This window comes from Ochlerotatus camptorhynchus, unplaced genomic scaffold (genome assembly GCF_037179485.1).
Source record: "Ochlerotatus camptorhynchus isolate MF236.1 unplaced genomic scaffold, CSIRO-AGI_Acam_v1.1 ptg000330l, whole genome shotgun sequence".
In the NCBI taxonomy this organism is placed as follows: domain Eukaryota; kingdom Metazoa; phylum Arthropoda; class Insecta; order Diptera; family Culicidae; genus Ochlerotatus; species Ochlerotatus camptorhynchus.
Window position 1 is genome coordinate 15,438,787 of NW_027040818.1, and position 244,051 is coordinate 15,682,837.

Sequence of the window (244,051 nt, forward strand, 5' to 3'; positions counted from 1 at the left end):
CACCATATTGAACGACCCGAAAAGATGGTAGGCGGCTCCTGGCAGGGTTTAAAACCGATTGAATTTCGAAGATTACATTATAAAATAGTACTCCTGAAAAGTTCAGTGCTGGGTTTCCAGGTGTATCTAGTCAAATCTCGAGTTGAAATAGTCAATGTTATATGTACCCCATGATGCGTTTTTGTGACGTCATATTCAATGGCTCGAAAATAGGGTAGGCGGGCCCTGATGTAGTCGAAAACTGATTGTATTTGGAAGATCACCTTATAAAATAGTACTCCTAAAAATTTGAGCTTTGGGTACCGAGGGGTACCTAGTCAAATCTCGTTTATATATATTTAGTACAAGTTATAAACCAATGTGTGCTACGAGTGTGCTACGAGTGTGCTACTTACTCATGATAAAATTTACAACTATATAAAAAATGCATTATCTTGAAATTTAATCAATGGGTTTGTTCATCAACTGCATATTCTGAACTTTGATATTTTGAGTATGTCAATATTGAAAAAAAATATGTTTTAATTACTCCTTACCTGACTATCTTCGATAATATTTGACATGACGATTTCCATGAATCTGCTCCGCCCACACTTTGAATAATTCCATCCGACAAAGATTGAATGAATTCATTTTGAACCACAACTTCAATACAAGTTGTTCGTTTAAAAAATCACACCTAGATAATTAAATAAACTCTATCGCTCTTTGCTATCGCCAAAACTTCAAGCGCAAAATAGTCATCTGCAGCAGCGTTCAGCGATGTGCACGCGGAAGTTTCAAACATCTGTTGTGAAGTCACATTCCATGTTCTGAAAAGAGGGTGGGGTGGGTAGGTCCAAAGTTGGAACCCTTTAGAACCGTAGTCAGAATTTTATCATTTATTCTAGTTTTCTTGAAAGTTATACCGATATTTTAGTCCATATTGTATATAATAAAGGGCAAAGAATATACCAATATTATTAGCTTGCATCATAATATTTGCAACTATCAACATATGAATATCAATATTGCAATGAATGTACATATCAATGTAGGTACACTGAAGAACAAACACATTAAGAACAAACCCATTAAATACATCTCCAGATTAAGCTTAATAATTTAAATAATTTGCAAGTTCAAACATGTGTAGAATAAAATCATTGATTCATAGCTCAATACCCAACGCGGAATTTTTCAGGAGCACTATTTTATAATGTAATCTTCGAAATTCAATCGGTTTTAAACCCTGCCAGGAGCCGCCTACCATCTTTTCGGGTCGTTCAATATGGTGTCACAAAACCGTCCGATGGGCTGTATATAATATTGACATTTTCGAATCGAGATTTGGCTAGGTACCCCTCAGTACCCAACGCTGAAATTTTCAGAAGTACTATTTTATAAGGTAATCTTCAAAATACAACCAGTTTTAGACCCCACCAGGGCCCGCCCACCCTCTTTTCGAGCCGTTGAATATGACGTCACAAAAACGCTTGATGGGCTGTTTATCACATTGCTTTCAATTAAAAGCATTGGTGTATTCAGCAAAGTTGTATATTTTAATGATGCCAACAATTTCTTAGAACATGATAAATTGATCAAATTTGAAAAAAAACACTAATTAACTCAAAAAACCAATATTAAGGTAGTCTTAAAAGAAAATCTATTATAGCTCTACAGAGTTATGATGTAGAAATTTGGTGTCTTTAGCAAATGTTCATGAAATCAACTGCTCTGCAACTTTGTCCAAGACATGGAACCATTATCTCGTAAATGGAAAAAGTTAGAATTTGGATGTGTAATACTAGCTTAAAGATTATTCAGATGTGTATTTCAAAAGATGCGAGTTATAATTTTGAGCAACTTCTCCCAAGACACCCAGTCTCTAAAACGTCGAAAAAGGGTAGAAAATATTTTTGACCGTCTTTATTCATATTCGTGCTACTGTGCGTCGTTGTAACGTGTCCATGCTTAGCAAGCGACATCTCTCAGCATACGGAGGTAAGTTTAGTGGATCTCTCCAAGGAAGTTGTCTTAATGCTCGACGAATGAATGTTTTTTGGATACGTTCTATTCTGATGTTCCAGGAAAGTTGGTAGGGAGTCCAAACAACAGATGCAGTCTCGATAATCGGACGAACGAGTGAACAGTACAGTGCTTTTAAACAGTACGGATCCGAAAAATCTCTTGAGATTCTTGATATAAAACCAAGCTGACGATTAGCCTTAGTGATTACCATTGAACGGTGTAAGTCAAACGTAAGTTTAGGGTCCAGCATTACACCTAGGTCGCTTACTTGTTCTACTCTTTCTAGTACAAATCCATCAATTGAGTAATCGAATACGATTGGCGTTCTTGTGCGATTAAATGTCATGACCACACATTTTGATATACTGACGGAAAGCTTGTTTAAGCGGCACCAATCAACAAATTGGTCTAACATTGCTTGGAGCTGACGGCAATCCTCGACGTTCTTGACAACAATGTATAGTTTGAGATCATCGGCGTATATGAGCACACAACCACTCGGCAAGAGGAGCGTCACATCGTTGAAGAAGATTGTGAACAGCAATGGTCCTAAATTGCTGCCCTGGGGAACACCGGAGGTTGCAGCAAATGGTGATGAAGTGCACGAACCCAGCTTGACACGAAGTGTTCTGTTGGAAAGATATGATTTCAGCCAATCAACCAAACCATCCGGAATTCCCAGGCGAGACATTTTCCGAAGAAGAATACCATGATCGATGCAATCGAATGCCGCTTTCAGATCGGTATAAACGGTATCTACTTGAGCCCTATTTTCCAAGTGATTTATACATGTTGAGGTGAACTCCAGCAAATTTGATGTAACTGAGCGTCCTGGCATAAATCCGTGTTGCGTTGCTGAAATGTAGCTCTTGACATGAAAGAAGATAGCATCGTTCACAATGATCTCGAATAATTTTGAAGCTGCAGATAGACTTGTTATGCCACGATAATTTGTCACGTCACGTTTGTCGCCCTTCTTATGGACAGGGAACATAAAGGAATGTCTCCATATTTCGGGGAAAACTCCTTGGTGCAACGAAGCGGTAAAGATGCGAGCTAGGGGATCAGCTAAAACAGCAACACAGCGGCAAAAAATGATTGCAGGTACACCATCAGGACCCGGTGAAACAGATTTCTTCAACTTCCTAACAGCTTTAACGACATACATATTGCTAACCACAAATGTACGCAAATCGATGAGACCCTCAGGAACATTGCAAGCCGCTCTTTCTACTTCATCTGCGTTGGCGGCTGAATCCGAAAAAACAGAACTGAAGTGGCGGGAAAATAGATCACAGGATTCGAGCATAGAAGTAGACTCCAAATCGCCAAAAAATACGGATGAAGGAATATTCGACGATTTTCGCTTGGAGTTCACAAACTTCCAGAAGCTCTTGGGATTTCTACGTAAATTGGTCTGGACACGCAAAATAAAATTATCACCGATTGCCTGCGAAAAGTGATTTCCCTTATACAGATTTCAAAGTTGAATTCCATCCGGTGTGGTGTTCTCCAATACACAACGAAAGGCTACCTGGAAGCAGCAAGCTGCAGCCCACATGAGCATCCATAGAAGGAAGAAGAAGCCGCACCGCTATTGATCAGAATCAGTAGGTCTTCGTGAGTCACTGTGGGCCATCTTTGTCAAACGCGTCATACTAAAGAGTATAAACAGAGAGCCCCACTCAAGTTCCTATTCCTACACAAAACCCAAGCATCTGCTGCAGTTAACAAATAAGATTTATTATATAAGACATCGTAGTCCTACGTCACCATTGCGTATAACCCCATAGGGCTGTCCCTTGTAGTTTTTTCTTATATCACAGTTCCAAGAGATTAAAAAAAAACTTCTGAGCTCTAGAGTCAGTTCCATGGATGAATCAATTTTACCGATGCTCCGAATCTTCTAAAGGACGGTTCCATAGCCGTGTTTTTGAAAAAAAAAAAACTCCGGAGCTCTAGGATCAGTTTCATGGATGGACCACTTTTATGGATGTTTCGGATCTTCCGGGGGACGGTCTCATGGCCATACGGGTCTATTTTTATGTCACGACCCAAAATTCTTTCTTATATCACAGTTCCACGTGTTTTCGAAAAAATCGCGGAGCTCTAGGATCAGTTTCATGAATGGACCACTTTTGCGGATGTTTTGGTTATTCCGGAGGACGGCCCCATAGCCATCTGGGACCATGTTTATGTCATGAACCCAAATTCTTTCTTATATCACAGTTCCTAATGTTTCGAAAAAACCGCGGAGCTCTAGGATCAGTTTCGTGGATTGACCAATTTTACGGATGTTCCGAATCTTCCGGAGGACCGTTCCGTTGTCTCCAGGATCCATATACAGGAACCATGACTGTATTTTGGCAAATTAGTAACACTTTTGCCGATTAATCTAATTTATGGATGTTAACCCACTTGCAAAATCCGTAAACACTCCTTTTAAAAAATTAAAGTGTAACGACTCTTTTCGCTTTTGAATCAAGTAGACGACCCTATTTTTAATCTTTTTACAATCAAAATAATCTACGGACCCTAGGAATTCTAGAAGAACCACAGAGGGACTAGTAAAGCAAGTCATCACTCTCCCTTGGTTGTCACTGTTGCTGACAATCACGATCGGGTCTTTGACGACATTTCCACGACCGTGTCATACGATTTCCGGAAAGCCGATCACCGTAGTATCGTCAACGTGCTATCTAGTATAGATTGGGAGAGTATCCTCGATCCTGATAATGTTGAAACCGCTGCGCAAACATTTTCACATGTCTTGGCTTATGTCATTGACAGGCACGTTCCGAAAAGAGTTCACCGTAAAATTTCTCATCCTCCCTGGCAGACGAGTGAACTGCGTAGATTGAAGTCGACCAAGAGAGCTGCATTAAGAAAATTCACTAAGTATCGTACGCTTTCGCTGAAACGTCCATGCGTTAGGCTCAATTATGAGTTCAAGTGAGTTAGCCGTCGATGCTATTCGCGATATCAACGAGGGATTCAGAGGAAACTCAAGTCGCACCCGAAGTCATTCTGGAATTACGTAAATGAGCAGCGCAAGGAATCCGGCCTACCTTCTTCATTGGTGTTGAATGGAGCAGTTGCTTGCACTCCTCAGCAGATCTGTCGCTTGTTTTCTGAGAAGTTCGCCAGTGTTTTCACGAATGAGAGATTAACTGACGAACACGTTACCTTAGCAGCTAGTAATGTTCCACTGTACGGTCAAACACTGGGTACGATGGATGTCAACGTCGAGATGATTTCCACTGCCGCATCACAACTCAAGCCGTCCTTCAATCCAGGACCCGATGGCGTTCCATCCGTATTCCTGAAAAAGCATATCGCCAGCTTGCTGATGCCCATGCTTCACCTATTTCGATTGTCCATCTCGAGTGGTACATTTCCATCTTGTTGGAAATTCGCACATATGTTTCCTATCCACAAAAAGGGCAGCAAACGGGATGTGGACAATTATCGTGGAATTACGTCGTTGAGTGCAGTTTCGAAGTTATTCGAGTTAGTTATCATGGAGCCTCTACTCTCTCATTGTAAGCAGTATCTAAGTGGTGATCAACACGGCTTCACTTCCGGTCGTTCTACTTCCACAAATCTGCTGTGTTTGACATCGTATCTTACGGAAAGCATGGCAGAGAGGACTCAAACAGACGTCATATACACCGACTTGTCAGCTGCCTTCGATAAGCTAAACCATGCCATCGCGATTGCCAAGTTGCATAGACTTGGGGTCAGCGGCAACCTCTTGCGATGGTTTCGTTCATATCTCACTGATCGGCAACTGATGGTTGCCATTGGTCCTGGGACCTTTGATTTTCTTACTCTACTTCAATGACGTGAACTTGGTCATCGAAAGCCCTCGACTATCGTATGCAGACGATCTTAAAATCTACCTACGAATCCGCTCGATTGAGGACTGTCACTTCCTTCAACGTCAGTTCGAAGCCTTTGCCAGCTGGTGTATTTTGAACCGAATGGTGGTTAACCCCACTAAGTGTTCAGTGATCACTTTCACTCGGAAGAAAGAACCAATCACATTTGAATACAAACTTATCGGCACTGTAATCGACCGTGTGAACCATGTGGAAGATCTGGGTGTTATTCTGGATTCTCAACTTGCATACAAGCATCACATCTCGTACGTTGTCGACAAGGCGTCTAGGACATTGGGATTTATCTTCAGGATAGCAAAGAATTTCTCCGATATCTACTGTTTGAAGTCACTGTACTGTTCCTTGGTGCGATCCATTCTGGAATATTGTTCTGTGGTCTGGAGTCCAAACTACAACACAATGGTGCTGAGAGAGTTGAGTCCGTTCAACGCCGTTTTCTTCGATTCGCTCTGCGGAAGCTGCCTTGGAGAGACCCATTTCATCTGCCCAGCTATGAAAGTCGTTTCCAGCTGATTGATCTGGAGCCTCTCTGAACTAGAAGAGACACCTCTAGGGCCCTGTTCATTACGGACACTTTACAAGGTACAATTGATTGCAGTGCAATCTTGGGGCAAGCAACATTAACGTCCAACCCCGTGCGCTACGTAACAACGTTATGCTGAGATTGCCGCTTCAGCGCACAAACTATGGCATGAATGGTGCAATAGGTGGGCTGCAACGAGTGTTCAATCGAGTCTCGGGCATCTTTGATTTCCATATGCTTCGACAGCTGCTACGAAGATACTTCTCATCGTTCTTTTCTGGCACAGTTAACCGTGAATGATTGTGTGTTTTATTTAAGGGAAAAGTTCTCTTCGGCAATACCTTAACCTATTATCGTCAGGGGGGTAAACAACGTCCTTGAGAGCTCAATTTTGGCATGTGGATACATTGTGTTTCAGAGCAACTATTGGCCAAATTTGAGTGCTCTAGGACTTTGTTTACCCCCTGACGATAATAGTTAAAGGTATTGCCGAAGCCAACTTTTCCCCTATGTATTTTATTCTTAGTTTTTATTTTTTGACTTACCTATATAAGTTACTTAAATCATCATTGTAGCTATACACAGCCTGTTGATGCAGACAAATAAATAAGACTTCAGGTTGACCAAATAAAAACCACAATTTTTTAAATTCATCAAGAAATGGCTAAGTTATGCTATTGCAAACTTGCCGTTACACGTTTTTCGGAGGCATCGTATTCGGTGTGTTAAAATGTTGTCTGTCTCATTCGTTGGGTAAACAGAGCCAGCTATACGTCACGTTAATGTCAAATTGAAACCTACTTTTTGAGGCAGGATCTAGCCTGATTATCTGCTAATTAACGTGATGAACTACCTAAGGCTCAAAATCACGGTAATAAAGGGAAAAAAATGTATGAATCCTTCATGAGTTTCTATATGCAAACGTATGTTTACCAGACCTAAGTACGCCAATGGTTCAAGGACGCGTGCCATATCAGTTTGATCGTTTTCTTCTTCCGGCTTTTTGGAAGGAGTATGAATAACGTTACCTTTAGTTCACACTCTGAACAACACACGAAGCCTCGAATGAACGAAATTCTTGCGCCGGTAGACAGACAAAAGCAAGCCGATCTCGATTCTGATACAAATTGATTTTCTTCGATGCCGACGACAGACTGCTAAAGAACTTCCACTGCATTCATCCCATTTGCTTCTAATGAACTGGCTGATGGTGGCAACAACAACTCAAACGGAATCGTTGCCTAACGCAAGTCAACAATTACGGCACAGAGGATATTAAAATTTCAAATCAACATACTCCGGCCGCGCTCCTTGAGGTCGTTTGCTTTTAACTCGAAGAACAAGAACAAATCGACCTTCCCTGTTTGCTGCGGCGGGAGCCGTCCCGGGAAGCCTTTCACAATGCCAACCTAAGACCCGACAAGCCACAAATTCATCTTATCGCATTTCCATATTTGCTGCCTGCCTGGCTCCACTTCGCTCGCTCCCGGTCTCGATCTCAATTACCATTTCTAATAATAATGATGATGATTATTGTCGGCTTGAGATGGTCTCAAACCGAAACCGAAAGCCCATATATTCTCCGAGTCCTTATCTCACTGCCATACACAACTCTAACTATTTGAAAGCAATAATTTCTATGGAAAACGACAACTTCCCACCAGTCGGTAGTCTCCGGTCTAGCACCTAGCTCTGCTCAGCCTCTATATGTAGTCGTTGTTGAACAAATGATGATCGAATGTGTGTACACGATGGAGGCACGCAGCAGACACATATGCCAGTTTCCTTTCCGCACTCGGTGCACACGAGAAGACCCTCATCACAAAGTAGCAGGACAGCATTCCTTCCCAGCTCGGTGGACAATGGACTATTATATCTGGTTGGTTTGCAGGCTCCTGGGAGTGATCCTTATTTTCTGATACACTGCCCGAGAGTGGGGGAATATGGGGATGTGTGCAAATAAACAGTGACATAATCGACAATAGCCGGTGGGCTCCTGGATCTGTGCCATCAGTTGTGTGTATTCATATTCTGCTCCGATTACACAAATGGCATATTGCGTTTGCCCGTCCGAATGGGACGGTGGATGAGAGTTGACTAGCTCATGGGAAGCGGTAAGCGGAAATATCTTTGAATGCGAGAAATAGCAGGGTAAACATACTGTAATTAACTTTTATGTTACATTGGATTTTGTTTACAACATGACTGTATAGATAAGGAAAGAGAATTTCTGTTTGTTCGTAATTTGAAATGTATTGAGTAACATGAATTACAAATCAATTACAATTAATCACACATTCAAGCCAATTACTTACAAACCATCAACGAACCATATCTAGCTGAAGAAGAAACGTGACCAGTAGCCGAAATATAGACCAGTGAAATTCCGTCTACTCAAGATGTCAAGTAAAAGCAAATATGAAATGGCACACTACCCGATGTGACGAGAATATGAAATTAATAGCTAGTTCTACCAACCGGTGGAAACTAACGATTTTAAATTGGCTCACTACTTGACTAGCCTATTGGTCTCAAGTACCCCATTCCAGTCGAAATTCTAGTGTGTTTGTTTTGATTCGCTATGAAATTTGACAGATCAAATGAGGGGTTCGTGGATTCTCCTCTGTTTCGAGGGGTACATCGATTAGTTTGGGACCGAAGAGAGTACTAGAGCTGAGCCAAAAAGTTGAGCACGTTTGTTCGAGACCTTCTGGTCTTAGAGTTACCTGTATGGAACAACTGTGTTGCTTTAAAAAAGGAAACGATCGTTTTTGCAAACATTTCTTTCCATAATTATCTTGGTTGACAATGCCAGTCCACAAGTGCAAACTGCATATCGCCTGTTAAAGAAAACATTTTTTCGGGACCTTTGACAACTTTTCTGTTTAAACTTATCTTGAACCTTTCCTTTTCCGGTAGTCGTATAAACTCTTGACCTGGGAGCTGTTTGAAATCCGCCTTGACGTAGGGTAGTTGATTCTGGTTGGACCTATCCAAAAACTGATGATGGTTGGACCTATTTTTTCAATCGCTAGTTTAGTCAATCTTCGCTAATTTTTCATTTTCAAAGATCACTTTACTATCATAAAAAACTCTTTTTCTTCAATTATTGAAAAAAAAACTTCATAACAATTGAGTTTCAATATGTTTTCAAAACAGTTCACTTTCCACGCATTAGCTCGTCATCATGCCTTACTTTCAAACATACAAAAAAGGAATATTTTTACATTTATTTTTATTTTCATGCAGTAAAATACTGCTTTAAGGTGTAAACAACACGTTAGTACGCCATTTATCCATTGGTTTCACTAAAATGTTTGAATAATTGACGAAATTCGAATAGATAAATATGATCATGGTTGGACCTACGCATGATGATGGTTGGACCTATGTGTTTCCTAAGACGGCCGCTAGGTGCGCTTCGGTTTGTCTACCTCCTTCATGCGCAGCTGATTTGAAATTCGATTTTGTTTTGGCCGGGTGATCAGTTTCTTCAATTGAAAAATGGCTAAAGAAAATCTTCAAGAGACTGTACGTTTAGTAAGAAATAAATCACTTACCGCGTATCAGGCACAGAAAAGGTACAATATTCCGAAAACGACACTTCACGCAAAAATTAAGGGAAGCCACGGCAAGAAATATGGAAGGGAAATAGTGTTGAGTTTTGATTTGGAGAACCAGCTAGGTGATTGGGTTTATATGTGCGCTGCTTCTGGCAGTCCCAAGACGACCAAAAAGATCTTGGAAGCTGCGTCACTAGTTGGGCGTAAATTTAAAGGAAGAATTCCATCGTCAGGTTGGCTGAAAGGGTAACCACCGATTTCCGAACTACCACGAAAGTGCCGAAAGAATCTGTTAATATGAATTTACATTAAGCACTTCTCATACACCTTCTGTGTGTGAATTAACTTGAAATAAAATGTTACCAAACTAAAAATTGCTAACTGAAACTTATTTAAAAAAAAAACTCCTAAGAGAAAAAAACTATAAAGCCGGAATTAAGTTTTGATATTCTGTCATTTTAAGCCCCTAAATTCCTCGGGGGCACCCAGAATATGCCCGGAAGTGGCCAATGTGGTCCAAGGCACTCAATTTTGATATTGATCCTGTTATCGAATTTGGAAGTAATGTGAAGTGTCGCATGATATGTTTTATTCCTTCCATGTCAAAATTAGGTCCATGTTCCATATACCCTGGAATTTGTTCCGGCCATATCTCCGGAACCAGTAGACCGATTCCAAAAATATTCCATAGTTTTGAATGAGACCACACTACTTATAGTTTGACGTTAAAAAATTTCCAAATCGGGTCAATGATTTCCGAGAAAATGAGCCATGATGAATAGCTAATGCGTGGAAAGTGAACTTTTTTTAAAAAAGGAAGGTAAACTCAAATTTCTTGATTTTTTAAATAGCAAATTCATAAAAACTGTATAAAAAAGGTTTTTTTCATGATACCAATAAGCTCTAAACAAAGTTTTTGAACAAATATGGGCTAAACTAGCATTTGCAAAAATAGGTCCAACCAACATCATAATTCTTTGCTGAATAAAAACGTTTTATAAAATCATTTGTTCATAATTTTTAAATTTTTATGTTATTATTAGAAACAAGAAAGGAAGATCTTTCCCCTAATCACGCATTTTTCATAATTATATGAGCTTGAGCTTGCTTGAGCTTGATTGACCGCCCACGGTTGCTACTCTGTTATTGCCAGATCAGCTGTAATTACACAGAGAACCAATAGATAATGCTTGGGACTAGCAATCATCCTCAATGTGTAAAAACTGGTGATCTTAAATTAGGCAATACCAGCGCCGGCCGCGCCCGAACACAGGTCAAGAAAGGAATGGGAAGGATTGTGTTGACATGACACTCGCTTTGATGGAAGCCGAGAACACCTCTGCACTTCCACGAGAAATCACTGGGATGTTGGATAAGAGGGTTGGGTTTGCAGCAGGGTTCGTTTTGGTAAACGATAAGCTGAATTGATGTCCTAACGATCATATAACGCGAAGGAGCTTGGGACTAAACCCACGGTCTTCTGCTCAGTAAGCAAAAACGTTTGCCACTAGGCAGACGAGCACCTTTTTAATCACCGAGTTGCTGTTATTACCATGTAGTCATATTAACAAATAAAACGATTGACGAATCTTGATTGTGGATGGGCCTGAGATTAGACTCATGATGTTCTGCTCAGTAAGCAAAAACGGTTGCTCTAAGGCCACCGAGCCCCTCATATCACATAATACCGTTGCTCTAATTTTTGTATCCATTCAAAGCCGGAACCAACGACAACAACAAGTTTCGCAAAATACACGATACACAAGCGATTTTACTATAAATCTCTTTGATATGTAAGGACCTGGGACCGCGTTTTTCTGCTCAGTAAGCAGGCCACTGTAACCGACGATCTTTCAAATCCGAAAACTAAAAACTACGAAAAAGTACTTAGGCCTTCATTAAGTTCCACTTTCACGCGACGTTCAATGTTTCAATTTGCTCTTTACGTATTGTTCAGGCTATAAATAGGCCCTTTTCAAAAGTTACGCGAGAAATACGCACAATCGTCGCCTACCTCGCAAAACTGGTTCCAAACGACAACAAAGGCATAAGCAACAATGGATTGTTGAACTTTGCTGGCTGATGTAGAGCACAGCAAAAAAAAAAAAAAAAAAAAAAAAAAAAAAAAAAAAAAAAAAAGCTGATGTATGAAATAATGATGTAATTGTAATTTTGTAATTTATCAGCACACACCCTGGTCGACCACTGTAAACCAATCTGCCGTTAAGCGAGTGCGAGTACGAGTTAAGCGAGTTATAACGACCTTCTTCCACTAGCAGATCTGTTTCTGTTTGCACAGACAGTCCCACTAGTTTCCGATACATTTATAGGGGATAGTAGGAGATTAAAAGAATGAAGAAGAGTTATAGAGGTTTTTTTGTAGTTGTTTTGCTGAAAAGAGAGAAACAGAACTAAACGAAATTACACCTGCTGAAAAAAGATAAGTCTATTATTTTGGTTAGTGATCGTTTGGATTTGGGTCACCCCACGTTGTGTTTAGGTTAGTATAAATAAATAATACTATATAGTCATATAAATCACCACAGCTCATTATCTTCAGCGTTATCAGCGTTTCTGGATCTTTAGTTGCCTCTGTGATATACTTACTTGCGGCATACTATTTTGGGAGTGTATATGAGCGTGTACCATGTACGGTAGCTCATCTCTCATCGTGATGGTGGGACATAGTAGACAAATTAGAGAGAAAACAAGGAGGTATTAGTATTAGTTATATGTAAACAAAAAAAAACAAAAGAAGAGCAGAAAAATAAAAAGGGGATAAAGAAAAGAAACGTAGGCAGATTATTAGAAAAGGCATTATCCGAGACCTCAATCAAATGTCACTCCCGCCGAGATCTTAGCGAAACCTCCTTCCCGCCGAGACCCGCACAGCCGAGCTCGGTAGAAAAAGCTAAGTGTGTAGATAGATTAGTAGGAAAATAAATAAAACTACTTTATGGCTCAAAGTGCAATGAATGAGCGTTAGTTTCGGGATCATTTCAGTGTTAGAGTTATGTTAGTTTTAATCCGTAATCAGCCCTACCAACCTCTCCAACATTAGTTGCAGGCAGTGGTTGTTAGATAATGCGGCACTATTTTAGAGGTATGATTCGTCAAGTTTATACAACTCAATGTTTCAATTGAGGCAAACTATCTATCTTACAATTACAAAAGCAAACCTAAACTTACAATTATATGCAAATGCAAGATGAAACTTGACAAATCATCGTCAATCCCCTTATTCCAGGGCAGGGCCTGACGATTTGAATCTAATTTTGATCAGTGAACGGGCACCATATGGTACATTTTCTCACCATGAACCTATCATTTCCAGCCTATCTGAACTATTTAATAAATGGAAGCCATAACATGGGTTACGCTCCCCCTAAGCAGGCCCTCCGCATCCTGTCTCTGTCTTATCTCAAATACAAAATGCCAATGGTATGAATGTATCTATATATATAACTTGGAAATGACGTACAATCAAATAAACCCGTAACCCACTCACTTGGTCAGGCTTCAGAATCGTCCAGTGGGCAGTGCACTCTACACTCCAAGTTCCCTTTTTTTCAAATTTACCGCAAATTTGATATTTTACCCATTGAGTGTTGATTAGTCACAATGAAACATTGTGACAGAAGTTGAGGTTACTAGTGTATTAAATAATCTAGGTCCTATTTAGGATTATATCTGAAAAATCCAAATCTGGCCAACGCCCACCCTAAACCTAAACCTGTTCTAATCCACCTGAAATGACTAACGAATGGAAGACTTTGACTACCCAGCCATGCAATATTCTCATTCCGTGCCTTATGGCAACTTGATGATTCTATTGCGCGCATCTTCTGGCACCACCCAGGGGAGACTTGGTCCTGTACCCAATGCTTAACTTATCTCCATTCCACTCAGCTACTCGCAATTTCTTGTGATATAGTGGGCGGAATATTATTATATGAGACAATTCAATGCAGACGTCTTTCTAAATTTGGCAGATCGACAGGTAATCGGTGAGTTACCACGATAGTTGCTATTCAACAACTCGACAACGTCCCATCGTCAACGCATGCTATGAGAATTTCCCATTGCAGACGCCAACGAAAAGACGTCATCGAGCTATCGATCAACTACCCTGGTATCGCCTGGTACCTTATAGCACGATGCTGCTAGGAGGCGAACCGGAAGAATCGATGAGCTACCTCCCCCCGCATTTTTCATAATTGTATTTTGAATTCATAAAAAAAATACGACATGAATATTGACGTCGTGTGAAACCGGCCTAAATAGGTCCAACCATCATCAGTTACCCTATGTTTACGCTGTTCCTCTTGCTTCGATTCCATTTTGACAACTTCATGGCACAACTCTAGACGTGCGATAGTGTGTGACTTGGACGTCAACAGCTGGACTCCAACGGCTCCGGCAGACTCTGACCGGACGTAGCAGCACGATCCATAAGCCTTCAACGACGCATCGGAGACGAAGTGGAACTGGAATGATGTTGTGTTGGCCGACGATACACAGCGAGGAACCCGGAGTGTGGCGATTGTATCGAGCGTTCTATGGAATTCCTTCCACTCGGACTGGAGACGTGGAGGAAGAGGACGATCCCACTTATAAGAATCTTCTGTTTCGGTTTTCAGCGCCCATAAGCGCTGCATAAACAGCTTGACTATTATTGGTCCTACCAGGCCAAGTGGGTCGAAAATCTGCGCAACGTACGACATAACTTTCCATTTTGTCAAAAAGGGGGTTGGTAATGGCAGCTGAACCTTGAAGCTCATGATGTCGGATCTCGTATCCCAGATGAGTCCGAGAGTGGAAACGGATTGGTCGTCTTGCAGGTCTTGGTACGGAGCGAATGCTAGATCTTCTCCGGGAATATCGGCTAGGACTTCAGGCGAGTTTGAAGCCCATTTCTTCAGCGGAAAGCATGGCGGACATTTCTGGGCGAATGCGGATGGCGGATTCAACATTGCACAGTGGTCCAGAATGCAGATTTAGGTGGAATGATATGTTTTGAGCCTGAAATTGAAACTTTAGACTAAAAGTCTCTTCTACAAAGTTGTTCCTTATAGTTAGGCCCTCATTTTTATGACAATGAATTCTAGGGTGGTTCCTATTATCATTAAAATCAAAAATCTAACTTTTTTGTTTGAATAAATTAAGGTATACATTTTTTGACAAAGTTATAGCTGAGGTAATTTCAAGCAACTTTGTTGAAAATAACTTTTTTGTATCTCTTAAATTGACCGATTTAGAGCTATTTTCTTGAATTGAGTTAGGGTGGCTCTTAAAAAAACAGTTTTTTTGCTCTAGTTTTCTTATTTCGAATTTCTCAGCAAAAGTGTTTCCAGATAACTTTTAGATCTTAAGAAGGCGCAAGTTTTTGCTCCACAAAGCTTGTCAATATCTTTCGCCGATCAAGAGTTATTGACGTTTTTATACTAAAAATATGCACTTTTCAAATGTTAATATCTCTAGTTGGGGCAAACAAAAAAAAAGTTTTTTTGCAGCATTTGAAAGGGCGTATGTTATTCTCAATAATATGAAAAAAATTGGAGGTATGTTATTTTTTTAACTCGTATAAAATCAATTTGAATTTTTTCATATTTTTTACTATATTTGAGTATATCTTTTTTATTAGAAGAGATACAGGCAACAAATCCAGCTATAAAACATTCGCCTTAAAGAGTTTTAAAAGTCTCTAGAAGATGACTTTCATGATAAATTTCAAATAAAAAAGTTATTGGCAAAAGATGGATTTCATAGGACCACTCTAATGACACATTTATATAAAATGTGCTAGTACATTTGTTTCAATATTTGGACATTTAGTGTCTTGGAAGAAGTTTTTGTTCTTAAAAATTCCCTTCTTTTGGTGTTTGCAAACGTCAGGGTGGTCCTCAAATTAGGGAATTTTTAAAACTAACTTTTTTGTTTTACAAAATATAAACATGTGTTGTTCGAAAAAGTTGTAGTTAAGTTACTTGCAAGCAACTTTGTCGAAGAAAATTTTTTTCTATCTCTTAACGTTCTTATTTTAGAGTAATTTTACGGAGTTGACTTAGGGTGTTCCTGGAAAAAATAGTTTTTTAGCAATAACTTTTTTATTTGAAAATTCTCATGAAAGTTATCTTCTAGAGACTTTTAAAACTCTTTAAGATGAATGTTTTATAGCGAGATTTGTTGCCTGTATCTCTTCTAATAAAAAAGATATACTCAAATATAGTAAAAAATATGAATAAATTCAAATTGATTTTATACGAGTTAAAAAAATAACGTACCTCAATTTTTTTCATATTATTGAGAATAACATACGCCCTTTCAAATGCTGCAAAAAAACTTTTTTTTGTTTGCCCCAACTAGAGATATTAACATTTGAAAAGTGCATATTTTTAGTATACAAACGTAAATAACTCTTGATCGGCGAAAGATATTGACAAGCTTTGTGCAGCAAAAATTTGCGCCTTCTTAAGATCTAAAAGTTATCTGGAAACACTTTTGCTGAGAAATTCGAAATAAGAAAAATAGAGCAAAAAAACTGTTTTTTTAAGAGCCACCCTAACTCAATTCAAGAAAATAGCTCTAAATCGGCCAATTTAAGAGATACAAAAAAGTTATTTTCAACAAAGTTGCTTGAAATTAGCTCAGCTATAACTTTGTCGAAGAATGTATACCTTAATTTATTCAAACAAAAAAGTTAGATTTTTGATTTTAATGATAATAGGAACCACCCTAGAATTCATTGTCATAAAAATGAGGGCCTAACTATAAGGAACAACTTTGTAGAAGAGACTTTTAGTCTAAAGTTTCAATTTCAGGCTCAAAACATATCATTCCACCTAAATCTGCATTCTGTACCACTGTGCATTGTCGGCACCAGACGGGAAGTCATCTACATAAAAATCCTTCTGGGCTACCGCGGCTGCGGTTGGATAGTTCTCGGCTGCGTCTTGCGCAATCTGGACGATACTGCGGGTTGCCAGGAATGGAGAGGATGCAAAACCATACGTTACTGTTTGCAGCTCGTACGTAGCGATTGGTTGGTCTGAACTGGGACGTCAAAGGATAAGTTGATACCGCCGGAAGAAGTAGTGCTGCAAAATTTGCCGATACATTTTTTCAACGTCAGTGATTTGGTAGATGCGGAATCTGATGTGGATCGACAGTAGATCTTCTTGAACGACGGGTCCAACTAGTTGTAGGTCGTTTACGGAGAATTCAGATGACATCTTGCACGACGCATCGAACACAACTCGAACTTTTGTGGTGGTGCTGGATTCTTTGAACACCGGATGGTGTGTGGGAGGTATCAGTGCGGCTGGCTGTTATCTTCTGGATCCAGGAGTTTCACCATGTGATTCAGGCACTCGTATTCTTCCACGAAGCGACAGCAAGTCTCTTTGGTGATTGGATCTCGCTCAAGTCGTTTTTAGAGGTTAAGGAAGCGGCGCTTAGCAATCGAACGGAATTGACCGAGATTGACGAGTGGATCGCGGAAAACGATATAACGACCCGACGAATCGTGAGTGGTGGTAGTGACGTACAGTTCTTCACAGAGATTTTCTTCTACCGTAAATTTGGAACAGGGTTCAACGGCTTCTAACTCCAAGTACTTCTGGATGGCTTGTTCGAGATTACGGTCCACAGTAGTGAGGTGACATACACGTGGAACTTCAGGTGAATGGATGGATACCTTCCCGGAAACAGTCCATCCGAAAGAGGTCTCGACTAACACAGGTTGCCCTTCTCCGCAGGAAATCTTACTGCCAGGGTGCAGTTCGTGGCACACTTCTCTTCCGACAATCAGGTAAATGTCGGCTAGAATGTGGAAGCTTGGATCAGCTAACGGAACTTCAGGAAACTTCCACGAGGAAACGTCAATCGGCATGGTTGGCAGGCAGACTGTGGGCTTCTTCAGGATGAGGAACTCGAGCGTGGTACTGTACGAACGCAGCGTGGATAGCGGCGCCGTTGGTGCAGTGGTAAGCGTGAATACCTCTCACCCCAGCAGGCCTGGGTTCAATCCCATTCGGCGCCGCCGGGATGTTCTGAGACATAACATCCCTGATCACGCATTCCTTCGGAAGGGAAGTAAAGCCGTTGGTCCCCGGTTCATGAGTTGATGGGTCGATAGGAAGGGTCCAGGTGTGGGAGCTGCCTCCCTGGCGTCAGCAGCATTGGTGCTCAGCACGGAAAACAAGATCGACGTAAAAACAAATCAAGAAAAAAAACGTAGAGTGGATTTAATAGTCGCAGTCAACTTGCACTTGATCTGCTTCGTCGTTTCACCGATTCCAGACACGGTAATGTCTACTTTCGTTGGACGGAGGTTGAGTGTGTTTGCAAGCTTCTTCATGATGAAACTGCTCATCGATTTTTAATCTAGGACTCCACGAGCAGAAAACTCATTGCCATTCTGATCCACACTAAGAGGTTGACCGTTTCCAACAGGACCGTGGATTTGCTCGACTGTTCCGACAAGCTCACTTGGGGGTTCGGATTCACTGATCCATGGGGGGGGGGGGGGTTTGACGGCAGTCGACGTGGATGGATTCGGTTGTTGGGGTGGCTGACCAGATTTAGCTACTGGAGTGGATTGTATCTTCGTGGTTGCAGTTTCGTGCAGCAGGGTATGGTGTTTCTGGTGACAGGTTCCGCAAACGTACTTGGATGTACAATTCCTACTTTGGTGTTCAGAGCATAAAGCAATCTCCGAATCGCGCGCAGTGTGCACAGTGAAAAACGTGCATCAGAAGCAATTTGTGTGACAAAGTGTCCGAGCAAGGTGGAAGAAACAGTGAATCATCGCAGCAGAATTTCTGGGTCGTCGATATTTCACGACGGTGGAAAATCCTTCGAAAAGGAACGGGTAAGCTCCTTATGGAGTGGGAATGGAAAATGGCAAAAGCAAAATAGAGGAAACATTTCGTACGCACAAACCTAAAAAAATAGGAGTGTTCAAGTTTTTTAAATGCAAGAATTAAAAAAAATCGTCAAATTTGAGTCGACCAATTTTTGGCCGTTCCACCCTTTACTGGCGAACGAGCTCGCTCTCCCAGAATGCTCGGTATCTGAAGCTGCAGAACCTTTGATAAGTCTTGATGCTGATCAATCCTCATTGGAAACATCCACCAGCTTTGAATCTACCGAAGATATGCTAGGCAGACTTAACAAGTCGATTGACAAATGCTTGAGCCGCTACCAAGCGTCGATGAGGCTGTCGAAAATTTAATTGGGATTGTACCGCCAAATCATCAATTGTGTACCATTACGAAGACCTCCTCCTCCTCGTTGTTACCCGCTTGGTCAAATGACTTCGATCAGGAGCCCTTCGAAAATGCTGTCAAACACGCAACTCTTTAACAAAACAACGGTTTTGCTAGCAACAACTATCGGTTTCTCTATAAACGCTATACCAGGCGAATGCAGAACAACCTTCGCATCAACTCTAAACAGTTTTGGTCGTTTGTCAACACTAAGAGACACGAAGTTGGCCTTCCTACGGAAATCTCTCTTGAATATAGACTTGCCTGCACTCCATTCGAGAAATGTAACCTTCTGGCGGAACATTCCAGATACGTTTTCAACGACACAGTTGCCTCAGCGGATTACGTGAACGAGGCAACCCGAGATACGCCTAATGATGTGATTTATTTGTGATAGTTTCAATGTTACCGACTAGATTACCGATGAGCATTCTAAAGATCAGTTTCCGATTTGCTGGCGCAAGTGAGAGATATTAGAAAGACAACAGCGAATTTCAGCAGGCTCCGTTACAATACAAATTTGTTCACTGACATCGACGCGAGTGACAATTATATTGACACTAGGGCAACTGATGCTGACATCAGGAGACTAGTGAATTTCATCATCATCATCATCACAACGTACGATCAGGATGTCAGGAAATAGGAATATTGCGATTTAAGATTTTGAACTCCTAAACATCCTTAAAACGCAACTCTCAGATACCTGTTTCCAATTGATTAAACAAATCCTCTTGAATCCCGAAGCACTCAGCACCGAACTGCAGTTGCTAGGACGGGAAAAAGAAAATCTAGTGCTTTTTAGGAACACGGATGGAAATGACGACAATTAGTCTTGCTGCATTGGGAACACATTTTCCGCTTTGCGGTGCAAGTAGGAAGAAGGTAGCAGAGCCAAATTGGATCGAATTAATGACACAATCATCGGTTGCTTCATTGAAATTTTACTACACGTAGAAACGTAGGAATGCAATTGCTGACAGCTTGTTGATAACCGCAAATGGGAATGCTTTTCGTTACAGTTGATTTCATGCATGCGTTGGCTGTGAACGTTGTGAGAGTATAATTGCTAGATGAATTCCTTGGGAATTATTTTAATTAGATTGATTATGTCAAGAAAACACTGGATTTAATTAAATTGATTAAAAAGTTTTACGTTTGCTCTCAACTTATAGTTTTTTGAATATATCCGCAGAAGTCTTGCTATCCAAAAATATTCACTAACCTATTTTGATAGGAAATTTTCCGAAGTTTTGGAAAACCAAGCCGGGAAAATTCCATGTCAATTCTAATAAGACATCATCAATGCATTGCCATGAGTGTACCAGTGCTGATAACGCACTAGTTTGGAACACTATAGCAATTACCGTAAAACGGGGTGAAGTTGATCATTGAGGTGATGTTGATCACTACACCGATTTTTTTTTTTCGTAATATTGTATTTTGATAATTTTATTAGAATTTCATTTAGTAGTTCTAAATAGAACTTTTGAATTTTGAGACTTAGGATGTATTCTGGTGTAGTGATCGACAAATTGATCACCGGGGTGAAATTTATCGTTTTATTTTCACGTAAAACATTTTCGGTGCTAGATATCAAGATAAATCTTAAAAACATATCATCGTGATACTACAATGGTTGCCCTGATGTATTTTTCATAACACATAAATACATTTCATAACACATGTACATTGCATAAATTTGAATTTTATAGAGTTGACGTTATGTAGCTTACAATATCAACAACCCAACAAACGATCATAGGACTGCAACGATTGATGACATTACCATTCAAGTAGCATTTTTTACTAAACTTAGTGTCAATGAATCCGAATTATTATTATTATTATACTTCATCTGACTTGGTAGTCGCAATGAAACACGTAAATCTAAATGTAGTCACTCATTAAAAATTAAAAATTGGCTGACAGCAAACGATGACGAAATCTGGAGGCATTGATGTCAAAGTCAAATAGGTCAGATACTTCGTTGAATTGATGAATCATGGTGACAAAGGAACTGGTTGCTGTTAGTTGGTTGCATGTACTTCTTCATGTAGCAAGGTTCTCGGACGGAGTGTTCGGGCAGGAGCATATAGATTAATTTTGACCAGTAACTCAGGAGCATCAAATTCTGCGAGCAAGACTTTAGCAACGAAGACGTCTTGTGATATGTTTCGTCGCATAGCAAGAGTATCCGAACCCAGTAAACGACAGCGGTCAGCATACTGTGGTAAAGTCAGCGGGTCACTCCAAGAACCGTCCACTCCATACTGCTTGGTAGGGATTCCAGACAACACACGCGAATTCCAGTAGTGAGCGTACCAATGAAAAGTAAAGGGACTTAAAACACAGAGGATCACGAAATTCCTTAGAGATCTTGAACATGAATCCAAGCTGACGATTTGCTTTGTCGATCGTGGTTGAGAAGTGGCGAGTGTATGTGAGCTTTTCATCCAACATTACACCGCGGTCTTTAACGTGATCGACACGTTGAGCTGCAGTCTCAGCAACGTTATAATCAAACAAAATGGCAGTCCGGAGCATTTTTTTTAGGACAACAGAAGGAATAACGCTCGGACCTGGTGAAAATGATGATTTGGTTTTACTCATCACAGAGAGAACCATTTGTACATCTATGATAAAAACATCCATGTTTACGACGTCGTTTGGCACATCACGGACGACTCGCTCAATTTCTGCTTGTGATGGGGAGTCATTCGAGAAGACGCTTAAGAAGTGCCTAGCAAATTAGGCTGCATTTGTCCTCAGTTGTCAATGCCACGTCATTGCCGAGAAACATTTTTGACGGCAGACCAGTTTCCTTCCTCTTCGTAATCGCAAACGACCAGAATCCCTTGGGGTGGCATTGCAGATTATGTTGAGTACGAATTACATACCTCTTGTAAAGAAGCTTTTTGTAGTGGCGATAATCATTGCCGGCAATTGAAAAAAAATCGTTTGGTAAGGGTACATCGTCGATGAGGGAAAGCGCGGAGAGCTCTAGCTCGCACTCGTTTCAGGTTGCGGAGAGTACCGTTAGACCAAGGTGGGTTTCTTGGAGGTACGCACTTCAGTACTAAAGCACAAACACAGTCGCGCAAAAGGCAATTATAGCGAGCGACTGCTGTATCGATATCAAGGTAATTCAACACGTTCCAGTCGATCCGGGACAAGGAACGCCTCAGCAAACGGCAATCGGTCTTCCGAAAATTGAGCCGAGTGGCAGTCTTGGTTTCATCAAAACGAATTTGAGATCCGTTCGCGATAGATAGGGGCTCTAGTGTTGGCCTATGGATCTTTGATTGGGCCCATCGCTAAAAATCTGCTATTTATCAATTGTATCTAGATGCACGCGTCATTTGGGCGGTACTAATGGATATTTTTGGTTGCTATTGAAAACTTAGTCGATTGTTGAATTTATGTATGGGCCCTTATTAGGGACACTTAGGCCGACATTACATACATTTCCCCATATACCCAAAGCAGGGTGGAAATTGACAAGAGGAACGATGACGTCAGGCGCTTCAGCGACGGCACAGTCCAGAAGCGCACTTTCGCTTACCAAAACCAAGTCAAGAAAACGGGACTGTAAATTGGGAACAAGGTTTATCTGGCGCAGTCCATGAAAAGCCGTGTCGTCAACAAGCAAGCGGCTGGCAGGAGTAGTTGAAGATGCAATCGGATCTGGAAACGCATAACCTTGGCCTGAAAGTGACCAGCTAAGCCCAGGCTGATTAAAATCACCAAGCAGAAATGTCCCGATTCGGTTCCGGTTCGATGCAACATTCGCGATCCGTCGCTGGAAAAGGATGGCATGGACTCCCCGTTTTCGATGGTAGAATTCTCAATTGCTCTTCTTTCATGCAGTAACTCGGCTCCGGGAATGGATCGAATCAAGTTCAACCTGCTCAAGAACCTCCCAGACGTCACAAAGAGGCAATTTTTGAACTTGTTCATTCGATTCCTGGAGCTCAATGTTGTTCCGGATGACTGGAGACAAGTGAGATTTATCGCCATCCAGAAGCCCGGTAAACCCACGTCGGATCATAATTCGTACCGTCCCATCGCGATGCTGTCGTGTATTAGGAAGCTGTTAGAAAAAAATGATTCTTCTTCGTCTGGACAAGGCGAATGGCTTACTCTCAGATACGCAATTTGGATTCCGTAGGGGCAAAGGGACGAACGACTGCCTTGCGACTGAAATCCAATTAGCCTATGCTGAAAAACAGCAGATGGGTTCAGTTTTCTTGGACATTAAAGGGGCGTTTGATTCTGTTTGCATCGACATCCTTTCGGACAAACTCCATGCGATTGGGCTTTCTCCGATTATCAACAATTTCCTGTTGTCCGAGAAACAAATGGGCTTCTCTCATGGCAACTCGGAAATTGCACGAATCAGCTACATGGGTCTGCTACAAGGCTCATGTTTAAGTCCCCTCCTGTACAATTTCTATGTCAAAGACATTGATGATTGTCTGACCGAAAATTGCACGCTAAGGCAGCTTGCAGATGACGGCGTGGTTTCCGTGGTTGGACCAACAGCACCGGACCTGCAAGGACCATTTCAAGATACCTTGGATAATTTGTCTACTTGGGCAATGAATCTGGGTATCGAATTCTCTCCGGAGAAAACAGAGATGATTGTTTTTTCTAGGAAGCTTCACAGTTTCAGCTTCAACTTATGGGTAGAACAATCACTCACAGCATGTCGTTTAAGTATTTAGGTGTCTGGTTCAATTCCAAGTGCACTCGTGGAAAACACATAGCGTATCTGAGGCAGAGATGCCAACAGCGAATCAATTCCTTTCGTTCCATTACCGGCACTTCATGGGGACTACCATTCTCTCGATTTTGGAGTACGGTAGCTTTTGCTTTCAATCGGCGGCGGGGACGCACAGATTGAAGCTCCAAAGGATTCAATATCGTTGCATTCGAATCGCGCTAGGTTGTATGCAATCGACGCATACCATGAGTCTTGAAGTTCTTGCCGGCGTCCTCCCCTTAACAAATCGTTTTGCGGATTTATCGTTCCGGTTCCTCATCCGCTGTGAAGTCATGAACCCGCTGGTGATCGAAAACTTTGAGAAGCTGCTAGAGCGGAATCCTCAAATACGATTCATGAGCTTGTCGAGTACATGACTCTGGAAATTGGCCCCTCCTCGTTCAACCCCAATCGCGCTGTCTCCCATCATTTCAGTTGTTCTTCCGTGAGATTCGATCTCACAATGAGGCAGAGAGATGAACCAGCCCAGGGCTGAAAGTCTCCTTAATAAAGATATAAAAAAAAACAATGAGGCAGGAGATTCAAGGATTTCCAGAGTCTCACCGTTCCCTGATTGTCCCAACTATTTTTGCGAACCAATACCGCCACGTCCCCACCGAGAAGAGATTTTTCACAGATGGGTCGGTGATAAATGCGTCCACTGGTTTTGGAGTATTCCACGATCTTCATAGCGCTTCATACAAGCTTCAAAAGCCGTGTTCGGTACACGTTGCTGAACTAGCAGCTATATCGTACACGTTAGAGCGTATTACCTTTATAAAACAGCTCGCATATCATCACCTTGGTATGGGTCCCTTCCCATTGCTCTATCCCGGGCAATGAGAAAGCGGACTCGCTGGCCAAGGTGGGCGCTATGGAAGGCGATATTTACGAGCGACAAATCGCTTACCACGAATTTTTCACGATTTCTCGTCAGCAAGTCCTCGCCAACTGGCAACAAAAGTGGAATGATGGTGATCTGGGAAGATGGCTACATTCTATTGTCCCACAGGTGTCGATCAAACCCTGGTTCAAAGGGTTGGATATGAGTCGTGATTTTATTCGTGTAATGTCCAGGCTCATGTCCAATCACTGTTCGTTAAACGCCCACTTCTTCCATATTACGCTTGCCGACAGCATCTTGTGTACCTGTGGAAACGGTTATCACGACATCGAGCATGTTGTTTGGTCCTGCTCCTTGCATCATGAGGCGAGATCCGTTCTGTGTGATTCCCTTAGGGTCCGAGGAAAACAACCCGTTAAGCCAATTAGAGACGTCTTGGCTTGCCGTGATATCGTTTTTATGAAGCTTATTAACGACTTTCTTAAAGCTGTTGATGTATGTGTTTAATGTTTTGTGTTTTAGTCATCCTTTACGTTTAAGTTTTAAATTAGTTCAAAATGCTTTCCCTCCAAATGATCAATAAATGTAATCCCTTATCTCGAGTAAGCCGCGAGTAATCGGCCTCCGTTCTACTAACATTAGTTGTAAGAAAATGATATTCACACACTATCATGTAAAAAATATTCGGCTCCGCAAAGCTAACGCATTTGAGCCTTGACAAATAAATGGATTATAAAAACAAAACCAAGCAGAAGAAGCACATCCGTTTTATCAGCCAAGGACGATGCAAATTCTGTGGCATCCAGATGAAGCTGCATTGTGCTGCAGTCATGTCGACGTTCAGGAGAAATATACACCGCTCCAATGAGGATGTTCCACGAAGTGATGCTAACTTTAACCCAAACCACTTCAAGTACGAATGCTGTTGGATGAATTACGGTCTAATCTGTAGACAGTGAAAGAGTCACCAAACAGTTGCACTGAGTCAAGTTTCAGTGAATACATAAACGTCATATTCCCCGTCAAGCGCAGCCAGATAAACATCGTCCAATTTAGTCATGAACCCCCTGGTGTTCTGATAGTAGACTCGTAAACCGCTAGAGGGTTCGGTGTGAGCCGTGTCAATGGTAACTTGTCCACGATCCGAACGAGAGAACAGTGAACTATCAGGCAGCGAAAGATCACCTGGCGTAGAAAGGCTCGAAGTGGTGGCCATAAGCGAAGATGAACTGAAACACATGGACGAGTTCATACTTGCCGTAAACGAGTGGTTGGAAGACCGCTTCACCAGGCCCGCACACAGGGCCGGGACGGCTGCATGTCCCTGGCGGAAATGGCTCGACTGTGGCGGTGGGCTCGGGGTTTTCATGATGCCAACCCAAGTAACAATTTTGATTTTATGAGGGTTCTATAGACCTTGATTTAGACTTGTAGAATGCTTTAAAACCTCAATAAAACTTGCAATGTTACTTGGGAACGGCAGTGCGTCCCAGTAAACAAACAGAAGTTGATTCATCATAATGGTGTACGTCGTCAATCTTCGGCAGGACCAGATCAGAGGATCTGGATGCTTCTTCCGGTGAATTTTCTGTGGAGCGTCTCGGCTTCTGGTATACTGTTAATGTCATTTACAGACCGCAATTGTCGAGGAGCAGAAATATACAATGGCACTCTGGAAACAAAGAATTTTTCAGACAAAGCAGTTGTTGCTTGCTGATTGTACTTGCCTACGGTTGGAGTTTGGAAGACCCCCTCTCCTAACTCAAATGCAGGGCTGGGACGACTGTTGAACGCTGGCAGCATAGGCTCGACTGCGATGATAGGATCAGGGGCTTCAACAAGAGTAGTGGCAAGTGTGCGTCTGAGTGTCAAGTTTAATAAAGCAGGTAGTGCTTTTATCGGAAATGATCCGCTGTTCGAAATAACGTCGTACTTGCCTGAGATAGGGTTTTGGAAGACCCCTTCTTCAAATCCAAACACAGGACAGGGACGGCTGGAGGTCGCTGGCAGGAATAACTCGACTGTGATGGATGAATTAGGGGCTTCCATAACACATATGGCAGGTGTGCGTCCCGGTGTCCAATTTGGGTCAATCACGAAGGAGGTCATTGTTGAAGTTCGACTAGAAGTGATAATCGTTTCAGGGACGGAATTATTCAGAAAGCGATCATACTTGCCTGCGGTTGGATTTTGGAAGACCCCGTTTCCGGACTCAAACACAGGACCGGGACGACTGCAGGTCGATGGCGGGAGAGGCTCGACTGTGATGAGGAGATCAGGGCTTCCAAAATGCTAGTGCCAAGTGAGCGTCCCGGTAATCGGTTGATAAAAATGCGGTGTTGAGGAGTTGTTTGCGGTATGTTCATTTGTAACAATCCTTGAGGCTTCCAAAAATTTGCGACTCTGCGGTTGTCCACGAATTTACGAAATAGCATTCCTTTGAGCCATGTAGAGGACGAAAGTCCTTTCGACTTCAAATCTACTGAGACACCGACTTTGAAAGAAATGAAAGACACGGTGTTGACGTCTTTGTTCTTTGAAACCAGTCGGATAACATCAACATCGTCGGTTGACAAATGATTTTTGGCTAGCTCACCAATTTGCTCAGGAGTAACATCACGAGAAATCCGAGATAGGTAAATCCAAAACTTTTCCACCGGGACAGGCACAGTGAAGTGGCCTAGGCTTGGAGATACAGATTCACCAGTAGCACGCATTAGATTTGGTACATTATAGTCATTTCTTGAAAATAACCGCCGGCTTCCTATGGTTCTTCGCATAAAACCAGACCGCCTGGAAGAAACTTGAGTGACGGAAGCAGTATTGGTCAACTTCGTGAAATTGGACCGAATTTCAGTTTTCAAGTCCTCCAGAATCTCCTGTTTCAATTTCCCCAGCAACTCCGTACGAGTACTCAGCTGTTTCTCCAGACCAGCATCATATGCAGCCTTTATGTTCTTACTATGCCGAATGTCTGACATTATGCTCGCACAAGATTTACACATCCAGAATAATTGCCTGTTCCGGTCAACTTCATCCAACAGTTCACTCGGTAAGTGACAGCTTTTTGGGTGAATTACCGCATTACAGAACCCACGACAGGTTATGGTTTTTTCATGGATGTCATTGGCGCAAGCATGGAAAATTATTACCATAAATAGTGCTCAATTTTGCCTTCGGATTACGGTATTATCAAAAAATTATGCAAGTGAACAATTTATGTTAATTTCTTACATTTAGGCGTATTTTTAACTACCAGCTAAATATGCAGTTTTTTCGTAAACCTCTATTTTTGATGAAATTCAGTTACTTCTTCAGCCAATTCAAATCAAGTATTGATGCTAGCTTCTGAATATTGCATTCCATAAAAACCTGCAACCCGAGGACTGAAATTTTGCATTTTTAATCTAATTTCAATTGAAAAAAAAATATCAAAAATGCAATTCCAAACTAAATTCGTACATTAGAAAAGCATTTGCTAGTACAGGTTTGAGAGCTCCTTTTTTGGGGTGAATTTTTCTCGATAAAAAGTGATCTACTTGCCCCCGTTTTACGGTACCGGCCCAGTAACGACCGCTCCTCGGTGTCATGTCTGAAGGCGAATTCGAATAAATTGTTTATGACCTTATTGAATGGTCAATTTATCATCGCCGTCACATGCGGGTATCCACCCCTTCCTTCCGCTTGTGGGGAGAACATTGCCGATAATCCAAACTTCAGTCGTGTCGGTCAACCACTTATGGTCATTTCCCGGAAGGGTCCAACAACTGACACGATTAACTGTTTATTGTTGCCCCGTGCTGTCGATACTGGATCCCATCATCATCGGTGGCTTCGCGGAATGAATGAATGATTAATTGGACACCGCACAGGGCCATCATCCGGGTCATCGATTCCGTCCGGGTGCTGATAATTGCTGTTTCGACCGGTTATTGTTGGAGCATCCAGTTAGACCTTGCTTGTGGCGTGGGGTGGGGTGCATATTTCAACGGTTCCAAGCATCAAGGTGGGTAGCATGGATCGAAATCCACAAATCCGATTTCGGAGAAGTTGGGATTTGGCTTTTGTGAATGGAAAATGTGCGATGGCAACCGGATGAAAGGAAATCCATTAGGAACGAGCTACGAGTTCGGAATTGGTTTCGTTTCAGAGCATATGCTGGGTTTCGTTCTGTATCTGTGGCAGTTTTTCGTCTGAAAATGCAATAGGCAGAAGCTTTAGTGCCACTTTGACTGGGGTAAATGTCTTCCTGAAAAAGACACGATGGTATGGTTTGCATTGTACTGCTGGTAAACATGGGAAAACTAATACACTGCCATTTCCATTAGTCGATTTTCGGAAACGTTGTTTAAGCTCTTTCCGCAATCAAACCCCAATTTAGAGCAAACTTATGATACTTAAACTTCCAAACAACCATCAAGTACAACATCTAATAGACTTCGATTAACCCGAAACATCCTTTGAGGGAAAACTTTGGTCGTCTGGGCCAAAGATGAACCCTCATCCCACCGTAGCAAGACGACGATACGCACGCAGCCAACCAGAACGGTTAGCGACGAGGGCAAAAGCGTCTGACAAACTTTAAAGTAGGGGAATTTACGTATTCTCGTCAGTCTGAGCAGCGTCCGTGCTTCTATTAGCATTGTCTCAGCGTCACGCACACATTTGACGCGGTTTCGTTTGTTTACATTTATTTGCTGCCTGCTACTCTATCCATTCCAATCGAACAAATTGTGTAAAACTGTTTGAAAACGTTTTTACAACGCTCCAAAATTCTCAGGTGAGTGTGACTATTGTCGGCAGTCTCTGTCTGTTAAGCTGTTTGTTATCATGTCAAGCAAAATGCAATGCCGAAAACAGCGAATGGGTGCCGACGTCGTCATTTACCCTAGTGCCAATGACTTTTGTTCAACCTTGTACAACGCTTGCCGGAGTGAATATACCGAACGCAAATTTCTTCCAAGACGCACACCTCCTCTCTTTCGAGATTAACCTGGAGTGGGAATTCGTCAAGTGAGGCTATCCGTTTTCACTTTGCGTAACGACAATTCGGTAGATGATGATGATTCCACACCGATCCATGAGAACGATTATGTTCTTCCGTTCTACCACTTCATGACGCAAACCGACTTAAATGAGAGCAGCCATCTGTAGCTGACGGAATTTAATTAAAGCTGATACCTACCTATCTTTTTTGACATTGACAAGAGCTGTTTCAAACCTCACTCGAAATCAAATGGAATGGTAAGCAACTTAATATACGGTAATGAAATTTCAATGAAGCAAAACTCTTCATTTCAATGAAGCAATGGAGTCATTTATTTAAGCGAGAATATGAACCTCCAACAGATACCAGTAGACAGGGTAACTTGAAACGAGACTGTTATTTACTGCGGTCAGATATTAAAAAATGGCATAGTCAGAGTTCCTACAATTTTCAGTATGTCCCTGGAGAGCCCGGAATTTTCCTGAAAATGCATAAACTTTCGAGCTTTTTTCTAGACTTCCGGAATTCTGGTCTCCACACGTCGCTCCGATTTCAAAAATACTCATATAGTGGGTTATTGCACAGTATTTCCCAGTTTCCCAGAATCGTAAAGATACTCGTTATTTGGGAGTTTTCTTCGTAATTCTGCGTAAAAACAGACTTTGTTAATGGAGGTTCCAGTGTACCCGGAACTTTACTTAACTGTCCCAAGAATCCGTGAATTTCCTTGAAAATATCTGAATTTCTATTATAATAGAAAGTTTTTCAGCAGTTTTTCTAAAGATCACTGAGTTCTCCGGATTTCTTTGAAAAATTCAAGTTGAAGTTTATAAAACATATCTTCCAAAGAATTTGTGAAAGTTCAAGGAAGTGCATAGAATATCAAGGAATTTCGTAGAGCTTCAGGGAAATGAAGAAGAACTTCATACCTGTGGCGTATTGATCTGTTGAATATTTCCAGAAGAATGATCATACTGAAGTCTTGGGTGTTTACGATAATTTCTGAGTATGCTGGTATCTTTTTAGATTTTTGAACTTTGAACCCTCGGACAGTCTATTGAGTTCACTCTTAGTATTCTCCCGATGTTTCGGATGAATTATCTCAGGAATTTTTATTTTTTGTTCAGCTAAATGCTTCTCCGGAACTCACCTTTGAATTCATTTGTCATACTCCTAAAAAATGTAATGGTATTATTCTCAGAACTGAATTTATTTCTAAGATCTCTTTGGATTTGCTCCTTCCCTTGGAATTCAACATACAGTTTCTAAATTCTCCTTATAAATAAATGAAGTTCTACTAACATATTCCTTAGATTTAGTATAGCATATGCAATTGTACAAATCGTGGGTAAATACCTTAGATTTCTCCTCCGGACGCTTCTTTGAAGGGCAGTGAGTTTATGGCAGTTTACCGATCTTTGTACAAGTTGAGCGAATTCCAAGTACAGCAAGGAATTTTGTAGAAGTTCTTGGAACTACATTGAAGCTCTACTAGAATTTGGAGAATTTCGGGGGGATTCAGGGAGTTTTGTAGATGGGAATATATTAGAAATTCCAATGATAGTCTGATATCTTGATCTAATTTCAGGGAACAGTAAATTAGATTTACAAGTTCAGACATCTTTGGAAAAAACAAAAAAATAGTTTCAAACCAATTCTATTAAGGTTTCCGTTTTTGGCATTTATTATCACCTGAAAATCACTTTCGGTACAAAAAACCGCGCTTCTTCGGCGGCAAAAACGCTGCCGACAGCGAATCGAAAGCAAATGCTAGCTAATGAACACTTTTCGCTTTTAAAAAAGTAGACGACCCTATTTCCAATATTTTTAAGTTCAAAATAACCTACAGACCCTAGGAATTCAAGAGATACCACAATTTTTCAAATTCATCTAGAAATGGCTAAGTAGTACCATTGTTAACTTGCCATTACCCGCTTTTTGGAGGCATCGTATTCGAAGTGTTAACGCCCGAATTATTTCACATTCATAAAGGGTGTCTCACATCAAATTGCATCACGGAAAAAAACGCTGTAGAAAATTACCTAGTTGACCGATCCTTTTGAAACATTCAGACAATAAAATTTAACCCATTGGTAAGCTTTAGGCATATTTATATCATTCAACTTCAATACCATAACCGTACGCTCGCACCATACGCTTAACTCCACTCATTAGGTTCTGTACAACATCTGGCTGCAGCTTCTTCTATACGGAAACCCACTTTTTCTTAATGTCTCGCTCAGATTTGACCTCCTTGGGATGCTTCCGTAGTGCCTGCTTCATAATAGACCAGTATTTTTCGATGCGCCTTAGTTCCGGTGCGTTGGTGGGGGGGGGGGGGGGTTCATGACCTTGGGTACGAAAGTGACCCCGTTGGCTTCGTACCACTCCAGGACAACATTTAAATAGTGGCACGAAGCTAGATTCGGCCAAAAGATCGTAGGGCCCTCGTGTTGCTTCAACAGAGGAAGCAGACGCTTCTGAAAACACTCCTTGAGGTAGATCTCCCCGTTTATAGTCCCGGTAGTAACGAACGGTGCACTCTGTTTGCCACATGAGCAGATTCTTCTTCTTTCTTCTTCTTCTTATTCGCATTTCAAGCTTATTGCTTAGTGCATATTAGCTTATTGCGTGCTCTCAACTTAGTGGTCTAAATGCACGTCCACAGTTATTAATTGAGATCTTTCGATGCCAATACCAATGCATGAATTTGTATATTGTGTGGCAAGCAAAATGATACTCTATGCCCAGGGAAGTCGAGAAAATTTCCAACCCGAAAGATTCCCTCGACCGAAACGGGAATCGAACCCGCCGCCTCCAGCTTGGTAATACCGTGACTTTACTGACCAGGCTATGAGGCCCCACGACACACATGAGCAGATTAGATCGCTTGCCAAATCATGTATTTCTTGGCAAACTTTGAAAGTTTCTGCTTCCTTACTTCCTCCGGAACATCAACCTTGTGCTGGGTGGTGAAGAACAGTAGCCCCGGAAGTTGCCGAAAGTCCACCTTCGACAGCATCTGGGTGTCCAGTTTCCGGGCCCGTGACTTTCCCACCGTATTTTGCCGTTCGTCACGATTTGGAGCCTTCTGCACTTTGTACGTATGCAGTCCCTCCCGGTCCTTGGTTCTCTGAACGAAAGACTTGGACAGATTCAACTTTTTGGCCATATCCCTGACCGAAGCATTGGGATTCCGCTTAAACACTTTCACGACACGCTTGTGATCCTGATCACTAATAGAACATCCATTTTGACTGCAATTCTCCTTCCGTTCAATGCTCAGAGTTTTGTAGTAACGTTTAATCACACGACTCACCGTTGACTGCACGATTCCGAGTTGTTTTCCGATGTCCCGATGAGAGAGTTGAGGATTTTCCAGGTGCTTGCGCAAAATCAATTCGTGGCGTTGCTTTTCGGGTGACGCCATTTTTTCCAGCTTTCGATAAACTGACAGCGATATACATACAGCGTAAACAATACACTCTAAACTACTTCTACGCAAATTTTCAAGAGAAATACCCAATGGGTAATTTTCTAAAGCGTTTTTTTCCGTGATGCAATTTGATGTCGGACACCCTTTAATAAACACGTGATTTTTTTCTGTAGCACGTTGATGTAGCCCAGGAATTGTTTTAACGACATTGAAAGTAAAATCTACGAGTACGATTATTTCCCAGACAACCAGAATGCACGTACATTCAAAGTTGTTTTCGTAATATACAAACATATATACAAACCAAAAAATCGTAGAGAATGCAAAGAAATGGCTTATACGTACAAAAGTGGAGGTCATATACGTGCAAATTTTAATTTCATTTTAAACGAGTAGATTTAACATCATATACGATTTAATCTGTTATAACAAATTCACTTTGAAAAGTCTTACGATGTAATCCGATTTAATTTGTGATACAGACACGACGGAAAATTGAATCATCGCATATAGGTCGGAAATTTGCATTCTATACGATTAAACGTAATCATAATGCGATACATGCCATTCTTATATGCGATTTTGACTTAAGCTGTAGCAAAACACGACTTCTGGTTGTCTGGGTTATAAAACACGGAGGGTCATGTGTACCTGAAACTATTAAAAAAAAGTCATAAAATTATTTCACAGCAATTCAATTTTTAAGTATATGCTTCGATACATTTGAAGGTCATAAATTGTAACTAAGGGCTGTGCATAAACCATGTAGGCACTTGGGAGGGGAGATAGCGAGGATTGATGATTGTATACGGTCCACTCAAATAAAAAAAAACCCTACCCTACGCAGGGGTGAGAGGGGGTCTACAACCTCTCAAAAACGGTCTACGTCAAGGGGTAGGTCACTCCACACACCAATTCTGGGTCATCTTGTTTGTCAATGTGCCACACGTGTGCCGATTTAGTCGGTCATAGGGCAAGCTGCAATTGTTTGTAAAATATCCATCCCGGCAACCCGGTATTTCTGACACCTTGAATGTTTTGGTTTGAAATTGCAAGGACAAATCGTATTGAGGATGACGGGGGAAGTGGCGGGTGTTGGTATTTTATGTTCATAGGATGATAAAAGTCCTGTGTTTTAGGATTTTATAATGTCTCAAAGACAGACCAGAAACCTAGCCTATCGTGATGTGAAAATCTACAAGAGACAGCCATAAGGAGTTGTACGCAATGGTGACGTAGGACTACGTGGTCTTATATAATAAATCTTATTTGTTAACTGCAGCAGGATTGGGTTTTGTGTAGGAATAGGAACTTGAGCGGGGTTTTCTCTGTTTATACTCTTTATTATGACGCGCTTGACATAGATAGCCCACAGTACTCACGAAGAGCTACTGATTCTGATCAATAGCGGTGCGGCTTCTTCTACCTTCTATGGATGCTCATGTGGGCTGCAGCTTGCTTCGTTGTGTCTTGGAGAACACCACCACTCACCACGCGGTGATTGAATAAACACCGTTTGGTGAGACCGGATGGAATTCAACTTTGAAATCTGTGTGTGGGGAATCGCTTTTCGCAGGCAATCAGTAACAATTTTAACTATCATAGCAAAAGTCGCACATTCGTGCAATTTTCAACAGTGACACTTTGATAAATGATAAAGTATTGAATTTATTCAGATGCGTAGAAATATTTCTGATCGATTGGTGATTAAATTATTGAAATTGGTCCAGGGGCAGCTGAGTTATTAACGTTCAAAATCTTTCATAATTTTGTTACATGTTTCATTTTCAATTTTCGCAAAGTGTACCCCCATATAGAAATCACAGACGTAGTCTTACGTCAAAACAACGGTCTATCAGCCGTCGGAAAGAGATGGAACCGGTGGGGAACATTGTTGGACCCCGACTATAGAGCACCGACAAACCGACATGAAACTTAAACTTAACTTTCGCTTGAAAATCTATAACGGTCGATTCAAATGTGCAGCGATCCCATCTGTCAAAACCATAGAAACTTTTCATCTAGATAAAAATAACTTGTCCAAAATAGATCAGACACGAACCAACTCAAACATTTTGCACCGGTGTTCGTGGGGCTTATTACGGATGTCACTTCATGGTGAAAACTTGTCACTTGTCGTCACGGTGAAGTGGTTCCTATTTGATTTTTACGGCAATCATGGCTCTTATTCTGAGTATCACTTCCTAATCACCGTGTAGTGACACCCGTAATAAGGCCCCGTGGCTTAGATCAACGTTTTCCGCGAACACGGAGACAGATGTCGGTAGTGTGCTTTGAGCAGAAATTTCGTGGTAATTTGTATGAAAACTCATGTCATGTCGGTTTGCCGTTGTACAGAGGATGATGAATATGACTTCTGTAGTTTGTTTTGTGTGAGTTGCATCATTGTTTGAATTAAGGGTCGAAAAGCTGAAGAACTGCCTCTTTATTTTGAGCCCACTCTAGAACCTTCTTCTTCTTCTTCTTCTTCGCATTTCAAGCTTATTGCATATCGCATATTAGCTTATTGCGTGCTCTCAACTTAGTGTTCTAGATGCACTTCCACAGTTATTAATTGAGAGCTTTCGATGCCTGTACCATTTTTGCATTGGTATAATTGTGTGGCAAGTCCAATCATACTTCTATGCCCAGGGAAGTCGAGAAATTTTCCAACCCGAAAAATTCCTAGACCGGACCGGGAATTGAACCCAGCCACCTCCAGCATGGTCTTGCTTTGTAGCTGCGCCTTTACCGACTGAGCTAAGGGAGGCCCCACTCTAGAACCTACATTTCGTATTTAGATCTATAAGTGAACTGCTGGTCTGAGTTCCTCTGGTATATTCAATTAGAGGACGTTCCTGAATATACAGTCAAATTACACGTAATGTTGTGAACAACTTCGATGACAGCTATCCAGCAGTACTCCCATTTAATTTACAACAGCCTAATGCTTACGAGATTGTGCCGAAGGTGTGCCGAAGGTATGCCGGAGGTATTCCAATGGATGTGCCGAAGCTGTGCCAAACCTAATTTCGGCACAATGTGCTGAGTGACTTACCCCTTGGTCTACGTAGTTTATGAACAGCCACTTTTGAAACAAAAAAAAATATATGTCAAATTCTTAATTTAAAGTAGGATCAGTATTGAAAATGTTAGTAAAATAACAAATATATAGAGGAAATGGCTCTTATGTTGGCCTATGGATCTAAGATTGGGCCCATCGCTAAAAATCTGCTATTTATCAATTTTATCTAGATGAATGCGTCATTGAGACGGTACTTATGGATATTTTTGGTCGCCATTGAAAATTTATTCGATTGCTGAATTTATGTACGGGCCCAAATTAGGGGCATTTAGACCGACATTACATCCATTTCCCCTATATATACAGCCATTCCATAGCAAAACGATATAGTGGTTCTCAAAATTTCGTAAAAATTGGTAGTTTTGTTTCTTTTCACAAAATATTAGACCCATGTTTTTATTTTGTCATTAGGGTGACCATTTCCATTTAAGGGTGGTCCAAAAATCTTTTTTTCAAAAATGACTTTTTTTCAAAAAATTAAAAACTTTCAACCACTGGACGGGTTGCAAAGATCAAGATTTCAAATGAAAGGTAATTAAGGTTTGTAGACAGAGGGTGCAATATGATTTTATATTTTGCCTTGGAAATTTAGGATTTTTTACACAGCATATCAAAAAATCAGTGTTGAATTTTTACTCGTTTTCGAGTTATATTTTTTTGAAGTTATCATGTTTTGGGTTTTCACTCAATATTTCTATGTGACTAGATTACCATGTGTTCTGACCATGTTAAAGTCGCTTAGAAGATGTGTCATATATCGCAATATTGGAGCGAGGAATTTCTATGTACTAAAATTAATGTTTGAAGAAAATATTGATTCAATTTCTTTGAAAATATCACACAGACGTAAACTGGTGTATAAAAACAATTGGAGGGCCAAGAATCGATTTAAATGCTGTAAAACGCTCAGGTGCTCACATCATGGCTAAGCTACGTCAAAGAGCTGATAACGGACCTTATTCAAATGTTTATTAAATTTGTTTTGTAGAAATAAAAAAAAATAATTTAATCACTCTTTCATTCCTCAAACATTTTTCTTGAGCCCAAATGAATTTTCTCATTTTTTAGTTATCACCCGTTTAGCATAAAAATTCGCAATTTAACAGTGAGAATGCATAAGGGCGTATACGCGATGATCGATTCTCTTCATCGATTTTATGTTTACATTGCTAAAGCTAAGCGAAAAACATTTCTAGAATTTGTTCAATGCAGAGTTGTAACAGGTTATATTAGCTATCAAAAGCAACAACAAACGCACCGAGAAACGGTAATTCTAGCGAGTTATTAACAAATGAGAAAATAGACGAAGAGAATCGATCATCGCGTTTACGCCCTTATGCATGCTCACTGTCTTTTTTTTTTTTTCCTTTGGTTTGTTTTTTCCGTCGATCTTGTTTTCCGTGCTGAGCACCAATGCTACCGACGTGCTAGGAAGACAGCTCCCACACTGGACCCTACCTATCGACCCATCAACTCATGAACCGGGGACTAACGGCTTTACTTCCCATCCGAAGGAAGGCGTGATCAGAGATGTTATGTCTCAGAACATCCCGGCGGCGCCGACTGGGATTCAACCCAGGCCTGTTGGGGTGAGAGGTAATCACGCTTACCACTACACCACCGGCGCCGTTATGCTCACTGTCGAATCATTACCTTATACTAGAGAGGGTCTAGTATAAGAGAGGAGAGGATTCAAAACAAACTGCCTTGGTCACCTACGTGATTTCTAGCAACACTGCCAATGCAATCAAGATAGGCGCTGCTCGATTGGCTCTGGCTTTGACAGTTCGTTTGACTCAAAATCAGCCAGTCCGCTCTATAGTCGCCATATTCATAGTCTGTCGGATAGAATCTCGGGAACCAATTGAGCTGTCAAATAGCGGAACCAATCGAGCAAATCAAGACCAACAACAGAAAAGAGCACATCAGCTATTGCGAACAAAACTTCGGAAACCGTTTTCTCGTGATTCAAGGCTCGCCTACGCAAACTAACACCATCTTTGGGTTGGGGAAAGTTTCCCTTATTCGATGATGCTGGTAATTTGCGTACGATTGGCGAGGGAAGAATAATCAACGTTTTGTTTATAAAAGTTGATTGTACCTTTTCAATTGTTGGTCTACAATATATTGAATTGGTTCCGCATTTTGATAGATCGATATTCTATCCGCCAGACTATGAATATGGCGACTATAGTCCGCTCCTCTCTAATACTTTCGATGCGTACTGCTAGCAGTACGATTTCGAACGATGCAGTCCTACTTCAACGTCTCACCAAATATTGTTGCAACGATGTGCTAAATTTTCTCACGTCACTTACAAACCAAACATTTTCTCTCCATACACCTCATGCTACCATTAAACTGCCCAATCTGTATTCACCTCCCTCAATGCCATTCCACGTGGGAAAATCACGAACTCAGTACCAGATAAAACCCAGCAGCATTGGGGTGTGCATATTCCCAGTAAAGAAAACCAACGTGAACCAGACAAGTCCGACGACAGCTAAAGGCGGAAGAGAAAAACCAAAATCGACCCGATACGTGTCCTCCTCCGTACCACCACTGAATCGGTGTTGGTGGATGTTTCTTCCGGCATCCAATCTCGCCAACGCAGCTTGTCTCTTATGGTCATAAAGCCAATCATATACCTTGAGGAGGGGGCGACACAGGGGAGGGGGGGAGGTATTATCGACGCGTGATCTTTGGCATATAAATTTCTGCCCCTTTTGTGTTGCCTCCAGGATTTTCGGATCATCTTCCGAACGGAAGCAGCCATATCATGGTCTGTTGTGTGCTCCCGCAGCAACTCTGGGTCTGTCGGGTGGGAACGGCAGAAGTATAATAGACGGAAAGTACTCCCAGAAGGAATTTTAATCCAATTTTCGAAGCAGGATATGAATAGATAAAATGTGACGCACGGGAAGGATTTCAGCGTGCGCTTCGGAAAGCGGGCTGGGTGTGGGGTAAGATTGGTAATTTTCATGTTATAAATTATGTAGCGGTTAAGGTGATACGATCCAGCGTCCTCAAATTATAGGCACTTGCATGTACCACTTCGAGTTTTCTAGGGACTCAATCTCGAATACTATTGCTATTTCTTTGCTACTTTGTTACTGTTGGTTTTCCGGTAGCAAATAACTGTCCCCTGGAAAATGCAAAGTGGCATCAAAGTTCAGGCTTCTGGCTCGTATCACCTTAAGGTTTCGGTTCATATTAGGATAATGAAGGTCATCACAAGAAATCCAGACAGGAACCATCCTACCGTACTGGCACCATTGACAGATTCCCTTGAGATCCATTCCAAATGTTGATACACGTCAGTGTAGACTCCCGGGTGATTCTTCTCGGCACATCCACGTCCAAAGCTAACAATGCCATACTGCACGCCGTTGCAAACGAGTGGCCCACCCGAGTCTCCACTGCAGGCATCGATTCCGCCGTCGAAATACCCAGCACAGAAAAATCCATCAGCGATCGGCAACGTTGACCTCCGGCGACATTCGTCCAAATTCAGAATCGGAATCGTTGCCTTCATCATACAGATGGGCTTGGTGGCGTTGTAAAAGTCCTGTCTGCCCCATCCGGTGATCAAGCAAACCATATTATCCTCCACAGACTTCGAAGTGAGTTCTACAAACTTCACGGAAATGGACTCCTCCACCTTCTCGTCCAACACCACCAGCGCGATATCGTTCTTAACCACCGGATTCAGGCGGAAGTTCGGATGCACAATCACTTGCTCGACGCTGCGAACCTGAGCACCGGAAGTGGATCTCGTTCGGAATGTGCTTCCCATGGTCACCCGGTACCAGTTGGGATTTATCAGGCTCGATGAGAAGCAGTGAGCCGCAGTAAGGATCAGACGTGGTCCGATGAGCGATCCACCGCATATGATATTGCTGCGCCACACCGACAGCGTTGGGAACTGTATTCGACGGATTGCGACCTGGTAGGGCGCTTCGGTGATGTGTGCCGACTGGCCACCGACGATCCGATACGGTTCCAGACACTGTTCCCACAGGGCGGTTCGCTTGATGCGGCATTGGGAGCTTCCGGCTATTAAGGTTGGAAAAGGGAAGCTTGAAACGATTGATCGTTTCCAGGGTTGGAGAAGGATTGTGTATTACCTGAGCTGGATGATGAGTTTGAAACATTTTGAGAGGGGTTGGAATCAGTTCTAGGTGATACACAAGGGATGGTGCTGAAGAGGAGCAGAATGCCAATAGCAGATGTAATTGACATTGTTTTCAGAATGTTTTTGACGCACAGTTGGATGACTAGATCGAAATCGAACTGAAAGATGGGGCATGATTTGAATTGAGTTGAATAATTGAAATCTAGATAGAGCTGGAATTAGGGCATAACAGCCTTTGTAAATAACAATGATTTCTCTTGTTGATTTCTCGGAATTAAAGGCACGCCACACAAACCAACACATCCATCGGGTAGGAGAAGTCTTCCTCTTCTCGATGGTGATGTCGATTTTCTAGGGAGAGCCATAGAAATCATCGAGAGAAGTCATTGTTTACAAAAGCTGTTACGCCGTAATTCCAGCTCTATCTAGAAATTAGATTAGCCCCAAGGGGTGGTCACTATACGCACATATCGTGTGCCAACTTCTTTCTTAGTGTGCCCCACGCGTACCACAGCTGTGCCGAGCGTGCCAACGGATTGACTTTGTTTGTTTGAGGAAATGCGATGTTTGGCAACCCGGTTAGTTTCACAGTTCAAATGTTTTGTTTTGAAGGAATAACATAACAAGCAGTGGAATCCAAACCAACGAAGACGATCCAGAAGCACTCCAGCTGAACAAGCTGATATACCGGACAAACTGGCCCTCGGTTAGGTGATTCCAACTGGACGAGAAGAAACGGGACGAAGCATTAAATTTGCTAACATCGGTGGGTTTTAAGATTGAGACCCTAGAAATTGCGATAAAAGTTTTTCTGCTGCTAAAGGCTGGTTGTTTCAGTGGTGGCACGGAGGAGCAGTTGGATACATTCAAAAAGAGCTACCAAAGCGAGGCACCCTAATGGATACATACGTAAGGCTCATGGTAATCTAGAGTGAGTTAGCCACCCCCGTCCCCACCTTAATGGCTGACTAAAAGTAAATTGGCACGCCCAGAGCGCACCGCTAGCTCGCTAGTGTTGCGAATCGAAAATCTTTGACAGTGGTTTGTTTACACTTCTATAGAGAACAACTGGTGCAAGTTTGATCCAAATAGTCGATCACGTTCAGAAATAACGTCAAATGGAACTCGAAAGAAAAAAAAATATTGTGCACAAACACCTGGAAAATCTGTTGGCGCCGGTGGTGTAGTGGTAAGCGTGACTGATTTCTCACCCCAATGGGTCTGGGTTCAATCCCAGCCGAGGTCGGTGGGATTTTTCTGAGGCATAAAAATCTCTGGTCACGTCTTCCTTCGGAAGGGAAGTAAAGCCGTGTTGGTCCCGGCCCATGTGTGTTGAATGGGTGCGATATTCTACGCAGGAGTGGAAGCTGCCTTCCTGCACATTCGATTGCCGTCAATGGATGGCAATCGATGTCCGTCGGTGATTGGCACTAGATTGCGGAACAGAGACCGACGCTAAATTAAAGAAAGAAAGACCTGGAAAATCCGGAGTGGTCCGGTTCCAAGCTGGCTAAAGTGCTGAAGATGCCTAAAATAACAGTTTATCGAGTGCTCAAAACCTACAAGGAAATCCTGAGTGTGGAAAGGAATCAGCGGACCTACGAAAAAACTGAACCAGGGATCGTCAGCTGCGCAGCAAGGTGTTGAGGTGCGTTAAAGCCAACCCCCGTCTTTCGATCCGAGATGTGGCCAGATGGTTCAACGCCAACTTTCAAACGGTGCGGAACATCCTTGCCAGTGAAGGATACAAGTTGTACAAAGCCAGTAAACATCCAAACTGACACATGAAGCAGAATTCTGTGGCCAAAAAGCGTGCAAGGCTCTTGTACGACCGTGTTTTGACGATGACGAAACATACGTCAAACTCGATTTTAAGCTGCTTCCCGGTCAAAACTTTTACATCGCGTCTGGACGTGGGGATGTGTCGGGAAGATTCAAGTTCGTGTTTGCAGACAAGTTCGCGAAGAAAGCCATGATTTGGCAAGTGATTTGCAGCCTGAAAATGGAACCATTCGTCATATCCTCGACGATGACATCCCAGCCGGCGCCGGTGGTGTAGTGGTAAGCGTGACTGCTTTTTAACACCCCAATGGGTCTGGGTTTAATCCCAGCCGAGGTTGGTGGGATTTTTCTGAGGCATAAAAATCTCTGGTCACGTCTTCCTTCAGAAGGGAACTAAAGCCGTTGGTCCCGGCCCATGTGTGTTGTTGTGAATGGGTGCGATATCCTACGCAGGTGTGGAAGCTGCCTTCCTGCACATTCGGTTGCCGTCAATGGATGGCAATCGATGTCCGTCGGTGATTGGCACTAGATTGCGGAACAGAGACCGACATTAAAAATAAAGGAAAGACTGCTCACTTCATTGTTCCATTGGTTGTCTTCAGTGTAACCACCCTAATCACACCATCAGCTCCTGGGTGAACCTGGATAATTCGCCCCATTTTCCATTTCATTGGTGGTTGTAAACTGTCAACGATGACACATAAGCTCCCTTCCACAATCTTCACTGGAGATTTTCAATTTTTAGTTCGGCTTTGTAACTGCGACAAATATTCTGTTCTCCAACGCTTCCAGAAATCTTGCAGCTCACGTTGTACTAGCTGCCAACGATCTAGTCTATTCAAGTTCGTCGAAGTAAGATCGGGATCCGGTAACGTTTGCAGCGATCCGCCAGTTAAAAAATGAGCTGGAGTTAGTGGTTCGAGGTCTACTGGATCATCGGATATGGGTGTCAGTGGCCGAGAATTTAGGCATTCTTCGACCTGGGCCAGCAACGTGCGGAAATCTTCTGCAGACATAGGAATTTCTCCAAGGACACGAAGCAAATGATATTTCGCCGACCGCACAGCAGCCTCCCACAAACCGCCGAAATGAGGCGCTCCTGGTGGGATAAAATGCCATTGTACACCTTCTCGACAGCATTCGTTAGTAACGGTTTCACGATGTTCTTGACCTCGCAGCAAATTCAATAATTCCGCTAGTTTATTTTTAGCTCCTACAAAATTAGTGCCGTTATCCGAGTATATGTCGGTGCATCTACCACGCCGGGCAAAGAATCACCGTAATGCTTGCAAGAAACATTCAGTAGAGAGATCGGAAACGTGCTCTAGATGGACAGCCTTGGATTCCAGTTTTAGAAAAAGGCCTTGCAACAGTTACTCTTGCGGGAGGAATTTCACCCATTTGCTGTTCAATGCGAGTTGGTTTTGCTCGAAAACAACGTAAACAACGATGCACTATTTTTCTGGCTACATTTCTGCCACCGAGTGGCCATAACCGTAGTCTTACTGCAGCAATCAGAAGTTGAGGTTCAGCATGAAGCAATTTAAGATGATAATGACGCAAAATCAGCTCAGTTAGATGATGTTTCGCTGGAAGAACCATGGGGTGTTTCGCTGAGTGAGATTCATCTGAATGGGTGAACCTTCCACCAACACGGAGAATTCCGTCGTCCATGATCCGTGGATGGAACCACCGCAACGGTGAGTTTCGAGCTACCGAGCTGCCAGCCTTCAACGCCGTAATCTCCACGGAAAAGTGTTCCAGTTGGACTTGTCGTACGAGCAGTTCCTCCGCTTGTTGCACTTCTAAAAACATCAGAAAACCTCTATTCCATGTTCCGCTCTTATGTAGAGTCGCAATCAGTCGTAGCCAGTAGCCAGCTGTAGATCGCAAAAGCTTGTTATAATCCGAAAACTTGAGAACATAATCCGAAACAAAAGAAGTCTTCTCTGCCGTACTTGGAACGGCTGTCTTCCACATTTCTAGGGGATATTGTTGTACGGTTGGGTCCGATATCCATTGTTCCTTTGGTTTTTTCAACCAGCTTGGCCCACTCCACCAGAATTCGTTGTTCAGTATTTCGTTTGGAAGAATGCCTCGAGAGATTAAATCTGCAGGGTTAGTCTTCTCCGACACGTGACTCCAGTTACAGCCTTCCGTCAAAGTTTGGATTTTGGAAACCCTATTTGCCACGAAAGTAGTCCATGATTTAATCCATTGCAGCACGCATGTCGAGTCCGTCTAGAAGTGACTTCAGCTTCCGTGTTCGTGGCACCCAATACCTTCTCCCAAAGCTGTGCTGCTAAGAGTGCGCCACACTACTCCAAGCGTGGCAATGACTGTACCTTTAGAGGAGCGACATTCGACTTTGATGTTAGTAGATGAACGGTAACAGTGCCATTCCTTTCTTCGCTTCGCACGTAGACTGTGGCACCATATGCTAATATCGACGCATCAGAGAAACAGTGAAACTCAACTGAGGTTGCGCCGGGTACGACGACACACCGTGCAACCTGTAACGTATTCAGTGACGGTAGCTGTTCTTGATATTTGCGCCACTCCTCACCCACCGTTTCAGGCAGTTGATCGTCCCAGCCTAATCTTTGATTACGTTCGTTTACCAGAGTCCATAAACGTTACATAAACACCTTTGCAGCCGTGATAGTTGCACCCAGTAGTCCTAGAGGGTCGAACAATCTTGCTACGATACTGAGTACCTTCCTACTTGTGAAATGCTGGCCTTCTACGAGTGGTGGAATGCTGAATTGGAATTTAAAGCGGTCTGAATGAGAAAGCCAGGTAATTCCCAAGGTTTTGACTTCTGCATCCTGGCCCCAATCGATTCCATGCGTAGTGGGTAGTGTCAAATCCTGCTTGGGAATGTCCTCTAACACCTTTGGAGAGTTTGACGCCCATTTGCTCAGCCTGAAGCCTCCGCTAAGTAGCATAGCATCCAATTGACATCGTAATTCAATAGCAGACTCCATATCATCCGCTCCGGAGATCACATCGTCCATGTAAACGTCTTCGTCAACGGCTTTAACAGCTAATGGGTAGTTCGCTCGCTCATCCTCTGCCAATTGTTTTAACGTACGAGTAGCTAAAAACGATGCTGGTTTCGTACAGTAAGTCACCGTAATTAGTTTATATGTGGCAATTTGGTTATCTGGGCAAAACCATAGAATGCACTGTATAGGGGTGTCGAGACGGTTGACCCAAATCTGCCGTTATATCTTTTCCGCATCTGCGAGTACCATAAATTGACGGAACCGGCTACGGAGGATGATTGGCCTTAGACCTTGCTGTACTATTTGTCCTGCAAACAGAGCATCGTTTAGCGAGATGCCTGTAGATGTTTTGCAGGACGCAACAAACACCACCCTGACCTTAGTTGTGGTGCTTGACTCCTTAATCACAGGATGATGGGGCAAGAAGACTCGTTTGACGACTTTCTCATTCGTATCCTCTACCTTGCGCATGTGGCCAAGATCCAAATACTCCGTCATAAAGGCACAATACTGTTTTTGAAGACCCGGGTTCCTTGACAATCTTCGTTCCACGCTTCGAAAGCGTTTCAGGGCAATTTCCTTTGATTCTCCTAGTTGTACCAAGATCCGTTCGTCCTTAGGAAGAGTTACGGTGTAGCGACCATCTACTTTCCTTTGTACTGTTCGTCTAAACTGTTCCTCACAGCGCATTTCTTCTGGAGAGAAGTTTTTGACGGCTCCTACATCTTCGCAGGACCAAAACCGAGACAATAGTTCCTCCAGGTTATCCTAGATTGCAATGCTGCAATGTAGTTTCCACCGGCGTGTAGATCTCACCAGTTACGATCCATCCAAAAACCGACTCCGTAAGTGTAGGAAGGTCATCACCCATAGACACTTCCTTTCCAGACTGGAATAAACTAAAGAACGCCTGGATTCCCAAAATTATGTCTACCTTCCTAGAGCGGAAGAATTCCGGGTCCGCTAGATGGATTCCATCGGGTATGTCCCATCTGTTAATCTACACTGTAGCAGTAGGCAAACAGGCGGTAGTGAATAGTTTGTCATCCTTGACTTGATTGTAGCTGAAATCTTGCGTGTAACTCTCGTCGTTGTTTGTCCAACACCTTGGATCGAGATGTCGACTCTCTGACTTGAATCCTTCAACAACTTACTCAGTCCTTCAGAGATAAAGTTGCACTCAGAACCAGAATCTAGTAATGCACGAGCAGGATATTGTGACCCTTGGTTGTCTTCAATAATAACAACCGCAGTCGCCAAAAGTACCTGGGACGACGTAACCTTTGCCATGTGAGTTGATACTGTAGTCGTGGAAGTTGAAGTCGACGCTTGTGGATCTGAAATCACTGAAATTAGCTTAGCGCCTTCTGTGTTTGCTCCAGGTTCGGATGAACTATGGTTAAAACTGAAGCACATAACGGTGTGGTGTCTACCCTTGCATTTCCGGCAATTGAATTTTGAAGAGCATTCCCTAGCGATGTGGCCACGTTTCAGACAATTGCGACAAAGAGAGTTGCTACGCAGAAATGACTCCCTGGAAGACATCGACATCTTCAAGAAGACAGGACAGATGTGTAATCCGTGGATGTCTGAGCAGGAAACACATTTTGCACCATTGGATTGAACAGCATTGTGACTTGCTCTTTGAACGACTGATTTTTGTTTTTCCTGTAGCGTAGAATCCAGTCGTGTCTCTGCTTTAACTGGTAGTGATTCAAGTATCTGAATTTGCCGGTGAAGAAAATCCATCAAATCCTTGACGGTGTCCTTCCCCCTTATTCTGCGAGTCACGTGACTCTCTCTCACCGGTGAGGTGACAATTGTCACCTCACCGGTGACAGAGAGTCACGTGACTCGCAGAATAAGGGGGCTTGTCTTTAGCAGACGTGAATTCCTCCCAACCGCGCCGAGTTGTAGGATCTAAACGGGAACTGAGCAGCTCAACTAACACCAAGTTCTTGTATTCGGCAGGATCTACTACTTGATCGAGGTTCTGAATAGCCCTGTCGAATCCCTCTACCAGTCGTTGTAGATCATTAACTGATTCTTTGACAAGAGATGGTAGTTTTAACATCGCCTGAACTTGCCTTTTTCTCAGAAGTTTGCTGTTATTATAACGTTTCACCAACGTATCCCACGCAATTGAATAGTTGGCAGCAGTAATCTCCAGAGGATCAACTAGTGCCTTAGCCTCTCCTCCTAGGCATTCTTTGAGGTAACGAAATTTCTCAACAGGTGGCAATTCAGTTTTGTGGTGTATCAGAGAAGTGTATATGTCCCTGAAGCTCAACCACTCATCTATATTCCCATCGAAATGCTGTAGTTGGATTTGTGGCAGGCGATCATGTTCCACAACACCATGTAACGAAGCATCACCTCCTCGAACAGATTGATTTGAAATATCTTGCAACTCGTTCAGCTTGTCCAACAGGAAGGATTTGACATCGAAGAAACGGGATTCGAATTCAGCCTGATCCTTCTGAATGGTTTCACTCTCTTCGAAATCTTCATGACTTTCTATCTCCCAAACAGTCTCATTGATAGACTCTCACAGTTCTTCGAGACACGCAATACAAACATTGATTTGATTAGCTGTCGTACCCTCCTTGAAATCGCTTGAGAATTTTCTAATATTGTTGAATGTAGTACGAAGTCCTCTGAGTTTTGCCGAAAGAGCCTTTAGTGGTTTCGGACCCTTGGTCGCCATGGTTGAATCTCGTTGACGCAGTTGAAATGCGGAAAGTGGAAGAGACGTGGATGTAGTTTCGAGAAATTTGTCTGCTTCGGCTGAACATATACTGTTCACCTCACCTATGCGAGAGAGCAGCGGTACTCCAGAAGCCGATCAGATCCAAAAAACGGAACACCATAGAGTAGCTCCACGTGTATGTGTGATTCAGTGACGTCAGACTCCAAATAAATCGAACGAAAGGGCGGAAAAGGCAGATTCACATTCGCATTCGTTGTACAACAGCAAGTAGTAAATCGTCTCGAAATAAGTTATCCAGCGCAAAAGAGGAGAAAACACAGCGATGTAGTATCGAATGAAGCCTGCTTCGGCAGGACATAAACTCTTAGTCTCACCTGGAGAACTAAAGATGGCGCAGAATGTACCTCAAAACCTCGTCCAATAAAGCATTTGTGTATAGGGATTGCCTCCGTAAGAAAGGTAGCCAATTTTCATCGAAAGGGGTAAATTTTATTGTAGTGTAGCATCAACAGGATACCTGCTTCGGCTGGGCATATATCTATATATAAATTTACCTGACATACAGGATTGCTCTGCGTTGCCCAAGCTCAAATAGTGCTGTCGATGTCATGTAGATCGCCGTAAATTGGTTTAGCCAACTGCCAACCACCAATAAGTCCTTGTAGTCGTCGAGGACGTTTACTGCCAGCTCGCTCAAGTACCGGTTAGTTACCGGCCGTTGATTGGCACTAGATTGCGGAACAGAGACCGACATTAAATAATGGAATGAAGAAGAAGAAGAAGAAGATGACATCCCAAGTTTACATCGAGGAATGCCCGAAAAAAGCGTGTATTGCCGTTCATCCGCAAGCATAGGGACAAAGCAGGGGGTGTTCAACTCTGCACATCTCAATCTGTGCCGAGTACTTTATCTGTGCCGAAAGCTAGGTCAAGCGTTGTGCCGAACGTGCCGAAGTGTGACAATCAAGCTATCAGTCTCAGTAACCCATGAGTTTGGCAACCCTGCACTTATGACTTTTGAGATTGTGTATTTACATTTTCAAGTCAAGGACGGGAAAAAGTCGTGAAATTTAATTCCAGTATAATATTCAACGAGCTGGTTGCCGGTCATCCGCTTCAAGAAAATGGCACTCAAAGATTAGCCCCTTCGTGAGAAGAAGAAGGGTGACTGATGGCAGAAGCACATCCAGGAGAAGGCAGTTCTCGACCGCGTTTCATTCTGGCAGACGTTTGCCGAAACCAAGTACCCAACCGGCAAGTGGAAGATGAATCTTGTCTGCAATATCATCATGCTACTCGGACAATCTGAAAATAGGAAGGACTTGACCTAAAATGCACATCGGCGGTAGTACTTTCGTCTGACTGTCCCCCCGTCCACGGTTTATCCAAATGTCGGTCCAGAATCTCGATACTGGTTGCAGTCGCTTGATGACTACCTCCTCTTTGTATTTGCCTGTTGTTCCTTCATATTTTTTTCATCCTTGGTGGTCATGCCAGAATCGCATATTAATCTCCCTGAAACTGCTGCCGGTTCCGATTGCGTTCATTAAGACCGCGATTCAGATTGGCTCTGTTAGCTCCGGTGTGGTTACCTTCACAATTCTGTTAGCGCTTAGCAGCATCTTTGTTAATGTTGCTGTTGCCGTCGGTGATACGAACAGTTGCGAAAGAGCGTAGAGAGACCTTCACAGTCAATCGAATCCGAGTTCAGTCCATAGCATGAGCTGTACGGCTGACTGATCGGTGAACCATAAATCGTAACGGGGTGTTCTCCGGGAGAAATAGCTGCGATTGCAGATACATCTGAAGAATAGTAGGAACGTTCGGCACCAGGGTGTTGTTGACACCATACATTATCGCTGCAATGCTTCTTACAATTGACTCTCGATCCAGATCCTAGTTAATATTTAGTTCTAGTTAATTCTGGCCTATATATGTGGGCGTGCTGACTGTGACTAGTTCGTTTGGACTTCCCTGAAACTATGGACATCTCTCAAAAGCCGTGTGGACTTTCTGTAGAGGTTCGTCCCCCCGAAGGCATAGAGACAAAGAGCGTCTCGTACAATCTCTTATTATGATTAGGGACAATTTCATTGGAAAATGGCACTGACAAAAAAAATACCTTTCCCATTACTTTAAAGTAAACGAAGTAGTAAACCTTAGCAACAATTGGCAAAATGTCAACACAAAACAGCGATGCCATTTTATATTATTTTTTGTGTCATACTTGTCATCGTGTGCCATGACCCGCCGATCAGTGTGCCACGATGTGTTTCGGTTGAGGTTAGTTCTGAGTTGAAAGGGTGTTTGCGACTTTGAAGAAAATTGCAGTTTACATTCTCCGATGAGTGAAATTAAATAAAACCACTTTACAGTTTGTCAGCCACACAGCTTGTCAGTTCATCCCCGGCCCGGTCGTCCAAAGTTTTCCCTCAAAGAATGTTTTGGGTTAGTCAAAATTTATTTTAAATAAACTTGATTGTTGTTTGGAACTTTCGATGTCGTAAGTTTGTTCAAAATTATCCTTTGATAGTGAGCAGAATGTATACTACGTTGTCAAACATTGACCGTACAGTTGCTGGAAGTGAATACATAAATGAAACGCAAGCGGAAAATTGTTCACACAACATTCCAACTTTAACCCAGAATTAACTTCCTCACAACATTTCCATCCCATCTAACTTTTGATCTTCCCAGCGGCTAGCCTAAACTCTTAAATATTCACCGAAGTCCGAACCCTGGAAAATCCCCCAAGATCACAAACCACCTTCCTTCTGTCCGTCTGTCTTACCAAAATTATACGCTCACTGTCGCTCCGTCGCCGTCGTCGTCGTCGTCCTTGTCCGAACCTTCAAACACAGCCAACGCTCATGCATTTTCAACTGCTTTCGTGGTTCGACTCGACTGTCACCCAAACAGCACCTTCCTTGGTCCACTCCTTGTCCACCTTCCTCGACGAATCAGAAAACCAAAAATTCACCCAAACGGCCGGTTGTTGCCGGAGGAGTCCAGCAAAATAATCGCTCGGCTGAACTCGGTGCGAATTTGCGACCCCCTTTGGCACGACCTGCATTCAACTCACCACTCGGTTGCCATTGGCAGACCACCGCTCGAAACGCCAACCAGCATGATGCATGAGAAGTACTTGGACTAAATACGCACTGCCACTGACCAGAGTCCCAGCCTCCCGTAGTAGGTCTGTAGGCCGCCGCACCCTCTTGTGCATTCCGGGTTCACTTTGACAGAGTGTGGCAGCAGATGGTCTCGGCCTTCAAAATGGACCAAACCGAGCGGGTGGGTGGTCTTCCGTCCGTAGACCGACTGCAGCCTATCAAGTGGATAAAAGCTCCCAGTTATGAAGGGGGACATATCGGGAGATCATTGTGTGGGTGGTGGCATTTGGGAGGGGGATGAGAATTCTACAGCCTCTCTTTGTTTATTCATTCGCTTTTTATTTTTAGGGCGATAAAACCCCATAGGGAGGGAGAGCAGACGGGGGACGGACGGGACTTGTATTGACGATGGGAAGGACATAAAAAACCTCAACCGGATGAATTTATATAGGCGTCGTCGTCGTCGTCGTCGTCGTCGTCGTCTTCATCATGTTTGTCCATAGGATGGGAGGGCGCATCAGCTCACTACTGTGATGCGTGGTTCATAGCCGACAACTTGGTTGTGAAGTTGCTCACTGACAGGGATGCCAAGTTTATTGATTCAGGTATTGAAATTTTACGGATGGTACATTCAAACATGTGAGGCTTTCGGTTTGGATGAACTAATTATGAGCAAAAATAGCAATACACTCAACCGGGGGATGTAAGATTTGCTTACAAGAAATTTGCTTAGTGAGTGAAATAAAAAATAGAAAAAAGGTTGCCAACTGGACAAGAACCACGAACGTTGCGATTATCAGATCTGTGCATTCTCCACTGTGTGGGGCCTTCCTTAGCTCAGCCGGTAAAGGCGCAGCTAAAAATCAAGACCATGCTGGATGTGGCTGTGTTCGATTCTCGGTCCGGTCTAGGAATTTTCCAGGTTGGAAAATTTTTCGACTTCCCTGGGCATGGAGTATGATTGTACTTGCAACACAATTATACTAATGCAAAAATGGTACAGGCATGGAAAGTTCTCAATTATTAGCTGTGGAAGTGCATCTATAGAATACTAAGTTGAGAGCACGCAATAAGTGAATACACTGTCCCCCCGAAGAACGCGAACTCGGTTTACACGAATTCCATTTACGTTGGTCTCGAATGATTCCGTTTACGCGAGGGAATCGCGTAAATGGAGTACACGAAGCATATAAGATTTGACCTAATAGGGACCAACATGGAATATCTCGCGATCCTGGACATATAGAAGGTTACTGTCTCCGGCAAAGTAGATCAAGACTTAATGGTTGGTGGACAGATGTTCGGAATTTTCTCACTACGTGGCGCTAGTGTGTTTGAATTTATGATTTCCTTGTTCATGTGATTTCTTAAAATCCTTGCCATCTAGGAAGTTGCTGTCAAAGTTGTTCAGTGGACCAAGACCGTCATTTTTAAAAATCACACAAACAACTATATCACAAATTCATGCAAACTAGCGCCGCGTAGTGAGAAAATTCCGAACTACACCAACGATAAGGTCTAGATCCACTGAACAACTTCTCCGAAGAAAGCAACTTCCTAGATGGCAAGGATTTCAAGATATCATAAAAACAAGGGCATCATTAATTTATGCACACTAGCGTCGCGTAGTGAGACAGTTCCGATCTTTTGTCCACCAAACTTTAGGTCTTGATCCGCTGAACAACTTTGCCGATGACAGTAACGTTCTATGTGTCCAGGATCGCGAAATATTCCATGTTGGTCCCTATTAGGTCAAATCCCATATGTACTACGTGTACTCCATTCACGCGAATTCGATTTACGTGGTACGTATTACTCGCGCTCTTCGGGGGAAGAGTGTATTCGATAAACAATAAACTTAGAATGCTATGAAGAAGAACACCAGAAAAGTTTGATTGAATGATCTTTGAGGAATTTCAGAGATCTTAAGGGCAGTTCCCGTATCTTAAGTCCAGTCTTTTGAAGCAATTTAAAGATCTATAAAAATTAGGATAGTTCCATGATGTGCTGAACAAAAATCCAGATCCCTTTAGTACAGAAGTACAGAGACCTTCAGTGAATTTATTAAAATTTCAGAAATATTTCAGGAACTTCACAGGGAAATTTAAAAATGTTATCGAGAATTATATTTATTTTGGAGCAGAACCAAGATCAAGGGAAGCTGTTCATAAGCAGCTCTTTGGGAGTATTTTTAAAGATTTTTTGAACTTTGAGCGAACATCTTCTTAACAATATTTTGTTAATGTTGATGTTGGATTTTTGAATTTTTTTTCCACTTCGACTTTTCGTCAAATTCGACCTTTTGTTCACTTCAACCTTTTGTCCCTTTACAAACTTGTCCATTTGAATTTTTTTCCCTTCCTTTGGTTTGATTTCCGTCGATCTTGTTTTCCATGCTGAGCATCAATTCTACCGACGCCAGGGAGGCAGATCCCACACCTGGACCCTACCTATCGACCCATCAACTCATAAACCGGGGACCAACGGCTTTACTTCCCTTCCGAAGGAAGGCGTGATCAAAGATGTTATGCCTCAGAACATCCCGGCGGCGCCGACTGAGATTGAACCCAGGCCTGCTGGGTATTTTTTTTTCGTTCGAACTTTAATCCTTGAACATTTTGCCCTTCTTCGATTTTTTGTCCATCTCGAACTTTTTCCCATTCGACCTTTGTCCATTAAGGCCTTTTGTCCATTCGAAATTTTGTCCTTCGATCTTTTGGCCATCAACCTTTCGTCCATTTAGACCTTTTCTCCGTTTCAACCATTTTTCCATTCGACCAATTGTTGATTCGGCGTTTTTTATGAATTCGACCTTTTGTCCATTCGATATTTTGTCCTTCGATCTTTTGTCTACCAAGCTTTTGTACATTTCAACTTTTTGTAACTTTCGACTAGTTTTTCCATTCGACCTTTTGTTAATTCAGCGTTTTTTCAATTCAACCTTTTGTCCATTAGAAATGTTGTCCTGCAACCTTTTGTCCAACTAAGTTCAATCTGACCTTTTGTCCATTCGAAATTTTGTCCTTCAACCTTTTGTCTCTCTAAGTTCAATTTGACCTTTTGTCCATCGACCTTTTGTCCATCGACCTTTTGTCCATCGACCTTTTGTCCATCGACCTTTTGTCCATCGACCTTTTGTCCATCGACCTTTTGTCCATCGACCTTTTGTCCATCGACCTTTTGTCCATCGACCTTTTGTCCATCGACCTTTTGTCCATCGACCTTTTGTCCATCGACCTTTTGTCCATCGACCTTTTGTCCATCGACCTTTTGTCCATCGACCTTTTGTCCATCGACCTTTTGTCCATCGACCTTTTGTCCATTTCGACCTTTTGTTCGTTTCGACCATTTTTCCATTCGACCTTTTGTTCATTCGGTGTTTTTTCCATTCGACCTTTTGTCCATTTGAAATTTTGTCCTTCGACCTTTTGTCCCTCTAAGTTCAATCTGATTTTTTGTCCTTCGATCTTTTGTTCTTCGACCTTTTGTGCTTCGACCTTTTGTGCTTCGACCTTTTGTCCTTCAACCTTTTGTCCATCGATCTTTTGTCCAACAACCTTTTGTGCATTTCGAATTTGTGTCCATTTCGAATTTGCGTTCATTTCGAATTTTTGTCCGTTTAAAAAAAAAATCCCATTCGTCCTTTTGTTCATTCACCTTTTTTTTCAATTCGACCTTTTGTCCATTCGAAATTTTGTCCATCAACCTTTTGTCTCTCTAAGTTCAATTTGACCTTTTGTCCTTCAACCTTTTGTCCATCGACCTTTTGTCCATCGACCATTTATTCATCGACCTTTTGTCCATCGACCTTTTGTCCATCGACCTTTTGACCATCGACCTTTTGTCCATCGACCTTTTGTCCATCGACCTTTTGTCCATCGACCTTTTGTCCATCGACCTTTTGTCCATCGACCTTTTGTCCATCGACCTGTTGTCCATCGACCTGTTGTCCATCGACCTTTTGTCCATCGACCTTTTGTCCATCGACCTTTTGTCCATCGACCTTTTGTCCATCGACCTTTTGTCCATCGACCTTTTGTCCATCGACCTTTTGTCCATCGACCTTTTGTCCATCGACCTTTTGTCCATCGACCTTTTGTCCATCGACCTTTTGTCCATCGACCTTTTGTCTGTCGACCTTTTGTCTGTCGACCTTTTGTCCATCGACCTTTTGTCCATCGACCTTTTGTCCATCGACCTTTTGTCCATCGACCTTTTGTCCATCGACCTTTTGTCCATCGACCTTTTGTCCATCGACCTTTTGTCCATCGACCTTTTGTCCATCGACCTTTTGTCCATCGACCTTTTGTCCATCGACCTTTTGTCCATCGACCTTTTGTCCATCGACCTTTTGTCCATCGACCTTTTGTCCATCGACCTTTTGTCCATCGACCTTTTGTCCATCGACCTTTTGTCCATCGACCTTTTGTCCATCGACCTTTTGTCCATCGACCTTTTGTCCATCGACCTTTTGTCCATCGACCTTTTGTCCATCGACCTTTTGTCCATCGACCTTTTGTCCATAGACCTTTTGTCCATCGACCTTTTGTCCATCGACCTTTTGTCCATCGACCTTTTGTCCATCGACCTTTTGTCCATCGACCTTTTGTCCATCGACCTTTTGTCCATTTCGAAATTTTGTCCGTTTCGACAATTTTTCCATTCGACCTTTTGTTCATTCGGCGTTTTTTTCCATTCGACCTTTTGTCCATTCTAAATTTGGTCCTTCAACCTTTTGTCCCTCTAAGTTCAATCTAACCTTTTGTTCTTCGACCTTTTGTGCTTCGACCTTTTGTCCTTCGACCTTTTGTCCTTCGACCTTTTGTCCACCAATCTTCTGTCCATTTCGAATTCTTGTCCGTTTCGACATTTTTTCCCATTCGACCTTTTGTTCATTCGACCTTTTGTTCATTCGACCTTTTGTTCATTCGACCTTTTGTTCATTCGACAATTTGTTCATTCGACCTTTTGTTCATTCGACCTTTTGTTCATTCGGTGTTTTTTTCAATTCGACCTTTTTTCCATTTCGACCTTTTTTCCATTCGAAATTTTGTCCTTCAACCTTTTGTCCCTCTTAGCTCGATTTGACCTTTTGTCCATTCGAAATTTTGTCCTTCGACCTTTTGTCCTGCGACCTTTAGCCTTCGACCTTTGGCCTTCAACCTTTTGTCCTTGGATCTTTTATCCATCGACCTTTTTTCCATCGACCTTTTGTCCATCGAACTTTTGTCCATCGACCTTTTATCCATCGACCTTTTATCCATCGACCTTTTTTCCATCGACCTTTTGTCAATCATCCTTTTTTTCCAATTCGACGTTTTGTCCGTTTCGACAATTTTTCTATTCGACCTTGTGTTCATTCGGCGTTTTTTTCCATTCGACCTTTTGTTCATTTGGCGTTTTTTTTTCAATTCGACCTTTTGTCCATTCGAAATTTTGTCCTTCAACCTTTTGTCCCTCTAAGTTCAATTTGACCTTTTATCCATTCAACCTTTTGTCCTTCGACCTTTTGTCCTTCGACCTTTTGTCCTTCGACCTTTTGTCCTTCGACCTCTTGTCCTTCGACCTTTTGTCCTTCGACCTCTTGTCCTTCGACCTTTTGTCCTTCGACCTTTTGTCCTTCGACCTTTTGTCCTTCGACCTTTTGTCCTTCGACCTTTTGTCCTTCGACCTCTTGTCCTTCGACCTTTTGTCCTTCGACCTTTTGTCCTTCGACCTTTTGTCCTTCGACCTTTTGTCCTTCGACCTTTTGTCCTGCGACCTTTTGTCCATTTCGACCTTTTGTCTATTTAGACCTTTTGTTCATTCGGCGTTTTTTTTCATTCGGCGTTTTTTTTCATTCGACCTTTTGTCCGTCGACCTTTTTCCGGCGACCTTTTGTCCTTAATACTTTTGTCCTTCGATCTTTTAGCCATCGACTTTTTGTCCTTCAAGCTTTTGTCTTTCGTCCTTTTTTTATAGATTCGTTCAGAGATCTTCAAGGAAGCACAGTAATAAAAGCTTCAGGGCATCACAAGAGCTACTGATAAATTCATTGAGCATCAAAGAAGATCCAAGGACCTCAGAGCAACAGTAGTTAATTCAGGGAAATTACAGATAGCGTTAACTACCCCATTTCCGGCCTATTAAGCACAACCCGCACTTAGTCTTTCTTAATCAAGCGCAGTTTAGCACCAAACGGAATGTTATTATTACTGATGATTTCCAAATTTATTTACCCTTCCGTACGTATCGTAAGATTTGATAAAGAGAAACAAATTTTTGAGATATTGTTAAAAGTCTCACACTGCTTCTTGACGCCAAACTCGGCCTACGGATTCTAAACTCGGCCTAACGCATTGAAACGCTATTGAAACGCAAATGAATTCACTTCGGCCTATCGGATGAAGATAAAAAAATTGATTAGGTTGGAGCGCTTGTTTTGTTTTTGGGAATAATGGGTGCAAACCTTCATATCACGCGTTCTCATTGACTTCGTTCGGTAGCTTATTAACTAAAAAATCGTACCAAACGCATAATTGACTTGGTAAATCTGAAATCTTGGATTTACTTGAAGTTTTCTGCTCGATAGGCCCAAAATGGGCGATTAGGCCGAAGTAGTTCTCTACCCTATTTTACAGAAGTTTAGAGGCTATTCATTGACCTGCATCAGCAAAATACAGGTCTTAGCATGCTAATCTAATTGCTTAAGTAATGGAAACGTAGAAAATTTGACAGCAGTCATCGTTCGGCTGCCGATTGTAGTGTTCGTTGCGTTGTACACTGAAAATGAAACTAACTCAGTGAGTGAGTATCTTTTACTCAGCTGTGAGTAACCTTTACTCATTCGTATGCAGACATTTCTAGAAGCGTATGTCACTCTCAGCGCAGAGTAACCTACGCTTTTAGAAATTTCTCCATACGAATGAGTCAAAGTTACTCACTCAATGAGTAAGCTTTCTTTTCAGTGTCGAGATGACTACAGACTTAGAAAAATTGATGTAAATTTAGGAGCTCTGAGACTGACATATATCTACGAGCGTCAATTTTGATTTAATTTGAGTCATAATAGACGCGAAATTCAGCTCAATCAATCGTACTTTCGATTTTTTAAGTCTCGGAGCACTTAATTTTACATGACATGTTTGTTTACGTCTCATCCTTTATGTCAAAGATGGATTCCATCACGTGTAAGATTAGGTATTTCTAAGTGTGTCGAAAAATGTTAAGGGTTGTGTCCCATGCGACGTAGTACTACGAGATTATTTTTGTTGCTCCGTTCAATTATATATTAATAGCGAGTTAGTTAACAATAACAAGGCAGTTATTGAAAAAAATCCTAAAATTAAGATTCAATAACTGAAATTTGAAAATCAGTTCCTATGTTATTCATAATTAGGTTTACCCAACTTTCGGAAACTGAATAATTGTATACCTGTTTCGTCAATTTTTCCTTTCAATTTTACTACTTTTGTATCACTTTCACGTTCACTAATTCACTTTCACTAATTCAGTTTCACTAATTCATTTTCACTCTTTATTTTCACTCTTTATTTTCACTCTCACTTTGAACTATATCAGATACGTATTTCGTTTACTACTTGCAAACTTATACAGTGTCTAGTCATAGAAAGTCTATGTTTAGTCACTGCACTGCACACTGAAGAAGTTCCAACACTCCGAAGGGTATAAATAGCGGAACCTATCAATTAGAATCGATTCCTTGCGTTGAAGGCAAGAATGACAACTGTATCAAAACCGAATACTTCATCATTTTTCAATAGTGATGAAGTAATACGACATGCACTAAACTAAGGACACGGGATATACTACAAAAGATCAAATTACTGGTCGCAGTAGTTTTATGTCCCGAACAGAGAAAAAAAAAAGTAGTAAACAAGATATGTAACTGATATAGTTCAAAGTGATAGTGGAAGTAAAGAGTTTGATGAAAATGAATTAGTGAAAATTAATTAGTGAAAGTGAAAGTGATACAACAAAACAACTTTTAAAAAGTAGACTTGTAAAACTGCTAGAACCTCGAAATTTTGCTCATCTTGAAACGTTCCAGCTCATTGAACTTGTTCGGAGGGGAAACAATCACGACCTTGAATATTTTTGGTTCGGACCTTAAATAATTTCGATAAACACAATTCTGGCATCCCAGCACAATGGTTCGCGATCGCTCTCCTCTACTGATGTCGTATATATATATTGCTTCGGAATGTTTGATGTGGGGTATGCGACCGACCACGACTCGTTACGTTTGCACTTTCCCAAGCATTTCCCTTTCTGGTTCCTGTTCTGTTCCGTTCTCTGCATGTCCCGCCTCCTAGCGTAGTGGTGACAAAGCAAGGATCAGCTGTGGAGGCTGCGTGCTCCTTCTGAGGCTCTCTCCAATTCTCTCAAAGTTAATTTATTTCTGCTCATTCTTTTTTGTTTTGGTGAGAAAATTCCATCACATGAGAGGCAACATTCATCCTCTGAAAATTTCCAGAGAGAAATTCACGATAAGAGAATGAGTTCTTTTTCATGCAACATCCTATCGCTTCACAGATGTCACTGCAATCATCGATTTTCCCTTCCACCGACCAACCTCGCGAAGGGAAAACACTCCTCCAATCTTTTTTTTTTCGTGCATCCATAAACTTGGCGCGCACAGCCGGGAACAGTTTTCAGTGCAATTTGAATAACAAATTAGATTGAAAGGAAGAAATTTCCCTCAACCATATGATCCGCAGCTCTCCTTCTCTTGGCTGGCTGGTTGGGCCTTTTTTTATTGAGACGGCAGCTTCAAGGGTCTGAAATTAACTTTCCTTTTTTCTGGTGCGTCAATTTCTGCATTACTTTGCTGCAAGGACACGAAAAGAGCAAATTACGTTTCTTTGTTGGGGAAAGCTGCGTTGATCGAATCCTCTGAAACTTTCCACCGAACTCGCAAGCCAGGGGAAGCCACTATTTTGAAATAGTTTTTTTTTTTACTCGATGTGAAAGTTGAATCCGGCACCAAGGAAGGAACAACTTTGCTCACCTTCACTGTTGCGTTCATAGAAAAACGATTTCGCTTTTTTTGCGTAATCGTTTTTGTGTTGTATACAGCTTGGATTATACAAAAATACTTGCAATGGGGGAAAGTTTGCGTTTTACTTGCTGCAGATGAGTGCAAGTAAAGGCAGAAGTTCAACATTTGTAATGATGATGATGATTTAAACTTTTGCTCAAAATGTGAACGTTGATTGGAATGACTAAACGAGTGGTTAGAAGTTTTGGCTCAGGGATTTTAAATAAAAATCAAGCGAAATCATATTAGAAAAATAAAGAAGTTGATTGACGATAACAATATTCAATGATTTAAATAGTGCTAAGCTGACAAACTGGAGTGGATCGACAAGTCATTTTCAACTTGTTTATTTCAATCGCATTCAACAGATACTGCAACCACCTAACATTCCATTCAATCTACGAGTACTACCTCTTCAAAAGCATCCAGTTCCATTTCCACCCTCGATAGGATAAAAAAGAACGTCTATTTTGAATTGCTTTTATAACCCACCATCACCCTCCTTCGATCCGTTCCGTCCGAAAGTCCGGGTTGAAAGAAATCGAGCACGACGAAAAAAGAAACGAGAATCCAACTGTTAAGTAGTTTGGCGGAAGCAGTCGCTTACAACAGGTCGGGAGAGGGAGTGGGTGAGGGGGGTTAAGTGTATGCAAAGCTCCCACATTCCAATTTACGACGGAGCCCTGTGGGTGGTGGAAAAGTGAACTTGCAGCCACATGCAGTCGCCGGGGAATCGAGGAAACTGCATGCAATTTGTTGCCATTCCCAGGCTCGATTTGTTAAGGGTTCCGTGTACTAAACAGACAGAGTGCAACAGCAAAACAAAGTGCACTGTTTGAAATTTTTTGCCACCGTTTCCGCCCGTTTTTCCCGCTCCGACTTCCTTCCGGCATTTGTGGGGAAGTTTTTTTTTTATCAATGAGTAGCAAAAAAAGGTGAACTGTGGAGCGACTTTTGCAGGGGTTTTGGTATAGGATTGCATTGATTATCCTTGTCTAATGGAATGTGGTTAAGACAGAGGGCTATAGGCTTTTCCAATGCACCACCAATGTAGGTAGAGTCCACTAAAGCCCTCTAGTTAAAGTATGGACGACTGTCACCACAAAACTGAAAAAAGCTGTTCCAGCTACTCACTCTTCTTAACGTTTTTGCATGGTGTTTGACGGAGTTGACCAATGATTTATTTATTTTGTTTTCCTTCATTTTTTTTATATCTTTATTAAGGAGACTTTCAGCCGTTGGCTGGCTCGTCTCCGAAAAATGTTTTCCTTCATGGGACTTAACGTGTCTAAATGAAGCCTGATAGGGAAAAGCCTAGAAAAGGCGTAAAACACCATATCTTTTCGAAATACATGAATCACAATAATACAATACAATTACAACGAACATTAATCAAGTCTATAGCATAAAAAAGCTATCCTCCTATGGCATAGAGTTGTCCGTGAATCAGGTAGAAGTTCTCATCATACAGATAAACCGGAAACAAAAAAATAAACCGGTAGCACAATCCTTCACGTGTACATTAAATGGACAGCTACTCACCTTCTCAGGAGTCTGCGTTGAATACGGTGACAAAAGGTTTCCGCTGCACAGTTAAAGTCGAAAAACTCGTAAAACTCGTTGAAACGCCCAGAAATGAACCGTATTGGGTCATGCAAGCTGTAGTTCGCAGCACAAGGTTCAAGCTGCAGGAAACTCCTCGACCGAAGAACTCGTTTGGGTGCATAGATTTTGAATTCAGCCATAATTCCTGGAGAGTCGATATCACCAATAAGTACTTTCGCTGCGAACGCGGCCTGATTAAATCGTCCGCATATGTTCTAGTGTTTCAAGACCCAGGAGTAGACAACGATCTTCGTATGGCGGTAGGTTCACAGGTTTATTCCAAGGAAAGTGACGAAAGGCATACCGAACAAATTTCCTTTGAACAGATTCAATCCTCGCTATCCAAACTGCTTGATACGGGCACCATACTACCGAGCTGAATTCCAAGATCGATCGCACTAGAGAGCAGTATAGAGCTTTTAGACAGGCAGGATCGCGAAACCCGTCAGCGATCTTGAAAATGAACCCGAGTTGCCTGTTAGCTTTCGCAACGATGCCCGAGTAATGAAGCTTGAATGTTAAGGCGCAGTCCAGTGTGATTCCTAGGTCACGGACATTGTCCACACGTTGCAGAAGTTGGTGATTTATCGTATAGTTGAATGCCACTGGTTTCAGCTTGCGATGAAATGAGATAATATTACATTTTTGTACATTCAACGTGAGATAGTTTCTTGAGCACCACTCTTCGAAAGTATCGATTACGTGCTGAAGCCGCAAGCAATCAGCGAAACTACGAGCAATCACATAGATCTTCTCGCGTAGAACGATCGGCAACCAGTTGGGAGGATCAGTCCGGCCTCATTCACAAAAATCGAGAATAGCAATGGTCATTGTCCAGCTTCCATACTCCGAAGACATAAAGAAATGAACGGAGCTAGATTTGTTGAAACTGATCTCTTGGGATAAAAAACCGTGTTGGTCAGGAGAAATGTAATTTCTGCAGCTAGAGAATAATGCGTCGTTGATGATGATTTCGAAAACTTTAGAGCAGGCACTGAGTGATGTGATCCCTCGGTAATTTACGTGGTTTCTCTTGTCTCCTTTCTTGTAGATCGGGAACATGAATGACGATTTCCAACGCGTAGGGAACTCCTCCTGCTGTAATGAAATATTGAACAGCTTCGAAAGCGGTGTTGTAAGCTCTGAACAGCATCGCTTCAGGATGCTTGAGGGGATCCCGTCAGGGCCAGCAGCATTAGAAAATGTCAGCTTCTTGATGGCGGATTCGACGAGGTCTACTGTAACCGAGGTAATCGAAAAATTGAAAGCATCACTGGGAGTGTCCCTCACCGCTTCAGCAACTTGGGACAACGAAGCCGTAGTGTTATTGAAAATGCTTTTGAAATGTTCTGCCAGAAGATTACATTTCTCAAAGGAATTGCTGGCGATTCTATCACCCAGGTGAATTTCGACTGGTAGCCCCTCCTCGTATCGTTTGGTATTCACGAATGACCCGAACTGCTTTGGATTAAGCCGTAAATTAGCCTGCACACGCCTTGTGTAGCTCTTGTAAAGAATGCGGTTATATGTGCGATATTCGTTGCTCGCTGTTGAAAATAATCGTTTGGTGAATGGGTTACGAGTACGACAGTATTTACGGAGGGTTTTCGATCTCAGACGCTTCAAATTGCGTAGTCGAGCATTGGACCATGCGGGTTTGGGAGAGGGTCTCCTCAATGGGACAGAATTAATTATTGCCCGGCCAACGACCTCAGCGAAGTAGTTGACGGCTTCATCAATAGATGAACACGTGTCAAGGAACTGCCAATCTGCCTGGGCAAGCGAGTGACTCAGCGCGACGAAATCTGCTCTACGAAAGTCGAGCTCATGTACTTCAACAGAGGGGTTATCGTAGCGAACAGGAACAGATGGGTTGATGGAAACTTCCAACGCAGGATGATTGGTGTCGATGCCAATCAAAGGCTCTGGGGCTTCTAGGATAGAACATTCCAGTCCTGCAGCTTCGTTCGCCAGAACGAGATCAAGCAGCCGAGAGTTGCTATTCAGTATCGAGTTGATTTGCGTTAAGCCATGCAGGTTGAAACCATTAATGGTTAAACCATTCGAGCGAAGAACATCAATGCTAGGAAGATCGTTTGCAGGAACGTTCTATGAGAGCCCAGACTGATTGTAGTCACCAAATACCAGAGCTAGGTCGTTTTGTTCTAGTCGAGAGAACACGGTACCAATCGAACTGATGTGGTTTGCAATGCTGCTCGAATCAGATTTCCGGTCTGGAGGTAGATACATAGCGCCAATACTTATTGATCTACGAGGCGTCGTTATTTTGACCCACAGCTTCTCTAGAGAAGTGCAAACTGGAGCAGGATCGATGCAGGAGCTTAGGCATTTGGATACCGCAATCAAGACGGCTCCCCCACGCGATTTGGTACTATTCTGGTGGTTGCGGTCGTTTCGAAATACCGTGAATATACTGCCAAATAATTTAGATGAATTAATGCGGTCATCGAGCCAGGTTTCCGTATGAACTATGACATAGTCAACGGAAGTCAGGAAAAAACATCAGTCTTTGTTCGCAGGCCACGAACGTTCTGTTAATACACCAACAGGCGGTCTAACGAAGTCGGTTGGAGGTCTGCAGAATGATCAATCAGCCGAAACGAGCATAGTGGTACTCTGGAACACAGAGACGGATCAGGAGAAGAACTGTTTTCAACAAACGCATACTTGCCTGATGTAGAAGGTTGGTAGACCCCTTCACCATTCTCAACCACAGGGCCAGAACGACTACGATGACAGGAATCAGCAAGCGCGTCTGGGTTGAGTGGCTCAGGGGCTTCCTTGAGGCAGCAGGCAGCGCGTTCTGGTCTGGGATGTTCCAAAACGTGGCGAGCAAGATCCGGTGCAGTGCTGTATGTCCCATCGGTGATGTGGGATTTGAAGCCATCGGAGTATGACGTATTGCTGCAGCTCGGAGAGAAATCAGGAGGAGAAGAGTTACTTGCCTGAATTAGGTGCTTGGAAGTCCCCGTCAGCATCATCAACCACAGGGTCAGAACGACTACGATGGCAGGAACCAGAAGGCGCGACTGTGTTGAGTGGATCGAGGGCTTCCTTGAGGCGGCAGGCAGTGCGTTCTGGTTTGAGCTGATCATGATAAGAAAGAATGGTGGTCGGTACAACAGAATCTCGGTACTTGTTGTCGAGTTCGATGGTGTTGCCATGCGACGATTCTCTGAAATCCGAGGAAGTATCAGGCAATGGGACACTAACGCCAAAAACGTACTTGCCTGTGAAACGAGTTTGGTGTCAGGATTGCAGAATGATTCTTCTATTTTAATTAGAATTTTATTCTAAGTTTCTACCACAGTTTTGCACCTTGTACATCATTTTTGCTTAACACAATAAAAACAACCATAAACAAACAACAATATCCATCGCTTAAAGCACGCCGTGAACCCTATTTTCCAACTTTACTTTCGCAAATAAAAAAATTAACAACGCCATTGACGTCAACATTGATTCTGGCATCACTGCCAGTCAGATAGATGTGGTCCCTCTGTCCTTTTTATTCCACAATAGCTACTGTAAAATCGACCAACCAGCAACTGGCTCGGATTTGACAGCAAATTAGTTCGAAATCGCTACCCGATTGTCAAGTCCCGTCCCTGTTCCAATCGAGCAAAGCGGTGCATTTTGAGGGTTCAACCATAGAGGTAACTCTAAGACCACTGGGTCCCGAAGAAAATCATTATTATTTTTGGCTCACTCAGTACCAGAACAACGGTCCCAAGCAGTCCCAAGCTATTTCACTCACCCCTGCATGTTCTGCATGAATCCACACACCCCTGATGTTATCTGTCAAACTTTCATAGCGAATCAAAACAAACATAGTGTAGTAATAGAATTTCAACTAGAATAGGGTACGTTAATCGTTTGCTTGGGACCAATAGGCTACTAAAGTGGTGAGCCAATTTAAAATCGTTAGTTTCGTATTGATTGTTGGTTCAACCATAGAGGTAACTCTAAGACTAGAAGGTCCCGAAATAACGTGCTCAACTTTTTGGCTCAGCTCTGGTACTCTCTTCGGTCCAAGCTAATCGATTCACCCCTCGAAACATAGGAAAAACCAATAACCCCTCATTTTATCTGTCAAACTTTCATAGCGAATCAAAACAAACATTGCGTAGTACTAGAATTTCGACTAGAATAGGGTACGTTAATCGTTTGCTTGGGACCAATAGGCTACTAAAGTGGTGAGCCAATTTAAAATAGTTAGTTTCGTATTGATTGTTGGTTCAACTTTTGACAGAAGTCCATACTTTTACCACAAACGAAGCTACAGACGACTAACTGGCGAAGAAATCAATTAAAATTTTGTGGTTCGCTGTAAGGGTTGATACATATATTATGTCACGCTCTAAGGGGGGAAGGGGGGTCTAAGATTTTGTAACAAGCAATGCATTAGGTATAGGAAAAACGTCACGATAGGGAAGGGGGGGGGGGAAATGGTTTGCTCGATTTAGCGTGACATAATTAATGCATGGGCCCTAATAGAATTTTTTTTAGAAACTTGTGCCATCAGCCACCAGATGGGCTAGTATTTTATTTTTTTATTTTAACAAAGTTGATTTTGTGTGCAATGATCTGGAAACTCCACGGGTGGGATGTGACTGTCAAACAATCGTCGCCTACCTCGTATATTTAGTTCTGTTTGGAACCAATTGCATACAAGAATGATCAGTAGGCGGATTTGACAGCACGTCCCCGTCCGGCAACTCGCGCTCTCGCGGTTCTCGCTCACGATGACGGGGTGCTATTTTCTCACTCATCGAAGGAACAGTCAGCCCCGCAACCGTGTGCGTAACTATAGAGATTTGTGACGTTTAACGCACGCACACTAGCGTGTGCACCGCCGTGTAAAGTTGTTTATTATGGCTAACCTAAAAAATGTATGAAATTAGATCTGCCAAAATGAGTTTGACACGCTCTCACATATCGCACCAATTCAATCGAACGTGAAAATCTCTATAGGTGCGGCAAAAGAAATGTAGTCAACTCTTTCGTTCTCACGGTGTTCTTACGCATGATCCAATGTTACGTCACACTAGATTATGCATAAGAACTTCGTTATAATGAAAGAGCTGACTTGTTTCCTTCTGCCTAACCAATCACATTGATAACAGCTCTTGCGATTCTTCTCGCTGCGCGCGTGTTTTCTGCGTTCCTCCAGATGTCGTGCAAGTATTAATTTCAGGAAAAAAGTTCAGGTATGCTTCGGTGAGTATTTAATAGATACTTACATTATTACAATATTTATTTCCTGGGGAGTCATCATTACAATATTTATTTCCTGGGTAGTATGATCGAGAGATGAATGGACGTCCCAGAATCTAATCTGCGGATCCAAAAAAGGAAAACAAATATTGGAGAACTTTAACACCATTAGCATTCTGCCCAAAAAGAATCGGATTCTCATCACTTACCTCATTGTCGATGAATTTGCTGACGAATTCGGCAAGCTAACACAAGAAGAGCGTGTTGAAAGATCAGCGGAGTTAGCAGTTTTATTTACGTACGGTAATTCTCTCGCCAGTTTTCAAATAGTTCAATCTACATGGATCGATTATCTCTCTTTCGTTAAAAGCACGGCTTGAAAAACATGTCTAGCTGTTCTTATCGTTTAATATACTTGATACTTTCTTTAACAGCTTTTAGCCCGAAATATGATTGAATCCGAGCTATTAACGAGAGAGCCGATGAAGCGATAGGATCTATTGAAAAGTGACGCTAGACGTTTTTTCTTCTTTATACACCGAAAATAGTTTTCATATGCAGCTTCCATTGGAAACGCAAATGATTTTCATCCATAAACAAAATTAATGGAATTCATCTGAATTTCACATAACATTTATGCGATCACGTTAATTTTATATGATTTTTCATATGAATTTCATCGGCCTCATAATATTCATGTGATTTTGTAGTGGGATTTTTAGCTATGGGATCACATGAAAGCTATGTGAAATTCCCATTGGTTTCATCCATTAGATATGTGATAAAGTTTTTGAGTGTACCATTCAAACTCTGACATGCAATCGATTCCAGTTTGCTATCTGTTTATGGAAAAATATTTCGCGTGATATGTGAAAAGTGCCTATTCACAATAATCTATTCTATCGAAATTCGTTTATGATGCCGAGATATTTACGTTAAAAAAAAGCGAGAGATACGAAGTATGTATTATATAAGAATAAGCATGCCAGACAGCAGATCTGAGAACCTACTAAGAATTTTTTAGAGGTTCAGAGAAATTTGCAGAAATTCAGAAAAAATCACCTTAAATATTTTCAGATCAATTTGTAAAACTATAAGGGAAATTTTGGTAAATATTCAGGAAACTTCGCAGACCTTTAGAAAAGTCCAAGAATCTACAGTGAAATGCAAAGAATTTCAGAGAAGTTTGGAGATCTACCGAAAGATTATTGCTCATTAGAAATTTTCATGGACCTTCAGTTAAATTTGCAGAACTTCAGAGAAGTTCGGCGGTTTAAGAAAAATATTTATACGATTTCAGGGAAATTCGTAGATCTTGAGAGAAACATTGAAAACTTTAAGGAAGCTCAACTATTTTCAGTTAAATTTTGAGAACTTTAGGTAATTTCCCTGCGCTTCGGTCAGAGAGCGTATAGGGCGTCGTTGTGCCAATTTGGTCGTGGCACATTTCGAGTATGAGAGAGTAATTGCAGTTAGATCAAAAGTGCCTGAGATAAAATGCAAATACTTTCGCAGATTACCCGAAGTTGCGATAGTGAAGGTGTGATCACAGACAAGCAGCCATAACACTCTTAAAACCTTCATCGAAATCGTTTTTAACGGTCAATTTAAATGTTTCTTAGTTGGTAGTACCACCACTTGTGGTGCACACACGGGAAAAAAAGAGTTCCCATATTCGTGAACCACAGCCGTGAACCATAGTTCACGGTGTATATTTGAGAAAATTTTGTTCGGGATAGTTGGCCGTGATTTTTAGTTCACGGTCCGTTCCTATTTTCGGGAACGGATTTTTTTCCAAGCATAATCAATTCCCTTGCGTTTGACGTTTACACACTACAGCCTTCTGTAGATGGCGGTGTGTTTACAATGAGAAATGTTCAATGTGTTGTGTCTGTTTGTCTGTGATATAACATTGAGGTAACGTTAGGATAAAATCAAAACATTGAGAAATATAACGCATCACTTTGAGAAATATTTCACTTCGCAACCGATGAACCATTCTGACGGCCATATGAGTACCCAAGTAACCATATAGTCGCAATATAGCTTGTATATTCTTACTTTGCTTGACTATGGTTAGTTGGGGAATGTGATGAAACTGTCACTTCTTGAAACTGATCCCTTTCGTATTTCTTTCATTCTCTTTTCGCACACGGAGCGCTCGGTGGAACAGCGACTTTGGACGTGAGCCTCGTCCCAGATCACCATGGCAATTCATTTCAATTCAATGAAACCGACCAAAAAAGGCGGAATCATATTAGAACCAACCAAGGACGATCTACGGAAGGAAATTGCCGGTGAAGCACGGAATGAAATACGAAGCGTTAGAGAAAAAGTCGAAGGGATTCCAAAAGAAGTAATCAACGACGGCGGAAGAGCAGAATATGGTGAGGATTTTCCAATTATTAAAAAAAAAAATATATCAAAATTAAAGTAAATACATGCCAGGTTTGAAAAAATATATTTTCAAAACTGGAAGCGTGTATGTAATACTAATATCCATTTGATAACGGTGATGCGTACATGCGGGGCTTATTGTAAGTGAAAGTAACCTCGGAATGGGCGTGACTCTCCAGACATTCTGAAATGGGTTGCTGGATCTGCAATAGAGCTATCACCTTCTAACTCCCGGACTAAAGCTGTCTACAATGACCATAAAGGGTGATACGGTCAAAATTTGGTCAATATCAACTTGACGTATTTCTTTCAATTTTGCATTTAAAAAACCTGAACACCCCTCATTTTGAAGGTGTGTGTGTGTAGAATGTTGCTCCTATTTTGATTTTGGAATTCACTCTTCAGTTGTCAAAATGCCGTCCAAGCAAGAAGAGCAGCGTATCAAAATTTTGCTCGCGCATCGCGAAAATCCGAGCTACTCGCACGCAAAGTTGGCAAAATCGCTAAAAGTTGCCAAATCAACCGTTACAAATGTAATTAAAGTGTTTGGGGAACGTTTGTCGACAGCCAGGAAGTCTGGATCGGGGGGAAATCGAAAACCGGAAGCCGCTGAGACGACAAAGAGAGTTGCCGGTAGTTTCAAGCGAAACCCTAACCTCTCTCTCCGAGATGCCGCAAATAAGCTGGGTGTATCGTCTACAACCGTGCATCGAACCAAAAAACGAGCCGGACTATCGACTTACAAGAAGGTAGTGACTCCAAATCGCGATGATAAACAAAATACGACGGCCAAAGCGCGATCCCGGAGGCTGTACACGACGATGCTGACGAAGTTTGACTGCGTGGTAATGGACGACGAAACCTACGTCAAAGCCGACTACAAGCAGCTTCCGGGACAGGAGTTTTATACGGCAAAAGGAAGGGGAAAGGTAGCAGATGTTTTCAAGCACATGAAACTGTCAAAGTTCGCAAAGAAATATCTGGTTTGGCAAGCCGAAAAGCAGCATTTTCATAGCTTCCGGGACTGTCAACCAAGAAATTTACGTGAAAGAGTGTTTGAATAAACATCTGCTGCCTTTCCTGAAGAAACACGGTTGTTCCGTACTGTTTTGGCCGGATTTGGCATCTTGCCATTACGGTAAAAAGGCCATGGAGTGGTACGCCGCCAACAACGTGCAGGTGGTTCCCAAGGACAAGAACCCTCCCAACACGCCAGAGCTCCGCCCAATTGAGAAATACTGGGCTATTGTCAAGCGGAACCTAAAGAAGACCAAAAAAACTGCTAAGGGCGAGCAGCAGTTCAAGGCAAACTGGCTTTCTGCGGCGAAGAAGGTGGACAAGGTGGCTGTACAAAATCTGATGGCAGGGGTCAAGCGTAAGGCCCGGCAATTCGGATTTGGAAAAGCGGAAGCCTAACTGAAGATTTTTCCTGAATTTTATACTAATTGAACTTGAAAAAGAAATTTAATTTGATTTTTTAAATAAACGATTTCACCGATTTACACGCGTTTTCCCTTGACCAAATTTTGACCGTATCACCCTTTAAATGCGACATTGTAGAGAGAGTTCTTCCATAATAACACTGCCGGCCAGTGGGGGTAAGATTGATTACACACATACACACACACACAATTGTGAGTACTTTAGGTAATTTAGAAGATCTGCAGGGACATTTTCAGATGTTCAGGGTAGCCCGAGAGCCTATAGATGAATTTACAAAACTTCAGACAAGTTTGTAGATCTACTGAGAAATGTATTGAGCCTTAAGGTAATACACATCAAACATGAATGATGTTGGCATTGATTATTTACAAAACCGAAAAATATTTAAAGTACATCACCGATTCAGTCAACGGTCGTTTGGGGGTGGTCTGGTTTTGATCCCGAGTCATTTTGTTAGTCACTAGAAATAACCCAGGTTGCTTGGTTATCCATTTGTATGCCTCTTTTCACACCTACTCGATAACAGTCCCGTGGTTTCACAAAATCGCCATTTCAAATTCTGAAAAGTGACATGTTTCAATGCAATTATTTCTTTTAAGGGTCAAGTGCGGGCGGTCTGGTTCCTTCACGATTTCATTGCATTTTCTTGTACTTTCAATTGCTCAAACAAAAGCCTGCTCGTTTTTGCCCGTATATAAGTTATTGGTAGTGGAAATTGGGTAATTTTCAACCAAAAAAATGTAACTAACTTTTCAAATATTAACGATAGCAAATTGCAGTCTTCTAAAAAGATATGTAATTTGCTATTTCTAACATCTTTGTAGAACATGCTCAACATGTAAAAATAATATAGAAAAAGTTAAAGATACAAAACTGATTTTTACGATGTCTTCACAATATAACCTTTATATCTCAGCAGTTATAAGAGCTAGAAAGTTATATTCTTCAGCAAAGTTGTTTAAAGTTATGTTCTGTACAGCTTTGTCGAAGACAATTATTTTGTATCTTATCATATATAAAAAAAAAATTGCATCTCACTTTTAGGTGGATTAATCTTTAATTTTCTTTTACCATAAGAAGAAGTGTTATAGCCCGAGAAACTTCTCAGAAGACACCTAGTACCTTTACTCAACCATTTCAGAGTAAATAAAAAAGCGCGTGTTTTGATACCCTTGGCACCACTGTGCGGTGATTAGTGTGATTACCTCTCACCCCAGCAGGCCTGGGTCCAATCTCAGTCGGCGCCACCGGCATGCTCTAAGGCATAACATCTCTGATCACGCCTTCCTTCGGGAAGTAAAGCCGTTGGTCCCCGGTTGAGTTGATGGGTCGATTGGTATGGGAGCTGCCTCCCTGGCGTCGGTAGCATTGGAGCTCAGTACGGAAAACAAATCTCACGTCACGTTTCAATAGGTCCTATCTACGTTGATCGAATCTCTTCATCGACACTCTCTTTCGTACATAACTCGGCTTCACAAATGTTTCCTACCGTCTTCGTCGAATCAGATGCTAGATTGTTGCTTCTTCCATCGACAATATCCGGCCGTGGCGATTCAAAGTTGATCAAGGTGGATCAAAATAATTTGTACTCCTTCTTCCAGTTTGATTACATGAGCATTTTGTGTGGTCGTTGGTTCTGAATAAAGGGTGATACGCTCAAAATTTGGTCAATATCAACTTGACGTATTTCTTTCAATTTTGCATTTAAAAAACCTGAACACCCCTCATTTTGAAGGTGTGTGTGTGTGTAGAATGTTGCTCCTATTTTGATTTTGGAATTCACTCTTCAGTTGTCAAAATGCCGTCCAAGCAAGAAGAGCAGCGTATCAAAATTTTGCTCGCGCATCGCGAAAATCCGAGCTACTCGCACGCAAAGTTGGCAAAATCGCTAAAAGTTGCCAAATCAACCGTTACAAATGTAATTAAAGTGTTTGGGGAACGTTTGTCGACAGCCAGGAAGTCTGTATCGGGGGGAAATCGAAAACCGGAAGCCGCTGAGACGACAAAGAGAGTTGCCGGTAGTTTCAAGCGAAACCCTAACCTCTCTCTCCGAGATGCCGCAAATAAGCTGGGTGTATCGTCTACAACCGTGCATCGAGCCAAAAAACGAGCCGGACTATCGACTTACAAGAAGGTAGTGACTCCAAATCGCGATGATAAACAAAATACGACGGCCAAAGCGCGATCCCGGAGGCTGTACACGACGATGCTGACGAAGTTTGACTGCGTGGTAATGGACGACGAAACCTACGTCAAAGCCGACTACAAGCAGCTTCCGGGACAGGAGTTTTATACGGCAAAAGGAAGGGGAAAGGTAGCAGATGTTTTCAAGCACATGAAACTGTCAAAGTTCACAAAGAAATATCTGGTTTGGCAAGCCATCTGTACCTGTGGCTTGAAAAGCAGCATTTTCATAGCTTCCGGGACTGTCAACCAAGAAATTTACGTGAAAGAGTGTTTGAATAAACGTCTGCTGCCTTTCCTGAAGAAACACGGTTGTTCCGTACTGTTTTGGCCGGATTTGGCATCTTGCCATTACGGTAAAAAGGCCATGGAGTGGTACGCCGCCAACAACGTGCAGGTGGTTCCCAAGGACAAGAACCCTCCCAACACGCCAGAGCTCCGCCCAATTGAGAAATACTGGGCTATTGTCAAGCGGAACCTAAAGAAGACCAAAAAAACTGCTAAGGGCGAGCAGCAGTTCAAGGCAAACTGGCTTTCTGCGGCGAAGAAGGTGGACAAGGTGGCTGTACAAAATCTGATGGCAGGGGTCAAGCGTAAGGCCCGGCAATTCGGATTTGGAAAAGCGGAAGCCTAACTGAATATTTTTCCTGAATTTTATACTAATTGAACTTGCAAAAGAAATTTAATTTGATTTTTTAAATAAACGATTTCACCGATTTACACGCGTTTTCCCTTGACCAAATTTTGACCGTATCACCCTTTATGGACAAACAGGCAGATTAATTTTATTTCTACTCTTTACTGTAATAAGCTTGGTGGCCCTGAAAAGAGCCGTTTTGTTGCCAAAGTTGGTGATGATTTAACCTCCGAAACCAAACAGAGTGCGTCTCTGTCACTTCAAAACGTAGATGACATCCATGGCCGCTTACGCTTGGCGTGTTTAGTGTAGGTGACAGCATCACGGATCTCATTTTCAGGAACACCTTCAGCACACCTCGTAAATCAGACCAGAGATACGTCAGACACCGCCTCGGCGAGCCAGACGACGGATGGTGGTTATCTCAAAGAATTTGCGTTTGATTCTGAATATGGCGATGAGTGTGCTAAATATTAAGCAATTCCATCCTCCCTATTCGCACGCGTCCGAGGATCGGAGGCGAATGCCACTTCGACTTGTTTCGTCTACTTACTACTCTCTGATGACTGTGCTGGGGAAGCAGCATATGCATTAGAGTGATGCAAAATTTTAAATTTTCGCTCCACAATACTTAAACGATTCCAAATCGGATCCTGACTAACCTCTCAAAATTTGAACCCATTTCGTGAGAAACTGAGATCGCACAAACCATTTGAAGTTTGTATGGGAATTACTATGGTAAAACCAAGATTTTTGTTCATGTCTATCTAATAATTCACCATATCGGTCTGCTTCAAAAGCTTTCAACTTTACTTGTAGGAAATTTTCCCAGCTAAAACTTTGCTCAAAATCACTTTTTGATTAAATGCAAGGATCGAAAGTTATCAATGGTTCAATGCGCTGATGTCTTATGATCATGCTCAATCAACTGCTCAGCAGGCAACATTGGTGTTTCTGGGGCGTTGAATAGGACACAAAAATCATGGCTACTATGTCACACTGCAAAATACAGTGTTGCCTACAGAGCAGCTGCTTGAGCATGTCATAAGTTTATCAATCTATTAAATAATCAATAACTTTTTTCTGTCTCGTTTTACATAGAAATGATCTTGAGCAAAGTTGTAGCTGAGAATTTTTTTTATAAGAATGGCTATCGAACTGTTTCGCAGCTTCATATGGAAAAAGACTAGAAGGCAATGAACAAAAAGTTGAGATTTCCCATAGTAATTTACATGCAAACTTCAAATGGCTTGTGCGAAGTCTGTTTCTAACCAAATGAGTTGTAAATTTGGGAGGCTAATCAGGACCCAATTTGAAACCATTTAAGCACTGTGGAGCGAAAAAGTCAAATTTTGCATCAGTCTTATATGCATGTAGGTAATTGGCAGATTTGTTAGTTAATTCGACGCTTTTGGACAATGCTGGACATTTACCAGTTTTTCAATAGTTTATTGTTGAAAATCAGCATTCAGAAGCATTGTTATCGATGCGTAGCTATATTTCTGATCGATTGATGACACAATTATTAAAATTGGACCAGGGGCAGCTGAGTTATTAACGTTCAAAATCTTTCTTAATTTGTTACATGTTCCATTTTTGGTTTTCACAAGTGTACGTCAAAAATTCTAGATATTTTTTATACTTAATAGAATTGCGTAGATGTTCAGAGATATTTGCAGATATTAATTGAATAATTATAATCTACAGAGAAAATTAAATAATTTTCGAGAAGTTCGTAGATTATTAGACATTAAGTGAACATCAGAGATAATTTTTGATATTTAAGGATCTTAAATCTGCATAAATTCAGGAACTTGGTGAATTTTTAGAGAAATTTGCTGATCTTCTAGATGTTTTCTGCAGATTTACCTAGGGGATGAGTACTTAAGGGGGTTAGGTTTTTGATAAGTCTTTAGTGGGATTGACACTGATGAAGACTGCACATTGTAGTCGAAATAAGTATCTGTCTTGGATACCAAAATTATTTAAGTGGAATTAAAACATAACCCTTTTTTGCTTAAGCATTCTGCTAACAACCCAATTTCATTACTTCAATAGAAATTTTCAGATTTCAAGGAATCATGTAGATCTATAGAGAACTTTTCCCACTAGCTTGTCGACATTTAGTATCGACATCCTGGCGAAGTTTTGAAATCCTTTTTCGTCTTAATATCGTAGTTCTTAAAGGACAAGAGGAGCCAGATCCCTGCCGGTGTTCCTCCTGAGCAACCATTTCCTCCATGGTTTCCTACTCCACAAAATTCAGCTTCTCCTTCTCATTTTATTTAAAATAATTTTCCGGTAATTCATTATGGAAGCATCTACTTTTGGTTACAGATACAATTTTGTGTTGAAATCTTAATTGACAATTTTTTCGACATGTGCAAGCAGTGGGGTTCGACAAAGTGTGTCGAAAGTAAAATTGAGCAGATTTTTCACTATGGCAGCGGTCAAAATCAGGCTGAGAAATCAGATAGTCGAATCGGACCTTAAACTGGCCGTTGGGTACTTTTTTCTTATAGTGTACAAGGTAGGAGGCAACAGAACCAAGAAGGCACCGGAATCCGTTAAAAACGAAAATTCAGATCTACCGCTGGTAAATAGATTGTTTTGATTGTTTACAGTAGATTGTTATTACAGTAATTGCATACGATGAAACCAAATTTCGAGCCGCTCCGGCTGTCATTTCGCTTGTGGTAGAAGCAGAGATATAATATCTATAACTAAATCTATCTGCGACAACAGTAATAATTCTGGGAAATGGCTGCAACAATAATGAAAAGTCTACATGGTCAGTGAGAATAGCTCAGAACGAGAGTCACTTCTACTCAGCGTTGAGTTCCTGCAATTTTTAGACATTACTCCTTACCTCTGAGTAAAAGTGACTGTCCCTCTGAGTTATTCTCAATGGCCATATTCACAGACATGTCTGCAAACCTGACATCTCTGCATCAGCACGTGTTACATGCCTCATCGACCAAAGCTAGCAACGAAATATTTCACAGTATACATGTATCCCACGACTGTCACGTCCCATGAAGCTTTCAGATGCAACATTTCCCTTGTATCGCGGTATTCGGAACAACAACTTCAACGCAACAACGCTTTTTGGCTTATGAACACATTTATTTTTATTAAACAATTATTTTACGATACAACGTTCAAGATTTACATGCAGAAAATAATCGTTTTTGGGAGTCCTCCCACGTTAAATATCATCAACTAGTTAGTTGACAGTTGAAAAAAAAATTAAATTAAAAAATAATTATCCTAGTTTAACTTAAACGGAAAAATTTTGTGTGTGTGTCGTTTAGATCAATAAATTTCGTTCGATTGTTTTTTTTTTGTTTTGCTTTCGCCAATAATGCTTTGCTTGTATCAGGATCAATTAAATTTGGCACCAAGGTTTATTCCATTCTCGCTATCTCTACAACTCTAGCGTTTCTCACTAAATATTTTCATGTGTTTATCGATTTTAAAGGTAACTAGGGACTTAACAACTAAGCAAGTTTTACTCATTTTTTTTCATCGCTTATCTCAGACTAAAATATAAAGGAAACTTTTAATTTTGAGAATTTGAACACTTCCATTTACCTCTTGCATTGTCGACTAGTGCTCTTTGAAACGAAACCTAAACGAAATCGTACCTAAATTCGTTCTTTTTTTTTATTAGTTTATCTTGTCTAAACAGAGGAGGGTCTTTAAAGGCAGTATACATTCGAAACGTATGTTTTTTTTTTGCGTGAGTCTAGACTTTCTTGGAGGACGCCTTAGGCGTCCCGTACGGTGGCATCAGCCACCGTGAGGTTAAATATGCTCGTGCAGATCTTTACCACGGGTTCCAAGCTTTCCTTACATTAATACTGTACATTGCTTAACTGCATTTACGTGGCAGATTTTCCGGCTTTCAGCCAGATCGGCGTCCGTATGGTGGGTATCTCCGGCTCGGGTGTGGAACGTAGCCCGTTCCGACGATCATCTCCTGCAGTTCACCAACCTGTCGCATCTGTTTCACCTGCTGGTGGACGTACGGCAGGGAGGCGAGCACGTAGCTTTCGATTTCACACTCGTTAACACCGCGCAGGATGCGGAAGCGGCCGTTCTCGCCCCACCAGGTGCCCCACGAGTTGATGGCAATCTACGAAAGATAGAATTGAAGTCGCCTTCGGTTAGGCAATTGGCTAGACATGAGATGTGAGAGAGTAACTCACCCAGTACTTGGTGACGTCGTAGCCCTGGCGCTCCTCTCCCCAACCGATCAGACGCACTGAGTGGTAGCCGGCTCGTTGATCAGCTGCAGTCGAGGCGGCCGAGTGGCGGTAGATGCCGCTTTCGTAAGAGAAGAAGTCGCGGTGCACGCGCATAATAGCTGCAATGGTTAGAAGGTGGTGATCAATTTCCTACGAGATTTGCACGTTGGTGGATTGGATAGGTTACCTTGCACGGGTCCATGCTTCTTGATCTCGATCATGATGTCGGTTTCGTTGTTCAGGCTGAAGGCCGGGCCCATCTTGTACATGTTGGTTCGGTCGACCTTGGTCGGCAGTTCACAGTTGGCCGTGATCAGAGTGTCCGATGGGCGGATCTTGCAGGCATTGTGAGCGGAAATGTACGGGTAGCAGTCCTCGTTGACGGTTCTGGAATAAAGTAGGTTTAAATGATCAGCAGTTGAAATGCGAGAAAACAGATGACACTTACCCAACTTTACGGAAGTAGTTCCAAGCAGTATCAAGATGCCCTCCACTACAACCTTGGCTTCTTCGGACGCAGGAGATGATCTGCTGAGGAGCAAGCCGTACGAGTTCTCGTCCCTTCGAGAGGATAGCGAAGCGATCGGAAGCAACCGAAGCAGTAGAAATGGCCCACGACGATCCGCACCAACCTGCAACAATGGACATTCACGATTAACTGATGAATATTCTGATTCAGCCGTCCGTTCAACCTACCCTGATCCCTAACGTCTCCGATGAAGCCCGGCCAGTAGGTGCCGGCATCGAAGTGCGTCGGCAGATGGTCCTGTCCGTTGGTTAGTCGACTCATAGATTTCACCTTTATCTTCGGGTAGAACGTTCCCAGTCGCATAACCTTTCCTTCATCGTATTTGTGACCCCACCATTCGCTGTAGTTGGTCGCCTTCCATCCGATGGAACGTTCCAGATAGTCCAACTTTTTCAGTAGTTCATCATCTACCAAGCATACGTCTGTCGTGCAGATTTTATCACCCTCGGTGGTGCACTTACTGCGGAAAGAGTAAAGTTTAGTGACATATTCAGTGATTTGTGGGCCTTGCATAACTCACCATGTATTGCAGTTATCGACTATGGGTTTATCAAACGGAGTAAATATATGGCCTTTGTGTTGACAAGCTTCAACATTTTTTTCCGGAGCTTTCCCTAGGCACACTTCCTCGTAGTCCGGGCAGCAATCGCCATGTTCTCCACGTTCACAAAATTCATCACAATAACAGAGAGTAGCTGTAAATTAAAAGAATGGAAACTCATTTAGCACCAACTCGTACAGTAAACTACATCCTACTTAAGTCAACTCACTTGAGATCGGTTGGGCGCACCCATCCTGCCGGTCGTGACAGCACTTGTCGTAGCGTCGGGAAGCGCAATAGGATCCGGGATATTCGTCCCGGTATCGATTGGCCTCCACCAAACTGAACACCATCAGGACGATCGCTAGTTTGAACATCTTTCCCAGTTGGTTGGATCTGCAATGACAGGCAAAAACCTCCAGTTAAATTCGAATACTTTCGTTTCGGGAGAAACCCAATTGCGATTGCGTCGACGTGGTGCTGTGGTCAGTTCTCGAACGATATGCAGGTCAACGGTCTAAGTGGTACTCCAGCTGAGCGCTCGCGCTCGGTTATTAGCTCTTCAAATCGAAAAAAAAGAAGAGTTCAACAGCAGAAGGGCAACAACGGTAAACAGAAAAATTATGATCGAAAAAAATCACAACTCTTTCCGAGCTGTTGGAATGACATCAGTGGACCCCTGCTGCGACTTGCCACTTGTCGTATACGCCACAGGTGATGCCATAGATTATGTCGTACATATCGGCACCATGCTCGAAAAATATTCAAATCCACAAGCGGAGAGCAAGCATAAGCAACCGGAGAGTGAGTTCTCTTGAACGGGATGAGTTCGAGTGCTACCGGCTGTGCTGTGGAAGGTTGGTTTTGTTTTGATAAATTTTTGGATTTCGCGCCGGTCGCGCGGCATCTAGCTGGATGTTGTTGTCGTTGCCATTGACATTGACTGACATTCTCGTCCGCCATCCGCAGCAGCCAAGCGACCGACCGTCGTGAGTTTTGTTTGTGCAGCACTTCTTTCTTTCACCCGGCTTAGCCAGCGAGCCTCCTATTTGCCGCGGAAGAGGTGATGCAGTGTGAGTCAGTGTGAGAAAGGGATGGAATCGAGAGCGAGTGCGAAATTCGCTGAGCAGGCTGTGATTGAGACATCCCGCGTGGATAGATGGATGACGGATGGCGAACAGCGAAAAGCTTCAGCGGGTTGTGGGGGGCAAGTTGCGGTTGATATAAGTATGCGAGTAGAAGGTGACAGAATAGGCAGTTATTAACACAGAAGTCAGACTGATGCTAACTTTGACGGGCAACCGTGAAATTGCGTTTTGCGATACGTGACGCGGAGTGATGAGATTCTAGGAGACTTAGCGGTGTTGTGGAGGTAATTCTATTCGAAGTTTGTATCCTGGAGACTGATAACGAGTTAAGAGCATTCAGTTAAATGGGTGGTCAAAAAGAATACAAAACTGAGAACGTATCCCACAGTGGAAGTAATTAATCAAATTTGAATACCAAGAAACCAGAGCTGCACCGATTAGTGCTGTTCGGTGTTTACATGTAATTTTTTGCTGTTATTTAGGCATTTGAGAAAATGATGCTAGCTTAAAGGTATACTACGGCAACCGAATCCAGACTACATTAATAATCAACAAAGCATGCAACCTCGCGATGGCTGAAACACAAAAAAGTAGACGGCGGGAACTGGTTTATCTGGAATCTTTGGAGAACACCATCCGCATCCATTCAATCGTGATTCATCAGATCTCAGTTCAGATTATAATGATCCCAATAGCGATTAGTGTTTGCATTCCCGAATACATAATTTTCGTTTCCCGGGATTCCCGGATTTCCCGGGAAATTTTATATTTAGTCAATTCAAAGTTTACGTTAGATTGAGCTAATTGAGCTCTCTAATGTATGAATCTGAAGGTACTACGTGGACAGGACGGGGCAATAATGAACAGGCCGAGACTTAACGAACAAAAGAATTTTTTATTAAAGCAAACTTGAATTGCTCACATCGAGCTCTTGAATTGGAATGACAGCGAAAAATAACAGGAGTGACCAAGTCAGGTAATCCAACGACTACTTTGATTTCACCCCCCCCCCCCCCCCCCACTCGCTTGGATAGTCCCAGCATTGTCCGAAGTTCCTCAAATCGTCCGACGTCCAACGATTTAGTGAAGAAGTTAGCCAACTGGTTGTTGCTGGCAATCGGCTCCACCAATAGCTTACCAGCAGCGACATGATCACGAAGAAAATGGTGTTTAATGTCGATGTGTTTGGCTCTCTTACTCTCCAAGTTCTTGGTCATACCAATGCATCCACGGTTGTCCTCGTATATGGTGATTGGTTCAATGTTCAGCTCACCGAGATCGCCTAGAACACCGACTAGCCATATTGCTTCCGATGCTGCAGCACTCAACGCTACATATTCAGCTTCGCTTGAAGAAGTTGCAACTGTTGTTTGCTTCTTGCTTGACCACGCAACAGCACATCCGAAAACATGGAAAACAAATCTGCTTACTGATTTCCGGTCGTCAGTATCGGTGGCCCAGTCTGAATCAGCAAACCCGATGAGTGGCGCCGCTTGATTGCCCCGAGTAAACGTCAAGCAACACTCCATCGATCCTTTTAAGTATCGTACCACCCGTTTCAGAGCTGTCCAATGTTGTTGTACAGGTTGAAGTTGGAATCTCCCCAGATATCCGATAGGAAAGCAAATGTCCGGCCTTTTGGACATCATCACGTACATCAGGCTTCCCAATAATTCACGGTACGGCTCTTGAACACCTTCGGCCAATTGACGATTTAATTTCAATCCATTCTCCATTGGCGTCCTTGTTGCATTGCACTCCCCCATACCGAACTTCTGCAGGCTGGTTTCTTGAGACAGCATCATTCTACCATTTTGTTGATCGTACCGTATCTTCATCCCGAGAAAGTGAGTCAACTCTCCACAATCGGTCATTTCAAACATCGCCGACAGTTCGCGTTTCAGCATCATTATGGTGGTCAGCTGCATACCTGCTATCAGGAGATCATCGACATACAGCACGATGAAAACAACGTCTTTCTCCCTCTTGTCGATACAGGTTTATAGGCAATAGTCGTGCTTGGAACGTGTGAAACCTAGCTTCAGCAGCGCTTGATTGAATTTTTCGTTCCAACAACGAGGAGACTGCTTCAGATCATACAACGATTTCTATAGCTGGCATACCAGCCCAGGGTCTGCCTTGACGCCATCCGGAACAGCCATGAAGATTCTCTGTTGTAGCTCACCATGAAGGAACGCAGTCTTGACGGCCATCTGATGGAACTGGAAACCCCTTTGTAAGCCTACGCCAGCACAATTCGACTCGTCGTCAACTTCGCAACGGGCGCATATGTTTCATTGTAGTCCAGGCCAGCCTTCTGCAAGAAACCTTTGTCTACCAGTCTTGCCTTGCATGGCACATGGTTTTCTTCTTCATCCTCTTTCAAGCGAAAGACCCACTTTGACTGCAATGGCTCGACACCGGCAGGGCATTTCCGGTTATTCTCCTCAAGAAATTTTAACTCGTCTCTAACTGCGGTCATCCAGAGCTGGCGATCTTCTCGATCTTAGATTTCGGCGTACGATTCCGGGGGATCTGGGAGAGTTGAAATTTTACCAGCAGATGTTGCTCCAAACCCAGTAAAGAAGTCAAGTAACTTACCTGGGAGCCTGCGCTCCCGTTCACCCCTAGTATCAGACTCTAAATAGTCATCACCTCTATGTTGTGAAGGGAGCGCCCCAGGGTTTTCGGATGGAGCTTCTTTGGTTGGTTCTTCATCCAGATCAACGGTGCTTTGCGTATCCTGATCAACTTCATCTTCGGTTTCGCTTTCGATAACAGCTACTGCTTCTTGTCCGGCCGACGAATTGTCCCCCTCTGGCGGATACAGCATGGGAATCACTAAGGGAACCTTCGAGCCTTCATCTTCTTCATTTGCGGATGGTAAAGAAGCTTCATCGAACTTGATGTCACGAGAGATGAATACTTTTCTTGCTTTTCTGTCCTATAAGCGGTAGCCATTTGGAGCATAGCCAATCATGACCGCCTCCCGACTCTTGTTGTCCAACTTCTTCCTCAGCTGGCTTGGAACCCACGAAAACGCTTTACCTCCAAAGATACGCAGCTTGGAGAGATCAGGTTTCGCACCTGTCCAGTGCTCAGCAGGTGTACGTTCCAGTAAGTGCTGCCTCCGACCACATATGAACTTTGGCATATTTGAGTCGATAAGCATGGTTCTCACCTTTTCTACTAGGGTTCGGTTGAACCGTTCAGCCACGCCGTTTTGTTGAGGCGAGTATGCAACGGTTGGCTGAATTTGAATTCCCTTTCGTTTGTAGTACGCTTTCTGTTCTCACGTCCCTGGTCGACAGTTAGCCTACAAATTCGTTTTTCAAACTGGGTGGTTACCATGGCTTCATACTCTTAAAAATGTACGAAGACTTCGGACTTTCTCATCATCAGGTAGATGCACTTAAAATGGCTGTAGTCATCTAGAAAGGAGGCGAAATATCTCGATCCATCCCAAGCCGGCGAATCGATTGGTCCGCACACATCCGAATGTATCCGCTCTAGCAATCGACTGGCTCGCTCTCAAATTCCGTTTGAAGGGTTCTCTGCACTGCTTTCCAAGCACACATGTGTCACAGAATCCAATTGAATCAACTTTTGGGCCAAGACATTCCACCATATTGATTCGAACTAACGTATTCATCGTGGTCTGACTGGCGTGACCCAAACGACGATGCCAGAGATTGCTGACGTCCGCTGCGCAGGGATTTGCTGTAGGTCCTTGCTTCATCAGCGCCTGATGTTTTCCGCCGCGGCTTGTGAACAACACGTCAATCCCGGCTTGGGACATCTTCTTGACAGAAAGCAGGTTGCCTCGCAGCTCTGGTACGAAAATTACATTTTTCATCTGGAACAGAATACCTTCTTTGGAAATCCCCTTGACTTCGCCTTCATATTTCCCAACAATCGACACACCATCTTTGGCCACATCAATAACGAAAGGTTGTTTGAGTTTCAGGACCGACTGCTTGCACTCTAAACTGTTAACCAGATGGTCGCTATATCCGGAGTCCACGTAGAAGATGGTTCACTTGTTCTGCACCTTCGGTTGCTTCTGGTTCACCATGAACGAAACTCCTTTGCTTCCAACCGCTGCATTGACGTTACCATCGGTCTTCTTGACACGACAATCTTTCATCATGTGGTCAGTTTTGCCACATCGATGACACTTTCCGTTGAACTTTCGTTGCTTCTTATTTCTGCCTCCAAACAAATGCTGCTGCCTTGTCTTCGCTCGAATCTTCCATCCTATTGAGCCAGTAGCTTCTATTCTTCAGCCAGTAACCGCTGTTTCACAGTCTCCAATGTGAGGTCGTTCTCGTTGATATTCTCTAGAGCCGTTACAAGGGAGTCGTAGCTATCGGGAAGGGTGAGAAATAATTGCGATACCATGTCGTTCTCTTCGAGCTTCGCGCCTGCCGATTTGAGTTGGCGTATGATATCGTCGAACTTTCATGGGAGCCTGGCCAACTGCTTCCGCAACAGGGTCTCACTTGCTACAGACTTCTTCGCTTATGTATCTTCCAGTGCCTTCCACATTTATCGAGCAGTCTCCTTGTCCCTTGCCTAGACATTCATCAGAAAGGAATCCAACTAGCAAGGACTTCGCTTTCCGATCGGTCTGCAAAAACTGGTCCGATTCACTGGGAACTGGCTTGGTTAATACGTCCGAAACTTCTGCCGCATTCAGGTACAGTTGAACTCGAAACCGCCAACGGAGCAATAATGAACAGGACGAGACTTAACGAACAAAAGAATGTTTTATTAAAGCAAACTTGAATTGCTCACATCGAGCTCTTGAATTGGAATGACAGCGAAAAATACCAGAAGTGACCAGGTCAGGTAATCCAACGACTACTTTGATTTCAGAATCCATTTCCATATTTACGTTTTATGTGATCAATTTGCCCCCGAATTTCGGTATTCAATTTAGAATTACGTGTATTCTCTTTGTTTCCAAGCTACATAAAAATAATACAAATCAGTGAAAATAGTTGGAAACTTCCATAAAGCATTAATGCCTACACATATAAAAAATCTGAATTTTTTCTGGTGATGTTAACATCCATGCATACATGCATCCATGTCTTGATTATACTATGGGTATAATCAAGCCCATATCTTTGCGAGCATTCTTTAGCAACTAGCATTGCCTTATATCGTCTAGTGCTTTCACCATCTTTGATACCAAATATCCACATGGAATTGATCGATTTGAATCCTCTTGGTATACTGTCCACCAAACTCCACGTGTTGTTTTCCTCTAATGCGTCTAGTTCCCCTTGAATGACCGCTTTCCATTTTTGCCAGTCATCCCTATTTTTCAACTGTGGGATTGTTTGAGGAATATCTTCAATGAATGATACAGTTGAGAATGCACCTTGTGTGTCTTCAATCTTCTTCTCTTTTGTGCATCTGTTTCTTTTGAATCCACTTGCTTCGGCGCATGGCGAAACCTGCGCTTTCTGTACCTTTCTTTTTTTATTTTAAGCTCGGATTCATCTTCTTCGCTTTCACTTACATCATCTGAAGTTGTGTCTGAATCATCAATAGATTCGAAAATTCTTGATGGTTCTATAACCTTCTGGCACTGGTTGTCTACCTTGCTACTAGAATCTTGTGAAATGCGAAAAACAGATTTACGTTCACCGAAAATCACATCCCGTGAGATGACTATCCTTCTAGATACTTCATCCCAAAGTCGATATCCAATTTTGGCATATCCGACAAAAGTTAACTTTTTACTTCTGTCATCCAATTTCTTACGTTTTTCTTTTGCTATTTGCCCATAGGCTAAACATCCAAAGATTCGTAAACAATTGAGTTTTGGTTTTGTGTTAAACCACATTTCAAAAGGTGTTTTGAAACCTTTTAGTTTCTGAGTTGGAGCACGATTGGTCAAGTATGCAGACACATATACTGCCTCACCCCATAATTCCTTGGGTAAACTGTTTTCATTCAACATTGCTCTCGTTTTATCTAAAAGAGTGCGAATCATTCTTTCACTAACCCCAATTTTGTTGTGGAGTGTAAGGGCAAGTTGGAATCATTTGGATTCCCTTACTAATACAAAATTTCTGGAATTTATTTCCATAATACTCTCCACCATTATCTGAAATAAACTTTGAGATCTGGAAATTAAAGTGAGCTGAAACCATAGCTTCATATTTTTGAAATTTTTCCAGCGCCTAATGCTTATTTCGTAACAGATAAACAACAACAAAATGTGTATAGTCATCAATGAACGCGACAAAATATCTATAACCATCGTATGTTTCCTCACTCATCGGTCCACACACATCCGAGTGCACAACTTCCAACGGTCTAGTTGATCGGATACAATTGCTTTAAAATGGTTTTCTAGTTTGCTTGCCTATTATCGAAGACAACAAATCAACAAGACTGGCAACTTTGCCAGAATCCAAGCGACAGATACAATGGCGCTGCGCTTGAGTGAAGGTGAAAGCAACGCATAGAAAAATGAGCAAATACACGAACTCTTTTTCTGAGGATGTAATCTTTGCTATTAAATTCGTTCGAAGCATTCACCTTTGAGCGGCAGATGACGCGATTGTACCTGTCTCATAGCGTTTGTATGAGAAAATGGAAGAGTTGCCAGTCTTCTTGATTTGTTGTCTTCGCTATTATGCAGGGAGAGCATACGTTTTGTTTCTCCTGAATACGTGATAAACTTTCGAAATCTAAACCATCAATCATTCGCTGAGAAACTAGCTGTTTCATATTTTTATAGCCCAAATGCCCTAGCATTTTTTGCCAAAGTTCTAGAGGACTATCAACCGAAACAAGCAACATCATCATCATCCTCATCAACCACCATATCAAGAACGAAAAGACCACCGACCCTCCTCCCAGTACCAATGACTGCACCAGATCTCTCGAATATCACAACACCGCGATCGGCAAAGGTCACACACTTGCCAGCACAAACAAGTTTGGAAACGGATAGAAGATTGTATTGCCAATTAGGAATAAAAAGCACAGCAATCGACTAAATTTTCAATAGCGGCCAAAAATATCCATTAGTACCGTCCCAATGACGCGTTCATCTAGATAAAATTGATTAATAGTGGATTTTTAGCGATGGGCCCAATCTTAGATCCATAGGCCAACATCCCAAGTAGCATTGCAAGTTTTATCGAGGTTTTAAAGCATTCTACAAGTCTAAATCACAGTCTACAGAACCCTCATAAAACCCAAATTGTTAGTTGGGATTAGAGCCATTTCCCCTACTTTTCAATTTTACCAATCCTCTCTTCCGTCCAACCAATACCTGTTCATCTTTCACCGTTGAAACAGTAACAGGATCCACAGAACGACAGTCTTTCATGACCGTGTCGTCACCAATCATGTGGTCACTCGCTCCTGAATCCACAATCAGGGGAATCTTGTTGCCAGTGGAACCAGTTGATTCCGATTTACCTGAGATTCGTTCGGTCTTAGGTTTCTTATTTTCGCGATCTGCTGGGAATTTTTCCCACTCAGAACCGGTAATCAATCCACGTTCATTTTTGAACTTCTCACGCCTATATTCTGCTGGGAAAATTTCCCGCTCAGAATCAGCAAAGTTTCGAACAGATCCAAACGTTTTGCGCCTATGTTCTGCTGGGACATGTTCCTGCTCAGAAACACCAACCAGTGCTATATTTGCACGTTCAGAAAAATTCTCTCGCTTGGGCTGTGCTGGGCATGCTTGGCACACCAACTGCTCATTTGGTAATAGCTTTTCACTCAGATGTTGCAATTTATTTTTCTCTTAAGTAATTGATAGATTAGACTCATAGTTTACTGTAGATATACGAAGATTAGGTAGAGCTTAACATTTGAATCAACACTAATCAATTTAACACTTAAATTCCGAGATGTGGAGTGAGCATTTCTCACCTCATTTTACAACGCAAACACAAATACAGTTTACTACTAGCATTAAAGTTTACTCTTTCTTACATATCTATAACAAGCTTACACTCTATTCTATCTACTGCTCCAAAAAGAACTATGTTCCATCAACTGTGTGCAAAGTTATTAGCAAATGAGCAGTTCGTGACCAAAACTGTGTATGCCAAGCATGCTGCTGGGAAACATCCTTGCTCAAAACCACGCTTCCTTTGTTGGTTCAGCAAACTGTAGCAGTACTTCTTGGTGTGGCCTACCTTGCCGCGTTCATAACAAGCTCGAGTCTCCTTTTTCTTGTTCTTCTTCTTCATCCGGTTGTCGGCAGCCATGGCTACGTTAGATGGTTCCAAATCGTGTCGCTCCTCTTTCCTCTCTTCGGCGTCCAGGAAAAAGCTACGAATGTCCGATAGTGACATCGCCCTGACGCATTACCGCAATAGCATCCAAAATGTTCTGGTGGCGATCCGGAATGGCAACTAGCAGGGTGTTCACTTTTTCACCTGCTGATACCACTTCACCCGCTCTCTCCAAATCCTGGATGAGCCTCTCGTGGGCCAAGAACTGCGCCAAAAGCGTCTTGTATCCAGCGGTCCGAAGGTTATACAGCTTGCGCCGTATCGAAAACAGTGCCAGACGTCCATGGCGCAGGTAGACCGAATCCAAACGGTCCAGGATTTGCTTCGCGTAGACACATTCCAGAACGTGGGCCATGGCGTCGTTGTCCAACTAGGTCCAAAAAATGTAGACCACCTCGTCGTCTTCCTTCAAGCGCTTCTGGTACTTCCCGCTCAGCAAAGCGGCTACTTCCTCCGTGGCGCCCTCCGGTGTATCTCCATACTCTTCCATGGGGGGAATTCGATCCAGGCAGTGCACTATCACTTTCCAGAACGGGTAATCCTTTTCAACTGCTCCCTGGAAGGTTGGTATCATCACCAAGCGCTGCCGTTGTCCGTCTTCTTTGGCTTCCATTTTGAACGTTGAAGAGCCAATTATCTTCATATCTTAAGAAGTCTTAAGATCTTACTTTTAAACCCAGCGATTCTTATAATCGTCCTGAGTTCAAGAAATATATGTCAGTTATACTAGTTATCTTCTGGGTTCATAACCTGTTGAGGTCCGTGAACTAATCGCATAGATTGTATATTAATAATAGTCTTCGTTTCGATCCCAAAGATAATTTATTTACATGAAATCTAGTCATTAATATCTATATACAGAGTATTATCAGATCTATATACGATTTACACAATATCCGAACTCTTCTACACTCTCCGGCTGTCCGTTTAGGCATATACGGCACGTAGTTCAGCTATACAGTTGCACAATAAAAGATAACGCACATCCTATTGTACAACAGTTTGCAGCAGAATCTATTGTAGCTCTTTCCTTACCAGCTCGCTTAGGGTGTACCATATCCCAAGTAACAATTTAACAGTCTTTTGGCTTTCACTTTGATTTATTGTGGTTTTATAACGGCAATAAGCAATCTTTTTAGTTTACATAAGGCATTTAACAGTGCAACAAATGCTTGATTAGTAATTCAGCTTTATGCTGTTTTAAAACCCTTTAAAGTCTGACGAGAAAATCAGAATGTGTCTGGTTTTAAAAATGAATTTAATGCAGCACTCCATCCCTTTATAAAACTGTTCAGTAAATCTATTGGTATTTGTTTTATCGATGTCACGACAAAATTCTCCATAAAGGTGTTTTATCATTTTAAAAATAATTATGAAACCGTCCGGTTTCAAACGTGATCAAAAAGCATATATATATTGATGCGTTTTGGTGTCAATGAAGTGTATCACAAAACCTCCCACTGTTTACACAAAAAAACTAAAAATATGGATCCGCCTAGAGATAAAAAACATAATCAAATGGGGCTTTCAAACGCAGAGTCACAAGGAAATGCTAAAGAATAATCAAGTAATAAGTCTAGCAATGCTGTCGACGGAAGAGAAAAGGAATCCAATCCAGTTCTGGAAGGGCAGTTCCGACAAAATCGGTCTACAACAACAGAGCAGCCGACTAAGAGGAGCGAAGTGAATGCGGTTTACGAAACACTGGATCCGTCTAATTAACATTGATAGGAATACACAGCATATTGTCAATGACAGCCTTCTCCAGTAATAACGTTGCGATGATGATCCGAATAGCATCAGTGCCAAACTGGGACTGCGAAAAACTGTTGACAGGAAACTCTTCCAGAAGAATGGAAACTTTTTGGAAACGATTGAGCTTCCACCTGTTCCAAGTTATGCATACGCACTTCCTGATTAACTGCTTCCAATGGATGATAATCGCCCTTATCGAGGATGCCACGCAACTTGTTGATCCAACGCTGTAGTGGAGGCTGAATGATCAAACAACAAAACTATCGAAAGATAAAAAAAATTCTGACGTTTAACTTTTTTTCCAGACTACTTTGCCACCATTAATGCCGTCATAAAACTAAACGGAATATGATCAAGCAAAATGGCTTCAGATCAAAACAATTCAGTCTGCAAATTATCTTCATAAATGCCGCATTAAAATGTTTTGCATTTGTTAGCGATTTCATGAAAGCAATACAGCTTTTTCACAAATGGCTTATGGAAAATTATTATTTATGCTATCGCCATATTGTTATTGTTCCATTTGATTTTTTATAATCTTCATTTTTCAAGATGTTTCTCCATTAAAATAACTTTATTCTCGTCAATTCATCAATGAGTAGTAATAGAGATTACGAAAATCATCAAATTGTATCGGCTGGGAGCAATGGCTAACATAATAAATAACTATATTTTGTTTCCTAAATTCAAAAAAAAAAAAATAAGTCAAATCAACGTTTTCCGTAGGCGGACTTATTTTTTTCGATTTTCCGAAGCACTTTTTACATTATATTTAATCTGTCACCTTAATTTGACCACAATATGAGTTTCGATAATTTTAGTTATTCTTTCACTTTAATGATGAGGAAATTTATGAGGATTTCTGACAGATTCATTTTTGAACAATGAATTTGGCAAGATAGGACGATATGCATGTATTACTTTTTATCATTATTGATGCTTTATTTGTAGTGCGCTTAGCAAGCGTCAAAGGCAAATGGCACAAGTATTGATGCTAAATGGCTTTTATAGTACTTTTAATAAGGATTTCAAATGGTTCTCAATGCATTCGTCACATAACCTTTTTGCAGCAAGTCATTCTTGAAATGTCTCGATAATGCACTCTTTAGAACCTTCTTCAGGGTGGGCCAACTAGACAGATTCTAGTCTTAATGAGGTTTTGGTGGATGTAATAAAGGCAAAGCTATCTTGACCAGGGTTTTATGAATGTTGTTTTATAGAAGCCTGATAGTACTTCATAAAACGTTAAATGTTACTTGGGATGCTTAGGTTGATACGAAAATTGGTATTTCAACATCACCAGCCCTCTCCAACGGGGGAGTTTGATAAAGAGAGATGATCAAACCGATTTCATAAAAGTAGTCCTTGCTCGGTTTCTATTCTCTATATATACAATTTCACACTGCCGTACTCTAACGGAACTATCAACTCTATACTTTCATCTCCTCATCTACCGTATAAAAATTACCACTCTAGTATGTTATTTGAAATTAGCATCTTCAACTATGTAAATTTATCAATTCTAATTTGCTGAAACATCTTTTCCCTCATCTCAACAATTGGTGACCAACAGGCTCAGATAATACAGACCAACGAATAAAATTATATCATAAGCTCAGAGCTAAAGTTTATGATTGAACGTAAAATGAAAATAATTTGCTTTAGCAGAAACAATATATAAATTAAAAAATACAACATATATTTGGTCCCTCAAATCCGGCCCTGGGTACAGATCTTGAATATTTAATTTCAGACTTGGGACGTTATCTTAATGCAACAAATGAATCAGAATCACAACGGTACGAGCTAATTTAGAATACCTCGTCACCTTCTTCAATATTACCATCCCCAATATGAGGTAATTAACAAATTAACAAATTTGTCATCCTCCCACACCGGCCACCACCTACAACAGCTGAAACGGAACAGAGAAACCCTGAACGATCAGCACGTTCCGTCAATTTCCGCCTCATCATCACTCTCTTGTTTTAAGATTCATTTTGCTCTTTCCCTCAAATGTTTTCACATCTCATCATCCGGTAGATCCGTTTCGATCCACGAGGACAGCGGCTGCAGCTGAGGCAGGGTAGGAACCACCACCACCACCATGTGTGTATCTGTTTGCCAACAAAACAATCCACACAGTCTGTCACCACCAGTCCGCTAGTTTCGTTTTTTTTTGCCATCATCGAACATCTGAAGAATGCGCCTCAGCTCAACCTCAACGCGACGGGGTGGCGAGGGAGCAGAGTGCATTGACTACAGCAACAACAGTTCAAGCAAGACAAGAAGAGTCGTCCCGCTCCTTGTCCCACCGTCGGTCGTCCCAGTTGAAGATTTAACTATGTATGAGGTAATACACCCGGATTAGCTGCTTCCTCTGGTCGCCACAATCCCCATTGGGGGACTGCTTATTTTTAGGGAAAATATTTCAGCACACAGCAGATATCGTCGAAGATGACGAGCATGATTTGATTGATGGGCTCTTGATGCTGATTAGCGGGGAGCCGTCGCTGTTGTTGTTTTTTTTTTTCTTTTTTATGAACTCAAGCAGCACCGGCAGTGTCAGTAAAACGGGAGCTGACGTGAGTGCTGCAAAAATGCTACCGCTCGCTGTACCTACTGGCTGTGCTGATATGAGCTCAGGAAGGTGCTAAACGGACGTGAAATTCCTCTCATAATCCGCATCCCGCGGCGGCGCATCGAATCGAATCGAATCGTGTGGGAGTGCATTTGCGGGATGTGCGTCGGCTGCATATCCTCCGGTAAACAGGACCAATTGGCACGAAGGTGCAAATGTGCTGATCAAACGCAACGGGCATGGAACGGATTTCGGGTCATTGCGCTAAAATTAGATCGACAAATATTTACGTCTGCCTTCGATGGCTTGCCGGAATTGTGTCAATCGAATCGGCGCATGCATCGACACGGGGATGTTTGTTTGAAGAGCATTTGGAAGACTTCTAATTCAGAATTTCAAAAGCGATGAAGTTGGAATATTATCATCATCATCAAAATTCATCTTTACCCGAGCAGGAGAAAATAACTTATAAGTGCTTAATTATGACCTGATGCCAAAATTTGGTGTTGTCCCACATCGAATTGCATCACGGAGAGAACGCTGTAGAAAATTACCCATTGGGTATTTTCTCTTGAAAATTTGGGTAGAAGTAGTTTAGAGTGTATTGTTTACACTGTTTCGCTGTCAGTTTTTCGAGAGTTGGAAAATATGGTTTCACCCGAAAAGCAACGTCGTGAATTGATTTTGCTCAAGCACCTGGAAAATCCTCAACTCTTTCATCGGAACATCGGAAAACAACTCGGAATCGTGCAGTCAACGGTAAGTCGTGTGATTAAACGTTACTACGAAACTCTGAGCATCGAACGGATGGAAAAATGCGGTCAGAATGGATGTTCTATTAGTGATCAGGATCACAAGCGTGTCGTGAAAGCTTTTAAGCGGAATCCCAATGCTTTTGTCCAAGTCTTTCGTTTAGAGAGCCAAGGACCGGGAGGGACTGCATACGTACAAAGCGCAGCAGGCTCCAAATCGTGACGAACGGCAAAATACGGTGGGAAAGTCACGGGCCCGGAAACTGGACACCCAGATGCTGACGAAGCCTCATTGTCTCATCATGGATGATGAGACTTTCGTCAAGGCGGACTTTTGGTAGCTTCCGGGGCTACTGTTCTTCAACGCCCAGCACAAGGTTGATGTTCCGGAGGAAGTTAGGAAGCAGAAACTTTCAAAGTTTGCCAAGAAATACATGATTTGGCAAGCGATCTGCTCATGTGGCAAACGGAGTGCACCGTTCGTAACTACCGGAATTGTAAATGGGGAGATCTACCTCAAGAAGTGTCTACAGAAGTGTCTGCTTCCTCTGTTGAAGCAACACGAGGGCCCTACGAGCGTCTGGCTGGATCTAGCTTTGTGCCACTATTCAAATGTTGTCCTGGAGTGGTACGAAGCCACTTTCGTACCCAAGGACATGAACATCGAAAAATACTGGGTTATTATGAAGCACGCACTACGGAAGCATCCCAAGTAGGTCAAATCTGAGGAAGACATGCAGCAAAAGTGGGTTTCCGTACAGAAGAAGCTACAGCCAGATGTTGTACTGAACCTAATGAGTGAAATAAGTATGCCAAAAGCTTACTAATGGGTTATATTTTATTGCCTGAAAGTTTGAAAAGGATCGGTTATTTTCTACAGCGTTTTTTTCCTTGATGCAATTTGATGTGGGACACCCTTTAAGGAGTAAAAAAAACCAAGCAATTGCATGCAAAATACTTTGTAAATGACAAATAAGGATACATGAAAACCAAAAGAATACCTGTGTGGTATAGTTTTGGTATTGCATAATTTGATTTTGGAATGGAATTATCGGAACGTTTTATGTCCGGCTAATCCATACCAACTTAAGGTATCGAGATATTCGTTCCTCCTCGGGTAAGCATCCCGTTAACGGTTATGCTGTTTTAATCCACATTTTCGGGCTGGTTGGAAACGGAGTGAGTGGCGCGTATCTTGGCATGGCTTCTCATCTGCGAGGATACATGAATTTATTGCACAAAACAAGCAATATCTTGTGGCCGTGTGGTACGGGACAGCACATATCACTCATCACGAGACAAACCGCAACAAGCGCACGCGATCACCGTGCAGAGTGTCGATGACGACGGCGACCAAAGTCACATAGTTACATTCACATATACAACGGTACGGCACGCACGGTTTGGCACCACAGATGCGACAGCTTGACGACAAATTGGTGACACTTTGCACGGTCTCATGCCTTCACATTTATGAAGTTTAGCGAGTCGCCGACGAGAGGTTGGTCGAATAATCGCAGTTCATAGCAAATCTCAATTGAGTTCTTTAAGGGTATCGAGGTAAATGCATATTCGTAATCTGCGTTAAAAGTGGATACGAAATCCTAAATTTCATCAATTTTCGTGTACGTGTTTTAAATAGATACGATTACATCAGAAAAAAATCTCCATTTTAGCACCCCTCAGTGAGACTTTGTAAAGGCGCAGCTACAAAGCAAGACCATGCTGTAGGTGGCTGGGTTCAATTCCCGGTCTGGTCTAGGAATTTTTCGGGTTGGAAAATGTATCGACTTCCCTGGGCATAAAAGTATGATTGGACTTGCCACACAATTATACCAATGCAAAAATGGTACAGGCATCGAAAGCTCTCAATTAATAACTGTGGAAGTGCATCTAGAACACTAATTTGAGAGCACGCAATAAGCGAATATGCGATATGCAATAAGCTTGAAATGCGAAGAAGAAGAAGAAGCAGTGAGACTTTGTATGAAAGCAAGCTGTCAATTTGTTAGTTGAGTGTCAAACAGTGAAATTGATATTTTTCTTTAAATCTTGATTTATAAATAAAGATGAAAAACTATGGGTTCGAACAAAGTACCGATGCTCTTTCTGATGATGTTTAAAAAACGATACATTTTTCAACATTAAAGAACCCAATTGGGTTGGGAATTTCAAGGGACACTAAAGTTTCAAGCAGAGATTGAAATTTTCTCTCAACTGCTAGATAAGCTACGCATCAGTCAAGCTGCTTTTCATCTCTCATGCTTCAACGAATATTCATTATCCTCTCCCATTCAAACCGTGAAAATATTGCTCTTTCAAAATCGTTGAGAACACTTTTTCATCTCTCATTGGACACCGAAAATATTCGCTCGTGTGTTGCTGGAGACCGAGCAATTCGATTACAGCTACCGCTTCTTTTATAATGGTGGGTGGTACCGTCCACCCTCCGCTGTTTCTCTGCTGTCCATCGAACAACAATGATTAACCGAAATAGGTGCAATTCGATCAAGTTTGATGCCCCAATGTTAATCAGCATCGAAAAACTGCTTACATCTACTAATAACCATTAGTTTGTGAACCACAGGCTTACCTGCACATGAAGTAGCACAAGTGTAAACACCCAAATAATATGCACTGGCTCATTAGCTGAACCAGTTCAACCAGCTCGCACGAATTTCAGTTGCTCCTTAAATCTCATGCTGGTAGATGCTGACTAGTTACTTTTTAGTATAGTTTTAGTACACACAAGCATCAGCACACCAGCAAATGTGTAAACACCCCATATTCATTAGTGCAGATGAGTCAGTTTCGGACACTCCTGAATTTGCAAGCTGACTGACATTTTGGGTTTTTAGCATGATCAGCTTGCTCGCATTGTGTCAACACTACTTCATACTGGTTTTATTTTCGTAATGGGGTGTTTTCATCTGTGCTGGTGCGCTGATGCTAGTGAACTAAAACTGTACTAAAAAGTAGTCAGCATAATGTAAACAGGGCGTTAGCATCTACCAGCATGAGATTTCAGGAGCAACTGAATTTCATTTGAGCTGGTCGAGCTAGTGAACTAGCGTAAGTTTAAACACTCCATTTGAGAGCGGGATATGGAACAACCAGCCGTAGACTGACTGCGATTTGGTTTTGGACTGTTTTGGTCAAATAGGGTTATGTATGCTAAATGATTCACATAAAAACTATGCGCTATTTATTACATGAAAGTTTTAATTCAGACAGATCCGAGCTCGTGCCGTACGGGCGGTATTTTCGGCGATGTTGGCTCGTGATTTGCGGCAGTACTAGCACCGACGAACCGACATGCATCAGGAACATTTCGTTTGTTCACAATTCGAAATGTCAAACGAGCGATTCGAACATTAAAACCGGCGATCAGATCTGTCAAACGAGATGAGACGCAAACCAAGGCAATATAAATTATACGTGGGTTCGTGTCCTTGCTCATGGCATGACGCGATCGGATGAGTAGATGTCGGTAGTGTTTAACGTATTTAAATATGGCGTCTTCGGCACGAATTTGAAAGTAGCTTGTATGAGCTGTCACGTCGGTTCGTCGGTGGTACTAGTACTGGTTGTCTTTCCCATACCGCTGCAAATCCAGTCCCGTACTGCACGAGCTCGGTTATGTCTGAAGACAGCTGAAAATCGGGTTCTTGGGAAGAGTGAAAAATCATAATCACCAGAAAAAAATTGCCGAAAAGGAAACGAAATTATCGGTTGTCACTACCGAATGAGAAGAAATGATCGTGGTTGCTTTTCTCGAGAGAATTGCTTTGCTTGAACAAAGATCTCTCGCTCTTTGTTTTAGCTTTTCATCCTCTGTACGGGTGAAAAGTGCCGTTTCTCTTCTCACATCAGCGATAATTTCGATCTCTGGTTTCAAGTTAATAACCCAAGGAATCTGGAACCATGTGTCTTCTATTGGTTGGGGTCTCAAATTTCTCAACAACTGTTTCCTTATTCATAAACGGTGTCGAATATCGATTTCCGATCACTTCTTGTTGTCCCTGTTCCCGAAGAACTGAAATCCTAATCTTCCTAGATATTTCTCAAAATAGAGCTAACGGAAGACCTTATTATTACTTGGGCCACATAGTGAGAAAATTTTGAATTTTGAACATTGAAATTTAGAACAACTTTAATGAAGACACTAATTTGAGATATGGTCAATATTTCAAGATATTGCATAACCAAGAAACTCACACATAGCAACGCGGAGTGCAAAAACTTCAGCTACCAATAAGGGGCGCTTCAATAATGACGTCCACCTATTTTATATCAATTTGATCACTTCCCTGCCCCCTGCGTTTTGTTTCTAATACCTATTACACGTGCGTCATATTTGAATTGCCCTTAGGTCTATGATTTACTGAGCTAATTGGATGAATACAGTATGTTTGTATACTCTCATTGATCGATTCTCCTCACATTTTTTTGTTTATATCATTGCAAAAACTTTCACTGCTGTGATATGTGGTAGATATGTATAACATTACATCTTTAAGAGCCTCACTCAGATTTGTGGATTCAGGAGCACAGCTAAAATTAAGACCATGCTGAAGATGGCTGTGTTCTCATTCCGGTCCAGGCAAAGAATTTTCGGGTTGGAAAACTCCTCGACTTCCTTGGGAATAGGGTATGATTGTGCTTGCCACACAATATCCACGAATGCAAAAATGGTGCAGGCTAAGAAAGCTCTCCATTAACAACAGTGGACGTGCTCAAAGAACACAAAGTTGAGGCTGGAACGGGACTTGTCAATCGAGTAGCGATTTCGAGCAAATTTGCTGTCAAGTCTGAGCCAGTTTCTGATTGGTCAATTTGACAGTAAAAACAAGGGAGGGAGGTGACTGTCAAATACGAACAATCGTCGCCTACCTCGCATAACTGGTTCCAAACGACAACAAGCCATAAGCAACGATGGTTTGTTGATGTTTGTAACCAAATTCACATATGGAAAATCAATGAGCGTAAACAGGTGAGGCCCAGTGAATTTGTCTTCTCTTTCGTTCTTCGGCTGTTTAAATCACAGGACTGCAACGCCTGTCATCTGCAAATAACTCGAGTGAAGCCAAATTTATCTGATTCTTTTGTGCTAATTTGACAGCTCCTCCTTTTCCTCTATGATTAAGCTTGGTACATGTCGCGCCGCGTTGCGAAATACTGATAAAGTTTTCTAGATAACGTTATAAAGAAAGCATGATTCGAAAACAAATAAATCATTTTTTAATAGCCGGGAAAGTAAGAATGTTTCTAAAAGCATTACATTGGTTGCCACCTTGCCGTATTTAATGTTACATGATTGGAGCTTAAATAAAGGGTGATACGGTCAAAATTTGGTCAATATCAACTTGACGTATTTCTTTCAATTTTGCATTTAAAAAACCTGAACACCCCTCATTTTGAAGGTGTGTGTGTTTGTAGAATGTTGCTCCTATTTTGATTTTGGAATTCACTCTTCAGTTGTCAAAATGCCGTCCAAGCAAGAAGAGCAGCGTATCAAAATTTTGCTCGCGCATGGCGAAAATCCGAGCTACTCGCACGCAAAGTTGGCAAAATCGCTAAAAGTTGCCAAATCAACCGTTACAAATGTAATTAAAGTGTTTGGGGAACGTTTGTCGACAGCCAGGAAGTCTGGATCGGGGGGAAATCGAAAACCGGAAGCCGCTGAGACGACAAAGAGAGTTGCCGGTAGTTTCAAGCGAAACCCTAACCTCTCTCTCCGAGATGCCGCAAATAAGCTGGGTGTATCGTCTACAACCGTGCATCGAGCCAAAAAACGAGCCGGACTATCGACTTACAAGAAGGTAGTGACTCCAAATCGCGATGATAAACAAAATACGACGGCCAAAGCGCGATCCCGGAGGCTGTACACGACGATGCTGACGAAGTTTGACTGCGTGGTAATGGACGACGAAACCTACGTCAAAGCCGACTACAAGCAGCTTCCGGGACAGGAGTTTTATACGGCAAAAGGAAGGGGGAAGGTAGCAGATGTTTTCAAGCACATGAAACTGTCAAAGTTCGTAAAGAAATATCTGGTTTGGCAAGCCATCTGTACCTGTGGCTTGAAAAGCAGCATTTTCATAGCTTCCGGGACTGTCAACCAAGAAATTTACGTGAAAGAGTGTTTGAATAAACGTCTGCTGCCTTTCCTGAAGAAACACGGTTGTTCCGTACTGTTTTGGCCGGATTTGGCATCTTGCCATTACGGTAAAAAGGCCATGGAGTGGTACGCCGCCAACAACGTGCAGGTGGTTCCCAAGGACAAGAACCCTCCCAACACGCCAGAGCTCCGCCCAATTGAGAAATACTGGGCTATTGTCAAGCGGAACCTAAAGAAGACCAAAAAAACTGCTAAGGGCGAGCAGCAGTTCAAGGCAAACTGGCTTTCTGCGGCGAAGAAGGTGGACAAGGTGGCTGTACAAAATCTGATGGCAGGGGTCAAGCGTAAGGCCCGGCAATTCGGATTTGGAAAAGCGGAAGCCTAACTGAATATTTTTCCTGAATTTTATACTAATTGAACTTGAAAAAGAAATTTAATTTGATTTTTTAAATAAACGATTTCACCGATTTACACGCGTTTTCCCTTGACCAAATTTTGACCGTGTCACCCTTTATGTTTTGCATCACCAGCGCTGCTGATGTTTTCGGCAGTTTCAAGAACTAGATCGCATTGCAGGAGGTTGGTTTAAATGGATGACGGAGTTGGACATCACACATCCCGCCCCTGAATAAAAAGGACAGAGGGATCGCATCAATATGGCTGGCAGTGATGCCGCAATCAATGTTGACGTCAATGGCGTTGTTAATTGTTTATATTTGCGAACGGAAAGTCGAAAATTGAGCGCAGTGCGTGTTTTAAGCGATGGATATTGTTATTTGTTTATGGTTGTTTTTATTGTGTTCAGCAAAAATGATGTAGCAGCTTAGACTGCGGTAGAAACTCTGATTAAAATCCAAATTAAAATAGAAAAAATATCTCACATTCCTGGCATCATTGGTCAACTCCGTCAAACACCACGCACAACTTTCTGAAGGGCATTCTTCAAAAACATTAAGAAGAGTGAGAAACTCGATTGTCCAGTCTCGTCCCGGAGTTGAGGGGGTTATAGGCAAAGGGGTACAAGTTATTTTGATGGATTCTTTTCATCGAGTTTCTCTTTGACAACTTTACCAACCAATTTCACATCATTTCTGCGACATAGTTTGATAAAGGAGGTTATCATCTGTCATGCAGGATAGCAACCGCATCAAGGAATATGCTTGCCGCTGAGCTATTAACGAACGACAAAATCGATGAAGGGAATCAATCAAAATCACTTGCACCCCTTGTACATAAATATTCCGACCACAAAATGCACACATATTGTAATTTAATCGGTTTTCTGAGTTGTGGCCAAAATTGGAACCTCTGGCCAATATTTATGCACTTCCCCTACATCTCTTCAAAAAGTTATAATTTCTCTGAACTTGTTCCTAAGTTGTTGTCCCTAAGGTTCCTCAATTTTCCGATCGGTCATGGATCTTCTCTGAACTGCCGCGAGATGACAATGTGACGTAGATCCATTGAGTGAATAGTTCAGAAAACAGATACTTTTACTTAACCTAGCAATGATTGCAAAAATTTTCAAAATTATTACTGGACCTATTGAATATGATTTAAACAAAGCTAAAAATATGAACGTTGATGTTTAAAAAAGTTTTTAATTAATCAGTAAGGCGGACGTCAGTTATATGTAGAAACAGTGACAATTTTTCACTGATTCTCCGATAATGTATGGGTAACGTCACACTGCCACTTTGGTTCAAACTCAAATTTTGAGCAAGTGTTAAGTGTTTTTGGGTTTCATTCAGGATGCAGATCTAGAATATGGTGAAAAATTGAAATTGATCATGGTAGAGCTTATGTCACTGTCTTATCTCACGACAGTGAATTTTCCGAACTACGTCTTACGGTAAGGTACTAGGGGTAAATCGAAAATCTAAAATTTCCAACCGTCACGAAAAGGTGTAAGGTTTTGAACGCTTATGACTTTGTCATTTATAGATGAAAATAAAATCCAAATACACCAATCCATAGGAAATAACTCTCACGATCTGTTACAATAAATGCTTTTCCAATTTAAAAAAAATCCTTGAAAAATGTTCAAATAAAAAGTGAAATAAACGTTCTCCCCAAACCAAGTCATCATAATCGAGTACCATTTGGTTGTGCATAGTTATGCTTGCTCTACTGTCGTTGCTCTGCTCATGGTCATTGGTTGCTAGACCATCTAGCAGTATAGTTCATTCGTTCGCTCGCTCCGCTATCGAGTTTCTTCTAATTCATTTTATTGTTACGTTCACGTCGTGGAAGTGCCGTCAACGACAGGCAAATTGACAAGTCTAATTGCACTTGCCACTAAACAAAGCATGGTACGCAAGCGGTCTACTACTCCTGCATCGGAGGGCCCTAGTAAAAAGGCCTAAATGGACGCTAGTGCTGCTTCGGATGACGCAGCTAATCGGCTGCTACAGAGCAACCAATTCTCGGTGCTCGGAGTTGAAAATGGCGGTGGTAACGCCGCTGAAATTGCCCAAAAGGAGCGGATTCCCCCGCTGTTAACCCCGTTAAAGGACGTCACCAAGCTTAGGGATGAGCTGGCAAAACTCAATTTTTTTCCGCGATTCCGCGACGTGTGCGCTGATGACACCGAGCCGAAGTGCGTGAATTGCAGCGGTACTCACCGTGTTACTACTCGGGACTGCCCCAAGCTAACGGAATACATCAACATCAGAAAGAAGGTGGCTACTAGCAACCAGCCAGGCCGGCATCGAAACAAACGTACACTAAAAGCCATCACGGATGAACAATACCCGGCAATCCAGCCTCGTCACCTGGGCCCAAATCTCCCACCACTACCCCTCAACAATCAACGAGCCACCCCCTCAGCTCAGCATTGCCTCACTGCAGCAGCGCCCCTGCCAAATCAAGTTTCTGCCTCGGCGCCCGTGTTGCCTCAGGCGATTCAGTTGACGAATCTCCGTTTACATCGGAGGAACTAGTAACGCTGGTCGCAGAGGTGTTCATCATCCTGTGCACCTGCAAGACTCTATCTGAACATCTTCATGCTGCCTTATCTCTCGTCACCAAGTATGGACCGTGAATCTATAAAAATAGCAATTTGGAACGCTGCATAGAGAGCTACTCGATTTCCTCAACACCAAGGAAATCGACATTGCTTTCATCACCGAGACGCACTTGAAGCCCGAACTGAACGTATTTCTTCCCGACTTCCGGCTCGTCATACGTGACCGTACCTGCTTCGGGGGTGGGGGAGTGGCCATCGCTGCAAGACGGAACATCAGTTGTTGGGTGCTACCAAACTTCCAGCTGAAAACAATTGAAGTCATCGGAGTGGAGGTGAGCACATCACTTTGCCCAATCACTATCATCGCGGCCTACTGCCCCAAGCAAACCAACATCAGGGACGGGTGGTCAGTGGCCCTCCAAAAAGACATCATCAAACTCACCCGGAGGAGCGGGAACTTCATCATCGCTGGTGATCTGAATGCAAAACACCAAGCTCGGAGCAACGGTCGGAGCAATCGAAACGGCACCATCCTGAATGAAGACCAGCAAGAGGACCACTATACTATCTTGGCCCCGAACACTCCCACTCGGTTGATCATGGTCATCTTCGTCAGCAACATGGGACACAACATCTCGCAACCTGTGGCCTTCCAGGAGCTGAGCTCGGGCCACTACCCGGTGGTGACCATTTGGGTTTTATGAGGGTACTATAGACCATGATTTAGACTTGTAGAGTGCTTTAAAACCTCAATAAAACTTGTTAAACAATGTTACTTGGGCTGGGTTGTGTAATACGTGCTTGTAAACGATTTCCCACCGGAGGTATCCCACTGCGATCAAGCGTTCGGTTAAACGTCCATGACAAATGTTCAACGAAGATGGGATGGATATTGGGGAACATATTTCATAACGGAGGATTAAAGACAAGTGTTTCATATGCGGAAATATCCCTAACGGAAACTCCAGAAACAGTCAGAAAAATAACTTTTAAGGGTGAGGAAATTGACATGTCAAGGAGAGGAAATGGAGTAAATTGAAGAAATAAGTAGCTTCTGTATTTTAAATCAATATCAAGAAAAATGCACGAGAATTTACTTAACATCTAAACGTAGTCTACGTCAACCATGTGGTCGTCTTTTGTACACAAACCCACCCATTTTTTTCTCGAATTGTAGTAAGCTCCTGATGTTTTAACAATTTGCTAAAGTTCTCTAACCATTTTTTTTTAATTTTTTTATTATTTCACTACAGTTTATGGAACTGGCCTGAGGTTCTCTGGATTTGATTAAACTATCCTAAAACTGCCTTAGCTTCCGTAAAGTTCACTGCACTGAAAATTGGGGATTTCCCCAAAATTTCCCAAAAATTTTCTGAAATTTCCTGGAGTTCGTGAACTTTTGGAGCATACGAAACTTCTGTGAACTGTTCGCACATTTTCCTAACGTTCATGAAACTACCTGAAGTTGTCGGTTCATCCCTAAGCTATCTAAGAAGTTTTCGTATTTTTTTCTTAAGCTTTTTTCTGAAACGTTTTTATTTCCCTGAAATTTCTGAAACATTTTTAAGATCCCTCAATTTTTCTGGAAACAAAACGAGGTAGCTAATATAGATCTAAGATTTTAAACGAAGCTCTCATATCGATCACTATGTTCTACTCACCTTCTGGAGTGTGGCACTTGAGACTTGGCCTTCATAATACCATCATCTGTCTCGTAAAATATATACTTAGATATATAAAACTGAATTTCTGTCTGTCTGTCTGACCCTTATAAACTCGGAAACTATTGAACCGATCGGCGTGAACATTTGAATGCAGGGTTTTTGAGCCGGGACAGGTTCTTATGATAGTTCGAGACTCCTACCGCCTCTGTAAAGTGGGGAGTTGCTCCCATACAAATGAAACAGAAAAATATAGCATACTTTTTTTTAAATCGGCGCATAAACTCAAGCTTATATTGAATCCCGAGCAAGGCCGGGCACACTCAGCTAGTAAAATATAAATCCAAGATTTTCACTGATGTTATCGGAATTGCCCTTAAATTATTGACTTATTGACTAATTCATAACTTTCTCAATAGTCTAGAATTTCCTGATAATACTTAAACTCTCCAAAAGATTTCTGAATTTCGTAACAGTGCTATAGACTGCCCTGAATTTCTGAAGCTGATTGAAATGCCTTTAGTTTTCCATAATTTTCCTAAAGTTATGTAAACTTCATAAACGCTCATGGAACTTTGTCTTGGATCTAAAATTTTCTCTGAACGTCTTTGGACATCCCTGAAGTTTTCGATGCTTCTCTGAGGTTCCCTAAATATCAATAATTACCTGACGGTTATGAAGTTTTCAGATCATTCACAGAATTCTAGAAATATCCCACAAGTCTCTGCAAATTTCCTTAATATAATTGGATTGCTCTGAAGCTATACGATTGTCCTTAATGTACTCCGCTGATTATCATGAAGTTATCTAAAAGTTTCAAAATGGCTCTCAAATATCTGGAGTTTCTTGAAGATATCGCATTTTTTGATGAATGAAACTGCCTTGAAGTTCTTTAATCAAATTAGTCCACTTATCGTTAAAAGATTAGTTAATAAAAATCTTGAGACTTCCATGATAATCATTTAAAATTCATAAAGTTCTCTCACATTTTTAATATAAATTCCTTTTCGTTCTAGAAATTATGTCGAAGCTTTGCTGAAGATTTCAAAATTTCTCAGACAATCTCAAAAGTTTTGTAAGCTTTATGCAATTTCCTTGAATTTTCTTTTAACTTGCCTTTCCTTGAAGCTCACAATTCTAGAATATGTTGGTTATGATCTGAAATAAATGGAACTCTCCTTAACACACTTAAACTTTACTGATAGTTTCTGGACCTCTGTAAAGGTTCCGAAATATTTCTGAAAAATTCATAATTCCTCTGAAGCTTTCTTAAGTTCTCTGAAGGTCTCTATAAATTCTCGGCACATATTAAGGGTTCTCGTAATTTTTGCTGATGTACACGGTTATGTCCAGAATACACCTAATCTCACGCTTATAGATTTTTAAACTCCTGCAAAAATTAGGACTTTCCTGCAGTTACGAGAACTGCCCTTAGGATTTCTGAAATTCTCCAAAGATCTTTAGGTCTAGCTGGTCTGAGGTACCTGAAACTTCTTAAAACTTTTTTGTTTAAACCGTGCACATCGTAGTTTCCCGATCGTTACTGATCAAAACCAGTTGAATTGCACAGAAAACCACATAGATGGAGCTTGGGAGAAGATTTTCATCTTCAATGTACCAGTTCACTGCTTCATTCTATGTATAGATCAGTACCAACGCCGCGGCGGCCACGTCCTCACGGTCTTTGGGAAGGCGAAGCATGATTAGTTCGACAATCGTTGTTACTAGAGACCGATTTTACCTCTGCATCTTCCAAAATTGCTACGGGATGGATAGTTCTGTTAGTCTGTTGGGTTTATTTATAGACCAGGATTTACTGTGGTAAGTGATGCGATCAGTAAATACTCATGAAAGCTTTAGGAACTTCAAAGCAGTTCCATTAGCTTCAAAACAGCTGCAGGAACTTTAAAGGAGTACTTGGCATTTCAGGAATATTCAGAGAACTTAACGTAAGTCAATAGAAATTCAGAGCTGTGGAGAGAATTTGAGCTCTCCACATATCTGAATTTCTCTTGACTTAAGTTAAGTTCTCTGAATATTCCTGAAATGCCAAGAACTTCTTAAAAGTTCATGCAGCTGTTTTGAAGCAAAAGGCTGACTAAAAGTAAATTGGTACGCCCGCTAGCACGCCTCTAGTGTTGCGAATCGAAAATCGTTGACAGTGGTTTGTTTACACTTCTATACAGAACAACTGGTGCAAGTTTGATCAAAGTAGTCACATCTGGCCAATCCGGAGTGGTCCGGTTCCAAGCTGGCTAAAGTGCTGAAGATGCCGAAAACAACAGTTTGTCGAGTGCTCAAAACCTACAAGGAAACCCTGAGTGTAGAAAGAAATCAGCGGACCTACGAAAAATCTGGAACCAGGGATCGTCAGCTGCGCAGCAAGGTGTTCAGGTGCGTTAAAGCCAGGGAAGGATACAAGTTGTACAAAACCAGTAAACATCCAAACCGGCATATGAAGCAGAATTGACGACTTTGGCGGAACTTTGATCGATGACGAAACATACGTCAAACTCGATTTTAAGCAGCTTCCCGGTCAAAAGTTTTACTGGACGTGGGAAACTATAGTCAAAAGGTACAACACAATAAACACTTTATCTTCCCCTATCCAATAAGCCTCCTCCATCAGAACGGAAGCTGCTTCCAGTGGTTTCATTGTATGGCAGTATCGCTAAGGGGGGTCAGAGCGCTTCAGCTATTTTATCGATTACTGCTTGAATTGTTTTTTTCTTGATACCCATTAAGTCTAGCGATTTAAGAAATGTGAACTATTTCCTTGGATTTGCCTGTATCGCTAAGAGGAAGAGTTTGCATCCTGTGAACCATGTGGTGAAAAGCGGCCATTTTGTGTTGATGGGAATGGTTTGAAGTGCTTGGTATTACTCTCTTTGTATTTGTTGATTTCCTATAGATTTCGAAATTTAAAGAAGACGTTTCCCTGATGATGAGAAGATCTGAGAAGAGGAGTTTGCCTTCTCTCTCTTCTTCGTGAGTAAATTTGATGTCCTTGTGAACGTTGCGTTAAAAATGGAGAAAGCGGATTGCCCATAGGAGCACCTTTAGTTTATTTATATAAATTTAAAATGAAATACTTTTCCTCCATACAAAGACGAGTAAGCTTGAGATATGACCGAACTTTGTCTTTCCAAGTAGAATCCTCACGTTGCTTCAGAAGCCAGTCCTCTAAAAGGCTGATGGCTTCCTTTACTTGTACACTCGGGAAAAGTGCTGTGACATCAAATGAAACCATGACTTCATCATCCCGAATCTCTCCTGATGCCTGAAGTTGATTTGCGAATTCCTGTGTGCTGTTAACTGAGCGAGTGGTAAAGGGTTTAGGCATGGTTTGAAATTCTTTTACTGGCCATTTGGCAAGCTTATGAGTGGGGGATCCTTCAGCCGAGATAATCTCCCTCATTTCGTTTCCTGTGAATCTTTGGTAAACCTTTGATCCATAATCATCCAGATCTCACCAGGTCGAGTCTTACATTTTTATGTTCTATCCTTTTGGCCTGAAACTTGTCATTATTTTCAAAAATAATAAAGTTAGTTTTAAAATAATCAATTGATTTGAGGACCACCCTAAGGTTTAAAGCCTTTAAAATAAGGGACTTTTTAAGCACAAACACCAATCGTCCAAATATTAAAGGAAAAATTCTAAGGCTACTTTCCTTCTAATTTCTCATCCTAGACCATTATGCAACGGGACCAACCATAACAGTCCTCCCTAGTCTGCGTGTCGTGTGACACTCTATCACTAGTCAGGTGACAAAAATCACGTAGTGTGAGGTGACGCTCCATATGATTTGCACGGAGAGTCACCTCACACGACGTGACTTTTGTCACTTCACACGACTCGCGGAATAGGTGGCGTGAGAAAAGTAGGCGATGACGTACTAAAAAAAATAGAAAGCAGGATTTCAGAGAATAATCAGAACTGAGAAAGCTCACGTCTCCTTCCAGCCATGAATCCACCGATCAAAAAGTTTTAGCTGCAGAACAGTCTACCTTCTCACAGATTTTCACACACATTTTCTGTCTAAATTAAAATCCTGTCCTTTTGCGTGTAGAACCTTCGATACTAACAAAACAGCAACATAGAAACAACTATGTCAGTGACCTTCTTGTCATTGACAAACGACATGACCTACCTTGATGGTCAATTTTTAATCTTACGATAACGATAACGATTTTTTTTTGCATTTCCATCGGAACACATTTCCTTAAACAGAAAAAAAACGGCTTATTATGTGATAAAGGTGGGTTCTATAGCGTTGATTTTTGAATTTGAAAAGAAATGTATCCAATTTCCTTAAGTTGGCATTTCGGTTTAAAAAATCATAACTAGTTTCTAGCTAAACGACCTGATTTCGGCTTATCAGTCACTTTCTCTGATTTAGATCGAGCGAATTCGGACCGAATAGCAAACGTGTCGATTTAAATCAGAGGCATTGTCTGCTAAACTGAAATCAGATAGATTGAACATATACAGCCAACCTCTAGTCCACTAATGACTAGCTTCTACTAGCTAGTTTTATCTCTCGATGTTGCAAGATAAGAGCTTTAATCTTGTTGATCATCTGTACCGCGCAATGTCCACTTCTATTACAAACATAAAAAAATATAAATCTGGATCCTAGCAGCCCTTTGTTCACACATGCAAAATCCATTCCACACGGTTCGCTGTAGGTGGATCAAATATTTGCTCAACCGTTCCACTGCGACCACCGTTCCACATTGCACAAATGCTTAAATTTCTAGATCTTCTCAGCCATTACCTTCCTGCCTTCGACGTATTTTAATTCCCTTCCCAACCAAAAAAAAACACACACACACGCGATCCCGTGCCTTCTCTTCTTCAGCAATTCACCAATTTGTCACTCTCACTTTCCTTTGTCGGTCACACACAGGCACTTTTCCTCGTACCAAAATTCACTTTTCTCCACACAAGTCACCGTTCGCTCGCCCGCGTTTCCAAAGTTAGAACCGATTTTAACCGCCTTGGCACACACACGGGACTATTTTCAGAACCCGGGATCTTGGATAGCTCGCGTCCACTCTGTTCGCCGTTCGGATGCAGACTGCGGGACAATGACAGGATCAGCGAACCGCGTTACTTTCGCACTGACTGACTGACTGGCTGAACTGTGGCTGATGATGACTAACCAGAACAACCAGAGCAGCTCAGCGCCGACGCCGCCCGCTCGCGCTCTCGAAGATAACACCGACGCGCCGGGCCGGGATCCCTAGAGAGTGAGTGAGTGAGTCCTCTTCTAGGCAATGCAAGAGTGAGCGGCGTGGGAGAGTGCCATTGCTTAAGTCAGCGCAAATTATGCAACGTCTTATCGCGGTTTGCCTGATCGATTGCATCTCGAAGGGCTGATGGCTGATTAATAACAAATTTGTCCTCATAAATGGGCAAGTTCGAATGCGAATTGAACTCTGGCCGGCCGGAGAGGTCGAAGGGAACATTTTTCGGCGAGGGAAGACCGGCGGACCACCCATAACTTTGATTGATGGCTGCCGGGCGCGGGTATGTAGATTTATTGTTGTGGTGATAAATCTCCTAAATTGATTGTTCATTCGAAGTCGTTACGAATGTTTTCCGATGGGTAAATGTTGACCTTGGTCAATTTGGGTGCAGTTGGGGCTTGCTCTGATGACGACGACGATGACTTGATTCAGATTTATTGCGGTGGTGCAATGTTATCAATTTGTAACAAGAACAAGGATTTCACCATTTGTGATCATTATTCCGCATACGCTGTTGTGTAACGGTCGAGATTACCAGTCAATGAGCGAAGAATGAGTCACTGCATCATAGCGAGCCTTGTTCAGGGTATGTATGCAAATACAGTCAAGGTTCGAATAAATCAGTCTAAGTTAATGACATCACTTCCACTACCTTTTGAGAGTGACGTGTGTGTGTGTTTCGGCATGACGAATTATTCGGTGCAACCGATGGTGACTGCAGTTCCGTTTGGTCAATAGAGAGTGGGAAAATTTAGAAACGCTAGTTTTGAAAACTAAGGGCGGCTGGGGATTACCATTTCATATGATTCATTGTTTATGTAAGCATTAAGCTTTCCCCCTTGAAAATTTTGGGTAAATTCCGTTTCCCAAAGTTATTTTCGTGTTCATATACAGAGTGAGCATTTGCAGACCAAATAGCAAAAATATATATATATATATATATATATTTCAGACTCGTCCTTCTACGATTCGCATGAAAGTTTGCATACTTATTTGTTATGGTCAATAATTTACATTTGAGCTACAATTAGGTCATTTAGAATCTTCATAAAAAAAATCAGGATGGTGTATTCCATATCTTTTAACAAATCTAAATGACGCATTGTGCGACCATTCTGAAAAAAAGACGGTCAAATCCCTTTTCACGCTTTCCTAGATGTTTTAACGTGTAGGTATCTTCGGAGAAGTTTCTTGAAATATTATTTTGCATCTTATGAAATATCTATATACATTTTTATTAAGGTAGTATTACACTTAGAAAAAAAAAATAAGTTTTTGTAATCACAAGATAATATGTTACTGTCTTCGGTAAAGTTGAACTTAGAACTATGCATTTCATGAAACTTTGCTGAAGACGCCAAGTCTCTACATCATAAGTCTAGCGAGCTAAAAGCTGACTAAAATTAAATTGGGACGCCCCTCGCGCGCCGCTAGCACCCCTCAAGTGTTGCGAATCGAAAATCTTTGACAATGGTTTGTTTAAACTTCTACACCCAACCGAGGGATGTAAGATTCGCTTACAATTATGTGGGATTCATCATCAGAGGATGTTAGTGGAGACCGCATGAACCGAGGATGCGATATACCTAGCTACGGTCCAATGCAAGAAAATTGGAGACCGAAAAATCTAGAGTGTATTAGCGAGGTAAATTAGTTATGTCGAAAAAATAGGAATCCGATTGCCGACTGGACTCGAACCAAGAACGCTTCGATTATCAGACCTGTGCTTTCTCCACTGCTCTCTCCATGCTCCTGAATATGGATAGCCTAAAAGCAAACATGAAGCGCTCATTTTCTCGCATACTCGGCTTCGTATGCTTTTTCTGCTGGAGAGATTCGAGGCAAGTGTGTGCGTCGTTCTACAATGTTCTACAATGTGCGTCGTTCTACAAGCTTACTGGTATAGTCGAAAGCGTAGATAGAACACGAAATGAAAAAGACAAAAAACCATTACATCGCCTGTAAGGTCAACTTCTAACATTCGCTGCGATGTTTATGAACAGAGGAGGATAGGAAACGGAACTAACATTCATTGTAATAGATTTTTGGTTTGCGTGTATAGAGAACAACTGTTTCAAGTTTGATCAAAGTATTTTTTTTTCCTTTGGTTTATTTTTTCCGTCGATCTTGTTTTCCGTGCTGAGCACCAATGCTACCGACGTGCCAGGAAGGCAGCTCCCACACCTGGACCCTACCTATTGACCACTCAACTCATGAACCGGGGACCAACAGCTTTATTTCCCTTCCGAAGAAAGGCGTGATCAGAGATGTTATGCCTCAGAACATCCCGGCGGCGCCGACTGGGATTGAACCCAGGCCTGCTGAGGTGAGAGGTAATCACGCTTACCACTACACCACCGGCGCCGTTTTTTGATCAAAGTAGTCGATCACGTTCAGAAATAACGTCAAATGGAACTCGAAAGAAGAAAAACTATTGCAACACCTGGTCCGGTTCCAAGCTGGCTAAAGTGCTGAAGATGTTAAAAACAACAATTTGTCGAGTGCCCAAAACCTACAAGGAAACCCTGAGTGTGGAAAGGAATCAGCGGACCTACGAAAAAACTGAAACCAGGGATCGTCTTGTGCGCAGCAAGGTGTTGAGGTGCGTTAAAGCCAACCCCGGTATTTCGATCCGAGATGTGGCCAGAAGGTCCAACGCCACCATTCAAACGGTTGCCAGGGAAAGATACAAGTCATACAAAGCTAGTAAACATCCGAACCGGGACACGAGCAGAATTCCGTGGCCAAAAAGCGTGCAAGGCTCTTGTGCGACCGTGTTTTAACGAAACACAACACTCGATTTTAAACAATTTCCCGGTTAAAAGTTTTACGTCGCGACTGGACGTGGGGATGTGTCGGAAAGATTCAAGTGATTTCCGACAAGTTCACGAAGAAGGCCATGATTTGGCAAGCAATTTGCGGTTGTGGCCTGAAAACGGAACCATTCGTCACATCCTCGACGATTACATCCCAAGTTTACATCGAAGAATGCCTGAAAAAGCGTGTATTGCCGTTCATCCGAAAGCATAGCGGCAAAGTCATCTTTTGGCCCGATTTAACCAGCTGCCACTACTCCAAGGTGGTTCTGAAGTGGTATGCTGCCAACAAGATCGATTTATTGGAGTGGTATGCTGCCCCAAGATAATGAATCCTCCGAATTGCCCGTAATTTCGACCAATCGAAAAATACTGGGCAATTTCAAAGCAGCAACTTCGACGAAGCGGTGGAGCAGTCAAGGATTTCCAGCAAATGCGGGTAAAATGGAAGACATGCGCTGATTCTATGTCCGTTTTCACTGTGCGGGCGCTGATGGGCTCCATCAAGAGAAAGGTTTGAGATTTCGTTCGAACTGGAGAAATGTAACCATCTAATGATGAACCTTAGAATTTTTTATAAAAGTACTGCAAAGCAACTATTATTAACCTTTATAAATGGATTTTCGTCAGGACTACATTAAAATAAGTATTTTTACTTTTTTGCATCATACATCTTAACTAACTCTGAAAAATCTATGTCAATGTTATCAGCAGCAAACTAACTTTTACTACATTCACGTGATCAATCATCAGATATGGATTCAGACCAAGGGGTTGGTCACTCTACACAGTGTGCCAAAATCAAACTTGGGCACACCCGGGTGTAGTCATTGGAGCTGTTTGGCACCCATGATTACAATTTTTTATGATCTTTAAAGTTACTGGCAACACTGAATTTTTCTGCGCCTGCGCAGTTTGCATGTGTCAAAATTTGTTATTGATGTTGCCGCAATATAATCAAATTATTTTCAAAACACAACCGTGAATTTCAACCAAGTCTCACCATGGATTCTCACAATCGTTACACCCGTGATGGCTGTCGCGCCAACATTTCTTGATGAACATTTCAAATGGTCCTATCTGCTTTGATCGATTCTCTTCATCGACTTTCTCTTTTCATAACCACTGCTATGCAAACAGATTTCGCGCTAATTCTACCACATAGTTTGATAAAGGAGGTTCTTATCGAGCGTCCAAAACGTCAAATACAACAGGGAAAGGTTTTGCAGCTGAGTTATTAACGAAAGAGAAAGTCGATGAAGAGAATCGATCAAAGCAGATAGGACCATTTGAAATGTTCATCGAGATTTCTTCCTAGACGAAGAACAGCTGACAGCGGTATCTTGACCCGACCGAGGTTTCAGGCCATGCCTACACGAACTAGCGATGCAGGTCCCACGGCTGCGGCTGCTTCCAATGCTGTTCGTCTTTTCTGACGAATTTAAGAGCTGAAGGAACAGCAGCAGCAGCAACTAAAGCAGCAGCAGCATTGGAAGCAGCCGCAGCCATGGGAGCTACATCGCTAATTCGTGTAGCCGTGGCCGACGCTGGAAATCTTGGGCTGGTCACGACAAACGGTGCTTGAGTTTTAATCGGAAAGTCAACAACCAAACAAAAACTATACTATCCGACTATTCGAAATGCTCGAATACATCCATGGCGGTGGCTGCTACACCAACCATTCCATCGTCCAACATATAATGTTGGAGGACCGTCTTGTCAAAATCTCAAATAGTTCAACAAATTATTTTTACTCTCCTGCCTTTTTGCACTTCCAAATAAGAAATTATAATTACGAATCATAACATTAACTACACAGAAAAAGGAGAATCCTTTCTTTCTTTTCTCAGAAAAAGAAGCTTCCGCTCTTTCCAAGCTTACGTGTTTTCGATGTTCTCGTTGCTCCACGCACCGTTCATAGACTTGAAGGAGGAAAAGCACAGCTTCATAATGAACGGGAATTTTGTGCCAGGGCTTCGCTCGGGAACTCGATCAATCCGAAGGAGGAACGTTCCGATTTCAGCGGAAACATTCGCACTTGCGACGGGTGGCAGTTCTTGGTGGTGAATGCAGTCAGAATCAGGTACTCAGACATACCGGGTGGGGTATTGAAGAAGTGGAGAAGCTTGCTCGGGAATGGAAGCGATTGTTCTTGAAGGTGCTGTACACGAATTGTCCGGCAAAGCATACGGGTTGGTGGACTCTGACAAGTAGTTCTGCTTGGAAAATTCAATTTGAATTTTGCTACCATCATTTCCATTAATTAAATGTTGTTCAAGTGCTGGATGCTGCGCTCGACTGGTTCGACTGCGATGGTGTCTCCCATCTGGACCATGGCGGTACCGAGTCCGTAGACCATCATCACTGCGCCCTGTTGCTGTGCCGGTTGAATGAAGTTGGCTGGTCCGTTTCGGGTCATCGGGTTGGGCCCTTCGTCAGTCCGACGTGTGGTCCGGCCGGTATTGGTTTCCAGTTTTCCGACGGATTATACTCGGGCGGTAAAAAAATCAGTGCAAATCCGTTTCCTCCGCCGGCTCCCAGAAGGAAGGATCGTGTAGCAACGGAGCTCGTCCGTTGCAGGCATCCTTGGAGACGGATGCATCCAGTGTGTAGTCTCAACTAGAGTCCGGTCGTTTTTGAAAACATTGAAAAACAAAACAAAAACAAGGGCTGTTAAAATACCGGGTTGCCAAACAAGGCATTATTCACAAGCGAACAAAAGTCAGTTCAATGACTTCTTGGCACTGTCTGTACAGCTGCGGCACACTGAGGTACACTGAGAAAAATGTTGGCACAAAATAAGTGTGTAGAGTGACCACCCCTTGATTCAGACATACTGACAGTGCAGAAATTCAGTTACATGCAATTGATGGCAGTTTTAATGTTATACTTTAATTTAATTTAATTGAAAAACTAATAAGAGTAGCAGTTGGCTGCCATCAACTGCAGTTTTCAGATGAATTGTAGTAACATTTTGTTTTAAAATTGCTTTACATACTAAACGACACGATTTATAACATTACTGTCTTCAAGAAATTTGTGTATTTTGATGATATTGAAAACTTTGTACAACATGTCGAATCGATTAATTGAGATTTATGATTTAAAAAAGTCGAAAAGCTGATTTTTATGTACTCCTGACAAAAATCCATTTATATCTTGCTAGACTGTTCATAATCTACGTAGTCCGATTTTAAGAGGCGATAGGCGATACACCCAGGGTAATAGACTGATTCCACCCACCACTATGAGGTTACGACAGCCGATTTCACTGTTTTATAGGAACGGTGCTCACACGGACGTTTCCAACGATACTCGGGCCTTCGGTGGCGACTGATTTCTTTCTACTAAAAGGGATAAATTGCTTTTATCTCTTTCCTAATCTTCTTAACGGCTCTTGTTTTTATTTTAACGGATTTAATAGCACTTTAACTTGCAAATCAATCAACTTTTTCAATGGAATTAATTAACTGGTACACTTTATAATAAAATTTCCTTTGTAAACGAGGTTTCAGAAAACTCGAATCGCTCTACCCGACCAACCAAGAAGCCTGTATTTCTTGTCCAAATAATTCATGTTGTATGTATCCGGGTATTAGCTTGATGGTAGTATTCCGTATTCTAAATTTTCATATTAAAATTTATTATTTTTCCTGGGTATCCGGTCGATGACAGTTTCACCACTCTTTCACCTATAATCAATGACAATGACACTTCCCTATACCCTTATTGCCTATGTATCAGACGTAGTATTTAGCAATTATAACGTTGTTTAATGAAACGGGTTGTCTTAAGAAGTTGTGAGCATTTTAGGGATCTCTAGAAAATTTAAAATAAACTTCTCAGAGGTCAAGAGATTGAAATGAAAACTGTGGGAACGTTAAAAAAAGTTCCAAGAGCTTCAGGACGCTTAGATATTCAGGGCGATTCCAATTACTTCAGAGAAGTTCCAAGGACTCAAGGAAAGTGCAGAGTTGGAGGAGTTTAAAAGTCTGTTCAGAAATCTCCAGGGGTTTATAGAAAACTTCAGAAATATATAGGGATTTCAACAGAATAGTGGCGAACTTAAGAGAAGTTTGACGATTTTTTAAAACAACATTAATTTCAGGACAGTACCTAAAACGTGAAGAGACATACGAGCTCCAAGAGCATCAGGAATATCAAAGAACGTCACGCTACTTCCACTAACTTTAAGTAGATTGCTTGAAAATTAAAGTTGTTCCGCAGCAAGTTTTTGAAAACTTCAGCAAAGTTCTGAGAACATCAGGAAATTTGCGGAACATCGGAGATGTTCCGTAAACTTCAGAACAGTTTCGAGAAATTCAGAAAATTTTGGGAACTTCAGCCATGATCAAATATTTTGAAGGTAGTTCCAATAGTTTCAGATAGCTACAAAAACTTTTAAGAAGTTCCGAGACCTTCAGACTAGTTCAGTGAACTCCAGCGAAGTTTAGTGGATTCATCAGTAGTTTTATTAACTTTAGATTAGTTTTGAATACCTAGATGAATTTCAGATAACTTAAGAGCAGTTGCATAAATTTCTAAATTGTTGCAGGAACTTGCAATAAGTTCCGCGGAATTATAAGAAATTCCGATAATTTTAGAAGACTTCAGCTAAATTGCTTGGTTTTCAAGAAAGTTCAATTAATTCCATGATGATTTCGGGCAAGTTCTAAAAACTTCAGGAAAGCCGAGAGATTTAAAAAAAAGCTCCGTCACACGAGGCTTTCATGGTAGTTTAAATATTTTGAAGAAATAGCTCCGATAAATTCAAGCCACGGATATCATGGAACTTTTTCCCATCACGGAAACGCCTTGTTCTTTTATCACTATTGCAACAGTTGGAAATTATTGTGATTGCGATTTGAGCCAAACTTGGCCAAAACGCTTATTTTGGCATTCTCAACAAACGCCGTTTTTGATTTTGCTCTGAAAGGCCCAGATCCCTTTCGGGTACAACCCTGAATTTTCGAGATTTTTAAAAATTTCATCTTTCAGAAGAGATTATTCCACAACCAAATAAGATATTGGTGATCTTAGAACGTCCATTTGAAGGGTTTTTAATTTAGATTCCAATATGTGTCCCACATTTTGTTTTTGTTATAATAACTACAGTTAACAGGCTGATTACCGGCAGGTATGAAAATTGCAAAGAAGTTTTACAACTGCTTTACTTCCCGTGATCTACGTGATCAGAGATGATTAAACCCAGGCCTACTGGGGTGGGAGAGGATCTAGGCACTTTAGAGTAAAATCAAAAAAAGCGTTTGTTCAGAATGCCAAAATAAGCGTTTTGGTCAAGCTTGACTCAAATCGGTGACATCGACCACAACTTTTTGAAATTCTGTACCCACTTGAGCTGGAATGACCCATATGGTATTTTTTTTCGTTTGATAGCTTCGTAATATGCAGTTTAAACAAAAATCAGTAATTTGAGTCTTATTTCAACTTATGAAAAAAAATACTGATATTATGAAAAAGCTTTTCATTATCAATCAAATCGTCATTTATTCTTGGATTCATCAAAACCATGAACATAGAATTTAGTATTTCCTGTGTCCTCCTTCAACCTTGATGACTGCTTGCAAACGCCGTGGCTTAACCAGGTTCTTCAAGTGATTTTCGTCAATATTCTGCCCGGCATGCTCGAGGGCTTCAAACAGCTTATTTTTGTTTATAACCTCGCTGGTCAAAGATTGACCACAAATTCTCGATTGGAGATTGCGATGGCCAAATGAGTAATTTTATACGGCATCGGCGAAAAAGCTTACTGATTTTGCGAGCGGTGTGCTTCGGGTCCAACCTTCAACAGCGACTCCTCCAAATTCTCGTTGATGATGTCAATATACCGGTTAGCTGTCATTATTCCATCGATTTTCGTCAAATTGCCAACTCCTGATCACTCGAAGCACCCCCACACCATAATGTTCCCTTCACTATGTTTGGCGGTCTTCTGAACATTCCAGTTCAACAAACTTTCACTTGACGCCCTCTGGTTCCGAAGAGGTCAAATTTACTCTCATCACTCCATAGAACGTGTTTCCAAAACTCAACAGGATTTTCCACAAATTTTTTCGCAAACTTCAATCGTTTGATTTTGATCTGCTTTCGAATCAATGGGCGATGCACTGCCAGTTTATTTGTCAAGCCTGATTCACGGAGTCTAGAGCACAGAGTACGTTCACTGAAGTGATGCAAAATTTGAAATTTTCGCTCCACAATACTTAAACGATTCCAAATCGGATCCTGACTAACTTCTCAAAATTTGAACCCATTTGGTGAGAAACTGAAATGGCACAAACCATTTGAAGTTTGTATGGGAATTACTATGGTAAAACCAAGATTTTTGTTCATGTCTATCTAATAATTCACCATATCGGTCTGCTTCAAAAGCTTTCAATTTTACTTGTAGGGAATTTTCCCAGCTATAACTTTGCCAAAGAACACTTTTTGATTAAATGCAAGGATCGAAAGTTATCAATGGTTCAATGCACTGATGTCTTATGATCATGCTCAATCAACTACTCAGCAGGCAACATTGGTGTTTCTGGGTCGTTGAATAGGACACAAAAATCATGGCTACTATGTCACACTACAAAATACAGTGTTGCCTATAGAGCAGCTGCTTAATCATGCCATAAGTTTACCAATCTCTTAAATAATTAATAACTATTTCCTGTCTCGTTTTACATAGAAACAATCTTCAGCAAAGTTGTAGGTGAGAAAATTTTCTATAAGAATAGCTATCGAGCTGTTTCGCAGCTCAATATGGAAAAAGACTAGAAGACAATGAACAAAAAGTTGAGATTTCCCATAGTAATTTACACGAAAACTTCAAATGGTTTGTGCGAAGTCTGTTTCTAACCAAATGAGTTGTAACTTTTGGAGGGTAATCACGACCCGATTTGAAACCATTTAAGCACTGTGGAGCGAAAAAGTCAAATTTTGCATCAGTCTAACGTTCACATATGGTTAGCTGCAGGTTTTATTTGATCACTCGGCTTGGTATTCTTGGATTTTTCCGTACCTGACAAACAATATTTGCATCATCGCGAGGAGTAGTAATCCGTTTTCGACCACGTTTGTGCTGTTACAATTGATGTAACCTTTGGAAACCTTAATAGGCAATACGTTAAATGTTTCAGTGCCAGGTTTTTACGTTAATATCAGGTTCTTGTTTTAGACGTTCCCAAACTCATGACATTACTGCCGAATGTGTTAAATCAGTCCAGAAAATTTCACACTTTCCGAAGTGAGTCTATCTTTGAGCGATTCAACATTTTTCCTACTGAACTCAAGCTTTTCTGAAGTTATTGAATATGTTATGAGCTGAATACACGGATCCAGTGTTTCCATTTTTTTTCGAAGTGATTTAAAGCTTTTGTAAAGTTCAGTACTGTTCGAAGTTATTCTGTACGTGCTATTTTTGTCTGAAATGGTCCAGTACTTTCCAAAGTGATCTTAAGCTTTTCTCAAATTATTCAGTACTTTCTGAAATGATTCTGATCTTTTCCAAAGTGATTCCAAACTTTCCTACTGTAATGTAATGTCAGTATAGACAAATCTCGTTTTTGGAAATGTAACTACAGTGCACTTTTTACAACTCGAGTTATAAAATTATCGAGCTATAGAATAACAATCCTATACAAATTCGCTATTGCAATAGCCATGACAGTTATTTTTATTATAGTTATATAACTCGATACCCTAGCAAAGTCCAGCATCAAAATGACAGCAAATTGAAATCAAGTTTTGATATCAACATCAAACTGAAATCATAATTTGTTTTCATTTTGCTGTATATTTGATCTTCAGAAATATGTTGTTGCGGCGTTGTTTCCATTGCCTTAGCATAACATCAAATTGAATACTTGTTTTGTTAGCAACAGGAAAAATTTATATCAAATTAAGTTTTCAATTTGCTCTCACTGATAGCAGAAATAGTTTTCAATGTGATGTCACAGGAAGATTTTTTTGCTATTTTGCTATTTTAACCGTTAAAACGACCAAAGCGACAGCAACCTTTGTAATCATTATCAGCGAAATCACAACATCAAATTTAGATTTCAATTTGATCTCAGATTTTGCTCGGGTATCGAGCTAGTGAACATCGAGTTATGGAGAGTTGACTGTACTTCATCTACGTATCAAAATCGAGACTTTTTTTTTCGATTTGTCACAATTGAGTGGATTAGCGATAAGAATCAATACTCCCTTAAGTGAATCCTGTTGAAAACTTTTGAAAAATTTGTGGAAGTGAGGTGGACGGTTTTTGACGGCGCTGTTATTGCCTATCGTAAAGAATGAGATCACCAATTTTTACACATTGCAGATGCATGCTAGTCCAACGTTGCTTCTCTGACAGGTGATCTGGTTATAACGGAGTAGCAACCGCGAGCGGTTAATCATTACCATGCTCAATTATGTCTGTACTATCTTAAGTGATTCAGTTCTTTTTGAAGTTTTTCTGCGGTAATTCAGTACTTTTCAGACTAATTTCGAGATTTTCTATTTCAGTTTTCTGTTTCAGTACTTTCAGAAGAAATTTTAAACTTGTTTTTAATGATTCTGTGCTCCCCAAAGTGATTCCGATTTTTCTGAAGGGATTAAATATTTTCTGAAGAGGTTCCAAACTTTCCTGAAGTGATTAAGTTAGGGTAGAGAACTACTTCGGCCTAATCGCCCATTTTGGGCCTATCGAGCAGAAAACTTCAAATAAATCCATGATTTTAGAGTTAACAAGTCAATTATGCGTTTGGTACGATGCTTTAGTAAATAAGCTACCGAACGAAGCCAATTAGAACGCGTGATATAAAGGATTGCACCCATTATTCTCAAAAACAAAAGTAGCGCTCCGACCGAATGAATTTTTACCTTCATCCGATAGGCCGAAGTGAATTCATTGACGCTTCAATGGCGTTTCAATGCGTTAGGCCGAGTTTAGAATCCGTAGGCCGAGTTTGGTGTCAAGAAGTAGTGTTATACTTTTGACAATATCTCAACGATTGGTGTCTCTTTATCAAATCTTACGGTACGTACGGAAAGGTAAATAAATTTGGAAGGCATCAGTAATAATAACATTCCGTTTGGTGCTAGACTGCGCTAGATTAAGAAATACTAAGTGCGGGTTGTGCTTAATAGGCCGGAAATGGGGTAGTTAACCCTATTACAATGTGATTCAGGTCTTGAAGCAGTGATTGTAAACTTGAGAGAATTGATACAGTACTTTCCTAAGTTTTGTGAAGTTGTTCAGTTCTTTCCGGAATTATATAGTTTTTACGGAAGCGATTACAAACTTTCTGGAAAGATTTATTTTCCAAAGGGATTCAGAGCTTTTCTGAAGTGATTCATTACTATCATAATTGATTTCAAACTGTTCAAAAGTGATTCATTTCTTTCTGAAGTGATTCAGAATTTTCAGAAGTGATTACAAACCATCTGGAATTTTTCAGTACTTTTCGGAGTGATTCCAAACATTTCTGAATTGATTCAATAGCTAGCTATTTAAAATTTAATTTTTTGAAGAATTTTCCAGATTTAAATTTTTTTTTTAATTTTTCCTTGAACATGTACATTAGAGGCACTATCCATTTAAAATTAAACAATTTTAATTATTTAAACATGCTTATATGGTGCAAGTAATATCAAATATATCCCTTTTGAATGTTTTCCAGAACGTGTTTACAGGGGCACAAAACATTTAAAATTTTATGATTTTGGTCATTTTTCTCTGAACTTTGTCATTGTGTGTCGTTTGTGAGTAAACTTACGGTCACCCGCCGGCTATATATCAACGTTTTACCCGTGTGATTTAGAATTGATTCAGTCGTGTTTCGTGTTGTTGAGTGTAGATTTATTTGCCGTACCTCAGGAAAGTGGAGGTTTTTGCGTGACTAGTGATTTAGTCACGCAAAAATGGCGACTATCTGTTATTGTTCACTCTATCACTCTTTGTTTGCATCCTTGCTGCACTGCACTGTGCTACCGTACTTTCTGCTCAAGTAATGTCCCAACTATAGTTTTTCGATACGTGGTAGTCGTGGTTTCACGTGAAAAATAAGTTTTTAACTTTTGTGACCATGGCTTGCAAAAAGTGCACCAAAGCCGTTTCTGACTCAGACCGCATCGTCTGTCGTGGATTTTGTGGGGACACATTTCACGTGATTTGTGCCAAAGTTGATGTCGAACTTCTCGATCAGCTTGGACTGTACGCGAACAACGTTTTCTGGATGTGCGACCACTGTGCGGAACTTTTTTCCAACGGTCACTTCCGGAATATTGTCAGCCGCGACGCGAGTTTGGGTTCTGTGATGCCAAGTGCGGTCGATTCGATGAAGGAAGACATTGAAAAACTGAATTCGGCTGTTACTGCATTGGCAGCCAAAGTGGACTCTAAGATTCCTGCTAGCTCAACTCCACGTTGGCCTAGACCTGATCGTTTTGATTCTGGTAGTGGTTCTTCGAAGCGTCGCCGTACTTCTAGCTCAGACAAAAAATCGATGCAATGTGGGACGAAAGGATCGATCGATTCAGTTAGAACCGTTGATCTGAACGATGATCTGGTGTGGATCTATTTATCGGCTTTTCATCCTAGCACTACAAACGAAGAAATTGCATCTCTCGTCACCGATTGCTTGTGTATGGAGTCCAACGAAAAACCTCGGGTGACCAAATTGGTTCCCAGAGGGAAAGATCCATCTACCTTGAACTTCGTCTCCTTCAAAAAACGAGATGTCGCTTTTTCCTGTGAGTCGTGGCCGGAAGGTATACAGTTCCGCGAGTTTGATGATTCCCGGTCAAAGGTGATGAAAATCACTCGGATTGGCCCGGCACAGTGACAGGCCCATTCCCATTCGAGAACTGGTACTCGACCGGGTGGATCCGGGACGCAACAGCACAGCGTCTTGGAAGCCTCTGATCCCTCCGAACCAGTCATGCTGCTTGAAGATCCATTCATCCGAAGTCGTCCCGGCCCTGGTTTCGGAATCGGTGAAGAGGTCTTCCAGCCTGTACTAACAGGCAAGTACCGCTTTGTATCAAAATTTTCTCTTCCTGAGCCGGCATCCATTTCCAGTAACAATTACTTAACGCGTTGCGTGGACGTAACAAGTTCAACGCCTTCTAGACTCCTGACGTACCATGCTAGCCAACCAGGACGCAATGTAGAAAGTTTATTGGAAGCCCCCAGTTCCTCTAACACAGTCGTGCACGTCCCTGCCTGCGTTCATCACAGTCGTCCTGGACCTGAGTTTAGATGTGGGCTGGGGGTCTTCCAACCTCCTATGACAGGCAAGTACACACTCAACCATTCAAATTCGATACCTGATGCCGATCGAACTTTCAGCACTTTGAATGCCGCTGTGCCAACTCCATCTCGAAACTCGGAACGCATCGTAGAAAGCCTCATGGAAGTCCCCAATCCCTCCGCCTCAGTCCTGCCACTTGCTGTCTCCGCGCATCATCGTCGTTCCGGGCCTGTGGTCGGATGTGGAGAGGGGATCTTCCACCCAACTTATTTTGGCGAGTATTCTTCCGATCTTGACATTGGTCAGCTACTTCCTGTCGTTCCTGTGATTTCCAGGAAGAACCAAAGCCCGCTGACATGCCGTTTGCAGAACACCGAGACCCTCAATCACAACGACCAATTCTCCGTTTCAAGCCGAACATCAGCCGCCATTTCATCTAGCCTGGGACGCACGTCACAAAGCAGTATGGAAGCCCTGGACCCACCTAGCTCTGCTGCGCCCTCTACTGGTTTCAGTCCTGGTCAGTTCACACGCCCCCACCATCTAAGTCGTCCCGGCCCTGAGTCTAGTGCTGGGAACAGGGCTTTCCAAGCTGCCATCCACGGCAAGTACCCTTATTCTTTCGACGTTGCTCTGCCTGATGCTGCCTCCACTTCCAGATTGCAGCCCGCTGTTCCATGCGTCCCAGCATCTCAAATTCTGCTATACTACCAGAACGTCGATGGCATGAACAGCTCACTCGCCGAATACCAGCTAGCATGCAGCGACGCATGCTACGACATATACGCCTTCTCGGAAACCTTGCTGAATAACAACACTTTGTCAAAGCAGTTGTTTAACGATACATATTCCGTCTACCGTCAAGATCGATCAACCCTCAACAGCAACAAGACCTCCGGTGGTGGAGTCCTTCTGGACATTCGCTCCTGCTTCGTATCTCGCTTACTGAAACCTCCTGAAGATTCGACGAGCATCTGTGGGTTACAATTTCAACTCTAAGTGCTACAATCTATATCTGCGTGATATACGTTCCTCCTGACCGCGTTAACGACCACAGCCTGATTGAGAAGCATGCACTTTCGCTGGATTGGATTGTCTCTCAAATGGATGCCAGGGACAGCATCGTCATCTTGGGCGATTTCAACCTTGGCACTATATCGTGGCTTAGCGATGCTCACGGCTTCTTCTTTCCTGACAATTCCCGTTCATCGTTCAGACCGGCTTCTCTCTCCTTGCTTGACGCGTATTCAACCGCAAGGCTTCAGCAAGTGAATGGCGTTCTGAATGCAAACAACCGTTTGCTCGATCTGTGCTTTGTCGGGGAGGATTTGGGACAAAGCTGCTCTGTTACCCATGCTCCGGCACCGCTCGTCAAAAACTGCAGACATCATTCACCTCTACTGTTGACGCTTGCAATCGATCCTGAGAAACGCTTCCAAGACCACGCCGAAACCGTCTTCTACAACTTTCACAAAGGAGACTTTGAGCGAATGAATAACTTTCTCGCTAATGTGGATTGGAATGCGACACTAGACTCCGGGGATGCGAATCTGGCTGCCTCGACCATGTGTTGTATCATATTCTACGCTATCGATCAGTTTGTGCCTAAAAAACTACGGTGTAAACCTGCCAAACCCGCCTGGTCGAACTCTGATCTTAAGCATCTGAAAAAGGTGAAAAGGGCTGCACTGAGGAAACACAGTAAATATCACACAGATTCTACGAAGGCTAATTACGTCCGCGCCAACAACGAGTACAGAGATCTCAATGCAAGCTTGTACAACGCACATCAGTCTCACTTGCAGAGTCGTCTCAAAGCTAATCCTAAGGAATTCTGGCGATATGTGAACGAGCAACGGAAAGAAACGGGATTGCCGTCCAACATGACTGATGGCGTTACTGATGCCAACTCCGTCGCAGATATCGCCAATATGTTTCGCACACAATTCAGCAGCGTTTTTTCAGACGAAGTTCTTGATGCTCAGGAAATTGCTGCTGCCACGAGTAATGTCCCTCGTACGTCGGTGTTTGGTTCTCCATTCACCATCCACAGCGACATGGTGATTTCAGCCGGGAAACAGATGAAAACATCAACAGGATCTGGTCCAGATGGCATTCCCTCATTAGTACTGAAACGTTGCTTAGACACTCTTTCAGAGCCCTTAGCTAAGGTCTTCAACTTGTCAATGACCTCCGGAGTTTTTCCAGAATGTTGGAAGGATTCGTTTGTTTTCCCTGTTCACAAAAAAGGATGCAAGCAGACTGTCGCCAATTACCGCGGAATAGCTGCATTGAGTGCTATCTTCAAACTATTCGAGCTAATTGTCCTGGAAAAGTTGGTTCAAGACTGCTCGTACAGTATTTCTCAGGATCAACACGGCTTCATGCCTAAGCGCTCGACGACGACTAATCTAACTAATTTACATCGTTCATTATTCGTGAGATTGAACGTGGCCATCAAGTTGACGCCATATACACCGACCTCTCTGTAGCTTTCGATAGAGTGAACCATGAAATTACCATCTCTAAATATGACAAAATGGGTGTTCATGGGAGTCTACTTACCTGGCTTCGCTCCTATCTGACTGGCAGATCTATGTCTGTTAAGATCGGTGACTACGCTTCTCCACCCTTCATTGTTACATCTGGTGTTCCTCAAGGCAGCCACCTGGGGCCATTGCTTTTCCTGTTGTATATGAACGACGTGAACTTGATCCTCAAATGCCTTAAACTCTCGTACGCCGACGACATGAAGCTCTACTACGTAATAAAAGGGCCTCAAGACGCTCATTTCCTCCACCAAAAACTTGAAGTCTTTGATGATTGGTGCCGGATAAACAGGATGTCTTTAAATGTGTCCAAGTGCTCGGTCATCTCCTTTGGCCGTAAACGGGCGATGCATTTCCACGATTACACCTTAAGAGGAATAAGCCTGAAACGCGAATCGACTGTCAAGGACTTGGGAGTCATGCTCGATTGCTCAGCGAAGTAGGGTAAGAAGGGGTATAACTATCATACAGGGTTTAAGCACCTCTTTGTTCTCCAATTTGGAGGACAACCGTAACAAAAAATAATCATGCATCTTCTTGTTCGTGTTCGTAGAATGATGCGAAATAGATTACTGTGACTTTTCCCAAACCAAACGTTTGGTTTCCAATAAGTAGGTGTTTAGTACAACATTAATTGAAATTTAGGGGGATTTAACTATTGAATTTTAAAGTCAGATCAAAAGCTCGTATACAGGTTTTCCACCTGTTCAATGTTTTGATAGTAAGCATCATAGTTAAGGTACATTGGGGTAAGTTGAAACGGTACGTGTATCACTTAGCGGAAGTGAATATTCATCGTAGGCATTCTGTACTACCGCAAACTACAATATTAGGAATAATCTCAGCGATTATTCACTTTCGCTAAGAGATACATCTACCGTTTCAACTTTCCCACGCGTTTCAACATGCCTTGGTGTAGGGTAATGAAATTTGATGTACCTATTTATGTCATTTTCGCACTGCGTCTAATGAATTTGAATCATGGTTGGACTTACTATAGTTATACAGCACCATTTGTTTGCTTAAGATCCCGCAGGGCCGAGTGTCGTAAACCAATCAACAGCCGCTAAATGAATGGTATTATGGTCGCATAGAGCACATATGTTATGGAATCGGTCAACCGGTTCCGGAAATATGACTGGAACTTGTTACGGTTTATATGAGACATGATGCTAATTGCAACCTCAAACAAATATAACTTATCATGTAACACCTCAAATCACATTAGACTTTAAAAAAAAAAAACTAGTTTGATGGTAGTCATTTGGGGGCTCCAGTGCCACATTAGCGATACCTAGCCATGTTTCGATCCCCTCGGAGAAGTGGCTAGTTTCTGAATATCGTCAAAAACCATTTGAATTACATTAAAATTCAACAACCAGTTCAATGGCAGCTATTATAAATAGCCAGGAACCAATCAATTTCCGGAAACCCCTAGGAAAGTAGCCAGTTTTAGACTTGGATCAAAATCCATTATGCGGTGCCTCAAATCACATGAGAATTCATTTACCTTCTTCCTATATGCTCTGTTTAAGAAAGTTTTGACTAGGAAAGTAAACAGAGTGGTTCCAAAGGTTGTTATAAATTTATTTGAATTTCCTACTTCGAGTTGAAGCACCTTCTCCAGCGTCCCAATACTCCCAATCAGTTGATGGTGACGCATTACCTCTGACTGTTTTCATGTTGGCTTGATAACACCGAACTCTCTCTGCAGTGGTCTTCGGTCGTTTCGGAAAACCGTCTGCCTGACGATCCTTTGCATCCAACTGACTGTAAAACATATCTAGTACCTCTATATATGCAATTAGATTAACATCCGAGTTTCATCCTTTTTTACTTATACGTCCGAAGCGGTAATGAGTAGAGGCACAACAGCATCGCTGATTTACATCGTTCAAGCAGAACGATGTGCACCCAAGTGGTATTCGATTATGACGACTGGGTTTGGGAAAAACGTTCATTTCATGAAAACAGTGATAAAATAATCATTTGTACATTTTTCAAAAGTTGTTGTACAGAAAATTGGAAAAGTATTTATTTCAACAGATTTGTTAAGTAATATCCTATCGATTGGCGTATTTGTATTTTAATTTCATCTATAAATGATAAAGTTACAAGCGTTCAAAACCTAACACTATTTCGCCACACATATTTTTTGATTTGAACCCCAGTACAGTCGACAAAGACATAGTTCTACGTCAGAAAAATCTACTGAGCACATTATTTCTGCCAGTACTTTAAATACTTCTTAACCACTGTGCAGTGGGTCGTCACCCAAAGGTTGAGGAACGATGCTCTAAAGTTTAAGTAATCTTACATGGAAGAGTTGCTCACTGTTCAATATTGTTTATGGCATGAACATTATAAATACAAAGAGTAATTAAAATTTTCCCATAACTTTATCTGCATACCTTATGTGAATTATGATGATTCAATTAGGACTCAGCACTCGCTCAATTTACCTGTAAAGAAGAAGAAAAAAAAACATGGTTAAATTGGATACAACAGCTATTCTTTACGAGAACAACTTCATCGCCATGAAGTTAACTGGAATCGGATTATTTTTTTACCTTGTTCACATCACATTCATGCAACAACAAAATATCAAAATCGCGAATAAAAATCATCATAAATTCCGAGAAATTGATAACGACCGACTTCAATGATGCACAAGACTCACGCTCCTTTTTTTATCTTACATGCCACTGCTCAGACGCTGTCGTCACCGACAATAAATACGCTAATCGATCATCGAAAAATTGCAACAAACGACAGCTATACAACGCGTATGACGAGTCGAGTGCAATAAAAAAAAGCAAACATTCCCGCGAACCTCCCGAATTGTTGATGTCAGTATCAAATGACGGGAATGACTTCATCCGTTAAGTACATGCTAATGGACCAAAACGATTCAGCGCTATAAAAAGTGGAGAGTCTTGTAGATCAGTAGAATTCTGATACCGAATGGAATGTGCGGCCAAGAAGGAAGCTTGACGATACAACCCAACACCTTCGACAATTAATTGAGTGACAGTCATCTGGGGACTGGAGTTACAACACTCGAACCTCGCGGAAATGCGGAAACCTCAGCCAGATGGGAGAGTGATTAATGTATGCAAATTTGACACGGGTGTCACCCGGTCGATCCACTATTGTGTGTGCGTGTGATCCAATTAGCAATGCGCGCCTTGTGTTGACTTCTGCGAATGGGGCAGCGATACATTCCTGAGCAATTGTTTCAATCGCGAATTTTGACAGCGATACCGGTCCACTTCGAAAGCCTTTGTCCACGAGAACCTCTATTTTGTATCGCAAATTGATCTCGAGCCCCGCCACCGATCGAAAGGCGCGAAAAATTCCATAAATTTATATAATCCACACAAAGTCATGCGAAACAAAGGGGTGGAATATGGAATTGCGGGCGCGCAATCTCTCGCTACAGGTCGCCAACGCAAATCGTCTAGCGATCGGTTGATTATGCAAAAATCTGAAACCTTTTCACCTCCGCAAACCTGCGCTCCACCATGGAGTTCGCGTGCCTTCCGATCGAAATCTACCTGCCCGCTTCTCGTTCGTGGTGGTAAAACGCAATTACGCGATGCCAACAAAATCCACATCGCGGTTGACAGTCATAAATTGGGGCGCGTGTTTACTGTCATGTATGGTTTGTGTTTTTGGAAAATCGATTCTGCTTCGGTGAAAAATTGATCCAGAAATGGTCTGGCAGGCGTCGCCGTCGGGAGTTGACTGCCCCGCGAGTGTGTGCTGCTAAATGTCAATGGCACTTGGGGTGTGTTTGTGTGTGTATGGTAAATGTATGTTTTATTGGGACTTTATCACGGGGGTCGTTACTTTTAAGGCCTCGGTTGGATTCGTTTCGATTCGAAGAAGGGTGTCCAATTCGTAGGTGTTTAACGCCTGGAGGGCGTGATATGCGAGAGAAGGTGAATGCATGTTTCCTGTTTGCTTTGCGGATGTAAATCCGTTTGAGGTTCCATGAACTTTAAGAGTTGGTTCAGTTTATGGGAAAATAAGACTTGTTAAGAATTATACTAGGTTACTTTTCATCGAACTGCGCACCATATGGCAATTTGGGGGGGTCAAGTTTGCATGGCGGATCACACCTTTCTGCTCTCCACTGCTTATTCGATCTGTATTGAAATCTCTAACAACTGTGCCAAATTTGAACGAATTTGGTTACGATCTGGATTCGCGGAAGAGCTTCAAAGTTTGTTTGTGAAGATGTATGGGAACCGGAACGAATCTATTCAGTTGCTTGCTCAAAATTAGGAAAAATCTGAAATTTTGTCAAACCTGAGGCTTAGATTGGAAAAACTATTGAGAACAACTTTGTAGAAGACTGCATCTCTTCGAGTTCTGTGCAAACATTTATTAACTATTTACATTTGGCCTAGTGCTCCACCCATACCTACAGGCGTGTAAATGACTTACAAGTGTAGATTTGACGTAGGATTACGTGCTCGGTATCAATATTCGGTGACTGTGTTAGGGAAACCACTTTTTCCCATCTTCCGTCGTTTACTGATGACGCACGGAATTTTTGGTTTATTCAAAAGTTAAAAAAAAACGAAAATTTATTGGAGGAATTTCTTGTTAAAATTTTCAAATCGTGAGATAATCACGAACAATTGTTAAACTCGAGATTATTTTGCTCTTTTCTAGCGTCCTGGATAAAACCTTACATTAATTCAAAGTGTTCCTGGTTAATTGACTAGAATTTCAAAACCTCTTCAATACTGTTATGCATTTGACCACAAACGTTTGGTTGCTGGGTACATTATCAAAGAGCTTTTGGGGGTGATGTGGCTGGCAACAAAGCGAACGAACGTTCAATGAAAATTAACTCCTAAATACCGTTTTGTTGTGATGGTTGAGCAATGCTGTGCTTTAAGGGTGTTCAACATGGATGAGGTTGGCGAGTTGTATGTTGTCTGGAACGAGCATGACGCACTTGGCATAGATGACCCACAGCGACTCACGAAGAGCTGCTGAATCCAAACAGTAGCGGTGCGGCTTCTTTCTCCTTCTTCGGTGAATGGACGTTCATGTGGGCTGTTGTGTACTGGAGAACAATGTTCAACGCCATACGCAGAAAGCACTGCTGCTGCTGCTGCTGCTGATGACGACCGACCGGACACCACCACACACGGTGGTTGAATAAGCACCGTTCGGCGAGACCGGATGGAAGTAGATTTTGATATCTATGATACGGAAAGTGCTTTTTGCAGGCAATTGGTGCTAATTTTGATTACCATAGCAACAGTTGAAAATTAGTGTAATTTTTAATAGTAACCTATTGAAATTTGATGAAGTGTTCATTTTTGCAGATTCATAGAAAAATATCCAATCGATTGGCTTGTTTAGAATTAAAGTCCATCCGCTATTGACAGAGTAACAAGTGCTCCAAACCTGACCACTTTTCGTAACGGGGTCCATTTTGTTTTTTTTTTAATTGCACCCCAATATGTTGCCGAAAAACGTAATCCTACTTCAAAAGTTAATAACTGTTTAAACAGAAGTCAAAGAGATTTCCAATCTTGAACAAAGTTGTTCAATACAAGTATCTGTTTTTGTCCAAATTGAGCAATTTTTGTATTGTTGGCAAGCAAATTAAAAGTTTCATTCCGTTTCCCATACAAATTTTAGAGTTCTCCCACATATCCAGATCATATCCAAACTGGATCAAATTTGATACCAGTGTTGAGGACCTCAACACTGATCGAAAAAGCAGGGGGTTGTAAATTTGACTCGCCCTTGTAAGTAGTGATGTACTGAATATTGCTATTCGGCCAGCTATTCAGCTTTCGGCCATTTCTCACCTACGCAAAGTTTCATGCAAATCGGAGATGTTCGAGATTTTCGGATTCACCATTTTGCGTGGAACTGCTCTATGATGGGAATCTAAGGGCAGTTCAATTAATTTCAAGGAAATTGCTGGAACTTTGAAGGTGTTCTGGAATTTCTGAAACCTTCCACAAAGTACCGAGGGCTTCAAGGAAATGTTGTGGAAGTTACATGACCATCAGAATAATGTGAGAACATTTTAAGATAATTTACCACTTTATCAAGCAGTTTTGGCGTGACTTTCTACCAGCGATTTCACAAAACTGGACGAACTAATTTCTATTTTTTTTTATGAAACGCACAAATGTTGGCTACTTTTCTCGGGGTTCTAGAAGAAAAATCTCAAAATAATGTTTTATTTCAAAGATCGAGTGGTAGTAAACGTCATTTTAACTGCTCGAATGAAGTGGTTAATTTTTTATACCAAAAAATTGCGTGAACTTCAGCGAAGATAAGAGAACTTCAAAGCAGTTCCACTAATTTCTAGAAAATTGCGAGAGGTTTTAAGATATTCTTAAATTGTCACTTGCACGTTACAAAAAAAAAACAGTCAGGTTCAATGAGTCATTTTCAAATGAATATGAACAGCCATTCGTCTCATCATTCACTGCCTCGTGAGAGTCTGATTGATTCGGAAGTAAACGAGTCACTGATAGCAGATCACTCATTCAGTAGCTCAGTCAGCACGTTTATTCTTCCGTGATGGTACCCAATCCTTGTTTTGAATGACTGAGCGTACATTTTCTATGGAAAAATGCCTCAATTACATGCTGTGTGCGCGAAAGCCAGCGGTGTGAGTCGCCTGTTCGTGAGTGACTGAATGTTTTTGCTTGCTCTTTCATTGCCTCGTCCTTTACCGTTTGGTACATACGGTCTGGATATAGCAATGAGTTAAATAGAGCAGTTCTTGCACACTCAGTCTGAGCAGTCAATAATTTTAAGCTCTGGTTGTGAAGTATGTGTTTGACACATAAAACCTAGTTGGAAATTAGTTCCGTTTGAGTACGGCAGTGTGAAAATTGTATATAGAGAGTAGAAAGCGAGCAAAGGTTAATTTTTGGGGAAGGTACGACTTGGGTTGATCATCTTCTTTACCAAAATTCCCAGTTGGAGAGGGATGGTGAGGGGTATCCTCTTTCGCCACCACTGCCAACGGTGATGATCACCGATTTGCTCACGTACCATCGATGTGCGGATCATCTCTTTCGCCTTTTGCTTTCAAATCGGTGATCATCTCTTTTGCGAGTGTTGGCGAGTGGAGATATCTCTCATCATCCCTCCGCAACTGAAAATGATCAACCTGATTCATATCTTCATCAAAATTGACCGTTGTTATCTTTCTACTCCATATACAAGTTTCACACTGCCGTACTCAAACGGAACTATCAACTCTGTACTTTCATCTCCTCATCTATCGTTTAAAATGACCACTTTAAGTCTGATATTTGACGTTAAGCATTTCCAATTCTGTAAATCGTTATCTTCACGCAAGAAGTAATATAAACATGATTAGTTAAAGTTCATAATACCTGTCAATTTCGCATTCAGCGAGTCACAAGCAGCGATTCTATGATTCGTGAGCGCTCACTCTGAGTGATCCCTCACGAATCGTAAAATAGCTGATTGTGACTCTCTGAATCCAAAATTATATTCAGGATTACTTTGAGGGTGCGCAGGGAACTTCATAGCAGTCCCGTTAACTTCAGGAAAAATGCAGGAGGTTTCTTGGAACTCAGAGGAAATTACTGAAAATGTCTGGAACACTACTGGAACACTACTGGAACACTACTGGAACTTCAGGTGAGTTTGGCGGAAAATTACCGGAACATTAGAAAATATAAGCAATTTCAAAGAAGTAGTAATGACTTTAGGGAAGTCCAAAATAGTTTAGGTAAAATAGATGATGTTAGGAGAAATTCTACGAGTTTCAAAGAGGTTTAAAAAAGTTCGGGAAAATCATGGGAAATTGCGGGAACATGTAAAGAATTCTGAGAAGTTAAAAGAAGTCTTCGGAACATAGCGAAGTTCAGAGATTGTTTGTCCTGTTCTAATAACATAAGGAAAGCACGTTGAACATCAGGAACGTCTAGAATTGTGGAGTAGATTTGAGATGTTAAAGAATTAGTTTTGATAATTTAAGAGCAGTTCCTTCGTATTCGTTGGCTTTACTACGACCTTACTGGGACAGGGATAGCAGCCCAGGCTCTTCGATCACGTCCACAGTTGTTAATTGAGAGCTTTCTACGCCTATACCATTTTTGCATTAGTATAATTACGTGGGAAGTACAATCATAATCATACCAAGAGAAGTTGAGAAATTTTTCAACCCGAAAAATTCCTTGAAAATCCATAGTCGCCTCCAGCATGGTCTTGCTTTATCCAGCTTTCCATGCTCGGTAATGGCGGCCTGTTGTTTGAATAAATGTAACCTTCACTGTGCTTTTTGACAGTAGCGCCCTTCTATGTTGTTCCATTTTCTTCTGTTCCTGGGAGAGGGAAAGGGAGGGGTCAAAATCCGAACATCCATATAGCGTCAAAAAGCACAGTGAAGGATACATTTATTCATACAAACAGGCCGCCATTACCGAGCATGGAAAGCTGGATAGATGTACCTTTACCGACTGAGCTAAGGGAGGCCTCATTGACTTCATTGGAAATCTAACAACTACGTGTTAATTATTTCAATCTAATTTCATGCAAATAGTCAGAATGTTCTGAAAATTTCAGGGAAATCCAAATTACTAAACTTCACAGAACTCCGGAAACTTTATAGACGTTCAGAACACGTTAGGGATTATCCGTGAACTTCAGGGAAACTCCGAAAACTTCTGGAAAGTTCCATGAACATTTGGAGAATGCTGGAGCATTTTAAATTAAGTGCCGTTTGCTTCATGGTAGTTTCATGATTTGGGGTAACCTCAGGGAAGATTGTTGCGGTTTCAATAGTTTCAGGAAAATTGCGGAAAACTTTGAGAGGTTCAGAGATGTTCAGAAAAGTACAGAAATATTTTGAGAAGCTCCCAAAAGTTCAAGGATGTTCAAGGAAGTTAAGGGATTCTTAGGATAGGTCTATTAAGTTCAAAGCAGTAGCGGCGCCGATGGTGTAGTGGTAAGCGTGATTGCCTCTCACCCCAAAAGACATGGGTTCAACCCCAGTCGGCACCGCCGGGATTTTCTGAGGTATAAAATCTCTGATCACGGAAAGTGATGCCGTAGGTCAACGGTCCATGTCAATGGGTCAGATGGGTCAATAGGTAGGGTCCAGCCTAAGTAGCATGGCAAATGTTATCAAGGTTTTAAAGCATTCTACAAGTCCAAATCATGGTCTACAGAACCTTCATAAAACCTAAATTGTTACTTGGGAGGTGTGTGGGTGCTGCTGCCTCCCTGGCGTCGGTAACATTGATACTCAGTACGGAAAACAAGATCGATGGAAAACAAATCAAGGAAAAAGCAATTCAGGTCAGTACCAAGAGTTTCAGGAGGAACAAAATGGAACTTGATAAAGCTTCAGAAGCTGATAGGAGCAAATATAATTTGTATTTCTAGTGTTGTAGGGTGTCTAATAGCTTAAGCTTTCTCGACACTCTATTGTAAGCATGGGATGATAAACAATAACCTTCAATGCTCGCTTTTTGCATGATAAACAGCGAATCAGAACACATAAAGCAACCAACGATACAAACAAAGCGGTTGCTACGACTACCATGACAAACTCGCTCAGTAACATAGCTCGATCGGAGTAGTAGAAGGTAGAGTCGGTGTATAATGAGTCACGCCATAAAAAAAAAAAAAAAACAGTTGAACTCGCATCACGGTTTTCGAAAGAATTCCTTCTTTTCACTTGGCAACAGAGGACTTCTGCATCAACTTCAAATGACTGCTGTCGAGAAAATCAAAATAGCGGCTCTAGTAAATCATTATATCAGATATTTTTTAAATTATCCCAACACAAAATAGTGTAACCTTGGATTAATTTGACTGTGATATTTTGCCACTAATTGAACATGCTCGCGTGAGGCTCGAACTAAGAATGAGTTTATTCAGAATTTACTTAATCCTTCTTACATAGCTTAGCTTGGAAACACTTGAAAGCACTTATGTATTATTATGTATCGGATCACCAATCAGCGATCGATACTGGAAAAGAGAGAGGACAGGGAGAGAGAATTCTGGAGAAGGCTAATTGCGCCAAACCAAATGCGCTTGACAACGACACGCTGTTTGCGCGTCGTCGGGTGAAATATGACCCTAACACGTTTATTGTCGTGTCAGGCTTTAAGTCATCGAACTGCTTTATGAACTCATTTGCATTCGTTGCATAACGCAGTTCGATGGCGTTAGAAATCTACAGGGTGTCGATAAGTGTGGTCCTTGAGAATTTTGGGATATGTTAATATGTGCGATACACATGTCACAATAGTATAAATATTCATTCTTGATCATTACCAAAAGTATCCAATGACAATGACTGCGTGTTTATGATCATTTCTTCGGATATATTTTATATTTTATTGCAATACCTTCCGTGGACCTTTCATAGCATCGTAATGCTTGTTTACTTTGCACGATAGGTAGCCGGTTTGACAGTTTAATAGGTAGACTTGGCTTCACTCTTGGCGTGACTCATTATAAACTGACTCTAATAGAAGGATAATAATATATTGCTTGCCTGCTTTGTTGCAATACACACGGATAGCTTGATCTGAATCGAGAAAAGACTTAACAAAAAAATCCCATTAAGGTTCAATTTACTTTGATGCTTTTTGGAAAATTTCAAAAGCAGTTTTTTCCAACGCATTATTTCAGATAGCAAAAAGCTCGCACTATTCGATTCCTTTTTATATTTTACACAAAATGAAGCGAGCTTTTTGCAATCTAAAATAATGCGTCGAAAAAAACTGCTTTTGAATTTTTAAAAAATGCATCAAAGTAAATTGAACCTTAACACAAGTGTAGCATCTTCAGCTATACTTCGTGAAGCAGCTTGCCAACAATTTGCTCGTTTCCTTCTATCGCCCCAAGTGAGCTGTGTCGCACGGGCTGCTTGTCATCAAAAAAAGGAAGAAAATTATATCCCTATTGCTTTTCACTTCTGACAAAGCGTTATCATTCGGTTGTATCGCTTGTCATTTTGTCATTTGGAGATATTTTTAATTCATAAATATTACATCACATCTTAGAGCATATTTTTGTTGCAGATTTTTTTTTTCGAAAAAGTAATTTGTAAATCCCTGCAGCTTTCAATCGGATGTATCTCAGAATCTGTTTGGTTTAGAATAAAACGTTATTGGAAGAAAATGTTATGTGTTTATTGTACTTTAAAGATGCAATATGGGTTTTGCTATTTGTTTGGTCACTTTCAACTCCTTTGCCCGACCATGTGCAGAATTAATTCTCTTATTTTTATTCCATCGCGGTGCAATTCAAGAAAAAGTTCACTTAAAAAAATTTAACAGGATTTTAAGAGAAAGGCATTGTAAACAAATTTCTGTCAAAAGATTCCAGACAAAAAGAAGAGTACCGATTCTTAATTGGCAGGGCTTTATCTGTATTTCTGCAGATAGAAAAGTTTTTTTTTATTTCACTGATAATGAGATCCACCCTAGCATTAATTGACACCAAAATGAGCGCTTTACCGTTAGGAACAACTTTGTAAAAGAACTTTTTTCTAAAGATTTCAGGCTCTAAATGCATCTTTCCTGCTTAATTCAAATTCTGGAACAAATTGCATATTCCGATGTACATACACAAATTCATCCACCACCTCGAACTCATCTTCGTATTCACCTTTGATACAACTCTGTCTGTTTCACGTTTCAGCCTGGTGTACTGCTCCGTCACCATCTGGCACGTTCTCCCGACAATGTCCACGTCATCAGAGAAGCAGATGAACTGACTGGGTTTATTGAACATTCCTCGCAGGTTACTGCCAGCACGTTTTGGGAGTTTGGTCATATGAGCTTTTTCCGAGGTTCTAAGCACGATGATACCAGCGGAAATAGGTTCGTCTGATTTTTTTCACAACAAACAGATGCATTTTGAGTTTACATTTTTTGTGTCGTATTATTTTTTTAATACTGGGCACATGATGGCTTCGACTGGTGGTAAATTAAGTCCTTGAGCGCTGATTTTTCGCATGAAGGTGAATCATATACTAGAGCTTCGTTGTGCAAAAAATGACACTATAAGGAACTATCCGTCAAGTTTTGATAAAGAGTACATAATACGAGGATTTCCACAAAACAAATGAAAATATGGGGAAAATGGGGTAAACTAGGCCACCTCCCGAATAACAAATTTTTAAGGGGCTAAAACAGTGCCATATATATATTCACGATTTTTGGCTACGTTTCTCAACATTGCAATCAAACTATTTTGTAAAATGAACGTACCTATTTTTGAATTTTAAAAGATTCTTTCAAATTGAAATAAAACAGCAACTTAAGTTTATAAATATGACGAACTAAGAAAATGGCTTTATTTCTAGAGTAAGCTGTAAACACATTATTATCCACACCCTTTCTCTTATTTATGTGATGTGATGCAACCGTCGGCCAGCATTTCAAATCGTCCCATGTGCATTGACCGGTTCTTTTTATCGACAATTCTCGATTTCTTTTTCGAAGGGACGTATCAGCTTTTGTAAACAATGTACCGTATGCGTGATAATGTTTGCACCATCGTACAAACAAGGTTCCCGTTTCACCTGTCCATACAATGCCTTGGTTTTCTTTGCATGTACGTAACCTATAGCTCATACCGTAGTAGGCTGTGTATAGAAGAAAATGATTAACTTAGTTTGACAGTTGCACCATGGCGAAGTGGCAGCGTATTCGTGATTTTTCCCACGCGCAAATGTCGCAAAAAGACATTTCAATCGCCGTGGGAGCGTCCCGGTGGACCGCCAAAAGGTTTTTAGACCGAGAAAAGAAAGGACAACTATCCGCGAAGGTGGCTACAGGTCGTCCGAGGTCAGCTCGGGTTCCGAGGGTTATCGCTGCTATCAAAAGGAAGATTCGGGTGAATCCAGTGCGTTCAATAAGGAAAATGGCAAAGGAACACGGGATCAGTGACTTTACGGCACGGAAGATCGTATAGAAAGATTGCGGGGCGAAGTCGTGGGCACGGAAAACAACTCACATGATTACCAACCGCATCTGGGAGCTACGAGTCGAACGATGCAAGAAAATCTTGAACTTCCTTAAGCGAAAAAATCCGGTAATCTTGTTCACCGACGAGAGCATGTTTACCGTCGATCCCGTATCAAATTCCAGAACCGACCGGTATATTAGTTCTCTTCCGGTAAAAGACGTGACCGACAAGCTCAGGAACGTGTATCTGACCAAGCATCCTGCTAGCGTTATGGTGTTTTGATTGGTGGCTTCCGATGGCAAAAAATGGACCCGGTGTTCATTCCAGAAGGCGCCAAGGTCAACACGGAGGTCTACATTGGGATTTTAAGTAAGTATGTTCTCCCGTGGATCAAAGAACAGTACGGTCCGAAGCCAAATGTTGTATTTCAACTAGATGGGGCTCTGTGCCACACCTCGAACCGCACTCAGAAGTGGTTGCAGGAACATCTTCCGTTCTGGGCGAAGAATATGTGACCGCCATCCAGTCCGCTGGATTACTCAATATGGCGCGTGAATGAAAGCCAAGGCCTGTTGCCTCAGACAAACATTGACCCGTACCTGGAGAGAAATTGATCCAGACTACATTATTAGAACCTGCCGTGCATTCCGGAAGCGTGTGGAGGCCGTAATTGTAGCAAGTGGACACTCGATCGATGATTAACATAGTTTAAGACTCTGAGAAACATCCCTCCTTTGAATAAATAAAAATACTCGAAAACGAAAAGTTTGAGATTTTTTTTTTAATTTTAACATTGCTCAATGGTGCAAACATTATCATTAACTGGTAGCTCGTCCACGCATACTAACACCACTATCAGGTAGGGGGAAATTTTCCCTATTCGAGGGTCATGCGTGGGCGACCTTCAAGCTACGCCAAATCGTCGATCTCAAAAGCTGATACTTCCCTTCGAAAAAGTGATCGAGAATCGGTTTTATTGAATATCACGCCGCTTTCTGAACATCGTTCGTTGTAAGATTCTAATACTGTTCGATCCAATATAGTAAAGAATCATTCGCATAGTGCATACGGCGATTTGAAAAATGTACCGAGAATTCCACACCAGGTACCAACCGAGATTTCAGTGGTGTTGCCAAAGCTGAAATTGTTTATCATAAATCTTCACCACCAGTTTGCGATTGAACTACTCGATCAAGCCCCCTCGCTCGAAGAAGCAGAACAAAGCGCAAACATTTCGGACCCCATTCGACGGCCATCGACGACCGACGTTAGGATTTATGCCCAAAAATAATGATAGGTGTAAGGCATCAAAATATCATAACATCAACAACGAACCAAAATCCCTCTGCTCGGTTGTCGTGTTTCGCCATTCATTTTATTTTTTTTTTTTCATTGAATAGATCGCAAACTTTAAATTGCATGTTTGATCCTATTAATACTGGCCACCGCGGTTGGCTCTGGGTTGTTACTGTGTTTGGCCCAGGTCCAGAGATTGGAAGGGAAACGACGGGTGCGGGGGATCACCTCTCAGGCACACGAGAAAACCATTCCCTCGTCATCGTCTCGAAACAGATGGGAGGCAGTTTGGCAGATAGATGGGGTTAAAAATTTACTTCGGCCGAATCGCTAATTTTGGGCATATCGAGCAGAAAACGTCACATGTGTCTATGACTTATAAGTCAATTGCTCCCATCGTTCTGGGGTCCCTTGATACGAGCTAGTTCTACAGAAGGATGATGACAGAGATGCATCGGGAAAATTACCGGATCTGGTAAAGGGGAGATGCTTGATGGACTCGTTGAATAGAATGAAATTGCATTTCTAACCGCAATGATCCGTTCCTATATATCCTATACTATTGCTTTAAGGTAATCGTACTCCGCAGGTCTGATGGAATATGTGAGGTAAATACCTATTGACTTCCCCCCGCAGTACTGGGACTTCATTAAAAAAATATATGGACATCCCTATAAAGTCCTGAGGATATCCCATCGTAGCCAATGGCCCTTATTACCGATGCCACTTGAGGGTGAAGTGACAACTTATCACTCACGGTGTAGTGATTCCCTTTTGATGTACACGGCAATCACTTCACCGTGAGTGACAAGTGGTCACTTCACTTCGTTTTCACCGTGAACTGACACTCGTAATAAGGACCTCATTGTCTTCGGGTTTGTTTTTGGTTTTCATGATCACGGGATCCAACTAGTTTGCACTATAGGTAGCTTTTGACCAACCGTCGGTCGCTGGAGGTAACCAGTTTCAGCCGTCTTGATTGCCGTATCGACAAGATCCTCTCGACCGGCCAAGGTGTGGATGAACTAGATTTAAGTCAATCCCGAATAGAAGCTGTTCTGGATGAAATCACGAGCCACTGGGATTTTTGCTGTGAATCGGATGAAACAGACTGTAGAATACTCACAGATTTTTTTGGAGCGATCCTCGAAACCGGTTTAACGTTATTAAATTCTTGATTAAATCGTTGTTTTACTAGTTTTATATATGACAACAAATTCTCTCACTAACTCCACTTTTGAGCAAATAAAGTAGTCAACCTTAGCAACGATTGGCAAAAAGGTCAACACTCAACAGTGATGTCATTTTATATTATATCGTTTGTGTGCTACTAGTCAAAGTGTACCCTATCGTGCCGAAAAGTGTGCCGTGCTGTGGTTTGGCACAGTGTGCAGAGTTTATTGTCCCTTGGGGCATTCATTTGTTTCTCTCAAAATGGGTAGGGTTTACTCAGTTGACAAATTTCATCACCTAAGTAATCCTCACCCAGTTTCCTCGATAGGCACGTTTTGAGTAAAAGCATGTTTACCCATTTTTTGGGTAACTTCCCTTTTGGCTGAATTGAGTGATTTTCGACTCAAAAATAAGTCGCCCTAAAGTAGCGTGTGTGCCAGATGCGCAGTGATGCAAAATATCATGACACTCACATGACACTCGTCTTCGCATCAACCGACTATCGCTGACAGAACGTTTTGTCACGCAGTGAGAGGTAGAGCCATGGCAAACAACAATCACCAGTAATGGTCGCTGCTCACAAGCAAAACGTTACACTCGCTGCTGATGATGAAAAGCACAACGAAAACAGTGAAGACTTCTGCAGTACGATCATGAGAAAAAGCGAAACGACAGAAGAAAATGAAAACAATAATGCCTACGCATTCCAAGCTCGTCTCGCCAGGCGCGACTGTGTAAGTTACAAACAAAGCATTAAACGGAAGCTGTTGGGCTCACTCACCAACACACTCACATAAGCAATCAAAGCAGCAACTGCTTCAAAACGAGCACAGATGAGTGTCGTGATTGTCGGGAATGACCAGATCGGTGATGGATCATGGAGAGAGCTTCGACGAGCACATTGATAGGAATGTTCAAAGCGTTACTACCATCAGCTGTTTGACGATCGTGATTGTGATAGGTCGCAACTCTGCAGATGCGTAGCAGACTCGATTGAACACTCGTTGCAGCCCGCCTATTGTACCGTTCATGCCATAGTTTGTGCGCTGAAGTGGTGTCGTTACGTAGCGCACGGGGTTGGACGTTAATGTTGACTTGCTCCAAGATTGCACTGCAATCAATTCTACCTTGTAAAGTGTCCGCGATGAACGGGGCCCTAGAGGTATCTCTTCTAGTTCGGAGAGGCTCCAGATCAATTAGCTGGCAACGACTTTCATAGCTGGGCAGATGAAACGGGTATCTCCAAGGCAGCTTCCGCAGAGCGAACCGAACAAAACGGCGTTGAACGGACTCAACTCTCTCAGCACCATTGTGTTGTAGTTTGGACTGCAGACCACAGAACAGTAATCCAGAATGGATCGCACCAAGGAACAGTACAGTGACTTCAGACAGTAGATGAAACGCAAGTTGAGAATCCAGAATAACACCCAGATCTTTCACATGGTTCACACGTTCAATTACAGTGCCCAGAAGTTCGTAGTCAAATGTGATTGGTTCTTTCTTCCGAGTAAAAGTGATCACCGAACACTTAGCGAGGTTAACCACCATTCTGTTCAAATTACACCAGCTGGCAAAGGCTTCGAACAAACGTTGAAGGAAGTGACAGTCATCAATCGAGCGGATTCGTAGGTAGATTTTTAGATCATCTGCATACGATAGTCGTGGGCCTTCCATGACCAAGTTCACGTCATTGAAGTAGAGTAAGAAAATCAAAGGTGACTTCCTTGAGATATTTCAGACGTAGCTAGATAGATATCGGACCGGTTGTCACAAATGGCAACCATCAGTTGTCGATCAGTGAGATATGAACGAAGTCATCGCAAGAGGTTGCCGCTGATCCCAAGTCTATGCAACTTGGCAATCGCGATGGCATGGTTTAGCTTATCGAAGGCAGCTCACGTCTGTTTGAGTCCTCTCTGCCATGCTTTCCGTAAGATACGATGTCAAACATAGCAGATTTGTGGAAGTAGAACAACCGGAAGTGAATCCGTGTTGAAAGAGTACAGGCTTCATGATGACTTACTCGAAAAACTTCGGAACTGCACTCAACGACGTAATTCCAAGATAATTGTCCACATCCCGTTTGCTGCCCTTTTTGTGGACAGGAAAAATATGAGCGAATTTCCAAGTTGGAAATGTACCACTTGCAACGGCATCAGTAAGCTGGCGATTTGCTTTTTCAGGAATACGGACGGAGCACCATCGGGTCCTGAGTTGTAATGTGGCAGTGGAAATCATCTCAACGTTGACATCCATTGCACCCAGTGTTTTACCGTAGAGTGGAACATTACTAGCTGCTAGGGTAACGTGTTCATCAGATAATCTCTCATACGAGAAAACACTGGCAAACTTTTCAGAAAACAAGCGACATATTTGCTGAGGAAAGGAAGCAACTGCTCCATTCCAGACCATTGAAGAAGGTAGGCCGGATTTCTTGCGATCCTCATTTATGTAATTCCAGAATGACTTCTCAGTGTTCACTCGGCTGCCGACCGAAGCAGGCCACTCTCGATGTGTGTCACGCAATCGTCTGTCTACTCGGCAGCAACCATTGTGTGGTCCTCTTCATTGTTCTTCATGAGCAGTTCTTTCGGTGGATGCGTCGTCGATTTTGGAAAGCAACCGTTTCGTGATGAATGTGTCAATGCTGACCACGTTTTACGTCCATTGCTGCAATGGTAGCGCTCTGACCCCTGTTGGCGAATCTGCCATACAATGAAACCACTGGAAATGGCTCCTCCACCAGGCTTATTGGGAAGCGAAAGATAAAATGTTTATTGTGTTGTACCTTTTGACTATGGTTTAAAGATGTATTGTATAGTGAATACGAATCCTCGGCTCTGTAAAGGTTATTCGGTCGGGCCCTTATCAAATAAATTAATAAAAAAAAGGATGACTTTGGGTGCGACTTGAGTTTCCTCTGAATCCCTCGTTGATATTGCGAATAGCATCGACGGCTTACTTGCTTGAACTCATAATTGGTACTACTCCAAGACTCATTTTCCGGTAGATTTTTTAGGTTTTCCAAAGGAAAATATGAGTCAAATTTACTCATCGCTGAGTTCCTGTTCTTTAAGTGATTATGAGTAAACTGAACTCAAATTTGGATTGGTCCTATTGGCGGTTAATGCGTTAGGACGGAATTGATACTAGTGGGACAAATTTGGAATCAAGAAGCAGTGTTAGATTTTTAACAATATCTCAACCATTTATAACTCTTTATCAAATCTAACGGTACGCATGGAAAGTTAAATACATTTAAAAGTAATATTTAGTAGAAACATTTCGTTTTGTGAAAACATTCACTCAAAAGTGAGAAGTAAAGTGCTTTGGTAGGCCCAAAATGAGACCTAAACCCTATACTGTTTGCCAAACTGCGCCAAACGGTTGAAAATAAAAAAGTAAAAACGATGAAAGATTATTTTAAAAGAGAGAAACGATTGTTCGTGCAAATCTTTATCCGCGCGTTTGTCAGAAAAGGGTTTCGGACGAGGCAAGTTCCGGACGTAGCTGGAGCTGAATTCCGACTAGACAAAAGCTGACTAGACGGGATCATGTTTCACGTTTACCATGCAATGAAGCTGGGGATCCGGTTTGGGGTGTGCTACCGAACTGGTTAACGACGACGTTAAACGCTGCAGAGTTGTCTAATTATCGTTCATATTTTTTTCGGTAAAATTTGTGCTTTCCATGACCACCGCCAACGGCTTCACGGTGGTCATGAAACTGTCAATCAATAGCGCTATCGTAATTGACACCCATTCGCGGCAGTGGATGTGAACCGAATGTCTCCAAATTGACACTAACTAATTCCAATCGCAGCGGTGCTACATGATCCAACTGTTTGGCCCTATCGAATGTCAACCGATGTTTGCCCTCACAGAAGAGGAGAACATCATTTGACCCAATTCTGCGATCGCTTTCGATGTCGGTATTGTCGATCGGGCACGAAACATCTGTTCGCACGTGACTCGATCGAGCGGTGACAGCTCCCCACTGCGGTATGTTTTGTTTGCAAAACGCAGAGCTGCGCCGACATGAGGAGGGGCACGGGTGTAGAAAAATGCGTTCCTCTGATTGATTTATCGCTCGGTTGGATCTGACGGCGCATGAGAACGCACGCCTTGATGATCAATAAAAATTGCGCAATCACTCTCCCCCAGAGGGTCTGATTCTAGGGCTCCTTCATAAAAAGATTCTTTCATGGGAAGGTAAAATCGATCGATCGTCATCGCTGGCCTATTGATCCAAGCAGTGCACAACCCAGTAGATGCTGGCGCCCGGACTCGATCACGGTTACCGTGAGGGATCGATTTCATTGGTGAGGCCCTTCTTTGTAGCAAGATCTGCACCGGCATCAGGAAATGAATAGAAACGCCTACTATGCCGAGCGTACTTTATCTTCCACGCGGACGTCAAACTGACAGTCGCGCGAGAACGGCCGCGAGAAAGTGAAAAACGCCAACTTTCTCGTCCCCGGCACGACGGTATTAGGCGGTGGAAAATTTATTGTCCATTGATTAGAATCTAACAAAAAACGACTTGCCGCGGCGACCAAGAGGCTGCAATTAAAATCAACTTTCATCGGTAACGTTTGAGTTATAAACATAAACAACTTCTGACGGACAAACGCAGCAAGAGCAGCAGCGCCGCCATGCGGCCAATAATTAAATCCAGAGCCACAGTGACATTTCAGTTCAGCTCTCTTAACAGCTGATCTCGGGCCGCGGGCCTTCCATATCATGACTTGCTAATCTTTCCGCTGCGATCACGACCGAGTGCGGGCGCGCGCGGTTCAACAATCAACCCGATTTTGATCTTTTGCCTGCTCGTGCGGTGCTTGCTGTTGTTTGTTTTGATTTGTCTTAATTGGCTAATTGCTAGCATAATTTCGTGATCCGTACATGCCGATAAATGTCGTCGAGATAACCTCTGAAGCTTGTTTAGCTACACATGATCGCGAAAATGCAAATTGTTACTGTATTGAGTTGTTGGTCACAAAATGTGAGCAGAGTGACAGGCCGATTAAAGCAAATGCAACTAAAAACAATGTTGCGCAACGTGACGTTCTATTCATGCTCGATGACGTCCCCTGTCCGTTCCCGGATGCGGATTCGTTGTGCGACTTTGGCGGAAAATTTATGACTCGAATATCTCGTCGCGTCGTCATCGCCAACCTCACAGTCATTCGGGAGCACTTGAAACCGTCAATAAATTAAAGAAAGATAAGCGAAGAATGAGCGTTGTCGGGAAGCAACATTCACTATAAACAACCCCACACAGTGGCTATCGAAGCAATCCGGGGGTGGAATTTAAATGAGTTCAAATCGACGCACTACCCGGCTACTGCGATCAACAACATCTTGAACCCGTGCCGCGCCGAAGAGAGCGATGAGCTCATTTCGCACTACTTGACCCATCTATGTGACTTCGCTCGCTCACACGTTGAAGTGGTGACGTTTCCAAGGAAACGTCACTTCGACAATCATGACTCATGACTTTTCCAATTCAAAATAAATACGCCATAGCTTTACTAATGTGGTGTTTACATATGTGCTGTTTTGCTAGCGTCAGCATCTACCAGCGCGAGATTTCAGGAACAACTGGAATTCGAACTAGTGACAAAGAAAGGAAGCTCATCTCAAGCTGACTTCTATTTAATACACTAGCGCTAGCACACCAGCACAAGTGTAAACACCCCATTAACATTGAATCCATCCAACATTCACCTGATGTTTACATCGTCAGGAATTCGAAACAGAAATTCCCATGAAAACCAAAACATAGCTGCAGAAGCCAAGGTTGTTGAGAATTCGAGAAGGGGGGAGGGGTGGTGGTTGTGATGGCATATTTGCCAAATGCTATTTTTGGCACCGCTCGTAATAATTTATCGTCAAGAGCAGTGGAGCAATATTTATATTTACATGCAGACTGCTGAGAATACAAGTGGTTTCATAAACAGCGAAATGTTTTCGGCCCACACCGAAGGGAAATCCCAACCCCGCTAGATTTGGATGCGGTCGATGGATTCGACCGTTAGGGATAAGGGGGGGGGGGGGGGTGGGATAAGCTAATTAAAATTGTTGAAATTTTCAATTTCTGCACTACTCGTGTATGAATGACTGACTGAGCTGAGCAGTGTTGTCAGATTGTTTCCAACCTTATCGATGTCACAAGTTTTAAAAAATCGGTATTTACAATTTTGATTAATTTTATATTTTTGTCGTTTTGGATGATGAAAATTCCAACTATTGGACTAAGATCGGAAGATTACCTTTCAGCAGGAGTCGGAGGGAATTTCCGGGGAATGTTTGAAGTAGCTTTTGAAGCAAGTTGAAAAAACTTCCAGAGAAAGAAGAAACAAGCTCTTCTGGAGGAAGTCTAAGGAAAGTTCCAAAAAAAGTCGGGAAAAACATCCGGGGAGCTTCCAAGAAAAATGCTGAGAAACACATCTAGAGGAAGCCAGAAAGGCATTGGTGTAGCTAATGGAGGTGCCAAAGGAGGCAGTGTCCCTTCAGAATTATCTAGCTTCGCCCCCAGTATTTTTTGCGCTTGTTATTATTTTTTGACTCATTGGTATTTTGTCAAGCTTGTCAAGTTCGATGTTACTATTTAACAGCGATTCATAAAATTGGACCACAAATAACGATTTTTTGACGTAGGACTACGTCTGTGATTTCTATATGGGGGTAAACTTTGTGAAAACCGAAAATGGAACATGTAACAAAATTATGAAAGATTTTGGACGTTAATAACTAAGCTGCCCCTGAACAAATTTCAATAATTTAATCAACAATCGATCAGAAATATTTCCACTCATAGAAAACATTGCTTCCGACTGCTGATTTTAACAAGACACTATTGAAATAGTGGTAAATGACAAGCATTGTCCAATGTACAAATGAAAAGTTATAATTTTATTACTGTTTTCATGAAATAAACGATCTTCCCAAACCCAGTCGTCATAATCAAGTACCACTTGGTTGCACATCATTCTGCTTTAACCTGAAAAGATATAAAAGAGCACTGCTGTCTATCATCAAGCGGACAAGTCCGTTTCCAATACATCTGCCATGGCATTGTTGGACGTCGAGAAGGCGTTTGAGTGTTTTGGAACTGGTCTGACGGCGAAATTCGACCTGTGAACTCTGTGCCATTATCAAATGCTAGCTCCCTACTGATTGATGGCATGGATTTCCTCAATTTGCATCAGATGAATCTCGAGTGCGACGCATTCTCGATTTGCTCTTTTGCCCTACGGATTTTGCTATGGAAATCTCAAGATCTGTGTCACCACTTTTGCCTGTCGACCTTCATCATCCACCGCTTGTTGTCTGCTTACCATCTCTAATTGTCAATGGTGTACAGCTGCATGATGAGAATGACAGTAATGGAATTGCGTTAGACTACAACTAGATTGATTTCGAAGCTCTAGAGTATCGACTGGGATATTCTTTTTTATGGAATGGATGCTGATGAAATGGGTGAAACGTTGTGCGTTATGCTAAATGATTGGATGAATGCAAATGTACCGATTCGTCGACCTGCTGTTTTTCCTGCCTGGAGCACTGCATTGCTACGAAAACTAAAACGCAAACAAAATGCTTCGCAACGTAGATTACGGCGATTTCGTTCTCTGGCTAATGAACGTAGCTTTCACTTGGCGTGTAACGAGTACCGTAAGCTTAACTCTTCGCTCTACAAATCGTACGTTTTACGTGTGCAATCTAACCTAAGACGAAACCCCAAGAGCTTCTGGAGGTACGTAAACTCGAAGAGGAAAAATTGTACTATACCCGCAACCATTTTTCTCTATGATGTTGAAACATCGATAAGCGACGAGAAATGTGAGCTCTTTGCTGCTCATTTTTCGTCAGTATTTGTCAAAGAATCTGTCGACTCGGCTGAACTTGCCTCTTATATTTCGGATGTTCCTGCGAGTCTTGTAGACGTGGATACCTTCAAAGTAACGCCCTTAATGGTAGCTAATGCCACGAAGGAAATTAAAAGCACCTTCACGCCTGGACCAGACGGTATTCCTCCTGTAGTGTATTGCCGCGCTATTGGAGTTCTTGTTGAGCCACTTTGCAGAATCTTTAATGCATCGTTTGTGGAGTCGAAATTTCCTGCTGTCTGGAAGGAGTCATTTATGGTTCCAGTACACAAGAAAGGAGACAAACGTGATGTTAAAAACTACAGAGGAATCACCAACGTTTCAGCTGCCTCAAATCTGTTTGAGATAATGGTGAGTGGAGTAATTCTTGAACGTACCAAATATTACATCTCCTGCGACCAACATGACTTCATGCCACGACGTTCGGTTACTACAAATGTCCTGGATTTTACCACGACGTGTTTCGAACAACTGGAGAATGGGGCGCAAGTAGACGCCATCTATACGGACCTAAAAGCAGCGTTTGATACGATCAACCATAATATTCTGTTGGCTAAGCTATCTAAACTCGGCACATCAAATCGGTTGACATAGTGGTTTTGCTCGTACCTGACTTGCAGGTCTTTGCGGGTTAAACTTGATTCCAGCACTTCCTCTTATTTTACGAACTCGTCGGGCGTACCACTGGGTAGCAATCTTGCCCCGTTGTTGTTTCTTTTATTCTTCAACGACGTATTGCTTGTACTTGGAGATGGTTGAAGGCTTGCGAATGCCGATGACCTAAAGCTGTATTTCGTGGTGCGATGTACTGAGGATTGTATTCGTCTTCAATCGTTATTGGATCTATTCGTTAGTTGGTGCAATCGGAATAGGCTTACCGTGAGCATACCAAAATGCATGGTAATGTCGTTTTACCGCATCAAGCAGCCGATTATTTTCGATTATGCCATCAACGGTGTTATACTGCAAAAAACCGACCAGTTCAGCGATCTAGGCTTTCTACTATATAATAAATTATCGTTAAACCTCCACCGTACTGCTGTGATCACCAAGGCTAACCGTCAGTTAGGATTCGTGTCGAAAATATCAAAAGACTTCTCTGACCCACACTGCTTGAAAGGTCTTTATTGCTCCCTTGTTCGACCTATCCTGGAAAACGCCTCCGTGGTCTGGTTTCCTCATCAGTTGACCTGGAACTTGAGGATCGAAGGTATTCAGCGAAAGATTATCAGAATGGCATTGCGTAACCTACCGTGGCGCGATCCGCAAAATCTCCCGCCGTATTCTGGTCGCTGCAATTTGCTGAGTTTGGAAACCCTGGAACGTCGACGGAAGAATCAACAGGCAGCATTTGTTGCCAAGTTATTGAATGGGGATGTTGACTGCCTTCTTTCGCTGTTAGATATCCGAATGCCACCGAGAACATTACGAAGTGGTACCCTACTCCAACCACGATACCATCGAACAGCATTCGGTTACAACGAACCACTAACAACTATGATGCGTACGTTCACGGCTGTTGAAGAATTGTTTGAATTTGGGGAACCTTCTGCTCGCTTTTTTACTCGTATTAGAAACGCATGAATGGTATAGTTTTCAAGCTATTTCATGTTATATAATACTGTTAAATAATGATTTATTGCAGGTGATCTAAAAGTAATCAACATACTAGCTGGTGTAATGGGCAATAGTGCAATTCATTTATGTGCATATTGCACGGTGCATAATAAAGATTTAGGTACTGCCACAGGTGATCCACGAACGCTTGGGTCGATAAAGCAATTTGCAGAACGTTGGATGGCATCAGGTGGAAAGGAGAAGGAAGCTAGAAACTTCTTCAATTGTGTAAACAAACCTTTATTTTCCGGTAATGACTGCACGAAAGTATTGGATGTATGTCCACCGCCATCATTGCACTTGTTTTTGGGTCTAATGAACAGTGCCTACGACAACATAGCTAAAAACTATCCAAGCATTGCAGAATCTTGGGCTAAGGCTGCAAAGGCAACTCGACATGCGCAATTTGGTTTTGCTGGAAGACATTGTCGTGCTTTACTGACCAAAAAAGAAGTTTTACTCGATGCTGGTCTAAAAGAATATGCCTTTATGATGCAACATCTTGGCTCGGTTATTGGAAAATGTTTTGGCATGGAACTTATTGATGGGTATCGTCAATCTATTGACGAATTTTGTGAAAGTTGGGAAGCTTTGAGACTTCCAACAACTCCGAAGTTTCACATCATTAAATTCCACGTAACTGGATTTTGCTGTAATGCAAACAAAGGACTTGGACGATATTCAGAACAGACAATCGAAGCAATTCACCACGATTTTGCCAAAACATGGATGAATTATAAAGTTCCTGAAAGCCACAACAACTATCAACGAAATCTGCTTAAGGCAGTCATCGCATACAACAGTAGCAATATTTGAGACCAATCTAGGAATGAAGCTTTCCTAACAATTATGAACTGAATTAAACTTTGTTCGCAGCACCAGTATAAATAATTTCCATCAATTTACAAAATGAAATCAAATATTCAATACAATAAACAATCAAAAATTAAATACATGTATTTTTTTATGATTATCTTCATTAAAAGCGCTGCTATTTAGTTAGAAAACTTCCCTTGTCATAGAGTATCACTATATTTGTCTAGCTCTACGAATGCAAAAATGGTACAACTGTGCAAGTACTAAAACCACAAAGTTGAGAGTAGACGTCAAGTTTCGGGTGTGACGTAAATGAAAACAAAAATTATAAAAGCAAATGAAAAATAACTGCTCTAAGCATCGTCGCCCGCTGGTCGCCATAGCAGGTTGAACTCCAGACGAAGCTAGAACCACACTACCTTTCATACTGGCGACAACACTCTGATGAGACAATGAAACCCTACCCCAAACTCCTCCCCTGATCCTATCCTTCAACAATGTACCCCTCTAACCTCGGGTAAGCCGCGAGTATTCGGCCCAACTCCTACTAGACACAGATATGAGTGAATTTTGTTTAAAACAATGAATAATGAATTATTGGCTCCGTAAAGCTAACACGATTGAGCCTTCCAAATAAACGAACTGGATAAAATAAAAAAAAACTGTTCTAAGATACATATGAATGTACAAACTTTAACTTTTTAACATATGCCTAAATTACAAACTGTATTGCATCTCCATGAAATGCATAGAAACGGTAAAAAAAAATCAAAAATTTCAAATCAAGTTTATTCAATTTTCCCCCGATAGAATATTTTAAAACTAACCGATTTTTAAATGTAAGCACTCAAACTAACTTTTGGTGAAGAAAAACCCGAGGTACATGAAAGTTGATTAATCCGCCACTTAGGACACGGCGTGCAACAGTCAGATGATTAATTAAACAAATAAATAAATAAATAAATCACATTAGAATAACCAATTAATTAGAACTAGTTGAAGAACCAAAAGCTAACCAATTGAAATGTAAAACCAAATGTTGAAACTTAAAAAACCAGCAAATAAACGTAAATTTTACTACTACTACTAGCCTCAACTCCTTTTCGCTTCGGATGGCGTGGTGAGCAGGCAGCAGAAGCAGCAATAGCAGCAGTAGGAAGGTGGTGGTTAGGCAGTTCACTCTTCTAGTCAACAAGCAACAATGACTGATCGTGGCAAAGGAGGAAAAGGAGGCGCCAAGCGTCATCGCAAGGTTCTTCGTGATAACATCCAGGGTATTACCAAGCCCGCCATTCGTCATCTGGCTCGCCGTGGCGGTGTCAAACGTATCTCCGGTCTGATCATCTGATGATCTCATCTAGACACATAACCAACAAAGCAACTACCCCTAAGTGGAAATAGAATCATCGCAACGATCAGCAAAAGGAACCAGCAAAACGGCCGCAACCAAGCTTCTAATCCTGAAGGAACCAGGCCGAGATTCTTCTAAGTGCTCATTTCTCGTAGCGAAGTGAAGGTATCCTTCGCTACGACTTTCCAACCACCGGATCAACCCGTGTCCAGAAGTAGCCGGGCCGAGACTCTTCCAAGTACCCATTCGCCGTTGAGGTATCCTTCACTGCGTCTTTCCAACCCGTCGCAGCCACCTAGTCAACCCGTGTCCAGCAGCAGTTGGGCAGAAGCTCTTCCGAGTGCCCATTAATCGTAGCAAAGTTGAGGATTCCATCGATGCGGCCTTCCAACCTGTCGCAGACACCAGTTCAACCCCTATCCAGAAGCAGACGAGCCAAGACTCTTGCGAGTGCCCAATCATTGAACCGTAGAATATGGGATTGTCCGGTCCGCTTTGCTGATCCAACTGTCTACACGTCATCATCATCTTCCAAAGGCTTTATGTCTGTACTACCATCGGCCCTTTTCAGGTTGGCTGCCAAGATTTTCCAAAAGAGTTAAATTTCTGAACTCCTAACTTAAATTCATATTGAAAGGTTCTTTTCAGGGCAATCATAGTCATACTAAAGAGTATAAACCTACACAAAACAAAAGCTGCTGCTGCAGTAAACAAATAACAGTTATTATATAACACTACGTAGTCCTACGTCACCATTGCGTACAACCCCATAAAGCTGTCCCTTATAGATTTTTTTTAAGTAGTTTATGTTGACTAATTTTCTTATGTTCTGGACTACAAGAAGCAATTATGAGACATTATATTATATCGATATTTAAAGGCTCTAAAAATTGGTCATGAGTCATGGGATTTTTCTTAAACTTCTTGGAACTTCGTAAAACTTCAAGGACTTCATAAAAGTTTAGGGAACAATTCTGGGAACTTCATAGATCTTCAGAAAATTCGTAGAAACAAGGAACTTGGAAAAGTTCTGAAAACTGCGAGGAGTTTGAGGAGCTTCGTAAAAGTTAAAGTAGGGAACATTATTTTATTCCATGGATGCTTATTATTGATCGGGAACCTCATATATAATTCCAATGCACTTTTTTGAAGCCTCATGACTTCGAATAGTTGTGGAAATTACGAACAAATTCAAGAAATTTCGTTCGGTGCACTTTGCAGGAGCATTTTGAGGAGCTGCGTAAAACTTTAGATAATTGTAAGGAATTTTGAAAAAGTTCAAGGAATGTTGTAGAAGATTTAAAAATAGTCCAATAAACTTTAAGAACTTCAGGGATCGTCGCTTCAGCTTAGGAAACTTCGTTGCAGATTCTCAGAGGCAGTGTTGGCAAAATCGTCAATCAAATTATATTTTTCCGCTCTCATACGCTCTAAAAATCACGCGTGATATTGGAGCAAAATATCATCCTTGATATTGATTTTACAAGCTCCTTTGATATTGCGAGGCTATACACAACGTGCAAAAATCAAGCGGAAAGCTGACTAGACACAAAAACGATTCCGTTGCACATCGTTTTCTTAGAAAGAGAAAGTTTAGTTTGCTATCCCTTTTTACTGTTCACCGATGCCAGACGCGAAGTGACTGCTGCCAGCCGTTATGGAAGTGTCGGTTGCTTTCGGGCTTAAAGCAAAAATCATTAAACTCATTCTCACCACAGTTTGTTGAGATTTGCAGCTGGTGAGTTTTGTTAGCTTGATATTCCGAGCAGCGATATCACAGCTTGCAAAATCAACCACTGCTGTTTGCTTGTTTATTTTTGTCTACGAAAATCAAGCGTGATCTTGGGCATTAGTGAGATTTGATTTTTTGATATTTTCCCAGCACTGCTCAAAGGTCTTACTTCAAAAAAGCTCCATGAACTACTTGGAGGTTTCGGGAACGGCGTTCAATTTCATGGAACTTTCTAGATGTTCAAAACTATTTGTAGATGATAACTATTTTTCCAGAAGTGCAAAGATGTTCAGAGATCTTCGTTGAATTAAGAGAAATTGAAAAAAAAATATGGAATTTGGAATAAATTCAGGTAATTTCGTATAAGTTGAGGATATTTTGTTAAACTAATGGGAGTTTTGTAGATGTTCAGGAAACGTTGCATAAGCTACCAGATATTCTTCCAGGCATCCTTCCTAGACAGCAGGGAATATTCAAAGATCTCCATATATATGAAGAATTTAGTAAAGTTCTATGGATATTTTCCAAGGCTTCAGGTTGATCAAGTTCTGAGGATCCACATCTGTTTAAAATAAAATAAAAATGTTCTTTCAAGACAATACCTACAGTCTTGAGGAAGTATTCAAAAGTTTTCCAGTTAAATTAATCTGATTTAATCTTGAATTATGAATTTCGATTTTATGGGCATGTTTGTACATTCTCTTGGAGATGACCCATGCTTTGGCAGCGGCGCCGGTGGTGTAGTGGTAAGCGTGATTGCCTCTCACCTCAAAAGGCCTGGGTTCAATCCCAGTCGGCACCATCGGGATTTTCTGAGTCATAAAATCTCTGATTGGAGCATTAGTACCAACGAAAAAAAAAAGCTGACCGATGCATCGAAAAAAAAAATGTTCTGGATAAATGCTCTTTTCTATTCAAATATCAGATTCATGTCAAATTATAACCTGATATTTAATATTTTGCCAGATGTCAAGATTTTTCGAAATTTTCAAATCGTATTTGCCTCTTACTTTCTACTACTACTTCTTGGTCAGAGATAAAATGTACCCAAAAATAAGTTTCCTTGACGCAATTTGATTGACAAGAATACTCGCGAGTTTTTATTTAACCGTAGTTTAACAAAAAAATGCAACTGGCCCCCGCCGTAGGCCCCCTCCAGATATCTTTTGTAGCTACACACTTAGAAATACCTAATTTTACACGTGATGGAATCCATATTTGACATAAAGGATGAGACGTAAACAAACATGTCATGTAAAATTAAGTGCTCCGAGACTGAAAAGTTCGTTTGATTTAGCTGAATTTTGCGACTATTATTACTCAATTTTATGTCAAAATCGACGCTCGTTTATGTCAGTCTCAGAACACCTAAATGTACATGAATTTTTCCAAGTGTGTATGCCAATGCAGATAGGTTTCGCAATCGCAAGAAAATTCCACGAGTAGCCCTTTTCAAGGGAAGCTAGAAGAAGCTCAAAAAACCCTTCCAATAGGAGTCGAAAAAAAAACTCCAAAAGAAGCTCATGGAGAAACTTGCAGACAAAGACGACACACTAGGAGAATTAGGTTGAAACTTCCGATAGAAGTTAAAAGAAGCTTCCTGGAGAAAATAGAAGAAGCTAACTGGAGAGAGCCGAAAGAAACTTCTAGAAAAGTTGGTAATGATGATGATGATGATGATGATGATGATGATGATGATGATGATGATGATGCTGGACCCACCTCTTACCCCTACAAATGTTTGAGCTGAACGATGTATCTTTAAGATAATTAAGTATGATATCAGTCCTCATCTGTAATACGCGCGGGAGACTCAAACCTTTGTAGACTACTTTTGACGTAGGACTACGTCTTTCGGGAAGATGGGGGTGCACTTTATGAAAACCGACAGATGAAATTATGAAAGATTTTGAACGTTAATAACTTAGCTGCCCCTGGACCAAGTTCAATTATTTTATCATCAATCGATCAGAAACATTTCTACGCATCGATAACAATGCTCTTGACTGTTGATTTTCAAATTGAAACTATTGAAAAAGTGGTAAATGTCAAGCATTGTCCAAAAGCTTCCAAATAACAAACAAATCCACCAATTACGTACATGCATGTGCTGCTTCCCCAACACAGTCATCAGATAATGGTTCCTAGATGAAACAAGTCGAAGTGACATTTGCCTCCAATCTTCGGGCGTGTACGAATAGGGAGGATACATTTGCGGAACATTTTGTTGCCAATTCAGAACCACACGCCCCCAACGACCACACAAAATACTGTTTTTTCCTTGGATTTGTTTTCCGTGCTGAGCATCAATGCTACCCACATCTGGACCCTACCCTAATATAGCCAATGGGAAGCAAGAAAATATGGTACCGGCAGAGCTGGTTGTCTATATAACAGGTTGCTATCTACGCTTTTCGCTTAGTGTCGATTCACCCGTTCAACGACAAACAAGCTTCAAGTGGTAAGGGAAGCAAAGGCTTGTAAAAGGAAACTGAGAAACATCTTCGAAAACGTCCGGACCGTTAAATAATACTGAGTACAGAGAGTACCGACTAGAAAATCGAATAAAAATTTCGTAGTCCTACGTCAACAATGCGGTCGTGTCTTGTACACCACCCTCTAACTTTTTCTTAAATTTATCTACTACTATTGAATCAAATATAAAAAAATCCGTGAAGAAAAAAAATTAGTTTTTGCAGTGCTACAATAAATAGGGGAATTTAAGTATTCTCGGCAACCTAAGCAGCGACCTTCTTTCTACAGCCTTTTTCTCTAAGGAACGCACACATATGCAGTATTGGTTTGTTTACAATCTTTTGCTGCCAGCTGCTCTAACAATTTCAGTCGAAATAATTGTCAAAAACTGTTTTGAAACGCTTTTACCAAGCTCCAATCTTCTCTAGTGAGAGCGAGTATTGTCGGCAACCAGTTTTTCTTCGGCAACCGTTCCATTTGAACTGCATGTAAATCTGCTGTTCAATTATCGGCAACAATTTGTAGTGCGTGTGTTGCATTTCAAGAAAACCTTGCTAGATTGCTTTTTCTCAGTGGTAAAAATATAGTAAAATTGAATTCTTAAGTAGATGTTGGACTAATTTTCCCGAGAATTTTCCTTCCTATCGCTTGCGATTGTAAGGATTTGGCCAGGTGTATAATGCGATGCTTGATTTGTAGATTTTAATGCATAGGAAAAACCAGTAGTCCCAAGTGTTTTTTCACGACAACACACGATATTTTCTACAAAATGTATTGGTTGACCATTATACAGCCCCCCACGATTTGTGCAATCGCTTATGCTATGCTATGCTACAATAGTTATTAAAAAGTCATTATGACAGCTATGAGGCAGCCATACAAAATAATTCGTAAGAGATAACTTCGTCAAGATACATAATTTGTCAATTCATTAAAAAAATCAATTGATAACTGTTCAAACGACACTTTAAACGTGTGAAATGCAGTGCCTTTTAAATTCTGTAAGTGTTGCTGAACGTTTGATGTGTCTAGGCATCGAATTGAAAACATTTATTCCTTTAAATATAATGTATTTTGTGAAGCACAAGTCAAGAAATGTGGCGTTGTAATTTCAACCGCGTTTCAAGTATTATATCTTTCAATTCAATCACACAAATATTGAGGCAGCAAACCTTGAACTACTTTAAAAATGAACACCATAGTCAAAAATACAATTCTTTGCTTCACCGACATCCATTGTAAGGCGCATCAAACGCATTATTTTATTCTGCATGCGCTGTAATCTCAATATTAATGTTTCATTGGCCAGAAATAAAATTTAAGGGCAAAAGTCTAGATGAGGAGAGATGATTGATTTGTATAGCCGTATTTTACTGGCAATAGTTAAATCGTTTTTCAGTCGACATAAAATTTCATACTTCTTGGCAATTTTGAACTTAAGGTTGTCATCAATAATCACGCCAAGATATTTAATCTCCCGAACGCGATCAATAGTCTCATCATCAATTACAACAGAGACGTTTGCATTTACTCGATTCCGCGAAGTTACCATACATTTAGTTTAACTTGTATTCAATTTCAACTGCTTGTACTTCAACCATCTATTTAGATACTGCAAATCTTCATTCAAGTGCGAGACGGCAACTTCTAAATCCTTAGCTGCAATGAATAACACAGTATCATCTGCAAACAGATTAATATCGCAAAATCGTAAAACACGTCGCAAGTCATCAATATAAATATAAATAACAGGGGCCCTAATACACTTCCCTGGGGCACTCCAAGGTTATTCCCCACGGGACTGAAGGTAGAATTATTATAAACAGTCGGTTGAGTCCTGTCACACAAATAGCTTTCAAACCATTTATATGCAGTGCTCGTAATTCCAAAGCGCTTGATTGATCTAAACAATAATGGTCTAGAAATTGTTTTTAAAAGCACGTTTTAGATCCAAAAAAACAGCAACAGTCGTATCTTTACGCTCCAAGCTATTTTTTCACTTCGCTTAAACCAAATTCAACGCGGTTTCACAAGAATGACCTTCCCGATATCCGGATTGTGTTGGTATCAACAAACTATTACTATTTAAATACTCCAACTGTTGGCCTTTCACAACAAGTTCTAAAATTTTCTCTAATGTGTTCAACATGTTGATAGGACTCTCGGCTTTAATCGTTCCAGCACATTTTTGAATAGGAACCCTTTAGGATTCCTTTCAAATTTGGGCGTGCACATATTTTGCAATAATTCATTAATCCAGCCAATGACCTCAATGCAATATTTAATAACTTTAGCATTAACATTATCTACTACAGCCGATTTTCATAATGAAAAGCAAATAACTCAAATAACTGGATGAAAACCATAAAATCTTCAACTACTATTAACTGGCTGCTTCATTTCATCTGGTTCATTGACCAATTCAATGGATTTAATAATCAATGAAACACTGTTGACAAAATAATCATTAAATTTAGATGCAATTACTTGTTCTGACAGTTATGGACCACGGTTTGCAATTACTAGGTTTTAATAAAGATTTACAAAAGTTCAATAACTCTGTGTTGCTGTGTTGGTGCTGATCAATCTTCCTTTGAACAAATGTGAAATATAGTTTCAATTACCGATTTTCAAAACTTGTTATGTTTTACTAGATTTTTGAACAAACTTTGTTTCTGTTAATGCACTGTAGCTAGAAAATTTTCTCGAAAGTATTCATTCTGGAAAAACTTGCTTGCAATACAGTTCATTGTAAGTACTGTCATTAATTTGTTCTAAAATCCATTACCACATTTGCTTTTTAAGTCCATGGTGTTCCATTTGTGTTACGTGTTGAGATTTAAAAAGAATATTTAGATTTTTTTTTTACATGTTGGGAGTTTATGTCCAGCCAGTTCAGCTTCGAACCTGTTCGGATACGGTTGTGTATAAGTTTATTTCTGTTTTGTGCGTGCGTTCGCTGATTTTGCCAGATTAGCGCTGGCACTCTGCCTCCCGGACGGTTATACGTGTGTGATTGGTAGTTTTCTCGCTTTCCGAGAAGTTTTGGAATCGAAAAAGAAAACGTGATGCATCATGTTTGCAGGCATCAGAAGAAATGTCGCTATCTGCGTTTTTGTTTTTTTTCTTCGCTTGTGCTCCCGGTACAGAAATTTGTGGCGTCGCGTGTGATAGTTTTTGATTTCAGTTTGTTTACGCGTTGTATGATTTTGTGAGCGGTCGCTTCGTGTTCGCGTCATGGAGCAATCGACTACATTCGACCAGAGGATTGATCCCCGTAGGGTGGGTCTATGATCGGAGCTAATACACCAAGCGTGACATAGCTGCTTGCAAGGGATTCAGTTGGACTGATTTGGTGAGATTGTTCCATTTTTCTACTTTTGTCTATTTAAACTTAATTTCTATGAATGCGTATCGTTTGGAATCATTTGATTCGGATGAGACTCTTTAACTTTTATTTGTTTACATTGTGTTTCAATTGGTATTCTTAAGAACTTCACAAAATAAGGTTTCAATATTTAAATTGAGCAGCTCGACTAGCCTGGTGGCTGCCGCTTTTGCTTACTGAGTAGAAGACCGTCGGGGATCCACATTGTAAAGATTACCTATTTTCAGCTTTTTTACAGGCTGGAGTTGTTGTTTGAACCATTTAGTTTATCAATTTAATTTATCTGTATAACAATTATTCACAAGCATTCTTCCAGGTCAATTCAAGAATAGTTTGATGATGATAAATCTTCCTAATATTCACATTACAGTTATGACCCGATCCTGTCAATCTCTCCGCGCATCAGACTGTTATTTTTCAATAATTCCACATAATTTTAATTTCATACCTTCCTCCTTCAAGATGAATGTTTAAGATACACATACTTTGCTAGCTGACAAAATGGGGTCATTGCTGTATAATTATTCTTTTTTTGCAGCCTTCATTCAGACTGGATCTATTGATTTAAATTATTTCAGTTTTCTTCCAGCTCTTTGATGACGGAACATCACTAGATTTATACTGTAATGATTCACTCTTACAGCTTTCACCCTGGTTTTGTCTGTTGATTTGATTTGTTTGAATTGGTTTTCAGCTCTTTGGTGTTGGCAGTCGCGGGCGATCAATTTTGCTCATGCTCATGCTCTAAGTTCATTTTCAGCATTTCGATGATGGAACGTCTTCAGATTTATATTATAATGGGGCTTATTACGGATGTCGCATCAAGGTCAAAAGTTGTCACTTGTCGTCACGGTGAAGTGATTCCCATTTGATTTGTACGGTAATCACGGCTCTTATTCTGAGTATCACTTGCTTATCACCGTGTAGTGACACCCGTAATAAGGCCCAATGATACACCATTTGGTTTTGGCTTCGGGCAAATCCAAGTATAATGCATGATAACACTGATTCATTTAAAACCCTGGTCGCATCACTTATCAAGGTTAATCCTGATCCAACGAACCCAACTTACTAACAAAATCTCATTTTTTGTGTCTTTCGTTGGGGTGCAGAGGTAAACACGGCCCACAAACAACAAAGGTCACTCTAATATTCCTTCCCTACTCCCACCTGATTGCAAGGACGTGGCCGGCGCCGTTATTGATCTACAACATATAGAGTCACTGAAACTTGTACAATGAGAATGGACGGTCACTCCCAGCCCCATTCAGTTAATTCATTGTACAATTTCACTGATTCTGATCAATCACGGAGTGCAGTCAATCTAAGCTAAGCTAGCTATTGGTTATCCTATTTGTATAGTGTTTATAGTACTACATATCTTTCATTATTGACTTTACATCATTTAATATTATTGTAAATTACATTTTATTATACTTAATTCTTAATGTTAGCTATTATGAGCGGCTCCAGGGAAGCATAGTGTCAGCTTGAAAAGAAATCTGAATCGTTCATTATCTGTTTTTTAAAAATCTTGTGTTTATTGTATCTTTTTACATGGCATTATAACGCATTTTCATTTACATTTAAATAAGTATTAACCCGGTTACACACATTTCAGTCATCCAGGTTTTAAATAAGATGGGATCCGTTCCTTTTATCAACAGTTGTGATATTGCACCATATGCTGAAAATATATGAATTATCGCGTATTTCTGTTGTTCATTACATACCAGGTGAGGGCTTAATCATGTTTTGCCATCTAGTGTTTTGGTTTTGAGATGCTCGATAACCTTAGAGGGATCGGTTTTGCTTAATGAGCAGAACATCATGGGTTTAATCCCAAGCTCTCCCACAACATAACACAACACAAACATATCAAGTATCATTCTAGCTTAAAATATTTATTTGCATAATATAACCTGGAAATTTCAGGGTTACATCTTCCTTATTGGGAGCTGTGGAGACATAGAGCTGCATCATATTGTATGTAAAATAATTATTATTTTCATTGCGGAATACCAGTTTTTTTTATCCATATAAATGTATTTTCATTATTACGTATTTTAATGTTCTGATATATTTCATTTCTCCATTACATATGTTTACTATATATAAAAATAAATACTGGGTTGGGAGGGAGCATCAGGGTATCATTTGACCTGGAACTGGACGATTGGAGTGGTATGACAACCGGAGTCTAGGAGGGAATAAACACTATCATTTTCTTTATCCTACCGATTCGATTGTGATGGTGTGAATTCTACTCCAACAGTTTCATGGAGATTGACGCGCCCTTCTTAACAAACCATCCTGTAGGAAGCTTAATAAGTATTGCGAATTGCGTTATTCGATTTGTTGGATCGTATCGTTGGAAGGAGATTCTTAAATTCCCGTGGATTTCGCGTAAGTGCCTCTGCTTACGGGTCCACCCCACCGTTTTTGGCCCTTCATACAGCGATATTGTGAATTCAGATCGGTAGCTCAAATTGATCTTGCTATTAAGTGGAGCTGCATACAAGACAAGATCTTCGAAGGGATGGTGGCTACCTTAAATACAAATACATACATGTTGGGAGTTTATGTCCAGCCCCTTATGTTGGTCCCTATTTCCTTAATTTTGATCAGACTAACAACTCTTGCATATGCTCATACGACCGCTATGAGAAAGGCATATTCGCGTCATCTACCACTACATTTTGACGCTGGTTAGTGTTTTCTTCCTTAGGAGGGACAAACGACGAAATTCAGGGACGAACTACGATAACTACTTGATAAATACGTTACAATTTTAGTTACAGGTTTGCTACCCGAAAAAATAAAGCAGAATAAAAAATCTTGTGTTAAAAGATACTGATGCGAATGAAATATAACCAATCCTAGTTGAATCTAAAGTCTGTTCCAGTTAGTATTTTGCCGCTTCTTTTTAATTACTGTAGCGCCTCTAGTTGACGTAGCAAGAAACTATTGGCAGCGTTTTGTTTATTTAGTTGAATTTAGTGAAAATTTCATCAGGATTCATAAACTTGTTCAAAAGTTATCGAGGATGGAACGTGAGAGACGTGAAAAAAATCTGCACACTCACGTGCAAAATCCAACGTGGTCAGCAGGAATGATTGCAGAGGCTCTAAAATTCCCAAAATCGACTGCAAATACCGCGATTAAACGTTACAGGGAAACACTAACGTTGGATCGTGCAAAACAAAACAAACGTAGAAGTGGAATATATGACCGAAAACTACGAGCGAAGGTCATAAGGGCAGTCCAAAAGAATTCTGGGATCTCCGGTTGTGATTTGGTGAAAAGGTTCAGTGCGGCACACAGTACAGTTCGATGAATCTGTATCCGAGAAGGTTTCCGGTCGTACCATGCCAGCAAATATTCCAACAGGAAGCTGAAACAAAAGCTGGTTTCCGAAAACCGTGCAAGGAAGCTGTACGAGCAAGTTCTGCCCAAGTATAACGGATGTATTTTGATTGACGATAAAACAATAAAATGGACTTTTTGACCGCGCCAAAAATTTTACTTTGCTAAACGTAGGGGGGATGCTCCGGATAAATTCAAATTTGTCTTTGCAGATAAATTCACTCGCAAGTTGATGATTTGGCAAGGCATCTGCAGTTGCGGAAAGAAAACAAAGGTTTTCATCACTGGAGCGACTATAAATGGACAACTTTACAAGGAGAAGTGTCTTCAGAACATAATTTTGCCGTTCATTCCATCACACAAAGATCCCGTAAAGTTCTGGCCTGACTTAGCCAGCTCCCATTACAGCCGCGATGTCATAGAATGGTATAAACATAATAATGTCGATTTTATTGAGAAAAGTATAAATCAACCAAATTGTCCAGATTTTCATCCCATTGAAAAATTTTGGGGTATTATCAAGCGCAAATTGAAGAAATGTGGCAAAACAATCAAAACACCATCTGATTGGGAGAAGTGGTGGAAAAAGATGGTAGATGAGGTTGACAGTACTACGTGCAAGACATGATAAGAGGTATTCCGCGAAAAGTTCGAAAATTCATCCGAAAAGCTGAAGAATAATTTTTGTTGAATTTTTCCCTTAAGGCTAAATAAAAATCCTACAAAATGATATATTTATTTCCCCTTGGAGAAATGACCTATTTTGTGTGGCCAAATTCTAAATGGAACAGACTTTACTGCGTACTGGCATATAGAAAAAAAAGTTAACAGCTTTATGCCAACATATACCTATTAGAAAAAGTTCTCCCATACGACCCCTAATGACTCCGACGGCATGTAAGTTCGAACACAATTAGCTGAGACAAGTACTTCACCCAACCAACCATTACGGAAACAAAGTATCTCGTCTTCACAATTAGAAAACGTGTCCAAGTGTGTCGGACACCTTCGTGCACACCTCCCCGCCGCAGCCGTCGTCATCTAAAATGGAGTAAACTGCCACAACTGTTTCAGAAGAGCCATTCATTATCGCCGTCAATTGCCACTGCCGCTGCGCCGCACAAAAAGTCATCGCGCGGAAAACGATTTGTTTTCATTTTGGCCGGTCCGTCCACGAGTCAACCCCTCCCGGGCAGATACTCTTTAATCTTCTCGATCTCGATCTCGTGCATACATTTTAACAAGCAATGTGCGCGCATATCAATTACTTAAACGTTCGCGCGCGCTCGCACACGACCTCAGATGCCAAGATTTGGATCAAGTTTTGCGGTCGTCCTCCGGGCTGGAACAAGGCCCTGGATTAATTTGTGACTGAAAAGTATGCATTTTTTCTCTTTTCCTTTTTTTTTTTTTTGCAAACCAAAAGCGTGACTCGTGGGTGGATGAGCGCAGAGAGGTAATCTCGTTATCGCATCGCCGCCGGTTGTCCGCATTCTGATGCAATCTGTCACAATATTTGACATTCCTCGAGTGCACGCGATTTCGTGCTCGAGTGAAAGCGAAGGCGTTCCTAGCTTGGATCGTTGAATGGAACAGCCGATCTCTGCTGCTGCCTTCCGCCAAACTTTCCTAAATATGCGTCGTGTTTTGATCAAATGCACCGACGACGATGACGACGACTGTGGGTAGGAGGAAAGTGCAACGCATTTGAGTGCAAGATCTAGGCGAACCGAGCGACCTTCATGCTTAATTATTTGCGAACTGACGTCGCAGGCAGGCACATGCCAACTCTGAGAAAACCCAGCTGATCGTGCTGGCAGCTTGTACAAAGTAGAAATTGAGAAGATGATTGCCTGATTGTGTACGCTCGCGGCTACTGCATAAGACGGGGAGAGTGGGGAGATCGTTGAGGAAGCTGTTCGCATGTGTTTTGTTTTTCTTCGCACAGTTAATGTGATGCTGATGGGTCGGTTCCTAGGTCGGTTCGCTGGGTGAGGTTATGTTTTGTATAAGTGTTGTTGCCAGTACAGATTATAAAGCGGTTATACCCAGAATTACAACATGTACTTATATTATTTTGGTATTTATGGGTTACCCAGCTGCATTAAGACTACATACACACTTAGTTTTTTTTTCGGCAAATCAAGTTTTACTGAGATGTCAGCAAACATTTCATTTATTTGCTAAGATTCAGCTAAGCATTATCCGAGACTCAGCAATCAAATGTCACTTTTGCTGATATCTCAGTGAAACTTATTTTTGCCGAGGCCCGTGACATTCCCACCGTATTTTTCCGTTCGTCACGATTTGGAGCCTTCTGCACTTTGTACGTATGCAGTCCCTCCCGATCCTTGGCTCTCTGAACGAAAGACTTGGACAGATTCAACTTTTTGGCCACATCCCTGACCGAAGCATTGGGATTCCGCTTAAACACTTTCACGACACGCTTGTGATCCTGATCACTAATAGAACATCCATTCTGACCGTATTTCTTCTTCCGTTCAACGCTCAGAGTTTCAAAGTAACGTTTAATCACACGACTCATCGTTGATTGCACGATTCCGAGTTGTTTTCCGATGTCCCGATTTTCCAGGTGCTTACGCAAAATCAATTCGCGACGTTGCTTTTCGGGTGACGCCATTTTTCCCCAAATTGACTGACAGCGATAAAATACAGTGTAAACAATACACTCTAAACTACTTCTACCCAAATGTTTAAGAGAATATACCCAATGGGAAATTTACTGTAGCGTTTTTTCCGTGAGGCAATTTGATGCGGGACACCCATTAACAGACACAGATAAACCACTTTTCAAAAATTTGTCAGCGATTAACGGGTAGTTTAAAATTTCACAAAGTTGCTAGAAGATACAGCTTAATTGTGTACGATACATTAAAGGACACTTGTAGCAATAATTCTGTGCATAATTTAGAATGAATGTTGGTGCAACTGTTTTTTGATCCGTTCATAACATGTTTGAACCCTTTTCTTGAAGATAAATGTCTATACAGCTTCAACGTTGCTATAATTACAATTTAATATCATAATTCAATCAAGTTAGGACCAAGAGACAACGTTATCATCCTAGGCGATTTCAACTTGAGCTCGACCTCTTGGCAGCGTAGTCCACATGGTTCCCTGTACCCGATTACATCACGATCCTCGATTAGCCTGGCATCACGGAAGCTGCTTGATGCGTATAGCACCGCTGAAAACAATCGTACGCTTGATCTATGCTTCGTCAGTGAGGAACTTTGCGAGCACAGCTAAGTGATGCAAGCTCCATCACCGCTCGTTAAAATCTGCAGGCATCATCCTCCTGCACTGATGGAAGTCAAGCTAAGTCCACAGCAACGCTTCCAAAATACCTCTGAAAGCATCGCCTATGATTTCAGAAAGACTGACTTCAACAGCATGAACGAGTTCCTCGCCCATGTCGATTGGGACGAGGTGCTTCAAAATTGTGATGCCAACCTCGCTGCGTCGACCATATCTGGTATCCTGTGGTATGCCATCGATCAGTTCGTTCCCGTGAAGTCTAGACACGAGCCGGCTAAGCCAGCCTGGTCAAATGCTGACCTCAAGCTCTCAGACGACATAGAAAGTATCGCACAGACTCCACGAGAACGAGATGTATGGCGGCGAGCACTGAATAGAACCAGCTTAATAATCGTTTGTACAACGCATATCAGGACCATCTGCAAAGGCGCTTCAAGACAAATCCCAGAAGTTTTTGGCGTTACGTCAATGACCAATCCGGACTGCCCTCTACGATGACCAACGGATTGTTCGAAGCTGATTCCACCACTGACATCGCCGACCTGTTCCGTCCTCAATTCAGCAATGTTTTCACTAATGAACACATCGACCCGCAGGATGTAGCCGTCGCCACCAGAAATGTTCCTCGACTTTCGGCCTCTGGGCTACAGTTCGTGATCATGAACGATATGGTTATATCAGCCGGAAAGGATTTAAAATCCTCCCCGGGATGTGGTCCGGATGGGATTCCATCGCTTGTCCTCAAATGCTGCGCGGATACACTTGCAACACCATTAGCAAGAGTATTCAACCTATCTTTGGCTACTGGTGTATTCCCAAACTGCTGGAAGCAGTCGTATGTTTTCCCAGTTTTCAAGAAAGGCTGCAAGCGGATTGTTTCGAACTATCGGGGCATAGCTGCGTTGAGCGCCACTTCTAAGCTGTTTGAGGTGATCATTCTGCATAAGCTGATTCAGAACTACGCACACTACATTTCGGTTGATCAGCACGGATTTATGCCTAACCGTTCGACGACAACTAATTTGACTTGTTTCACTTCGTTCGTGATCCACCAAATAGAAAATGGTCAACAAGTAGACGCTATTTACACAGACTTATCCGCGGCGTTTGATAAAATTAATCATCAAATCGCAGTTGCCAAATTCGACAAGCTGGAAATGAACAGTAACTTGCTTTCCTGGCTTCGATCCTACCTAACCGGTCGAAGTATGTCCGTCAAAATTGGAGACCACGTTTCGCCCTCCTTTCCGGTTTGGTCCGGTGTTCCCCAAGGAAGTCACTTGGGGCCGTTTCTATTCTTGCTGTATAGGAACGATGTCAATTTCATCTTGAAATGCCTAAAACTCTCGTATGCCGATGACCTGAAGCTTAACTACATGATTAAGCAACCACAAGACGCGTTTTTTCTGCAACAACAACTGGAAACCTTCGCTGAATGGTGCCATATTAATCGAATGTCGCTGAACGTGTCCAAATGTTCGGTTATTTCATTTGGCCGCAAGCAATCACTTTTCCATTTTAGCTATGCTTTGGGAGGCGTGAATCTACTACGTGATTCGACAGTCAAGGACCTGGGGATTCTGGTTGATACAAAATTAACCTTCAAGGATCACGTCGCGTACGTTGTGTCTAAAGCCTCATCGCAACTAGGATTTTTATTTCGCTTTGCAAAAAAGTTCAAGGACGTTCCCTGCCTAAAAGCTTTATACTGCTCAATTGTGCGCCCTATCTTGGAGTATTCGTCTATCGTCTGGTCTTCTTATTACCAGAATGAAACTCAACGCATCGAAGCTGTTCAGCGAAAATTCGTCCGGTTCGCTCTACGTCATCTTAGGTGGAGAGATCCATTCAACCTGCCCAGTTATGAAAGCCGTTGTCTACTTATAAATCTGGAATTACTAGAAGCAAGACGCAACGTGGCAAAAGCGTACTTTGTTGGGGATCTTCTGCAAGGCAACATTGACAGTCCTACGCTTCTTAGTCTCTTGGACATCAACACACGTCGCCGCAATCTTCGGTCGCACTCGTTTATCACCATCCCTCCGGCAAGAACTAATTATGGCTTTCACGAACCTTTGCGAAGCATGTCCCGTGTATTCAACCGGTGTTATTATGTGTACGATTTCAACATGTCACGAGAAACAAACAAGCGTAGTTTTAAACAAGTTTTATGTTAATTTATGTTATTCGTTAGTTTTGTATTTAGTTGTAGAACAGGTGTCATTGGGGTAAACATTTTACCTGTTGACTGATAAACAACAATAAACAACAATAAACAATTCTCGATGAAAATATAATCAAATCTCCACAACTCGATATTCTCTTACTAGATTGGATTCTGCAGTCCCTCTATTTTCCTATGCATCATACTCTCCGTAAGTCGATATTTCCGCAATTCGATGTTTTCTCTGGTCGACTATGTAGATTAGCACTGCCCACCGTGAGGCCCTCGGTAGCTTGCGATGCAAATTTGCTGGTTTGAAAAAGATAATAACCTGCTAATAATAGAAGGAGATGAAAAAGGCTATTCCGTATTGGACTCCAAACCAATCATTCCAATTTTTAAAAGTTGTAAAACAGTTTGATATGAATATATATGCTATATTATCAAGCATTCCTAAATTATTCGAATCCATCATTAATGACAATGTATTCTTACAGTTTAGAACTGTAATTACTAGCAGACGGTACGGGTTTGTAAAAGGACGATCTACAGCTACCAACTTGATATATTTTGTGTCATATTGTTTAAACTCAATGGATAAAGTAAATTATGTCGAAACGCTATATTCTGATTTTTGTAAAGCATTTGACTTGCTTTTTAAACTATTAAAATTAGGCTTCTTTCCTAGGCTACTGAAATGAATCGAGTCGTACTTATCACGGAGGACGCAAAAGGTAAGATTTGAAGGAAATTTGTCCACCATAGTTAATGTAACATCAGGTGTGCCACAAGGTTCACATCTTGGTCCATTACTGTTTATTTTATTTGTCATTTCATGTTTCTATGTATGCTGATGACATGAAACTTTTCATGGAGATTTTTATAGCACATGATCAGCAAATATTTCAACAGGCAAATGGCGTTTTTACACATGGTGTAAGAGCAATTTGTTAGAAGCAAATGTTAAAAAATGCAATGTTATATCGTTCACAAAAAATCCCGCTGTAAGGCCTGCACTCGAAAAAAAAATGCACCAGACAAAAGTGTTCGCCAAAAATTTATTTTAAGTCAGATTTTCTTGAATCTTTCAGGGAATGAACTAATACATATGGATTATGTTTCGGCATAATTACTTTATTCAATTTCCTTTCCATCGCTGAAAGCCCGCCCCTTTCCCTTAAGACCCCTCATTACATTTTGTGCAATGATGGAGCCGACCTTTTTGGTCACTTTCATCCATTATTTCTTCAACTCCAGCTCGTTCTTAAGCACTTTGGACGATTTTCGAGCTTTGGCCTTCATTATGGCCCAAAATCTTTCCACCGGACGAATCTCTGGTGAATTTGGGGGGTTGGCTGTTTTTGGTACAAACACAACGTTATTGTTTCTGTACCAATCCAACGTCGATCGCGCGTAATGGCATGATGCCAGGTCCGGCCAAAATACTGTCTCGCCTCCGTCGGACCGCAGGAAGGGCAACAGACGCTTCTGGAGGCACTCGGTGCGGTAAATTTCGCTGTTGATGGTACCCATTGTGATGTACGGTTTACTCAGTTTACCGCATTGGCATATGGCTTGCCAGAGCAAGTATTTTTTGGCGAATTTGTCCACTTTCTTCTTCCTTATGTCTTCCAGAACATCAAACCGTGATTTGGCAACGTAGAACTCCAGCCCCGGTATCTGCTTTGCGTCTGCCTTGATGTAGGTTTCGTCATCCATAACCACACACATCGGTTTCGTTAACAACTCTCGATACAGCTTCCTTGCGCGGTATTTGGCCACCGTGCCTTCCGGACCTTGAATACATGAAGCCCAGCTCGTTTCATGGTTTTCTGAACGAACCAGGCGGAACACTTTGCCTTCAGAGCCGCGTCGCGAATCGAAAGGTTCGGATTACGCTTGAAATAATCCAACACCTTCCGGGCCTCCACAGGATCAGCTGTCTTCGTCTTTGTCTTAGTCTGGGACTCCCTTAAACTATTTTACCACCAGAGACACAGTTGTATGGGTGATTCCCAGTTGTTTTCCGATCCATCTCATGGTCGCAGTCGGATTTTCCATGACGGCGCGCAAAATTCTCCGGCGATTTTCTTCTTGTTTCGATGACATCTCAATAACCACTGAACCGATTGTTATGAAATTTTGCACATGTAAACAATTCACTCCAAACTAGATATACCCAGATTTTCATCAATTTTTATCCACGGATAAAAAAGTTACACATGGATGCATTTTTTTCGAATACAAGCCTTAATACACGACACAACTGCTCTTGGCCAGAAAACAATCCAAAGATGCTATCAGAGTTAGAGTAAGAGACTTGTTATCCTCGACTTGAAGTTAACCCAGAGTTACATTTTCCTCGTGCGTACAAAAATGTGCTGCCGAGACTCTCAACAAACCGTCTCCCGTCGCAACGAAAACAACATGTGACGAGAGAGAAAGAGACACGCGAGAATAAGATACGAGCGAGAAACAAAGGCGACACCCAAAAATCCTGACGTGCGCGAGGCTCGCGCTGATCTCATGTGCCTCATCTCATGTGCTACGATTACGATCAAATACGAACAATCGTCGCCTACCTCGCATAACTGATTCCAAACGTAAACAAGCCATAAGAAACCTACAGGATTTATTTACGTTTGGAACCAATTTCATTCAAGAATGATCAGTAAGTTGATTTGGCAGCACGTCTCCCCCCAGATCAAATCACCATGTTTCCACCAGCATCGGCGCAGCACCGGAATATGATTAAAAATCTCGTCGCATCCGCTCGCTGGATTTGCAGATTGTATGGTTTAAATTTGGAAAATGCCGTGTTGAAAGTTGATCTAGAAAGTTGACAATATGATATTCAAAAACTTAAGCACATTCTTAAGTCATCCTTTTTTTTTAGCAACTCTCTAATTCAGATCTGAAGAACATCAGCCAATGCTGGTCTGTTTATACTTCCTGGCTGTCTAGGGAGCATATCTGAAAGAATATCTTGTTACTTATGCATCAATAAAACAGCAAAAACAGGTTATCTTTAGACCTGTGCGCCGCCGCGCCACGCCGCCGCCGCCGACGATTTTCATACGCCGCCGCCGCCGATGAAATTAGGCCGGCGCGCCGCCGAAGTAAAATCTTCCACGCCGCCGAATACATTTATGTCACGCCGATGAAAAATGCGTAGCACCTTTTTTTTTTTTTTTTTTTTTTGTTCATTAATTTATTTGATAAGGCTCAACCGAATTAACTTTACAGAGCCGAGGATTCTTGGTCACTATACAACAATACATCTTAAAAATATAGTCAAAAGGTACAACACAATAAACACTTTATCTTCCGCTATCCAAAAAGCCTCCTCCATCAGAACTGGAGCCGCTTCCAGTAGTTTCATTGTATGGCAAATTGTTGTACGCCAACGAGGGTCATAGCGCGTCCATTGCAGCAATGGACGCAAAACGTGGTCAGCACTCACACACTCATCACGAAACGGTTGCTTTCCAAAGTCGACGACGCATCGACCGAAAGAACTGCTGAGGAAGAACAATGAGGAGGACCACAGAATGGTTGCTGCCGAGAAAACAGACGATCGCGTAGCACACATCGAGAGTGGTCTGCTTTTGTCGACAGCCGAGTGAACACTCCACGTAGCACCTTTTAGGTAAAATGCATCTTCAACGCGTTGAAATGAGCGTGTAGTGCACCGATTGTCATTTAGTTTTTCTTTACATTTGTTCGCACTTTCTCGATCGAGCACACAATAATGAATCATTCAGGTCGGATTTACATAAAGGTGAATAAGTGAATATAGGGTGTCCCAGAATGTCTAAGCACGACTTTCGAACACCCCTGCTTGTTTTATATGCCGTTTAAACAGCTGATTATCACGCTGAATCATTGTTTACATTTCGACCAACAGTTTCGCATATCGCAAGTTACGGTTCTTTACATTTCCGTGACAATGCGAAGCATTTCTCTGGAAAAGCGCAAACAAATCGTGCACAAATGGTGTACTATACCCATTTTCTTTTAAATATCACAATTAAGGAGACTTTCAGCCCAATCTCCAACATTTCTCTGAGTAAATTAGCGAAATTGGAAGGTGTAAGCATCGGAGCCGTTCGAAACGCGATTCGGAAGTATGGTGATGAAGCAACTTTCCAGGACAAGCAAAAATCTGGAGGTAAACGGAACCCTGTTGACCAAAATCTGAACCGGAAAATCGTGCAAGCTTTCACTCGCAAGAAAAGGGCTTCGGTTCGAGACGTGGCTAGAAAAGTGGGATCCTCGAAAAGTAACGTCCAGCGGGCCAAGGCAAGAATGGGTCTAAAGACGTTTCAGAAGCAGAAGAAGCCAAAGCGAAGGTGGCTTCTCAAAACTATTATCGATAGTTATCTGTAGGCCGTCTGAAGAAGGCTTTCCCGATACTTGAAACCTTTATGAACGGAGGGGGTAACTGTCCTTCAGTTCTTCTGCTTTAAACGTGTCGAAATCAGTAGACGAGGCTCGGTAGCTCAGTGGTTACCGTTTCTGCTTACTGAGCAGAAGGTCGGGAGTTCAATCCCAGGCCCGTCCCCTTCCTTGCAATTTTTCACTTTGCCTTATTCTATACCCACTAGATTTTAATGAAAATAAATTCTTCTTTAACACCGATCGCATCACTTACCACAGTGTGGGTCCTGATCTAAAAATATAAACCAAAAGTTGTATGGCTACAATGGCGTTTACATTCAAATATGTATCAGAGTAGTACAAGCATATCATTTATCGCTATTAACATATTAAAAACATGTAATGCTCAATAAATGAAAGAATTCATAAGATCCATTAAAATGTTACGTAATGCAACAGATTGCTTTTAAATATTATCCAACCCTACATTACGTACTTTTCTTATACTTAATAGAAGGGTTGTAACACTTTGCAATACGACTTCACCAACAAGCACCTGAAATATTTTCCTAAACAAATTCCTCATGTACCGCCAATGATAACGACTCAAAATTGAGTAAGTAAAGTAAAACCACTCCGTGCATTATTTGAACTTTTGTGGTACCTCTATTTGCTGTTTGTATCATGCAAATCGACCACTATTTAACAAGTAGACAGCTATTTGCCTGGACACATCTTTTCCCAGTCCATTATGATATGGTTTATAGAACCAACTACATTTCCATGATTTGCAGACTAAATATCACTGGGTTGTAAGCTAATACTTCCAAGAAATTTGGATATATGCTTGTGTAATGCACCACAACTGCAGAACAGATGTTCCGAGATTTCACGTTCCAAATAACAGAAACGACAGATATTACTCTGAACCCGACCAATGTTCTTAATGTGATATCTACTAGGACAGTGCCTAGTTACTAGGCCAGTGTATATACTAAGAGCTCTTTTAGTGAGCTCTAAGAGCTTTTTGGTGTATGTTATATTAGGAGTTATAAATCTTTTCGACTGGTTGCAGTTTGTGCATGTGCAATTGGCCATCACCCTTTGCTCTTCCCAGCATTTGAGTTCCATTTTTACCGTACAGTATGTTATACCACAGTATTGTTCGCTTGAAACACCTTTGGCAAATGTCCCATCGCAACTGAAATATTTGTCCCGGGGCCAAAGATTCCTGCATCCAATTTTTGAGCCATCTGTGAAAAATATGATTGAGCCTTGACGAACGTTAGGACCACCAGTTTCCCAATCCGAACGTGCCGTTTCACATACGTTGAAGGGAATTTCATAGTTGTCCTCTGGTTTCATCCAGTCTCCATTCATACTCATCACTAGTCCTCTTTGGAAGTATTGTAAGATGCTTAGATGACCAACAAGATCAACTGGCATTACTATTTTAGATCTTTTGAGCCCTTCTTTCCACTTCTAGTTGCACATGTTCATGCAAGGGCAGCAGATTGAGGATTGCTTCCCAAGCAACACACTTCCATCATAAAAAGTAGCCGCAACTTGATTGTGACTGAAATAAGCTACATACAGGTATACCTCGATATAACGTAACTGTCACTTTTGACTTCCATTGTCAATATCTTGCTAGAAACAATTGAATCATACAAATTAATATTACCAATAGCGGGGGGATTATCTCATCTGTCCGATGGTGTTATTACTTTGCTTGTTTGATAGATCGTTTGTGAGAAATCGTCGATAGAAGTCAAAAGTGACAGTTACGTTATATCGAGGTATACCTGTACAAGTTTCCACAACTACTCAGTGACAAGTGTGCTGCTAGGGTTCTAATGCTGTTGATGGGGTGCTACACACCGCACCCGTTATTGCAATTGCATGCTAGACGTTGAAGTTTTGCTAGTTTCCTCTGAGCAGTAGCCTCTTTTGATTTTGGTCACCACACTAACGAAGCATGACAGTTCAGGTTACTCAAATTCGCGAAATCGTAGGTCACTCATAGATTGAGTAAATTTTCCGACGCTTTTCCGAGGAAAACTTCTCGAATATTAGGAAAACTGATTGTGGTTTTAATCTGTCTTCTAGTACACTTCTAACCTGTGTATTTTTTTTAATTTTTCCCATATTCGAGAAGTTTTTCCCGGGAAAGTGTCGGAAAATTTACTCAAACTATGAGTGACCTACGTTTTAGCGATTTTCAGTAATCTGAAATCAAATGTGGGTAGCATTTTTTGTCCATGTGCGATAGGTTTGGAAAGTATTTTTTTTTTCTAAATCAGTTGGAATTAACTCACGCCGACATACGCCGCCACGCCGCCGCCGCCGAAAGCAAACGGCGTGACGCCGCCACGCCGCCGCCGCCGGCAGAAAATAACATATCACGCCGCCGCCGAAAATATTTTGATCGGCGCACAGGTCTAGTTATCTTCCATTTAATTCCACTTTATTAATTTTGCAGTCTTCATTAGTGTCATTCCCACTAAAGAACTTATCAAAATCTAACCCCTTAAGAACTCATCCCATAGGTAAAAAAGTCAAGATCATAGGTATAACTTTTTTACCTATTATTCATGGTGTATTTTCATAACACGAAAATGAGGTATGTTCATGAAATCATGAGTATTTTTTTTTATTTCGGATTTTTGATTTGTTCCCATGTACGAAGTTCACTGAAGTTCGGTGAGCTTCTACAAAGTTTGGTGAACTTTAAAAAAATCTGCACTTCAAGCTTCCTGAATTTAAAAAAATTTCCCTTAAGCTCCGCGAAGTTTCTTGAAGAACTACAAAATCCCTTGCAACTAGGATAGCAGTTCGTACCCTGCACAGCAAAAAAATAATTTTGGTATCACATCAAAGTGGATGCACTTCAATCGTGTTAAAAGTATGGTGTAATATTACTTGCCAAAACGAAAAAAAAAAAATCATTCATACAGTGCATGAACTCACAGTACACTGCTTTAACTGCATTTGTTTATTTTTGTGACCATAAAAATTACATGAGATTTTCGACAAGATTGAAGTGCATCCTCTTGGATGTAATATGAAAATTTATTTTTTGCTGTGTGGTGTAGTGGCTGTAGATGCATTGTCAGACAGCACCAGTAAATCAATAGAGAAAGTTGTAGAGGTCCAGCATGAAGAGGTGGTGATAATGGACGTGCACTCAGGAGGCCAATAAAGCATGCAAAAACGAAACCCAACATCCTCGGCAGAAACGGTTTGCGGATCTGTCGAGATTCGATGCGTTGCAAAGAAGGAAATTGATTTAGATCTCCATTTTAATATTTGTTAAGTCCTTCGGCTCCGCAGAGCTTTCAAAGATGTTGAGCCTACTAAAAAAACATTTTGGAAAACATGGTTTTAAATTCAGAGTGTGACAAATATGTTGGATTCATCCTAAAATTTACAATCCAGTTTTCTTATTTCTCATCATATTTTCAGGTTGACTACTACTTGGGATGAACACACCATGCTTTTTTCTAAATATATTAGAAATATTATCATATATATATATTAGATAAATATTAGATTAGAAATATATCTGAACAAATCTCAAATTTAAGTACATTTTTGAATTAACTAGTAATGTTATCGGCTACAGCTTGAAAGGCTGAAATTACAGCTGGATGAAGTCACACGAATCAATTTCAACAGCGAAGACATTTTTTAAAGGGCCTTTTGAACTATTGGTTCTCTGCCAGCTGGAAAGTACCTATTATATTAAGATGGTTTCAATTTGATCAACCAAGCTCAATTGGTTCCAAATCAGGCTGATCAATCTCCCAAAAATTGAGCTACTTGATGGCGAACTCATTCTGCACTGGCTCTTTGAAGTTTATATGGGAATTGTTATAAGAAGTGTACTTTTTGTTCTCATCGTTCTAGCCCTACACCATAATGATTTACGTAAAAAGTTGTCCATCGGAGCCCCCCCCCCCCCCCCTACGTGAAATTTTCCCATTAACAACTTTGTTGAAAACCACGTTTTAATTGAATGTCTAGAAAATTAGTTATTAATTTATTTCTAAGTTGATAACTTTCTGGTAGGATTAATCGGCTGCTTTCAGGGCAACACTGCATCTTGCCCTTATGACATAATAGCCTGGATTGTTTTTCCTATTATTCCAATGTTGTCTGCTGAGTAGTAAATAGAGCATGTCAGAAGAACATCATCTTCCTAATCAATTAGTACTAATTATCCTAACGTTCAATTTTTCAATTCCCATATAAACTTCAAAGGGCCAAGTGCAGTATTGCAAATTTTGTGAGAATGATCAGGAGCAGATTTTAAATCGTTTGAACTTGGTCGAGCAAAATCATGAACCATGAAAATTCCAAGCGCATGGATCGGTAACAAATAATCCCGCCGGTAAATGATTTGTAATCGTTTAACTCATCTTCTGCTTGAAATACTTCTATAAAACCACAATCTCTCAACCCTCAAAAACTGAATCTGAATCCAGAATCAATCAGCTGTACCAGCAACACTAGAGTGTGACAGGACTACTCGATCAACAGTTCTCCGTTGTTTTCTTTATCACCAACCAGCCACTTTTAGCATGCACGCAGGACGTAGGTACGCTGCCGATCTCCCTGGAACTCGCCGAGCTTAGCTCATGAGACACAGCACATGTGACACGAATGAGGCACGTAGGAATAAAAAAGAGACACGAAATAATTCGTCTCGAAATGTACCAGGCACCTACGATCTGAGTGAAAGCGTGTCTCAATCACGCGGGATGGATGCACGTGTACATTAACTCTGAGTTAACCTTTGCTGATCACTATAATAACGTTACCTACAAAGCAAGCAACATGCTCGTGTATATTAAAAGATTTTGTTTGCACTTCAATGATCCCTACACAATCAAAACACTTTACGCAGCGTATGTGAGGCCTCTTCTCGAATATTGTAGCATAGTTTGGGCTCCATATCATGATACACATGTAAACCACATTGAATCAGTTCAAAAGCAGTTCTTGTTGTTTGCTCTAAGAAAGTTCGGTTGGACGCATTTTCCACTTCCATCTTATGAATCACGTTGTATGCTAAATAATTTAGATGAGCTTAAAAAGCGAAGAGAGTAAGCAATAGAGTGATGCAAAATTTAAAATTTTCGCTCCACAGTACTTGAACTATTCCAAATCGGATCCTGACTACCCTCTCAAAATTTGAACCCATTTGGTGAAAAACTGAGATGGCACAAACCATTTGAAGTTTGTGTGGGAATTACTATGGTAAAACAAAGATTTTTGTTCATGTCTATCTCATAATTCACCATATCGATCTGCTTCAAAAACCTTCAACTGTTCTTGTAGGAAATTTTCCCAGCTACAAATTTGCTGAGGACCACTTTTTGATCAAATGCAAGGATCGAAAGTTATCAATTGTTCAATGTGCTGATGTCTTATGATCATGCTCAATCAACTGCTCAGCAGGCAACATTGGTGTTTCTGGGGCGTTGAATAGGACACAAAAATCATGGCTACTATGTCAAACTGCAAAATACAGTGTTGCCTACAGAGCAGCTGCTTGATCATGTCATAAGTTTACCAATCTCTTAAATAATTAATAACTTTTTCCTGTCCCGTTTTACATAGAAACGATCTTGAGAAAAGTTGTAGCTGAGAAAATTTTCTATAAGAATGGCTGTTGAACTGCTGAGCTTAATATGGAAAAAAAAACACTAGAAGGCAATGAACAAAAAGTTGAGATTTCCCATAGTAATTTACATGTAAACTTCAAATGGCTTGTGCGAAGTCTGTTTCTAACCAAGTGAGTTGTAACTTTGAGAGGCTAATCAGGACCCGATTTAAAACCATTTAAGCACTGTGGAGCGAAAAAGTCAAATTTTGCATCAGTCTAGTAAGCAATGATTGCTTTTTTTAAACGTTGTAATTTCACAAAGAGTTAACAGCCCAGAGATGTTGGAAAATATCAATTTTTATGCTCCCACGCGCTCACAGCGGAAATTTGTTTAGCATTTAAAATCAAAGAACAGACTTTGCCAAAAATAGCTCATTGAATAGAATGATGTTTTGCTGTAATATCACCATCACCAGCACCATCCCTTTCCAACAAGAGAGTTTGATAAAGAGAGATGATTATCCCGATTCGTACCTTCCTCAAAGTTGTCCTTGCTCGCTTTTTACTCTCTATATATAATTTTCAAACTGCCGTACTCTAACATAATTATCAACTCTATGCTTTCATCTCCTCATCTATCGTATAAAAATGACCATTTTAAGTCTGTTCTTTTGAAATTTGGTATCTTCAACTAAGGAAGAAGATGAAAAAACTACTGGATCTCTACTACCTGTAAACTTGAAAAACCGGTAATCCTCAGAGAATTTTATTATGTTTATATATTATTTGTAGTCACACTGAAAATCGGTCCATACTGTTGATTTAGCACAAAAATTTAACTCTTCCTGTAATAATTTATGGTCCTGAGAAGGACCTGTTGTTCGGTCCAAGTCAGAAGGTTCCATCTCCATTGGAGATACTGCTGCTGCTATTTCCTCAGGCTAAGTTGTCCGATGCGAAAATGAGCTTCGATGCGACATCGTTCTTTAATTAAAGTTGACCCCACACTTGACCGATATCATCCGATAGACTCTCCACAAATATATCAGGAAGTATATAAGATTTGGAATTTTGATACTTTACCTGCAGAGTTCTGTCGGTTAAATAATTTTGAACTAATTTCATAATGTAAAGTGGAAAATTGAGCTTTTTCAATTTAGCAATCAAACCTTCATGCCAAACACTGTCGAATGCTTTTTCTATGCTCATCTGCAAGAATTGAGTTCGTATTGATGTGAAGCATCATTCTATTCAAAATTATCTTCTCAAAAAGTTTACTTATTGAAGAATGCAAACTTATTGGACGGTAGCTAGAAACTTCAGCTGGATTTTTATCCGGCTTCAAAATTGGAACTACTTTTGCATTTTTCCATTTATCAGGAAAGTATGCCAAATGGAAACATTTGTTAAATAATTTTACCAAAAAAGACAAGATACTCTCTGAGAGTTTTTTGATGAGGATATAGAAAATGCCATCATCACCTGGAGCCTTCATATTATGAAACTTTTTAGTTATAGACCTTACTTCGTCCAAATCAGTCCCCCAGGAATCATGAAAAATATTTTCCCGAGAGAAAATATTCAGATAATCCCGAGCAACCTGATTCTCAATAGGACTAGTAAGACCCAAACTGAAATTATGGGAACTCTCGAATTGCTTAGCAAGTTTCTGAGATTTTTCCAAATTTGTGATCAAAATTTTGCCACCTTCTTCAAGCGCTGGAATAGGCTTTTGAGGTTTTTCAAAATTTTTGTGAGTTTCCAAAAGGATTTGGAACTCGGGTCTAATTTAGAAACATTATTTTCAAAAGTGTTGTTCCTCAGAGCAGAGAATCGCCTTTTAATTTGTTTTTGCAAATCCCGCCAAATAACCTTCATGGCAGGATCGCGTGTTCTTTGAGATTGTCTCCTACGGACATTTTTAAGACGGATCAAGAGCTGAAGATCTTCGTCTATTATAATTGAATCGAATTTAACCTCGCATTTTGGGACTGAGGCAACTCTTGCTTCAACTATAGAAGTAGTCAGAGATTCAAGAGCATAATTAATTTCATCTTTGGTTTGCCAAGGAATGTTTGGATCGAAGTTATATTCCATAAATGTTCGATATTGCTCCCAATCAGCTCTATGGTAATTGAAAGTAGAGCTGTTGGGATTAGAAATTATTTCTTGGGATATTTCAAAAGTTACTGGAAGGTGATCAGAACCGAAGTCAGCATGGGTAACCAATTGGCTACAAAGTTGACAGGAATCAGTTAAGACCAAATTAATAGTGGAGGAATTTCTTGCAGAAGAAAAGCATGTTGGGCTGTTTGGATATTGAATAGTGTAATAACCTGCAGAACAATCATCAAACACAATATTACCATTGGAATTGCTTTGAGCATTATTCCATGAGCGATGTTTTGCATTAAAATCACAAATAATGTATAATTTAGACCTATGGCGGGAAAGTTTCTGGAGGTCACCCTTGAGAATATTCTTTTGCTGGCCTACGTATTGGAATGGAAAATAGGCAGCTATAAACGTAAGTTGTCCATTTTTTTTTCAACAAAAACTCCCAAAGTTTCAAAAACTTTGGTTTCAAATGAAGAAAGAATTTTATGTTTGATTCGTCTATGAATAATGATGGCAACGCCACCACAGGGTCCATCAAGACGATAATTTCTATAAATGAAATAAATTGCGTACCTCTTTTATAGATCAAATAATTTTTCTTTTTAACCTTATGGTCAGGTCTAAGGAACGTTTCAGTTATAACGGCAATATGCACGTTATGAACTCTCAAAAAGTTAAATAGCGCGTCTTCATTATCTTTAAGAGATCGAGCATTCCAATTTAAAATATTTAATGCTTTAAAATCCATTACTGAATTTTAAAGTCATGACAATATTATTTGCAAATTTTACTCCAGTTTGAATAGCATCAAACATGGAGTTAGATTTAAGCATACCAGAAATCATGTCAATTAATGAATTCTGTAAAAATTCCATTTTAGGGGCAGTTATGCTTCCTAAGTCAAAATTGTCAAAATTTCCGTTAGAACGTTGGTTAGTATTTTGATTTCCACCCGCTGCAATAGCAGCATAGGTAGCTCCATTAACTCGCTGAACATTGTTAGCAGCGAGGGTAGTAGGTACAGATGAAAGATTTGAAGCAGGGGTGATATTTGTACCTACGGGTACGAATGTAGAATTTGTTCCTCGCTGACCGTTGTTAACAGCAGAGGAATTTGTACCTGGTCGGAAACGTGGAGCGTTTCCTACCTGGCGGTTAGAACGAGATGGTAGGATCGCTTTGCGAGTCTTACATTCCTTACAATTGGATTTGTGGTTTTCACCACAATTTGAACATTTAAATTTCTTAGGATCTCCCTTCACAGGACAGTCGTCCTTTGCGTGAGAGGAATCACCACAATTCATGCATTTAGCTGGCATGTAGCAATTTTTAGATCCGTGACCCCATCCCTGGCACTTACGGCACTTGGTGAGATTTTGGAAATTTCCTCCAGTCTTCCTGAAGTGTTCCCACTTCACTCGGACATGGAGCATAAGGCTAGCTTTTTCTAAGGCCTTAAGGTTGTTTAGTTCACTAGACTTGAAGTGAACTAAATAAAAATCATTAGAAATCCCGTTGCGCGAATCGCCAGGACGGGATATCATTTTCATTTTGATTACTTGGAGTGGTACAACTCTAAGTAATTTTGCCAGTTCATCTTTGATCTGATCCAGGGATTCACCACTGGGCAGTCCTTTCATGACAACCTTGAATAGACGTTCAGTTTTGGTGTCGTAAGTAAAAAAATTGTGCTGCTTCTCAGTAAGATACTTGAGAAGACATTTAAATCCGTCCAAGGTTTCAGCCAATACACGGCATTCACCCCGACGTCCAATTTGTAGAGAAAACTTAACTTTCACGAAGTTCAAAAGTTCCATGCGAAGAGCATGGAAATCGGAAGTGGCTATCACAATAGGGGGAATCTTTTCCTTCTTGGCATTAAGCCGGGAAAATTTACTAGAATTTTTCTTGGATGATGGATCATTCTCATCATCCGTGAGCAAATCAAATTGATTACTCAAATTAATTTCATCAGAAGGGGGGGTCAAGAGTTTGCCCCTTTCTTTTGCGTTTAGGCGCCATGGTGGCAGTAAATTTTTATCCAAATCGAATTCCAAGCAGATTACTATAAGAATCTGAAGGATCGAAGAGGAATTTTCCAAATCGATATCCAAGAAGGAATACCTCAGGTAGGGTCCAAACAAGGATCGAAGAGGAAAAATTTTTACAGGTTGAGCACTTTAAAGTGCTGTTTAAATTTGTTGTAGCTTTAGGTAGTAGTAACACTTCCTTCAGCAAAAAGCAAATAGATCCGCACGGCAAGAGAGCACGATGCGGACTGATAAACGCCTTTGTTGATTATGCCACCACGTAGCATAAAATCAAAATCAATGCCTCTAATAGCGAACCCGAACTTTTTGTCAGTGCGAACCTCGACCCGTGCCAGGTTTTAAAAACAAACGATCAAACTGACGTTTGCTAGAAAACAAGCATACCCAATCTTGATACCCGATCCAGGTTGGAACTGAATAATAAACGAATTCGCTATAAAACTCAAGCGATCATATTCCTCCAATCGCCCAAACTGAAACCGGCTCCATCTTGTACTGTAATCATGGATGGCACAAAGGTTCAGTGGTCTACCGTAGTAACCTATCTCGGGATATTTTTGAAAAGATCCTCTTCCGTTCGCATGTAGAGAAAACTGTAGTCAAGAGTTCTGCCTTGGTTAGGTGTCTGTATCCGCTGACTTGCCGCAGATCCCGCATCTCAAGGGTGAACAGACTCGCAGTCTACAAACAAATCATAGCACCTGCGATCCTCTACGCAGCTCCGGTGTGGGAATCATGGGCACAGACTCACAGGAACAAAATCCAGGTCGCTTAGAATAGAGTGCTGAGGATGGTTCTTGATCGTCCTTTCGATACAAGAATTTCCGATCTCGATCTAGAGGCGAACGTTCCAAAATTAGATTGCAAAATTGCTGACATCAAGACTAGGTTTGTGCAAAAATGCAAAACATCGAAACATGCTTCGATAAGCAATTTGTATATAGTAGTTGTAGGTTAGTTGTAGTTGTTAATAGTAGTTTTAAGTCACTAATAGGACGAGGAACTGTAATCAATAATAATAGAAATTTCAAAAGAACTAAAGTTGAAAAGACGCATCTGCGTCCCTTGATAAGTTGTACATGTAAACCACACAAATTCAAGAAATATAGATCATTTAAAGTCAAAAAAAGAATCTTCTGCACGATGGCATAGATAGAGAGAGAGAGAGAGAGAGAGAGAGAGAGAGAGAGAGAGGGGAAAATTCATCTTTAACCGCTGATTTGCTCCTGCTTGCTGCTGGTACCACTCACATAAGCCGTCCGAAGCGAAAATTATGTTTATTTCTGTTGATTATGATTGTACATGGATTTAACATTTTAATTGCTTAGCCTACCGGCTCTTTATCTTTGTTAAATTTGATATTCTAATTTAATATTTGTGTTTTTCAACTAGTTTACAGAATACCCCTTTGGGGGGGGGGGGGGGGGTTGTTTTGTTTGAATTGAAAAAAGTGTGTAGGTTTTCACTACGAGTATAACTTAACCTAACGTGCTAGATTACGTATGATCTGATGATTTGATCTCAGACAGGTGTCTCTGAACGTTTCCAGGATGAATACTCTCCGTTCTTCTAATATCTGAATTCCAGCCAGGAGGTGGATCTCAGATTTTGTAGTCCGCGGGGGACTGTTTAGGACCATCATAAGGATCTTGTTCTGGATCCTTTGGAGTTTAAGGTGATGCAATTTGGCGCAACTCTCCCAGATTGGCATCCCATATTCTATTACGGGAAGGATGCTTTGTTTGTAGACAGCAAGACCTCATGTTGATGAGTGGATACAGTGATCTTATCAAGATGTTACACTCAGTGGCGTCGCGTCTACATGTGCAACCTGTGCACGACACAGGTGTAAATAATTAAAAAAAAAAATGCGTTCAGATTTATATAGATTTGATGGTAACATTATAACTGTATGTACTTCTTTACTCCAGACCTCATGTGACCATGAATACACTATTTTATAGTGGGGTTCAATTGAATTTTCGACCATGAATTGCTTCAAAAATGATTAAATTCAGTTCGGATGGTCTGCCTAATCCCTAATGCATTGATTTCTAAGCATGTCGGTATTACTACCATGACAAAACTCCTCCAATAGTGCACCTAAATGCGATCTTTTTTTGGGTGGTGGGTGGCAAGTTTGTGAATGGTCGAATGCCTGATGTAAGCCAAGCAGACCTTCTATCACCTCTTGAAACATACCAGGAAATTTTCCACAACACATGGCGGTTTGCACCACTAGTTGTAATTGATACTTTCAGCAGTCACGCGTCAAACGGGAGCAACACGGAAACAGCAGTCTGGTACGCTTTGGACGTTATCCAAGGGGTAAGTCACTCAACACATTGTGCCGAAATTAGATTCGACACAGCTTCGACATACCTTCGACACACCTTCGGCATAATCTCGCAGGCATTGTATTGTTGTAAATAAAATGGGAGCACTGCTGAACAACTGTCATTGAAGTTGTTCACAACATTACGTGCTGATTGACTGTATATTCAGGAACATCCTCCAATTGAATATACCAGAGGAACTCAGACCAACAGTTCACTAATAGATCTAAATATGAAATTTAGGTTCTAGAGTGAACTCAAGAGAAAGATAACTGCCGAACCCCATTAGTACCCTTAATTCAAATAATGCTGCAAGTCACACAAAACAAACTTAAGAAGTCTATTCATCATCCTCTATAGTCGGTCTCCAACAATGCTCCCCACCGGTTCCAACTCTTTCCGGCCGCTGATAAACCGATGTTTTTCACATCACGAAAGCTAGGTTTTTAGGCTTAATTTGAGGGCACTATAAAACCCTAAAACACAGGACTTTTATTATCTTATGATCACAAAATACCAAAATTTTGCACACCCGCCACTTCTAGCGTCAATCTCTCAATCCGATTTGTCCTTGCGATTTCAATCCAAAACAATTAAGTTGTCAGAAATACCGGGTTGCCGGGATGGGTATTTTACAAACAATCGGCACACCTGCGGCACACTGACAAAAAAGATGACCCAAGATTGGTGTGCCGAGTGACCTACCCCTTGACGTTATCATACTTGCAGACCGGTTTGAATGTGTTAGTTTAAATTAGAAGAACATTTGTGATGTATGGGTGCCTAATGAGAGTAAATGGAGAAAGAGAGCGCAAAAGCTCGCTTTCACTCTCTTTACAGTTGCAAATCTCTCAATTACCGATGGTTGCGCCGGTGCGCCTGTCAAAACTTATGAGCTTCCCTTGGCTCATTCTGATAGTGTTGTTTTGATGACTAAAGAGTTGATTATTTCAAGTTTGCTACCCAGGGGACTGCATCAATTTTCTCTAGATTTTGACACTGTTTTGTATCAAACAATGTTTTCGGAAGTGTTTGACGGATATTCTTCATTACACTTCAGTCGAAAGAGTTAGCCTTGTGATAAAAACGAGAATTAGCAAGGTTTTGCAATTCCTCCTGCTTCGGTTAGCGCGAAAAGGGCCATACAAGTTTTGTTTACACAAGATGATAGGCCCTTCAAATGTTACGTTAGGTAGTGATTAATATATTAACTGAGAATATGTCCCTCGAATTCATGGTGGTGGTAAACTATAGCGAACAAAGTTAGGTGCACAGGTAAACAAATGAGGCACGCGACGCCTCTGGTTACACTTGGTTTTGGTTTTGTCAACGTGCTGCCTGAAAATCAGCTTGCTGTCTAGTGTTAAGCCGAGGTAGACTACCTCTTTCGACCATTCCACCACTGTGCCGTTCAGGCAGATCTTATTATTCTCCGACGGAGCTAGTCTGGGAGATTTAGAGTGTGGAAAGATGATGACCTGGGTTTTTGCCGCGTTGATACGGATCTTCCAGCTGTTGAAATATTCAGACAGGACGTCCAGGCCTCTCTGAAGTTTGGCAGTCAGAGCTCCGGTGATCCTACCCTATGGATATGACGATGGATGTGTCATCTGCAAACAGAGACAACGATCCACCATCAGGGAGAGCCGGCATATCGGGGGTGAACAGGTTGAATATAATAGATGCTTTCTTGTGGAACACCGGCACCGATGTTGAAAGCATCCGATGTGATGCTATTCAGAGACACTTGGAACGTCCTGTCCGATACCGTACTGCTGCAATTTGAGCACCAAGCCAGCATGCCAGATGTTTTCGAAACAGACTTGTTCCGTCTGAGAATAATTTTTACTCAAGTCAGCTGGTGGACGGTCGAACGACCTTTCCAAAAACCGAACTATTCCTCGAGTAACAAGTTGTTCTCTTCGGCAGATGTTAGGAGCCGGTGGAAGACTGCTCTTTCGAACAGTTTTGATGAACCTGAGAGAAGGCCGATTGATCGATAACTTGAAGGAGAGGACGGATCCTTCCCAGGTTTCCGGATGGCTATGACTTTAGCTGACTTCCAACACGAGGGGAAGTAGCCAAGTCGGATGCACAGATTAAAAATCAGTGCTAGATGGTTGTAGAATCTGGAACTCGAATGTTTGAGTTCCAGATTCGGGATGTTGTTGAAACCTGGGGCCTTCATGTTTTTAGATGATTTGATATAGGCCAACAGTTCTTCAGGCCTCCCTTAGCTCAGTCGGTAAAGGCGCAGCTACAAAGCAAGACCATGCTGGAGGTGGCTGGGTTCAATTCCCGGTCCGGTCTAGGAATTGAAGTATGATTGGACTTGCCACACAATTATACCAATGCAAAAATGGTACAGGCATCGAAAGCTCTCAATTAATAACTGTGGAAGTGCATCTAGAACACTAAGTTAAGAGCACGCAATAAGCTAATATGCGATATGCAATAAGCTTGAAATGCGAAGAAGAAGAAGATGAAGAAGAAGAAGAAGAAGAAGAAGAACAGTTCTTCAGTAGAAATCTCGGATTCTTCGAGAAAAATGTTGGGAATCTGATGAAGATTGATTACATTTTCAGCAACCTCAGCGTTCGTGAGGGATGACGATGTTTTGTCCGAGATTATGGGAGCTGACGAAGTGTTGACCTATCGCGGCAGCCTTCTCTTCAGGAGTTATCAGATGAACCACTGGGTCGCCGGGACGGTCCAGTGGGTTCAGTGGTGGAATTGGTATTGGCTTATTTTTAAGGATTTTCGTTAGTTTCCAGAAGGGCTTTGCACAACCTGGGAGAGAGCGGATCTTGTTAGCAAAATCCTGATTTCTAAGGTCCACCATCCGGATTGGCTTCGGATGGAGCTACCGAGTCTGATGAGAGTTTTGGTAATTCTATCAAGGTTCAGAGTATTGCTCACCTGTCTGGATACTGGCACGTGTTGTTCCCTGGCCCGGGATATCACCTCCTCGATGGAACGCAGACACTGGTCAACGTCTTCGGGTACCTCCGGAAGGACACCGTAGTCGACAGTGGAGTCGAAGCAGTGTTGGACTGCTCCCAGCTGGCACGATGGTAGTTGCGTCGGGAAGCTTGGAATCGGTTGACGGATGAGCCTAGGCACGACAGAAGCGGTCAGGTTCAAGCAGAACGATGTGCATTCAAGTGGTACTGTCTTATGACGACTTGGTTTGGGGAAAACGTTTATTTCATGAAAACAGTGATAAAATTATCATTTTTTATTTGCACTGGCAATTAAAAAAAAGTATTTCTTTAAGCAGATTTGTAGTGTTATTTCCTATCGATAAATTTATTTGGAATTTAATTTCATCAATAAATGACAAATTTATAAGCGTTTAAAACCTAACAGGTATTCGTGACGGTTACAATTTTAGATTTTAGAAAGATTTTAAAATTTAGTGGAATTCTGAAAAGAAATCTGTGTATCGATATGTTTTTAAATAAAATTTATAAGAACATTTCTAAGAAATTCTGGTTAACGTTCTATGCAAATTTTTGAGGTAGCTGAAAATATACAATTGCTGTCTTTGATTCATTTAACTCAGTGGTCTTTTCAACTCAATTGCATTTGATTTAATGCATAATTCATATTCTTTTCCGTATAACCAGGTAAATTTGCATAAATCCAGGAAATAGCAAATCGGGATTTGCTGGTCACGATGCAAAATTAAAAAAGACTAATGCAGAAAGAAATCTAAGTTCCTGTTAAATGACTTGTATGATCTAGTAACTCCTTCGGCCTAATCACATTCGGTTAAATACCATTTGACATAATAGCGTTCGACCGAGTAGATTTAAGCCTTTTGTATCTGGCCTAATCTTCCAACTTAAAAAATCTATCAGATCCTATCATTTTTCAGTACGTTTGTTAATGTAATTTCTACACTATATTTTAACCATTTTAAGCAGTCTCCTGTGAAAAAGAATAATACACTTGAATCTCTTTTTACGCGGGGGATACGTGCAGCGTATAACACCGTGGTAATCGTGATTGTATCTCACCTCAAAGGACCTGGGTTCGATGCCAGTCAGCACCGCCTGAATTTTCTGAGACAAAAAATCTCTGATCACTCCTTCCTTTGGAAGGGAAGTAAAGCCGTTGGTCCCCAGTTCATGAGTTGATGGGTCGATAGGTAGGACCAAGGTGTGGGAGCTCCCTCCCTGGCGTCGGTAGCATTAGTACTCAGTGCCGAAAACAAGATCGACGGAAAACAAATCAAGGAAAAAAATCCGACAACCGCGTAAAACAACCGCGTAAATTCCGGAATCAGCGCTAAAAAACCGTGTAAATTTAACTTTGTCTCATTCGTCGTTTCAATCAGAAGGGAAATTTTCGTGCTACAATAAATGAGGGGGTTAGAAGGAAAGGGGTGTAAGTGACTTTGATCGATTCTCTTCATCGACTTTCTCTTTCGTAAATAATTCAGCTGCAAACGTGTGCCATTCTGGATCAAAGTCACTTACACCCTTTTCCTTCTAGTCCCCTCATATTGGAAAATGTCAAATATGCCATCTTGGAAAAAAAGCTTGTGCCAAAATGGCCGATTTTTTGCAAAACTGTGAATTACAATTATGCAAAGTTTCATGCAAATCGAAGAAGGTCGAGTTCTTCCGATTCGTAATTTGGCGTGAAACTGCTGGATCATAATAGCGGGTTGGAAGACCGCTTATCACATATCATTCAGCAGTGTTACCGAATATTCACAGGATTTGTGAGCCGATTCAACAGGACATACCTCCTCAATAAGAAGATAGCAATTAAATCAAATCGCATATTTTGCCACGTGGACTCAATTTGAACAGTTAAAATTAGTGTAGTACCAATTAAGTGCACTCATATTCGTCTACACTGTATTCCCAATCCGTACCATCAAGGTCAATCTACCACCTGACAGCTATGAAACAAGTTTCCGAGTACATTTCCAGCATTTCATTACCATCCGTCATTGTACGAAATTGACGTGCCTGAAAGGTGGACGGCGTGCGTTATTGGTGGGTGTCAAACTGGCGCTAATTTAGCTTGATAACAAACATGGTAATGATTTATTAGCTTCATCGAATCAGCTAACTGTGCGTTTTGACTACCCACGTACCCGCACAAATATTCGAATTATTTGTTGGATATGCTTTGCTAAACTCCCCCTCACTTTGGCAGATTTTACGACCCGCAGAATGAACTCGGGACATTACCGAACATCGTTCGCTACTTACTCGAACAACATTTAACGATGCATTCAATTAGCAATTGCTTCGTTTTCCACCGTGTGTCGATCTGTTCCGTTCGTTCAGATCTGTGCAGTCAAAACACCCACCCACCATAAGTTCGCGTGCCGGGTCCGGTTTGACCTTGGCATTGTATACGAATCGGCCGAAATTTTCGATGTTTGGCAGACAGATTCGCTTGCATCAGGGTTGGTCCGATACGCTCGGTTGGGAACAGATGGCCTACATGTTGTCTCTTCGAGATCCGGTGTCAGCGTCATCGTCGTCGTCGTCGTCGTCATCGGGGTATTTTATTGAGTACAGGAAATAATTTTCGCCCCATCGATAAGAAATTGACTTGGTCTTCATTGCTAAATTTCTCGGATAAAAATAGAACCGGCCGGCTACGTTCGTGCACAAATTGACCCAGTTTCGAGCGGTTCCAGCAGGTTACCTCTTATCATCAACACCAACAGCACAGGTTCACACGAGCGGGCGTCCTACAATTATGATGATGGCAGGCAAAAGTCAATTGATTTATGGCAATTTTATTGTCACCGAGCGTAATCGAAAAATCGTCTTCAGGCGCCGGATCGATAATAAAATGATTAATGCCGTCCGACGATCGGTTCGCCATATTTTCCCACCGAAATTGATAAAAGAACATTTGCCGGAGGACTTGCAGTTCTTCGATGGCTGCTTATCTTCGTGCGAATTCATCCCAGATAAATTGTCGCTTTTTATTAAGCCATTTTAGTTTTCGTCGCATCTTTTCCAGTCCAGAGCGAGGCCGGGTAAGTGCATTCCTTTGGAACGACTTAATTTGACGCTGCGTTTTTTTTGGCTTTCTAACGACTTAAAGATCATGCCATATGTTGCTTCGAATAAGCGAAAATTGTTTTTGCATGACGGCAGTTTGAATTCGCCAAATGTCTTCAATTAATGAGAGCGGGGCAGAATCTTCCATCGCATAAAAGATTATGCGCGTCGTTTGGATAGCAACTGATGGGCCTAACTGTTATCGATACCGGTTTGCGATGAGCTGACACTTGATTTTTGGAGGCATCATTTCGGATCTTTTCGGAGGGATAATCAATAAATTTTCAATCGAAAAAAGGCTAGTGGGCATTAATCTGATAAGCGTGACTAATTTATGACACATTTAGTGTCTAGAACACGTTTTTGAACCGGTAGTCGCTATTCGTTATTCGCTAATTGTCTTCGGCGGTATAAATAGCATTAAGTGACTAGCTACCTAATCAGGAGCTTTTAGGGATTGGGTTTTGAGCGGGTTTGTGACATGATTTGAATATCTTATTGGTCAGCAGTTGCCCGGTTTCAAAGTGTTTTAATCTGTGTGAAATGGATTATGGTGTATCGCCAAGTAACAGTAGTGGGGCATTTTTTCGAAACGGTATTTGGTTTCGGTGTCTTTTGGTCATTCAATTCCCCGGATTTAAATTCGATTGATGACACAACCTTGTTTACTCATGTTCAGAGTGGTTTGTGATAAGCTGCGATTCTCAAAAGGTTTTGCTTATATAATTTCTAGTGAATTGACGTTCCGCGTGCTATTTTGGATTAATTAGACTCTTGAATAGTTCAAGTTTATCATATAAAAAACTGATGAACGCTAGTTAAAAGTGTGAATAACAAGGATTTTGTAAATCTTTGGATACCAAAAGGCTCAGGCACCGCTGCGTAGACGTTTCAACACGTGGGACAAGAAATCTCTCTTGGGATTTGTTTGATGCATACCTGTAAAAAGAAGAAAAAAGAGGAAGTAACTGTTAGTAAATTTTTTTCACTATAATCTGGGTTTTTTTTCAGGGGCTTGTCATTCGAAAAAGACGAGAGAAGGCTTCTTAAATACACATTCAGTGTAGGAGATTTTATTCTAATCGGACAAAACTTGCAGAAGGTTTTCGGAACGTAAAAAAAAATCACCCACATGAAAGAGGTTATGAAGAATGAAACAAAAATTCTAAAAATTTGGGATGACCAATTTTGCCGAAAAACTTAAATTGAAGTTTTCGGATTTTCTGGACATCACGTATGTAGGGTAGAGAACTACTTCGGCCTAATCGCCCATTTTGGGCCAATCGAGCAGAAAACTTCAAATAAATCCATGATTTTAGAGTTAACAAGTCAATTATGCATTTGTTACGATACTTTAGTTAATAAGCTACCGAACGAAGTCAATGAGAATGCGTGGTATGAAGGTTTGCACCCATTATTCCCAAAAACAAAAGAAGCGCTCCAACCGAATCAATTTTTATCTTCATCCGATAGGCCGAAGTGAATTCATTGGCGTTTCAATTGCGTTTCAATGCGTTAGGCCGAGTTTAAAATTTGTAGGCCGAGTTTGGCGTCAAGAAGCAGTGTTGGACTTTTGACAATATCTCAACGATTGGTTTCTCGTTTTCAAATCTTACAGTACGTACGGAAAGGTAAATAAATTTGGAAGCCATCAGTAATAATAACATTCCGTTTGGTGCTAAACTGAACTAGATTAAGAAAGACTAAGTGCGGGTTATGCTTAATAGGCCGGAAATGGGGTAGTTAACCCTACTTTGAAAATTCATAACTCATGAACCCAGCATAGAAAATCAAATGTTTATAGCGAAACGATAAGGATATTATCTCAACAATCCTCATAAAATATAATCTGAAAAATATTATCCACAAAAATTTTCACCATTTATAAGTGTTGAAAATGGTTAGAACCAAGGTTGCAAATACTCATTTCAGCTAAAATAATGTTTTTCGGAATAATAAAACCAAAAGATGGTATGATGGTATGTTTTACTTGTAACCTACAAGAAGAGGTTACAAAGTATGCGTTTGAAATATAAAACCTGTAAATTTTGCATTCTATGAGTCACAATCAGCGATTTTCTGATCGCTGAGTGAGTGAGTGAGTGAGTTTGTGAAAAATCGCTGATTGTGGCTCTCATGAAGTGAAATAAACAGGTTTAATATGTCAAACACATTCTTTGCAACCTCTCCTTGTATCCTACCAATTCAAAATATGATCATGGCATCTAATTATTTCATAATTTAAAAAAAAAATATTGTTTTAGCTGAAATGAGTATTTGCAATCTTGGTTAGAACTAATTTTTTCATGCTTACAAAAGAATATCTCTCTCTGGTGAAAATTTCAAAGTGGTGTCACATGCCATTTCTGAGTTATGAACAAAGAACTAACTGCCAGGATAATATTATCTAAAGTTTTTCGATTTTCCAGAACTTTAAATAATTTCAAATTTCTTAACTTAAAAATGGTAAGAGATACCACCCTGAAACTTGCACCAGCTTCTTGGAAAATTTGCTGCTCAATTGTGAAAATATTCCTGAAAACATTTTCAGATTATATTTCTTATGCATTGCTGAGATAATTTCCGTACGATTTTGCTGAAACAAGTTTGTTCCTACAATGAACCAATTTTTGAGTTTTGGATTTTAAAAGTGTTTGAAGTTGCGTTGCACGCAAATTTGAAGGTAGTTTTGAGGAATTTTAGATTTTTCATGAAGCCTGAAATAGTTTCGAGTAAAATTTCAGAAAAACTCTGAATTGAACTCAAATTAAGTTGTACAGAGGAAAATTCGAAGCGCATTCTGGTGATATGAAGTTTGTGGGAGTCCTTGGACATTTTGGAGAATACTTAAGGACCAAGCGCAATGCTAGCGGAAGCGAAGCAAAACGGCAGCGAAAAAGCCTGATCTGAATAAGCCTGCGTGTCGAATTGAAAACTAGTCAGAACCAGATCGACTTCGGTTAGGCATCTGTCAAACTTTCTTCCTTAGTGGTGCCGGTGATGTGGTAAGCGTAATTGCCTCTCACCTCAAAGGGCTTAGGTTCAATCCCAGTTGGTGCCCATCGGGATTTTTTCAGGCATAACCTCTGATCACGCTTTCCTTTGGAAGGGAAGTAAAGCCGTTGGTCCCCGATCCATAAGTAGATGGGTCGATGGGCAGGGTCCAGGTGTGGGAGCTGCCTCCCTGGCATCGGTAGCATTGGTACTCATTACGGAAAGCAAGAGTTATGTACACACGCATGCTCTACCTATGATCAGCCGATCATGGCATAGATGCAACCCCAGCATTATCTACCGAATTCCAACGACAACCAGCTGCAGCCCGACACTCGTTGAGAAACAGCAGAACGGATGCGGTTCTCCTGACTCAACACGACACACGCCGGACGGAACATCGCTGACGATGACAACCTGGATTGGACTTGGACTCCTGACGCAGCAGATCGCAAGCCATCGACAGGTTGAAGGAAATATTATTCAATTAGGAGTAGCCAGTTGAGTTTAGTTAGAGCCAGTGGCAAGACATAGTGAGATAACGTTAGTATGTGAAAACTTTTTGCTAGAATGAAAAAGTGATGAAACATTTGATGTACAGAAAAAGTGAATAAATCTGTCCTTTAGGACATAGTGAAACCTTTTTTAAAAAGATTTTGATGACAAATCATACATAAGTCAAGATCAACGGAAAACAAAAAAAAAACTTTCTTCCTTGTCCTGATTAAGGGTTCATCCACCAGGATTGCATTAGACTATATAAGCTAAAATACAATACAGTTCACCTTGCCGTTTCCGTTCCGCGTCCGCGCACATTGCGTTTGGGCCCTAAGGAGAAGGGGGGGGGGGATATAATTAAATCTGAATAATAGAATAGCTACAGGAGATGTTCAAAGAAATTTGAACAAGAATTCCAAGAGAGTTTGCCAAACAAATTATGAGAAGAAATCTAAGGCATTTGTGAGGAGAAATGCATAGCATACTTTCAATTTGAGCAGAATTCCAAGGAATGGAGAGGGATTCAACAGAAAATCTGAAATTAATTCAATGAACATTCAGAGAATCTTTCCAAAGGATTTCTTACTGAGGAGAATTTCAAGGTTATTCCGAGGAAAATAAAAAAAAAATCGGAGTATTCTAAGTATATTCTGATGATATTTTTTAGAGAATTCAAAAAAGCGTTCCAAGTGAGTTTCTAGAATAATTCCACGAAAGTTTCGGGAAAAATAAAGCGAATGCTGAGGAGAAATCCAAGTGATTTTTCATGAAAAATCTACGTTCAAGGTCTTCAGAACTACTTGAAAGTTGATTGATTGATTTATCTTTATTTAGGAGGCTTTCAGCCTGAGGCTGGTTCGCCTCCAACGCTTGAAAGTTATCAAATTAAAAAAAAATGAATGAAACTGCTTTGAATTTCTTTTGTATTGACGTAGGACAACGTCTGTGATTTCAATATGGGCGTACACTTTGTGAAAACCAAAAATGGAACATGTAACGAAATTATGAAAGATTTTGAACGCTAATAACTCAGCTGCCCCTGGACCAATTCCAATAATTTTATCACCAATCGTTCAGAAATATTTCTATGCATCGCTTCCAATTGTTGATTTTCAACAAGAAACTTTTGAAAAAGTGGTAAATGTCAAGCATTGTCCAAAAGTGTCGAAATAACTAACAAATCCACCAGTTACGTAAAATCGTTTCTAGACGAAACAAGTCGAAGTGGCATTCATCTCCAATCTTTGGGCGTGTGCTAATACGGAGGATGCAATTGCGTAACATGTTGCACACTCATCGCCATATTCAGAACCACACGCCACCAACGACCTCACAAAATGCTCTCCAGAGTTGTAATCTTGTAGCCATAATGAGAAAGCAAGTTCACTCTATTAAGCACCCGTGTCCAGCATCAGCCGGGCCGAGATTCTTCCTAGTGCCCATTCATCAGCACCTTCACAACTAACAAGCCGTGCCCTACTTCTCTCTGATGTATTTTTCATTTTCACTCATCTAGTCACATAACTAACAAAGCAACTACCCCTGTGTGGAAGTAGAACCATCGTGACGATCAGCTAAAGGAACCAGAAAAACACTAGCAACCAAGCTTCTAATCCTGAAGCAACCGGACCGAGACTCTTCTGAGTGCCCATTTCTCGTAGCGAAGTTGAGGTATCCTACGCTGCGCCTTTCCAACCACGGGGTCTACCCGTGTCCAGCAGTAGCCGGGCCGAGACTCTTCCAAGTGCCCATTCATCGTAACAAGGTTGAGGTTTCCTTCGCCGTGGCCTTCCAACCTGTCGCAGACACCAGGTCAACTCCTGTCCAGCAGCAGACGGGCCGGGACTCTTGCGAGTGCTCAATCATTGAACCGAAGAATATGGGATTTTCCAAAAGCTTTAAGCCTATATTACCATCTTCCCTTTTCAGGGCTACCAAGATTTTCCAAAAGAGTAAATTTCTGAACATGCCTCAACTAAAATTCATATCAAAAGGTTTATTTCAGGGCTAAAGAGTATAGACAGAGAGAACCCCGCTCAAATTCCTATTCCTACCCAAAACACAAGTTCCTGCTGCAGTTAACGAATAACATTTATTATATAAGATCACGTAGTCCTACGTCACCATTGCGTACAACCCCATAGGGCTTTCTTACATTGACAGTTCATTGCGGCCATATTGTTGAAGCTACAAGTGTCAAAATAGCTGTCATTTATTCAGTATGTCTTGCCAAATTACCATGGAGAGTTATAGCATCCAAAAGCACGTGCAAACGATAAAATTATTTTACCAAAGTAAGGGTGCAAAGTTCCGAGCGCTTCGCCCATTTTACGGTCGCAATAATCGTCCTACCGAGAGGATTATTCGAAATGTGGTGAACAAATTCGAGGAAATTGGTTCGGTGAACGCTCAACCACCACCCGTGCGTGTTCCGTTCGAAGGTCTGCCGAGAATGTACGCGAAAGTGTGCAGGAGAACGCGCGGCAGTCGATTCCTCGATTCTGCGTCGAGACTTGGGTCTGGACCCATACAAGATCCACTTGATGCAGGAGCTCAAGCTTAACGATCATAGTGTGTTCGCTGATTGGGTTTTGCAGCAGTTGGAAACAGACCCCTATTTTGCCAAAAAAAAAAACTTCTTCAGCGACGTGGCCCATTTCTGGATGAACGGGTATGTGAACAAGCAGAATTGTCGAATTTGGGACTAGGCTAATCCACACGAGATCCACCAAGTGGGAATGCATCCTCAGATAGTCACTGTTTGGTGTGCATTTTGGGCCGGAGGCGTCATCGGTCCGTACTTCTTCGAAAACGACGCTGGTGAGGCCATCACCGTCAACGGAGAGCGCTACAGGTCGATGATTACCGACTTCTTCTGGCCTAAAGTGGACGATGTGGATGTGAACGATATGTGGTTCCAACAGGACGGTACAACGTGCCACACAGCGCACGAAACGATCGATATTCTGCATGAGCGATTTCCGGGCATGGTTATTTCGCACGGAGGCGATGTTAATTGGCCACCAAGATCGTGTGATTTAACCCCGCTAGACTTTTTATTCTGGCGTTATGTTAAGTCGCAGGTGTATGCCAATATGATATGATATGAAACTATCACTCACTGTAGCAAGCCAACTGTTGGTAGACTATGGACTATCTTGGCTGTTCGACTTGATCAAGTTTAATATCTTCTAATTATACTCAACCTGCCATTGTATGAAGGGCCAAATACGGTTTGGGTGAATCCGTGGGCAACATCGCCCACGTGCATCAACGGGATAAACGAGAAACTCCTTCCAACAACAGGATCATACAACCGGTCAAAAATAGAAGGATGTCCCAATGAGTGGGAAGAAGAGCCCACCCTCTTTCCACGAAATGTTATAGACAGGGAGTTGGCATTTGCACTCTACCCATCCATTTCGCTTCAATCGGCTGCCCTGGTGTTTCATACAATAATGGAATGAAAGAAAAATAAAAGCAAGATCTCACCCGATGTCGCAAAGGAATCCATGACATCACGATGATTTCGAAGAGCTCCCATGCCGCCACTACTTCTGCCACAGCGTAAAATCCCATTAACCACGAAACACACTCTAGCTGCTCCAACTAGAGGGACCTCAGCAGGACTGCGTTCACTTTCCATCACCAATCACTCGCGACACAACGGCTTTAGTTCGCTAGTATACTGTCTGTAAGACGCAGCGCCAGCTCCTCACCAGCCGAATCAACTCGCGACCAGCGCCGAAATCATCACCGACAACTCCAGCGACCGAAAACAAACGCGCCTAAAAGTGGCCACGGCACACTTCGATTGCATTTCTGAAACACAACCGCAACGCACAAATACTACGACGCAAGGGGTAATCAACTCTGCATACTGTGTCGAATGACAGCACGGCACGCTTTTCGGTACGATAGGACACACTTTGACAAGTTGGACACAAACAATATAATTTAAAACAACATCACGATGAGTCTTGACGTTTTGCCAATCGTTGCTAAGATTGAGTACTCGGTTGAATTTGTTTGTTTACTCAGAAATCTCGTCGTATGTTGTCATACATAGAACTGGTAAACCAAAGATTCAATCAAGACTTTGAAAAGGACAAACTGGCTTTGAGGATCGTTCGAAAAAAATCTGTAAGTATTCCTTAAATCGTACATCTCAATCTAGCAAAACTCTGTCCGTGTCATCCGATTCAAAGCAAAAAAAAACCCAGCGGCTCGTGATTTCATCCAGAAGAGATTCCATTCGGGCTTCACTTCAATCATGTTCATCCACACCATGGTAAGTCGAGAGGGTCTTGTCGATACGGCAGACAAGACGGCTGAAATGGGTTACCTCCGTGTTGGATTCCGTGATCATAAAAAAAAACAAAACCAAACCTGGAGAAATTGAACGTCATTTATGCACATTCGCAGTACGTATCCCTGTTGGGACACACATTAATATTAAGCCGGCTACGGAGGACATTTCGAAGAAGTCTGTTATCGTATCATCGAGCAATTGAGAAGGGAATTGTGTGTACATCCGATAAGTTACTGGGGCTGGGTAATGCTTTGAAAATTTGAAGCTGGTCAAACTAGGCCTTAACGACAGACACGTTTTCAATTAAGGATGGAATCATTGAAATGCCCGCCGGTTGCCTTTGATAATAAATTTTGAAAGCCACAATCTCATCAATATCAAATAAATGGATCCCATCTACATACCGGGGACGAACCACGAAGAACCCTTACATACTCGACCACATACTTTCACCAAATGTTACCAACTGAAGGTTTTAGGAAGGTAGGATCTTTGGCGAGAGTTGAGCTGCATTTACAATTCTGTTATATGGAATAAACAATACAGAAAAAAAAAAACAAACTTATCATTGGGGGCGGCCAGATTCGAATACCGGTCTTGCCGAGAATCACATGGGATTGGAAGTTTTCAAATTTTCCCCTGCATTTTCCCTCGATATTCTTGTCAGTCATTGATCTTAATTGATATGTTCTTCATTGGGGACCAAAGGACTTTATAGGGATGTATATAAATTTGGAAAAGTCCCAGTTCTGCTGGGGGATGTCAATACGTATTAACCCCACATATCATGGGTCGGTGAACTATTGCCTTAGCGCAATAGTATAGAAATTATAGGAACGGACCATTGCAGTTAGATATGCAATTACATTCTATTGCCTGCGTCTAAAATCAAGCACATCACGGTCACCAGGTCAGGTAATTTTGCAGATGCATCTATGTCATCATTCTTCGGTTGAACTAGCTCGTATCAAGGGACCCCACCCGAGCAAAGCTGGAGATCAAATTGAAATCAAAATTTGCTGTTATGATGTAACGTATTCAATCCAGTTGATCTCATTTTGGTTGACTTAACAGTTAACACAGCAAAAATGAGAGCAAAATTTTACACTGTTGAATCAAACGGAAAATTAATCTTGGTTTCAATGAAATCAATTTGATTACTGATTTTGCATTCATAATGTTTAACTGAATACGGGCATGGCGTAAATGTTTAGTATCCATGCTTCTCACGGTGAAAGAGTTGAGCTCAAATCTCACCCCGGGCAAGTCATGAATGACCTAAAATGTGTTAAACAAATCAGATAAACGATAATCATTAGTTCAACGACAGATGAATTTCAATTAAATTTTAAACAAGACGTAAACAGCAGAACTTCAAGTTAAGTTGCTTTCATTTAAAACGTCTTGACTGCATAATGAAAGCACAATATGATATCAGACTTATGTCGCAACATTTGAAATCAAAATGAGTTTTCATTATGATAGGAACTGCACACTTTAATATCGATTTGCTTTCATTTTGTTAACCGACTTTGCTCGGGTAGGCGGCCTACCGATTGGTCAACCGTAAGGTCTTGATCATTACTGAAAATTTGATGCGAGGCTTTATTGAAAACTGGCTCGAGGATGCTGCTCCTAGAGTGGGATTGAACTCTCACCCGTTCGAGTTCTAGGTTACTTTACTCGAGAAGAATTTGACAGGCTTGTAGGTGGAAATTTCCTCCATCATCGATCGCCTTCGTTTCTGTACATCTGGAAAAAATCAACAGTTCAAAGGGACATCGAACCGGAATCAGGTGGACGGGTCGAATTTACTCGAACACTGTACAGGTTTGATGGCTTCCACTTCCTCTCCCACCTCCCAATCCGCTAAAGCTCTAATGAGAATGAAGGGAACCTGAATGTTTGCCGTGATCTATCAGAGAAATTGATTATTCAATTAAACACAATCACAAAAGTCATAACTTTTGGGGCTGCCAAACTCATGGAATATTGACACCTTGATAGGCACACTTTGATTGACCCGGCACAGTGCGTGACACAGCTTTCGGCACAACTCAATCGGCACGGATTATAGTGTGCAGAGTTAGCTACGAAGACAACATTCGACAAGCACCTTTCGTCCGGGAGACGGAACGCCAGCACGCAAGCAAGGGAAGAACACACAGAGCACAGCACGAGCTGAACTGCTATCGTTGAAAACCAAACGTGAACTCAGTCGCAGGTCTATGCCAATAAGCCGCAAACCGCTGATGTCCCTTGCAAAGCAACTTTGTGCATGCATCGCACTGGCGCAATACAACAAAGAGTGTGTGGTTCTCCCAAATGCATACACTCTTTTCCAACTTATCTTTGAGAAAGTTTGAAGTTTTGTCTTACTAGGTACTGATCGAACGCGCATCCACCGACAAACCGACATGAATGACCATACCAAAAACAATAAAATTTCTGACCAAAGTACACTAACTGACATCTGGCTCCGTGTTCGCGGGAAATATTTAGCTAACCCATGAACCCGCATGCAAAAGTTATGAATTGATTCGTGTCTGATCTAAAGGGTGATACGGTCAAAATTTGGTCAAGGGAAAACGCGTGTAAATCAGTGAAATCGTTTATTTAAAAAATCAAATTAAATTTCTTTTTCAAGTTCAATTAGTATAAAATTCAGGAAAAATATTCAGTTAGGCTTCCGCATTTCCAAATCCGAATTGCCGGGCCTTACGCTTGACCCCTGCCATCAGATTTTGTACAGCCACCTTGTCCACCTTCTTCGCCGCAGAAAGCCAGTTTGCCTTGAACTGCTGCTCGCCCTTAGCAGTTTTTTTGGTCTTCTTTAGGTTCCGCTTGACAATAGCCCAGTATTTCTCAATTGGGCGGAGCTCTGGCGTGTTTGGAGGGTTCTTGTCCTTGGGAACCACCTGCACGTTGTTGGCGGCGTACCACTCCATGGCCTTTTTACCGTAATGGCAAGATGCCAAATCCGGCCAAAACAGTACGGAACAACCGTGTTTCTTCAGGAAAGGCAGCAGACGTTTATTCAAACACTCTTTCACGTAAATTTCTTGGTTGACAGTCCCGGAAGCTATGAAAATGCTGATTTTCAAGCCACAGGTACAGATGGCTTGCCAAACCAGATATTTCTTTGCGAACTTTGACAGTTTCATGTGCTTGAAAACATCTGCTACCTTTCCCCTTCCTTTTGCCGTATAAAACTCCTGTCCCGGAAGCTGCTTGTAGTCGGCTTTGACGTAGGTTTCGTCGTCCATTACCACGCAGTCAAACTTCGTCAGCATCGTCGTGTACAGCCTCCGGGATCGCGCTTTGGCCGTCGTATTTTGTTTATCATCGTGATTTGGAGTCACTACCTTCTTGTAAGTCGATAGTCCGGCTCGTTTTTTGGCTCGATGCACGGTTGTAGACGATACACCCAGCTTATTTGCGGCATCTCGGAGAGAGAGGTTAGGGTTTCGCTTGAAACTACCGGCAACTCTCTTTGTCGTCTCAGCGGCTTCCGGTTTTCGATTTCCCCCCGATCCAGACTTCCTGGCTGTCGACAAACGTTCCCCAAACACTTTAATTACATTTGTAACGGTTGATTTGGCAACTTTTAGCGATTTTGCCAACTTTGCGTGCGAGTAGCTCGGATTTTCGCAATGCGCGAGCAAAATTTTGATACGCTGCTCTTCTTGCTTGGACGGCATTTTGACAACTGAAGAGTGAATTCCAAAATCAAAATAGGAGCAACATTCTACACACACACACACCTTCAAAATGAGGGGTGTTCAGGTTTTTTAAATGCAAAATTGAAAGAAATACGTCAAGTTGATATTGACCAAATTTTGACCGTATCACCCTTTATTCTGGACAAATTATTTTTATCTAGATAAAAAATCCTATGGTTTTGACAATTCGGATCACTGCACATTTAAATCGACCGTTTACGATTTTCGGGCATAAGTCAGAATTAAGTGTCATGTCGGTTTGTCGGTGGCGCATCTCCCGACAGCAGAACAAAATATTCCCTCCATAGTTCATTTTACGAAATTACAGTAGCTGTTTTGCCTTACAGAATTTGATGATATTTATGTTGCTTCTCACAGCCACTATGGACAAGTGCATTGAATGGAATAATAAAGAGATTCTGCGGAGAATTCCAAAAGCATTTGACTAATTTTGAGAAGTATTTCAAGAAAATGTTAAGGCGAATCTAAGTCGAACTCCAGAACTCCAAGGTAGTTTTCAGGAATTTAAAAAAAACACATGAGAAGGAATTTCAGCATTGACTTCAATGTTGACACCAAACCTTAAATGATCACCTGGGGCTGACTGTATTTTAAATGTTAATCAATAAAAGATTTCAAAGAGAGGAGTTCTGAGGAAAGCTTCCCAGCATCGATAATAATTCCAGAGATGTCTTATTCTGAACATTGTTATATATTTGCAAAATTTCAAGAAGAGCTTTCGAAAGAGCTACGAGAATTTATAAAAGTTTAAATAGGGTTTCCAAGAGAGGTTCAAATAATTGAATTCACCGAAGCGTACCAGGATAAAAAAAAAACGAAAGAGAGTTCTCTTAAAAGAATTTGGAGAAGATTTGCAAAGTAGCTCTCAGCAAAGTTCCCTTGCAATTCTGGAAAAATACTTTCTAAATTCACAAGACCAAACCAAGAGATTACTGAAGAATATTTGAAATGAATTTCAAAGATGAATTTGGAGATAAATTAACGCAAATTCTCACAAAAGTTAATAGTATAGTAAATTTAAAAACTTTGTCGGAGGGAAATCTGCACAGAATTCGAGAAAATTTCTAAGAAATATCGGAGCGAATCATAATAAAAAAAAACTACAAGGGACAGTCCTATGGGGTTGCACGCAATGGTAACGTAGGACTACGTGGTCTTATATAATAAATCTTATTTGTTAACTGCAGCAGGAGCTTGTGTTTTGTGTAGGAATAGGAATTTAAGCGGAGTTCTCTCTGCTTATACTCTTTAGTATCACGCGCGTGTCATATATGGCCTACAGTTTCTCACGAAGAGCTACTGGTTCCAATCAATAGCGATGCGGCTTCTTCCTCCTTCTATGGATGCTCATATGGGCTGCAAGTCGCTGATTACAGGCAGCCTTTTGTTGTGTACTGGAGAACACTACCACTCACCACAAGGTGATCGAATAAACACCGTTTGGTAATGGTATGGAATTCATCTTTGAAATCTGTGTGATAATTTTAATAATCATAGCAACAATTGCACATCCGTGCAATTTTGAAAAATCATAAAGTCTTAAATTTAACAGATGCGTAGAAATATATCTGATGATAAATTATTGAAATTGGCCCAGGGGCAGCTGAGCTTTTAACGTTCAAAATCTTTCATAATTTTGTTACATGTTCCATTTTCGGTTTTCACACCCCCATATAGAAATCACAGACGTAGTCCTACGTCAAAAATTAAAAGGGGAATGCTGAAAGTTACTCTGACAAATTTTGAAATGATTTTAAGGAAACCCTTGGAGAAAAATTTCTAGGATATTCAGAAAAAAAAATCCGAAGAAATAGTTTACTTAATCCAGAACAAAACTGTGGGACTAGAAAATTAGGAAAAGTGTAACAATAAGATAGAGCGATAGTCTGAAAAGTGCAACAGTGAGATGTGGGACTATGGATGAATTTGGTAGATTCTATGACATGAAAAGTTTTCAAGGCTCTAAAATTAACAAACAAATGGACATCTTTTCCAACATTTTTAGAGGAGGCTTGCGATTTTCCTGAAATTTTGCATAATCGTCTTTTGTGGAGAATTATTTACATTAGTGTTTAAATTCGGCCATTTTGAATCAATTTTTTTTTATGACGTAGGACTACGTCTGTGATTTTTTCTATATGAGGGTACACTTTGTGAAAACCGAAAATGGAACATGTAACGAAATTATGAAAGATTTTGAACGTTAATACCTCAGCTGTCCCTGGACCAATTTCAATAATGCCCCGTAGCGTGGGTAGATCACCTTTTCGTGGTACGTTACGGGATGTAAGCTCTACCACCGATTCCTAGTCTTGTCTACTTCAGACTAGGGGAACAGGATTTTTCAGTAATCAAAGGAACACATCTTAGTCCTTGTTACTTTTTATGCCTTGTTGATAGTGACAAGTCCCCGGGTTGCCTTGACCGAGGATGATCTTGAAACAAGGAAAAAATGAGTTAGTCTTCACCTATGTGATTCCAAATCTTCTATTCATTGTTCCCTAGTTTGAAGTGGTTAAGACTAGGGTTCTGATGCAAGGTAATTATCGGTGTCATTGCTTGTTTTTGTTGCTAAGAGATCCAATTTTGATTGACAAAGGAGCGCGCCTTTGGAGGGTGTTCCAACACTCCGAAGGGTATAAATAGCGGGACCTTTCAATTAGAGTCGGATCCTTGCGATAAATGCGAGAATGACAACTGTAAAAAAATCGAATGCTTCATCATTTCTCAATAGCGATGGAGTAATACGACATGCACTAAACTAAGGACACGGGATATACTACAATAGATCAAATTACTGGTCACAGTGGTTTTATGTCCCGAACAGAGGAAAAAATTTTTTTCAATAATGTTATCACCAATCGATTAGAAATGTTTTTACGCATCTGTTAAATTTAATACTGAATTATTTTTCAAAATTGCTCTATTTAAAATTGCACGAACGTTCAACTGTTGCTATAATAAATAAAATAATCACCGATTTCCTGCGAAAAGCGATTTCCTTAACACAGATTTCAAAGTTGAATTCCATCCGGTCTCACCAAACTGTGTTTATTCAATCACCGCGTGGTGAGTGGTGGTGTTCTCCAGTACACAACGAAAGGCTGCCTGCAAGCAGCGAGCTGCAGCCCACATGAGCATCCATAGAAGGAGGAAGAAGCTGCACCGCTATTGATCGGAATCAGTAGCTCTTTGTGAGTCGGTGTGGGCCATCTATGCCAAGCGCGTTATACTAAATAGTATAAACAGAGAGAACCCCGCTCAAATTCCTATTCCTACACAAAACACAAGCTCCTGCTGCAGTAAACAAATAACATTTATTATACAGGTTGTTCGGTTCTTTAGTGCAAATAATTCAATTTAATTTCAAATCTAAAGATTACTGAGTTATTGAACTTTTTCTGGTTTGGTCTAAGCTTGCCATAAATTGGCTTTAACTCGAAAATTATAAATGGCATGGCACAAAACTTTTGCCTTCATTGGTAAATTTCCTATTTAATAGTGTCATTTTTACTTAAAGTAAGCTGCATTTAGCCACATTTTAGCAATAAATGCATTGTTTTGCATAACCAAAAGATGCTTATCAATGCTTTCTACAACTCTTTCTTTGACACCAATTTTCTATCTTGTTTATTTTTGTCGCAATTTCATTCACATCATGTTGGGTCGTTAATTAACGGTAGCGTAAAACACGAATTTAACCCCACCGTGCGTTGCTGTTGACGTCTGTTTGCAGCGCGCATAGCACACTTGATCGCCACGTGGAGTGACGGTATGAAAAGTGTGAGAAGAAAAACAATGCTCCGGACGATTCGATTGGGTTCTTTAAGGATGTTGAGGTAAATGCATATTCGTAATCTGCATTAAAAATGGAACCCAAACCCAAAATTTCATCAATTTTGGTACACTGGAACTATTTTAAATAAGATCGATTACATTTGCAAAAATCACCTTATTAGCGCCTCTCGGTGTCACTTTGTATGGGAGCGAGCTGTCAGTCTGTCAGTTCAGTGTCAAACAGTGAAGTTATTATTTTACATTAAATCTTGATTTAAAAATCGAGATTCAAGTGTGTGAGTTCGAAAAAAATATAGCTGTGCTTAGAAAACGAAGCTCTTTCAGATGATATATAAAAACCGATATATTTTTCAAAATTAAAGAACCCAATTGAACGCATGATGAAATTTGAAAATGTTCTGTTTTTTTTTTCTCGATACCAATTCATATCAGTTCATTGAACTGATTGGGTATTTCCCATAATTAATCAAATTGAAACACTGATTTTCGTTTCTTTCATAAATTTATTTCAATAGTTGCTCTATGTGTCCTCCACCCTACTAGTGACTTATCGCATATCTACAACTAGCCCTATTTTAACCAGAACTGAATTTTCCCTCAACAGCTATGCAACAATTAGGACACCACTACAAAGCCCAAGAAAACCAAACTCGAACTCCGGTGCATTTCGATTTGATCCGATCGTGACAGGTTTGCACGCTTCCAACAACAGCCAGGTGACCGCAGCGTGCCCTGAAGTCCAAACTGCGGTGAAATTCCACCGAATACATGTTCCGCCACCTCCAGCACCTGCTTCTACCCTGTCACAGCCATTTTCGCCAACATGGACTTTCGTCCACCAATCGTCGTCATCGATCGGACATTATTTGCATGTGCATTAAATATATATATATAGACACACATGCAGTCTCAGCATTTGCCTGCATATAACTTTCGCTTTCACCCGCACGCGAATTATCTTCGCCAAAAGCCCCCTCGTCGTGCCGATGCCGCTCCGTGATGATCATTTCGCGCTACGGTCTGGACCGACCGATCGGTATTAATAGGCGAATCGAGAGAAAAGTTCATGCCGCAAGTGCCATGTGGCGCCACCAAGAAGCGCTAGTATTTATGCCTATCAATCGGCCAAACAACTTTTGGCCTGGTAAACACGGCCGCCACGGCCACACTATTGACTATGGCAGTCTTTAGTCAGTGTCGGTTGCAAGTTTTCCTTCCCATATTTTCTGCAGCTTCTCAATTGCCTTGTGGCTGCATATGATATGGGATAAATGGGAGGGGATGGAGGGGCTTGCGGAATAGAAGCAATGAAAAGCGCAATAAACGGTAGATCAATGGGGGAGGGGTGGGGGAAATTTTGGTGGCGGGCTTAATTCCTGGTTGTCTGAACTTCTCTGGAGTTTCCTGAATCTTCGAGATGTTCATTGATCGGACTTTAAGATCCTGGAATTTTCTTTAAATTCTCGGATCATCTCGAAACTTTTGTAAAGATTTTAAAGCTTTTGGAAATTTCTATCGGCTTTTCGATGCTCTTTGGATTTCTCTGAAACTCTTTCAATTGCCCTGAAATTGTTTTGACTTTCAGAAATCCCTGGACTTCATTGGCGTAGCTAGACAATTTATCTGGAGAGGGCTTAGATAATTCTGGAGGGGGGCTAGATAATTCTTGAGGGGGCCTGGTCCCCTGGCACCCCCATTTACTACGCCAATGCGGACTTCCCTGAATTCCACAGGATTTCTTAAAAGTTCCCACAATTTATCTGAGGTTAATGGACCTGTCTTGGGGTTCTTCGATCTTCGCATAAGTATAATAACGGAATTTTCCTAAAAAAAAACTTTATTTTTTGTGTTTGAACTTCATTGGACTTTCCAGGACTTGTTTTTGAAACTTCTTTTAAGTTGCCACGTTCCCGTAGTTTTTTTTCTGGAATTCTCGAAACCTGCTTTCAAGTTCCCTGGAGTTCTGTGAAGCTTCCCAATCTTTTCTGAAGTTTTCTCATCTTCTTTGGAGTTCTTTGGACTTCCCTGGAATTATCTGAACTTCCCTTAGGCAGTGTTTGGAAAAATTCAAATCTCAAATCTCACGCGAGTTTAATCACCGATGAGTTTTCAGGTTCCAAACATGATTGCTTCTGTATTTCGATGACATTCAATGTAATTATTGTTGTTTTTGCATCAGTAGATGGAAAACAAGCACAATATACATAAGCATGATATCAATTGACGTTTGAGTGGTTTCTAGGAGTTTTAACCTGGCATGATTTTTTGGCGTTGTGAGCATGAGTGAGCATTTTCACATGAGAATTTCAAGCATAAGATTTGTTTGCCAAATGTGCACGCGAAATTATTCTTTTAGGGAGGCTCAATGAATGAGATTTGCGAATGATTTTTCGAACACTGTCCTTAGGATAATTTTCCTGAAATTCATAATCCAAATACCTTACGCGGTTCCAAGATTGTCACTGAAGTTCTAGCAATTATATTGAAATTTAAAGGCACAAAATCTTCAAGACCTTTAAACTACTCTCAAATAATGGACTACCGCAAAGATCTGGACTTTCCTCTATTCTTTCTTTATATTGTGATCTTAACATCCCTGAACTTCTCTGGACATCAATAAAGTCTTTGGAAATTGCATAATGTCCCAGCAATCACCCTGAAGCTTATGGAGCATTCGTGAATATCATGCAATTTTCCAGTTTTCGGAACACCTCTAAAATTATAGGGATTTTCCTTAAATCCTTGGAACTTGTAGCAAGTTCCTGCAACTTCTTGAAATAAATATAACAGCTTTAAAATTATCTGATCTGATCTCCACTCTAAACTTCTCCAATGTTAATAAATTTTCCCCTTAATTCCTCTAAACCTCTCAGGAGTTGTCCAAACTACCCAGAAGATCTTAAAAGTGTTTGCAGTTGTCTGAAACTTTTGGAACTGCTTTGAAATTCTCTGATCTGTGCTGAAGTCTTGCATTTATTCGAAATTTATCTGCAGTTCACGGAACTTTTCTAAAACTGTTGCAGAATTCTCTTGATGTTCTGCTAATTTCCAGATGCTCTTGGAATTTTGTTGAAGTTCCTTTTTTAATGTAGAACTACATCTGTGATCTCTATATCAGCGGTGCCTATGGTGTAGTGGTAAACGTGATTGCCTCTCACCCCAGCAGGCCTGGGTTAGTAAAGCCGTTGGTTACCGGTTCATGAGTTGATGGGTCTATAGCTAGGGTCCAGGTGTGGGCAGGCTTGCTAAAACTCCTCAAACTCACTGGAGTTTTCAAAACACTCTATTCCTGTGAGTTTAGCCAGCCCTCACCTCGAGTGAGTGGCAGCAGGAATATGGAAGAAATAAACAAAAACTCATCGCGAGAGAGGGAGATTGAACTTCAGCGAGAGGATGATTTGACGTGAGGTGCGCTTTTCGAGACTCCGGATGACTTTTATGTTCGACGCAAAAAGCTCAGAGTTCACCCAGAGTGAGAGTAAGAGCGTGTGATAGAAAACATGAACATGAATGGCAGCAAACCTCACTCTCATTTTATCCTCCTTCGCTCACAAGCTCTGAAGCTCAGTGGAATGATTTGGCAGTAGGAATTCTCCTCCTCAGAAAAATGCTACGGTCGGCTCATTTCAAACTCGCGAGCGAGGCTCCATCAAGCCTGGGTGTGGGAGCTGCCTCCCTCGCGTCGCTAACAGTGGTGCTCAGCACGGAAAACAAGATCGACGGAAAACAAATCCAGGAAAAAAAAGATTACTTTATGGGGGTACACTTTGTGAAAACCAAAAATGGAACATGTAACGAAGTTATGAAAGATTTTGAAGAGTAATAACTCAGCTGCTCCTGGACCAATTTCAATAATTTTATCACCAATCCATCAGAAATATTTCTGTGCATCGCATTCGTTTGTTGATTTTCAACAAGAAGCTATTAAGAAAAGTGGTAAATGTCAAGCATTGTCCAAAAGCGTCGAAATAACTAACAAATCTACCAATTACGTACATGCATATGCTGCTGCCCCAACACAGTCATCAGAGAATCGTTTCTAGACGAAACAAGTCGAAGTGGCATTCGCCTCAGATCTTCCGGCGAGTGCGAATAGTGAGGATGCAATTGCATTACATTTTGCACACTCATTGCCATATTCAGAACCACATGCCCCCAACGACCACACAAAATGCTCTCCAGAGTTGTAATCTTGTAACCAAACTCGGAAGCAAGTGCACTCTACGAAGCACCCGTGTCCAGCAGCAGCCGGGCCGAAACTGTTCCAAGATTCCATTCGTTGGAGCACCTTCACAACGAACAAGCCGTGCCCTACTTCTCTCTGATCTATTTTTCATTTGCACTCATCTAGTCACATAACCAACAAAGCTACCAACTACCCCTGTGTGGAAGTAGAACCATCGTGACGATCAGCAAAATTAACCATCGAAATGCTAGCAACCAAGCTTCTAATCCTGAAGCAACCAGGCCGAGACTCTTCTGAGTACCCATTTCTCGTAGCAAAGTTGGGGTATCCTTCGCTGCGCCTTTCCAACCACCACCGGGTCAACCCGTGTTCAACAGCAGCCATGTCGAGATTCTTCCGAGAGCCCATTCATCGTAGCAAAGTTGAGGTTTCGCTCACTATGGCCTTCCAACCTGTCGCAGACACCAGTTCAACTCCTGTCCAGCAGCAGACGGGCCGAGAATCTTTCGAGTGCCCAATCATTGAACCGAAGAATATGGGATTGTCCGGTCCGATTTGCTGGTCCAGCTGCCTACATGTCATAAACCTCAGGTTTCTTTTCAGGGCAATCATAGTCATACTAAAGAGTATAAACATATAGAGCCGCACTCAACTTGCTATTCCTACATGAAATACAAGCTCCTGCTGCTGTTAAAAAATAAGATTTATTATGTAAGACTACGTTGTCTAACGTCACCATTGCGTACAACCCCATAGGGCTATCCCTTGTAGTTTATTTGTTGAAATATAAACGGATACCATTTATGAGTGATCCATTTTCGCTACCTACATAATGAAAAAATATACAATTTTCTACAGTGCACTCATTTTATCTCCCCATGTTGGAAGCAAAACAAAGTTCAAACGGAAAGAACTTGCTGCACCGAGTAACATGAAACACTGCCGAGTCGAAGTTTAACCCCGTCTGGGCTCTTCCACGAATAACAGCTGATCTGCAAGTTTGTGAGCACAGATTAAATGCTTCCAGCACACCGAAACCGAAAAGGCCAGCTAAGCGATAAATCTTGCCGGGTTTCACTTTCTACCGACTGCCGCTACTGCTACAAGTGCTGCAACCATTCACCGCTTTCCATGACCCACCAATAACCTAGCCAATAACATAAACTGCGATCGATCTCTTCAGCCTTCTATTGGCTGATGTACGTACAGCATTCCCTCGATGTATGCGTTGGGTAGTACCGTTCACCCGCCTCTTTTTCTCGGTTGTCCTTCAACCAATTACGTTGATTTTTTGAATGTGATTAGTGTCATGCGTAAACTAGTAATCTACAGAGAATCAGCTCAATTAGTTGAAGGACTGCCAGTACCTCCCACCGCATATATGGAGCGAATGATGTATACTTAATTTCCAAAACACTTCCACCAATTGGCAACCATCGAACGGTGACGACGGCGACGAGTGAATGCGGTGACGCAGTTGAGTTGTTTATCCGAACGCCAATGTGCAAATATTATCGAAAACAAACAAATCGTTAAATAGTTCCGTGCCACTGCTGCTGTACCACGGAGTCAAGTTGCGAGTAGTGTTGGTACAACGGGGGGCACGGGGGGGGGGTCTAAATATTTGCTACTGCTGCTCTGTCGGTGGAAGCATAACTGTCCCATGTGACATTTCGACTTTTTTTAGGTTATGCTGTTCAACGTTTTAAATCAATACATATTTTAAGTATTAAATTATAGCATGCTGGTTATTCTAGAAAAAATTAAAAAAATGTGAAGTCGTTTTTTCCCATTGAAAAAAAGGATGCATATCTGCCCCACTGCTCTATTTTTAATATGTATAAGAAATTATTCAAAAATTATAGTCGGTAATCCAAATGTTATCCAAATATAAAACAAGCGCCAAACGATTACCCAAATGGTAAAATTAATCTTTGAATTATTTGGATGATACCACGATAACTTCGAAATTTTGCAGCACTGATGTCTGCAGATACTTTACAGGTACCTTTAGAAGACAAAACGTCCAGATGGCCATCTGTAATCACGTGACAAGGGATTGGCAAATCCACGAACCCTAATCCAGTCAACAAATCCTTTGATTCCCTTAGGCTTCAATAACAGGTACGACAACTGCCAACAGAGAGGCCTTCCTATCTATTTCAATTCCACGAGGAGACCTTTGCCAGAGTACGTTAGCTTCAGTAGAGAACGTATCCTTTTCGATCAGCTGGAGTTGTTTCTTGGAAAACAGTTTGCAGTACTTAAGGTCCTCACTTTTGATGTTGCTTGCGTATCCTTGCTCATAACGTCCTTTTAAAAAAAAAAACTAATTTCCGCATGATGTCGACGTACGGGCGAGGCTTGAATAAGTTCAACGTGTACTGTGAGACATTAAGCTTGGCGTGGAACGACACGTTCGTGGCGCATTTTTTTTCTTCAACCGCTGCGTGAAATGAATCAGCGAATGTCATTGTCAGTGCGACCAGTGATCGACTCGAGCCAAATACATGCAGACACTGGTAATGATCATGCGTATGCACCAACTGGAGAAAATGTCTCGTTAAAGATTAATAACTATCAGTATCTGTTTTTATCATTTACCATCACACGCAAGCAGTGGTGCCACATTTTTTTCGATTTTCAATCTGTATTTTCATCGCAAAAAATCTTTTTAATCTGTATCTGACTGACAAAAATCTGATAACAAATCTGTAAAATTTCTTTATTATAGCCTTGGTGTAGCTTTACGTAAATCTCCATTGAGGTAATTCATAGTTCAGAAGGACTTTGTTCAAAGCTTAGAATCTAGAAAAATTCCTAATGGTTGATTTCTAAAGAATTTGTCTATTTGAAAAATCCCCAAATCCTACAAATTTTTTGTTTAGTGATGTGTATCTTTTCAATAGATTGAAAATATAAAACATTAACTTCCAGTTGTGGTGAATCTGTTTCCGGCTGAAGATTTTCTTAATGAAGTAACTATCACAATTTCTGGAATTTTATTTTTTGTATGTCTGTAATTACGAAAACCTTTATCTGGACATTTGTTTTTTTTTTCTCAATTCCGTAATTTTTCAATAAATTTTGACACAAAACGTTTAATGAAAATTTAGTCGAATTGTATGCAATATTCCAAGGGGTGTTCAACTCTGCACACCTTAATTCGTGCCGAGTTATAAGTTATGTCAAAAGCTGTGCCAAGCGCTCTGCCGAACGTACCTATCAAGGACAATTAAAGTATGCTTATCAAGATGTTTTGCAACCCTGAAAGTTATGACTTTTGTAATTTTGTTTACATTCTCAATTTCTCTGATGGATCATTCACCTCCATTCTCATTAGATCGTTAGCGGGTCGGGAGGTGGAAAAGGAACTGCAAACCATCAAACTAAGCATTGTTCAATCCCACGCTTGGAGCAACATCGTCGAACCAGTTTTAAATCATCTGATCGACTCAGAAGTGCGTGTCCTCAACTCTATCGTATCGCTGATTATGATGCCTTCCCCTGAAGAACTGTCATACGTTGAAAATAGGATTGTCAGCCATCGCAGACTTCAGCGGAAGCGCTTTATCAGGCGTCTTAGATCTGTATAGAACTCGAGAAGATTCCGCCCAATCCAGTCAGCTCCACACAGATGACAAACGTGGGCAATTGGTGATTCAAGAGCATATAGCATTACAGATACACCTTTCAATATTTTATGGACATCGCTTTAAAGTCCTGTGGTTGTTTTATCAAAGACCACACCAATTAAGGCTAATAATTGACAAGAATATCCGAGGAAAAACGCAGGAGAAAATGTGAAAATTTCTGTCCCGCAGATACTCGGCAAGACCGGGAGCCAAATCTGACCGCCCCTAGGATTAGCTTGTTTTCTTCATTATTGTTCATTATGCATAACAAAATTGTTGATGTACCTCAACTCTCGCAGAAGATATTGCTCTGATCCTTCGTTGTACGCTTCGAGATTGGATAAACACGACAGTATCAAATGCTATGTTCAAAAATAAGAAGTGTGTTCTGGAATAAAGCCTCCAGTGGGACAGCATGTGGGATACATGGTACTCTTATTTTCATACGAATAACAGCATAGTGTAGGTGTTCTGCCATCCCTGTTGTTTAGTTGGGATCCATTTGTTTGATATTGATAAAATTGCTGTTGTGGCCGTTCGAATTTATCATCAAAGGCAACCATCGGGCATTTTTCACAATGATTTCATCCTCAATCGAAAACGAATCGAATCTCTAGAGGAAACTTGTTCCAACCGTCTTGACTGCCGGATCGACAAGACGCTTTGGACCGGCCATGGTGTACATAGATGAACTCGACTGAAGTGACGCCCTGATAGAAGCTATTCTAGATGAAAACACGATCCGCTGTGATTTTTGCTGTGATTCAGAAGAGACGGACGGTTTGAAAAGATTCACGATTCAGAAAATTCTTACCGATTTTTTCGAATGATGCCCAACACCAGTGGGTATCCGTTTGTCGTTTACAATTTCTTGATTGAATCCTTGTATCAGCTGTTTTATGTATGACATTCTCTCACTAGTTTCGTTTGTGAGTAAACAAAGTATTGACTCGAGTAGGAACCTTAGAAACGATTGGCAAAATATCAACTCTCAACAGTGGTACCGTTTTATTTTATATTGTTTGTGTCTTCCTTGTCAAAGTATGCCTTAATGTGCCGAACAATGTGTCATGCTGTTGTTCGGCACAGTGCGCAGATTTGATTGCCCCTTGCAATATTCTTTATTTCTGAAATCGTGTTAATCAAATATCAATATACCCGGTTGACTCTTCGACAAATAGAAAGGGAAACTACTATTTCTTCCAACGAGAAATCAGAGCATCTGAACATCAGAAGTCCATTCGAAAGATTCCAAGTCCATTCGAAGCTAAAACAATGATAATTTATTTAGTGAAAAAGACGATTTGGGTTTGATGCTCAGGTTGAATTCAAGCTATTCAAAAGAAAGAAAAGATTATTATTCGGAATTAAAAAATATAAAAAATAGCATAACATATTTTCCCTTTATTTGAAAAATCTGAAAAATCTGTATATTTTATAAAAATCTGTAATCTGTATATACAGATATCTGTATCAAAATATTGACAAAAATCTGTATGGTTACAGATAAATCTGTATAAGTGGCATCACTGCACGCAAGGAGTATCGCTTCAACCCAGTGTAGATGAATTGCGTTTGTTTTGAAAATCTTCGCTGTCACGTACGAGCGAAACGAACAAATGAGTTCATTATACATCAACGAGTACGCGTTTGTTGATATTCTCCAGTGCTTGATTATTCAACCCAAAATTGTCAAAATCAGAAATGATCATCAAAAGCAAAATAATCAAATTCATTTAGGGCAAAATCATTATTTTGAATCTTGTCAACTCCAGAGCCTAAAACCGGGATTTTATCATCAGTTCAGCTTGAGGCAATAATTTGCCATCGGTTTTTGTTCAAAAACTAACACAACACGTCCTTCAGCGCTATATTTGAGTAAAACGAAAATAATCATTTTGCATTTGATCCTCAAATCATCCCCACCAAGATGAAGATTAATATTAATATTGACAACAACGGAGGCAATAATGAACATCCAGCCACGAATGAAGAAAAACAAATGTTGACTACGATACTCAGAGGCTGCCTTGATCAAGAGAATGTTGTTATGTCAAAATTCAGATTCATGCAGGTAGTTGGTCTATCTGTTAAGGTTGTCTTCATTTCAGCTATGTTGAGTGTAGAAGGAATGATTTTTATCAGCACTGATAGCTATCACTATTATTGGAATCACCGTACTGCTTTAAATATTCTCTGGCAGACAATTCCGGCCCACATTCAAATCAGTGTCAACATTTCAAAGGGGCGCAATTTCTTTTGCAAAAAATGGCTTTAGCCGTCGATATCTCGCAAATAAATGTTCACTCCTCCAAATTAACAATGCTAGCTGGTAGATGAAACATTCCTCTGCCTGTGTGTCTCTGTGGTGACATTCATTTTCATGAGTGAGCTTTTTTCCGCGAGCAATCGACGGCTACATCCATTGTTCACAAATTCAATTACGCCCCCTTTGAAATGTTGGCACTGAAATCAACCATTTTAAAGAAAAAACTCTAACCGTCACTCACGAAGTGTCAAACATAACAACAGCAGCAACTGAGAAGTTGTTCTCAGTGGGACATATATGCGTACATTTGTCAACTCGTCTGATAAATTTGCGACATAAGTGTCACAGCAGATTTTTCAATGCCAAAATTACTATTTTTGCAAAATTTTTACAAACTTTCTATGAAATAGTTACAAGACGTTTTCCGTGAAATTTTACGATAGCAGCAAAACGTCTGTTCAAACTTTAACTGCAGTCGTCTCATTTTTGTGTTTTGTAACGTGGGACAGTTAAGCTTCCACCGGCAGTGCTGCTGTGCGCTAATGAACTAACCCCTATCGTCCGATGGGAGAGAGAATCAAGAGGAGGCAGTTTTTTTTTTGCTACCGGCTTCGTCTAGACATGCGAAAGCAATTTGAGTGGTCTCAAACATCGCACTTCTCTTTTGTTTATTTATCTGTTTTTCTTTTGGTAATAAAAGAAAGGAAATTAGCTCAAATTTAGAAAGATCAAGATATCAAGATGAGGGTCAAACCAAAAATAGAATTCAGCATTTGGTGAGGCACCCCAAGCGCAAACTCGCTGATCTCATTTACGCCAGGTTGGGTTTAGGTGTAGCACTAGGACAAAATTAAATGATTAATATTTTTCGCACAGAGTTCCAGGGGCGATTCAAATGAAAATGCCTCAAATGTTTTCGAATTATTCATCACACATTGTCTTTAATTTTGGAAAATAAGCTGTATGGGTGCAGTCCCGATCGAAACATTTATGAAATCATGCCTTCTTCTTCTTCTTCTTCTTCGCATTTCAAGCTTATTGCATATCGCATATTAGTTTATTGCATGCTCTCAACTTAGTGTTGATGCACTAGATGCACTTCGACAGTTATAAATTGAGAACTTTCGATGCCTGTACCATTTTTGCATTGGTATAATTGTGTGGCAAGTCCAATCATACTTCTATGCCCAGGGAAGTCGAGAAATTTTCCAACCCGAAAAATTCCTAGACTAGACCGGGAATTGAACCCAGCCACCTCCAGCATGGTCTTGCATTGTAGCTGCGCCTTTACCGACTGAGCTAAGGGAAAATGAAGAAAGGTGATAGCACCGCTGGATTGAGAATTTGTCCTAAACATTTTGAGCTAGATGATTTCGTCACAGGCAAGAACCCGTGAAGAAGCGTTTATTTATTCCATCGATAATCAATATTATCTTTCAGTTAAATCATTTTATCTGAGGCCTAACGCTATACCCAGCCTTCATGTGAAGCCTCTGGTCAAATATCCTCGACGGCGCGTTCGTGAAGTGCAAGATGTTCCCGGGCACCTGAGAGAGCATTCCTATTTTGAGAACTGGTTTAAACCTAGAAGTAATCGCATCTGTTCTGTCTTTGGATGTGTATTGCGAGCTGGAAATAATGTCCATCTGCATAGTTTTCCTAAGGACAAGGACAGTTACAAAGAATGGAAAAAAGTATTACGAAGTTACAGTGCAATCTGCTCTTTCTGTATATCCTATACGGACAACGTGCCCTGCATCGAACACAGCGCAACCTTCACGAATTGGCCGGACACTATCTCCAACATAATCGAGAATATCAACTAACGTAATGTTAACTCTAATATCGTCCCTATAGTCATCTGAAACTAATCCGGAAGTGAACTTTTGTAATTTGATAACAGCGCGTTTTCAAAACAATAAATTTATCACAAATTTGTATTATACCAACAAAAGAAATGCATCCATTTGCTTCAATCAAGCTTTTCCTACCTGCATTTGTCATTTTTACTCCAAATGAACTTTATTTGATTGAAATTTAATGATTTTGTAATTGCGTCCATTCACTCTCAAGAGGAATTCAAACAAACATCATCCATGTACTAGTTCATATTACCACGCATAGAATTCTTGCTGCAAGATGCCAATAGTTTGGAGAGATTTGCAGCTGGTCAATTTTGTTAGCTTGATATTCCAAGTGGCAACATCACAGCTTGCAATATCAACCGCAGTTGTTTGCTTGTTGATTTTTGTCTACGGGGCATTGGCATTGGTGAGATTTGATTTTATGATATTTTTTCAACACTGATAATGAGTGGTTAATCTCAACTTGGAGTTTTCTGGTCTATTTCATGACCCCCCCGTCACTCGCAAAACTTTTGCTAGTTTTATGCAGCCGAATTACAGACATTTCTGAAATTCACAGACATTTTTCGCAGACTTCTGAAAAAAAAACTACAAGGGACAGCCCTATGAGGTTGTACGCAAAGGTACGTAGGACACGAGCTTGTGTTTTGTGTAGGAATAGGAATTTGAGCGGGTTTCTCTCTGTTCGTACTCTTTAGTATGACGCGCTTGACAAGGATGGCATACAGCGACTCACGAAGAGCTACTGATCCCGATCAATAGCGCTGCGGCTTCTTCCTCCTTCTATAGATGGTCGTGTGGGCTACAGCTCACTGTTTGCAGACAGTCTTTCGTTGTGTACTAGTGAACACCACCACTCACCACGCGGTGATTGAATAAACACCATTTGGTGAGACCGGATGGAATTCAGTTTTGAAATCTGTGTTAGGGAAATCGCTTCTGGCAGGTAATCGGTGATAATTTTAATCATCATAGCAACAGTTGCACATTCGTGCAGCTTTCAATAGTGACATTTTGAAGTCTCAATTTTAACAGATTCGTAGAAAAAAATTCATATAGATTGGCGTATTAAGATTTAAAATTCATCATCTTTGGATCAAAATAAGACCACTTTCATGCCGCGACTGACTTTGGTTTTGGAAATTGCACCCTCAATGTTGCCTTCAAACACATGGTATGTTAGATTTAAACATATCTAGATAAAGCTGGAATTAGGCGTAGAAGCTGTTGAAAAACAATGACTTCTCTCGATTATTTTTAAGATTTCAAGGCACGCCTTCGCAAACTAACATTACCGTCAGGTAGTGGAAGTCTTACCCTACCTGTTGGTGCTGTTGATTTGCGTGAGCGACCCTTGAATTTCAAGACGTCATCGAAAGAAGTCATTGTTTACAAAAGCTGTTACGACCTAATTCCAGCTCTATCTTGACATGGGAACTGACATCCGATTGATGACCTTGATAAATGTCCAAAAAATACTCTTAAATTTAACAGAAATATTTCTGATCGATTGGTTATAAAACTATTGAAATAGGTCCAGGGGTAGCTGAGTTATTAACGTTCGAAATCTTTCATATTTTTTTTACATGTTCCATTTTTGGTTTTCACAAAGTGTACCCCCATATAGAAACCACAGACGTAGTCCTACTTCAAAAATATCTGGCATCTCTGCACCAGTGATAGCATAATCATTAGCAAATTGATATTTTTCCGCTCTCATACACAGCAAAAAAATAATTTTGATATCACGTCAAAGTGGATGCACTACAATCATGTCGAAAATATGGTGTAATATTACTTGCTAAAAAGGACAAAATTATCAATAATACAATGCATGAACTGACATTACGCTGCTTTTACTGCATTTGTTTATTTATGTGGTCATAAAAATTACATGAAATTTTCGACATGATTGTAGTGCATCCACTTTGATGTGATATCAAAATAATTTTTTGCTGTGTATTGGATATTGATGATATTGGAGCAAAATATCATGCTGATACTGATTATACAAGCCCCTCTGATATTGTGAGACTATTCACACCGTGTAAAGTTGAAGCTGAGAGTTGAATCGACGCACAAATGACTCCATGGAACTTCGTTTTCTTAGAAAGAGAAGGTATAATAATACTATCTCTTTTTTTTCTTCACCGATGGCAAACTCGAAGCGACTGCTGCCAGCCGTTATGGTAGTAGGTATCGGTTGCGTTCGAATGTAAAGCAAACATTATGAAACTCAACCTCACTATAGTTCTGTGAGATTTGAAGCTGATGATTTTTGTTGGCTTGATATTCTGAGCTGCGATATCACAGCTTGCAATATCAACCGCAGTTGTTTGCTTGTTGATTTTTGGCTACGAAAATCAAGCATGATTTAGTTCTTTGGTGAGATTTGATTTTTTGATATTTTTCCAACCTGACACAATAAAAAAAAACAAACAATTAATATTACAGCCATTCCATAGCAACGATATAGTGATTCTCAGAATTTCGTAAAATTTGGTAGTTTTGTTCCTTATTGCAAAATATATATTGTCATAAGAGTGACCATTGACATGTTAAGGTGATCCAAAAAATCCATTTTTTGCTAAAATGACTTTTTCCAAAAATTCATACCTTTTGAACCGGTGCACCGATTTCAACGATAAAATATCAAATGAATGGTAATTAAAAAACTACAAGAGACAGCCCTATGGGGTTGTATGCAGTAGGACTACGTGGTCTTATATAATAAATGTTATTTGTTAACTGCAGCAGGAGCTTGTGTTTTGTGTAGGAATAGGAATTTGAGCAGGGTTCTCTCTGTTTATACTCTTTAGTATGACTATAATTGCCCTGAAAAGAACCTTTTGACATGAATTTTAGTTGGGACATGTTAAGAAATTCAACTCTTTTGGAAAATCTTGGTGGCCCTGAAAAGCTCCGATAATAGTACAGGCTTAAAGCCTTTGGATGATGATAGGCAGGTGGATCTGCAAATCGGACCGGACAATCCCATCTTCTTCGTTTCAATGTCAACTCTCTGCTGCTGGACAGAGGTTGAACTGGTGTCTGTGACAGGTTGGAAGGCCGCAGAATATCAGTGTCCACCCAGCTAAAGCTCCTCCCCTTTATAGTTTTTCTTGTTAAACTCCTTCTCTCAACAAGCGGGTAAATCTTCGCCTTTAGCAGAAAGACGCTTAACACTTTTTTCGGCGGATTTATGATTCTGTTTCACGTCATTTCACGTATTTAGTGGTTCTTCGAAAATGTCGAAAAGCAGAATTGCAACCAGCAAGTGTAAGCCAAGAACCAAAAGCGGTGCGATGTTAGTTTTCATTGCTATGACGACGACTGAATAAAGGGGCTTTGACGACTGAATTAGAGAGGTGAAAGTCAATTCTGTTCATCGATTTCCTCTTTCGATGACCATGGCTTCACTTACCTATTTTGCACTATTTCTGCTATGCTCTTCTATCATCCAGAACAACAAACGTACCAATGAATGTGTTTGCCGTCGAATTATTAACGAAACAAAAAGTCGATGAAGAGAATCGATCAAAATCACTTGCACCCCTGCTTCCAAGTTTGGTTACAAGATTACAACTCTGGAGAGCATTTTGTGTGGTCGTTGGGAGCGTGTGGTTCCAAATATGGCGATGAGTGTGCAAAATGTTACGCAATTGCATCCTCCCTAATCACACACGCCCGAAGATCGGAGGCGAATGCCACTTCGACTTGTTTCGTCAACTAACGACTCTCTGATGACAGTGTTGGGGAGCCAGCAATGCTAGATCGACATTTTTCGTCTAGAAACGACTGTGTTGGGGAAGCAACATATGCATGTACGCCATTAGTGGATTTGTTAGTTATTTCAACACTTTTGAACAATGATTGACATTTACTACTTTTTCAATAGTTTTTTTTGTTGAAAATCAACAGTCCAAAACATTGTTATCGATGCGCAGAAATATTTTTGATCGATTGGTGATAAAATTATTGAATTTGGTCCAGGGGCAGCTGAGCTATTAACGTTCAAAATCTTTCATAATTTCGTTACATGTTCCATTTTCGGTTTTCACAAAGTGTACCCCCCATATAGAAATCACAGACGTTGTCCTACGTCAAAATAATAATATAATATATCTCATGCCATGAATTTTTAGACTACTGTGAGGATCGTAGTTGACAGATATTTTTTCCTCAATCATCGTCTCAGTTCATGATCTTGATCTGTCAAATTTCAATAAAACACAACAATATACCATCATTACGCAGGTAATTATTAAAACATTTTGACTCGAGAATTATCATAAAATTAATGTATCCTGTATGTCGTATCAGGTCTATTGATTATCCACCATGGCTTACATCTTGCTGCAAGTTTCGCAGAAGCGGGTATAGGTGAATACAGCTTATCATGCGCTTTACGGATACTTTTTCCTTGGTCTATCCAAAGCTAAGCTTGCAATCATCTATCGGAAGCATAAAACAACCATTTCCAAATGGATTTCCTCGTATCAACAGAACGGATTTTTTCCCGAAAGGAATACGAACGCGACGTGGTCAAATTTGGTGCAGGTAAGCGGCCATGGCTGGTTGAATTGTATCGCTGCAAACCGACTCTTCATCGGGACGAAGCAATGCGGTTGTTTGAAGCCACATTCCGGATCGCCATTTCTGCATCATCAATTTGTCGAATCCTTCGCCAGGAAAGGCTTAGCTGGAAAGCACTCGAGGGACGAGCTATTCAAATACGTAGCGAAGACGTTGTCCAGTTTGCCTCAGAAATGAGTGAAATCAAATGGGCTTTTCAAAATTAAATCTTCCTGGATGAAGTTAGTTTTGATAAAAGGTCAATGCTTAGATCTAGAGACTACGGAGTAAGGGGTGAACGATTGATTTGTAGGGGTGAGTTTGTCAGAATACCCAGAATGTCGCTGTTATGCTTCATTGGACAAGAAGGGTTAACTGAAGCATTCTCGACAGAAGGCACTTTTAACAGAGCAAAATTTTTCGAATGCTGTAGAAAATTTGCTTTGGAATCTGGAACGGTTCAGTGCTACCCTGGGTTCCATTCTGTTTGGATGGTGGTGCTAGAATTCATTGCGACGTTGCGATAATTACCTATCTCCGGTCATTGGACATTTATGCCATATTCCTGCCTTCGAAAACTGAAGAGGACGCATCAAGAGAACCACAATAAAAACATTGATCTAGCAGTGACGGAAGTATTAATAGACTTCTCGAAGTATTAACTGTGAATAATTTATTCAAAAAGTGTTGATATATCAGAGGAAGAAGGTTTGACCCAACTGTTGGGTTGGAATGTGATCTGATTTATCTTGGTTTTGAAGACAATAGGTTTAGAAATAATTAATAAATTATATGAAATGCGATTCGGATTCAATTCGTTTTATTCTGACATTTCCAGCCAGAGAACTTCTCTGAGAGAAGCTTCAAAATCCAACTCGTTGAATGTGACTGCTTCTTCCTCTGCTGAGAGAAATGATTTGCCAAAGCGGTGTCGCGCTGCCTCAATGTTTTTTTTTTTTTTTCAAGAGCCGCATTTGAGAAGTTAAGCATTCAACGGTTTTTTTTCAAGACTGTAGAATGTTTCTCTTATGAAGATGATTTCAGCGTGGTACCCTGCATTGATGTTGTGAGCCACGGTAAAGTTTTGACGAATTTGCCTCAATCGCGGCAGCTCTTTGGCTGTGAAAAGCTTCACCAAGCGCGCTGGAGGTCCTTCGTTCACCAGGCTTTCGTGGAGACAAAGGTCTGAAGCAAAAATGGCATTAGGCCACATCATCCATGCAACATCCACTGCTTGTAAATGATCCCCGTGCGTTTGACGTATCTTTTCAGCTAAAAGTCCAACAGAACTGTTGGACGCAGCATCAGCTCTATCCCGTTCCTCGGCTTCTAAAAGAGTGTCCTTCACCACCTTATGGACTGCCTTGTTATTTACGGAAAGAGAGTACACGTGCAAGAGAAGATGAATCTCTTTGTTCTTCCAGTTTTGCAAAATTGTAGCTATGATTTTGTCAACGGTATGTGACCTGTGACAAGATTTGTCGTTAAATGAGCGAAACGACTGAAATCTTATTCATCCGGTTGCATTTTTGTGCACCATGACGGCTGGGCAATACCATTTCCATCGCAGACTAAGACGATCTCACGTTTGAGAAACTGTTGGGACAACAACCAACAGTTTTTCACAAACTCCACGGGGGAGTCTCCTGAAACTCCTCATATACCTGCATCTAGGCAGCATAGATTGAGCGTAGCCACGATTTTCACCGGTTAAATTCAACTCATAATCTACAATAACGGCCGGGTCATCATCACAATCAGAGATCAAGCGTTCTTCTCCTCCTTGGCCATCTTCGGGATATTCCATCTCGTCATCGAGGTTGGAAAGACACGACAGATTTTCTGTTTCCGGATTTTCAGAAGCTTTCAAGCGACGCCATTTTTGGTTTTTCTCCATACTCTTGCAATCTGTGCAATTTGAGGAAATCGTTAGAATAATTATTCCACAACTGATATTTGAAAATACCCACCTATCGATGAATGTATACTGGTACGATAAACTTTTCCCCAGACTATTTATTCCGGAATGAAGCCGGTAGGAAAACTGCCAATGCAATCTGACAAGCGCGTAAGTGGAAAATAATCAAAACAAATCAGGAAAAACGATCAAAGCATGCACGCCTGTGGGTCATGTGAGGGATCGTGACTGAGAAAATAATTTCAGCTCAGGAGTCTACTAAGGTGCAAAATGCGCAATATAAAAATATTACAAAAATGGGATTTTGTATTGAACAACATTGATTGTTATTGTATGTTATTGCGTAATATGATTTCATATTTTTCCTTGAAAATTTAGGCTTTTTTACAAAACATTAGTATTAGCATCAGCATTAGCATCGAACCAGTTGCACAAATATCGTAGGCGGTACGAGTTCATAACTATTAATAGCAAGACGAATATCTATTACTGTACAGATAGTAAGTAGGAAATAGGCAATAATTACTATCTCCTAAAGACATATCTCTCTCCAAAAGTTAAGGATTGTCCTTTCCACGCCCTTGCAACTGGTAGGGATAGGAAAGGTATGTTAGTCCAACATTTACTTAAGAGAGATGCAGAGAACTCTACGACCCCTCATAAATGTCTCGGGAATTTAGGAATTATTTTAGTAGGGAAGGTAAGCTATAGGATACACCCAGTCAATGTTGGTCATAACATATCAAAAAATCAGATAGAGGAAATGGCTCTTATGTTGGCCTATGGATCTAAGATTGGGCCAATCGCTTAAAATCTGAAATAAAAAGCTAAAAATTTACTCTAGAGTTTTCAAAACTTTCAGTTTGTCTTCACATATTTTCAGAGCTTGCCTTCGGATGATTCTAGAATGGATATAATTCTGAATATACTTTATGGGGTGGCTTTCTCAGTATTTTAGTAGAAACGATTTGATTTTTACAGGAACGACTGAGAAAGCAACCCCATAAAGTAATTCCAATCAACCAGTCGAAACCACCATTAGCATTTTGAATATACTTTGATAAGTTCAAAGATTCTGTTTTGAGATCCCAAAGAAGCCTGTTTTTAAACGGTCTGCAAAATTTCATCGAATTCACAACGTTTGGAAGATTTTAGAATTAGCATCGTTTATTTCAAACTTATGAATAGTTATTCACATTCCGAAATGATAATCTTTTGAATCAGAGTTGGTTGGAAATGCTAACATGAAGCTTTAGTGTGATGATTTATTAGCTAGAGAATGATCTTTAGAAGAATGTAGGTGGATAGTTCCGTTAGAGTACGGCAGTATGAAAATTGAATAGAAGTTGAAAATGAGCGAAGGGCCATTAAAGCGACAGTTTTCAAGATGACGCACATTTTTGCCTAGCCCGTACGATGTACGCGGGGACTTGAAGTATGTCTCCAAGTCCACAGGCAAAAATGTGCGTCCCTCTTGTTGCTCATAAACTGACTGCGGCTGTGGAATAGTTCTAGCGACGTTTTCATCACTACGTTTTGAATCAGTTAAATCTTATTTACCAGCCTCTGTTACCTCCAATCCAAATCACCATTCATAGCATAATTCCTCGTACACAAATCAACTTCAGCGCACCAGCCCCAGCAGCAACCGGATTGTAAATCCACCGTTTCGACACTGACAAATGACTGTCCTCAGGCCATTTCCGATATTATCAATTTGCGCTCACAATCCACTTACCGAGATCGATCTACCGGTTACGTTACAAATCGGAATCTCAAACATTCCCGCGCACCCGCATTCGACATCACAGTGAGATAAAATACAAAGTCCTGCTCCATTGGGGCAAGCCCTCGTTGATGTCGTCGTATGCTAATCTGCCTCTGAACTCTATTGAACATGCTAAAATATGAGTAATCGTAAATCACTAGACGGGTTGCAGCCTGCGTCTGTTGAACAATCTGATAATTGTTTGAAAATTACCTATTGCTTCGCATTAAAATCAGTCAGCAACTTCGCGGTCGGATTTGTGTCAACCGCCACACACACACACACATACGAGATCTCAACTGAATCCTAATGTGTAAACAATTTAAATTTTTTAAATTACTATCCCAAGCACCGGGTTGAAATATCGAAATCGTTCCCGCAGGCTGACAAATGCTACTTAAACAGAGAGTATAATTAAGTGCCTTTGAATTACCCATATACATATCGTGGAAATGGGTGTGCTTTACGGAGTTGTTGGCTCGATTATCGGATTAGCTGGTTGGAGTTCTCGCCGTCAAACAGCGATAACGTCACCGACAGCATCAGACATTGGCACAGATTTGCATAAATTACATACACCTAGTCCGCTGCTAGGGCTGATTATCAAACGAAACTCCTCGGAACTGGGATTATCGGCCGACACTTGCGACACATGTCTCACATTAGTTTGAATGCAACCTTTCCTCTGGACCGCGTGTCCAAGTAGGGCGTTAAACAGTAATGGACTTTGTTGATTCCGAACGCAGTGCAAGGATAATTTCCGCATGCAAAATTTCCTCGGTTGTCCTACAAGGGAAGTCGCACATGTCGGTTCTGCTCAACTGCCGATGCAATGTGGGTTCCGTTTTGTGCTGATGTCATCGAAGAAATTGAAAGCGATATCGATAACGCAACATTCTATTGAAAAGTAGGTCATCCGCACTGATGTTGGCAAGTGTCGGCCGGTCGTCTGGCTGCCAAAAATTGTCGTTGATCGAGATATTAAGACCGCCAACGATGACAATCTGATATGCGCGGGGAAATAATGATTCTTAAGTGTAGACACAATTTTGCGAATGATCGATTGGGGTGGTCGATTGGACGGGTTCAAGCAGTTGAAATTGGTGCCGAGAAAGATGGGCCAATTGAGTGAGACGGATGTTATTGGGGTCCTTGATTGATTTTGACTGCCGCTAGTTCTACTTTTCTTCGAATTTGATTAGTTGTTGTCCTAAATTTTGCGTGAAATATTGCTATTCTAAGTTGGTGACAAGCTTGGAAAACTACCGAAAACTCACTAATTTTGTTGCATTATTTCATCAAACTTTGGTACAAGGTCTATGACGTTTATTGCTGAGTTCCTAGATGTTTGTATGTGGTTAAATACCTTGGTGAAAGTTTGAAAATTCTTTTTGGACTCAGCGCACCTTCAATTTACCTGAAAAGAAAAGAAAACAAAAGAAAATAGTATGAAATGGTGAAAAATTATTCAACACCATCTTTTTACCACAAAAGCATCAATTATCTATGTAAACATATAAAGTCAATCATTTCTAATCTTCAATTTTTCTTCAGAGATTTAAAAACACTAAAATAATAACCTGATTTTGTCAGACCCTGTGCGCATCATACTTTTATCAATCAATAATTCCACCCTGTGTTGGGAAAAAAATCTATTGACGTAAATAATATGCCCCAGACCTAAAGCTGGTTCACTCTAGATAATTTAAGAAATAAATAGCGATGCAGTCTATTTTTGCTTGCAGGTGGAGTCAAGGTAACTGATAATCGCATCATTTTTCCCGAATTCACCCATCGCGTGCGAAGGTCTTTGAAGCATCGGTATCCCACAAACACTCTCGAATAAAGAGGATAAAAGCTTAAAAGTAAATCATGATGAGTGATCTGCTTGAGAGGAATATGAGTGTCGATGCAGCGCGCAAATATTCGTGCTTCTTGCTCTTCGGCACTTCCTCGTTCTTCGCAAGATGAGTACCCACTCTTCTTCGTTCTTCGCATACTTTTATCTTCATGAAGATGCAAAGTATTTGGTTCATTATTCATCGCGAAGGGGACAAAACATTCTTCTTTCTGTCCTCTGGTGAATCCCTAATATTGTCAGGGATTAACTCAACATGATTTGACCATAGAGGTAACTCTAAGAACAGAAGGTCCCGAAGAAACGAGCTCAACTTTTTGGCTCAGCTCTGGTACTATCTTTGGTCCCAAGCTAATCGATTCACCCCTCGAAACATAGGAAAATCCACGAACCCTTCATTTTATCTGTCAAACTTTCATAGCCAATCAAAACAAACATTTTGTAGTACTAGAATTTTGACTAGAATGGAGTACGTTAATCGATTTGCTTGGGACCAATAGGCTAGTTAAGTAGTGAGCCAATTTAAAATCGTTAGTTTCGTATTGATTGTTGATTTGACTGAGTCTTATTCATTCTTGAAAGTCGTGAAAGTGCCATCCCGAGTTAGGAAGGACTAAAAAGAAACATTCCAAAGTGTATGTTCGTTAGCGGTCGAATCCAACGTTGGATGCGGAATCCAATACCGAATGAAACCATTACCATTATTCAAAATCCTGTTGACGCCATGATTGCATTAATTAATGAGGAGAACGAGGATGCTTCGAAAGGTCAAGAATCGCCCACGGGATATTCGACAGCTGACGAATCCGATGTTGGATATTCACATTCTTCATTGACGAATGTGCCAATAAAAATCGAGAGCTTACAATAACGTGAAATTCCATGTGCACTGGACACAGTCACATAGAAGTCGACTGTGTCCATGCAAGTATCGAAAAGGCGAAAAAAGTAGCTGCTATTGATATAGAAACGCCTCACGATTGCGTGGAGTTTATCGCTGAAAAGTGCCGTTCAGTGTTACCGAAATGGAGCTGTCGGATTTCTTGGGGCTCAAGGAACTCGAAATGCATTACACTGAACCCGCTGTAAACAGTAACGGCGAAACATTCAAATTCAAGCAGATAATGAGCTTCCAATACCGCACATCATCACCGAGAACTGTTTTCTATAAATATGAAATAAATAAATACGTCATATTCCTCCTTCGTGATCCAATCAAAAACGGTAAGAGTACCAGCACTTCCGGGACCGATTACACTGTCTCCCTTACATTAACCACAAGCCAAACTAGAAGATCTCCACAAGCTGACACATCAGTTAGGCAGTCGACCATTTTGAGCCAGATTTGACGAAGAATAGAAGAACATAAATTGCGTGAATAATGAATCCTCTTCATTAGATCCTCTCGCATAAATTTAGTAAAGATGATTTTCATTCGATCCTTTCGCATAAATAAACGAGGTTTATTTTTCCTAATGTAAGGGAAATACAGCATTCATTTTAATTTATTCTTATGTTAAAACTCGAACGTATTCTTCATTAACTTCCTAGTGATTTTCCCGGCTGATTCAGATTTACCGTTAGCTTTTTGGTGGTATTTAGTTGAAACGGTATGCTGGAATCCCCGAATTAATACTAACTGCACTACGTCGTTCAAAGATACAAGTTGAGTCCGGAGTGTGATTGGTTCACTGTATTTGACTAACTCCTTTCTCTAACTCTTTGAAACTATAAGTACTTTGCCTTTGTTTCAGATCATGCTTTAGCAGTCTTCTTCATCAGTGGAAGCTTAAGGGGATGTTTATATTAGTTATGAAATAACTAATTTTACACGTGACGGAATTCGTCTTTGACATAAAAGATGAGACGTAAACAAACATGTCATGTAAAATTAAGTGCTCCGAGACTGAAAAGTTCGTTGCTCGACGAAAAGTACGTTTGATTGGACTATATTTCGCGTCTGTTATGACTCAAATTAATGTCAACATTGACGCTCGCATATGTCACTTTCAGAGCACCTAAATTTGCATAATTTTTCCTAAGTGTGTCAGATGCATTATGTAGCAGATTAATTTAAATTCAATAGTTTGTCGCATCAATATTTCTATTGCATACCCTTTTTTTGTTACGAAATTGTTCAGCGAAACCCTATTCTGTTACTAACCAAGTTGTAGACTGCTCCGTATTGAAATCAATTTAAACTGAATATAAAAACTAAATAAAATTGGATCGAGGTAGGCCGTGCATTGAAACTGACGTGTTTTGATTTTGCTGCTGCTTTATTTTCCGAGATGTTTATTGAAAATTTAGTACAATATATCCTTTAGCTGGTGCAATTTGGACACCTGAAAACTTTTTCAATAATTTCACGTGTGTTTATTAGTGCTGTGTTTGGTTATTTAAAAAAAAAAATAGGATCCAAAAAGTTTTTAAGATTACCGCGAGTGAACAAACCGGGTTTTTTTTTCATTTTTTTTCCTTCGTCGCCGCCGTGAAACGTTGCGAAAAAGCAGATCTCCGCTGAATTTTCTAATGTACGCTGTTGAATTGTGCCAAGTTACAAGTGGTTACAAGTGCATAACGATCCGGAAGCCGGAAGTTACAAAATAAGTCCATGAGGTAACGGTGATATCCAGTGGAAGTAGAATAAAATCAAATGTGCATTTTTTTCCCTGCTGCTGCCTGCGAGCCAAAATGGGCGCGTATCTATCGGAACCACTCACAACGAAGGATTCGAGCGAGGAGGCAATTAATCATGTTTTGTTGTTTTTGACATCATCCACATCCAGAGGGCCAGTCACTTCAAATGTATATGGAAATGGTAGGAAACCATTTGGAAGTGCATGGAAATTTTCAGTTTTTATTCATTATCGTATTTATGGGCAGTTTTAAATGCACAAAAATTGCACGAGTACATTACTATGGTGATAAGGTAAACACTCGTTTATTTGTTTTCTTCTGTGAAAGCATGTTTAGGCACAAATCGTGGATTTTCTGATATTCTCCATACTGCAAAAACGATTTTCCTACCACTGATGGGGCGACATCTCTCGGATCTTCAGTATAGCTACTACTCAAATCATATAATTAATTGATTTGCTTGCTTGCGGTTCCAGCTCGATGCAAGGCTGGCGGATCAGCCAGGAGTAGTAGTTTCTAGTGAAAGAAATGATCTCCATCACATCACTAAACATAACCACGAGCAATGACGAGGAACTGCATCCCAAACCCCATGATAAACAAGGAGCGGATGCATCCAATGAAACTTTCAAACGCAAAAGAATCATTACAAACATAGGAAAAAATTCGGTAAGATCCTTCCATAGCATTATTTAAGGATTCTTCAATATTGTACAAATATTTACACATTACACACAACTACACATAGTAACTCGGACCGTTTGATACGGTACGTCCACGCATCCTTCCACCCCTGTAGATTCAAGAAATGTTCCCATTCATTTCCAAGAATCATCTTTGCGGCAAATACAACGCAGTAGGCTTGGCCGTATTGATGTTTATATCATATCTCAGATATGCTGTAAATATCAATTAGATAAGGAAAATGATTAGACCTAATCTAACCTAATCATTTTCCAGGATGCTTTCTCATACTGGCTGCGTTTGTATTAGATTAGATTAGATTAGATTAATTTTCCATATGTGAATTTGGTTTCAAACATAAAAAAAAAATCATCGTTGATTATGGCTTTGTTGTCGTTTGGAACCAGTAGGTAGGTGAGGTAGGCGACAGTCACCTAACCCCCCAGGTTTCAACCCAGTGTAGATGAATTGCGTTTGTTTCGAATATCTTCGCTGTGAAGTACGAGCGAAACGAACCAATGAGTTCATTATACATCAACCAGTACGCGTTTGTTGATATTCACCAGTGCTTGATTATCCAACCCAAAATTGTCAAAATCAGAAGCGATTTTCAAAAGCAAAATAATTAAATTCATTTTGGGCAAATGGATTATTTTGAATATTGTCAACTGCGGCGCCGGTGGTGTAGTGATAAGCGTGATAACCTCTCACTCCAGCAGGCCTGGGTTCAATCCCCGTCGGTGCCACCGGGATGTTGTGAGGCCTAACATCTCTGATCACACCTTACTTCGAAAGGGAATCCCGAGCAAAGTCCAACATCAAAATAACAGCAAATTGAAATCAAGTTTTGATATCAACATCAGGGCCCCACAAAGTCACTTTCAATCGAAAATCTTCAAGTGACGATGAAGCTCTCAAGCATCACTTTCAATTGAAAGTCATTCTGTCTTCTCTTCGAGCAGATCCCCGTCAACATCAACAGAACCACTTTCGATCGGTTTTCATGCTGTTTGTTTTGGCTTGACTCGTGTTCATTTCTTCTTTCATTGTCAAATGAACTTACTTTTGCATTGAAGCGAAGCTGTTCAATCCAAATTCGCGCAGTTTTAATGAATTTTGTTGATTGTTCACTCGGTTCATTTAAGCGCATGCGCATAGATCTGTGCACGTGGTTGTAAAATGTATCATTGTTGGGTGATTTGTTTTCCTATCAATATGGGTACTTTTTGAATCGAGGTGACGTCTTGAGATCGAAGATGGCGGCTTCCAGTTTAAGAAAAAGCGGGGAATGCTGTCAAATACTTATCAGTAAATATATTTTTGGAATCGGGATAATGTCTAGAGGATGAAAATCGATATCCAACGCCATTTTGAAATCGAAGATGGTGGTTTCCGATTTACGAAAAAGTGGAAATTTAGTCAGATATACATCAATATTTTGTATTTTTGCAATCGGTATGAAGTCTACAGATTGAAAATTGATATGCGACGCCAATTCGAAATCCAAGATGGCGGCTTCTGATTTCAGAACAAGTGGGAAATATTGTCAAATACCAATCAATATAGTTATTTTTGGAATCGCAATGACGTCTAGAGGCCGGAAATTTATATCCGACGCCATTTTGAAATCCAATATGACGGCTTCCTATTTCAGAAAAAATGGGAAATGCTGATGTCGTCCCATCAATATGGGTATTTTTGGAATCGGAGTGACGTCTAGAGATTGGAAATCAACATCCGACGCCATTTTGTAATCCATCAAATACCTATACAAACTGTTTTTTGTTAGAATCCGGGTAGCATCTAGAAGCCGCAAATCGATATCCGACGCCATTTTGTAAGCCAAACGGCGGCTTCCGATTTGCGGCAAAGTGTCAAATACCTTAAAATATATGTATTGTCAGGATGTCTCATCCCCAGATGATGAGATAGATGCCGAAAATTGATCTCACGCCGTCTTTAAACCCAAGATGGTGGCTTTGGTTCAGAAAAACTGTGAAATACTGTCAAATACCGATCAATGTGGGTTTTTTCTGGAATCCGGCTGACATCTAGAAGCCAGAAATCGATGTGCGACGCCATCTTGAAATTCAAGATGGTAGCTTCCAATTTAAGAAGATGTGTCAAATAGCATACAAATGGCATCGAATATCGATTTTCAGCGTCTACGCGTGGTCCCCGTTCCGTAAATACCCAGATCTTAGGGTATTTGACACTTTTTGTGAAACCCGATGGCTGCCATATTGGATTCCAAAATGGCATCGAATATCGATTTTCGGCATCTACACGTTGTCCTCATTCCGAAAATATTGCAGGGTATTTGACACTTTCTGAACGGTGATGGTCGCCATATTCGATTCCAAAGTGGTATCTGATATCGATTTTCCGCATCTACGCGTTGTCCCTGTTCTGAAACTAACCATATTGTAGGGTATTTGACACCTTTTCTGAAACCCTATGGCCGCCATATTGAAGTCCAAGATGGCATCGGATATCGATTTGCGACAGCCACGCGATGTCTCCGTTCCGCAAATACCCATATCTTAGGGTATTTGACATGTTTTAGGAATCTTGATGGCCGCCATTTTGGATTCCAAATTAACGTCGAATATCGATTTTCTGTACCTTCATGTCGTCCTCGTTCCGAAAATACTCATGTTGTGGGGTATTTGAGACTTTCCCTGACCCCGATATCCGCCATCTTGTAGTCCAGAATGGCCGCGTTAATTTAATTTTCGTTTAATATAAAATTATATATGATTATTACATATAATCTGGATGCCTTCCCTATCGGCAACCTATATTGGTATAGGATACTATCCGAATACTATATGTTATGCCTGCGTTGTCAGGTCGTGACAAGTCGAATAAGCCCCGAATTGAAGTGTAATTGGAAAAAACGAAGGAAGCAGTTTTTGAGTCATTCATTTCGTCAATTGAAACAAGTCTTTGCTTCAAATGAAATGAACTGAAGCACTCAACGAACGAAACAAGTGATAGTCCCATCATGTTTGACAAGAGGAATGTTCATCGTGACTCGATAACAAGAAACACGATGAGTTACACGAAAATGATATTGTTCGAAATGAAGCGATTTTGCGGAGAGTTCATTTTCTTTTCTTTATAATGAGAGAGAGAAGGATTAGTATTTTCCATTTAATTCCACTACTTTATTTGCTTATCCTTGACAGATACGCGTATTTCATCTACAATGTGCAGACTTCTTCAGTGTCTTGTACTTATACTCGTAGTCGTAACTGTCAAGGATAAGCAAATTAAGTAGTGGAAAATACTAATCCTTCTCTCTCTCATTATACAGGTATTCCACTAAGACGCTCACATTCATCAGGATTCTTTTCTTTGTTTCTAAAATGCAGAACCCTGATCAACATCAAACTGAAATCATAATTTGATTTCAGTTTACGCAATGGACTAATTTGATACCTAATTTTGTCTTTATTTTGCTGTACATTTGCTCTTCAAAATATGTTGTTGCGGGTTTGTTTTCATTGCCTTAGCATCACATCAAATTGAATACTTGTTTTATTATCAACAGGAAAAAAATTATCAAAATTTTAATAATAAATTTTTTATTTAAAAATCCGACTTGAGGAATATGCCAAAAACTTTGGAAGCATTAAGAATTCACTCCGCAAAAAACTTACGAAATTGATTATATTTCGCGGCGAGTAGCAGTTTTGCTGGGTGATGAGAAACATTTTGTAGATCCATTTAAAATTGAAGAAATACATACAATTAAATGAACTAAATCAAATAAGGGTCTCACAAAATATTATTCACAATGTAGAAGCTCAATAGCGAGTAAATTAAAGTGATTATCTTTTGATACACCCGTCCGTATTAATAACGTTATTCCTCACCAAACTTGAAGCCTCAAGAAACAGATGAGTCCATAAATTTGTATGTTCTATTTATTTATTCACACAGTTATGGGCATAGTGACAATCGAGGGGGACGACTCTATCCACGATGCAGGAAATGTTGTGTTTTGCTGTGGCTACGATGCGCGTACGATGAGTAGATAGAAAGAAGATTTATCACGATTTTGAAGATTTCCTGCAAAAAGATGATGCGCGATGCAAGTAGATGCGAGGAATGAAAGAAGATTTTTTGAAGATTTATTCGCTAGTGTGAGATTTTTTGAGCATCTAGAATTGAGATTTAGATGTGTCGCCCCCCTCGGTGACAATGACAACACAAATACCATGAAGAACTCTGAAAAATGTAGTGATCATATAAGTGAAGTGATTGCTAATCAGAATTTTCTAGAATCTCAGCTAAAATTGAGCTCTGATTTTGCACATGAGTAATGGTCACAGATCCGTTGTAGCAAGATATTTAAAATTCAGTCAAATTGATTAATAAATCACATATTTAGCTTAAATGCATTTAAGGCCTTCGACATACGTACAAAGTACAACGTTGTACCACAAACGAAGTGACAGGCGACTAGTTGGCGAAGAAATCAATTAAAATAATGTTGTTTGCTGTAATAGAATTTTCTCGAAAGCTTGTGCCATCATCCAGCAGATGGGTTAGTATTTTTGTTTTGATTTGAACAAAGTTGATACACTGAAACCTCCATTTACGAACCAAAACGGGGGTTCGTAAATCGAATTAGTGCGTAAAAAAAACCTCGTTATTTGGGATTTACTTCGTAAAAAGAGGTTTTTCAAAATATTGTCAAATACCCCACAATATGGGTATTTTTGAAATCGGAGTGATGTGTAGGGACCGGAAATCGATGTCTGACGCCATTTTGAAAACCAAGATGGCGGCTTCCGGTTACAGAAAAACTTGGAAATTCTGCCAAATATCCCGCAATATGGGTATTTTTGGAATCGGAGTGACGTGTAGGGACCGGAAATCGATGTCTGTCGCCATTTTGAAATCCAAGATGGCGGCTTCCGGTTACATAAAAACAGAAAAATAATGTTAAATAACCCCACAATATGGGTATTTTTGGAATCAGGGTGACGTGTAGAGACCGGAAATCGTTGTCTGACGCAATTTTGAAATCCAAGATGGCGGCTTCCGGTTACAGAAAAACTTGGAAATTCTGCCAAATACCCCGCAATATGGGTATTTTTGGAATCTGAGTGACGTGTAGGGACCGGAAATCGATGTCTGTCGCCATTTTAAAATCCAAGATGGCGGCTTCCGGTTACAGAAAAACTTGGACATTCTGCCAGATACCCCACAATATGGGTATTTTTGGAATTGGAAGCCGCCATCTTGGATTTAAAAATGGCGTCAGACATTGATTTCCGATCCCTACACATCACTCCGATTCCAAAAATACCCATATTGAGGGGTATTTGACAGAATTTCGAAATTATTATGTTACCGGAAGCCGCCATATTGGATTTCAAAATGGCGTCAGATATTGATTTCCGGTCCCTACACGTCACCCTGATTCCAAAAATACCCATATTGTGGGGTATATGACATAATTTCCATGTTTTTATGCTACCGGAAGCCGCCATCTTGGATTTCAAAATGGCGTCAGACATTGATTTCCGGTCCCTACACGTCCCTCCGATTCCAAAAATACCCATATTGTGGGGTATATGACAGAATTTCCATGTTTTTATGCTACCGGAAGCTGCCATCTTGGATTTCAAAATGGCGTCAGACATTGATTTCCGGTCCCTAAACGTCACTCCGATTCCAAAAATACCCATATTGTGGGGTATTTGACAGAAATTCGAAGTTATTATGTTACCGGAAGCCGCCATCTTGGATTTCAAAATGGCGACAGACATCGATTTCCGGTCCCTACACGTCACTCCGATTCCAACAATACCCATATTGTGGGGTATTTCACAGTATATCCCAGTTTCCCAAAATCACAAAAAAAAACTCGTTATTTGGAATTTACTTCGTAAAAAAAAACCTCGTTATTTGGGATTTACTTCGTAAAAAGAGGGACGTAAATTGAATACTGCGTAAAAAAAGACTTCGTAAACGGAGGTTTCAGTGTATTGTGTGCAATGATCTTTGACAGTGTGCAAAAAGTGTATCATTTGTGGTACAATCAACCGGTGGAAACTAATGATTATAAATTGGCTCATTACTTGACTAGCCTATTAGTCCCAAGCAAATCGATTAACGTACCCCATTCTAGTCGAAATTCTAGTACGACATTATGTTTGTTTTGATTTGCTATGAAAGTTTGACAGATAAAATGAGGGGTTCGTGGATTTTCGTATGTTTCGAGGGGTGCATCGATTAGCTTGGGACCGAAGAGAGTCAAAAAGTTGAGCACGTCTCTTCCAGTCTTAGAGTTACCTCTATGGTACAACTACATGTTTACCAAAATTGCTGAACTTGTAAATATTTCCTATGTCTCACCCGGAAATTTGACCAAGATCTCAGGACATTATGTTGATTTTCTGCAATATTCCCAACTACAAAACTCCCTGATTTCCACGAAATTCCAGAAAACCTAGCCTACCCAAGTAACAATTCAAGCTGATTATTGGTTGATTTAAGGTGTACAAAGCTGATTAACACAAGACTGAATATATAGTTGATTTAGAAGTACATAAAACAAATTGTGGGGATACTTCAACCTCAAAATATTAGCTGATTGATCTAAAGATTGAACAAGACTTATTTAAGCTTAACACTTCTCCACAAATCAGCAATACGCTACTTATATTTTAATAACGTGATTGAAGAATAGGAATCTATAGCACAATTTTGTTATACGTCGTCACTCGTTGCATTTCCAGCAGTTTAGTTTTTCTATGTTCACTGCCTACCTTTCTAATCCCAAGCAGCGCCAGTAGTAGGGACAAGGAAGAGGAACTTTTGAGGAATAGCTCCAGGTAGAAGTGAGCTTTGACGACGTTGGAAGTATTAACATTTGTATTCCAGTGTTTTGACAGTTCACCACTTTATATTGCACTGAACTTACAGACCGCATTCCAAAAATGTAGCTCAAATATGGCACTTTGCTGTATAATACTCCTCCAGTTGCTATTATTCAACTTAAATTTGAGGTGCTTCAAGCTAATGATCATACCTTTTGCCACACATATGCTTAAGTGGTCCACTATGGTTGACGCCTGTGAATCAGGGACTTATAATAAGAATATAAATATGGAAATACAATTAGTACACACACAAAATAAAAATAGTTTTAGTAAAAATATCACATTTTTTAATTAAAAGTTTCCCGAATTTCGTGATATTTACTAAGAAAATATTCTCCGAAAATGTTGTTCATTTATTTTAAAAATTTGTCTTTCACATTCTACTTGCTATTTTTAAAAGTGTGATCTTTCAAAAGAAAAGTTGTTGTACTGTCAAAATAGCCTCTGTTTGTTTTCTTTCATCCGACATTTTCGCGCCAAAATTAACTTTGTATGACATTTCTGTATTTAATATGCTCCAAGCGGTATTATCATTGGATTAGAATCCGTTCAAGCTTGTCTTAATATATGATATCGGATGATGGAGTGATACTACCCGACTCTGTTCAAACATTTGACAGAGCTCTTAAGCAGGGGCAGTTAATAAGATTATAGTTAAATCAAGTGTTAAATGGAATCTGTACTTCGTCCGAGTGTGCAGAAGTTGTCATTGCCTCTCGTGAAATGGTGAAATATACCCAGCTTATCCGTTATATACGAACGTCCAACGTTGCCAAGGGACCACGAGCCTATAATGTACCCGGATTCAACCATTACAGTAAGTGTTAAGACCTTCAAATCGAAATGAAAGTAAACACCACAGCACCAACCATACAAATATGCTTTCTGCTTCTAGGTCTGCACCGTGAGGATGACGATGCGAAGATGAGGAAATCCAAAGGATGAGCTCAGATTTCACATCACCCGAGAATGCTAATGACCATATCGTTTCCATAGTTTATTCCTAGTTGATGTCAAGGTAGGTTTCTGAACATTTTGATAGTACTAAAATACTAAATTCACTTTAATTATTCACTTCCAGGTACGACGAATATCAGCATATTCAAAAAAATAATATCAGCACTGGCACTACGTATACGCTTGGAATATTCTATTTTGAAGGCGTAGATTGCTCCCCTTTGCACAACGTTGTGCCCGGGCAGCGTCATGTCGACCATCTTCTAGGATTTCCATAATGCACAGGTTCTCTCTGTGGGAGTACTTTCTTGCTGTTCTGTTCCGACCAAAAAGGGTTTTTCGGGATGACGACCGTCTTCGGTGCTTCCTCCTTCGTTTTTTTGCTAACTAACTGTGTGGGGTCGTGATTATTATTTGACAGTTCGCATGATTACAGCTGTAATCCTCTGCTTATTTACATTTGGTCCCACCCTATATATATACCGTAGCCATGCTACACAGCCCTACTCAACTCTATACAACTTGTGCCTTGCCCGCCTCGCTGTTCGCCCAACCCCGCATCCGCTCACTTGACCGCGCAGCACTGAGCTCCGGCCTCTTTCGTATCTTGGCAGCTGTGAAGGTAAGACGTGCGTCCCGTCGTGAAGGGGAAAACCTAGGGCAAAATGGCTGGTCTCGGACAGCGTAAATTGCACATTGGCGATCCTGCCAGGCTGCTGAATATTCAGCAGAAAAGAATTAATTTGATTTAATCATTTTTATTGTCGGAAATCAGCCATTCTGTTGTAATTGTGTTCACTGGAAATTTGTTTTTGTGAGTGATTTTTTTTCAATGGTCGAAAAGTGAAATTTATCAACGCTACAGAAGAAGGGAAAACAGTCTAGTTTACGGAAGAATCGATTTTCCTCGGTTGCTTTTCCCTTCGAGATTAACAGTACTCTAAAAATCGCGCGAATCAACCTAAAGTGATGTTTGCACATATGTAACTACCGGTAGTGGCTAAACGGTGACTTGGCAGCGGATCGAGACGACCGCGTTGGTATGATCTGGTAGCGGGTCGAGACGACCGCGATGGGCTACTTTAGTAGCAAATTAAGTTTTCGGTAGCGGATCGGGACGACCGCGATTAATATTTTTGGAAGGATTAATTGGAAAGCGGATCGGGACGACCTCGTAATATGAATTTGGTAGCGGATCGAGACGACCGCGCAAGGAAAACATGGTAGCGGATCGAGACGACCACGCGGAAAAAAATATGGCTGTGATTCAGACAATCGCTAGATAAATTAACACAGGAGTAAATTAACAGTTACTGGTTGACAGTAGAACGGTTGATGGAGATTGAAAACGCCACAAGCCAGGATAAGCAGCTTACGGAGGTGGTAGATGCTCTGGAAACGGACGTTTGGCCAGCGCATCTAAAGCAATTTCAAGTGCTAGGCAGCGACTTGACCATGCGCGATGGAATGCTGAGCAAAATGGGTTGTGCAGTGATACCCGAATGCCTACGCCAGAAAACCCTGGCGGTTGCTCACGAGGGCCATCCATCGACAGCAAAATTTAAGAGCATTTTGAGAGAGCGTGTTTGGTGGCCCGGTATGACGAAGGATGCAGAAGCATGGGTGACATCATGTGCCGTTTGTGCAACCAACGGCAGGCCCGAACGGCCCACTCCCATGGCTTGAGTTTTCGCACCAAAAGCGGTGTGGGAGACCATTGGCTTGGATTTCAACGGCCCCTATGCGAAATTCGGAGGTATCTCGATTCTAGTCATTGTGGATTATCGTTCTAGATATGTGATCGCCAAGCCCGTGAGATCTACGAGCTTCGAGCATACCCGAAAAATTTTGGAAGAAGTCTTTGAGAAGGAAGGCTATCCGAAGAACATGAAATCGGACAATGGCCCCCCCTTTAATGGGGATGACTACAGGGAGTACTGCCTGAAGCGTGGCATCAATGCCACCTTTTCCACGCCGTTATATCCCCAACAAAACGGCTTAGCAGAGAGTTGCATGAAGTTGGTGAATAAGGCAATGAGTGCTGCATCGGCAAGCGGAAAAAGCTATGGAGAAGAATTGACTGCAGCGGTTCATGCTTATAACGCAGCTGCCCACTCCGTGACGGGCGTACCACCGGAGGAAGTGATGACGGGTCGGAAGATCAAACGTGGGCTTCCTCTGCTGTGCCGTGGAAAGGCCACCTTCGACGACAACCTGCTTAACGCAAAGGATATGAAATTAAAAATCGAGGCGAAGATACGAGAAGACACAAAACGAGGGGCTCGTCGATGCCGTATTAAACTCGGAGACACGGTTGTTGTAGAGCGTCAGTCTCGATCAAAAGGAGAATCGCGGTTTGATCCCCGCAAGTATACGGTTACAGATGAACGAAACGGAATGCTTGTTTTGACCGATGAAAACGGCCAGATTTTAAAGAGACACGTGTCACAGACGAAGCAAGTCTACGACTGAAAGGACCCTGAAGAAGTCGTTCGCTCGGAATATCCCAAAGATTGCCGCATTGCTCAGGAAGTTATTCCAGCTTCTTCGCAGACAGAAAGCCCACAACCTGGCGTGACTGAGCGTCCGGTTCGAGCAAGAAGAATGCCGGAGTATTTGAAGAACTACGTAAGTGTTTTGGAAGAAGAATAAGGATAACACTGACTTTGTTTATTTTTGTTTGATCTTTGCTGAATAAATGAGGAAAAGTCTGTTAGTTTTTCGAATGTTTTTGCTTCCATCCCTGGATTTACCTATTTTTTTTGGAAGAGGGGTGATGTGTGGGGTCGTGATTATTATTTGACAGTTCGCATGATTACAGCTGTAATCCTCTGCTTATTTACATTTGGTCCCACCCTATATATATACCGTAGCCATGCTACACAGCCCTACTCAACTCTATACAACTTGTGCCTTGCCCGCCTCGCTGTTCGCCCAACCCCGCATCCGCTCACTTGACCGCGCAGCACTGAGCTCCGGCCTCTTTCGTATCTTGGCAGCTGTGAAGGTAAGACGTGCGTCCCGTCGTGAAGGGGAAAACCTAGGGCAAAATGGCTGGTCTCCGACAGCGTAAATTGCACACTAACCATGTCAAGAAAGTCAACCGTGCCGCTGTCGAGAACGACAGAAACTGCTCAACTCAAATGCCGTGGGTGACGGATGCTAATTGGTCCGAAGCGGAAACCCATTCCATTTCCAGAGATAATCCGCCGACGTTGACTCTCTGACTATTAAGGCCCACGCACATTAGATCCGGATCAGGCGCGTTGCGGCAAAATGACAGCTAAATCTAAAGGGTGATACGGTCAAAATTTGGTCAATATCAACTTGACGTAT

General features: G+C 41.1%; 3 protein-coding genes and 1 pseudogene across 3 annotated transcripts; 1 reads left to right on the forward strand and 3 right to left on the reverse strand.

Moving 5' to 3' along the window:
- Nucleotides 1-16,840: 16,840 nt before the first annotated feature.
- On the reverse strand, nucleotides 16,841-65,128 carry LOC135708675 (plasma kallikrein-like). Its single transcript, XM_065230777.1, has 6 exons — nucleotides 65,104-65,128; nucleotides 64,935-65,028; nucleotides 64,740-64,885; nucleotides 39,647-40,440; nucleotides 17,015-17,193; nucleotides 16,841-16,970 (listed from the first exon to the last, which is right to left on the reverse strand). The coding sequence occupies exons 1-6, from the start codon at nucleotides 65,126-65,128 to the stop codon at nucleotides 16,841-16,843; spliced, it is 1,368 nt and encodes a 455-aa protein (XP_065086849.1).
- An 11,936-nt stretch (nucleotides 65,129-77,064) lies between these two features.
- On the reverse strand, nucleotides 77,065-229,092 carry Swim (Secreted Wg-interacting molecule). Its single transcript, XM_065230516.1, has 8 exons — nucleotides 229,081-229,092; nucleotides 79,226-79,392; nucleotides 78,976-79,150; nucleotides 78,623-78,915; nucleotides 78,375-78,558; nucleotides 78,114-78,313; nucleotides 77,888-78,045; nucleotides 77,065-77,814 (listed from the first exon to the last, which is right to left on the reverse strand). The coding sequence occupies exons 2-8, from the start codon at nucleotides 79,371-79,373 to the stop codon at nucleotides 77,584-77,586; spliced, it is 1,389 nt and encodes a 462-aa protein (XP_065086588.1). The 5' UTR covers nucleotides 79,374-79,392; nucleotides 229,081-229,092; the 3' UTR covers nucleotides 77,065-77,583.
- On the reverse strand, nucleotides 224,971-225,795 carry LOC135708676 (uncharacterized; annotated as a pseudogene).
- A 1,195-nt stretch (nucleotides 229,093-230,287) lies between the features above and the next one.
- On the forward strand, nucleotides 230,288-243,187 carry LOC135708677 (uncharacterized protein K02A2.6-like). Its single transcript, XM_065230778.1, has 2 exons — nucleotides 230,288-230,343; nucleotides 242,509-243,187. The coding sequence occupies exons 1-2, from the start codon at nucleotides 230,288-230,290 to the stop codon at nucleotides 243,185-243,187; spliced, it is 735 nt and encodes a 244-aa protein (XP_065086850.1).
- Nucleotides 243,188-244,051: the final 864 nt, after the last annotated feature.

Bases quoted from the DNA above. Each gene is read 5' to 3' on its own strand.
- LOC135708675 (XM_065230777.1), bottom strand. From the start codon at position 65,128: ATGATGTACAAGGTGCAAAACTGTG. The intron at 64,886-64,934 runs GTACCGAGATTC...TATCATGATCAG, and splicing joins ACCATCGAACTCGACAACAA to CTCAAACCAGAACGCACTGC. The intron at 40,441-64,739 runs GTAACTCTTCTC...CAACCTTAATAG, and splicing joins CAAGCACCTAATTCAGGCAA to CCGGAAGCTCCCAATGCCGC.
- Swim (XM_065230516.1), bottom strand. From the start codon at position 79,373: ATGTTCAAACTAGCGATCGTCCTGATGGTGTTCAGTTTGGTGGAGGCC. The intron at 79,151-79,225 runs GTGAGTTGACTT...TTTAATTTACAG, and splicing joins GTGCGCCCAACCGATCTCAA to CTACTCTCTGTTATTGTGAT. The intron at 78,916-78,975 runs GTGAGTTATGCA...CTCTTTCCGCAG, and splicing joins GTCGATAACTGCAATACATG to TAAGTGCACCACCGAGGGTG.
- LOC135708677 (XM_065230778.1), top strand. From the start codon at position 230,288: ATGCTTCGAAAGGTCAAGAATCGCCCACGGGATATTCGACAGCTGACG. The intron at 230,344-242,508 runs GTTGGATATTCA...TTATCGTTCTAG, and splicing joins CGACAGCTGACGAATCCGAT to ATATGTGATCGCCAAGCCCG.